Genomic DNA, 279,753 nt, shown 5'->3' with positions numbered 1-279,753 from the left:
GTTACATTGAGATAGTAACTAGTGGGACCTGATTGTTGTCCCCACAAGGGCTTATTTTCGATTTGCAGCCAAATAGATTTCCAAGCCATAGACCCTCGCTGCATTTACCTACACTTCCCTGTGGCTTCCTCTCTCCTCCCCCATCAAAGGCAAACTGGGGTGCCGAGTGTCTCACTGGCAATATGAACACTATTGCTTCATCTTCTTCATGGGCCCTCTGGACCTCCCTGGGGCTGACTGCAGACAAACCTGGGTGTCTGCCACTAGAACAGCAGCAACGAAAACCACTTTGCAATTGGCTTTCAGGTTTTTTCTCTGTTTCTTGAGAATTCCCCAAATTCCTCTCCTAGCCATGCCATTTGAGTGAATTCTGGCACCCTTCCGCCATTGCTGACAACAAAACTGACACAGCAAAAACTTGCTTGTGTATAGAAAAAGGCATTGAAACCGTATTGCAGAGAGCAGGACTCCTGTCCACCGATGTCAAGGGTACAGTCCCCTGAGTGCTGAGGTAAAGAAGGATCTCTGTGAGGTGTTAGTAGTTCAGATCTCTTAACCTGCTGGCTTCCTGACATTAGAGGTTCACAGCAAGCACTGGTATACACTCCAACAGGTCAGAAAATAATTCCATGCTGTGGAACAGGGGTTCCTCTGGGCACGCACACACATACAAGACATGCTGGGGAAGTGAGACATACACGAACAGACCTGAGACAGCAGGAAGCTGTGAGGTTTGTGTGCCTGTATGCACACACACACACACACACACACACACGACACAGAGTTGCATTACACTTAATGACTCTGTGCCACAACACATTTTTGCCAAGTAGGAACAGCGTGACCTTTCCTAATATTCTGCTGGTAGTTATTTAATTTATGTATTCACTTTTGTGACTTTTACATCATCTGCTTTCTTGACTGCAGCATTACTGTGTAAATACATGTGTATATATGTACAGAAACTAGCTCAAGCAATTATATTCAGGTTGGGAAAAGGGTGGGTTTTATATCTGTACAGTATTTCCTTATTAAATAATGGCATGGGGGGGTTGGGAAAGTTAACTTCTAAATTGTGGTTTTATTGGTCTGTGGTGTTTGAAGTTGTTTCAGTGGTTGCTTTTGCTGGTTTGGAAAGTTTATCTGGATGTTACATGTGTGTGCCAAGAAAGGGTCCCCAGAGAGGGGAGGTTTGGGATTGGTAAGGGGTGGTGGGTAGCAGAGGGTGTTAATAATTTCCTGTAATAAAAGCCGTGTTGATTGCTAGGGACTGTTTGTGTGAGGCACAAGGCTGTTTCCTTCTCTGTGTGCTTTGCTCTTTGATTACTTCCTCTTCTCTGGTCCCCATTGTCTTCTCCCTGGGATGTCAGCAGGGTGCATTTGTTACTGTGGATTACAGGGACTTCCCTATGGGCCTTCCTCTCCTGGCCAACCCTTCCTTCTCCTTCTTTTTGTCGTCTTTCCAGTACCAGTGAAAGGGGAGGACCATGGTCTCAGACCCTCTGTGCCATTCTTGACCACTTTATTTCCTCTGCTCTTTGTCCTTCCTTTTAGCAGAACCTCATTTTCAGGTGTTTTGATCTCTCCAGCAGCTTACTGCTTCATGTCTCTGGCTTCTTATCTACTTTCCCATCTTACACCAATTCTTCAATTTCATCTCAATGCCTTTTCCCTCAGAATTCCTTATGTTGGCTGTTTTCCCACTCTCCTTCTCTTATTACTCCCTTGTTGCTCTGTTGTCTTCATCAGCCTGTGCAATGCTGTGTAGCAGATGAGTGAAGGGCAGGCGTCTACTTCTTCTCTCCTGGAAAATTCTAGCCATGACCAGAGTTTTAAAAGATGATATTTTGTAGCTATTTTTGACTTCTCTGTCATGTTCACTGAGGTAGTGTTCTACTCTTGCACACTCAAGAAATCATCAGTATGGCAAATTTGCCCATGCAAGGGAGCAGTGAAATTGTATTTTCTGAGAAAGCCCGGAGAAAGAACCTAATTTCTGTCCTTGATGGCTGACTGATAAATTTATAGCAGGGAGAGAGTTTTTATCCACTCCAGGTTGACCCATATCAGGATCAGTACAGTTTCTTTGCTTTTACTCTATGTGAATAAAGCAAGGCTGCTGGAGAGACGTATGCTATCTTTTAAAAGCACAGGACACTTCCTTTATTGCCTAGAGGCTTCTGAAGACCTATGTGAAGTTCTGCTGTGTTGCAGACCTGGGAGTGAACCCCTGGTAGTCTTTGGTCCCTTTCTGTCTGACAAGTCACTATAAACAGGTACTTGGCATTATCTGCTAGGGTTGGTGGTCTGATGTCATAGCAGTAAGAAGAGTGGTAGGATGGTGAATAAGCATGGAGAGAGCCAATGTGAGACTGGTAGAGGCTTTAGGCAGATGCCAAGACATGTCCTTCCTTCCCTTTTTGACAATTTGCGTTGTTCCTTAATGAACGTCCATCAACCCACCATCCTCAATGTCCCTGGCACTGGCTGCTTATCCCTGAAGACACCAAGGTCTGCTGGCCACAGTCTGAGAAAGGGCCAGTCAGTCTCTGTGTGTGTAGTGCAGCTGTATGGGAGTACATGGGCAGTGCAGGGAGCAATGCAAAGCATCAGCATGGCCAGAGGTTATTCAGAGCAGCAGCCTTCTCCCAGCTGCAGCTAACTCTTGCTCAACCTGTCATTCCATTGCAGGCCTGTGTTTCTGATTTCTGGGTGAGAAAAACCACCACAGCCACCTGGGAATGGATCTCTGCTCCCAGGTGGGAGGAGGGCAGTCAGGCTTCTGATGTACCCTTGCTATGATGTTGGCAAAACTGTCCCAGCATGGTCCATGGAGGTCTGTGTGCTGGTGAATACGTGGCTACAAATACCCGTAAGGCTGGGAGGAGGTATATGTTTGCACATTTGAGTGACTCCTGGCAGAACTCTAAACATAAATGGAGTTGGAAATGCTGGCCCATTTAATGCTACTGCAATGACGCAGGTAGGTATCTCCTTGGGAGAACATCCCATAGATTAATTTATGGCAAAATAGTGAGTTACCTTTCTGAACATCGCAAGGGCCTTTGCTGTGTTTCCTTTGCTTATTCAGTGTGCCAGAAGTACAGCATAAAGGCAACATTTGCAGGGTGTCCAGAGAGAATGCATCTATTGCATGAGACTTCTCTCTAGGTCCTTGGGCACTTGGCTGGTAAGTCCCATGTCAACCAGAAAAAGGTGATACCTGTCCCTGAACAGACAAAAATCAGTCAAGGGGATAAGATTCAAGTTTTGTACTCTCTCCCTCTGCTTCCCTTCCAGGCCTTGGAGCCAGATCCATCTTCACAGGCAGCTAAACTCCTGTGAAATTCAAGGAGCTTTCGAAAGAGCTACTTAGGGGTTTAGATGCCTGGAATGGCTTTTTTGGATTCTCTTCCTTGCGTGGGCCACTTCCCACGGTGTATTTTGCCAGGATTCATCTCCCAGGAACCTACCATGCTTGAACATAGCTTAGAGGGGTTCCCTCTGCTTGGGATCCCCATGTGTATGTTGCATGCCTGTTGCTACTTGTCTGTATTTCTTGCACGTGTCTGTCGTGGGGGGCAGGGGTGGGTTCATGTTGGTATGTGTATTTATGCAGCCTGCACACATTTGTATGTGTGGTGCCACTGTGCTTAGGTGTTTGTACGCATGTGTTTGAGCTGAGACAAAAGTGATGGGAGCCGTGTGCTGCTAAAGCCAGGTGATGGTAGGTACCTGCAGGTAAATTGGCAACCCTCTTGCTCCTTCCTGGTACACCCTGGCGTGGCTGCTTTCTTTGGATTCCAGGGGACCAGATCTGAATCAGTGATGAGGCTGGGATGCAGACCCCTGTAGAGGGTTTGACTACAGCATCAGAAACCCATTCCATGTGTTCATTCACTTCTGTGCTTCATCCACTGTGCTGCATTTCCAAACCATTGTGCCACACTCATTACCTACTTTGGCCTTAACTGGTAGGTGGAACAGGAAGACAATCACACCCTGACCGGTAAGGTCTTTCGGGAGAGATCTGGTCAATCTGATCTGTGACTGTAACAAGAGACTCCCTTGCTATTCATTTTGCTGGCTCCTTGGGTGATGCAAGCACTGAAATTCCACTTGCGAGAAAACACTAGCCTTCCTTTTTTGCTCTTGTGTCAGATAGACACACAAAAAAGCTGAGCTGAGGTGAACTGGTCTCCCATCCCATTACCTGGAAGAACATCACTTTTGCTGCTTGGAGCTGAGGAGGGAGCTTGCAAATCCTACACTCTGGAGGGTTTCCATTTCTCCAGAGGAGATGGTGAAAAGGGAGAGTAGAAGGAAGTAAACTTTCTGCAGCCATTCTCCATCCCATTCATTTCCAGGAGAGATCACGAGACTGCTAGCACCAGAGAGGATGACCTTCTGGGAGGGCCCTACAGCAACTGGCGCAGCACTTTAACTGGCCAACTGCTGAACAGGACACTGCTGTCCTCTGTCAGCAGCCAGAAAAGACAATCAGGACCCAACGAAGAGATGCCATTATTAGTCAGAAAAGGAAGGAGCAACGTTTAGGGGCTAGGGCACTCATCATTTAGCCTATCTTAACTCTGCTTAGCCAGCCCTTTAGTGCTGGTGTCACTGGGCCTCTTTGATGGTTTATTTTTCTTCATATATATGAAATGTAAGAGAATAATCTGTGGTCTCCAATGACTCATTCTGTCAGACCACTTCCATCCACTTCCTCTGCTTTCTTCCATGTCTAGCTGCTCTTTCCTCTCCATCAAATTGTATCCTGTGCTCTGCCAGGTTTGTCTTTTATGGAAGAGAAGATATATGTGTGTGAATGCTTGTACATGTGCGTGTGTGTATTTTAGATATTATTGCTATTATCAACATGCTATACACCTAAAAACTCCTAGCAAGCTGGAGCCTTCAAGAGGTGCTGTAGGAAATGACCTTCCCACTGGACAGCAGTCAGTGTGGAGGTTAGCACAGAAAGCTGCTAGCTTTGGAGGCCTCTGCCTGTCTGGTTGCTTTTCCTATCTTTGGAGCAGGCTGTCTCTCACCTGAGGTCAGAAACACAGCAAACTGCTCTTTTTAGCTTTGCATTTTCAAAATTTCTAACATTGGGGGGGGGGGGGGAAGGTTTATTGTTTAGCTGTTGATTTATTTTGTATGTATGTTTGTTTGTTTACACAGTCCTTTTAGTGGGCGCAGGGAGGTGTTTTCAGCAATACAACTTTCCGAGACCTCAGTTCTGTGCGGTTATTGTTTGTATGGTTCAGCTGTATTTGGGGTCTTTCCTTTGTACATGTTTTTCCTGAATGGCAGGGCTATCTTGAAACGTCTCTTTGCCAGTGACCAAAGCACCATCTGTAATTGGAGGTGAGGCCTGGTATATAGTGGAGGCAGCAGCCTTTCGGGAAGTAGCTTTTCACTGACTTCCCTGTGGAGTCACAGAAGACAAAATATTTAATTGTTGCACAAGTGGGCTTTGGAGATTTTTGTTGTAGTTGTGGGGGTTTTTTTGGTGTTTTTTCTGGTACTCCCTCTCTTTCCTTCCTTTTAAAATTTCTCTTTTTTTCCCTTAAAATATGTTAAAATGTTTCTCCAGTGAGCTTTGGCCATTGCACCAAAGGCTGTTGCAAGGCAGGGAGCCTGTTTGACCCTTGGGTCCTGCCCTCCTGAAGCCATGCAAGATTGTCCAGGTGAGGATGGAATTGGCAGTTTCCATGGGCATTCTTTGGACAACACCCCTGCAGCAGAGGGGTCTGACCCAAAGGGAATGGTCACCCTCTGCTGATCATCCTCTAGTCTGCGTGGGCTGTGGATCAGGCTGGAGGGCAGGCGGGGGAAGATGGTTCACTGACCCTTGCACAGTCCTTCCCACACTGGAGCAGGAGCCAGGCACTTAGGTCTGCAACAGGGACAAATGAATGACCCTGAATGGGCCAGAGGTCTTCAGCCTTGTCTCTCCTGACCTGTTTGCAAGTGGGTAGGAATGACTCTGAACTTGGACAACATCATTCAAGGCTGAGCAGAGTCTCACAAACCATGAAGTATGAATTAGAGGTGGTGCATGGGCAGCTGACCAGCTCTCAATATCATGACACCTAAGGGAAAACCCAGCACCTTCATCCTTTGGCACTTGGAAGTGGCTGAGGACATGGGAGTGGAGGACTCTTGTGTCTACTAGGGTTGGGGCAGGTAGCGTGTCTAGACCTGTCACAGGTCAACTTCAGCTGTATTTGCTTTCTAACTAATGTACATTTACTTTGGAGATCACCTTTGGTAAGCTCAGTCTATCAACCAAAAGAAAAAGAAATACTCACCTCTAGTCTAAGTCTTCTACTGCCCAACACTGCTACCTCCTCTTCTCTTGAGCTGTTGGTACCTTGTGGTGAACCTGGCCACCCATCAGGCTGTTGAACAGAGCAGATATATCCTGTCCGCTTCTGAGACCATCTCTGCCTAAATTTTGCCTCCTCTTCGCACCCTTTATGCATGCATATGTGTGTGCACATGCACACACACACACACATGCCCACCTCCAGCCACTTCACTGGTGAAAATCAGAGCCACAGAGACATGAGTGCCAAACGACTTTTTATTTCTCAAGTAAATGATATAAAAAGTTTTGTTATTTTTCTTTTTTTTTTTTACATATGCAAATGTAAAAGGGAACCGACAGTGAATTGGTGGTGGCGAGAGGAAATGGGATGTTTTGTAACCCTAGCTGCAGTTAAAAAAAAAAAAGAAATAAAAATACATTAAAAATATTTAAAAAACACAAAAAGGAAAAAAAAAACTTGAACTATTTTGGAAATATTGTGAATAATTTTTTGATATAAAAACTAATTTTTATGTAGCATGAAAACCACCAAAATAAAATGATCAAGAATAAAAGCTGTGCAAAGGGTGTTTTTGTTTAGTTACTGAGGGAAAAGAAGGAAGAGAGAAGCAGTGGTGTATGAGAGAGAGATACTGCAGTCATGGCTTTTACAGTGAGATTCACAATACATAATGTTTTTCTTCAGTCTTGGTATTCAGTCTTGGTAGCTGGAATCTTGTGATTATGTAAAAAAAAGAAGGAAAAACCACAACTCATTCTATATGAAAAGATTTTTTTATCTGTGATTGCTGTGAAGAAAACCTTGAAAATAAGAACAGAATGAATCCCAAGGACTCAAAAAACCAAAAGGCAAATTGAAAATGGCCATGAATTGCTTTTGAGTGTGGCATTCATCATGACTTTTTTCTTCTTGATTTAAGATTGTTGAGCAGTTGAGGTATCGATAGTGGGAGGCAGGTACGAAGGAGGTAAGACATTAACGAAGGATTGAAAAAATTCTTTTTCTTTTTTGTAATGTGAATTATGGGAGTTAAAGCAGGGGCTCTTCACATTTCCTTCTGCGTAAAAGAATAAGGTAGTGTCCTTTTGCAGGATATATTGGCGTTATTCTTCACTCTTTAAAAAAATTTTACTCCTCCCCCCCCCCCGGGTTAATAAAGGAAGCAGACTGCCTCTGCAAATTCCAGACAAAACAGTGTGTCGCCTCAGCATTCCAGACCCTCTTAGAAATGATGGCTGTGCTTCTCTGCTCCCCTGAAGGCTCTGATTCCAGGTGCTGGAGCACTACATTGCCTTTGAGCAGGTGCTAGCACCCACCCCACCCTGCTGTGCTCCTTATCTCCTCTGAGGGCTCTGATTCCAGGTGCTGGAGCACTACATTGCCTTTGAGCAGGTGCTAGCACCCACCCCACCCTGCTGTGCTCCTTATCTCCTCTGAGGGCTCTGATTCCAGGTGCTGGAGCACTACATTGCCTTTGAGCAGGTGCTAGCACCCACCCCACCCTGCTGTGGATCAAGGTGGCTCCTCAGCACAGGCTGTGAGTCCTTCTTGCCCAGAAGGGAGGAGATGCTGGTTTCTGGAATGGTCAAGGAAAGTTGGTAGGTTGCTCTGTTCATTCTGCCCTGAAGGTATTCCACATGCCTGAGTGAATCAGATCTGCAAATGAATTTCAGCTTCACTCCCTCATGCGCCCATCTCCCACACAATCACTGAAACATTGCCCCGCCAACTAGCAGGGACCTTCTCTGATGCTCCTGTCCTTTTTGTCTGGGTGTCTTCTACACTGTAGACTGGAAGATAACAGGGAAATAGTGTACCATATAGCTTAAAATAAGCTATGAAATAAATTGTGTTCAGCACTGACTGAGAAGTCTGAAAAAAAGTGAAGTCTCAGTATCAACCTAGGCCACACCTCTAGCAGTGTGCTAGGAAAAAGAATCCTGGATAGAAATCTTGTCTTGTGCTCAAGTCAGTATAGACTTGGGTGAAGTAGATAAGGAGGACCTGAAGGCAATTATGGTGTAGACCAGCTAGACTGGTGGGTTCTTGAGTTCTGAGCCAGGTATGAAAGAGGATCCATGGGAACATTACCTCTTGGTGGAAAAAAGAGGGGGACAGTCCTATTATCATAAAAAAGACCAAATCCTGAAGCATCTTCTTGGCCTCTGTGGGTCCTAGTTAGCCTGTTTCTCCCTGTTGCCAATCCCTATGCCATGCACTATCTGTAATTGCTTTTTGACTCCTACAGGGAAGAAGAGACTTTGCTTTATGAAGCTTTTCTCATTATTAGTTACAAATCTAGGCTGTTCCTCCCATGAGTATCTGGCTATTTACCATTTTTCCCACTTCTTCTGTCTGCTAATCCCATCCTTTTTGCCCTTGTGACCTCCCGCACCTGCATGTTAAGAAAAAGGGCCCTTTATGGGAGTCTCCTTTGTGTCCTTCAGTGATTTATGAGGGCAGAGAAGTCATTACACACAAGTTAGGGGTATTGCTTATCTTACTTTGCTCAAGTACCTTGTAGATTCCATCTGCTTTCTTACAAAGAATACGGTATCTTCCCCCTGTGACCATTTTGCACTAGCTCTGCATTTGTTACTGGTGGACCCATCCAGTGGACCAGAGTTAAAGCAGACATTTGGAGAATGCTCTGAAGATTCAGATTTCCAAGCATAATGTCTCAGACTCTGGAACCAGGGCTGTGGCAACGTGGTTTGCTGGAAATTGAGCCAAGGGCCATTCTACTCCAGCCTGTGTGCTTGCTCAGCTTCCCTTCACTGGAATGAAGCAGGAGGCTCATCTTCCCTTAGACCCACAGGGCCTAATGACGAAGTGAAACAGCTTTCATTCTTCTCACCTTGTCTCTGCACCAAACTGCTCAGATATCAGGTCTTTCAGGTAGACATTCAAGCATGCCAGAGGGAGGACACAACTCTTTCCAGTACATGAGTACAGCAAAGGCAGGAGTCTCGAGGTCTGGAGCACACAAGCCTTGAATACTCTTGAAATGTCTCTGTTAACGAGTGCTGCTGGGTTTGTTTGCCCTCACAGATTATTTGTGTCACCACCGGAAGCCAGGATTGTGTCAGCAAAAACCAGATATTCAATGTGTCTTTTTGACATTTGAGCAAGGGATTAGGATTGTAGTTACACAAAAGGCATCTCCAAGGGGGTATTTCCCATACCTGGGGAAGATTATCAGATGTTCCTTACTCATTGAAGCAAACAATTAGGCTTCTCTTAGGCCTTTCACATGTAAGGACTTCCCCAGGTTCTGGTCCTTTTCTGCACAGAGATACTCCTTTCTCAGCTCTGGAGGCTGAACCTTGCTGTGCTAAAATACACTATTTGGAATGAAGAGGAGCTAGTTGTAATGAACCAGCCACTTCTTCTAGCTTTGCAGCTCCACATTACTTAGGAACTAACTGTTCAGGTGTTCTTCCTCCTCAAGCCACTTCAGGGCTCTCTCTCTGTGCTGCAGCGGCGACTGAATTTGCTGTCCCTGCTGACCTTCCCCATTTTATATGCAGGGTGTGAGGGCTTCGTGGCTGCTTTCTTATCTGAGGCATTCAATTAAAACTGGAGCAGCATGATGCTTTGAACCTGTCTCTGTGGCCCTTTGATTAGCTGTCCTTGCTGGGGAGGCAGGACACCAAGGAGCCCTGCCAGCTGCAAGGTGAAGTTTGGGCAGGCACTTGCCCTTCGGCAGCGGATGCGCACTGGAATGCTGAGTGACTTACACCGTGTGCTCGCCACTCCTTCAAGGCTGTGGTGTAGACTCACATCAAAGCAGAAAAGAAGGAATTGGCTTATTCCCTCTCTATTTCCCCAGCTCCCAAGGGAAAATTTCCTGGAAAGGAGAAAGGGAAGGTTTTTCCCTCACTTGGAAACTCTGGCTGTTGTCACTCCACGCACAGCAGTGGTAGAATAAGGCAGATCTTTGACTGGTGCTCAAACACAGCCTCTGGGCATGTTTCTACTTGTTTTTTTTTTTTTTTTTGAGGGAATAGACTAGTTCCTGCCATGGAGGGCAGGGTCAATTTCTCTACCCCCTTGGTCTCAAGGGATGAGCCCTGAGTCCAAAGTCTCAATCACTTAGCACTTGCTAGGCTCTGTTCAAGTTCCCCATGTACACATCCTGGACCTAGAGCACCCCAGGCAACCCCAGATGTGAGCCATCAGCACTCCATGTTGGGAAAAAATAAACAGTTTGCATGTTTGCATCGCATAGGGAAGGATTTTTAAAAACATACAAGAAATTTCTTATACCCCATCTTATTGAAAGCCAATAGTGCTTAGATGCTCAGATGCCTTTAGAAATTTCCATTACAGAAGCTAGAAATGTTTATTCTTTTTAAAATTCTCTTCATGAAGAGGCTGGAGTATTTAATACTGAGGTAAATTAATTGAGTTCTCTTGAGCCTAAAATATTGTGATATTAATCTCAACGACCAACTAATCCTGGAGGATGCCCTGGGTTGAGCTGAGGATATGAAGATCCCTGGAGAAGATGCAAAAGTTCCCTCCTCAGTAGCTCCTGCCACTGAGGGGGAAGTAGGTAGCATGTGGGGCAGGATTTCATCAGAAAGGTATGCTTGGGGATGCACATTGAATGCAAGCAGTGACTGGTGGCCTCAGGGGTAATTTTGTGTTGATCAAAATGACTCCACCTCTCCTAACAACACTATTGCTATGGAGTTGGACCGTGTCAGGAGCAGTCATTAATTTGGGAAGCAGCAAGTAAAGTGAAATGATGTGCCAGCAGGGTGAAGCCCTGACATAAAATTGATCAAAACATTTAGGCTCTTTTTCCAGACAAGATTTGTCCATTTGATGCTTCACTCTGCCACAGTCCTTACTTCAAAGAGTTTGCAATTTTGATGCTAAACTAAAATACGTTAATATTAGCATTTACATTAACAAGTAAATTGACAGATGCCATAGTTTACATATATTATGCAAATATCCGGAAATCTTGCATGCATTTGCATCTAATTTTCTTGAGGTTAAATGAGACATGCATTTTATAGGGGAAATAATTGAGGCATCCAGGCGTGATAAACCAGGTGACTTGGTATGACTTGTATGAACAGGGATAAAGACTAGGAGCAGAGGAAAAGGACATCTGACATTTTCATTTGGAAAAGTATTATGTTCATGATTGCTGTTTGGAGAAAGCATTGTAGCAACTTCCCGGGATGCAGTCAGAAATAGTGCAGGAAATTTGTGCTGGGAGCCTTCATTTGGGATGTGGACAGACCTCAACCTGAAAGGCAGAGCCAGTCAGGGTCTCAGCCTGTTGGGTTTTGTTTTCAAGATGTGAAAGAGTTACACTCATCTCTTTGCAGCATGGTGCACATACCACACAACTGAGATTCCCCCATGCTCTAAGGTGATCAGGTTTTCCTACACAGGCAGGGGAGCAGTGAGAGGTGAATCTGGGATCTACTCAGGAGCAAGCCACAAGACCCCAGGGTCTCCACTTCAGTACCTGGAAGGATGTTTTCTTCTTCTTACATTTCTGGAAATCATGAAGGGATGACAGCATGCCCAGGGTAATCAACATCTGCTTCAGGTGAGTTTGGTGAGAAATCTTGATATTCTGGCAGTGCTCTTGTTTTCCAGCTTCATTTCACTTCTTCAGTTGGGCAAAGCCTTGAGGATGCTGTAACTTATCCCAGCCCTGGACAAAGAGAACCTGAACCATAAATTGTGATTTCTCTGTGCATTTTCAATTAGCTCTACTTTTACAGGTAGCATGGGAAAGTGCATGTATGGACCTAATCCAGAGAGTTGCTGAGCTGTAAATGCTCTCTGAGGATGTGTGCAGTGCACGGGGCTCAGCCTCTGCTGCCAGCTTGACCTAATTTCTCTCAGCTGAAACTCTGCTAAGATTCAAAATACAACTAATTTCCCTTCTTTGGAAACTTGCACATCAAGTTCTTACTGTACTCCTCACAAGTAGTCTTGAGCATCCCTTTGCTGCTTTTGTCAGGCTGCTACAAACTTTCAGCATTTACAGGGAGACTGTCAAAATATTGTATAGAAAATATTTCCCTTTTTTTGGTTTCACCAGTGTGCAGTAACACCTCAGACTGTCACATTGGAGAAGCTTCATCAAGAACCTCTTTGTATCATGCAAAGTGCTCATTCATCTTGGCAACTCTTCATGAATTTCATCCAAGACATCCTGGTCTGTTTGAATAGTGACTGAACTTTCTGACCAACTGTTTCTTGGGCATTGCTTTCGAACCTTGAAGGATGGTTTGAAGTGCAAACAAACATGCAAATGGACAGAGGCTGACCCAGCTTCCTTTTGTTCTCAAAAGTCTAGGGTGATAAAAGCAGCTTTCCTAGGGTTACAGGTCAGCTTTGTTCAATTTGCAGCCTAATTAATTGCTCCAAAATTGTAGGTCTGTCTTGCCAGAACCCCTTTAAATTATGCATACTCCTACTTACACAGTCACTGCCACTTTTCAAATATTCAAGGGATCCTTACATTTTGGATGGTTTACTTTCTCCAGGGAGGAGGCAGTGTTTTAAAAAGAAATTGCTGACGGATGAAGTAGAGCTTACATGACTTGCAGCAAACAGCAATTTGAGTTCTCAAGAACATGTTTCTTGGACATGTAGATTTTACTCATTTGCATTTAAAGGACACGTGACACAGAACACTGCTTTCTCATCCAGTAACATTATCATCTAGTGACATTAACTTAACGGTTAATGTCAAGTTTTTATTAACATTTACAAGCACATTGGGAGATTAATTTGTTTACTTGCATTATGCAAAACTGATTTAAGATCGTGGTCTGCATTTACACACATTTACATAGTGTTTCCTGATTAATACATTATAATACACACAAATCATGTGGAAATTGCAGGCTCACATCTGCAACATAAACTTCATTTTCTGTCGTGTAAAGTTTGACTTAGCTGGCAGACCTTTTCCAGCAGGTTGCAGGTGAAGTCAGAATATTGTAAAGAGGGAAGGAAGAATTGGGATCCGAGGTGGATTTTCTGTGAAGTCTTTCCATGGCGCCTGTTACTTGCCAAAGCCCTGCAGTCATGAAACAGAAGGAGAGGGTGCCAAGGTTAGCTGGCAGCAGGATGAGTCTCATGAAATGGAACCTGTGGAGCTGGAGTTAGGCTCCTGTGAACACACAGTGACTTTAGGCTGGGAGTGAAATGGGTGAGCAGCAACAGGGGCCGGTGGGAGGGAAAGGGGCAGCAACCATTGCTGCCAGTCGTGGATCTGCGTGAAGGGGCTCAGCTGGGTGCAGCAGAGACCCCCGAGGCACTCCCTCTGCTCCTGGTGCACCTTTGGCTGGAGATGCCCAGGGCTGGCTGGCGTGGGAGGAACAAAGGAGGATGTGGGGAGAAGGGCAGAGACAAACACCGAGCTCCTGCTGTGGGGCTGAGACGGGATCCAGAAAGGCAGCACCCTGTGCTGAACGAGGGGGCAAGGGGACACTGGGGACACTTCCCCAGGGTGGCATCTTCCTAAGGGAACGCACGGTCGAACTCAGGCTTGCCTCACCTCTCCGAGGCCCGAATCCTACAGTCTCCTCTCCGCCTGTCACAACCTCATTCTCCTCTCTCCTACACCCTCGCCCTCCTCCGGTTCTTCTTTCTGTAAATAACTCTTTCTGATTTTGGACAAGCAGGGATCAACAGATTCTGGAGGGGGGTGGGGAAGACACTTGTTTTCGGTTTGTTTTTTTTTTCCCCCTTTCTCTCTTGAATTTTGGGTGTTTGAACTTGAAAAATTAATATCTATAAATATAAAAATATATGTATTTAAGCACATGGATTTCATGGACAGCTATGAAAGGAGTTAATTTTTTTCCCCTTTGATTTCTCTTGTTTCTCATTGGGGTTTGTTTTTTGGGGAAGAGGTTTTTTGTGAACTATTCAGATTTCCAGTTCAGCATTGTTTAAAGGATGTGGAGAAAAAAAAATGAAAAAAAAAAAGAAAAATCAACAAAAACATGAAAACCTTTGTGATGTACAAAACCTGTAAATAGTCAAAGATACTTTCTCTTTTCTAACAACAAATTATTTCTGTCACTTTATATTCAAAAATAAAGAAATGTACCACAGAATATCAGGGTTAACAAAATTGGAACCCATAATCAGAATATTTTCTTTGTTGTCTTTGTTCATTTTGTTCTTAACTTGGAGGATGCCTGGGAATTTTGCTGCATGAGTGAGTGATGTTTTAAAAGCCTGAAATGGTGATGAGTTGAAATTAGGATGACAATGTCACTTGAGAGAGGCTCTTGCCCTGGTGCCCACTATTAGCCGTGGGTTGAGGCTACACTCGTGGGGTTGGATGATGAGAGTGAGTGGATGAAGGAGCCTGATCATATTCATGAAGCACAAACAATACTGAGGCAGAGACAGGAATGGGAGATTGTCTCAGTGGGTTGAATCTCCCTTTATACTGCCTGAAAATGTTTCTGGGGGTTGCACGATGAAAGCCACCATGAAGTTGCTGATATCACTGCTAACCAACCTGCAAGGCTTTGGAGATATCTTGAACCCCTCCTTATCAGCCAGCAAATGACAAGGCTTTGGCACACGGTTTATATAAAACAAAGCCCAGACTGTGACTGCAGACGAGTGGCAAAGACAGGGGTGGCAAAGATGGTATGGAAGTCTTCAGTGGTGTCACCTTATCTGGGCATCAGTCATTAATCACAACCCCAAGACTACAGGAAAGTTGAGGGAAGGAGTTGATCTTTGCAGAGGTTACCCTGGTCCAAACAATGGAAAAGGCTCAAGAGGTTATTTATAAAGAAATGCTAAGAACTGACATGTTTTGGAAATACAGAGCTGTGCATCACCTTTTATGGTGAGAGGGCAGTCAGTTATTTTTAGGGGAGCTAAAAATAAAGAAAATGGACTGGCTGAGTTAGTCAGAGGATGCTAGATACCTGTGGGGTGCAATTAAAAGTGTGGAACACAGCAGAAACACTCAGATGCACCAAGTCAGATTCAGAACAGGAAATGCAGCATTCAGCCAAGAAGCTTATAGCAGCTGACACAAATTAAATGTTAGTAAATGAAGATAATTCATAAGGTGAGCAAAACTGTGAACCAGGGAAAGAAAATCTCCAGCTAGTAAACATCAAGGTAAATAGGATTATATATGCACAAGCCCATGCTTATTGAAAATCCAGAAAATAGATGCTAAGTACTAATGATGAGAGATAAGTCAATAATAGCACAGGAGAGACTGAAAGGCTCAACACTCAGTTTTGATATGAAGCTGGAGAGACAAATGGGTCATTACCCATGTCTGCAGTGCTGTTCATCACCAGAGGAAGTGGGACATTACCTGGGACCCAACGAGGGGTGCAGCTCCAGGCCCCCACTGTCACACCCTGAAATACCTGCCCGTTCCCTCCCCCAGTAAGTCACTGGGCTTGCTGCAGGGAAATGACTCAGCTGCTGCTTGTGTGGATAGCCTTGTGACAGTGGCTCTTCCCAGCCTCAAAATCCACCGGTGCACTTGTGACCTTAATGATACCAGAGGGCCAAAAAAAGGTGAATACTGGGGTTTTGGTTTTCAGTCTCAAACCATGTGTGAATATAAGGTATTCACCTTTATATTTCTGAGTTCCAACAACATCACTTTGATGAGTAATAATTACTTTTTTGGCCATGGCTTAGTGCAAAAATGAAATTTGATTTTTGGGCCAATTCTGCCAGCACCTGATATTTTTTGTTAAGAAAACAAAATTCTGTTTTCTGGGTCTGGAATGGAGCTGCATTAATTCCCACTCAAATGCAGGATACTTCATCAAAATTGGTTAACTTCCAACTCCTAGCTGAAATACCGTATAGTTTATTCAAACTTTAGCTCTTTGCCCGGGTTCATGTGCCAGAAGCAGGCAGGCATTTCACTAGATTGCACCTGCTAGCCAGAACAAAGTCTTGGCTGGAGGTGCAGAGGAAACTAATGGTTTGAAAGTTTCTGTGTTTTGAGCTTTGATCTTTTCAAAACAGAAAGATTTTGTACCTTTTCAATACCATTCTAAACATTTACTCCTTTTTTCATTATTGAAATTTTTAATTGACAGGTTCTGCTTTCAAGATAGAAATGTTTGCCAATTTAATTTCAGGTTTGAAAATATTCACCTTTTGGCCAAGCTGCACACTTGAAAACTCCTAATCGACTACAAATAATCAAAACAGAAAAATAAATGGAGTGTGTGAGAGAAAAGTAAAGATAATCATCAAAAGGGATTGAAGAAGGATTCAAACAGTAGAAAAGTATTTCTCAGGGTTTTTTTACTTCTGTAAATTTCACTGAAATAAAATCCAACCAGAACTTTTTAAATGGCTCAACTGACAGTGCTTTAGCTGAAGCAAATGATTTTTAAGAGGCCTGGAGATGCTATCAGTGACTGGGAGAGAAACTGAAAAATCAGATTCCCTCTCTGAATCTCCCAGATGGACAACAATCTGCTGAAAGTGGGAAGAGATTGATTAACTTTCCTCTATAGATTTTCTTCTTACTTTCACCTCAGCCACAATCTGGTGACCTGGGACTAGGTATGAAAAAGTGGGTAAAAATGTGTAGGGAAATAATCACATTATCATTGCTCTTATGGTACTCAAGTTTGACAGGTATAGGTTGATTCTGATGCCTCCAGCACTTACTGACACCTTTGGCTCTTTGAAGAGCCAAGGTTTACAGAAAAGCTTTTAAACAGAGCACAGGAACACAGTGATAGAAAAGAGCTATTCCCTGCTCCATCCAGGATCTGCTACCCTCACCCCTTAGGTGGGGATGCATCTCCCTATCAGTTACACCCTACCCAGTGTCTAGCAGGGGATATCTCCAAGCCTCTTTCCTCCAGGCAGAGGGCCTTTCTCAAACATAGGCTATGCTGGCCAGAGGCCTGTGCAGGAGGCACAACTGCCCTTGGATGAGCATTTCTTTTATAATTGTTCAGATGATTGGCATTGGAGTGTGTGTGTGTCTATGTGTGTGTGTGTGTTTAGGGGCTCACCTAAGCTTTAGGGGTTCAAACCTCAGCTATATGCTTAGGTTTTCGCTGGCACCTAGACTCTGTCTAGTCAATGGGCTATAGAAAATATTTACATCCTCTCCGAAGAGGTATCTCTTTTGGCTCAGAGAAATCTCCCACCAAACTCATGGTTTGGAAAACATCTGCTGGGAGTTTGGACCCATGGACACCTTCAGCAGAAGACAACTAAGGACAGATCAACCAAAGCCCACTGCTTGTGTTTAATTGGAGATGGCAGACATGGCTGGGGGGTAAATGCCTCCCTTACAGGTGAGTTGCACTGAGTGACAGGCCCTGAGGACAGAGGTGGGATTGGAATTCCCTCCTGGCCAAGTTCTTTGCTGCAGGGTAGCTGAAAATGTCAGGCACACAGGAGGGGAGGGCTGAGTGATGTAAAATGGGAGCACAATGAACTATAATGAACTCTATTGTCTGAGGCATCTCCTGGCAGCCTGCACTCCATGGCAGATCAATAAGCAGCAAAGAGTCAGAAAATAATGTATGTCTTTGGGGGGAAAATGTAGCTGAAATCAAAGGTACTTATGATTGCAATGGCTGACATTGTCTGCAGTACAGCGAGGGTCCCACATGTGTGTCCCAGAACTCAGCCACACTGCCATCCTTCAGCACATAATCCCTGACACCCTCCCCAGCACTGACAGTGCAGCTGTGGTTGAGAAGGACCTTTGCTCCTGCACTTGCCCTGGGCACCAGCTCTCCCCTGCTGGGTGCACCATGGCTTGTGGCTGTCCCTCAGAAATGCTGGCAAATGGACTCAAAGGATCGGGAGCGGGCAGGCTTCCAACACCTCCTGTGCTGTGTGCACTGCCTTCCACCTTCCTGTTTGTGCCTTTGCAACATTAATCCCAAGCTATGCAGAAATATGGTTGCCCCAGGAGGGGTCCTGTGCCAGCTGCCACATCCTCCAGCGCAGGGTGAGGGGGATGAAATCTCTCCATCACGTGCCAGCAATGAAATTACCAGAACAAAGAGGGCCCCTTTCTGTACCAGACAAACAAGAAAAGTTTAGCAAGCAATTAAAATATATTAGTGTCGTCCCCAACCTCTACTATCCTGGGCTGCCCTCTTCCTTGAGTGGCCTGAGGGATGTGAACCCTTCAGTCTTCATTATTCTCAAATTAGGAAGGCTTATTAGAGGACCCTAAAGCAAAAGTCATCACTGCGGTGCCTTGCACAGGATAAAGCCTCATTGGGAGAGGCAAACAGGATCCTGCAGGAAGATCTATTGGTGTAAGAAGCACTCACTGCTTTCAGTCAGGAGTGAAAAAGACGACTGAGGTTGTCAGTCAGCTGCAATGTTGTGTTTCCCGTCTTGTCCCTCCATTTTCTGCCACATGAGCTGTAAATAAAGTGCTGTGCAAGTAGAGAGCTTACAGGTCCCTGTGAATGGCTCCCTGGTGTCAGCTGCACAGGGGTGTTTTCGGTATCTAAGTCCTGGTGAGCCCTCTTCTCAGCTGGTGTAACATTAGCACAAATGGCTACAAGAGCATGAAGGACAGTGGTGCCTTGTACTTGAACGCTGTGTTCAGTCAGAGATTGGATCCTGGCTGATTTAGCAGGGCCCTGGAAAATTGCCTTCAAAAGCATGATGTCCCATGACAATAAGACCAGGATGACCTGGAGGGGGCTGTGCTGGCTTGTTCCTGCTCTCAGAGGAAAGTTGTGCTCAGCTTTGTGTCCTGTGACTCAATTTGCTACAAGCATGTTCAAACATGATAACGTTGTGTAGTATAGAAAAGGACAGTGTCCTGGCCCAGTTCCAGCTTGTATAATTAATTTCTTCTTATCTAAGAATTCTACCTGTAATTTTGAATGAGTGTGGATGGATTTTTTCATCTTTCCCCAACTACAGCTTCAAACCACCAACTTCTTTTTTTTTTTTCCTCCTATGACTTCTTAAATATTTTGTGTATCCTCCTGTATGCATGCATATTTATATCCCTCTTTGTATCTTTTGTGTTGTTTTGCCAACAAAAGCTGTAATTCACTTTGCTTAAATTATTGTGTGATCGTGCAACGTGCTATATGGGGCTACATGCAATAATATCCTGCCAAGAAAACAAAAAAGATTGAGCATCCATATATTGAAAACACCCTGAACTATCCAAATCCCCCGAAGACTGACTGCTTATTACTGCAGAGTGCTCCTTGCACCAGTTATCTGAATGCTGTTCTTTATTCAGCAATCAGGCACATACTCAGCACTGCACATGCATTTGGAAATGTCTGAGCTCAGGAGATGCAATCAGAAAAATATTCTTCTGTGAGATGATACCTATTCTTTGCAGAAGTATTTTTTAGTTAACAATGTGGAGAAAAATGACTGTCCCAAAATTGCCAAAAATCCTTGGTTTAGTGCCTGACTGAAGGGTTCTTGTATGTGTTTTCTTACTTGAGCCCTGCCAAGGGGAACTGCCTACTTTAACCCATTCATAAGGGTGGAGGAAGGCAGCAGCTTGGGCATGGCAGAGGTGCTCTGCCCCACTCTGCTGGGCAATGTGCTGTGTAGGTAACTTAGCCAACCCTGAAACTGCTCACATTAACATATTTGCAGTGTGAATGATAGTGTTAAACACTTCCTAGTGAGAAGGTGCTTTGTTTGACTGCAAATGAGACGTGCCCAGAAAGTGGCATTTGCTTGAACTGTCAGGGTGCTCTCCCAAAGCACTTGGGTGTGTCCTTCTGTACATCCTTTTTTATACCTCTGATGCCAAGTTGTGTTCACCTCAGTGCCTGGGTAGCAGTGACTGTGGGAGGTGGTTGTGTGTTAGCGGTGAGTGAGATGGTTTCTGCATGTGTGTTCTTGCACAGTTTGAGCCAGCAGAATTGCCACTGACCCTTTTGGAGGCGTGGTAGGTACTTGGACTCAATATTCAGCTTGTGGAGGGTGTCATCAATGGCACAGCAGATCCCACCACCAGGCAGATGTGTGAGGGAAGGTTATTCAGTAGGGCTGAAGAGTGCAGAAATAGTGTCCATGGCTGGCTTCCTTAGCCTGTGGACAGTGTTGAGAACTAGTTTGACAATGATGTCACTGCTGGTGCTGGGAGCAAACAGCTTCAAGCATCTCTCCCAAGCCCTGTGTCCTTCCCTGTGTGCATGACATAGGGAAGGAGGCTGTAGCTTTTCTCTTCACCTGCCCAGTGTTCCTGCTGCTCTGCTCACACCCACAGAGATGTGTGTGGTGATGTTTGTGGCCATGTCCCCTCCCTCAGCTCAGTGCAAAGGCAATGTGAGTGTGCTGTGCTGGGTGACTGACTGTCTGAGCCAATTCCTCAGTCAGCAGTGCCTGTGTAACTAACATGGCATTTTGACGGCTGTTCAGCCCTCACCAGCTAAGCTGTTTCAACACCCTGTCACCATGTGTTGCCAGGTGCTTGTAAAACAAGCAGAGGTGTGCCCAGACCAACAGAAGAATAAACACAGGAAGGAAGAAAGGAAGGGTGTAATTAATGAGGAGTGCAGAAATCATAGAGGTCCAGTGAAGGGCAATTCAAGTGATCCAAAGCAAGAGGGGCTGGGGAGCTGTCTGGGGGTGAGCAAGGAGCTGATGCATGGTGGGGCTCAGGATCTGCAGACCAAAGTGTAGGTAATAAACTGGTGCATGATGAATGATCAGGAACGGGCCAACAGACGCTCCAAACCAGCCTAGTACAAGGGAGGAAGTCATAAAAGCTACATGCTTTTCCTTTTTATAGATTAGAGGCACTCACCGTTCTCACCCTGCAATTAATCAGTCCCTGGGATTTGTTCTTTTTGCATACATCAAATATATATAATGTAACAGATTTTGTGGCAAGCCAGGCAGGTATTTATTAACAGCAAGGCTCCTGGGCAATGTCCTTAGAGAGACTTGCAGCTGTTTTCCACATCAGTCCAGCTGGCTGGAGTTCTCATGGCTCAAAACACCCCTCAGAGAGGAACAGATTCATCAATTCCCACCTGTCCAGACCAAAACCACTGTCACAGTACAGCACAAGGAATGGTAAATGTACAGATTGGACATTAATGTAGGAGTGTTGTGCCTCAACAAGAACTTGGTTGAAATTTACCAAGAGCAAATCAAAAGCATAGATTATTCTATAGTGGGATGAGGGATTTTCCAATTACAGGTAGTGTTGAGCTCAGGTAGGGAAGAAAAACTACTGCCTTCCCTGCTGGTGTGTCTTAGGCCACAAGAAAGACAAGCTGCAGAAGAAGAAGGGTCTCCTCTCTGAGGGATCCCTCAGGGGCATTCAGGGGAGGGGGATGAGTCTAAAGCAGCCCCCTAAAGCATGCTGGCTGCTGGTACCTGCACACAACACAAATGGCGCCTGTGTTATTGCTTCTTCACCGTGAATCCTGGAATGTCTGTGTGTCACAGTCAGTGTCTGTGATGTGATTCTGTCACTGCTGACAGTAACAAGAGGATGCTGTGGGTACCCTTTGCTGCTGGACCACCCACACCATGGTTGGGTAAGCCATGATGGAGGAAAGGCAGCTGGAGCAGAGGTGTGTATCTGCTCCTTACCCCTCCGTCTTACTCTAGGGTTTCTCTGGCCTCAGACTTCTCTTTCTGTGATAGTTGAACAAGTCCTTGAGAGGAGCTAGGCAGTGGGGCACAGATTATCCTACTGCGGAGAGGTCAGGAAAGCAGAGCAGCTGCCAGGGCGCAGGTGCAAGGCTTGAGAAGGGGATCTCCACTCTGGTTCTCTGTGTTGGCTCTCCTGCCTCTTCCCTGGCTGATGGGCTGTGCCTCCTCTGGCAGCCTTGCTGTGCCAGCAGCTTTTCACCATGTCTGGTGTGCAGGACTCATGCAGGAGGGATGAGCTCTCATCTGTGCTTGTGCAGCAGCTAGCAGCTGGGGACTTTGCTATGTGCTGAGGTTGTCTCCAAAGGTGTGCCACAGCACAAACGCAGCGTGAACTTCTTGAAATTAAACAATATGTTTTAGCCACCTACATCACATTTGTAAGTGCTTCTCTGGGGACTCAGTCCCTTGTGAGGCTTTTATCTTCCAGTGGAAGAAAAGCAGAACTCAAAAGGGTAGGCTAAATGTTTTTAGAAACAAACAGTCATACAAAACCACATGGGCACTCTTGGAAATTAATCCCAAAACAAAAGCAAACTCATGGAGTGGGTTAGCAGCTAGAGGCAGCTCTGCATGGGAATTCCTTGCCCTTGGGAGTAACATGGGATCTATCCTCCTGGCAGGGTATATATGTGATCAGCTGGTAAGTGTTAGAGATGCTTTTCCTATTTGGATGGATTTAGACATTTTGCTTGCACTCCTCTACTGCTCTTACTTCAGCTGCTTTGCTTTGTCAAATGCTGAAAGGTCGTGAATGGAAATACTGTAAGGGAAGAATATTACAAAGGGAACTGACACGTGGCAGGAAGGCCCCTGGCAAGTCTTCTTGTGACAGGCACAGAAGGAGCATGAGCCATTTCCACACTCTCCTGTGTCCTTGTGGCTGCAAGGGTGGGGAAGCAGGTTTGTGTGTCTGCTGCAAGGGTGGGGAAGCAGGTTTGTGTGTCTGCTCAAGGAGAGCTGCAGCAGGGACCGTGCAAACACACTGGTGACCAGTTGTATCTGCCATGTACACAGGTGATCCAGTCACTCAGCTATAAAAGTGAGGGGCTATGGACGTGCATGAGGCAGAAATGATAGTAGGAGAAGTCTTAGCTTTTCTTAATCCTGTGGAAGAGGTGCAAAGGGGCCTTGAGATGAGCCTTTCAAGCTTGCTGCTTTCAAGCACAAGGAAATACCCGTGTGCCTGAAAAATCTCTCTGTTTTCCCACTGTAATATGGGAGTATAAGTGACTCCTCAGTGATACACATTCTGGCTCCTCTTTGTTAATGTGACATTCCGTTATTTCATTAAAACCCCTAAGAGCATATCAAGCCTGTAATCAAAAACTACTACTAGAGATAATTTCAGTCCATCCAACAAAAGTCAGACAGTGGGGAAAGGGCATTATTCTGATCAGCAAACCATTCCTGGTTTACCAAACTTGTCCTTTCTGTGCACTTTGGCCACTGGCTTGTTTCCAGTAGGTGGAGAACCTCATTTCATGCCAGGAAGGAGTGAGTTCTTCCGACACAGAGCAACATTACTGATGTTGTATGAGTCCTGGAGAAGGAGGTGCTATCTTCTGTTTCTCTCAGGGGGTACCTCTAGGGACATCTCAGACATGCAACCTAGATGTGGGTGGCAGAGATGTTTTACCAGTCAGCTTTTTCCTTTCTTTGAAAATCTATTTGCCTTGCCCTCAGACCTTTGATCATGCTGGGATTTCATCAGTGGCAGGCTGTGTTTTAAACTAGACTCATGCACAGCCTTCTATTTCAAACTCTGTTGATGTAGTTTGTCTTTATACAAACATGTCATGGTCACTTTTGCCACATGCTCTCATTTAGTGGTTATGACACATCAAATTCTTTCTCATTTCTCTAGCAAGTAACAGTTTGACCCTCTTTTTAGAGAGGTCTTCTGTGTCTTCTGGCACACAGGTTTATTTTGTAGCAACTTCAGTATTAATTAATCTTGGATCCAAAAGCTTTTTAGACAATGGCAGAATTCCTGTTCAAGAATCTCTGAAATGGTGAATCTCGTAATGTGCTGCCAGATATTTTGTTCTGTGCTAAGACAGATCACTTGAATCCAATAGGGCTAGATGTATCCAGCACTCTTGCCATTTGTATGGATTTCTCGTTTCCCCTATTTGACTCTGCATTGATGGTGTGCTTGGAATGACACATCCAAGAGGAGCACACAAATGAATCAGTGCTTATTAGGAATGCACCCAAAACTTGGTACAAAACCCCTGCAATTTTTTATTTCTATTAACCCTCATTCCTTGTTGTGCAAAGCTTGCTTCATAGAAATGAGAACAGCTTTTTCCTGTTTCATTCAATCTGAACAATAGCTGCACATGGACAATTAGTAACTCCCAGGAACATCATGGATCCTTTGCCAATTTGTCTTTAGGATTCTTGTTGATGCCATAGATTGGCAACCTTTCCAACAGCTTCTTCTCTGTGATCTCACACCACCTAACACCTTGGACTGTCAATCTTCAAAGAGTTATCATTGGCATCTTCTTTTACTTCTCCAGGGCTTTTCCTTTTGCCAGTTGTGTTCACAGAAGCACAGAATGTCTGAGGTAGGAAGGGGCCTATTTTGTCTGGCCTCACTCACCAGGCAGTGCCAATGACCACGTCGAGCATTGCTCTGGACCACACCCAGATGGCTTTTGAGTGCCTTCATGGGTGAAGATGCTGCAGCCTCTCTGGGATACCCGTGCCAGTGCTCAGCTGCTGCCACAGTGAAGTGTCTCCTGGTGCTCAGAGGAAACTGCCTGTGTTTTAGCTTGTGCCCATTGCCTCTGGTCAGTGTTCATCACTGAGCAGAGCCAGGCTCCAGTGTCTTTGCGCTCCCCTTTCAGCCATTTGTGCACATTGACAGGCCCTGAGCCTTCTCTTCTCCAGAGTGAACAGCCACAGCATTCTCAGCCTTTCCTTAGATGAGTTCAGTTGCAGCAACTAAGCTGCAACAGAGCAGAAAGACCTTTCTGCTCTGTAAGTATTACTTTACCCATTACTTAAAGTCCTGAATTTTAGCAGATTTCTTTCTCATTACTAATGTCTTTCCAGGATTTTTAACTGCTTTTTTTCACAGCAGTTCTTTTTAAATAATCTTATTCATTTGTTTGTTTATGCTCCATTAAACAGTCTTATCTTGGCATGCAGCAGAGAAAAATGCATAAAGTTCTGTTGATGAAGAGAAAAAAAGGGAAAGAAGGAATTTTAAGAAAACGCAGCCACAATCCTTTTGGTGAGTGCCAAAGGGAATTCTATTTCTGTGTGTAACATCCCAGGTCAACAGTAACGTCGTCACTGGCAACTCATTCTGTAAACTACACCCAGGTGAGGCTGCCTACTACAAACTCTACTTCTGTAATTTGTCTTGGTAAAGGCAAAGATGTTAGGCTTAGTTTCGCTCCATGGACCCCCTGGGAGGCCATTTCATAAAATTATTTTTATCAAAAGAAGTGCTTGCTGTGATGCAGATATGCTTGGCTTGATCTGTCATGTTTCCTTTGCTTCTTTGTTCCTTTCTTTCTGTCAATCACAAACCAGTTTGTGGTAAAGGCTGGTTCAAAACAGCTATTTAAATCATCAGCAGGGTTTTGTCCTTCAGGGACATTTAGTTAACTCATTTTACATTTCTTTCTGCTGAGAACAGCATTTCTCTCCAATGGTTTTCTAGCATGCACGGTGCAGAGCCATTGTGCCTGGACGCTGCTCTGCTGTGCTGAGGTTGTCTCTGCTTCAGTGCAAGGCCGCCCAGCCACTGCTGTGTCCCTGCCCTATTTACCACGGCTTTTTTAATTAGGTGTGTATTTGTTCCTGCAGTGTTAGCTTGTGCTTCAGTGTGGGCAGTAAGTAACCTTAAGCAGTTGTCAGCTAGAGTGTTAAAACATTTCTTTTTCCCAAGTGCTGCGCTGTTGTGGCCACTGCTACAGACACATCTCATCTGAGAGTTGATGTTGAAAAGCAAGCCAGCTCAGGCCCAGCAGTCATCTGATTCTGCCCATCAGCAGCACAGTCCTCGTTGCCATTACAAGTACTCATGGTGATTCCAAGGTCAAGAGGTCCCCTTCTGCTATTTTTGGGCATTAATTATATTTCAGATGGCCCACTTTATAAAATTTTAAAATACTTCAGATTTTTATAATACTGTTCTATTTCCTTGCTGCATTCTCTAATGGGATCATCAATGTTGTAGTCTGCTAGCTAGTTTATGGCAGAAACCGGGTACTTTTCCTATGTGGCATTCTCATCCAGAGCAGAAAATCCTCCAAAAACTTCTGCCTTGCTGTTTGCACTCACTGCTGAATGGCAATCCTGCTGACATGCACACCCTGGCACTGATATCTAGCTTGCAGGGTTTTTCAGTGCCTGTGCATTTTTAGGCAAGATCTGTACTGCAGCCTCCAGTGCCTCTCAGCCTGCCAGCTCTCACCTCTGCCTGTGTAGCTGTACACCTCATCTCCGTGACACAAACTGAAACTCGAAATGGGACAACTTTGCTATCCTGACCAACCCTGCAAGGATCCAATGCAAGCCCTCCAGAACAGCTTTCATGAGCTGGAGCGTTGCAGCAGGCTGTAATATGTGGTGTCCTCTGCACAGTGGCACAAAGACACAGTGATCCTTAGCTTGCCAGAGTTTTACACTATCTGCTCCCCCTGTTCTCTTTTCCAGGAAGAGAAATGCAAGTGACCTGTTCTCCGTGTGGCACTGCAATAATGAGAGCTCCTCTGTGTCACAGTCTGCACATGTTGAAATGGTCCCTGTTGTGTGATGGGAATTGGGAATACAAATGTGTAAACTCCATTTGCAAGAGCAGAGATCAGTTTCATCTTTTGGCAGCTTCACATATCCCTTGCTGAACACCGATTTATTTTATTTTATGCTACAGTCCAAGGTCTCATATCACTGATATGCCTGCTGAGTATCTTGAGCAAGCTTCAGTCACCCGAAACAAAATTGCAAATTTTCAAGGCGCAGGATCATTATAAATCTTGGTGTCTAACTTTTCTCAAGGAAATTAATGTTTGTGACAGGAGTGGAAGACAGTGACCTACCTCCCTCCTTTCCAAAAGCTGCCTGGCCATGGGGAATCACTCACCACTCTCTTCCTAGGTCAGTAGAAAGCTCTGCTGTGTGGCTTGTGGAGCACAGTGAATGAGTGGCGGTGCTGAGAGCTGGACCTACCCCTGCACACACAGCCTCTACATCTCCTCTCTTCCCTGCTTATACCTCACAAGAATCTGCAATTCCCCACGTGCACACTTCAATTCTTTCTCTTTTTGCCTCACTGCCGTGTGCTCACAGGCTCTGACCTGGCTCTGCACCCAGCTGACACACTGCTATGGGTGCTGCCAGATCAGCAGCCTCACGGAGCTCAAACCATCCAAAAGCACAGCTCTTTCCTGGCCACAAGTGACCTTGCCAGCTTCAGAGCCCTCCAGTACCCAGGTGGACCCACATTCTCCTCAGAGATGCATTTCCCCTTTCTGTGGGTGCTCAGGGCAGTCTGTGGGCTGTGCCTTCAGCTGGCTGCAGGATCCAGAGACAGAGAGAGCAGGATCTAATTATCTGCTTGCCAAAAAGGCTGCTATAGCTGCAACATGACACAGATCTCCTCTGCTGCAAGATCTCACAGCCACAAAGCATCAAGCAAGGGCAGCTCTGCTGTGTGCAGCTCTGCAGGCTGCAGTGGCAGTGAACAGTGTGGGACATGGCTGCTGTGCTGTGTGACACTCCACCAGCAGCAGCGGAGCAAGGGCCAGAGCCTCAGGGCACCAGGGCAGCTGATCCCTAGCAAGGGGAACAGTGTGAGAACAAATGCAGCCCCAAAAGGACCAAGTCCCTAGGTGCCCTGCTTCCTTGTATTATTGTATATGCTAGCACAGGACAGCACAGGTTCAGTGCTGGTGGAGGTGATGTGGGGCTTCAGAGGCTCTTATTGAGGCTGGACTGATTGCAGGAACATGAAGTCCACTTAAACCTCAGGTTCTCTTCTTATCGTGGTTGCCCCATCTCTGCAAGGGAGGACTGGTCCTGCTGACTCAGCAGGTCACTGCCACTTGCAGGAAGGAGTTTTTGCTGTTGTGGAGAAGAAAGCAAAAAAGGGACAAACCCCCATCCCATACACAACAAAAAAAAAAAAAAAAAAAAAGAGAGCTCATGTTAAGAAGGAGAAAAAATGCATGGTCTCTTGGCAGGAAGGGGAATGCTGGCGAGGTGAACAATGAAAAACCAGGGCAGGATGAACCATCTGTGTAGGGGCTGAAGAGTAAAGTGTATATTGTGGTCAGATATTTCTGGAGCCTTTACCCAAACACCAAGGTGCTGGGGCCTCCCTAGCCACCCTACTGTGGTGCCACCAGCCCTCTGCTGCCACCACAGGGCCTGTGCTTGTCTGTCTTCATCAACAGAGCTCTTTGAACAAAAGGCTCTAGCTTTTACAAGTATGATCTAGTGGCCTTTGCAGCCCTCCCTCACCCACACAATCTGGAGAGCTGGACTTTACTTCACCCTTTTAGTCTGCTGCTGCTGTAGAATAACCCAGAGCAGTAAGAGTGAGGCAAATGTTGAAGGGACTAAGCTGTGGAAGGCCCATGTAAGGCAGATCTGTAACTTTGACCCCTTCCTCCTGCCCAGCACCCAAGGCTTTCTGTGCAGTCTCCTCCCTGAGCCCCAGTGCAATTTTTCCTGCTTTCCCTGGAGGTCTGATAAGGTGGCAGCCCAAGGGCAAAGAGCTTCAGCACACATTCTTCTGGCACAGCTGCTTCAAAGCTGCCTCAAAGGCTTCCTCATTAAAAACAAAATGTGTTACATAGGGCTTCCATGTTGTGGGGGTTTTATGTTTTCCTTTCTTCATTTTTCAAAGTCGCTTGCTCTGAAGGCTGATTTCTGATTGGGAAGAAGCAGATGTGGAGAAGCCAAACTTGATGGACATTATACTGGAAGAAACCTGTTTATAGAAGGAGATGCATCACTGTGTTTTCCAGCCTGGCCTTTCCTTGGCCTACAGATGTGAGGGAAACTGGGACAGCACAGGGCAGCAAGAGCCAAGATGTAAACCTCAGAGGATGAGAGGGGGTGTGTTGATTTCATTCAGTATGCTCTCCCAGTATGCCAATAAGAGCATGTCATGGCATATTCCTTGCATATGGAAACAACAGGAAGGCCCTGGCATGAAAATATGCAAAAGTATTTTTACAGTCTGCCCTGAATACTGTTAGGGATTGATTAAGTCTGTTGAAGCCACTAACACCCCCACTGCCAACGGCAGAACAGTTATCTTGAACAATTCTCACAGAAAGAAAAGCTTGAAAGTCAGGGAAGAGCGCTCATACCCAGGAAGAAAAGGTCTGCAGGAGAGATAAAAGCTTTACTGAAGAGTTCTGAACAGACAGGAGGAGGTAAACCAGTTGTGGCTGTGGAGAAAAAGGTCTGACACGAGCAGAGAGAGGGCCATGTGTGTGCCCGTGTGCCCTTTGAACGCCTCAGAGGTGAGCTTGTCCCATCAGCTCTGAGGAGCAGGAGCAGAGGTGACCGCCAGCGCCCAGGATCCCTCTGCCCTCCCACAGGCAGCAGCTGTGCCCTGCAGAGCTCAGCCCTCCCCACACAGTGCCTTGGAGGATGGCTGCAGTGGCTTGGAGGAGGTCTCTAGCCAGTGTGCCTTTAACTGCCTTTTCCGTGGGGGTCTTTCCTTGGGCTGGGCTGGCAGCTCACACCCATGGAGATTGCTCTGGAAGAGGCATTTCGGCTCCTACCCAGAGTGGTATGAGTGGTATTATGCTCCTACCCAGAGTGGTATTATTTCTAGACTTTTGAGTCTAGAAATGCATGACAAAGCCTGAATAAGTAGCATTCCCTTCCCCACAATGCTCAATGCTTATTTATGTCTAGGTGGCTTCAGGAGCAGACAGCTGAAGTCCTTGCAAGACACTGGCAGCAGAATGAATAGGCTGCCTGTGGGGAAGCAGATCACACTCTGTTTTACCTCCTCAGAATTCTCTCTTCCCTCTAATCCTTCTTTTATCGTCATGGGTTGCAAATGAGAGGTCTGAAAGCAAAGGCACACAGCTGTACCAGAAGATGGGAAACTTAATTCCTCATGAAGAAAGAGGAGGGTCCACGACATGGATTTAAAGCCATGAGATGATTTCCACCCTTGAGACTTTGCCTGCATCATAGACTCTCTGAGAATGTGCAGGGATTTGGGGCTTCGTGAAGAATTTCTTGACATTGTGCTTCTGCTAGAAAACTGATTCATGAGGCTCTTGTTTGGCAGGAGTGTACCCAACTGGATAAATCCATGGATGAGACTCGGGCATGTTAAATATTTGTTTAGAAAAGAAATTGGCTGCTGCATTGCCCCTCACCTTGGCTTCCAGCCTCCTGCCTTTGAGTCCAGCAGCTGTATCCAGGCTAGCAATCTTGTTTTGTTGTTTTTTTGGTTTTTTCTCTTTTGGTATCCAAAGGGTAGTTATCCCTCAGCCATTTTCACAGCATCACAGAATGCTTTGGTTTGGAAGGCATCTTAACATTCTGAATGTTTAATTTGGCAGAGCCAGAGGTTTTCCAAACAGTGAACCAGAGGATTTCAGAGCCTTCAGAAGAGGTTGGTGCCTCTTAGATGAATTCCCGTACCTTACTGTGTGCTGACACATCAAATATATTGTAAAGTGGGAAGGGCTCTCTCACACCACTCAGTGGTCCCTGTCTGCATGCTTTTTATTCATGGCTACACACAGAAAGGTAGTTTATAGTGATGGTATATATATACCTTGCAGCAGGGAGAAAAATCAAGGGAGAAAAAATGCCTTGACCTGGCTAAAGGCAGTAAGTACCTGGGCTCTGACCATGCTGACCTGGTTCAGCTTGGGTATGGAAACAAAGGGTCTCTGGGCTTGTCCAGCACTCCACAGATGGGAAAAGATTATTGAAGTTATGGGAGCTACAGGAAAAAAAACTGGAAACACTTGATGGAAGTTTGGCTACAAAGTCTGTGTTAGTCAGGCTCTGCCAAAGCCAGTGAGCTGCTGGGTGGGAGGTGGGGTGGAAGCCTGCAGCGGACAGAGGACAGAATTGCTGCAAACAGCTGCACAGAAAACCCTTATTCTGCAGAGTTCAGAGCCTTTGACTGGCTGTGGGTGACTCTGCCTCTGCAGAGTGTATAAAGGAAGGCCAATGATGGCAGCACTGACAAAGCAGGGCCCTGTCAGAGCTGTATGAAGTGATGGACACGAGCAGCTCCGTGGCAGCCCATGAACCAGCTCAGTCACTCCCAGCAGTTCTGGGGCGGTATCTATAATTGAAGAGCTCTGGGAGGCTTGCAGGCTTGTGGTTCTTCATCAATTAGGACTAAAAGGTTCCACTTATTAACAACTGGATTGTTTAAATAACAGCTCCCATCAAGTGCTTTGGCTGTTGAGCACTCAGAAACTTGAGTGCTCAGCGAGTTGTGCAGTGCCTTGCAGATGCCTCTCTCCACAGCCCCTGTGCCAACCCCCTGAGCCCTGCTCCCCCCCCAGTGCCCTGCTGGGGGGCACTGATCCCTGCCCACTGCCCACCACCTCTTGCCCCATTTCCACAGGAGCACCTTCCTGCCTGTACACACACAGACCCACAGCACTTCTCCCATGGTAATGTGCTCACACTCCTGTGCATCAATTAGGCTGCTTTTTGGAGGAAAAGTGGATTTAATGTTCAGTGTTGGCACTGGAGGGACAGTGTGTTGGATCTTGATGGAATAGATGATGTGCCACATTTTGCTTTCTCCCCCCCTCATGCTCCTGGGACACACTCATGCAGTGCTTGTACTGTTCTTGCTGAACATGTTTTTCCACTATTTCCTCTCATTTTGCAGTGTCACTGACCTCCCAAAAAACAGAAAAATAAAACAAAACCATACTTTCAGAGTAAAACTTTTACCAGACCAAGTCAAGGTCTGACCAGGGCCTACACAGATGGAGTCCTTGCCATATAGTTCATCTATACTTTGGTGAAAGTATAAAGAAAAATAGTTCATCACAACTTTGGTATGTCTACAGCTAAGAGAGAAACTGCATCCTCCTCCACTTTGCCTGGTCTGGGCTTTGTTGCAGGATGTTGTGCTAAGCTCATGCAGATTTCTTCACCAGCCAGCTGAGGAACAACTCCTCCAGCAGTCAGAATCACATCCTGGGCTTGTGAAGGCAATAACTTGAAAGAGGCAGGGGTCCATTGGCCACAGCACAGCCTAGGAGCCTTTCTCTTGGTTTGTGGATTCCCATGACAAGTCTCAGACCATGTAATCAGCTGTGTCAGGCACAGGAGATCCCAGGAGGGGCGTAGGTGTGAGATGAGGCTGGAACAGAGGAAAGAAGCTGTGTTATTGTCAGGTTTGTGCAAGAAGAAGGGAAGGTGTGGAAGATTCTGGGTTACCAGACCCTTAGGGCACATGCAATGCCCTCTGTGTCTGGCCATTGTCAGAGTCCTTCTGTCCCCTTGCTCTTCACTCCTGTAACAGGGCCTTCATTTCACTGTGTGCATCCAGGTTTTTGGCGTTTTGGAGTGTGTCTGTTCCTGTTAGTGTTGAGTGGACAACCTCTCGAAAAGGAACTTGCAATGGTTCTGAAATGGCCAGACCTAAGGAGGGTCTGGTTTCTCTGTTTTTCTGGGTGGATGAGCCCTCAGTGCTGTGCTTTTGCAGCATGGTGCTGGTATGTCTCCAATGCTGGAACACTTGGCTTCAGAGGAGCCATGAGCACCCCTGACACTCAGGTCTGTTGTTCAATGCTTTGTCCAATCTTTCCATGCACAGGCTCTTCAGGGAGCACAGCAGTTCCACTTTTCTCTCTTGGGTACCCCACAATCTGTTCCAGCAAAACATTGCTATTGTGAGCTCAAATAGGCTCAACCCTCTGTCAGCTCTGCTCCTCCACTGCTCCCTCTGCTTCATCCTGAACCTCTCCTGTGCAGGAGGGATGTTTTGTTATGTCCTGCACTCTCAGGCCCTGGGGAACAGAAGTGGACTGAAGTTTGTTGATAGAACTAGTGAAGGCCAGAATTGTTCAATGTGTGCCATTTGTGGAGAATCCCCATGGATGCCGTTATACAAAGAAACCTACCTTGTATTTCTCTTCCTGAGAGACAAGACTGAACACAACCCCTTGCCTAGCTGTAAAATGTTCCTTCAACCCCAGTGGACCTCTGGAGCTCTCCAGATTCTGACTGGATTCTCTTGCTTGTGGCCACTGTCCAGGCTCTTATGTCTGCAGAGAAGATGAAGAATAAAGTTATGCAAATAGGAGAATTATTGTTTTCCAGCTCTGTAAGCTCATTTTCACATGGTCAGCACACGTCTTTATGCACATACAAAACCAATGGCCTTCTGCAGCTGGAGCTAGCTGTGTCCTGTTGGCAATGTCTGAGGAGACGCCAGGGGTGGAGCAGCCTGGCCTCCCTCAGACAGCAATGCTGGAGCACCAGGGGGACAAGGCTGCCCTGTACCTCTCCCCAAGCAGGACTGCATTCTGAACATCAAGATATGAATATTCCTCCCTGGAAGCCAGCAAAATTCATTCACTATGTAAAGGAGGGCAGGGCTCCTGAGTTGCCACTTTTCATTTATTTGTATGTGGTGCCTGTTAAACAAAGACCTCTTTGGGTCCCTCCAGAACAGGATATTTTTTTTTCAGAGAGTTTTTTGGTTTCTCTGTGAAGTACTTCTTGGGCACGGTTTGTGGCATAACTCCCCACCCTGCACTCAAACAGAGAAAAGGCAAGTGTTCACTGTAATTGCCCCTCAGGCTGAGGCTCTTGGGCAGCTACAGAGGCAGCCATGACCTCCCTGGGCCACGGCTAGCAGACCTAGAAAAACAGGGAAATGAGAAATTGGGGCTGGGCAGAACAGAGCATTAGCTCCTACTTGGCATGGAGGCTGCCTTAAGTGATGGGATAGATAAACATTTGTCTTGTGTAGGAAATTATAACTGCTTGTTTCATGCCTCTTCCACTGAAGGTTGTGGTGGTTCTGAGACTCTGGGGCTTTGTCTACAGGGGGTGTGGGTGGTGATCCTCTGCTTTCCACAGCTCTCCTTTTGCTGGGGCCGTGCTGGGCCTCAGGAGGAGGGCATTGGGCTTTGGAGAAATGTCTTGATCTCTGGAGTGAAGGCCAAGGCAGCCCCATGGTCTCCCCCTGTGGTGGCAGTGGTCCTGCCCCTGCAGCAAGCACAGCATCTTCCCAGATTTATGGGCTTTGGCACAGGGTTTGTGTCACTCGTGTCCTTGCTGGTTTTATTGCCAGGTCAGTTGTGTATTTACGTGGATAACTGAAGCCTTTAAAAGCTCTCTAGCTGTGGGGAGCAGTTTCTCTCTTATGAAAACTGCCTATCACAGTGCCAGGCTCCCCTTATATCTGTGGGAGAGGAAGGGCATGATTTATCTCATCCTTATGTACCTATCTCAAAAAGATCAAAGAATCACAATGTAAAAGTGATGTAAAAGCTGTCTCTCCTTTGACTGCAAGCAATTCTAGCTCCATTTTCTATGTTATGCTTTTATCTGTGCTTAGACACCAAAAATTACATGGCATTAATCACACCTGGGCATCTAGCTCCTTCCCCACATCAGAAGTGCATCTTCTGCCCCTTCTGTCACTCTCATTTTCAAATGAGAGCCTTTGCCTCCTAAGGAAACCTTTGTGGCCAAAATATCCCCTGCCTGGCTGCAAGTGCTACAGAGCATGGAAATGCTGACCATAAACGAGCATTTGTCAGGGAAGAAATTCACTTTGTCCTGCCCCTGTTGAGAGCTTTTATGGAAGCCTGGGCCAGTCTTGGGGTTGTGGGCTCTAGGGGCTTTTTGCTTGTCCCTGGGACCTCCTGGCACTCTGAATTGCAATTGCCTGTAGGGTTTCATTGTAACATCTGAGGTCCTGTCTTAAGGTTCCTGCAGTGCGAGGGGTTACTCTGCTTCTGCACACCTCAGGGGCTTTTGGTGCCAAATACAGCTCCTCTTAATTATGTCCTTGCTTGTCAAACAGAGGCCCTGCTTCCTTTTGATCTCCTGAAGCCTTGTTCTCTGCGTGAAAATACAGGGCATGAATTCAGGGAGATATTCAGAATGTTTTCTGCTGTTTCTTTCTTTGTCCCTGGAGTTGGGCTGGGGCTTTTTTGGTGTGTCTGGTCCTTTTCACTCACCTGGGGCTGGGTCAACCTATTGTCTTCTTCCTCCTCTGCACACCCTACCCTCCAAATCTTCCTGCTTCTTTTCTCATCCTGTAGCTTTTTTTGTTTTTTGCCGAGGTCAATGTGTGTTCAAGCTGGAAGAAGTAGTCCAGTACTCCCTCTCTTAGGTCTGCAATGATGATTCCTCTTAGAAATTCTCTGGAAGTGTCCTGAACAGCTCTGCACCACTCTTCTGAAGCACTTGTCAGTGTCCTCCAGTACTTGATAATGCTGCCTAAATCTCTCATATAGCACATTATGCCTCCCAATAAACTGAGCATCAAAGGCTTTCCTCACCTTCTCATAACACCTTTTTCATTTCTTTCCTTCCTGGGAATGTCAGCAGCATTCCAGTCACCACCTTGGACCGAGAGCTTACTTGAAGCCATTTGTATCCCAGGTGAGACCTGGTGTTCCCTGAAGTGCCCATGTGCCTTTCCAGCCAGGTGATCCAGCTTTCTGGAATTCTGTCAATAAACATCCCAAGGGCCAAACTTGTCACAAGAAGGGCAGGTACTGTCCCTGTTGTTAAAAGAACAAGTTATTATGCAAAAGCAGGAGCTTTTCTAAGATTGTTCTCAAGAGCAGTGTGCTTCTGTTATCTGCTGCCTGTGGAAAGGGCTGGATGATCAGACATGGCCAGTGTGCCTAACCCTTCCCTTCTCTGCTTAAAATATGCTGCTGAGAGCCACCAAGCCCATTCCACTTTCCAGTGAGTGGTGATGGGGAAGGGATCACTGTGAAAAACACACAGTTTTTTACTCCCCTTTGCCAGTGCTGCTGGCTGAGTTGATAAAATAACTTCTGGGATGGTTCATATGAAATCCATGGGAACAGTTCCTATGTGGCTGTGCAAAATTCCCTGTTTGTGGGAATTAGTCCTGTCCAAACCTGTGCTTCAACAGGAGCTATGGATGTAAGTCTCCTGGTTAAAGGGTGAGCACTCTCTCCAAACGTCACTCACCACCAGGATCTGCTGTTCTCTTGTCTGTCATTTCTTGACCTTTTTCCTTCTCTGGCTATATTTAATTGATTCTAGTGCTGGGTATTTATTATGTCTTTCCTCAGCCTTTTTTCTTCTTGCTGCTTTAACACAGTTTCTGGGATATGTGTTGGATCATCTCTCCTCCCATTCCTTTGCTTTGTGTGCTGTGACCTCTGTGGGCTTTTTTGTCCTCATGTGGGATATTTCCTTTTTCCATTCAAAATGTAAAGGAACGCTTTTTCTCTTTATTCTTCCCTGCCCCCTTCACTGACTCAGGCCTTTGCAATCAGGTTGCTGCTGCCTGGTGGGCACTGAAGAGCACAAACTCCTAAGGCCAAACATCTGTTTCCAGGATGATCTGCCAGAAAGAGGCATAGCTGTGTCCTATTGCCTCTCTCAGACCTGCCTTCCCGCTATGCACCGTGTGGATTGCAGACATCAGTTCCTGTCCATGTGCCCTCTGGGAAGCAAATGCACATAAGGCAAATAGAAGTGTCTCTTTCTGATCAAGAATAATCATGTTTTCTATGCCCTTTTCCCCTGCTGCTGCAGGAACAGTCTAAATAACAGTTCTGCCTAAACAAAAAGCCTGAGAATAGAGAAACTATTTGTATCCTCTGAAGGCTTCCATGAGAAATGCTTTCTGGGTGATGGTGCCAAATGTGCAGGGCAGCACTGACCCTTGTCCCCCATGTTCAAACCCTGCTCTCCCCACTGCCAGACAGACTGGGACAGGAGCTCTGCTTATTAACCTTCCTTGAAAGAATTTCTGTCTCCAGACACCATCATCTGTATTTACCTGATGATAAAGTTCCCTGTACCGTTTCTTCATTACAGGCCTGTTCCAAGGGAATTAATTTGTTGGAAATGCATAGGGGGTAAGAGAAATCTTTGAAGAGCAGGTAGGAAATTTAGGCCATATCTTTTCCTATTTGGGGAGAGAGTATTAGTGCAGATTTGGAAAGCTAGACAGAGAGCTTCTGCTTGCTCTCCTATAGGACACACTGGAGAAAACTAAGAGTGAGATTGGCGACTGGGTTTGTATCTCCTACCAAAGACCTCATCACCACATCTGAAATTACTCTAGATTTCTGTGGCCCACAGCAGCTCATGCTATCCAGCTTTCCTGATGAGGCAGGGAGCCATCAAGGGTGCAGCTTGCCTGTGCGGCCCACAGCTTGTCCCTGTGGCCGGGAAGTGGACAGAGAGAAAGGCAAGAGGGCGACCAGGCCAGGCTTACAATTGCCCCAGAACCTTCTGCATCTGAGTTCCAGCATGCTGGGGCTGTTTCCTCAAATTACACAAGAGGTTTAGCAGACCCTGCATGCTGGACCTCCATGCTAGTGCTCCATCCCTGACCCACAGACCAACAGAGGTTAATGCTCATCCTGCACCCCCACCCCACTCCCACTGGTTTGGGAGCCCAAACAAACCATCTGTGTCCGTCTCTTCTCCTCAGTTTGTCCTGTCTGATGGATTTATCCTCTAGCAAATCCCAACTTTCCTAATGCACACTGAAATTTTTCATCAAGTTTCAGAGAGGCTTTATCGAGGATTTGTGCTATCTTCAAATATACTCTTCATTTGCTCTTCAATTTTCAGCTTCTTAATACGGCAGGGGAAAAGCCTCCTCTCTTTTCTGCTTTATCACTTTACTGGCCAAAGAGCAGCAGGACAAGAGTTGGTTATTTACTTCCCCTGATCCATTCTTTTCCTCCTACTTGTCTTACAGTGAATTTAAGCAGCCATCATGTGGAGAGAACTCAACACCCACTTAGTGGAGCCAGGGGAAAGTTGCTGTGAGTGCACTTAACCCAGACACCAGCTCTGTCCCAGGGCCTGCAAGGGCACTGGAGGGAGCTCCGCTGTGTCAGCCTCTGCAGCTTTGCCATCTCTGCTGGGCGCGGCTCAGAGGCAAAGCAAGGAGACAAACTGCCTGAGCTAATCCCTGGCTGATGCAGAAAAAGGGGCTGGCATCTGGGGGTGCCTCTTTTTCCCTGCAGTCCACAGTGATCCCTGTTGGCTCTGCCGTTGGTTTGATGGACAGAGACTCTGTACTCTATGTCCCTTCTCCTCTGTCACGTCCATTTCTGCTTTAATGTCCTGGGACCCCTCTTGCTGCTCAGGCAATGGGTCACTTTGTTTCCAGGAGCCTTATGTTGCTTACAACAGAAGGAAATTTTTCATATACAGTTCTTCCAACAGTTCTGGGGCTCACAACTGGTTAGAGCAGCTTAGGTGAATGATGGAAGAAAGTGGAAAGAGGAAAAGTAATGCAGCATAATCTAAATGCTCCTATTGAAATTAGATGACAAAGTCAGATTAGACATCATGTGATGCACACTTCACGCTCTGGATCATGAAAGACTCTTCTTCTTTTGGTCATGAAAGAAAAAAAAATAAAATCCACAGGGATAATATATTTACTGTCTGCACAGGATAAGAAGTTCCCTCCCTTCTGCCCTGCATCACTGCAACACCCTGTCTCCCCTTGCTGACCAGTCCTGCTACTGATGTGAGATCTGACAAGATTAAAGTCCAGGTGGTTTGGCTGCAGGCAGAATAATTCTTCCTTTTATGGAAATTCTTCTGTTTCTCCCCTGACAATGGCCTTCAGATCCCTGCTTAGTAACAGAGGAGATTTTTCTTCTTCTTTGGAGCCCTCACAACAACAATCTCACCCACACAGAAACCACCTTGCCTTCTGCAAAGAGCCACTGTTCCCAGCTGTCTCACTGTGAGAGGGTTCCAGTTGTTAGAGAGGGGGAAATGGGGTGCACAAAGAAGAAATATCCCTTTACTCAGTGGTGTAAGGACAGAGGTGCTAATCTGGGATCTGTTGAGTGAGGCAAGCAAAGGATTCTCCAAGCCCCCAGATCATTTGGGTACAATATTTTGCTGCTTCTTATAGATCATGGCATAATTTGGTGATAGCTGCAGCTAAGATTAAAGTTTACTTGCAGAATGTGCCAGTGGTACATACACCACCAACGATATCTATGCTCATAGGACCAGGGAGGATTCACTTTCCCATCTGGCAGCATCTTCACCCTATTTGTTCTTTCACATTATGGTGATGCTTTCCATCAATCTGCCAGCTTCTTCTTTTAGGCTGAGATGAGATTTTATGCTACAGATTCAGACTTTTTCACTTAAGCACCACCCCTCCACCTACACCCCAAAATAATACTCATTTTAAAAAAAGAAAAAACAGTGAGGGGATCTGCCCTGCCCACGTAGGACTGGAATAGCTGTCGTGATTTCAGTTAATTGAAATCAGAGATGAGCTGGGGGAAACCAGGACAAAGAAGCAGATGTGATTTGGCAGGACTTGAGCCCTGCTGGGACTTCCTGGCAGGTATCTGCCATTGGAATGGCAGCTATGGCTTGGCTGTGTGGCACAGGGAGGAGAGGCATTTCTGCCATGGGAAGGGCATGAGAGCAGAGGCTACAGACAGCAGCTCTGGAGACTGGACTGCTATGCCCTGCAAGGCTCAGAACAGGAGACTGCTCGGTTCTGATTTGCTGCACCAGTGAAAATACAGGTTGCTGTGGGACCCTGCCAAGGGTACAGGATGCCAGCTGGCTTGCTGGGAGCACTGGTCCAGGATCAGTTTTGAGCTTCAGGGGATAGGAATGAGGTGAGGTTTCACACGTCAGGGTTTGGGAAGGGAGCAGAGCTCTTTAATGTGATGCAGACAGATTTAGCTTCAGCACTGATTTGGAGAGAAGGCAGCAATGTACTAATTCATCAGCAACTGTGGGATATTCTTTCATGCTGCTTGTATTTGAGCTCTGGCAAGATCAGAGCTTGAGGGGTAAGGGTGCGCTGTGCTCAGGTAAAGATGTTCCCTGGGGCTCAGATGAGGAGTATCTATGCTGATGCATTCTGCTGGTTGACTTGTCCTCCGGGCCAAACTAGAAACTCTGGAGATCTGATTTTCTATTTATTTGGCAGCAGCATTTGCTTTGCAGGTTCTCTGCCCACATATCACTGCCATCATGGATGTCTTCTCCCAGCTGTGGAAAGACCCACTGCTGGAATGAAAAAGCAATTCAGTGACACGGTATCTCAGCTGAATGCTCTGTATCACATTACACTCCCAGGGCTAAAGGCAATACCTCTGAACATATTTATGGGACTCTGTATGATGTAACATTTTGCAAAGTGTCTGCTTAGATATCTCTGTACTAGACTGCATGAGAGCTACCCTTGGATTCATCTAGGATATTTTTCCTGTGCCTTTTTAAGTGGAACTAGGAAGTGCCTTTGCACACAGGTCACCAAACAGGCACTCATCATGAAAAGGATTGCTCTGTAGGATGGTGTTCTAGGATGGTTTGCACTGCCAAGCACTGTCAAGCCAAGCACTGTAATGTTGTTGCTCCCATTTGCAGGAGCTTTGAGGGAGCTCACTGATTTCATGGCACGGCACTGAACATGGCACCATCCCACACGTGGGTGCATCCCTCCTAGCTACAGCTTAGAGAAACACTTCGAGGCTTTTGCTCTGCAAGCCCACATCCAAATTCATGGTCTCACTTTTGCTCTACCCTGTGGATTACTGACTTAAATTTCTTGCTTGTGAGCAACATGTGGCTTGAAACAATGCCAAGCAGCACCCCACAGTTACTGAGCCACCCATTGCTCAACTGCTGATGATTCAGTAGGCTGTCAAACAGATCTTTATCCTTTTCCAGTTCTCCATGTTGATCTCACTGAAACACATGGGAGGCCTGGCTGCTCAATGTGGCTGACCATGTGCCCCTAGTTGCCAAGCTCCAGAGAAAAGAGGCGACTTGAGTTTGGATCTCAGTGTTTCGTGCCTCCAAACGTGCTCCTTGCATTCAAGGCTGTGTAGGGAGTAGTGTCTGGTTCTGGTCCATACCTGGACTGTGACATCTCTCAGTAGATGTCACAGATGCTTTGCAGTGGGCTCCTGCCCAAGGGTATGTTTTTAGCATCAGCAGGGTGCACATACACTTCTTTCTATGGTGGAGCTGTAAAATGAGTGGGTTTCACTTACAGGTTTTGCTTTTATCATACAGGATAGATACTGGGAAACCTCAGAGAGTAAAAAGCTTTTTTAATCCCATGGGCAAGTTGGGTCAAAAACTCTTATTCTTTTTCCAGTGTATGAAATCAAAAGAAATGAAGTTATAAAAACAGTAGGAAATCTAGGCAAGAAATGAGGAAGTGGAAAGAAAGAAACAATTAAGTGATGAAGCTTAGGGAGCCAAAGGAAAAGATCAATAAGCTTTAGAAAAGGAGGAAGTTGTGTTAGATCTGCTGTGGTGCTTTCTGAAGCCCAAGCAGTCATGAAAAAGTTTATCAGCAGTTGCATTAAAAATAAATTTTTCTTATTCTACGATGGTCTGGGATTACTCCTGTATGTTTTCATCCTGCTCACAGCAAGCTTTATGGAAACAATTTGTTGGATTTCTCATAAAGCCTAACTTCATCTCATCTAGTGTTAGACACTTCAGTATTATACTGAATTAAATATTGTAGGGCCATCTTATAACTAATGCAGAGATCAAGTAGGCAAATTAGCCTCTCTCCCTATTTCTATTGACTGCAAAGGAAGCCAGCGTGATCTGGTTTCTAACTCTGGCAGATGAATCTGCGCACATGTGATTGCAAAAGGAGGGAGAGGGTTTGGGGGGAACCAGAAGGGGCTGAAAAGAGAGGGAGGGGGATGGTAAAGTGTTTTTCTGAAGCGCTCAAATTGCTGTCAGGGGGCCAGGAAATCCTGGAAAGTGGCCCATGCATTTGTGTCTGCAACAGCAACAGACAGGAGGGTGTCAGATTCCACAGGCCATCAGCTACTGTGCAAAATTTTTCATGGTGCTTTTCATGGCACTTAAAAGAAGCACTAGAAAATGGTTGAACCCATTCAGAAATGATCCCACACTTCCTCTATGGCAGGAAGGAACAAGAAGAATTGGGCTTCCACAGCTGGCTCCACATGCTTCTCTTCCTCTTTTCAGTGTCATCCTTATTGCACATGACATGCTCTTTGCTGTCGATTCATGGGGTGCAGGGAGGGGTCAGAAGCTCAAAGCTTCCTCACCTTCTCTCTGTATGCCTCTCTCCCTCTCTCCTTTCTCTCCATCTGCTTTTTTCCCCCTTTCCTTCCCTTTTCCCTGTTGGCAGCAAAATAATGTCTTGTCTCTGAGTAATGTTCATGGTGTATAATTTACAGCCTATAAATAGATGACTGTTATTAACAAAAAAAAAAAAAAAAAAAAAAAGAAAAGAAAAAAAAGCGCCTTCCACCACATTTTTTATTCCCTAAGCATTAACCAAAACATTTCAGACACAGAAGAGCCAGTCACAGTGTAAAGTGTGTGGTGCCCAGCTGAATGGCCAGGTGTCTTTCTCCTCTGATTTCTCATTCAGCTTGTTCCACTCCTACTCTTCATCCTCTCCTTCCCTCCAGCTTTTCCTTTTCCCTGCCCTTGCCCCCACCACCAGGTCCCACCACCAAGCACCACGTGGAGCCACCACCTGTCTCCACCAGTGTGCTCTCTGCTCCTTGGCCCCGTGGGCTCAGCTGGAACTCCTGCCCTGGCCAAACCACAGTGAAGTGTGCTGCTACCTGAACAGAGAGGCAGAACAGTAAGAGAGAGGGAGGGAGAAAAGCTCAGGCACCAGAATGAGTGAGCAGAAGAGCTGGCAGCCAGGAGCCACACTGTGAAGCACCAAAGCCTTGAGGCTGAGCCCCAAATCCAGATCTCCTACGGTGTCACTCTTCATGTGCATACCTTGCTCTGCCCACAGCAGGGCTTTCCCCTGTGCATGACCTCCTGTGCAATGGAGCTGGCTGTGTAAGGTGCCTGGGCAACAACAGCAAACCATTGCCACCTCTCCAAGGTTTTCCCCAACTTACTGGCACCTCTGACCTTCCACAAATCTGTGGGAAGGGTTCCCTTCTTACCACATATCTCTTCCAGGAGCTTTGTTTTCTCTCTGTGTGTCTCTTTCAACCCTTGTCCTCTGCAGCCACCCACCTGTGTACTTTCCCCAAAACCAGCCACCCCTGCCAGGCCTTGGGGAAGCCCTGTAAAGGCCAGTTTGTGGTGCCAGGGAGGAGCAGACAGAGGCAGGAAAGCTGGAAAACGAGACATCTTCATGTCAGGGACAGTAATCACCCAAAGAGACCCCCAGGGATGTGCTGACACATGGTGGGGGCAGCTGGGAGAGGAATGGGGAATGTCATGGACTGCCTGGGGGTAGAGAGTAAAATGCATTTACAGGTTAACTCTGCAAGGTGACTGCCAGTGTAGAGGGGTCAGTAAAAGTGGCAGAGAGATGCTCCTTTTGCAAGCTCTGTAGAACGGATGGAGTGACCAGGCTGTGGAGAAATAGGACCAAGGGTGCCTTGCATTTCCACAGTGCTTTGCATGCCCAAGAATCCCATGGGAAGAGATTCATACATACACTGTGCCCTTGTTGGCTATCAGGGGCTCATCTCATGTGGAAACCCAGGGCACTGGGAATATTTCTCTGTCTGCTCTGGGGTGCCCTGACCCCCAGGGGAGCACTGACTTTGACCCTCATTCATGGAGAAAGTTTCCCAGACTTCAAGACAGACTAGAATCCACAAAAGTGTGAAATAGATTATAGAGAGCGGTGTAGGGGTATCACTTGGTGAGAAATTGAGGTTTTGGGATTTTTAGTATGTTGTGGACAGAAGCAAGATGGAGGGCACAGGGTGTTGTCCTGGGTTTCTCCTTCATGCTTCTTCTTCCTCCTTCTTCATGGGTTTGGGTGGCATTTTGTGATTGGGCAGAAAAGTCCCCATTGCAGCTCTTTGGGATCAGTTATTGGGTTAAAAGGGGAAATAATTTAGGTGTCAGCTCTTAATTGGATAGTTTATTCTTGCAAGATCTTGGAACAAGAGGTTGATGGCCATTTTGTGCCTTCTAATGAAAAGCAGCCAAACTCACAGTAGTGAGTCTGTTTTACTGATAAGAAATAATAAACACCTGAGTTAGAACATGAACTACTGTCTCAAGTGCCTTCAGTCCAGCCCCAGAGAAACCAACAGCTGGTACTGCCACGGTCTCACATTTGAACCAAGAGCAATGCAGGCCCCACTGTCTCCCACCACACCCCAGGCTTCAAATGGCCAGTGTGAGCTTTGCACCCTCCATAGTTTTCAGGGAGAGACTGGCTCACCTGGAAAGTGACTGAGAAAAAAACAAACAGAAAAGTAAAGGGCTGTGTCCCCCCAGCTGAGTCACCCTGGGGCAGGGCTGTGACCCAGAGAGGGGCTCACCATCCTCTGCACCCACTCTTCTCTGCAGGGCTGCAGCTGAGAGCCCCTGGGGTGCAGCCCAGCCCAGGGACAGGGACATGGGTGCCCATCCTCTGTGTCAGGACACACAGTGCAGCAGTGACAGTCACAGGCAGGCAGCTGGAAAGGCCAAACCTAGGAAAGATGCATCAGTGCAGCACAAGACTCCATAGTCCTTGGAGATCTGGGTTATTGTGTTTCTGGTCTTAAATAATATCCTGGACCCTTGAAAGGTCTTCACAAGAAGAACAGTGCAGCCTTTAAAGTTTTTTATCTATGCTTTGTTATACATTTGTGTATTTCTCTGAGTTACAGGATTGAGAATCCTGCAGTCTAGCCCTGAGCTGCCTTCCTGGGCTTTTGAATTTTGATGTGGAAAAAGAAATCTTGTGGAATAACTGCCAGAAATAACACACTGAGTCACTGTAAACATGGATGGCAGGGATTTCTCTCCTCTCCATGTCTAAATAGATTGGCAGGAGAAGGGAAGAAGCCACAGCCCTGAGGTCAGGCATCTTTGCAAGAGACGCTGCTGCGTACTGGGACTGGCATGAGACCTGGGTGCAGACTCCAACCTCCTCCCAAAGCCCAGGCAGCTCTGACAGACGTTGTTTTCACCCTGTGAGCTGAGGCTGGACTGCAGAATGTGTCAAGAAATCTGAGGAGTCTCAGTGCAACCTGTTCCAAGGGGTTCAAAGGGGTAATTAAAAAATTATGCTAAGAGCAAATTAAAAATTTAAAACAAAATGTTCCAAGTACCAAACAGGTATGGTAGCAGCTCAGCAGGGATTGGTCTGGATTTCCATCTGAACATTAGCCTAGAGATACCCTTTTCCAGCTATCCTAAGATGGTTCTGGTCTTTTGACTTGTATAGATTTATTGTCTTCTACATTCTAACAGCTGCCTCAGCTTTCAAATTTCAGCTCTGACTCCTGTATTGTGCTCAGTGAGGAAGAGTTTCAGTACATCTTGTGAGGAGGGAAGATATTCAGAAAGCAATAACGCCTGGATTCAGAGAAGTGTCCCATGTGACAAGTTTAGACGTGCCTTTAACAATTTAGTGTTCCTGTGCTGGGCTCTGTGTGTGTGCTCTGCCTGCATTTCTGCCTTTTGGGTGCCTGTGAAAACTCATCTGGCAGTGTGATATATCATACGTTATTTTCACACAGAGGGGTTGCTTTATTTGAGTAAGGGCAGATATTAACGTGCAGTACAGATACCCCAGCATCTTCTGTTACTGCTGATGGCTGGGCTGTAATAACTAATTGTGTGGATGCTAACAGCTCATGACAGATGGGAGATAAAACATCTCAGTTATCATCACCGTGAAAGTGCATCTGCACAGCTTTTCCACTGGCCAGAGAAGCTTGATACAGCCAGGCTAGCTGGGCTGTTGCTCCAGTGCCACCAGACGTGACTGATTTTCTACCAGGGTTAGCAGGGCAGGTAGCTTGCAAAGGAGCATTCATTCAAAAGCCTTGGATGGCTCTCCTGGCAGCTGGACTTCCACAGAGCAATCTGCTGCAGTCACCTGGACCCACTGTGCTGCATGCCTTAATTGCATTGAAAACTGCACTGATGGTTGCACTCACATGGCCTCCTCCACTGCCTGTCTAAAAGGCCTCACTGATATTTACCTGTCCACCTATCTTTCCACCTGTGTGTGAGCCCACCCAGCAACAGCCTCAGCATCCCATAGAGGTAGATAAAAACCCTTTGGAAAATACAATTAACTGGTTAAAACCAAAAGAATGTTACTGCCTGCAAGCAGCTGAAGTAAATCAATGGAAGTCCCAATGTTCCACATGAGCTATTTTACCTCTGAAGGCTGTGGGCCATGCAGGAAGATCATTAACATTCCTGGGTGACAAATGCAGAATTGACAAATTCCAGCCTCAAGCCTTGGTTCTGCATCCCAAAAGGTGACATCCAGGTGGGAGGAAGGAGGAGCAAGCTCATTTAATTCTGGAATATAAACCTCTCTGTGTTAACTCAGGGCTCCTGATGGCTTCCAGTTGCAAGATTGGGCAGCACCTGAGCATCTGTAGCTGCACATGGGTCATCCACACAGCCACAATTCTGAAGGGAAGGACCATCCTGTGTCAATGACCCTTAAGGATGCTTTCTGAAACAAATTATCCCCAGCTGTGGTGCAATTCTGCAGGGAGGACAGGTTCATCTCCTCCCTCTGCTCCAGGGCCAAGGGTCCCTGGGTGGTGCCGCCAGCTCCTGTGGGCTGTGTGGAAGAGGTGGTGTGGCACAGAAGTGTCTGGTGGCAAAGCACCTCTGACTGCTCACTGAGACACTGCTGACACCTTTTCAACAGCAGAGTTTAAAGGAGAGATGTTTTTGTGGGCCTGTGAATAGAGCAGGATCCCTATGGGAATTCCAAGGAGAAAACATGAGGAAGAACACTGGAAGAGGCAGAAAGCGATGAGAGGGTAAGTAAGAGAGGTAAGAGGGAAGAAAACATGATAGAAGCAGAAGGGAAAGGGAACAAATAGGGGTGAGATAATGAAACTAAGGCACACAAGTTTATTTAGACTTTGGGATCCTTCTCTTTTCCCCTATGATGTGCTTGATAAAACCTCTTTATAAAGTTACCTCTCCCAGAAGTGAGGTGACAGAGGGTGAGATTATGGGGAAGTGAAAAACGTCGGTGTGGGCTCTGGGCATCCTACCTATCCTGCTCTCCTTCTTCTCCTCTCTGAGGGAAAGCTCATGGCCAGAGCTGGAGGGACTGTGTGCACATCCAGCATAACACTCAGCTTGGCTGACTCTCATACAGGCCATGACTTCTCCACCCTTCTCCTCTTTGGCTCCATAGGCACACTTGCTGGGCATTTCTGAGTAGAGAGGATCTGAAACACGTGGCAGAAGGAGGCCAGTGTGAGAGATGCTGAATTTGGCCCTCTTTTTTTGACAAATCCTCCATCCCACCACTGAGCTGAGGGCTGCTGAAGTGGTGTTGAGGATGCAGGGCTCCTCTTCTCTCTGAACTGTGACAAGCTGGCATCCCATTTTGATTTGTCTTATCAACAGAGGATCTGGATGCCTCTCCAGAGCTCATCTGGACCCACTCAGTTCTCTTGCCTGATAAAATTTCTGTCTGAAATTAGACTGATGAGAGTGCTTGACTGACACCCCGGGAGACTCACGTTTCCCTTTCATCGCCCCTCCAGATAAAAGCTCCAGCTGCAGCACAGCAAAGATAATGTGCACACTCCTGGCTGACCATTTCTTGGAACAGGAAGGAAGCTCATTCTCTGTTCTAGTGAGTCCTTTGCCTTCTGGGCTAAAGTTGCCAGCCAAAAGGGGAGTTGGATTTGGTTTTTGGATGCCTATGATAAGTCACAGCACCAACAGGAACAGGAGATGACCATTTCTCTCTGGGCAGTACAGTGGCATTCTGTCACTAACTGTATGAACTGTAGGTGAAAGGCTGGCAAGCATCATCACCCCAGTCCGTGTCACCCTTTAACCCAGGGAAGAAATAGTTGAACTTCAGTTAGGCAGAGATCTATCTCTGTACTGTGCCCATTTCTTCCTGCAGCCAGCCTCACTGCTAGGTTTCCAGCAAAGATACAGAGCTCATAAATTACTGAGACATCAATAAATGACTCAATGATTTTAGAGTGACTAAAATGAAACGTATCTTATTTATGTTAATGAAGATGACTGACATCTTGAAGAATCACTCGCTGCTTTGCAGACTACATACATTCAGCAATCATTCAGCCACAACTAAATGCAGCTACCTCTGGGATGGATTGTGTCAGATACTTAATAACGTCTGGAAACCCAGTGAAGACGTATAGCAGTAAGCAAAAGCAACACTTTGTATAGAAGCCAGTAGGGCAAACCTGAGGTAGACAGTGTGATCCTAGCAACAAACTAGGATCTAATGGGATTCTAACCTTCTTTTTGAGCAGTGTCTGACACTGAAATCGCAGGACTTTGCTGTTAGGAGCTGGGGGAATGAACCCCCACCACTGGAGGTCTTGTGAGGCTATTGCATGCTTACTTTATGTGTGTAATGGTGGCAGCTTTGTATTCAAATGAGGCTGAAAAAATGTTTGCTCCTGTAAAATGCTTGGTTTGTACAGGCACTCAGCAATTGCAAGTGCCATTTCAGAACTGGGCAGGCAGGAATGCAGGTGCCTCTGTGCTCCGCTTCTGCAAACCCGACTGAGCTGTCATGTGCAGGCACTTGGCTCCCCATGTCACTCAAAGCCAGTATGTCACATATCTTCCCTGTCTGGTGCTATTCACAACTGTGAAACAGAGATAGAAAATAAAATGTTTTACCAAGAAATTAAGAGAGACATTCATGGGTTTGCTTTCAAGTCACTTCTGTGAGTGCCACCTTAGTAAAGCTGTGGATTACTGTGAGGTGAAATGAGGAATGTTCCTTGGTGCATGGGCATGAATCACATTGCAGGTGCTCTGGTGGGTGGGGGAGAGCTGGGGGGGAGATGAAGAGCCTCTTCAGTTTTGCATTCCTGCCATTTAAGAGCTCTTCATATGAGGTCAGTTACACCCCTAACTGTGAAGGAAAGAGCTTTAGAGGGTCGGGAGGGGCAGCACTGCCCAAGTAAAGGCAGACTGACCATTTTACACCTGCAGAGCATGGCTGAGGGATGCAGGTGTGGAAGGAACAGAACCAGAACACAAATCTAAGATCTTCATGTATAAAGGGGAATTCATGTAGGGAGGCAAAAGGGTGTCCTCTGTGCCTGCTGCTGGAGACTGCAACCCATAGGTCCCTCTGGAACAGAGGCAACATTAGAGCCCTCAACAGACCATTGGCAAAACTTGGTCTCCCCAAATAGACTCATCTTTTCTATCTTTGCCCAACAGCATTAGAAAAATTCCCTCTAGAGTAAGGCAAAAAACTACCCCACCTTGTCCTCTCCAGAAACAAATGGATTAGAAACAGCTGTGGATGCTTTTTGTCCTTTCGCATCTGAGAGCAAGGAAATGGCTGCTGCCCCAACACCATGCTGAATTAAGGGAGAGCCCAGCAGTGCTCACTGAGGTGCCTTTCCAAGGAGAAAGAACCATTTTGCCTGAAACAACTGTCTGACTGCAGCACACACTCTGGATGGATATACACAGCGACTTTAAAGCAAGCTCCCTCCTTTTTGTATGTTAATGCCTTTTGCTCAGCAGATGCTCTCTGGAGCATGCAGTGTATACTGAAGGGTGCAGACCATGATTCAAATCACAGGGGTGTAAGTGTGTGTGTAATACACCTGGCATGCTTGCATTTCCTGGCTCCACACGGTGTGTGAGGCCAGCCCCTGGCCCATTTCCCCCTCCCTGACACACACAGGGATCTCTGTGCAGTTGCACATTCCCAGGCACGTCTGTGCTCCATTCACGCCCTGCCTGCAGAGCAAGTTCAGAGGGGTCCATGATGCAGAGCTGGCAGAGCTGTAAGTCAGGGGAGCGAGAAGGAGAGAAAGGGAGGGGAGGAGAGCTGCAGTCTGCAGCCACGACTTGATTTGCAGCTCAGGCAATGCACAGCCTTCCACAGGTTTATCACCTCCAGTCTGCCCAAAAAGATTGTAGGGAGACAACTGGTCACTGCTAATAATTAAGACAGCCAAATGAAGGTAGAGACAAGAGGCAGGGGAGTTGGCAGAAAGAAATGTCCATCCAAAGAACAGGATACCAGCGTCTTAGGCACACTGTCCTGCCTGATCATCCCTTCTCTTTTGCACCCATAAGAGCCAGCCTGCTGTCTGTTCTCTGACTAAAAGCTGAACAGCTTTAGCTCTGCAGGTAATGCTGTGGGAAAATAAGTGCTTGCCTAATTTTTGACTATCTTGGAACCTTTCCCTCCTTATGCTGGATAAGACTACAGTCATCCTGCAGCCTGAGAACTGGGGGCAGCATCTTGGCTGCATCATGGTTCCCTATCTTCAAGTGAGATAGCACAAAAATTTTAATGCACCGGAGTCTTGACACCCAAAAAGCCCCCTGAAACTTGGACTGTGTTGGGTCACAGCCATCTGACACCAGCTTAAAAAAATCCAGCAAGTGAAGTAACTCAAATGAAGTGGACTGTAAAGACAACATAGCCTAATAATGGGTGAGCAGGAAGATAACAATTATGGGTCTAAAAACCTCAGTAAATAAACCCTTAGATGGATCTACTGCCAACAGTTGAAGAATTAGGTTAAGTTCTGCCTCACTCCTTCCCAGATGCCTTGATTTGTCCTCATGCCAGGTAGAGGACTGCCCCACAAACTGTTCTCCAAGGGCTGCAGTATCTAGACAAGACCTGGCTTGGGGATAGTCAATTAAAAATATCAAAAACCAGTCTTCCCCTTTTGGCCAAAGGATCAAGGTTTGCTTTCAGTAACAGAGTTTTCATACTCATTTACTCCTGATTTACTGTTTAGGAAAGCAAGACTGGGCCGTGTCACCTGCATTTGCAAGGGAGGAACTGGACATGGTCTTCCTGCTCAGGGACTTCTGTCCTCCTTTCCCCAAGTCAGCAGTGTGCTGTTGGTTGGCTTTTGAGTGAGCCACAGGCGTCATCCTCCTCAGCCAGAGACTGTGAGAGTGTTTAGTTGCTCTATCTAAACTGCAGCATCTCCTTCATGTCAGAGCCAGTGCTCCTACTGCCCTGTACCTTATAGTGGCCAGGCTAGCATTGTGAGTTTGCCCCTGCTGGGCTGTGAGGTCTGTGTTTTCTGCAACACCTGAGGGTGTCCAGCCAAGGGGGGTCATTCTTTTACATATCTTGTTCACACTTGGAATTTAGGTCTGCAGGCTTTTCCTGCTGTTCGGACATTAACTAACTGAAAAACCTGGAGAAGGCAGCGAGGTAGGTGGTGCAGGGAAGGAATTTGTGCTGGAGTCAGAGGATAATATATATTTTAAGACCGCAGGGAAGCTGTAGGACATATGACCTTTAGTAATCTCTTTGCTTTCAGGCTCCTTTCCTCCCCATTGAGAGCCTCTCTCAACTGTTCCCCAGGGGATTTCAAGCATTGCTATTATATATAATTGCACAAAAAAAGGAGAACGCTCTGGCCCATGAAAGGAATAAGAGGGATAAACTAATTAATTCCAGGCCACAGAAGTGGAAAAGAAAGCAAATACTTGGCAATTAATCAGGGGCAGCTGAGCCCTTCTCTCCTATCAGATATGGCGGAAAGTGCTAATTGCAGAAGATAAGCCACACAGTGGGATGCATGAAACTGCCTCTGAACTGGGGACAAAAATAACACATTCAGCTTCCAGTGCACAGAGGAGAAGGAGGGGGAGCAATGGGCACCCTTCATCACCATCACCACAAGTTGTAGCGTGGGAACAGCACATTGTAAAGGGTCTGGGCTGCTCTGAAGGGTTTGGGAAGAGCTGGGGAACCAAGGTAGTAGGGATGTAGTTGGGAGATTGGACTGTGAACAGTCCACCTCTCTGTGCATCCCTCCTTTCACCTGTGAAATGGGATTTATGGTTCTGTCCCTGGGCTGGCTGTGGCCAGAGCGTGTGTGATGCTGAGAAGAGCTCATGAGAACCCTCACAAATCTCCCAGTATGTCTGGCTTCAGCAGGCCAGCAGAGAAGCTGTGGCTCTCGGGGCAGGGAGTGTGGCAGTGAGTTTGGTAGGGTCGCCTGAGGTATGCAGCAAGCACCAGGCAAGCATCAGGTTGGCTGCTTTGCTCGTGTTTGGCTTCACTGGGTTTGGCTTCTGGCTGAGAAATTTTCAAAGGGGATTTTCCAAGGTCTTTAATCACTTCAAAGTGAAGGTAGTATAGATGACAGTGAGGTTTAGAGGTGCCAGTGCAGCACTAATTTCAAGCATTAGAGCTTGGGAAATTCTTATTATGCTTCTCTCTGTAGGAAGAGAAGCTTTCATATCTCCATGTTTCACATCCCTGGAAGTGTTAAGGGCCAAGCTGGATGGAACTTTGAGCAACCTGGTCTAGTGGAATGTGTCCCTGCCCATAGCAGGGGGCTGGAACTAGATGATCCTCAAGCCATTTATGACCAGGGGAAACCCAGGATGTTTCAGTGACATGGAAGACCAAGAGAAGACTCTTGGCACCTGATACCTTCTCACTCGTGCCTTTCCTCACTGTCATCTTGCCTGACCACTCTGTCCCTACTAGAGAATGTAGGCTGCCTTCTCAGATGCAGAAGTTGATATAGCCTTTAAAAAGGGATCAGTAGCTCTCTTGGGGAAGGGATGTGGTTTGTATGCAGTGATGTTCAGGGCCTTCTATCTCCATCTCTTCCTACCTGAATGCCAAACGCTCAGGAACAGCCACAGCACTTCACTCAGAGGTCTGTTAGCAATCCTCACCTCTTTGATGTTCCTCACTTAGCACTCAGAATCCAATTACATACACAGACTAACAGGCATCATCGCTTTGTTCCTCGGAGGATGCAAAGAAAAGCACAGCTCCCTAAATGTTATGGGTTGTTGTTGGTTTTCTTCTTCCAAGTGCTCAGATCCCCTGGGGGCAAATCTTTTACATCAGGCCCAGAGGGGACTGATTACCAAATTGTTATGCATGTTTTATTCCTGCCAGAGCCCATGAAAGCTGGACATGTGCAGCGATGCCTGGAATGGCAGAAGGCACTGTGGAAAACTACATGTATAAACCCCCCTGATGGGAGTGTAAATCTGGAATAACTCCCTTTTAGCTTCACTAGCCACAGATTTACATCTGTGCTAACAGCAGCTTGGTCCTCCCCTATAATTCAAGGCATAAATTCCGTGTAAATAAGCTCCCTACTCGGGGAGCATGTTTTTGCCTCTTGCTTGGGGAGCCAGGAGGGTCGGCACTGCTCGGGGCAGCTTTCCTGCCCTGCTACTGTCTGTGCCCGTGCGCAGAATCAAATATGATCTGGCAGCTGCTGCAGCAGCCCTTGTATTTTGCTGTCCTATCCCTCCTAGGATTTCAACACATTTGCATTCCTCCTGCTGAAGATGAACTGCAGGCTTCTTCGGCATCAAACCTTCATTTAGGGGAGCAGAATTCATCAATATTTCATGCTGAAGGGGGAGAGAAATATGTACATGTGCATATATACTCTTAGAGAAGGAAAAGGTTAGTGCAGTGAAAAGATGCAGATAAAGCTGAGGAAGGAAGGAGGGAGGTTTAAAGGATCCATTCCTTCATTTTTGACCTCTCATTGGTTATGCGTAATCCTAGGGAAGGAAAAATCCATGTGGCATAGAAGAATCCCTTCTTAATAATTCTTTTGTTTGTAGACATCAGTACGGGCAGTATTTCATCACAGCCAGGCAGAGGCTGCAGATCTAGACAGGTGAAGGGAGAAGGAGGGACAGAAAAAAAGACACGGAGAGAACAAGAAACAGTGTGAGTGAGTAAAACACGTGCACACACGGACTGGGGGGATTTTCAGCAGCAAGGCTCCTTCTGCTAAAGCCCTGCAGCCCTTACTCAGCATAATGTGGCTAGTCGAGTGAATACGATGCTTTTAAAAGTCTCTGGCAGCTTTTATTAAAAGCTTGACCGCGAGGCTGGGTTATAAATAATTTGATATTAAACACACATGTCAAAGAAAAGGGTGGTGAGGGAGGAAGATTGTTTTCAAGCCAAAGAATAATTATTCGGGTATATAATTTTAGCTCCAAGCTTCTTGGGGGATGAAGAGGCAGTACGGGGTGAGGGAATGGTGAAGAGTAATGGTTTCAATAACAGGCAAGACTGCGTTGGTGCTGGCTGCAGCACAAGGTGGGGCTGCCAGCTGGCTGAGGTGCTCCCATGTACTGCACAGGCAGAGGCTCTGCTGCCTGTATTTTACAAAATGGGCTCAGAAAGAAGTGTCAGGGCTTTCACTCACTGCCACAGAGCCTATGTGTGCTGCATATCTCTATCTACCCTGAATGCACATGTACACACACACACACACACACACACACACACACACGGTTCATATGTGGGTCTAACCTGCACACACACACCCCCCAATCTATATGCTGCAGATGCTGAAGGAGACTCTTCCTTGCAAAGGGCAGGCTACAAGGTTGAAAAGTATCTCTTGAGAGGCAAATATTCCGTGTGGGACTGCGGGGAAGGAGACAGACAGCAGGGACAATAACCAGCCTTCAAAACCTGTTTGGAGGAGGGAGGAAACATTGTGGGATATGCAGTGAGCCTCCACACTGGCATGCTCCAAGAGGGTTTCCTTGCACCTGCATGCAGAGAGCCCAGCTAACTCACTGACCCACCTCTCTGCCCTCACATGGTGGGATTACTTGAGCATGGCCCACACAGGGCCTTTCCATCAGCTGGTTCAGGGTGACATCGGGCTCTGCCAGTGCTGCCTGGGGCTTCTTGCCAGGGACAGCACTCACCTGCAGGCTGCCCAGTGCCTCCCAGCTGTGTGCAGCAGCTGGCTGTCTTCTGCACAGCCCAAAGCCCTGGGTGCACGGTTACCTAAGAAACTGCTTTTCCTCCTCTTCCTGCTGCTGTGCATGAGTTAAGTGATGGGTCCCGCAGGAAGAATTCGGGCTTCTGCCTCCAACAGGAGAAAAGACCCAATGCTCTTCAGACTGGTCTTATCCCTCTCTACAAAGGTGCGCCTGGCCCTGCTGCCAGAAAGAAAACTCCTCGTTTTCTGCCATAGGTTGGCCAAGGTAACTGTGGAGGAGGAAGAGGAGGATAGGCTTAGACGTTTTTTGCTGGATATCATTGTGGATGCTCTTGTCTGTAGGGCAATTGTTTTTAACCTTGGGCACATATTTTTAACTAAAATTGGATTAATTGAATAAATAAACACTAAGCTTTATCTTGAATAAAGCTTAGTGACCTTCATACTCTACAGCATAGTAACACTTCTCCCTTGTCTTAGGGTTTTTGGACTGCTAGAATGGGATGGGGACTCGGATTTGCTCTTAGATGGGCATTCATAAATGTGGAGCTGGTAAGGTAATCAGTGTTTATGACCTTGGAACTGACAGTATTTTTAACCCCGGGGCAGTGATGACAGTGACAACAGATGTCTCCCTCTGAAACAGGCTGGTGGATCTCAGCCTGGTTTCCAGGTAGGAAGAATGGGACCATATCAAACTACCACTTAATAGCTAAATGCAGACTCAGCAGGAGATCAGGGATTGAAACGCAATGAGCAGCTGATCAGTATTCCTTATTAGTCCTGAACAGAAGTCACCTTAGTCTTTTTAGAAAATGGATTAATAACCATCTTGTGTTCTACTGACATTACATAATTATCTGAGATTGATTTTTAAAACAAAATATTTATTTACTACCAGTTTTTAATTTTTTTTCTCTGGCTCATTCACCCATGGGATTGGGAATAGGTGTCCACGGATTCTGGGGAGCTGCAGGAAGGGGAGGATGATGTCATTTTGCAGAGCACTTGATGCATACGGATCACATGTGGTAGACAAATTGGAGGGTGGGGAGCCCAGTGCAGAGCTGTTTGTTTGTTGCAGGTTGGGATTTTATCTTTGTTTGCATTGTGGGTGTTCCCCCCGCCCCCACCCCAGTCCCCTTGAGCAGATTGCAGCTTCTCCATCTTAGCTACATGTGGCTTCAATTACCCTGAGCGTTTGTGTGGCTCAGTGTTCAGGGAAAGGCGCCGGATCATTACTGTGAAATGTGTTTGATCTCCTCTCGCCTTTCCATTTGAAATGGAAATAACTGCTCTCGTTAGCTCCTCAGGTCCCCGAGTAATCGTCCCACCGGTTCCTTCGTCTCCTTCGGCAGACTCCCTCCCCCTCCACCACTCGGGAGAGCTAATGATTAGCCTACTCCACCTCAGCAAGAGGTTTTTTCCCTTTCTCCCAGTGTCATTTTGATCCAGATTTGATAATTTCTTGTTCTTCCTGCTGCCAGCAAGTTCCTCTTTTCAGTAGCCCCTGCTTTTGCTCTCCTGACTCTCAGGGTTTGCTTACCTTGGCTTTACCCTCAGAGCACAAACAGAATTTCCTCCCTTTACCTTGTGACTCCTCAGGACTGTATGAAGAAACAGGAGATCACCTAGAAATTCACTCTCCTGTCTTTTTACTCGGCTTTTCCCTTCACTGGCACAAATGGTTGAAGGTGGTTCTTTTGGTTGGTTGATTGGTTGGTTGGTCATCCTCTTCACTGCTTTTTTGTCTTCCAGCCAGAATTTTTGTTTGGCAGACCCAGTTACTGTATTACTCCAGCTCAGCAGCATGGAGAGGATGTCTTTGTGTGTTAATCTCTCCCAAAAAGGCAACCTTTCAAAGGAGGTCTCCTGCTACAACTGCAAACCAGGAAAAGATAAGAGAATGAGTTTATGGTGCTGGAGAAGAAAAGCTTGGCTTTCCCTGTTATAAGTTATCAAATCGTGAGCCAAAATTATCAAAAGTTAAGCAAAGATTTATTAATTTGTCTTCAAGACCAAAGTTTGGTCTTTGAAACCACCGCAGCCAAAGAGTCAGCGTCGAGCCCGGGATCGGCGCCGTGTGAACACGGATCTGACCTCTGAGTGTCAGAGTCTCCCCAGTTCACCAATGCTGCCTCTCGCAGTGAGTTTTTATACAGTTTATTCTGCCCGAGGCAGAGATGACCGAATGTTCTTTGTGTCTCGTCACATGCATCGTCGTACGTTTACATGTGCAGAGGTGGACAAAGGTCCAGTCCAGGTGTGCCTTCGTTGTCAATCGGCTCCAGAGAAGCGATGTATTCACATGGATTGGGGTGACCCCTTTGGTTATCTCGATAGATGTAATTGGCAGGGCGGCTTTCAGGTGGCCCCCAACTCAGGAAACCCGCCACTATCACCCTGGAAGCTTCTATTCTTACGTTAAAGTGTTGGTGGTTATCTTAACTTGCGTCCCGGAATTAGTTGAATCGGAATAAGACAGCTGCTCCCAGCCAGAGTAGTCAAAAGACATGCTTTGGATTTCACAATATTTTATACCATACATTAATAGTGTGAATTATCCCTACCATATATTACATTCCCCATCATACTTTTTTTAAAATCTAACTGTCACAGCATTTGAAAATGCCTAATGCAAAAAGGACACCAGTTTCTCAGTTTCTGTAGGGCTTCCCGAAAGGAACGCTTTATCCCTCTAGTGTGACCTTCTTCCCACTTTCATTATCACCTCCTTGCTTTTTCCTTCACTAGTGTCTTCCCTTCCTTTCTCCTCACAGCCCTCCACCATTAGGCTGCTGGACCTGCTTTCTGCAGGATCCTTGGCTCCCACGGCATGAGAGAGAGAGATCATTGGCTGGAGCACAGGCACTCTGCAGCCTGCCTCCAGCTCCACAGCAGGTCCATGTGCAGGTTTTCTTGGGCTGCACATCAGCATGGAGGAGCAGCAAAGGAGCTGCCTCAGGCGGAAGAGTGCCTGCTGCAACCCAAAAGCCCCATATTCATCTCTGCAGAACATAATTAACTCTGCTCATGAACACTCTCTTATCTGAAACACAGAAGAAAAATGAGCTGTGGTGAAGCGAGACGGGAAAGGGAAAAAATGAAAAAAAAAAAAAAGAAAACAATCTCTCTCCTTGTTGACGTTTGGCAGTGTAGCAAGGCAGCAGATGGGCAGCCAGCATCCCGTGGTCCTGGCAGGCACAGACCAGCCGACCCGTGCTGCATCCCCAGCGCTTGTTCACAGCCAGGCAGGGTCAGACCCCCTGCTCCCCTTGGGGGATTGGAGAGTGCTGATGCTCAGCGAGGCAGCTTGTGACTGACGCCTCCTTCCTGCTGTGAGGTCCTGGCTGCATGTAGCATCCTTCTCCTAATGTGGGAGATCATTACTGCCTCCCTCCCTCTCCTCCCAACACAGCCCGTCTCTCCTAGCGGAGGGTTTCCCCCTTCCTCTGAAGATGGGGATGCTTACCTGTCTGAAGTATGTGTAAGGATCTGCACAGCGCAGAGCACATGGTGTTGTTTCAATCGCAATATTCTTTCCTAGCTCTGGTTGTTGAAAACAAGGCCCCACCAGCCATTTCCAGCAAACAGTAAGTCTATTTTTGAAAGAATATGGTCATTTGACTTCTTTTCCCATGGCTTTGAATACTTTCTGTTATATATGTTAGAAATAATTCATGCTATAAAAGAATGTATTTTATAAAGATTGCGAAATCCAAACGAGTCTCTGACCACAAGCAGCCTGAGATGCAGATGTCTGTTCAAACTCTGAAATTCCTGGAGTCGGCCAGATAACGATCGGCATTTAGCCCAAGAATAGACACATCCAGCACGATGATCACCGGTCATCGGAAGACACCTAAGAGCGATCATCGCCCTGTTGATAACATCGATCAAGATAGCCAAAGTCAGCCGCCAGAAAGATACATGTGAATACGCGACTTCCTCGGATTTGATCAACGCTGGCTATCAACCAGGAAACAGCGATTGTCCAGCTCTGCACAGTGAAAGAACCAACTATGAATATGCAGAGTTACAAAAGAAACTGGGACTCCTTCACCTCGGGCATAATAAACTGTACAAAACATCCCTGCTAGAAGCAGCTCTTGTGAACGTGGGGGAATTCAATGCGATAGAGGTTGGATCCAGGTTCACCCAGCGCCGATCCCAGGCTTGATGCTGTCTCTTTGGCTGTGGTGGTTTTGAGGACTGTATTTTGGTTGCAGAAAAAGATAAATAAATCTTTTCGCAATTTTGATAATTTGGCTTTGGATTGATCATTTATAACACTTTCTCTTGGTGGTTTCCCTTCAAGCAGGTGTTTCTTTCTCTGGTGGCAGCGGGGTGTGCTGGTCGTCCCCTGTCCAGCACGATGAGGATGACGTGCTGGATGGCTGAGACTCAGCACATGGGGATGAGGCTCTGGATGCTTCTCCGGGATGTCGGAGCCACCGAGCACATCAGCTTCCCGCATGCTTGCTGTGTCACACTTGCCAGCTGAATTCACGGGAGCTCACTGTGGGCTGCCCCTCCGGTCCCAGCCCAACCTGATAATTGATGCAGTAATCCTCTGGATTCCCTCATTAGCAGCCGCTAATGGCCGTCGCGTTAGCAATGAGCAGCGCGAGCAGCGCGATTCAATTAAGCCTCTAATAAACCCATTGTAAACGGCAATAGCCGCGGAGTTCAAAGGCAGGATTACAGAAACTCATCCCAATGGCTTGTGACAGCAGATGGGGGCTGCGACTGGCTCCCGTTAATTGACTGCAATGGACTGAATGGCTCGGAAACCACTGCACTGACTGGTGGGAAGAACAGGGGACGTGAGAAGGAGGCAGGTGAGGCTGTGATTCCTCCATCCTGACTGTCAGATCCTTTCCGTCCCTCTGCAGGCTGCGGTCCTGTGTGTTGGGGCAGTGTGAAAAATGCCAATTACTTGTTTTTAAAATTTTGAAAGTTTAATAGTAATAAAATGGTTATAAAAATAGTAAAACAATTAGAGTAATAATAATTTGGACAATTTGAATTAGGACAATATGAGACAAGAGAGACAAGGAGTTATGGATGTCCGGGTACCTTTTTCTGGGTAGCACAAGCCCAGAAAAGGACACCTGTTAACAAAGGATTAACCCTTAAAAGCAATAGCCTGTTGCACATTCATACACTTCATACATGATGCATAAATTCCATTCAAACACAGGATTCTGTCTGGTCATTGCCAACTTCTTCCTCTGTATCCTACAGTGCCTTCGAGGTGGGAAGAAGATAGTTTCTTCTGATAAGAGGGCAACAAATTCTTTTTCTCTGAAAGATCTGGTGTCCTGTGGCTGCTATCTCGCTGCAAGCCCTTTCTTTATAAAAAGTATCCTACCTAGCATAGTTTCTATTTCACCATTTTTTTTATAACCTAAAACTATATTTAGCACACTACTTAAGAGAATTAATACAGCATTACTTTCTAACCCAACACATATAATATTCATTTTAATATTTGCGAAAAGCCAATAATAAAATACGCATTTTTCACGGGCAGCGAGGCTCTGGGCGGGCTGGGCTGGCGGCTCCCGCGCTCAGCCGGGCAGGCACCGACCGCGCACGCTGTGCACAGCTGCCTCTGGGAACTGCTCAAGAGCACGTCCTCGTTTTCTCGCACACCTAATTTGAAGTGACTTGGCAGGTGATTTTCACAGATGATTTGTGGCCTGTCACTCATCCAGAAGATGCTGCAGTGAGCAGGGCTAGGTAGAAATGTCTCACTGAAAACTTCTTCATTCCAACACTTGTAGGGTTTGTTTCTTTGTTTTCTTGCTACTGCCTGGATAAAAGTTGAAAGAATCTTGTAAAATTCCTTTTTGGAGAATGTGAGATAAGAAAACTCAAATATGAAAAAAAATAATCATAAGTTGACGGAATTGCACTTGAAAAGATTTTTTTCTTTAGAGATTCTTCTTCACAAGTTTATTCACATTATTAATGATGTGAAGATTATGAATGCTGACATCAGAACTTATTTAAAAGCTATAAAAAAGACTAAAACGGGAAAACTTAAATAAAAAAGAAATAAGAGAACTAAGTACATGATTTTGAAATGTTTAAGTTATTGAAACATTACCATGTTCTATTTCTTGAGAAATATGGCATATTCATTTCAATTTCTAATTGTTTTAATTAATTTCATTCTGCATTTGCACTACTTAGACCAAGCAGGTAGGTCACATAATAGGTCTTTGTTCTCTTGTTGGATGTGTGTGATTCCCAGAATCAAGTTTCTCAGGTAAATCCTGGCTACAGAGGATCTGAAATCTCTCTTATCTCATCTACTTTAGGACTCATTTAAATGTTGCTGGTTCTGCAAATGCACTCATGACTGAAATCATGTCCTAGAAACTTTATGAAAGTGACCACAGGTGGGGTACTAACATGTGAAATTATTTCATAATTGAAATTAAAGTTTCCAGCTGATAATTGTTTGCATTTTTTCCCCCCATGCTTTCTTTGGTTCTGCAGCCTCCTGGTTCTACAGCCTTCAGACTCTGCACCACCTTGAAGACACACGTTGCATGAGCCCTAGCTCGGGCAAACACAGCAGGAGCCCAGGGCCACATGCACTGCCAAGCTCCCATCTTCAGCCCGGGCTCACTGGCTCCCAGCCCTGCTCTCTACACCAGGAGGTCTGATCTGCTGGCGCAGGGGTTCAACACCAGGGTTTGCCCAGCCACGGCCAAGGGTGAGCTGGGAGGGAGCTGTCAGCTATAAAGAGTGCATGGGCTTGATCTGCAGTCAGTCTCAAATGCTTCTGAATCAACTGGACATTCTCCCTTTGCAACCCAGGGATTCCAATATCTCTTATGGGCATGGCATATAAATACATCATCATGCAGTTCTCCTTCCAGGCTTGATAATACAATTACCTTCTCTGGACAATTCCCAGTACACAGAGAGAGTTTGGAAGAGCTGTTAGCACTTGGTGAACCTGCTCTGGCTGGGATTTCAAGGTAATGACTCCCTGACACCTCCTCTGTGTCCCCAGGAGAAAAATGTATTTACCACTGCATCTGACTCGGCCCAGAAATAACAGCAGCCTTTTATTCTCTGCCAGTAATGCCCTGGGCAAAGCTCTTAACCTTCTTGTTGATGCATACAAATCTAAAAAGGCTCCATAAGAAGCAAAGTAAGTTTTCCATAAAAATACAAAGCCTGCACATAGAAAAATAGAAAGAGAGAAGGAGAAGAAAAGGAGATTGACAAGAAGGCAAGCTGGTCCAAACCCAGCAGCAGGAACCTCAGCTCCACTTGCCACAGAACTTAAGGACAGGTATAGTTCTCCTCACTCCCCATGTGAGAAAGTGAAGCTATCTGTCTTTCATACATGCTCTCACACTTTCTGTCCCTATCACTCCTATATTTACTCAATCATTCTGGCTACAACAGTCTTAAAATTATGAATGGACAATCTTCTGGATTTTGGGGGACCCCTTTGTCAGAAGCATTTCTGGTCATGTAGTCCCTACTTATTGAAATTCAGAGTTGAGCAATTTGAGGATGTTAAGTAAATTAACAAGAGATTGAATAAAGATATGATTTTCTGGTAATGTAGAAATCCTGTTTTACATTTTTAAGGAACTCTTTAACCAAATACATTCACTTGCACGACCATGTTCCTTTGTTTTCTGTCAAATAAGATTCTGTCTTCATGTGTTGTGATCTGTGTGTGCCTCACTGGGATTTTGGACCTTGGCCTGTTTGCTTGCCAACCCTGACCTTGGAGATCCTCAATGTAAAGGCACCATTTGAACTTGCTTCTCCAAATCCCTTAAATTTTTTCATCACTGAGTGTACATATGTCTGTCAGTCACATGTAAAAAAAGCATGCAATACAGAGGAGGGAGGGCTGCAGCATTAAGAGAAGTTCTCCTTGGGCTGGAAAAGCTCAGCCTGCTGTGTCCACCCTAGAATGATGGTCTGGATGCTGCACAAGTGTATCAGAAATCAGGGCAGAACAGTTCAGGGGGCCAGGCAGGATGGGGACAAAGCGTAGGAAGGCGACTCTTTCTTAAATTATACCCTTGGAGTGCATGTCAGCAGGGACAACACTGAACAACTCTGAGTCGTAACCTTGCCTCTGGGTGCCTGTCACCACCTCCAGTTTCTGTCTTGTCTTTTTTCCCTTTCCCTTACCCTTACTTCCTGCACCCTTTTGTTCTCTTAATTCTTGCTTCTGAAGAACACCGCAGCATTCATATGTAAATTGCACCTAGAGCTGCAAGGGGGAGTGTGTCTCAAGGAGATATACATGCCATCCTCCTCCCGTTGCATTTTCCACTCCTCTCTCTCAGTCTAGGAAAAGAGGCAGGGATAGGACGTGTGCGGGATGGGGAGATCCCACGCATGGCCTCCTCCTGCATTTCCTTTGCACCTCTGCCTCCATGCTCCCTGTTTCTGCAGTTAGCAATTAAAGCTGTCATCTCTCATCGCGCCCACAGCGTGTGGGGCGGTCGGTGCTGCAGGTACCGCCCTGCACCAGGGTCATCCCAGGTACCAGTCTGTCACAGCCCAGAGCTGCAAGGCTGTCCCGTTCCTTTGACACAAATGCGATGACTGTCATAGTGTCGTTGTTTGTATAGGTCTAAGTCAAGCGGAAAAATCACATACAGACACACACATGGAGTGATTTTTAATTTTTTTTTTCCTCCCAGGAAAGGGATTTTCAGGAGAAGTCTCCCCCGGGGGACTGGAAACAGAATTTCTTCATGTGTAGGCAGCGTGCTGGCAGGTTTTTGTCACTTTCATTCACTCCCTAGATAGGTTACTGGGGGCTGAGAGCTACTGCTCTTCTCTTCCCTGTCATCTCTTAGCCAGATGATCAGCTTTGAAAATCAAAGATTTCTGTCCTGCAAGTCAATGGAGCAAAGCCATGTAGGGCACCCTGAAAAAGGAGAAGAGATCTACCTGGACAGCTTTCCTGTTCTGCTGGGTACTGACGCATTTATTCTCACCACACGCCACAGTCCAGATTTAGCTTATTCAGCCATGGCAACCCAGCTGCCTGGGACCTGTGCTGTATTTCTCCCAGGCTGTGCATGACGTGTTCCCTCTGCTCTGCCCCTCCTTGCCCCTCCTTGAGGAGCAGGCTCTGAATTCGGCACAGGTTCAGGAACGTTTCACGCCAGCCACTCACCCTTTCAGTCAGTGCTGCCAAGGTTTCTGGACTGAAATACCAGCACAGCTGGCTGGAGACAATCACCTTTCTGAGCCCAAGGGATGGTCGTGCAATATGAATGAGCTGCTGCTTCGTGAGGACGCTGGCTTTCCCAGCAAGCAATACTCCATGCTGGAGCACTACAGAGGCGAGAGGAGCAGCAGCACCTGCAAGCCCTGCATAGAGCCAGGGTGCCATGATGGGAAATGCTGAATGCTCCCTGGGATCACCCACTCATCCATTGGTAACATTAAGAAATCTGATGTTCATTATTGGCAACCATTTTGACTTTTGTTGTTGCAGCTGCTGGTCACTGATGCACCTGATGGTGGGCCCCAACCCAGAGTGCCTGCAGGTTAGGGGAGAGTTCCCTTTGTGTTTAGCAGATTCTGGCTCAGAGGTGTGCTGCTTGAAAGAGAACACTGCACTGTCTGTGCTTTGGCTGCCAAGGTGACTAACCCTGGTTTGCCTCTCTCCCTCCCTGCCCGTGCTGACAGGGCCTGAGCAGCCCTGGGGTGAACCTGCAGGATACAGGACTGATGCCAAGGGAGATGCTCCAGGGCACCAGTGGGAGGAGTGGAGGGATCTGAGCAAAGGATTTCATCCTGCAGTGGGGCTGAGATCAGTTTTGATGAGTGGATGGGTGGATGCAATACAGTAAAGTCCTTTTCTCTGTGATGCATCTGAGATAGATGAATGAGAAGGAGCAGCTTTTTTAAGGATATTTCTCTGCAGCAAGGCTGAGCACAGCTTTCATGGCTGGATGCAGAGATGGGGCAGCACTGGCTCTGGTTACACTGAGAGCAAGGGATGGAAGAGGCTTGCTAGATGTGATTCTCAGCAATGTCAGGTGAATGAAATGCCCATTTATTAGGAAAGAAGCAGCAGTTTTATGCTTTTGATGTCAGCTACTGATTTACAGTGATTTATATCAACAGCTACAACCTATATCTACATAAGATTTCTCACAGGACTGTCAGGGCTCTGTAGAGGAAAGGAAAAGATGGTCTTAGGCTACAATTGAAAAGCCAGAGAGCCAGGTTCTTTGCAGGACTCTGCCAAAGCTTCCTGTATCCATTTAGAAAGGTTGCTTTAAGCTTAGCCCTTCATGCCTGAGTTTCTCCAGCTCTGAAATGGGGACAATAACACTTTTCATCTTCACACAGAGGGGTGGGTGATGAAAACTTCATGAGATGTGATTTAAAAAAAAAAACAACTTAAAGATCTTGCAATAAGAAATGCACAGCTCCTAGCAATTACATCCCTTGGGTGAAAGAGCACACCAAAATCTTTAGTAATCCTGCCTTGCTCTGGGCCTGTCTCCAATGAAGAGACACTCTGTCTCAGTCTGGATTAGATAGATATGCCCAGGCCAGAATGCATTCCTTTAATCACTGCTATTTGCATGACCTGATACTTAAAGAAGTCAAAACAGACAGGGTGGATGCACAGCCCCAACCACAGGGATAGGGCTGCCAGGGCCCATGCATAGCTGTGATGTCTGCTAGAAACTAATGTGCACCCCTAGCAGCCCCCTTGTGCCTGCAGAGGGTGTATTTTATTGTTTCTATCAGAGCCCAGAGCCTAAGAGGCACCACTGCTCCCTGTGGGAGCCCTGAGTGACAAACCTGGCCCCTTTGCAAGGTGCCAAAGCTTTGAAAGGGGCTGTGTGTGTCACAGGGAGGGAAGGATGCTGTTTTCCCAGCCAGGTGGGATGTGGGAGGGGAAGGCTCTGTCCGTAGGTCACCCCTGTGTCCTCCCACTGGGATGTTTAATTTGTTTCTTAATGTAGTTGTATTTTTTAGGCCTCGCTGAATAAATTAACCAGTTTGGAACACTAAACATGATTTACTAAAATAGAACCAAGAGAAGACATTATTTTTTGCTTACCATGGCCACAGTTGGATTCTCCCAGTACAAGCAGGGAAAATGAGTGATTTTCCTTTACTGTGCCAGGTCCAGAGAGGAATCTCTCTTCTCATTTCAGGATGACAGTGAGAAAACGTGGTCAGTAAGAACAGATTTGTCGAGCTCAGCAGATCTTCCTTTATCGTAATGTCCAGATTCTGCCAGCCCAGAAATTACTTTTCTGAACCAGGCCTTTTAATTACTCCCTTTGTGCAGTTCTGGGAGAAGAATCCCAAGTTTAAGCTACTTGAGGGCATTCCAGCCTGCTGCAGCTCTTACCCACGGCTGATAGGGTCTCCAGCCAAGAGAGGAGAGGCTGCTGGCTGCAATGAGCAAGCAGATACATGTGTTTTGTCCCACAGTGGTCTGTGGTAAAGATACAAGAGTGTTATGGGATTCAAGAGTGTTATGTGATACAAGAGTGTTATGTGAGGCTGTATTATGTTGGTATTAGATAACTGTGTTCTGCATAGCAATTCTCTCCCAAGCAAAGAGCTGTGTGGTTCAGAGCACCGTGCTGGCTCTGCATCATCAGAGATGCTAAACAGATGAAAGGCCTTTAGTCCACATGTCTTGAAGTTGGCCACAAGTAGAAAAATATTGATTTGCGGTGAAAAATTTTATTTCTAAATTAATTGAAGAAAGAGATCATTCTGCCTCAAGCTGTTGCATTTGCATAAGAATGAGATCACCTTAGACAAGAACAAAGAGACCCTTATACATAGTGAATCGTGCAAAAAGCCCCCACAAATTAGCTGGAGGTGGGAGAGCCAAACAGCCACTGACAGGACAAAATTAGCTAGTCTGCATCGTAACTGTTATAGAAACAACAGGGAGGAAAGAAAACAGACCTTTGAAGAAAACATGGATTTTTTCTCTGCAAAATAGACTCATGAAGTACATCTTGGCACACTTCACTTGATTGATAAATGACCTAACAAAACATGCAGCACTGTCTGCCTCTCCCATTCTTGGTGTGGTGCTCGCAGCAATTTGCAGAACACTTTAACATCCCCCAGCAAAGGTGCTCCAATCTCCACTTTTACCCATAGGTCTATTTGTTGAAATGTTTATGTCCATGCAAGAGGCAGGTTTTAAAGTATCTCTGGCACATTGCCTGCATAACTTATCTGTTATAGGCATCTGATTTGGCAAATTTTCCTGTGGGCTGATGTACATTCAACCTTCTAGCTATAGCTTTGCTTTAGCAATTCCCAGAAACAGACACAGATAGAGGCAGTTCTGACCTCCAGGGAGCATCAACACAACCTGCAAACATTCCTGGGTGCACATGGACACTTGGCAGCTGGGCTGGGGTGGGCGAGGCTCCTCTGCCCCCAGTAAATCCACCACTGAGATAACTCAGGAGCAAGCTTTTCTCACTGAGCCCATATGCTGCAGCCTCTTTCCCCAACACTTGCTTTGAACAAGCGCTGGAACACATGCTCAGCATGACTGGTGGATATGCTTGTCTCTTGTAAGGTCTCTCAGGAGGTCTGTGGCAGACCTCAGAGCTGGACCCAGGTGCCTGGGAACAGACCCAAATTCAGGGCTCTGCATCACTGGAGCAGACCAAGGTGACAGCTTGTAGCAGAGCTTAGCCATGCTGTAGGCAGCTCTTCTTCATGTTTATTTTCTTCATACACACACACGCACAGAGCCTCTCATCTTGTGTCTAAACTCTGATAAAAAACTATTCTTGGCTGCCAAACAGGCAAATTTCATAGGGATGGGGGAAGGGAAAAAAACCCAATAAAACACCAAACCTTTATATTTTTTCATGGCAAATGTTTGCTCAGCTCTTCTTCTGACTATGACTAAGAATATTTCATACTCAAATAATCTGTCACACTTAATGCTGTTAACTTTTCAATACCAACTGTACAGCCCACAGAGTATACCAAGCCCCTTCTGGGATTCTTTATCATCACAGCAACAACTACAGAAGACATTTGTCCTGCTGGTGAAAGGCACTAAAATCACATGATCATCTAAAGTCCTTCCAGCCCTTTTCTGGCCATGAAAGATATAACTGATTCACAGGTGAGACAAAGCCTCATTGTTTCTCCCTTTATGTGGTTCTCCCTGGGAGTTTCTTTGTAGAAATAGTGTGGGTGGGGGCATTAACCACTTCAGAGAGGTGGCAGGTGTAGAGGGAAGCAGTAGGGGACCCTTCAACTAATACCCTTTCTGAAATTGTCTTTATTGGGTTTTTTTCATGGCTGCAGTCTCCTACATCCCCATGCCCTGAGGATAACTGCTGCCTCTGGAGCTGTTTGGCACCAGGAGACTGCTCTGGGCTGTGCAAACTGCTGCTTGGGGCTTGGCAAGCAGAGAAGAGAGGAAGGGTGCTACTGGGCATTTGGCGGCTGGAGAAGCTGTTATTGGTGCCTACTGGCTGCTCTTCCCAAGCCCTCTGATTTGCTGCTGTAACTGTGTGTGCTGGCTGCCTAGCCTGCTCCTGGGTGGGGGGAAACACATCTTGGGTTGTTTGGGAACATTTATCTAAGCTGGTTTATATGAGCAGAGCTGTGCTAGTGAGTGCCAATGATGCTGCTCTGCTGCCAGGTCTGAAGCATGGTGATTTCTTAGTCTTTCTGAGCTTTACCCATAAAAGTGTGCCCAAGTGAAGCCTTTGGGTGCCTGTGGGAGTAACTGTGGCTTAACTCCATCCAGGGGCACATAGATTTGTCTGGGTGAGGCTGCTTCTGCTATATGTGAATGCCCAGGCCTTGTCATGAGTGGCAAAACTTGCACAGGAGAAACTTGGGGAGTGTGTGGCTATTTAGCAGGTGGACATGCTATGACCCAGCTGCACTGGTAACAAAAGCTGAGCTGACTCAGTTTAAAGACCTAAAGGGAGAAAATGTTAAGTTCAAAGAGGTTTTAGGATTTTCTTAAGTGTGAATACTGCTGGGATATGCAGGTGATGTATGGGTCATCTCTGCTGACAACAGTGATTCATCCAATGATCCTATGCACAGGAAATCCATACACCTCTTAGATGCCAAAAACCTGCTGTGGCTTCACTACAAATCTGAGTGCAAACCCTGAATCCAAACCCTTACCTCAAAAAAGGGCATTTCACTAGCACAATCTCTTCCTAGTAATGACTTCTAGATTTACTTTAAATAGATTTAAATAAATGTTTGGCATGAAAATTATTTTGGGCAAGACAGACTGCTTGACAGAGCAAGCAGAAGCCTAGCTCTTGGTTTGCCTAAATCTCTAAGTCACAGGCCATTACTGCTGTTTTCTCCTTCCAAAGGGAGTCTGACAATGCAGTGCTGTTTCCCTCATGGCTGGGGCCAGAGCAAGCAGATCAGTGTGGGACCAAACCTCTCAAGGAGCTGGTCCTGCACCCAGGCACTGCCTCACTGCTATGAGGTCACTCTGACATCTACAGGAAGCTCTGGGCTGCTCTCCTGAGCAGAGAATATTGAGGTCAGACCTGCCAGACTTGCTCAGGAAGGAGTTGCACCAAGCTCACTCTTGAGTCCTTTGAGAACTTTATGCTCCCTAATTTAAGTGGGTCCTACAACTCTCACACATAAAATCTATCTGTGATGTCCCTAGGTGCAATTTATCCATAGGCTCCAGTCTGATTCATGCCATGAGAAGTGTCTTCAGGCCTGAGAGAGATTACCAACAGATGCTCAGCTGAAGGTGAAGTGGGTCACTCTGGCCATTGAGGCTATGTGGAGTTTAATGGGAACCCAACAGGAAAGCAGCTTGGGCTGGGTCTTGGGTAGTGACTCGGCACAAGGGAGGGGATGTAGGGAGCATCTGGATGTAGCAACTCCTTCAATCATATCTTGTATCTATACGTAAACCTTTAAACTTCTGGACAAGATGTTCACTTGACATAACCAAACCTGCAAGATCTTCTTGCTGAACGCCCAAAGTTAACCTGGGTTTTCAAATTTCATGTTGTGTTTACTGCAAGCAGTAAACCTGGGAGCGGCAGGACATGTAGCTATCCAAACTGTTAAATGCAAACCGTTAGGTAAATGGTACAAGGAACAAACCACGTAGGCCATCCAAATGAGTACCATTGAAAGTTTAAAATATTCTCTCTGCATGAAAAGGGAGATGTAATTCAGTACCTTTTTCTGCAGAAGGTGTGTTCAGGTCTGGCTCTTTATGTTGGTAAAGGCACAAGTACAGACATTGTCAGGATCCTGTGGTGTTAAACATTTTTCTCATCCTGCATAAAAGTGACCCTTTTCACTCTCATGCTATCTCAGAGCAAACACATAAAAGCTGCCAGCTCAGGTGCCCGCTGCAGGGGAGGGGAAAGGAGTCATGGAACAGGAAGCAGAACAGCTGATACAAATTACCTCTTAAATTGGAGCAAATGCTCCCAGAAATGTCACCTATTAAAAGATCAACTAATAAGTTCCTGCTGCAGCCCAAATAACTCAAGAGAAAAAAAGATATTAAAATTCTGATAGTCCACAGGCACAGGTTTTCTCTGAGCTTTGAATTCTGGGGTTTATCAGTTTTGTACTTACTGCAATTGATGAGGCTCTGGGCAATATTTTTTTTTTAAAACCTGCTGGATCCCCTTGAAAACCTGGACTTATCTGGAGAACAGACATGTGACTCCTTCCTCTTGCCAAATCAAGATGAGAACTATAGCAGATAGCCAGAGACTACTGGATGCCAGGGCTGAGGGTTGCTTTGCTGGTTCTTCACAGGCTGATTTAGTATAGTTAAGCTGAAAAATGCAGTAAATGTCCCATGCCCTGAAGCCTGAAAGAGCACTATGGTTTGGATGAGGTTACAAGATGAGCATCTCTTGGCTGCAAAAGCTTTAAAATAAGTATGCTTTGATTGTATCCTAATGGGTAGATTAAATTTTCTTTGAGTGACTCGTGATCACTTTTCAGTCATGTGTGTAACCACTGTGAAACCTACAACTTTCATAATTATAAATATTGGCTATTTTAAGGTTTATGGACTCTTCCTGTCACACATTTCTTGTTTTTCCTGAGGAAAGTTTACTTCTGTGGCTGTCAGCTGTGAACTTGGAAGGTCTTTACCATCCTGACACAGATAACGATCTCATTGGTAAAAAAGATTTTTTAACTATGGAGCAAGCCTATCAGAAAACAACTAACTGATAAAGCAAACCTCTATAGAAGCTTCTTAGAGCTAATGATAGTGACACCAAGCCCTAAACTGGATGTTGTAGAGTCCAAACACCACTTGAGTCCAGCTGGTTGACAGGATGATGTCTGCTTGTGCAGGTCTTGATTGTAGCCTTATTTGAGTATCTTCTGGTCTTCTGCTTCCTGACTCGGGGCAGATGCCACTATGGCCTAGAACCAGGTAAGGATGAATTTGTGCACTCTGCAGTAGCCTGGCATGAGAAAAGCAGGTTTTCCTGGCCAAGCCCTCCAAGACTCCTTGTAAATCAGCAGTGAGCACCAGGGTCTATCATCAAGATGCTAAACAAGGAGTGATGTGTTAATGCCAATCATGTCATAGCAGAAAGCAGCATATCCAGGTAGGCCTACAATGAAATACAACACATCCACACAAAGGGTTTGCAGTTGAGCTGGGGAGACCACCCTAGCTGAGGCACAATAGCAATCTGTATCACTCATCTGGTAAGTAAGAAAATTTTCTGTCTGCCCATATCATAGTTGGCACAGATGCTGCCACAGAGCCCAGCTGTGGTAGCCTGGTGGCCTTTGGCTGCTGATGCAGGAGGACTCACTGTTGGGGTCAGACTGGCACCCACATCACCTCGTTTCAAGTCAGTTCCTGCAAGGCTAGCAGTTGCACCTGTATGTTGCATTGCAGATGTGTCTGTATTCATGAAAAGGTTGGAAGGAGATGATTTTCTTCTCCTAGTGTAATGTAGAAGGTAACATAAATGGTTGTTTGAACAGAGTTACAGCTTTCTGTGTGGGTGAATTGCTGATGGTGTTTATTGTAAGACATTATACACCTGGGGAGAAGTATCACAGCAGAGACTCTTCTGTCTCCTTCCAAGCACCATGCAAGGGAAACACTGTCAGAATACTTCAGTACCTCTGGCCTGCTACCCTCTCTGGCATATTCTGATACAGACACTCACAGAGCTACCTGGGAGGCCTGCTGCCACTGCACCCTTTGAGCACTGAGCTCCAGCTGAACTGAAAGCCAGATTTCAGGTGAATTGCAAGTGGGGCTAATGCAAGTGGCTCTGGTCTTGTCTGACCCCAGACCCACCAGGTCACATAAACCACATAAAAAGATTAATCAAGACCTAAGTTTATGCATGAAAAAAAGAAGTGTTGTTTATTCAACACAGTATGCAGAACAAGATACTCTGCTTTTTGTGTTTTAATGGCTAGATAAAATTGCTTTTGCCCTGCAGAATGGTGGCCACTTGCTTTCCTGATGTTGTATGGGCAACAGGTGGTCACTGGAACTCCATTGCTCTCTAGAGCCTTTCTTCTAGCTTTTTCACAATCTGTTGCACAAATAGTTGACTATGTTTGGGTGCTTCCTGGGAAGCTACCTCTCCTGCAATCTCCTAGTTGGATTATTCTCAAGCTACCATCAAGGAAGTCTTAGTTGCCCTGTGGCCAATCTGCCAGTCCTGTAAGGGTGCCTTGGTGATCCTAGAGTGGCACATCCTGAAGGGAACAATGCAGTAGCAGGGGACATCCCACACCATCCTTGAGATGACAACGGGGTTTGTACTCCTGACTGGGAAAGACAATTTTGACTAGTCATCTGGGGAGATGCAATTGTTTGCCGCCACTTTTCCCTCCAGATCCTTGCCAGTACAGGAACAAAAAATTTGTTCTCTCTGTAGTGATGTCTCTGCCAGGGGCAGAATAAAAGGGAAATAACAGGGTATATGGAGCCAAGAGGCAGGAGAGTGTCTGCACTGTGCCAGACAAACCGACCCAGTGCAATATATTAGGGGAGGACTAGAGCCAAGAGCTGTAATCCACAGGAGCTGTGATGCACCATGTTTCCAAAGCCTTATACAAATGCACCTCTTCTTCAGATCAGCCCGCTTCCATGGAAAAAGAAAACTGTCAAGGCTCTCTGTAGTCCCTGTCTTTACAGTCCCAATAGGGACATTTCTGGAGGAACATAGTTCTTTCTGTGAACATTAAGCCTCAAAGTTGGCTGAATGAAGGGTAGAGAACAAGGTCATGGCCTTCTGCTCCCCTCTCCTGACACTATCACTTGACTGACACCATGAAACTAGATGCTAATAAATCAGTAATCAGCCATGCCCTTCTGAATAATCTCCTGTTCCCCTACATTATATCTTCTAACATTGTGATTTCATATAATTTATGCTAGACAAGGGAAGGTTTGGCATTCATGGCCTATAGGAATGCAGGCTCTTTCTATGCAAGTCTCTCCTGCATCTGAAAGAACTCTGCCTTAAGTAATTGTTGCCCTGATTTCAGGATTACTGCTGGAATAAGTTAAAGCAGACAAACAGAGCTGCCTGATGCATGGCAGAGGGGGCTGGAGCCATGAGGTCTTTGCTTTCGCCTGGCTGCGCTGATAATGTTTTACGCAGGCAAACTGTGCTAATCCCAGAGCGCCTGGAACTCTCGCTGGGAAGGACACTGCCTGCCACTTCTGTATCATGGAGATGGAGTATTTAGACACATGCAGGCTTACATAATTTTCCTGACTAAGTGGCTTCCTCTTTGATAATGTATAAATCAGATGTACCTTAAATTGCCGTCCTGTTTTCATGAAAGCCTGTGCCAAGCTGTACAAGCTGGGAATAATGATCCCCTGATAAATGAGGAAACTTAACTTCCCAGAAAGGGGGGGGATGGTATAGGCAACATTCTCATGAAAGGCAAAGGAAAAGCCTTCACAAAGGCTCACCCAATACCCCAGTACTGGTTTGGGTTATGATGCAGTCTTCCCATGGAGGAAAAGGATCTTTTGGTGGGGATGATTTCTGCCCCAGTGCCTTGGAGTGGAGGCAAATATGTGTGCCTAGCGAGTGGGAACAGCAGTACTTGCTGAGCCATGACATGGTGTTAATCTCTCTGTCCTCTTCAGTGAATATCTGCTGGTTTCCATCAAAATGCTCATTGCTGTAAAACGATGGATTTGAAATCTGATGGTGTATGGGCTTAGGGAAACATTGATTGGGGTGATGAACATCTGGTCAAATGACACACAGGCAGAGACGCTGCAGTTTTCTACACAGTATTCCTGTAGAAGAGGTCACACTTTATCCAGAGGGAGTTGTGTTTGAGCCAGCAATGCGTCCATAGGTCTCATGAGTTTAATTTGGAAAACGTGTTACCAGACATTACAAAAAGGCTGCAAATTGATGCCAAGCTACTGCATTTGTTGAGCTTCTCTGGGAAAAGGGCAGCTGTCACCAGCTTCCTGAACTCATCTCCAGTATGGCAATGGTGTATGTTGGCAAAAGTGGTGGCTTGTCACTTCTGTTTCCCCCGTTTTGCCTCTGCCTGTGGTGTTAACTGCCAGCGAGAAAGGTGAAGGAATCTTTTGATGTGGGTTTTCTCTGTCGTATTTTGGAAGGCTCACTGTGTCTGTTTCGGATCTTGCTCAGATGTAAACTATTTGTTTATCTCTTCACTGGTGTAAAGCACAGGGTTTTATGGATGTAGAATCAGTTCTTTACAACTCCTTAGGTAGAAGGCTTAATCCTCTCCTAAGGGTAGGAAAAGGCACACAGATAGAGCTTCAATGACTGACTAGAGGCCTAATTATGAGTAGAGAGTAAGATTGAGATTAAAAATAAGGTTTGAATTCAGCCCCTTAATGAACAGTCCTAGATCTTGCTGCCTAATTTTATGCAAATGTACAAGTAGCATATGTTTTACACAACAGATTCATCGTGTTGACTCATCGGAAGGAAGAGAAAAGGGACTGTTTCTGTATTACCCACTAGCTGCCTTTTGCGATGCACTTTCCCTGTCTCTGCATCTTGAGCACCCTCCTTGCTCTGGTCTCTAAGTACGTGTGTGTGTTCATGAAGACAGATGGAAGTCTATGCAATCACACTTCAAAGGAAGAGGTAAAGGTGGAGAGGGAAGGAGGGGATTTTGGCAGGATGGAGCCAGTTGAGGAATCTGCTCCCTTGCCCTGGGAATGGCACAGATGGGAACGCTGTCTGCCAGAGCCTGGACTGCATGTTCTGGGGGGAAGAAGAAAGCCAATAAATTAGAACTTCTTTCTGTCTCTATTTTAACATTTATTTATTTGTTCTTCTCTTTCTTTCCCCTCATCCCTCCCTGCCATCAATGGCAAAACTAATGGCATCATGTCAAAATCTGTTAATGCATCTGCTCCGCAGTTTCAGGTTATCAAAAGTATTAGCTAAGCCAGTCTGCAAACACTTGGCGAACATCTGTCTGCCATCACACAAAATACTCTGGGTGGCAGGGAAAATTAATAAACCTAATTGGTTATGAAGCAGTATTAGACGTTGACTAATATCATGTTGGAATTCTTCCAGTGTCCCCAAAGCTGTTGCACTCACTCTCTCTGTGCAGGGACCATGACTGTAAAGGAGTCTAGGAGTGGCTTGCTCTGGATTTTCCAAGTCTTAAATATTGCTGGTTGATGGCATCAATATGAAGTTCCTGCACTGATATTGCACCCTCTTCTCTCTGATGATTCCAAATATGATGGCAATAGGTGGCTTTCCCCAGTCCAAAGATCTTTAGAAATTGGTAGTGGGCATGTTTTGTTTCTCTCTCTCAGAGAGTATACACTGCCTTTGAGCATTTTTGCCATATGTGGCAGAATCTTTGTTTTTCTGGGTAGTAGATGCTGACTGTGACTCCACTGTAAATCCTTTCCTCCCATCTCCCCTAAGAAATAAACTATAATTATCCAGGCTGAAGATAGGAGAAGGATTCATAAGATAGAAACCAAAGATGAGGTATCTTTTTAGCAAATCGATAGATTTCTGAAGAGTTGAGTTGCACAGTGAGAACTGTTGAAGGATTGGCAGAGAGGATTAACAACATGAATCTATCCAGCACGAGGCACAGCCACTTGCATTGACTCAGTCTCCTGGCTGCTGCTAAAAAATCAGAACAAGATGAGATAAAAAGACATTCCAAAGCTGTCTCCCCTGTGGAGAGTCATACATGGTGGCTGAAAATCTGCACTCCACAGACTGCACTGTAGACCAGGTTTTTACTGTTTTCTGACCTCAGTGAACCATGGCTGCCTCAGGGAAAAGGGGATGTAAGCAGCATGAGGAGGAAGAACTCCCAGGGAAATTGTGAAACAGCAGTCATGAAGAAGAAGCAGCTGTCCTGTGCTGCTGAACAGGGGATCCTACTGCATTAACTCATTTTCTGCTTCTGGATCACCTGAATGAGTTCACTTTCCCAATCTGCAGCAATCTGTGACTTTCTTGCTAGATCCTCCTACCTCTTCTGTATGGTTATGTCACAGGTTAGTGACCGGTTCCTCTTGTCTTGTCCTCTTGGGATCTGAATCATCTTGTCTCAGTCTAATCGCCTAGTGGGAGATGCTAAAGAATCTTTACTTTCTCCATAAACTGGAGAGAGGTGGCAACATTTGATCCTCACCTTGGATCTCCACCAAACCTTCGTAGCAGAGGGACTGATCCCATCAGGCTCAGTCCCATACCTGGCAGCTCCAGCAGTGATGCTGAGGCCCCAAGGAGGCGTCTGCTGTGACACTCCAGCTTTTGCAAATAGGCAAAAAACACTACTCCTAGACTGAGCCTGGTTTTTAGATTTGCTCTCAGCATCCCTTTGGTGGCTGTAGCATCCCTGTTTAGCATCCCAGTGCCCACTGGAGGGGCACTAAGTCCTCAGGAGACAGCACTTTATGGTCAGCTCCACAGTCAACACTTGCTTACACTCTTGCCAGAGCTTATCAGTGCCCTGGAACCCTAACTGCTCCTACTCCTTCCCTTCAACACTGGCTTGCATGCTGGGAATGTCTGTGTTCCATCTGGCAGCCTCTCCCACGGTCCTGGTGCTCCCAGTCTCCTTGTCAGGCTGAGCACATAGGGTTCTGCTCCCCAGGTAGTTTTGTTCCTTGCCCACCTGAGTGCTGACGCTATGGTAAAAATAATTCTGCAAGGAAATGAGAGCACTGATTGGGATTTAAATAAAATTTACATAAAACTCTGCCTTGAGTACTAATTAATTAGGTGTTAAAAGCCCCTGAAAAGGCAGAAAGGGGGGCTGGTCTGACTTGCCACATGGGGAGAAGCTATTAGGAATCATAGAATGCAGAATCATTGACTCATTTAGATTGGAAAGGACCCTTTAGATAAAGTCCAGCTGTTAACTCAGTACTATCAAGTCCACCACTAAACCAAGTAAGTTCAAGTGCCTCATCTATATGTTTTATAAATGCCTCCAGGGATTGTGACTCCATCACTTTCCTAGGCAAGCTGTGACAATGCTTGACTACTCTGAAGTGAAGAAATTTTTCCTAACATAACAAGGAAAAAAAAATTCCAATCTAAACATCCTTTGTCCCAACTTGAGGGTGTTTCTTCTTGCCCTATGGCTTGTTACTTGAGAGAAAAGACTGACTCTTACCTAGCTAAAACCTCCTTTCAGATAGTTGTAGAGAGTGATAAGGTCCTCCCTGAGCTTACTTTTCTCCAGGCTAAACATCCCCAGTTTTTCTGACCTGAAACTCATTGGCAGCCACGGCTGAGGCTGTGGTCACCAACACTGTGGGCAGCCCAGATGAGGAAGATGGGGTGGGAGCAGTGTTAGTTGCAGTGCTGTGCTCCCCTTGGCATGTCTTTTGCTGCAGCAGCGTCTCTATTGCTGTGATGGGAAATTGCTTCCAGCCTCATTTTGTGGTGTCTCCAGGCCTCCTTCTTGTGCAGGCTGTGCTCACAAAAGAGGCCTTTGGCTCACCGTCTTGTCCACTACCCAGGCAGGTGCAACATCAGGAGGGAGAGGGGCTGTGCTAGTGCTTCTGTATGCTCTCTGGTAGCTCCTCGAGACAACTTTTCCCCATCTATTACAAATATTATAAGGGGCAAGATGTGCTGCTTGTGGTGTCTTACTGGTTAATTAAGCAACGACATGTACCAGCCTGGCTGACACCAACAATTAACTTGTTCTTCATACTGGCTATCTAATTTAATCTATCTAGGATTTTATAGAATGCTCATGGCCATGGGGAGGCTGAGGGTAGGGAGGCCTTTTAAATTTTACTGCAGTTTATAGTGCTGCCAGAACCCCTTGGCCACCATTAGAAAATGGGTCACATAAATGGACAACCAGGAATGCTCAGTAGCTTGAACTATTTGAAACGGGATTGAACCAGCTTGTTGTGTCAGAGAGAACATTTGATTTTTCCTAGACCATATTGGACTTCTCATGCCCCAGCCAGTGCTCAGAAAATTTCAACAGGCTGGGTTAGGAGGCTTCTTAAGGAAGCCTCATAACTCTCAGTAGGTTATAACCCTGCATCCTCAGTAGGTCCCTACTACTCAAAAAAGTCCTGCTGTGTCAGACTGTTTTCTCTGCTTTCACAATCTTTTGGTTTGGAAGATGATGGAGCAGTTTTGATCTTCATAGGTGTGCTCATGGAGGCTGCCTGCCAGGTCCGGTGCACAGTTTCTCTGGTTCCTGGACTCTCTGGGATATATCCCTTTCTCCTCTTGTGCCCACCTGAGCAGCAAATCACCTTTCCCTTGTACAGATATAGGCTTTCTTGGCCTATTGGCAGCTTACTGATTGGCTTATTCAAAGCTAAGAAGAACTGTCTTCCTGTGAAAATTTAGGGTTTGTCCTAAATTGGAAGTTCTGCCTCCAATAGAATTTTAAATATTTAAATCATCTCCAGAACAGAATTTTTTCTGCTTGCTCAGTGGTACTCTCAAAGAGCGCAACAGGCTGCTGTGCAAATCTGGAGTTAACACTTTATGTGAGTCAAAAACCTTTTCCTGCTTAGCTTTGATAGCCAATTTCTTTAAGCTTTTTTTTTTGTTAATTTTTCAGAGAGGTTCGGAGCTCACAAAATCCACAGGCAGAGGAGAATTCCCTTGTCTTGCCATTAATTTTTCTCCACAGCTGATCATTAAGTACATGGGAGCTGCAATAAGCCTCACTCTATTCCAGCCTTGGCATACACCACATACCTTGAAATGACAACAAATCCCCACATGGGAGTCCTTTTTCATCCCTTCCATCACCCAAAACCAGTCATATAGAATCTGCAAATATTTTGCCTAAATTCTCTTTCCCAGCATTTCTCCCTGTACACATCTGTGCCCCTAATATTTTGAAAGTTCCAGTGTCCCTGGCACAGAGATGTGCCTTTTTGACTTCTTTTTGTGTATGTAACAGAGGGAGATCTGTCCTGATCAATGCGTGGATGTGGACCTTTCAAGAAAAACTAAGTGGGTAGCCACCCTATGGTGGGCACATAGTGATCACCTGAGCCTGGGCCACTGCAGTTCTGGAAAAGATGTGATCAGACACCCTCATGTTTTTTTCAGTGCTGTAGAGGTTAATTCCTCAGACAAATTCCAGGTGACATTACATGCTGCTTATCTAACCTCTTCTTTGCAGTTGCACTTGGCTACTGCTATGTTGTTTGGGATTTTTACCAGAATGGTAATGGTCCAAGGCCTGGGGAACAAAGTCCAACAATCCAGATTAGAGTCCTTCAGTGCTGGATGCTGTCCAAAGACAAGAAAAACCAGCTGGAGACTGGTTTCCGGGTTTCTTTCTTTCTTTCTTTCTTTCTTTCTTTCTTTCTTTCTTTCTTTCTTTCTTTCTTTCTTTCTTTCTTTCTTTCTTTCTTTCTTTCTTTCTTTCTTTCTTTCCCTGTCCCAGTTCTTAGCCCATTTCAACTTATTTAAATTGCAAGTTCAGTCTGAGCAAGTGCATAGTTAGCATAGCAGGCTACATATAGTTTTGGAAAATATCATTCTTCCTGGAATCTCAGATGCCTTCATCTTCCATTTTCGGGTTATGTATTCTACCTTCCAAGTGAAGTGTAAAAGCAGAGCTGCTCTGTTTTGAGTGGATATTGAAGAGCCCACTGTATCTATTGTTCCAGGAAGAATTTGTCCCTTTCTCATATCCAGAATCTCTTTGTCCTAAAATGCACAACACCCTGACAGCCTGTGTAGTTCTGCTGCCATTCTGCTGGTCATTGTTTCAGGGTTGGAGACACCATTTGCAACATGTATTTGGGATTAATTTGTGTGGCTATGAAGCTATGCCAGAAAAGTCACATCTCACCACAACTGGGTGACATGTCTTGTAACCAAGGTGGGATCTGTAACCAAGGTGGGGTGACTAAAAGCTGCATGCAATATTCTGATTCTACACTGTTGAAATCATGTCTAGCCTTCTGGGTCTTTGGCAAGGCATCCAGCCAAGATCCAGGGCTCATTTTACCTCTAGTGTTACCTTCACCACTGAAATGTTTGAACCGTGCTCAGTACTATACTATGTTAGAAACTTGATAAGCGTATCTGTAACTAAAGAAGTGCATTTCTGAAGAGAGGAAATAGCTTTGAAATATGAGTACCCAACTATATATTCCATTGTTTTATCAAATGGGAGGGAACTCAGTCTCTGTTTCTCTTATATTTATCTTGTGTCAGGCTTATATTCAGTGTTTCTGCAGTTGTCAGGACTTAGAAAGGCTTTACTCCTCCTGCCTTCTGAATTTTCTTCTTTTTCTATCTTTCTCTACATCTCTGGAGACAGTGATAGCTCAAGACAGGATGCAGATCACAAAGTTGCAGAGCTTCAGGTATCTTTGATGTGTTCTGCTTACATGCTCAAGATATTTGCTGAGCTTATTCATTTTCCTGCTAAGACGTCTGAACCCTTTTCAGGCCTTCTCTGAGGAAGCAAGCATGCTGCCTCCTAGGATCACCTGGGAATTGTGTTTAACAAATTACAATTTAATGCAGAAATCCACAACAATAACACCACTTATGCTCTCTCTAACATCTTCTAATGCCACTTTACAGTGGTGGCATAATATGGGTCATAAGTTTGTAATAGTTTCGTGAAGCATCCTGCAGACCCTAAACTGAGCAACACTTTTGTGACTGACTGTGATGACCAGGCAGCAACCTCTGCTGCAATGCCATAGAGGTTTTTATTCCTATACAGAGCAGGACACCTGCCCAAAGCTCCTCATTGACTGAGGTTAGGATAGTCAGAATAATATCAGTTCTGCATTGCCACACTTCCCAGGAGACCTTAGCTGTAAATGTAATGATTTCAGACTTTTTATTCATATCCCCTGTTTTCTAATGTTACCCCTTCTTCTTATCTAGAGAAAATCCATATATTTCCTCTCAGTGATGGTGAACAGAGAGAGTAGGTGGAGTGATAAAGGCTCACTGCCTACAAAAGAACTGCATTGTATTTGATCCATTTCAGCCATCTCCTATCATTCTAGTGATTACAAGGGAGCTAACTTGTTCTCAACTCTATAAAAGGTCTGAAAACAGCTTTAAGTTCCTGGGTGCTGCTGATTTTTATTTATTTTTGTTTGTGAATCTAAGCTCCTTTTCCATGTGTGTTCCCCTACATGTCTTTCAGGTTTAATGTTATTTTGAGTGTGATACTTTTTTTTTTTTTTTAAGGATTGCTACTGCACAGAAAGAAATAATTTACTCTCTCATACATGTGATAAATTCAGTATTCAGAGAGTAATAATTCTGAAACTGAAAACAGCCACTAGGTTTTGGGGGGAAACCTGTAGACTCAGGTTGGAAGAAACTCAAGGGGCCATTTAGATCTTGCTCAGGCAGAGTCAGTGACCTAACTTATTTCATCTTACTGTCTTATAGACACTGTAGCCTTAACTATAATGCCATCTGAAAAAAAGCAGTAATAATAATAATAATAAACTAAACACAAATCCATCAACATTATATGCAATTCTGAAGCATTGCCACAAACACTGACTTTTTTCTCTGCTAAAATACAAGCAATATCATCTGCAAGTGGTAAACCATCACTTTCTCATTTGATAGCACACTTTTCTAAAAATCTCTTGCATACAACTACCACTAGTTTCAGTCCAGATCTGGTTCTGTATTTTGAGTTGCTGGGAAGTGCTGAGGGTTGAGCACAGGGAGCTCTGTGTTCGTGGAGAGGAGCTGTGTGCAGCACATGGCAGCTCTGGGGAGGTGGTGCAGACATCAATACTTAAGGACCCAAATCCAATACAAGTAAATGTGTCCCAGATATCCTGGTCTGTTTGGCACCTGTCCTAAGGAGTGGAAGAATAAAGCCATCTTTCCTAAAGTCAGTGGTCTCACCTCTGCACTGCCATGGCTGCCAGCGTAGCTCCAGCTATTGGAGAGGGTCCAGGGGTGGAAAGAAGCTGTGGTGATCTCATTCCTGCTCTCAGCTTCTACTGTGTGCAGGGTAAGTATTTGGGAGAACATTTACAACAGTATGTAGGTGCCTGCCAGGGTCCTACTGATCTCTTCAGAAACTCCCAGGCACCCAAGGACGTCAGTAAATATGCATCTCGTTTAGTCCCTCACAGCACGATCCTGAATTTATCTGTAATGAGAAGCTACTGGATGCCTGCTGGGACACCACTCTGGGGAATGGAGCTCTGATTAAGCCCAGGGGACCTGAGTGGCAAATGACAAAAATTATGCAGTTCCGGGAAACTGAACTCACCAGAAACCTTTCCCAGCCTCACTAGCAAGATGTCTTACTCTGCCAGGGCTCAGCCCAACTGTCCAAACAGAAAAAAAAGTCAACCTGTCAGATTATTTTTTTACTTGCCCAAATATGGATTTACCTTTTCTCCCCTTCCCCCTCCCACTCTTCCTAATTACTGTGGCCTGTAGTCCAGATTTGACACTGGTCAGCCAAGGGACAGGTTTTCTACACATCCACATGTGTCTTGGTAACTGAAGTCATGTTGATGAACTCTGTAGCAGGTTACTGTGCAGTCAGAATACACTTCTTACAGACACAAGAACCACCAATGAGTGAAGCAGCAGTGCTTCAGCTAAATATGCCATGCATTTAAAATGTCTGTCTTCTATGATAGGATCTTCCAGGCACAGTGATGGAAGGTGTGTGGGCTGTGACTATGCCTCAGCCAGAGATACGGTAGAGATCCAACAGAAACATTGAGAGTTGAATGGATTGGCATGAACAGCACCAGGGGACATAGCAGAAGAACAGGAATGACAGCTGTTGATCACACCTAAGCTAGAAGACCATCAAGATCACACCACATCTTGCAGCTTCTCAAAACACCCAGACTGGGAATGACGCAGAAGACAGACTGAAGCCATTAAGAGGTAAGACAAAGGACAAGCCTCGAACCAATGAAGATATACAGGTAAGGCAACTAAAGAGAATCTTTCCTAATAATTCCGAAAGGTGGAACCAGGTGAGGAGACAAGAGATCACAATCACTGTGAATTCTTAAAGTGAACAAAAGACAGATCCAAACCCAGCCTGGCCACCTGCCTGAGATGAACTCTAGAGATCTGGTGACACACTACATCATGTCCCCTGCCCCCTGTCTTTGGAAAGAGTTCTAGCTGGAGCACCCTGGCACACAGCTGTTGGTGCCTGAGAAAATGCAGATATGAAAGAATGAGTGTGAATGAAAGACGGGGTTTAGAATAAAATCATCTCCCCTGATAAGGTCTCTCATTCAACTCTGCTGCATTTGTTGAGATTTGTGCAAGAGCAGAGCACTCCAGTTCCTAGCAAAGGAGTCAGTGTGAACTAAACCCTAAAAGACTCTCTGCAAAAGAAATATGGAATATTCACACACAGCTTTGTGAAGGTAGGTGTGTGTGCTCCAAAGGCTGTGGTTAAATTAATTCTTAAAGCTCCTCAATTTGACACTGCTTTCCTCTCCATAAAGAATGTAACTGAAGGAGGGATAATTTTCTCTCCTCCTCTGCTTCTTTCTTTCTCTACCACCTGTTCCTACATATGATGTCTTCTGCCATCAAAGACTATACATACGATATTGAATGAACAAGCCCTGATGCAGGGCTGTAGTCCTGAGGCAAAGGTGTGCAGGGAATATTAAGAAGGCAGGCTATGAATGGAGAGAAACTCTACAGATTATATAAATCCTTCTTTGTCTTCATTTCTCTGTAAATTCTGGCTCTAACTCATGTGTGAGCGGCAAGACATCTGTCAGATTGAGCACTGCTTATTGAATATATTTAGTGAGGAAAGATGGGCTGGGCTAGTGCAGTAACAACAAGCAAAGCCTTCATCTCAGTCGATAGGTACCTTGCGGCTACTGGTGGGAACCAAAAGCTCTTCTTCCCAGGCACACTGGAAGTGACTGCAATTTCATCCTTCCTTCTGTCCTTAAGCACCCCAGGGTGCCTGGGTAACAGCAGTATCTGAAGCCCCTGCGCAACTTTCCCCCACCCCATTTTCACAGAGAGAATGGGGACACCACCTGAATGAGAAATGGCTTCTTTCTTCCTCCTCCTCCTCATCCACAGCTCTGTTGGCTTCAAGCACAAGTCCTGCTGTGTGAGGCTACAACTGTAGCTAACCCTGGAGCAGGGTGGTGGCTGTAAGAAGGAGTCAGCGCCTGAAGGGTGCCTGGATCCTGCCTGTTCTGCTGCCTGCCCACCGCGCACACTGAGGTGTGACTGGGTAGGAGGTGGCTGCTGGTTTACTGGGACTGGACACCTGCCTTCACTGTGTACCCCCCAGCACCATGGCAGGTGGTAAGCAGCAGCTCTGTTGTCACCTTACCTACCAGACTTGGGGAGTCTGTAGAGATTCCTATTTATATATTTTCCTCTCAAAGAAACGACACAGCCATTTTGCCCTCTCCTTCCACAGTGGTTGCCCCAACCCTTGGCCATTTTAGCTGCTCTTCTCCACCCCCTCTCTGACTCCATGCTGCCCTCCTGGGAAGCAGGGACCAAAACTGCCTACCATATCCCAGAGCTGCATGCATCTGGATTTTATATGGTAGCAAAATGGTACAAAGGAAGAAGACTGCACAGTGGCATCTTGTTCCACTCAGGAATAAACACCTTCAGCCAGTGCCACCCTTGACCCCTTTTCCCACCCATTCCTTTAATTGGACAAAGGTACTTTCACCAATCACTTTAACTGTGATATTTTCCCAACCTTTCTGTCCTTATTAATGCAACACTAATCAGGGAAACTTTCCCAGGGTGTGTGTAAGAGAGAGACCCTACCCTCTTGTGCTGCAAATATGGGGACAGCTCAGCTCAAAGCTCAGGCTCTCCTCCAAGCAATGCAGTGAAAGGAGCATGAGTGGATGCATCCTCAAGAAACATGCAGCCACCTCTGGGCAGGAAGCCACAGCAGCAGGGTGTGGTGAACCAGGGAAGTGTGAAGGTGAGGGCTACTGCCAATAGAAGTGGCTTGGGGGAATTTTGAGACAAACTAATTGCACAAGTTAGCAGTTATCTCACGGGGAACCACTCTTAAAACAATCTTCCAGGATGCCTATCAGACAGTAGTTCTCATGACCTTGCTGAAAGGTCTGCTTGCAGAGGAGCAAGAATGGAGGAAGAAGGAAGGACTTCTCTGACTCTCTTCCCAAGTGTGAAATGCTAATTCTAGATAACTTTGGATTTTAGTGGAGAAGAACAAAATATCTAACAATAAAATATCCTTTCACAAGAGCCATACTCTGTTTAGAAAGAACTGTAGCATTTAGAAACTGCATTTATTCTCCAGCATTTGCTAGCTGGACCATGGCAGGACATCAGAGCATCATTTTCCACTCATAATACAGCTTCTAGCACTGTCAGTGCAGTCTTTTGCCATCTCATTCAACAACTTTCAGGTGGGAAAATGGGAGAAAGGGGAAGTCTCTGCTGTACTGCACTGCATGACTATGGCTTTGGGAAACCTCCTTGGCCCTGGCGGCGTTGTATTTGCCAGCTGGGTGCTCTCAGGGAGACGGCAGCATGCGAAGGCCCCACCAGACAGGGAGGGGTTCTCAGCTGGTTCAGCATAGCACACATGCTTGTGGCGGGACTTGTGGCACGGCAGGACTGAGGCATCCTGTGCTCAGATGTCTGGGTCAAATGCACGCTGTTTGGGAGGCCAGAATACCCCTCAGAATGGTGAAAGAGCCTGGAAAACATATTTGCCCATTTTTATTCTGGCTTTAGCTGAACTCACCTCCATAGCAGAGGCAAGTAACTTGAGCCTTCTGAGTCTTAGTGTCACCAGCTATAAAAACGGGGTTAATATCAAGCTTACCTACTTTCCAGTGAGTTGCAGCTAATTAGAGATAGCGTTAGTTAATGTTTGCACAGCCTTGGGATGTGAAAATGGTAATATCATGCTAAGTATTACTCCTGGTGCTTAGACACCATGATTCCTCATAACCAGAGCAGTCAATTAAATTAGCTGGAAGTGGAGAGATACAGCAGTGAGGAAGGCAGAGGAGATGCAAACTTCATACTGTATGCATGATGGCCTGCAGCTGCAGAGGGCAGGGAAAGTTCTGTTCCTGCTACTAAGGGAGCCAGAGAGACAGCTCTGTTTGTGTAGGAGTGCAGATGTTCCCCAACAGCTCTGGGCTGCACTGCAGCAGCCCACTGGCTGAGGAAGGGAAGGGTCAGTTCCTGACAGATTTATGGGATAGAGGGCACTGTTTAATCCTCACATGGCTCTTGCTCATAATGTGTTGAGGATGCTGATTTCCTGTGAGATTTTCTGGACAAAGCAGAGCAGCACTTCCCAGAGAGTGAAGGCCAACCCTGCCTCATGTCTGTCAGCTAGCAGCACCCCTGGTGGGGCATAAGGAAGACTCATCACAGTGGGCAGTACAGGACAGTGTTTCACCAGCCACAGTGCAGAACAGCACTGGGCATAACACAGCCTGATAGGAGCACTGTCTTGAACAGGGGATCCATTTCACCCATGCCAGCTGTGGGCACAGAGCAGACACTTGGGGACCATGGGAGAAATAGAGTGGAACAGAGCCATTTTTGTTCCCAGCAAGGCACTGCTCTGAAGGGAAAAGTCATTTTCATTGGACTTGCTTGAAGCCCAAAAGGGGGAATGTAGAAGTGCGTGATGCCATTTCCCAAACCTGGATTTTGTACAAGACACTTGGATTAGTACCATATTTTTTGTGATTAATCAGGACTGACTACCCATATTAGGACCACAGCTTGCAACCTTCCAAGAGCCATCCCCAGTCACGCAGAAGTCTGACCACTTGCAGAAGTGTGACCCACCAGGAAGGCAGAGGGAGGATTGTCACTCTGGATCACCAGGGCTGTTTCTTAGAGCTCCCCAGTGCTAACCTACGTATTAGCTGAGGATTTGGCTAGAGCTCCTGGCCAGCTTCCATACTCTGCAATTGCATTCTGCTGCCTTGAAATCCCCCTCCTCATACACATGCACAAGCACACCCCATGGTTTAAGAGGGACACAGAAGCTGTCACTGCTTTCTGTCCAAAATCCCTGCACAGTGGCGGAGGTGGCTCATCCTTCTCAGGGGCATACTCTATTTCAGTGCCACAAGACATGAATTATGTGCCTGGAAAGGTTATAAAAACACTTTGGGACCCTTTGGAAGGAACATGCAATCTTGAGATGAAAAGTGATTAAAATGTCACCTGGTTTGACTTCTGGCATGATCAAGGCCTCAGGCTTGGACTAGGGAGAGGTGTCCTCGTGATGCTGGGAAAGATCTAAGCACTAAGCATATTCCATTTATGAAGTCATAAAGATGTCTCTACCGGGTAACTGATTTAGGATTTTGTTTTTCCTTTCTACTCCTTTCCCTGTCCTGTAGTTTTTCTTCAGCCTCTTCCTCCTCCTCACACTCTGTTCTCTCCCAAAGAAGCCAAGTATCTCCTGCTGTCAGAATGATTATTCTCCCTTGTATTAGAATGAATGATTAGTCTTTGTCTAGTTGCCTCCATAATTAAGTGCTGCATGAAAGAATATTTTTATAAGTAACCAAGGCAGCTGCTCCCTCTGGAGCTGTTGGGAGCATGGTACAGTTCTCCATCGGCTTACAGGCAGAGAAGTGGGTGTCCTGCATGGAAAGGCATTCACACCCAACCCCTGTCACAGGTGCTGCATGCTCAAGCTGTGCTTGTAGCTGGGGTATATGCCTCCCCAGGAATGCTGCATGCACATGATGATCCATTGGGATTCATTTGTGGGCTGCTACAGATACTCCACCTGATGGGTGTTTGCACAGGGGCACAGACTCAACCCCAGGTACCCTATCCTGTGTAGGTTTGTACACTCCTGACCCAGGACTGAGCCTCTGCATACCTCCAGCTTGTCTTTCTCATTTCCCTGACTCAAAACCATCAGACTGGTCCTCTCCTGTCTCTGTGTACCCCCTGGATAAGCTCCATATTAAGACAAGGCTTTTGAGGGAGGGCTGGGGTAAGGGAAGAGGTGATGAGTGGAGAAGGAATATTAGACAGCCATAAAGCCTAAAGAACACCCCACCCTTCCTATAAATATCCCAAGAGCTCCTCTGCTTCCTAGCAGAACTAATGAGGCTCAACAGGAGTGATGGAGGGCAACAAAGGAATCACTGATGAACAATCAGAAATGGTGCTTGGCTGCTAATCGGACTAATGAGCTGCTTTGCATAAAAAGAGAGGGAGGGAGGAAGATGAGCAGATGGGCTCTTGGAGGGAAGGCCAGTGGCAGCAGGAGTGCCATGAGGAGTGCCCTGCAGCATGGCAGCGCTGGCTGCTGTCTCTGTATTCCCTCCTGGCAGGAGACACTGACCATGAGAGGGCCAGCACTGGGCAGCTCTGCCAGAGTGGCTCAGACACAACTGAAAGCCTGGTGTGAACCACGACTTATAACAACATGCCTCAACCCACATGGCAGTTCTTGTATCATCCTTGTGCATCAGAGAGGTTAATCCAATAATTTGCTGAGGAAAGGGGGACACATCATCTGTAACTCCAGGGGCCAAGACACAGACATGGGGAACTCCAAAGTACAACTCATACTACTCTTAGAGATATCCAAATCAGAGCAGAGGTGTCAGACTCTGAAAGTGTATTTACCACTTGTCTGTCTTCTGAGAGACACCAGCTGACCAGCTCATCAGGCACATACCCTAGGGGTTATTATCCCTATGAAGGGGATTAGCATCTTGTTCCCTACATTTTTCCAGCAGGAACAGGGGTCCAGTTGTAGGTGGGAAACTGAGGTTTCACACTGAATTAGCAGCTATGTTACTGGGAAGGAGGGTAAGGAGAAAGAGCAAGAGACAGACTTATACTGCAAAGGAGCTATGCTAGTCTCAGCCATGTATAGGCAAACCACAGCCTAATCCCAGCCTACATCAAAATATTGACAAAGATTTTGGGACTTAAGGGACTTAAATGCCTGGTGCATTCCAGCTACGCATGTCAGGTACACAAAGAGGATTTCCCAGCTTGAGGATATGACACAGGCAAAACTCATTTGAGTCACATTTCTTTGGCACGTTAGTACCATTTCCACTATGCTTGCTAAGGGGAGAGACTATGGTTTCCTGTTTTGCTTCCTACACCTGATTGCTGATCCTTCAGCAGTGCTAGGTGAGAGCAGGTCTACCATTTCTGTCATCTTATTTCAGACCATGACTATTTTTCTGAGGCTGTGGGCAACCACACAAGTCATGATCTCTATTGCAATCCAGACAAGCATTTGCTAATAGCTGTCTGAGGTCTATTAATGTGTTTCTCTTTCACAGAAGCTCCCAGAACAGCCAGAAAATGGTGACGACTGTGCAGCAAGAGCAGCAGGTTAGAAAGGCTGCAGCACTGCTCTCGTTTGAATTCAGAAGCAGATGCTATAATTTATCTTGCAAATGGAACTGCAGGAATGATTTTCTGCCTCGCCTCCATAATTTGTTGGCACTTTACCTAGGTGCACAGCTGTGGATGGGGTGTCCTCACAATAGGGAGAAGGCACTGAGCTCTCTGCCTCCTGACCAGCTTGTACTGGGAGAGATGATCACAGGCTGGGTGCAGCTTCTCTAGCAAAGAGGAGTTGATGAAAACCCTATTTCCCCTATGGCAGGCTGTGTGCAAGGCTGCCCACTGACTGCCACTCCTGATGCTTCTCCAGTGCATCTCTAGCATGAAATGGACCTAGAGAACCAGTTCTATATTCTGAGAAGCCTATGAGCTCCATAAAGCCACCAGATATTCAGATGGTCCTTATGCTTCTCAAGGCTTTGCAGGGAAAGGGAGCAATAGAAAGGGATAATTTAGCACTGGATAGATGAGAATTACAGTGCCATGTTGTCTTGAAGCCAGCCAGCTGGGATGCTCTCAGTGCTGGACTGGGAGAGATTCCATGCTGTGCAGGTGTCCACAGGAGAGCCATGCTCCATCTCTCCTCAGACCTTTTCCAGCTGCTGCTTTGCCTCTCCGGAGTCCTACATGTTGAACTCCAACCTGTGAAGTCCCTAATTTGAGCCCAGGAAGACATGGTACCTATACCTAGGATGGTATACCTATCTCCTAGCATGGAGCTGTGAGGCTGATCACTTACAGGCTCTTTGTGCTGCTTGTGGGGTATTCAATCCTGTCACACTTGACAAGTCTGCATGCCTAGAGAGCTGCACTCTGACTTGCTGTGAGCATCCCTCTGTCACTGTAGCCCTCCTGAAGCCTTCCAAGGGCTGCTGAAAATGCTTCTGCAGGACCACCTTCTGGCAGCTCTGCAGAGCTGCATTGAAGTCCTGTAGAAAAACCCTGAAGATTTTCTCTGTATGAAGAGTACTGCAAGGAAGAGAAGTAAAAAACCACATGCTTGGCTCAAAATCCAATTTGCTTCTGAAATAGCCACCCTGCTTTTCTGAAGCCTGATCAAAGAAAGAAATCTACCTCTTTGTTAATGTGATGTTGTCTTTAAGGACTGTAGTGACATGAGGCTAGAGAAGGCCAGATCCTCATGGGTGCACAGATGTAGATATATAAATCCTGTGTGTCCCAAGAGTGTACAAGAGAAATCCATGATAGATAACTGGAGCAGAACATGAAAACACAACAGACAAAATGCAACATGAGTTCAGCAGTTATGGTGTCACTGCCAGTGGCAATGGATCAGGTGGGATGAAAGAAGGGCTGGAGGCCAGTCTGTAGCACTGAGGAGGGAAATCATTGCAAGGCAAAACTGCAGAGAGTGATGGGAGGATGTTGTCCATGGCCATCGGTCTCTGTCTGGTCTGCTTTCTGTAAGTGCTTTGCCAGCTTCAGGCTGTGACTGGCATTTACTGCTGGCTCCTTCTCTGGAGTACAGAGAGGGTACTGCTGTCCAGGCCAAGCAATTATGTACATTCTTCCCTTCAGGATCCAGAGGTGCTAAGACTGCTCACTTGAAGCACAGTTTTGTGGCCTGTTCCCCTGCTGATAATCCTGGCATCAGAATCTGGGAGCACAAGTACTTGTTTTCTCTAGCTCTTGGCACACTTCAGTCTCCACTCCATATTTATTTTCCCAAAAGTTAGTAAGAGTCAAAATGAGGAGGAAGGACACCAGACAGATCCACCCAATAGAAATTTTCCCTAGCATGTCCTTTCATAGTCTGGTCCTTAAAATACAGGACAGGGTGGTTGTTGCTGCCCTGAGTTCAATGAAGCTAATCACTGTAGTGATATCTTCCTTCCAGCTGATAAATGCTCTCCTGCTTCCTCTGTGTGATATGCTATTATGGCTGGAGGATGCTGGGTTGGCTTTTCTGTTTGTTTTTGTTTTTTGTTTGTTTGGTCATTGTTTTTGGTTGAGGTTTTTTTGGTAGGTTTTTTAAAATTTTTTTTTTAGTTAGTGCTGTTTATAGCTGGGGAAGAAAATGTCTTTGCTGAAACCATGGTGGACAGAGAAATGTCTGTCAGGTTCCCATGACCACTGAGCTGTTGTGCTGACTTTATTTATTCCATCTGTACAATTATGCTGGCCCTCAGCAGCTGAGCTGCATCTGTAGAATTCTTCAATGAACACCTGGAGATATTACTCTGAAGATAGTTATATCATTAGACATCTGGATGGAGGTCAGGAGCTGTAGGTTCAACCACTTCTATCACAAACTTTCATTGCAACTTTAGACAAGGTATTTTAACCTTTTGCAATTCATTTTTGCCTCCCCTCTGCAAACTACAGATACCAAAATCTTTCTCTTACCCACTTGGATTGCAAAATGCATAACTGCCTCTCTTTGTGCTCCTGAGCATTGCCATACCACAGACAGATAGTTTTAGTATTACAGCTCATCATTTTTAGTAACTATTGATCCAGTGACGCTGATTGCAATGGGGTGAAAGCTATGTTTGGAGTCCTGTTCCTGTTCTTCTCATATCAGTATTTTCTGTATCTCCTCAGTTCCCTCTCCTGTTTCATATTCCTTTTTTTTTTCCCCTTGAATTCTTTCATGCCATGCTGCTGTAGTAAAACAGCTGGCATGGAGCACTTCAGCTTTGACATACATGTATGTGAGAAATAGGAGGTGACAGCTGGAAACCAAGTCCTCTTGTCTTGGATGAAAAACTGCAACTTCTTATTCCAAAATCTGCAGTTAAGAACGATTTTAACCCTTGAGTTCTGTTGTAGGCCATATTCATACAGCAAAGCAACATTGTGGAAGAGCAAAAAACCACAATGCACCCAAACCTTCACACACATTTGGTCTGCAACAGGTACCTACACTTTCTTTGGAGCTCATTCTGTCATCTATGGAGACATCCATTTCCAGGAGCTCTGTAACATCTGAGCACTCACACGCATCAAGTAGAAAATTTACAAATGCATCCAATTGAGGAAAGGGGTCTTTGTAATTATCTTTCACTTCACTGGCATACCTAACAGTGAAAGTCCTCTGTCTCTGGTAGATTGCTCCAGCAGAAGCACCATAGGATATGTTGCCATGGAAACAAAACCTCTTCCTTCTCGTATTTCAATAATGTGTTGAAGGTTTTCAGGATCTTTTCCCTTTCTTTGCTCTGCTTGGCCCTTCAGCATTTACTGTGCATCATATGCTGGAAGTGTTATCCTCTTATTCTTCAAAACCCAAACAAAAAACAACTCACAAAATTGCTGTTTCATCTAAACTGACTCTTTGCCATCCTTCCATCTTACTCATTGTCCCTGTTATTTAATGGCTTTCTGTGACAATCTAACTCCGCATCAGAAATTTACTTTGTGTGATACAAAGTTCCTTTGCCTGTGCCCAAAAGCTCTCCCAAGGGCAAGGGAGAAGTCCTGCTGCCATGGACCTGCCTTGCAGATGAAGTTTTTTCCTGTTACACAATGCAGTTGAATGTCTTTTGGGGTATCGGGGGTGAGAAGGAAGGAGGTGTAAGCTTTTCCACTCATGGGAAGAAAGTGATGAAATGTGCTTTCACAGCAATGATTTTTGTCTCTGCAGATTCAATGCCTTGCAGTCTCTGCTGTGAAACCTACAACCACAGCCTGCTTGCTTCATTGCATAGCGCTGGGTTGCACTTGCGTATTGGAGTCTTGGTTATTGAATTCCATAACAGATGAAGGAAGAGATCTAGGAGCTGTCAAGCTCTGAGGAGATGATCCTCACTATGCTTTGCAGCTGCCTGTTTCCTTTCACGTCTACAGTCCACTCTAAACTTTGTATGTCCCACTGCAGCTCCTCCCTTGCAGTCCACAAGTGACTTGCAGCTCGTGAAAACCTTTTGAAAAGCCTAGCAAAAGGTCTTATGTTGGTGGCCATCATGTTACATCCCCTCAGAATTTGTGGGCTGCATTTCAGATAAAATTATTATGAGCACACTCACCAGTCACAGCTTCCCTCCATTCTTTCCCTCCAGAAGGACAGCTTTGGGTACCTCTGCCCTTACGTGCTAAAGCTGACTACAAAGGATGTAGCCTGTTTGTGTTTTGTTGCTTCTGTGTGGGAATAGCTGTCAGTCCTAGAAAGCAAACAGGGTTTTCTAGATGGCTAAAAATCAAAAGAAAAAGGCAATTTATTTGAAGGCAGCAGGGCTTTGGATGATTCTGAAGGCATCCTCTGACCCTGCAAACGGATAAGCTAGGACACACAAAAGCATGAGAAAATGCCCATGTTTACTGCATTTGACTGCCAGGAGTAAAAAGAAGAGCTGCATTTCACAGCTGAGATAGTGAGGTGGGATGACAAGAGTCCAGATAATCAACAACCAGTCTTAATGAGTGTTGGGCATGCTACAGAAAGAGAAAAGTAAAAGGAGGGGTTTCCTATGAATCAAATTGCTCCTCTTTGGTAGTTTGGGAACACATACTCTAAAATCAGTCATCAGCCACCATCACTGACTTCCAAAATCTACTGCAATTGCCCCACTCCAGGAGAAGAGTCAGAGGGGAAGATTACGAGACCCCAGTGTGTGCACTGGAAGGCTTAAGATTGCAAAACAAGAGTGGCTTCCTCCCAGGGAGATTAGTCTCTTCTGTTTCCTTATCTGTGCTCTCAAATAGGAGTCAGGTTGAGCTGCCTCTTTATTTGTTTAGGAGACCCATAACTTTTGGTACAAAAAGGTTCTAATGGATTCAGAGTTGGTGGAATTCCCTGGGAATCCATGGAAAATGTTGTTCACAAGGCAAGAGCGTGCTTTGGGAGGTGCCTTCTTTCTGGGGAGCAGAACCACAACACTGAGCACTTGAAGTAGTGGAAGACTTTGCTCTCCAGGTCCAAATGATACAGTGTGCTAAAATGCACTCAGAGTTCACAGCTTAACAACAGAATTGTCTACCACCAAGGGAAGTGCTTGAGATTAAACTGTTATGCAATTGCACTCTAAACTCATAATTACTTCTAGCATTTCTTTCCAAAGATGCAGGGCTGAACAGTGCCTCTTATTTTGTAGCAATTACTGGTAACAAATGGTTTAGTTCAAGCTTAGTAAAGATACTTTTAGTTGAAGCCTCTATTTTTCCACTGTGGACTGGGACTTAATATTTTTGGCCACAGCCCAAAGAGGTGACATTTCGAAGTATGAATAAAACTAGCATAAGAACTTGCAATTGTGCAAAGACAACGAAGATCTACAATTCCTCTAATTCCTTCTGTTGTCTGCTGTTTTTTCTCATGATCTGTACTACCTCCGTTTGCTTTAACAGCCAAATAAAGAGGCAAGAGCCATCTTTCTGTTACAGTTTTATCTAGTGCCTTGCACAGGAGCTGTTGGGGACTGTTGATGTGGAGTGGGGCTCCACAAGCAGAGATGAGACTACTGCTGTGATGAGATGAGCAGAGATGGACTGCACAGAACTGGGAGGGTGGTCCCATGGGAAATATAATCATCACACTGGTGCCAGTCACAGCTAGTAGCACTGGGGCTTAAATCCCCATCATCATGGTTATCAGAGCTGGCAGGAAAAGGGAACAATTTAAGCAGATGGAATATCTCTAATCTTCCTAGTAGTTGTATTTGTGCATTGCTGCCATGAGGGCAAATAATCTGGGCATCTAAATCCCTTGTCTACACTTGGAGTGTATCCAAATGGATGTCAAGGTAAACAATCACAAATCCCGGCTTGGACTGTCTACTCTTGAGGCCTCCAGCAATGTCACCAGGCTGGGTGGTTGTGGATTATGATCCCTGCCAAATGTACACAGGGCTTACTCTGAATGTGTCCTTTGGAGCAGAGTTCCCTTCCTAACACAGCCTTTAGGAGCCAACCCCTGTGCTGGCACACCAGCCAGTCGGCAGCTTTGTCTTGCAGTGCAAAGGGGCTATGGGACTGATAAAGAGCAAGAATTTGGGACAGATGGGAGAGCGTGGGTGACAGCCTCTCCCATGAGATTTTGTATGCACACCATTTTCCTCAGGGGAAGATCTGGGCTCTTCAGACAGCAGCAGTGTGAGGCAGTGAGGGCTTGGCTGGGCTCCTCTGAGGTCCTGACATGCTGTGCAGTTGTTCTCCAGGCTGCCTGGCTTCGAGGGTACAAATCAGCAGCACTGTGTGGCACGGGGTGGGAAGGCAGGCTGCTTTCTGGCCATGAGGGCATCTGTCTCTGGATGCAGTTTGACTGTAGTAGTAGCAGACAGTGGATGCCCACCGAGCTAGAGTTCCACTTAGGGGTGCATCCTCCAGCCACTGAGCCCAGCTCAGCATTCTGGCCCCTTTCCTCCCAGAGCCTGTAGCTCTCACACTGCTGTCTCACAGATTAACTGGTTCCTGCTTCCCTACTGGCCCAGAGGTTGCCTCCTATCTCTTCCACAGACTACCCCAGCCCACCTTGCTTTTGTATACCCCTCCTAAGTCCTTCAGAGCTGCCCAACAGATACATGATGCTTGCCATCTCCCACCCCCCCCGCTGCCTTTTTTTTCAAATGTGTCCCTTGTTTCTTCATTTACATCAGTGAAAATTCCTGCTGCTCAGCGTGGCTGCTCCAGCCACCCCTCACCTGCCTCCCCAAGGCAGCAATTGCTCCAGTGCATCATGCAGATGTGCTAACAGCTGGATGCTGAAAGCACTTGACCAAAATTTCTCTTCTGAATGAATCAAAGACCACAAAAAGATATGTGTCTAGGAAAAAGTTGATTTATGATAGTCTTATTGTTGTTGATTTCTACTGAAGGCACAGTAATTTGGTCTTCCTATTTTTTTACAACTCTGTCATGCATTTGTTTAAAAATTGAAGGGTCCTTGGTGGAGGAGACCAAACTAATTTGGCAATTAGGCCAAGTTTGAGAGAAGATATTGGTATTTTGAAAGTTAATTTTGGACACAGATAGATTTTGATTTGGGTGATTTGGAAAAGGACTTTAAAATACCAAAAAATTACTAACATTGCTAAAAAAAGTGACCTTGCTGAGAACAAGAAAAATGGGAACATCTTTTCAGAGTGCTTAAATAATTCCAAACTGTAAGATAGGTCAGTTTAGAAAGAATGAAAAGGGTCAGGCTAGATCCAGAATAAACTACTTTGCTTAAAATCTGCTTAAAAATATTGCTCTGGGTTGAATCTTATTGAAGGTTATATAAAAATAAATAAATGTCTCCCCAGCTCTACTTTATACAAAACTGAGAAATGCTAGAGGTGGACTTGCAGACTTCTGAATGGAGACAACCCTATTTTTGTACAGTACAGAAAGAAAGAGACAGTCATGGCACAGCAGAATGTACAACCTCTAAGGAAAAGAACAGAGGAAAAAAGAAATAGAATGAGAAAGGATATGTCTCGTCAGCAAAAAGGAAGCCTTTGTAATATATATTTGTTTTATGATGATATGTTTTATTAACAGCATTTTGACCACTGTTAGGGCTTGTTTAAACACCAGTTTTATACAGATTTAACTAAATCAGTTTACAAAACAATTGAATTAAGTCAGGCAATATCTGAGAGCACAGGCACCTGTATCATAAGTGTTTATATTGGCTTAGCTTGAGTCAGTAAATCATCCTTCCTTTGCTGCCTGGCTTCTTCCCACAGCAGTCGCTTGATTGCATTGCAGGTGGCTTTGCCTCCCTCTTGCCCTCTGGAATCCGACTCCATCCCCCTGCAGCAGAACAGCCTTCAGCTGGAAACACAGGTGCAATGAAGGCCTGTTGCCCTGGTGGGCTTTTTGGAAGGTGCTTCCTGAGGAGGGGAAACAGGCAGAGAGGATGGCAAGCAGCTTTGCAGATGCAATGCCTGTATCACCTCAGACATGCAGCTTGCAGCTGACTGCAGTGGAGCCCTGGCTCATCCAACAGCTATTTTAGCTGCAGGAGCTCAGACCCAAGCAAAAAAATTGTGGTTTTTGTTTTGTTTTTCAGAAAGCGAGCAGTGCATGTGAGGATGCCATTTTTTCATGTTTCATGCCTGTGCTGGCTCATTCCCTCCTGACCCAACATGTTCTGTGAAAATGTCTCTGCCTAGGTCACAGTGACACTGTTAGACAGTTTCCTTCACCTCTTCACTGACTACTGAAGCTCAGGCCACTGAGACCTGCGGAGCAGTGAGTGTCCCGTGAAAACCCACCTGCATTGGTCAGCATACCTGACATTTTTGTACCTTCCTGTGCTTTACTTGTTGCTGGACCCGCGTGTCAGCAGGTGACATGTCAGCCTTGACTTATGGCTCATGCAAAGAGGGGAAGAGATCTGTAATGGAGACATGCAATTCCCAGTACCTGTCATGGAGGATCAGCTGCCTGGCACTCAGTGTATCTTCTAGTGCATCAGTGAGGGTGCTGCCCGTGTCCAGGTGTTCACAGGTGATGCTGCTGTGTGGAAAAACAGGGAGCAGAGCTTTCCTGCAGGATGACAAGCACACACCTGTTAGAAAACACTTGTGCAGACCTTCAGCAGGGATGGAGAAACATGTGAGCCCCACATGTTGTGACTCTCACCAGTGTCTGGGGAACATTATTTTTGTAGTGTCAGTTCTGTAGTGATCAGCTGCAAATACCTCTGCAGTGGGGTGCACCAGGACTGGTGCCCCAGGGATGGGGCAACCCTGTTGGCATGGTACATACAGACTGGGAAATGAGGCACTGGAAAGCAGTGCCATGGAAAGGGACCTGAGGGTCCTGGTTGATGGCAAGCTGAACATGAGCCAGCAGTGCCCTGGCAGCCAGGAGGGCCAACTCTGTCCTGGGGGGCATCAGGGACAGCATCACCAGCTGGGCAAGGGAGGGGATTGTCCCCTCTGCTCTGTACTGGGGCAGACTCACCTCTAGTGCTGTGTGCAGTCTAGGTACTACAAAAAAAAAAAGATGCTAAGAGAACATCCAAATGAAGGCAACGAAGATGGTGATGGCCCTTGAGAGGAAGGTGTATGAGAAATGGCTGAAGTCACTTGCTCTGTTCAGCCTGGAGGAGACTGAGGGAGAAACCTCATTGCAGTCACAACTTCCCGTGAGGGAAGAGGAGGGGCAGGCACTGATCTCTTTTCTGTGGTCACCAGCGACAGGACACAAGGGAATGGCCTGAAGTTGTGTCCAGGGAGGTTTAGGTTGGGTATCAGAAATAGATTCTTCACCCAGAGGGTGTTTGGGCACTGCAACAGCTCCCCAGGGCAGTGGTCACAGCACCAGCCTGGCAGAGCTCAGGGAGTGTCTGGACAGTGCCCTCAGGCACAGGGAGTGACTCCTGGCCATCGTGCTGTGCAGGGCCGCGAGTTACACTCGATGACCCTTGTGGTTCCCTTCCAACCCAGCGTATTCTGTGACTGTGATCCAACCGGCAGCCGGATCCGCCGGCCCCCGGGGCTCTGCGGGGCCCTGTGGCGGCTCAGGGCACCGGGACCCTTCGGGGCCGCTCCCGTGGGCTCTCGGCAGGCCCGGCCCGGGCCGCCCCTCAGCGCGGGCTCTCGGAGGGCGGGGCTGAGGCGGGGCTGCGGGGCCGGCGGGCGCCCCCTGCCGGCGGCGCTGCGCGGTGCCGCTCCGTCCCTTCGGCCGCTGCCGCTCGGCGCTTCCCCGGCCCGCGCCCCGCCGCCGCGGCCGGCCGAGATGCTCGCTCTCACTAGGCCATCCTTCTCAATCTGGTGCCGATCAAGCTAAATGAGGCATAATTAGGAATAATTATGACATGACATGGTCTGGAATGAGAAGCAGATGGGGCTTCCCCCAGGATGCACCAGGTTGGATTTCAGGGACGAGAGGATGGGGACAGAGTGAGGACACAGAGCAGTCTGTCATGGTTTCCTACCAGTTGTAACCTCCGCTGGCAAGGGCTGGAGACACTGTCCCAGCCAGCAGGGTGCTGCAGCAAGAGCTGGGATATCGGCACTGTGATGTGGACACCTGTCTCGGCCATGCTGGCTGCTCTGCAGTGGCTTTATTCATTCTCTGTTAGAAGAGAAGCAGCACCTGAGTTTGCCCATGTGTGCTGTCCCTCTGATTCTTCTTCTCTTCTTTCTATGCAATATCAGTAGCATATGGAGTTTTTCTCAAGGAAGTAGGTGGAAAAGAGAAAGGTGAGGTGTATTGTCTCTTTGGTACAGGCAGAAACCTCTGGTACTGAATGGTTGAAGCCAGGAAGGTGTTTTCACACATCCTTTGTGTCCCCTCTGAAGGACACTCAGCTGCTCTGTGCTGTAGGGTGGACTGGGAAACAACACAGGAGAGGTGCTGGGAGCTGCTAGGGAGAGGTATATTTAAGGGAAAGAGCCTTTGGCTCTTCATATCAGATGCTCCTTTGAAAAGTCATGAGGAGGAGGCCCCATGTTTCTGGTGCATTTATTTGCCTTGATGCCTGTGCAGGAGCAGAAGAAAATGTAGGTTTAGACTGGAGATATGTGGCACAGCAAATCCACATGGATGGGTTGAGGAAGAAAAACAGTCATGCAAGCATCCATTTCTCATTAAAAACCAACGTCATCCGCAAGAAAATCCAGGACTAACTAAAGGAAGCTATAACCACTCTCTTTTCCCATTACAATAATATGACATGTTGGAAGGCTTTTTCCCTGGCATTTTCTTATGCTCCTAACAAAAATGTGGGTACATCCCCCTGAGGAGAGAGCCCAATCTCAGCACTCAGGAGGTGGTGCATCAGGGCAGCCTGGGCCAGCTCTCAGATCGGCTGTTGGGAGTCAGGACACGTGGCAGCAGAGGAGCACTGTGCTGCTGTCCCCTTCACCTGTCCTCTGCTCTCCAGCTCCCAGCCATGCCCCCGAGGCAGTACCTGGCAAACAGAACGCTGGTTTTCTTTAACCCCTTTCTGTGTGACCATAGCTGCAGGGAAGCATCCAGAGGGACAAGTTTCTTGCCTTCCTGTGAGGGTAAATCTTGCTTGTTGCTGAGAGGCATTTTTCACTTAGTCTTTCAAGCAGCCATTCTTTAAGCTGTTCATGCTTCCAGTTACCATAAGTATAGATTTGCTGTTTCCAGCAAGATGCCTTTTTTTCCTCTGAAAAATGAAGGTAAAGAAAGAATTTCCAGAGAGTTTTATGGGAGATGGATAGGTGCACCCAGGAGTACTCAGGAGCTGCAGACTTGATCTTCTTGGATATAAAGTCATACTATATCTGCTCCTGTTCCACTAAGTGTTGCTTGTGGCATCTCCAGCACCTGGAGATTTCCTGGAGACCTCCATGGTTGAATTCAGCCTGCTGACCACTACTCTCACCCCCTTAGGATAAATTAGTTATCACTGTCCCTTCCTGCTTGTTGCAAGGTGTCTGCCATGTCTCATATGTAAACAAACAGCCCAGTTCAACTGTGAATTTGCAAAATAATTCCTCCTAAGGAGCTGCCTTTGTGCTGTGATAGTGACGGCTGTAGGTTTTTAGTTTTCTGGGGTTTGGAAGCTCTGGCTTTACCAAAGCTTATGGGCTTCTTGACATCTTTCCTGGCAAGAGGGAATGAAAAGCAGTATTTCTGGTTTTTCCTCTACAGGGAATTTTCAAAATGAAACTGGAAAATTGCTTCTGGAAAATCAGTCTTGTCATCTCAGAGTTCTTTAGAAGTGCCATACTGTTAACACCTTTTCATGCCAGAACAGTTGAAATATCTATTATTCTCGTTTCATTTTCAAAACCACTAAAGGGAGGATTTTTCTTAGAATCTCTTGAAACCTCTTTTCCAGAATAGCTGCTTCTGTTTCTTTTATAGCGGAATATTTTAACACACTGATAGAAAGGGAAGGTGGATTCATCTTGTTCAACTTTACTCATGGAAAAGTTAAGCACAGTTTGTCATTTGGGCTCCTTTTGCAGTCAGGGAGAGAAGCATAAATCAACAGCACGATCTAGTGAGGTCATGCTGTAGGGAGAAATACCTCCATCTCACAGAGCACTGAGTGAGTAGTACTGCCCTCTTCTTGTTTGTTTTGTGATCAGGCCCACTGAATTGCCCTCTGGATGTTTCTGTTTCTTCCTTTTTTTGCTATAGAGGGAACACAAATGCATAATTTTCCCCAGATGCCTAATTATTAGAGACCTAATATTAGTGTGATGAATGTTACCTCACAGGTCTTGTTCAAATTTGAAGAAGGGAATGAAATACTTATGTCATTTGGGCATTTTCAAAAATGTCCTCACTGGTAAATGCAGTCATCAGCATGCTCCATACCCCTTGAGTCTCCCTGCCCCTTGAGTGTGCATAACTGCAGCTTGGCTACTTGAGGAGATACTGCTCAGCTTCTCAGTGAGACATTGCTCATGAGCATAATGCTGTTGTTTGCTTATACACTGTGACACGTGCTGTGTTCACACACACTGACTGTGCTCCCCTTGGGCATCCTGGATAGCACTTTTTCTGCAATGGCATCTTTCATCATGTCCAGTTTTAAGAACTATCTTTATCAGCAAGACAAACTGGGAAACATTTTATGCTAGAATCATTCTAAGAATAGAAATCTGCTGGCTGTCTATGCAAGATGCCTCCTGGGTTTATTGCCTTGTGGAGGCTTCAATCCTCTCTTGGAAGTGTAGGTAGGAACCTGCTTTGAAGCAGATCAAACTGTGCTGCTGATTCACATAGCCCCACAGGTTATAGACTTGTGGCAGTGTGTGTACCTTAACCATCCCCAGTGCTGGCTTCTGGAAATATTTCTAGGTGTGTGTACTACAGTTTGCAGTAAATGAGGCAGAGTGGAGTCAACTCACATGAATGATGGTTATGAAATGGAAATGGAAACCAATCCCACCTTCTCTGGACTGCTGGACATCTGAGGATCAGCAAGATAGATACAGATCAGATTCAGAAAAGATATGTGTGCCTAAGGTAATATGATAATGCGCACCACTCCCCTTACTCTACATCTTCTCCACATTTTGGCACTTACCAGATGACACAGGGTCATGGCTCTGGTTGTAAAATTTGGGAGGAAGTGCAGCATTAAGCATTCACTAAGCACATAATGTAGAGGCTTCTGGTTACTGGCCATTCCCATGCTGATTTTGTTCTCTTTTGGTTTCTCCTTTCACCATCCTCAGTCATAGCAGCTGGTAGGATGCACACCAGTAGGGATATTTGCTGTTCAGCATGTGGCTGAATTTCACCCTGAGACCTCAGTTGTCAGCAGTTTAAAGATTAGATGCCACTTCTCTAAGTGAGTGTCAGAATCACCACAAAAATCACTGAGAGGTAAAAGACATAATCCCTTAGGAGCATCTCATTGATCCTCTCATGGTTCCCAAGCAGCATGTAGTACTGCACGACTCTCTACTTCTTCAGATTAGCTGATTTAGTTACACATCCCTTGGGCTTTTCAGGGGGTAAATTTGTATCATTGGAAGATGCAAGAGTCAAGTAAAAGCTACTCCAAACCAGACCAAACAACATTACTCACTTCAGCAAAGTGCAGGTGTCCCCTGGGTCTGGAAAATAGCTACTTCTGTTGGTCCTGCTGAAACCAGAACAATTCCACTGTTTCCAGTGGAGCTCTATGCTATGCATGGAGATTATTGCTGCTGGCATCCAGCATGGGGTCTAAATGCTGCTGTGCTGGGGAAAGATCTTGAGTTTTTTCCCAACCTAAATGATTCCAGGATTCTATGACTTATGTCTTCTCCCAGATCCAGAGCGTCTATGATCTCAATCTGCCCCCAGCCAGCTGTTGAATGGGTGTGTCTGCATACAGCACCCTTGAGAACTGCTGACAAATGCTGTGCATATTGCCTGACTATTGCATGACTGATGCTTTCTCAAGGAAGCACTCTCTTTTCTCTATATTTGCTTCATTTCCCCCCTCCTCTACCCCTTCATGTTTTCTAAAATGTGTCTTTTTTTCTGATATTCAGTTTTTGAAGATGAGGTGGCTTGTCGCAACTGTGAAAGCATGGAGACAGCAGCCATACTACCAGGATGTGTTCATGGGCATTTTCTCCAAGGAAAACCATTGAGAACATTTTTTTTTTCATCTGTTTGTTTGGTTTTTATTTGTTTGTTTGTTTAGTTGCATGGGAGGAAATGCAATGAATGGGGAGACTTGCCTGGTATTCAGTATACACAGTCATTTTGGTATGAATTAAGGAGTCAATTTCAGCTAGTAATTTCTCATATATATGCAAAGCCCTCTGGTGGTCACTGAACATTTTGTTTTCATCTTTTGAGTTTTAACCAAACATATATGGTCATTTGTAAGACTCCTTGTGTGTGCATGTGTTTTTAAGGGGGAATTTTGCTAATGTTGGTGTAACATTTTAAAAATAGTTTTCCCACATATTTTCATCAGTTCTTTCTATTAAGAGTGGTATTGTTCAGTTGCTCAGTAATGTTTACTTGGAAAATTGGCTTGGCCTGAGAAGTGCCATATTTACTCTGCAGGTAATGGAAACTAATGGAAGCTGTTGCTGTGCAGTTAAAGAAAATCCAGAGAGTGTTTTTGAGTTAGAATTAATTGCAAATTAACAAGTACTGAAACTTCACCTTTGCCAAAATCCTTCCTTTCAAACCTCCATCTTGGAACCAAATTTTTAACAGCTCTCAAAGGTTGGCCGAGTCTCTGGAGCAGAACAGGAGAAGTGGTGGAAGAACGGGAGAGGAAGGATACACAAAGTACCATGCAGTTCTGCTGCATTTTCTAGATGTCACCTGTCCTTCAGCCTTCTCTTCTTAAGCACTTTAGCTGTAGCAGCACCACTATCACTCCGGCTTCCCCAGACTCTTAAAAACAAAGGATTGTCTGTGCTTGGTTAGACCAGAGGGACACATCTCTTCTGGTGCCATGCCTCCAAAAAATGTCATGATCAGAAGTCAGTTCCCCTAGGTTAGACTCACATCTTGCTCTCCTGGTGTGCTCATCCCTGTAATATCAAGCTATGGAGCACCTCTCTTTTTGCCTCTGAAAACCAAACTGTCTTCATGTTATTGTTAGACAACCACTGTCTAAAAGACACAATGGATATAATCTCTGCTGATCCATCTGGAGAACAGGAGCTGCTCTACTTTAAGAAACCATAGAATACAGACAATTATGATGTAAACACTCTCCTCAAGATGTCTGTCATCTCTCATCTCTGTGTTCCTGGTACATCCCAGAAACCTCTGGAAGAAGCTATCTTCTGAATGAGTGGGGCTGTGATTTGTGTGCTGGACTGGATGGTGAAAGACACCAAGCAGTGGAAATCTAGAAGGAAACAATGAGTTCCTTTTTTCCTGGCTGAGGAAGGAGGCAGCTGTCTCTTGTGAGGAAGAGGCAAGAGTCAGCATCAAGGGAAAGAAAGTCTGACTTACAAGAGGAAAAGAGCAAATACTCCCCGAGAGGGCATATGTGATCTTTTTGGTATTGGACATGCAGTAAGCTTTAGTGTGTGTGTGTTCATGTGCATACATACCTGGGGATCTTAAAAACCTGTTCCCAGGAGGTTCAGATAAACTTATGCCTTCTTATTTTTGGGAGCAAGGTGGCCATGCAGTCTCTTTGGGGTGCTGGCAGTGAGCTCCTTGCCGGGTGGTTGCAGGATGGAATGTGAATGATGCTGTGTGTGCAAGGCCAGCCAAGGAGCAACTAGAGAGGAGAACTTGCTGCAGACTTGGGGTCCATCTGATCCTCTTGTCATCATGTTGAGAACTGCAGCAGATTTGGATTGCTTGTTTTCTGGACAGGCACCACCCCAATCTGATTATTGGAATGCTGTCAATTTGCACATAAATGGGTAAAAGAATTATTGTGGTCTCTTACGAAATTTCACTCTGGCGGATAGTTTGTATAAATTTCCTTATGGCATGGGCTGAGTCTTCATCTTGCTGCTAAGTGAAAGCTGTAGGGGTTAGGAGGACACCTGGGAGCCTGGCTGTTCTCAGATCACTCTCTTGATTGTAAGCTAAGTGATTTCTCAGCCACAATTTCTCTCCTGCATTGAATAGCAATAATAGTCATTACCTGCCCTGCCAGGCTGCTGAGACAATTGAATAGTTAATCAATTTGATGATGGCATGAAATTGCAAGGCAAGCAGATCTGAGCCTGATCTAGCTTTGGTGGAGAGGTATGGGTGATACAGTAGATGACATTAGGATGCTGTCTGTGACATAGTGCAAAGTTGATGAACTTGGTGGCCCTTCTGTGATCAAATAATTTGTATAAAGCAGGAGAGTTCCCTTCTTATCACAGGCTTGTTAGCATTTTCACAATGATATGGCTTGGTTTGCATTTTTTAGTCTCCTAAGCCAGCCCCTGATACATGCTAAAAAAAGGTTTTTTCTTTTCCAATCTCAGGGAGAATAAAAATCAAATCCCTACAGAACAAAGGACTTAGAAGCATTACAGAGCCATAGGTAGCCAAACCAAGCCATTGGACAGCAGGAGAACTCTGAAAGCTTAGATTAAATTGCCTGCTTGCTGAACAACCCTCCTGAAGAGATGTCACCTTTCACTCAGAGGTGGAAACTTGTTCTCCTCAGTGTGAGCATGCACATTGAGAGAGGCAGGCAAGGAGGGTGTGGAACAAGTCTACTGAAACACTGCAGATTCCTATCAGGAGCTGACTATAGAGAAGCAGGGCAACCCCAAAGAAGGGAGAAATTATGTATCTGACTCTATGATATTAGAAGGTTAGTTAATTATTTTATTATATTATTTTATACTATATTACACTATATCGCACTACATCTAAACTGAAACTGCACAAGCACTCAACTCTACCAAACAGAATTTTGTGATTGTCTGCTGACAAACAGTCTGCACACGTTTTTGGCCCTGATAGGCCAAGGAAACAAAACACCATCACTTTGGATAAAGAATCTCCATATTGCGTTCTACTGTGGCACAAACACAGGCACAGCAAGTGAGATAAGAATTGTGTTTTCTTTCTCTGAGGTTCCTTGCTGCGATTCCCAGAAAATGTCCTTGGGAAGTTGTGCCTTGCTTTTCTCTGCCAAGAGAAATGTGGCCACAGCTGAGTGCACAGAGTTAAGCAATTTGCAGCCACTGAGATGATCTGTGCTGACTTTTGAGATGCAGAACAGGCTTGTGCAAGTCCTCTAGCACAGTTATCTGGAATTAGGGGCTAGTGTGCCACTGAGTTTTTCTACTGGAGTCTGCAGAAGTACTGTTAAGCTGCATCCTAAAGGCAAGTTGCCTTATATTTGGAGGTAGTAGCCGCATCTCGAGAATGTATGTTCCTTTCCCATGAACTCAAACTTCAGGATCCAACTAATGAAAAAAACTCCATTACTTCCCTCTCTTCCCCCATAGCCAGGCACGATCTCATTTCCTCATCCTGATGAGAAAAGCCTGGTACCTATCTTCAAAGTGATCTCTGTCACCCTTAGCTCTGCTCTCCCAGCTGCTGCAGGGCAGCCAAGGGCTGCAGGAACAACTGTGGTGCTGCCAGCCCAGCTCCCACCAGGCAGGCAGAGCCGCTCTGTGTTCAATAAACTGTGCAATAGCCTTAAGCCATTCTGCTGTGACTGCTGCTCTTATTGTGTGACATTGAGGTCAACACTTAACTGCATTCACATATGTGTCTCTGTAGGTCAATGCAAATCAGCCCAGGAGGAACTTTTCCACTAACAATAACTGGAACTGGGGAAAGTGCTGCTTTCACCTGGGGTACTGCGAGGAATTGCTCTTTGTAATCTGCTTCTCTCCTTCTGCGGCACAGAACTGGGGCAGGGATGAGGGAGGGCCCTCTTCCCGCTGAACAACAACACAGAATTGGGCTGTGTATGTTTTAGGGCAGACACACTTCTGATGGTTTTCTGGCAAAGCTTTTAATTCCTTTTATTGGTGTAATAATTGATCTCCTAACAGTGCAGCCCGAGATGCTGCCAGGCATTTCCAATGGGCTTGGATTAAATAGCATGCAATTCCTCCATTCAGCTGTGATAACACTTCTCTGGAATTATCCTGTAGATGAGATCAGGGTGAGGTAGGCTACCTCTGGCTTGTGTGTAGCAATTCAGGGGAAATGGGAACATCCCAAAAGACATTGTTCAAGGATAACCTTCCCGGAGGGATATTTCTGCTTAATCCCTGCCACATAGAATCTGGTTTTTATCCCCTGCAATACAAAAAGCTCCTAAAAATTCCCATCCATTACAAGATGCATGAATCCTGCTCTATATTTTGCTAAATTCTTAACCTGAATGACATCTTCCAACAAGAAATTCAACAAATTATTTAGATGCCACGTGGAAAATATTTCACTGTACCTGCCTCTATCGTAACTGAATCCCTTTCCATTTCCTGTACAAGGCAATAGTTTTGCCTTCAACTTTCTTTGATATCTATTTTTTGCTGGCCTCACTTATTTATTGCCTCATGAAACTAAGCAAAGATAATTGTTATCATTTTTCTTTATGCCATAGTCTCTTTACTCATCTAGGTTTTTGCTCCTCGGTTTCTAGTTCAGTTTCTGTTATGTCTTTCTTGACATCCTGGTCTAACTAAAATTTGAGGAAAAATTAGGGGATGGCTTTATTAGTACCTTGGTTTTTCACATTAAAATCTTGAACGTAGAGTGCTGTTTCAAGTGGAGGTGCATCACAGTTTTGTCTTCTGAGGGCACTTGCCCTCTTTGCAAGTTACTGATGCTACCACATATTTGGGTTATTTCATTCTCTTAGAGGAAGAAATTGCCTAAGAGCTGTGATAACTTTAATTGCTTGTCAAGACATTTGCAAAAATGTAATAGTAGCTGGTGTTTGGCATCCAGAAAGTACACTCAGGTTCTCTAGGATGAATTATGTTGGAAGAAGTGAATTTGTCATCCTTACCAAAATTATCAGCTTGCGTTACTTTCCATAAAGATAATGATTTCACCTCATTTAAGTGATTTCTATTTGTTAGACATGAAGTCCCTCATTCTATCCAGTTAAATCCATCACATGCTTGGCGTTGGCCTCAGAGATGTTACAAGGCTGAAAACTTGCATTTACTGTGGTTAGTTCTTTTGTAAAGGATAGCAGACAGTGCTGTGGGTGCCTAGGTTTCTATTTAATTGAGGGAAACAATGCTTGAAAAGGTACGGTTGGCTTCATCTCTGTGATGTCTGAGACACAGAAGAATGAATCACCAGGATGGAAGAATTGCTTGCTTTTTTTTTCCCCCTGATAAGTCTCAGCATGGTGTCAGGCTGGAAACTGAAAATTTATAGCTTCAAACTGTCTGTGGATGTGTTAGATGCCACGTGGATTCCCCATTCACTTGCAGGTCAGACTGCACTGCTGGCATGCCATGTGTGGGCTGCTGTGGATACAGGAGCACAGCTATTTAGGAATTCCAAGCTGGTTTTCTGACCTCTCCCTTGGTGCATCTACAAAACTTCCTTCCTCTTTCCTGGCAGTCATGAGATTTTGGGCAATTGGTACTTTACAGATTTCGAGTAAATACATAGTAAAAATGCTGATGAGGAAAAAGACAAGGAATTAAATTCTCTTGGAAATAGCAAAAGAGTCTGAAAGACAAAGTTTGATCTGCCTGTGAATGGATATAGGTGGGTAGGAGGCTGCTGAGTTCACGATTTGTCAGACTGACCAGAATTGCTTCCTTGTCTCTTCTTATTCCCCTCCTGGTTGGTGTCCATCTGTTGTGTCTTGTCTTAGGATATTAATTTTGGCATGGAATTGCATCCCATAATCAAAAGGAAAGAAAAAGACTTTTAAAAGAAATTAATTTTGGAATTTAACCCTGCCCATAAAGCACTCCATTCCTCTTGTCATTCCTCAGCTCTGGTCCCCAGTCTTATTCCTGGCCTTGCTGCTCTGAGGTACCTCTCAGTATTTCTCACTTTCCTCGTCCAAGACCCTAACATTCTTCTTCCTGTCTTCTTGGCCAACATGTCTCATGTCACTGGCTGTGCACTGCCTCTGGTACTCCTGAGCAGAGCTGGCACCTCAGGGGTGTGTGATATGTTTTTTGCTCATGGAAGTCTCCTCAAGCTGTCATTGTGCTCCTGTTGAAAGGAAGCTGGCAGACAAGTTTTCTTTTCAGAGTGAGTGGCTGAATATCTACTGTTTTCCTGCCCTTTTCTCTCTTGGTAGGCTTCTCCCCACTCAGCCCTCAGCTCTGAGACCCTTGGGAACCCTTACTTTTCATTACTTCCAGCTGGGAATCCTCAGAGTAGGCTCTTCAATCCAGTGAAGGTTTGTGGTGGTGAGGTTTGGCCTCAAAAATGCTTCTGGTTGTGTTGTGGCAGGATAACCCCATTCTCAGACACCGGCTCTCTGAAAAGCTTATGTTCATACTTAGCTCTGCATTGCACTGCAGGATACTCTAGACTGTGATTTATGAAAACCCTTAAAGCTGTGTTTGAGCACTGGTTGGGGGCTGAGATGTCAATTATACAATTAGAATTATTGTGAGGGGAAAATAATAATACAAGGTATATTTAAACATGAGAAATGAAGTGGGAGTGGAGTTGGGCAGGAAAATTAATGCAAGGTGCAGAGAGTATTTCCAAGGTGCTCAGATACTTGCAAGTGCTCATGTAAAAAAAAAATCTGTTGTGGATTTCTTTGTATCTTCCATTGCTGTTTGTCACAGGGGATTATCTCTGCATTGCAAGAAGTCACCAAAATTTAAGGGCTTGAAGGAGTACTTAAAGCACTGACAAAAACAGATATAAGGGTGTGCCACCTTAGAGTAAGTATTAGTTAGAAAAAGGCAAAATTAGTGCATCTTGAGGAAAGAAATGTAGAGCTGAAAAGTCAAGATAACCCTAACATAACAGGTAAGTACCTTATCAGAGTCTGTGGTCCTTTATGGTCACCATCAACCTCATTGGTACATCATCATTTTGAATTAGCCTATTATTTGCAGAAAGAGTTTAACTTAAGAAACTGAGATGGTGTGGGGAAGATAAAGAATTAAATAAGGCTTATGGATGCACAAATTGTTTTAAATTGCTGGGTATGAATTTCCTATAGCATACAAAGTATTTTATCTCATTTGCCTCTTTCTCCTTCTACCCATCTGACAGCTACTGATCTGACAACTACGTTGTTTTTTGAAAAAAAGATACAGGAGAAGCAAGTGCTGTAGACAAGACACAGAGCCGTGTGGTTTGCTGACAAATCTGAGGCACGTGTGTGGTCTGACATGCACGCCGGTGGGCTGGCTGCAGGCAGGGGCAGAGCAGGACATTTCCTTGGGAGTCAGGCTGCCCAGGGCAGCAGAACAGTGGGATCTGTCACTGCCACAGGAGAGTGGCACCATCCACTTAAAGCAGTAGGCACTGTGAGCCTCTTGCAGGGCAGACAAAGCTGGTCAGCCTGGCTGGTGTGCCTCCCAGGAGCAGGTTTGATTGTCTTTGGTCCTTCTGTTTCCCTGGGTGAGTTTGTCCCAGTACCAGCTGTGGCCACCCTGCCACAACAGAGTGGCAGATCCTGCATGGTCAGCACTTCGTGTTGGGTGCTCTCACTGCTGCCGCGTGGCTCTGATCTCTGATTTCCTGCCTGGGAAGAAACCTTTTGTTCTGGTCGTCAACACCAAATTTTGCCTCTGCTGCTAGGCATTTTTGAACTATCTCTGAACCTGCCTTCACAGGCACACACATGCATGCTTGTACTTATGCAACGCCCATTACCAGGAAAGAACACTCGGTATAAACACAAACACACACAGAGCCATATGGACACATGCTTATTAATTGAAACCAGGCCCATGTTCTGAATCTCTTTGTTAGCATCCAAATCCCAGCCAATCTGCCAGTACTTAGGAGATGCAAGACTGGATCACTTCCATTGTCTGTCACTTAAAAGCTTATTTCACTGGCCCCTGGCCTTTCCTCCCATATTCTTTGAGAAATAGCATTGACACTTTGAATGCACATGTGGATAAATTTATATTTTGTGGAGCATTCTACATATAAGCTGTACCTGATGCTTACTCCCATGCAGATGGTTAGCTCAAGGCATACAAATAATTTAACTTGTCAGATCTAGTTTAAGTAGCCAGAAACACAGTGAACTCCAGAGCAGGGAATTTCTTCTTAAAAGTCTACACACTGGAAAACAGTGTTTTGATGGTAAAAAGATTTGATCACCCAGGAAATGTCACAATAAAGTTTGGTGCGAAACTGAATTCTTGTTTGACATCCCAAACAATTCACTGGTCTTTAAATGCAAGAGCACATGGTGCTTCTACACAGAACCTCACTTATCAGCAGAGTGGAAGCAACTTTAGGAGAGGTCAGGCTCAGGGGCAGTAAGTACTGCAAAGTGCAAAGCCTTATATTAGTCCCTGCAGATATTGAAAAGTTTCAAGAGAATGAGGTGGACATCCCCAGGCTGGACACAGAGGTACCTCCACATTAAGGCTGTTTAATGCTCTCAGGACAATTCAGAGGAATGCCTGCGTCTGCCACAACTTTCTGTGTGATGTTTTGAGGGGCAGTCAGATTGCTGTGGCCATTTGCTGAGACTAAGTTTGTGTTTACCCTCTCATCAAACAAGAAAAGCTTTTTATGCAGCCACATATCTTGAGATCTCTCTCTGGTGTTTAAGGTCTGGTCCTGTAAACAGATCCCTGTGTCCTGTGCCATGCTCTGCAGGCAGAAGATGCACCTGGGTCTCATGTCATGAGCACATACATCTCCTGATCATGACTTGGGTATGTAAAATTCCTCCCTGAAAGCCAGGTCTCCTGCAGTCTCTGTGGTGAGCAGGGCCCAGCCTCCAAAAGACCAAACTCTAGCTTCTCTTCTTGAGATAGTTCAAAAGTTTTGGTCGGAGTGTTGTTGCTAAAAGATCATTTCTTTGAAGCAGGCAGGGGATTGTGGTGACCAAGAGTGGCAAGCAAGCCAGGTCTGGCAAAATCTTTGCCTGGCAAAGGAGAAAGTGCAGGGCATAGGGGCTTGGGAAGGGTGGACTGGCAGGGGAAGCTTAGTTGCAGGCCTTTTAAGCTGTCCAGTTGAATCCATGCTCTGTACCAATGTTGCAGACCATAATTTTCCTGAGGACTTGGTATTTTGAAACTCACTATATGTGTTTGATCTGTCTTCCCTCTAAAAGACCATCAGGAAGATTTGCCAGTGATTTATTGTGCCCATATTGGAGGGAGGGAAAGCAGATCATTAAGCCTGGAACACGCCCTGCCATCTGGATGGGCTCAATGTGCAGGAAGGCGTAAAGTTGGGATGCAAATGTGTGGCACTTGGTCCTCAGCCAAGACAGAGCTTGTGCTCAATTGTTTAAAAGCAGATCTATGGAGGCATGACTTATTGCAGGGAAGGAAAGGGGCTGAAGCCAGCCCTTGGGGCCTGCTTTGCAGAACTCACTGCAGCTGAATCCTATGGCAGCTGTGCTTTGAGTGCATAGGGATTTTTATACATGGGCTATTGGTGTCTTGACAGAGGTGCCTAAGATTAATTGATCCTTTTGACATTTGTCTTTGTGTTGTTGTGTTACCCATCCAGAAGGTTTACACTGTTGAGAGGTTTCCTGGAGTTCCCCAGATCAGGAATCCTAACCTGAGGTGACTGGTGGCTTAAGGAGAGGCAGGCAAGAAGATGAATACAACTTGCTGTACTGAGAACATTATAGTGGGTTGTAGAAGTACACTCTTCCCCCTCTGCCTTTGCCATGGACTCTGAATGTGATGCTGAGCACATCATCCCCCCTCAGCTTTTCAGCAGCAGCCACAAGCTGTTTTATATGTAAGAGGCCACTGTGGTGGCCAGAATTAATGGCCAGCATTTCAGATTTTTAGCTGTGATCTGCCTATGAATCAATTCCCCTGCTTCTAAAATATCTGTGATAATGGTTTGGTTTTGTAGGGGTGACTGAAAGACAAAAGTCCTTTTGGGTTTGAGAATGGCTTGATGGTGATGATAATGAGGCACACTGAAAAGCCCAGAGAGGAGGCAGAGCTCTGTGTGCTGTGCAGTGCGCTGCTGGCGTGCAGATAAATACGGCCACAAGAGTGAATAACAAGGACAGCCTCATCCACAGAGCACTTCTGTGTGCTGAGTGAGGCAGGGGGTCCAGTAGAAAAGGGAATAATATAGGATGAGTTAATTAAAACTGTACCTCTATTATTATTTCTGTTTCTAGAGTTTGGTCCCTTTCCATAATCCATTTGGTATCAAATCAAGGATGGGTAGGAACAAAATGTTTATTTTTAGAGACTCTTGTGGGGTTGAAACTTACATTTGATATCAAAAGCCATTTCCTGTCCATATTTGAAGTTGGTATCGAGCTATTCTGCAGCAGTTGCTAGTGGAAACTGTTGATGTGTTGGTACACTTCCATTATCCATTGCTCTGCTCTGCAGTTCGGGAACTGGAAGGCATGCAGGTGGCTTCATTTTAATGTCTATTTAAAGTGTAAATGGCTGTCTGCAGTGCTCTTTCAAAAGGCAAGGGCTGTTGGAAGCTTTCAACACTGGTGGGAGCTAAGAGTGCACATGTGACAGAGAAAAGTGGCAAACGTGATGCAAAATAATTGCTGATGGCTTTGAGGATTAAAGCCAGACTTCTGCCCTTTGAATACCAGTGGGAGCTCTGGAAGGTGGCAGCACTGGGAAGCAAGAGGAATGCGGTCCCCAGGGAAGCAGTGTGGTGGGGGTGTGACAAGGCATGTGTGAGTCAGCCCACCCCTGGAAGGGCTGGGGATCAGACTGTGAGAAGGGTGCTTTTGGTTAAATAATGTCAAGTGGTGCCTGTTTCGTGCCTGTTGATCTGGCTGTGTTGAAAGTAGGAGTCTATATAGTAGCCTTGTTTTGCTTGTCAGAAACCATGGGGTTTTCATAGACCCAGAAAGCAGAGGTTATATGATTTCTCTCTCATACTAGAAATCTGTCTTTTCAGACCTGATGGAGGTGACTTTGCAGCCATGTTTTCAATTTTTGTGAAGTAGGTGATGCGGAACTATGAAAATTGAGGTAAATCCATGCAAATGAATAATGCTGTTATAAACAGAATTTCCAGACAGTGAAAGAGAGGAGAAACAAGGGCTCAGGGTCTGTGGTTTCCCATCCATTGCACCTTCTCACAGGGAGAGCTCCCTGATGAAAGAAGAGCTCAATTTTACTTGAGTCCCACTCAAATCAGTGATTCTGGGGAAAAGAGTAAGTTTACGACATAGGGATGCGGAATTTGTTCTCTTAGCTCCATCTGGCATGACACAAGCAAGGCTGTGTAGTGTTTTCCACTTGAATTCCAAATATATCTGACTCTACAGTGGCACAGAAGCTTTGCTGATATTTGGATACATGTGCAACACAGTTGAAATTGGGAAAACGTTAAGAATGGGTTAATTTTCCTGATTGCGGATTCTCTAAGCAAGTAGTTGTTTTATCTATAGCATATGTGTTGGCCTAAGTGACATTGTGATATATATTACAGCCATGCTTCTCTACAGGCCAGCAATTATACAACAGGGACCACTAGATTTACTGCACTGCAAATACAAACTTTGCCCTTATTGCATCAAGGTCATTGCAAATCTTTTGGTAGACACATGGCAAAAAAACCAAAAAAAAAAAAAAAAAACCCACCCCAAAAAAAGAGACACTTCTCTTTGTCTCCCTATTGCAGGGTTTCAAGGTCTCTACTGAGTGCCTGTGTCCAATTTTTCTGTCTTGGCAATTTGAAATGAGATACTTCAACTGATGGGCCTTGCCGAGCCTCTGCATCTTCCACAGATTTCACTGGCAAATGATCAGGATTAAAACCACACCCCTGAAAGCTGGTTGCCTTCACACAGGTTTAGCTACTGATGTGCTGCAATCAGTCTTTAGGGACCTAAGGCTTGCTGTTTGCAAAACTGAGAAATACCCTGTTTTCTCAAGATCCACTGGAAGTGAAGGAGAGCTAGCTAGAAATGGTGTCCCCTTCAAGCAGGAACTGTTGAGATCCTAAAGCCCTGAAGCATTTTCACCTTCAGGCCATCCCATCACCTCCTCCATTCTCTGCTTCCAGTCTGCTTCTCCCTGGTCAATCTTATTTCTTTGCCTCAGTTTCTCTGTCTGTACACAGCAGAGGGGTTGGTATTAACTGCAGGAGAAGTGGGCAAACCCATTGACCTCCCTGAGCCCAAACCAGCTCTCAGAAGCCAAAGGGAATTGAGCCTTGGTCATCTGCTCCAGACTGATGATTCCGAAGTTCTGCCGATTCCCCTGCAGAGTTTCTTCCCCCGTTTCCATTCATCCTCTAGGTTTCTTACTGGTGAGAAACACTCCCATGATGTCACCTCTTACGTGGGTCAAGATGCTGCTTTTTTCTTTTTCATGACATGCCACAGGCCAGCAGGGAGCCCATCCGAGGGCTGCCAAGTGGGCCTGGGGCATGCTCCCATGTCTGAACTGTACTGTGATAAATCACCGCTGCCTCGGCTGGGGGTGGCCGCACCGCACAGAAACATAAATTCAGCACAGGCGTTTGCTGGGCTTGCACTGACCTCTAGTGACAGCACAGGGGACCGGGGCCTTCAGCCGCCAGTGGGCTCAGAGGGCGCGTCTGGGCCCATCCACCCGTGCTGGATATGGTTTACAGCAGCCCACCACAGTTTTTGGCAGAGCTGTGAATGTCATATATATATATATACATACCGGGAAGCAAGCTCACTGACTGAGGAGGGTCTGACTGCTTGGTAGATGACTGCAGTGAGTCCCAGGTGTCCCAAATTCCATACATCTCCCTGCTAAATTGCTTGTCCTCCCCAACCCACCAGTGCAGTGATGGTCTTCATCCTCTGCAGTGTCTGTTCTTCCTGTCCATCTCATTCTCCCTTTTGCCCCTAAATTTAATAACTCATTTCTTTCTACTGCCCCATTCCTTCATGGCTTCTGATCACTGCCAGTCTACCCAGGGGTGATCCTGAGCACTTTATCTCTGCCTTTGACCTCTGCATCCCCTCTTCCCCCTGGCTCTTTTGCAGGGCCTGCAGGTCCTTTCCAGAGCTGGGATACAAAGGGCCAGGCTTCTGGTTTTCTTTGCCATGAAGCTTCTTGCTGTACCACTTAGTGGATCATCCTCTGTGTCATGCACATGAAGCATCTCCTGCTTCTAATGTGGTTTAGAAACAGAACTCTCTAATAAATATGCACAAGCTGTGTTGAGGTTGTCTTTTACTTCTCCAAGTCTGTAAATGAAAATGGTGAAAACTTGGGATGCAGTCCTGGGGCAGCTGCTAAACGTACCTCCAAAATGCTTAGGAGACTCAGCTTTTAGGGACACCACTAGGACTGATGGGCTGTCAGCAGTTCCCAGGGAGCCCTGCATTCCCCAGGAGCATGAGGGAAACCTGTTGTGGCTGCAGTGTGAGAAGCACACAGAAGCCTCTCTCACAGCCCCCTCACGGGCCATGCCCACAGCAGCACCCTTTGCTCTCTTGGCTAAGCAGCCCTGCCATTTATGGTTGCTGGGCTCTGATAACAAGACAGTGCCTCATTTGGCTGATACTCCTGTCTCACACAACCATACATTTCCCCATCCTCCCAAAGACCTAGGAAGTGCTCTTACTCACTGAATTACAGCTCACCTACTCCAGCTCCATGTTATCATCAGAGCAAGGTCCAAAAAGTTCTGCAGTGAGCACATCAATTAAAGAAACATTTTATTCTGGTAATTGCTTCCAGAGAAAGAAATAATCTATGACGCTCCATAAAACCCTGCATAAAAAGTCCCATCCATCTTTGAACTCCAAAAGCTAGTCTTCTGTCCACCTATACATTTATCTGGAAAGTTGACAGAGGCAGAAGCATCCCCAAAGCCCCTTCTTTAGCACCTCTGACTGTGTTATATTCTCCAAGTTATGAGAGTTACCATATTCACAGGACAGAGCTCCACAGCCCTGCTTCTTCCCTTAGATAGATGCAGTTCTGTCATCCAAACGCTGATACTGAAATTAGCCTGAGAGATCAGTTGAAGCATCTTGGCTTCTCATAAATCTCTGCTGAGGAGCATGCTTTCTGTATTTGCCTTGAGGCATCTGCTATGGATTGACCCCTCTGGTCTCTGGCTAACCTGGTTCACATGAGAAGCCTGAGAAGGGGTGGAATGTAGGAAGGCTGCCAGCTACAGCCTTCCATGCTAGGCTGAGCAGAAAGGCAATCAGGTTTCCTAAGCACTGTAACAGATGACAAGGTGTATATTTATACCACATACCCACGTACTTTGAGTGAATTGTGCAACATGAGATTTGTCATCATGCATCAGATCATAGTGTATCTAATTCAATACTGTGGTGCTGACAATGCTGGGAGAGCTGAGCTGCCTGCAGTGATGCACCTCACCAACTGTGCAATGTGGGAACAGAGGGTCTGCCATTAATATTCCTCCCCAGTTCCTCCAACAATCAACTGGTACCCTGACTGTTCTTATTATCTGAGCAGGCAGAGCTGCAAATATAAATAATCACAAGTTTAGGTAGCCTTCTAATTACAGCTAGTACAACCACAGAATTCATTTCTAGTCTGCCCCCTGGACTGGATATATTTTGAGTGGGATAATATGTCACACTGATTTCACCTTGCTTTCCTCTGTTAAAAGATTCCTGGGTTAGTTGCACCCAGGATGCCAGCAGTGAAGCCTTATTCTAGTGCTGGAAGCAACCTGTAACTTTTCACATCACTCCTGGTCCCATCTTTGATACCTCTCATGAGCTCCTCATTCCTTGCACACTTGGTTCTTGTTTGGTTTCGTTTGTTTTGCGGTTTTTTGTATTTTGTTATTGGTGGTGTTGGTTTGGTTTTTCTCTGTTGTCTTTGCTGTAAGGGAATCAAGCCATTCTTCTGCTTTGGGTGTGCTGGCAGTCAGCCACGTTCTGTAAATGCAGCAGGTGCTGCTGCCTTTGTGTTCACAGTGCTGTCATCACCCTTTGATCAGGCCAGGAGTCACTTACTTTGCTTGGCTGGTTTGGGCTTCTGCCATTTGCAGAGCAGGGCTCTCCCCTAAGGTGTCTGCAGCGGCATTTGCAACGTACTCATGAATATGTAGAGATAATTTCAAACCTCTTAATGCGACCAATTATTGGACTACTTCTTCCCAGCCTACATAGTGTGACTTTCTGATCAGAGCAAGAATGTCTCTTGTCTAAAAAGCTCTTGCCCCTTTGGCTGTCCCTCATTCTTAGTGCTTTCTGCAGCTGATTTGCTGTAGTCAAATGCCCTGAATTAGTCAGCTGTTCATCTGTGTCAAACACCTTTCTCTTGCAGTGCCCTGCAGAAAAGAACCAGGGAAGGGGGAATCCTTTTGCTTTGCAGTTGAACCTCAGGCATGGGAATTTCTCTTCCCTCTTTCTCCTCTTTCAAAGGCTTCTCTTCCTAGTCCAAGGACTCTGCTGTGGACCTGGGCCTTGTGAAGCTTGGTCCCTGAAATCCCTGTAATGGTTCTTGCAGGAGTGACATGGCTTTGTGTCTAACAGTCCATGTGGCACTGGGTCAGTGTCACTTCAGGCTGTGTTGAAGATGATTTTTGAGCAAACATCTGTCATATGACACAACCAATAGTGCTATTTGCTCCTATCCTTTTCTGCTTCCTTATGTTTTATAATTGATCCATATTTGTTGGCATCTGCTTTTCTGTTTGATGTGTTCTGTCTTGGTGGTGCCAAATGTAAATTCATGTCTGTGTGCCCATAATGTAACAGGATTCAGAAGATGGCGGCAGGAGCTACTTGGTGTGGAGCAAAGACTGTCTCATTTGGAATGAATTATGCTTCAGGGACCAGATAACTAGGTTTGTCAAATGCTAGGGGACTCAGTGACTTTTTCCACCTGTACATTAGGGTACTGATCCTTTAGTAGCCCAAGTGATTTTTTTCAGCCAAACCAAGCTACCCAGAGTGTCCAGCAACCCTCATATCCTTTGTAAGCTATCAGTGACAACAGTTTGTGGTGACTGAAATGCTGTTGAAGACCATCGTTCAAAAACTGAGACTGTTGCCTATGACCTGGTCATGTCAACAAGGCTGGCATTGCCTTGTCATCCTGTGAATATCATATTGTCACATCTGCACCGTGCTAGGACAGGACACAGACACCAGCCTAGCAGTGGGTGTGCTGCTGCAAGGCTCACTGGCTAACTTCCCTCAGTGCTTCCCTCTCAGTGGGTGGCTGATGTTTCACCTGTTAGTGTTAGCCTTGGTCTTTGGTTACCCTGCACTTCTAGGAGTGCCAGGAGCATGAGGAACAGCAGGGCTCAGTGCCCACAGGACTAAGCAGTGCCCACAGCACCAAGCCTGCAGAGTTCAAGAAGCATTGGGACAATGCTCTCAGGCACATGGTGTGATTCTTGGAATGGCCTGTGCAGGGCCAGGAGTTGGACTTGAAGATCCTGATTGCTTCCTTCCAACTCAGCATATTCTATAATCTGTGACTCCTGGAACCTCCTGAGACCAAGACAAGTGTCCACCCATGACACACTGTGAGCCCTTCCCACACCCTGCTGTAAGAGATCCCCTCTGGCTAAACCTCAGCTCCTGAAGATTCATGTCACTGTTCTACCCTCAATTAGCATGTCTTGGCTCTCCCTGCAGTAGATTAATGGCTAAAGAAAAATTTCCTACACAGCTGATTCTAGCTACATCTTACCTCACAGCTCAGAGGATCATGCCCCAAGTTTTCTGAGATCTGCTAGTGTCCTGGGCTTTGGACTCTTTGCTCAAGCTCTAGAACTGCAGAGGTGTTTGGCCAGACAACGCTGGAGAGGCAACAGCTACATCAACCCAGGCAAACACCTTGGTGATTTTGCTTTGGGACAGATGAGACTCTGCCAGGGTGAGAAAGTATGTTTCCAGCTTTCCTGGGTGTGAGGCAACGCCTGGCACTGAGACTGAGTGATACCACTGCTCACACTGTCTGCCTGAGCTCGCAGGCAGCCTGGAACAGGAGTTCTGGGAGCTCTTCTGCTTCCCCCTTCCCTCCAGAACAGGAAATCTCATCTACTGGTATGCAAGAGAACATGGTAGTTCTGCATTGTCTGAAAGGGCTGGGCTGAGATTCAGTAAGAACAGCAAGTACTTCTGCTAACAAATATCTGAAACACTAATGGGGAAAAAGAAAAACAAAACAGAGCAAAACTCTTTATTAGAAAGGGAATCAGATTTTATTTTTATACCCACAAAGTTAAAAATATGCATTTCAAAATATTTACAATGACTATATATGAAATAACCTTTGTTAATGAAACACCAACATACAGTACTAGCATATATCCACCAAATTGATAAAGTCTACATAAGAAGAAAATGTAACAGAAAGAGAGAGAGAGGTAAATAGCATCCATGCACAATCTGTACTAACATGGTTTTTATACTCTCTACCTTTTAGATGTGAATGGAGTCACAGGAAATTTTGACCGAGTCTCTTGCAAATGCCTCTTGTGACTGAGAATCTTCAAACTAACAGAAATTTGTGGGTTGCAGCAGTACCAGTGCCTAACTTTCCTATGCCAGCCTTTCACATGGGGAACCTTGTGTTACAGAGTGGACTCAGAATCTCTCAGCAACCCTGGGAGGTAGCTAGTTTTTATTGAAGGATTTGGCAGATGAAAAGCACCGGGTTAAGTGGCTGGCCTAATGTTGTGCAGCAAGGAGCAAAACTCACAAGCCCTTCTTCCTCTCTCCTAGTCTCCCATTAGGGAATAACTTTCCTCTGCTAACCATTATCTGCTTTTCAGATGAGCTTTGTCACAAGGTGGGGCACTCAATTAATATCATATACCAGGTGATGATATAGGAAAAAAGCCCTGCCTACACATAAGAACTTGTCTCAGTAAGGATCTGCGATGTAGCAGTGCTGTTACCATGTTCTGGAGGTGAACAGAAGATTATTGACACACATCCAGGTGGTTCCCTCCCTGCATATGTACCACTGAGCAACTGCACCCTCTGTAATTAAGAACCTCTGTATATCTTTACCTCTATTCTCTCTCTCTCTCTCTCTCTCCATCATCCATGCCGGTATATTTGCCATTCCTACTTGTATCTTATTCAGTCATGGGAATATCAAATAGAAAACAGAACAGCAAAAAAAATTGCTGCCTTATTTTTGTAGATATTTTAATACAAAATTAATTCAATTTCTATTGTTTTTTTCTCAATTTAATGTCCTTAGCGTTCTCTTATGTGCATATATATATATATTAAAAAATGTAACAAAAGGCCCATCCCATTTGTATCAATGGGCAAATAAAGGGGTCATAATCCTCACTTGCCCTACCCACAAGGCACCCTCAAATGTAAATGAGAAGGGCTCTAGGAAGAGAAAAAGATATAGCCCTTGTTTATATGGTGCCCTTTAATCATCACTGCTGACCTTGAAGCTTTGTGAAGGTATGGCACAACGTTGCAGAAAAGGAGAAGAGCTGTCTGGGTCACTTGCAGATTTCTAGCCCCAGAAGTGCTAGATCAGTAGGAGTTGTTTCTCCCTCTCTTTGATGAAGGAGGTTCTGAGGATTCTAGCTTTGTTAGTGATTTTTCTGCGGTGGCAATGGTGATGATGGTGGCTGTTTTTGTCTATTGGCCCAACAGTTCTCTCAGCAGAGTAATTCTTCCCCACTCCCAGTAGCCAACCCTCTCCCCTGGACTCCCATCAGCCTTATTTTTTCCTAAGAACAAGGTAGAGGACGCCGATGATGAAACTGAAGCAGAAGCAGATCCAGGCCAATATGAAGCAGTAGCCATGGTGAGGATTTGTGGCGAACGCCACTGTGCTTGTGAACCGAGCTGTGTAAATGGAGACTGCAATCAGAATGCACATCCCTGTGGGAAGGAAGAGGGAAAAGAGAGTTGGAAAACGCACAGAAACCAGCATTGCCGCAGGACTTCTGAAGTGCTGCTGTCCCCTGAGATTGTAATGCACGTCTTGTGCCATATGAGAGAGGAGCTGCTGCCCATTAGGCTTATTTGTGGAGGATTTCTTGTGCAGCTGTGATGACATAAGACACTTGGGGCTTGTTTAGTGGGTGCCATGAGGAATAAACCTTTGTTAGGAAAAAATCAGTAATAAGATCTGACGACAGTTTGGTGCTACGTATTGAATCCCAAGTGCAGTAACTAACTGTTTATTCCCCTGCTCCCCAAAACACTTGAATCCTTTTTGTTGTCTTTCAATGGTCTTTTGCAAAACCCACTGGGATTTCCTAATGAAAATCTGAAAATACTTTCATTATATACAGCCAAAAAAATCCCAACCCAACACTTTCCCATTCCCCGGTGCTTTGTTTTGTAACAAAAATTGGGCCACTGGAAACATTTACTGGCTGACAACCCTCCCCTGGTGACCATACGTGGCTACTTGTGTTCACAGAGGCAGTGGGACACCCAGGGAGCCAAGGCACCGTGTGCAGGTGCATACTCACAGCAAACCAGCATGACGGCTCCGGTCATGTAGAAACGTTTGCCTTTTTCCAGGGTGAACAGCTGGACAATGAACAGGACGAGTGCCACAACGGAGAAAATGATCGAGAGGATCATAAAGGCTTGCACGGCTTTGAGGGAAGCTGTCAAAACACAGAGAATGGATTGGAGGAGGTCAGGACTCGGTCTCGGCATTGCTCATCAATGTCCTGTGATTCACCACGACAAAAATGAGGCTGTAACTTACCCTCATCCTGACTGCTGACTGGCAGCTGAGTGCAGGTCCTGTTGCACAGCAGCCACAGTCCTGTTGAGATCGTTGCATAGTTGGAAGAACCCACCATCCAAACCTGAAACAGGAGAGAACAGAGGTTGTGTCTTGGGGCAGGAAAGCTTCTTCGCTCTTCTATCAGACTAAACCGTGAAGCGAGCACGAGCAGCCCAACTGCCCAGAAACGTTGGCACCGGACAGGGGGGACACTGGCTTCCAGTGCCAGGAGTCATTTGGTCTGGGCAAAACACGGTGAGGTCCGTTCCAATCATGGTGGAGAAATCCCCCAGGTCATCCTGACCCTCCTCCTGTGTGAGGCGGGTGCGAGGGGACCCCAAAATGCGCTCCGACGGCGGGCGGGGAGCGCGGGCAGCGCCACCAGGGGTCCCCCTGGGCACAGAGCTCCCGTGGGCCCACCGTGCCCCTCGGCGTGGGATGCGCCAGGTGGGAACAGCCCCGGCCGGGGAACAGTGCCGGCACTGCTGGATGCGCCAGGTGGGAACAGCCTGGGCCCGGCCGGGGAACAGTGCCGGCACTGCTGGATGTGTCCCGGTGGGAACAGCCTGGGCCCGGCCGGGGAACAGTGCCGGCACTGCTGGATGTGTCCCGGTGGGAACAGCCTGGCCCCAGCTGGGGGGACAGTGCCGCGCCAGGGCTGAGCCCCATGAAGGGTTGGTTGATGTGCTGCGGGCGCGGGGGTCCCGGGAGGTGACAGACAGAGGCTGCCTCCTGCACCATCCCGGCTGCCTTCCTGCTCCCTGAGCCACCCATCGCTGCTTCCTCTCTCCCCATGGCCGTGAGTGGATGTTCCCCACCCTCACCTGAGCAGCCACCCCCGATCTGCCTGCCAGCCGTGTCTAAGGCCGGCTGTCTGCGGGAGGTGACAGCCATGCCTCGTCCAGGGCAGCCCACTTACGTTGGCAATGGTGGAGACAAAGAGCATGATGACAGTGGCGATGTGGACCACAAAGATACCAGCCAGCAGCACCAACATCTTGGGTCTCTTCTAGGTGGTGTCACGGACACAGAGAGCTCTGAGGGAGAACAAAAGCAGAGGGAGGATGTGAAGGGAAGAACAGCATTGCCATAAGATTTGTTTACGTGCAAAAACCCAGGCTGATCTTAGGTTCACTCTGGAAATGTGGAATCACCAAAAAAAAAAAAAAAAAAGCCACTAGAAACTTTGTCAAAATCTGCTCAAGAAGTTAAATAGAGTCCACAGATTAAGGAGCCAATATGGGAGGAGATGTAGAGCATGGGTAGATAACCTGGGGGCATTTAAAAAATAGCCTGAATATATACACAGGTTGCTTACATTGATGTGTGTTAATGTAAAGTAAAAATGCCATACTCCAGGCATATATTCTAGGAAAAGGAGGTTTTGCCCTGGGATTGACAGAGGTCAGGAAAGATTCTTCTCTTCCTGTTCTCCTCTGGTGTCTCAGCCTCTTCCAACTGGTCTGGGTCACAGACAAGTGGTATGGAATGGGGGACTGTGGGCTCCTTGGTGCCTCAGCTGTGGAGTAGTTGTGGAGAGTGAGCCAGAGGGGTGGTCACTACTCCACAAACCACTCCTTTAAGTGAAGGGGATAGTACAGAAATGCCATGAGGTTTTCTGGAGCTGGGGAAGATGCCTAGGTTTGCAACGAAAACTGCCTGTTTCCCTTTTAAAACTTGAGGCATGCAGGTCACTTTATTAACACAGTAAGGTTCTCCTGTAATGCAAATTCCTCTTTGGTTTGTTTTGGTTATTTTTGCCTCTGTACCCTGCAAACTTTTACTTTTTTTTAAGACTTCCTGTCATTGATGAACATGTGATTGGAAAGAGAGAGAGGAATGTGCTTTAGAAAGCTTGCATGACATGGTTTGTCAAGACTGATGGCTTCTCACCTGAAAACGTGAAATACAAGGAACAAATCTAAGCTGTGAGAATGAGTGCAGACAATTCACAGAAATCAAGTGAGTGTATTTCAGTCAGAAGCATTTTGAATCCACTCTTGGCCAGTAAACTTCCTAGAAAGTTTGACAGGCTGTGCTGCTCTTTCCCTCAGAAGTGCTGGTACTGAAGAGCAGTATCAAGCATGTGATTAATGTTAGCTGTCAAGTTATTTTGGTCCAGGTGACTCAGGTAGGGTCTGATGCTGTCACCATTTGTACAGGGTGTGGCAACACTGTCATGAAACAACACACTTATACTTTATGATGTCTTTCACACAAACTGTGACAAAAGGCTTTGCACAGTCCCATTCATGTGTCTTTTTCACTTGATGACTCCACCTACTCCACTACTGTCTTTCCTCTCACTGTGGCCACGAGTGGGAGGGTATTCCTGTAAAAGGCTGCAGCTGTTCCTGGCACTGCTTCGTTACCATTTCCCAAACCATAGTGGGTAGGCAGGGCTTCTCCATCAGTGGCACTTTGACCAGTTCAGCATTAGCTGGGGACCAGAAAGGATTCCTTGAGTTTAGGATCTCAAGGAACCAGTTCTGTTAGGTCACTGCTCCCACCCAAACAAGGCTACTCTTTAGTGAGACAGATTAGGTTTGGTGACTAGTCCCATCTCTTCAGCAAATCGTGTCTACTCTAAGGTTTCCTTCACCTGGAGAACTCTCTGGAGATGTTAATCCCTGACTTGCTGAATGTGGGCCAGGTTTGCTTGTCTGCTTTGGGGTGTCTTGGCAAACTCGTGCTCTAGAGCTTGGTTTGGCTGGATGGCCTGGTCACTGCGACCTCTCTTGTCACAGTGCCTCCCTTAGTGATGATCCTGGAGAAAGCACAGCCTTCTTAGGACTTGTACTCTGACCGTAGTGACAGACACTTATGATTTCAGCACTGCTAAAATTCAGGTTCTCAACGGTATATGCAGGCTACCACATGAACACACTTAACCTAAGAGTTAAACCCCTTCTTTCCATTGTAAAAGGAATGAGAATTTCAAAATGCTGGATGGCAACTGATACAGATATCACCACTGCAACTCAAACTATTGCTGTTGCCATGACTAAGTGACAAATCTGCAGCAAATTCTTGAGTCAAATCTTTCTGTCCCTTTGACTACTTCCCTTTATTTTTCTTTATTTTTTTTTTGTTACCTTGGTTCTTACACAAACTTTAACAAGTGCTCTTGACACTATAGGGTGCTGACTAGCATAAACCAAACTGACAAATTTGCCTGCTCTGAAATTTGCCTTTACTAAACAGTGGCTAAACTTTCTTCTTTCTTAGATGGATGTATTTTTCCATGGCCTCTTTAAAATCTCATTCAGCGGGTTTTTTTGTTCTTATTATTTTTTAGGAAGCTTCAAACAAAGCTTTCTACTTGAAAGATTAAAAACCTACTTTCATGACATCCTAAGGACTAGAACAGTCCTTTTGAATGCATCTTTTGTTTGCATTCAGAAATGAAAATGAGGGATAAAATGTTACTTTACAATGTAAAAAATAAAAAACCAAAATCATGACCTCACACCCAGGACTTTGACCAATATGCTAAGAAAAAAAACTGAAATCCTTTATTCCCTTTGCTTTTTCTGCCTATTTTAGCACTGCAGGAGAGCAGTGTTAGTTCAGGTGCTTTCAGTGCACCTACTTCCTGAGAACGTCAGCACCTCTCCCTGAACACACACACTATCAAACGCAAACTCCCCCAGGGGGATATGTGCTCACCGCTCAGTTTTGATTCTTTGTGAGTTAAAGCACAAGCCTCCCTCTGTATTCATTTGCTTTCCCTCTTCTTCATCTCTCTCTGCCTGTTAAATAAAACACGAGAGAACAATCCCAGAGGAGCCGTGGGTGAAGGAATGGCACTGAAATAGATTCACTTCTGCCTCTGATGCTGTGGCGTGGACATTTCCTCCCATTAGACAGAGAAACTGGCAGAGCATCAGGGACTGACAGGATACCGTTTCCATTTGTTAAGTGTGAGACATCTTTCTCCACTACAGGGTGGGGTCACATTGCTGGAGCAATAGGACAAAATTGCATGCAAATGCCTTTTCTTCCATTCCCCTACCTAAACTGCAGCTGCATTTGGAGTTCCTCAGGCTCTTCCTGGGCTATGAGTCAGTCTTAGCCTTCCTAGAGCTGCCAGCTTTTTCCACTGACTCACCCCAAAGCTCTCAAACCCCACAATAATTTAACCCTGAAAGATTAAGTGCTCAGGACAGCATCAGTTTTAGGACTGCTTCTCAAGAACCAGTCAAGCAAACAATTTGTGAGTCTTCCCCAAGCATCCTTCAGAGGAGAGACCCAATTAAGCCAAGAAAAAAAGTAATGAGACATAACAGTAGAAGGACTACTGAGGCAGGGCAGGCTGGTGGGGAAGGGAAGGTCATGCATGCGCTGAACAACCTGCATGAGTCAAGGGAAGATCTTGTGCTGATAACAGTGGACTTTCCTTTTCATGGGGTGATGGATGAAGGGAAATAACAAGCCACACCAACAGTAAGCATGAATAAGAATCACCATAGAAGCCTTCAGCACAAAAAACCTGCAGATAAGCATGACAGACTCTTAGCTGTGTACAGACTATTTCTGACCATGCAGGAGTACACATGTTGGGGAACAACACATAGCTCTGCTGCACCCCAGTTCCAGCTCAAGCAGGCTGGTACTATCTAGTGCCTAAAACTAAGACAAAGCCTTCTCATGCAGGCAGATTGTTGCCACCAGAATCACCCCTCTGTCTACTTAAGTGTTTTGGACCTTCTGTCTGAGGGCAATACAGAGAAGTGAGTCCTTGCTCCTGGTTTGCATCCAGCAAAGGATCAGGATGGAATGTGTAGTGCCACTTGGAGACATGATAAAGGCCAGTGGTATAGCTCCTCAAATATAGGGAGGGAGTTACTCAAGAGGGTAAGCCAGATTAGGGAGAGGTCCTTTGCTTGTGACAGAAAGTGCATTGCAGGGAAAGGACTGCAATGGTAAGTGGGGTAAACGTACAGGATGTTTCTGCTGGAACAGTGGGGTTGTTTCGGGTGAAAAATCAGAGCACTCTCAAGTAAATTTGAAATATTTCAGATCTCAAGTATTCCTTAATGGATGTAGCTCATCTGACTTCCATTTCCATCCTCCTCTCTGAACTCAGGTCCCTGCTTGGGACTGCCTCTCCCAGGCTGAGTTGGTAAGGTGTACTGTGAGAGAAGCTGGCTGAGGTGAGAACCCAGTCAATATCCTGCAGCTCCCTAGAATGTCCAGGGAGAAGAAGACATCTAAAATGCACTGCCTGTGCACACTGGTGACCTCTGGCTCCTTTCAAAGTGAATTTTTCAGCTGAGGACCCTTTAGTTCGATACATTAGATTTCTCAACAATGGAAAGATGGCTTTTTGGGGGAAAAACAAATGCCTTTAGTTAGAATGTCAACAAAAATCTCCATAGATTGAAAACAACTAACTCAAAAGAAATTCTGCCTTTCCCAGCTGCCCCTACAGAATATAAGGAAGGCAGTAGTAAGTCAGACTCAAGGTCTGACTCTCCCAGTCTCTGATGGAGACAATAGGAGGTCCAATATTTAGAGAAAGCATATGAACTTGGCCACTGTCTGAGGGGCACAGAGTCACAGCAGGAGTACTGGTGGTTCAAATCAGGGCCAAGGCCACTTGGAAACGAAGGATAAAACTGGACAGTAATGGACAGAAAGTAGAAACTGTCTGGTATTGTTTGAGACAGCCACAAGCTTCCACCTCTGTTACCAGTGCATTCCTCAGTGCAAAGCCAACCCACAAATAGCAATGCTGCCATTTTGCTACCAGTAAGGGAAACCTCAATGTGGTCTAAAACCTTCTGCAGAATTTGTACACATGCCTTTTTACTGATCTGAGACCATGACTGCATCTTAGCCCTGCTACAACTGCACACCTTGTCCTTGTGTGGGCTATGAGCACCAGTCCTGATTGTGCCCAGAGCCATTTCACAGGATGCAAAGATGTGAATACCTCTCTGATATTTCAGTGGCATGATGACTTTGGACATGTCATGACGTTACTAGAAAGCTCATGACAACTTTAAACAACAGGGAACTTTGTTTCCACCTTTTGCTCTGTCTCTTGCTTCAGATCCTTATGAATCCAGAGTCCTTGCTGACTCCAGACTTTTACAAACGACTGTATGTCAGCGCTGCTGTTGACAGCCTGGTTTTGACAGACCAGCCTGACTCAATTTACAAGTCAGATGCTTTTTATAGACATGTTGATGAGTAGGTTGGTGCCTCCGGAAAGAGATTTCACTCTGTGTGTGGGAGAAGGGCTGGGCAGGAGGCGTGTGTGGGCACACGGAGACCTTGGAGCCTCTGGCTCATGGCACTGAGATCTCACCTACAAATGGGAACTGGCTGTGGTGACCACATGGGCACAGCAAGGCTGTAAAACCACCAGGTTAATGTCAGCCAAAAGGAAAGTGCAGACCAGCCTGAGGGGCTACAGCTGAAAATAAGTTAAAGTAAATGGAAGATTTTGTCTGGTTCGTGTGAAGCATTTCCTGGTGGAATGGATCAATTCCACTCTCTCTCCAAGAGATCAGTGGAATTGCCTTCCCAAGGGAGGGGTGAAACACCAGCATGTGAAAAATTTCTTATAGGATCTGACAAATTCCATCCTTGATGATGAACCTCCACTCACTGAGAGGTGCAGAGGGGAGTCACAAAAGATGACACATAAGGGTTTTCCAGCTCTCATGCTCATGATTCATATAAGAGTGGGGAAATATCAGAATTCCTAGGGCAGACAGTGAGAAATTGGCATTTTCTCCAGAAGAAACCACCCTCGAGTGCTCAGCCATGTGACAACATCAACTGAAACTCCAGCGCTGGCTTGGTAGTGGGAAAGGGAAGAGACAGCTGCCTGGGGCCTGGCGGGCAGCCAGCAGCGCTGCTGGAGGAAAACACTGTCACTGCTCACCCCAGGCACGCCAGGGAAGGGCTGGGGCTGATGGGCAGCGAGCAGAGTGAGGGTGGGAAGGGAACCCCGGAGCTAAGGGAGGCACAGAAGGGCTCCTCTGCTCCCCCAGAGGTGCCATGCAGAGCACTCCCACCCCTCAGAGCGCTGGGTGCTCCCTGGGTGGATTAATTAGACCCCTGAATGCTGGCAGGAGTTCCAGCAAGATTCTGAAATACACGAGAAGCATTTGTGGGAGGACCGGCAGTCTGGGTGTTGAGGTGTTGTGTGTAGGGTGTGCATCTACAGCTCTGTGTGGCTCCCCCCATGACTGGGAATGTGCATCTGTGGGATCCCTGTGAACTCTGTCTGTGTGTCTGTCTGTGTGCACAGCTTCCTTATGGGTGCATGGGTCATCTACCTGTGTCACACTGGCAGTGCCCACATGGGAGAAACTCTCTGACAGCTCTGACAGGAAAGCTCAGGTTACAGAGAGGTATGAGCAAAGTACACAGATCACTTGTGGTGGGACTTCCTGCTTTTCCTCTTTGAAAGACTGTGAAGCCCACATCAGCTGTGCTTTTGGCTGCATTCTTGGATTAAAACTGCAGTCCTGTGATTTGCACAGACAGTCTTGTGTAGATATTCCTTTTTTTCTTTTCCAAAGGAGGGTAACTCTAAAAAAAAAAGTTGCATCTTACAGTGTGTCTGTCTCTCAAAACTGCAAAACCTCTGAACATGCAAGCACAGCCCATGAGACGCTGAGGAAAGCGTGACTGGGGCATCTAAAGAGTCTGAGCTTTTGGGTCAGTTTGCTTTCAGGCTGCCTTTGCTCCTGCAAGCCATCTTGGAAAAGACTGTTTCAGGATTCAAATACAAAATTGTGTGAAAGCTCCTTCTTTCAACCGAAGTGCACAAGAGATGAACTGGGGGGAGCATGTGTATAGCAGACACAGGAGGAGGCTGTGCAGCCTGGAGCTGGTCAGTGCTCTGCACAGGGTGGGGTAAGGGTGGCCATGGTGTAAAATACCCCATCTGGCTCTCAGAGGGCTCCTCACACCTGTGATCAGTAAGATATAAGCTGGTTCATGTTCCACGTGGCTCGGGAGGCATCAGGAGCTCCCCTGCTGAGGGCACAGCCGCTGGCCCAGCTGCAGGCCCTGGAGGCCGGCCCACAGCCCACAGCTCACAGGCAGGCTGGCTCCGCTGCCCAGGCTGCCACAGCCAGGGGATGTGCCCGGCTCTCCTTCAGCTTTCACATTCCTGGAGCTGCTCTTCAGCAACTCTCTGACCAGCCTGCTCCAGACTCTGAGCATTGTGTAGCTCCCCTCTTGCTCCCAAGGCTCTCACTATCCTTCCCAGAGGCTTGCTGGAGCCAATACAAGGCTCTCTGGAATGAGAAGAATGTGGACAATGGACCCAATCGTGGAGGCTGCTTTCACAACTCCCCTCCTTCAGCAGACTCTGCCCTGCGAGGGCAGAAGGACAACAAAGGTCCTCACCCTGGATTTCCTCAAATACAAAAACATATTGCCAGGTGGCCTCACATCACAAGGGCTAAGCCTTCAGCATGAGTCACTGTTCACCTGTGTCAGCCACCCCAGTGCTCAGGGTTCAGTGCATTTCCTGCAGGACTGGGGATGACCCAGCCCAGATCTGTCCCTGGGCTCTCCTCATGGGTGTCTCCCCATGCCTCTGCTACAGACTTGTTTTCACAGGGTAAAGGGGATAGATCTCAATTATGATCTTGGCAAACTTGTCACTCCCTTGGGCAATGTGGGTTCTGGAGCTGAGCTGTCCTAACCTGTCCCTCCCTTCTATGACAAGGCATGAGCTATATTTGGTCTAACCAAGAGAGCACCTTCCATATACTCTCTGCCCTCCTGAATACAGTTCAAGAGGAGCAGGATGCATGAAGCTGCAAATTTGGCCAGAGTTTCCTTTGTTCATTGTCAAGCTGTTCTAGCTAAAGAGGTACTTTCCAAAACTCTCCCAGCAGGGTTTGAAGAAATCACACTCCAGATGGCAGCCCCGAGATGTGCTGCTTTGCTGCTCTCCCTGCAGTGTAATGGCAGAAAGCAGCTTAAGAGGCACTCCAGATTTCCCTCTGGGCAGTTCATGCAGGCAACTGCTGCTTCACCCTGTGTCATGCTGTGGGATGACTGGGTACGGACTGGCCCTGACAGGGGATCAATACAGGAATAACTGAGATGTGCTTCAGCACATTTGTTCACAGCCACTGTTGAAATGACTGTGAGTTAGTTATCAATCCCGGCAGGGCCATGAAGAAGAGCCTCCTTTTCTGTGAATGCTGCTTTGCCTCAGCAGAAAAGACCAATGAAGTATTAAACATCCATCTTCAGATGTGAAGATTGGAAATCCCCTTCCTCACCCTCCCTTTTAGAGGAGTGGAAGAGCAGCTCCCTGCCTTGAAGGAAGGGTAAATAAATCTCATTTCTTAGTTTTAGTTCATTAATTTTTTGTTGGAAAACAGAAGGAAGGAAAAAAAAAATTGGAGTGCCATGCCTTGCAGCCTGCCTTATGTTGCGCTGGGTGACAGTACTGTCACTTCCCTGTTGAAAGGTACAGGCACAGGAACCTGTTGAGATCAAAGGGGTCTAGTAGTGCTATTTCTGCCTTACAGGGCACTTGAGCATCTGAGGGCAAATTCCAGCCCAGCATCAGGTGTCTCCTCCTTTGCCATCCATGCAGCACTCAGTGAAAGGAGCACTGAGTGACCCAGGCCTGAGCAAGGGGAAACATGCCACGGGAGGGTGTCCCAGCAGCCAGCTGGGGATTATGGGCCCCATGAAGGCCCATGGGAGCAGGCAGGGCTGTGGAAGCAGGCTCCCTCCTGCTTTTGCTTGCTCTGAGGAAACAGAAGAGGGCACAGGCTAAGTGCCGTGTGCGAGCCTTGCGGCTGGGAGGGTGACGAATGGAGAGAAGGATTAATGCTTGCAGCAAATCTCCCCAGTCTCATTATAAGCAAGGCCCTGAGGTGGCTCTTTTACCAAAAACATGCTGGCTATTATCAGCATATCTCCCAGAACTGTTTCAAAATACAACCTCTGCTCCACCCCAGACCGCCAAACAGTAATTCCTGCATGCACTGCACCGCTCCCACACTACAAAACTCAAAGACCACCAGCTAGGCCAGAAAGGCCGGTTTTCCAAGCCCAGGGCTCTGTGTCCTCAGCAGCAGGGTCTCACTGGGGGAGCGCTAGCAGCCCTGCAGCTGAGGCACCCACTCCCAAACTTGGTGCTTCTCCACAGGATCCCAGGTCAGGCACTCCTGCATTAAGGCGTCCTTGGGTGTGGCTGGACTCCCTGGCTGTCAGGGGTATCCCTGGGGATGGCATGTGCCCAGTGGAGATCCCGGCTCACACAGGGGTGGCCGGGATGAATGGCTCATGTGTGTCACATGTCTGGGTGGTTAGTCATAGCTGGGGAGCTTCCACAGGAGCCTACTGACAGGAATTCCTCAGTGTGGGTGGGTTGCAGGGCCACATCAACATGCTGCATTTCAAGGGGTGCTTCCAGGCACTGCAGTGTTAGTAAGGTTCCTCAGTCTTGATCCTTTTCCGATGCTAATCCCCACAGGAGCAAACAGAAATAAGCTGCCTTCAAGCCCTCACTCCCTCAGTGCCCACAGTCCCCAGGTGGACTGGGTGGAGGCATTTGGCTGGGTTAAACCCCTGTTATCATAGGAAGAGTAGCTAATAGGCTCCAGGTTTTCACACTCTTCATGCCCACCTCCCTCGAGTGTTTGCTCAGAAAAGAATCCCACTACATCCAGAAATGTCAAGTGGGCAGTTTCTGGGCAAATCTGCTCTCAAAGGTGCCTTGAGGAATTCAAAGCTTCTGAGTGAAAGTTGTTCTGTGGCCACAGCATTTTTTTAATATCAGTATGATTTAGTTGTTAATCTTGTTAAGTGACAACTTCCAAAAATGCTTTCTTCCCATTCCAGTTTCTGATGCCCTGGAAACACTTGCTGCCTCAGTCAGTTTCCCCACCACTCCAAACACATTTATTTCTTAGTCAAGAGGCATCACTGCATGACTGAGCTACAAGCAGCAGGGCCAGAGGGGACTTAAAAATTCACAAAATCCATCCTTTTTCCAAAAAGTTACTGTCAGCTCAGCTTCTAGCTCATTCATATAGTAATTATGCACAGTCCCAGCCTGAGCCCCACCCATTCCTGGCTGTATTGGGCTAAATACTGTTCAGTCTCTTTCAAACCCCTGAAACTGTGCAGGGGCGGGCTGAGTTCCTGCAACAGGAACCAGTGTGGTGCCAACAAACTGGCTTTGCTGCACTCCCTTTTGCAGACCTCAAAAATAGCTCGGATTTGACCGCAGGATGCAAACCGCAGCAGGCAGACGAAACAAGAGAAATGGTGAAGAAGAGGAGGGAAAAAAAGAGGGGGTGGTTGTGTAGAAAAAAGGCAGGTGAAGAGGGAGAATTGCCAGTCTCTGCAATCCTACACTTCCCATCAGTGTCTCTAGCTCCTCGACACACCCTTCCAGCAGACCTTGGTGCTCTAGCAATTCCACTCGCTCCCCCACTTTGCCTCGCAGTGCTCCGCACTCCAGTGGCTGTGCTGCCACAGAAGGTGTAACACAAATTTCTGCCCTTCACGCGGCCCTTCTGCTCAGAACTGGGGCTTGGCTTCAGCCTCAGGAGCCAGAACCCCTGGAAAAAAGGGATTGTCTCCATTGTACTCCAGAGTCTGCGGCTTTGGGGCCTCTCAGTCTTCACTTGGAATGATTGCTATTGTTTTAAATTAGAGCTTGGCAAACTAATTATGGAGGGGAGAGAGACAAGCAGAAGTATTTGAGCGCCAGAAAAACTGAGCCTGCAGCCCTAATTCCAAGCAGGCATTTTTCCACATTTGTCAACAATGCTACTCCAAAAGCACAGAGCAGCTCCTGAGCGTGAGCTGGCCCAGGTTGGGCACCTGTGCCTGCACCCTGGCTGCACGTGTCCTGGAGGTGAAAATAACATTGCTGCTGCCAGCACTCCGAGGCTGCAACCAGGGTGCTTTGCAGAGCCCCTTTGCCCCGTAAGGCAGCTGGATTTCAAAGCAAAAGATGAAAATTAAGGTGCGTGCCATAACCAGCTCGAGTGCCAAGACGAAGAGAAGTGAGGGGGCAGAGGAGAAAGGCAGACTGGTGCTGTTAGGAGAGGAGAGCAGCCACTGAGGGAGCACAGTTGGTGAGGATTTTCAAGAACAGCTCTTACCGTGTGGGCTGGGGCGGGTGCTGGCACCTGTGGAAGAAGGAGCGTGCTGGGCTGCAGTGCCGGTGTCCCGGAGCGCAGAGCAGGAGTGAAGGGGAGTGACCTGCTGGGGGTTTAAGTTTCCTCCGGTGGTGTGGGAGGGTGGTGTCTTTCCACTCTGTTTTAAAGGAGTTACTATGAATCAGACTGCCTTTAAAGAGAAGGAAAAAAAAAATAAAATTAATGAGCTACGCCCTGTTTTGTTGGCAGGGTGTCAAGAGTCTCTGGGAGGAAACCAGCGATTCAAAGAAATCTGTGCAGGGCTGCCTGTGACTCAGTGTGCAGCGCAGAGACCGCAGCCTGGAAAAACGGCTGACGCTGATCCAGCTGAGTAAGAGAGGCCCACAACAGCATCTGTTTATAAAACTGAACTTCTGGTTGTCATAAAAAAAAAAAAAATGTATAGTTACAAATGTGGCAACAGGGCTTCAACAATAAAATCACTCAAACAAACAGTGGGTTGGCAGGGGGGATCCCGGGGCTGGGTGAGTCACCGCATCCCCTCCCGTGTTGCATGCAGAGAAGGCACTGAGGCTGACAGCACGGGGGAATTCAAATCGGACCTGTGAGGCTGACATGGACAACACTTTTGGGAATATATCAAGGAGTAGAGATGCTCAAAATGCAGCCCTGCTCTGGTGGTGACTCTGGAGTGATTTGGTCAGATAGTGGTGGTTTGCTTCCGCAGAGAGAGCACGCAGGGAAGAAGAAATAAGGAGCTTGTTATTCACAGTTTTCTGAGGTCAGCATTTCTTGCCATCTTAAAGACTTCTAAAAATAGATCCTTTACATTTGCTGAGAATTGGCTGGTGGAGTTGTCTCATAGATGCTACAGGCAAGACTGAATAGGGATGTGCTTGAGATGTGGGTGAAAGGGGAAGAAGTTTGTCAGGAAGCATCTGTGTTAAAATACGATCCATACTGCGATAGAGCTGGCGGTCTGCTACTACCCTGCCTTTGCAAGGCCCAGCAAAAGATAAGCAGATACTGACAAAATACCTGGCAAAAGTCTGAGGATGACATTTGATTGCCTTTACTTGAAAAACAAAGCTGGTTCTCTTTGAAATCTATACAGATTAAAAATCTTACTGGTTTTCAGATTATTCCTGCTGTCTGGTGTTATTGATATGTGTCTGGTCTAATTGTAGACTATAACAACCTGCTTAGAAAAGAGCTATGGATAAAACAGCAGCAAAGATGACACATGTGGTGGGCAAAGACAGTCCCGTGGGAATTTTTCCACTGATGGAAAATAAAGACAGTCTTTTTTCCTCAAGGATAAAATAAGCCTAACTGTGTTTAATACCTGTGAATTAGAATGTGCTTCTTGTTGATATATATGAATACAATATTCAGGAAACGAGTTTATTTGGAAAGGAAAGTTTATTTGCTTTCCCTGCTGTAGAAGCTGGCATTGAGCTGCACCATCCATTTCCCCTGCTCTGTTCTCCTGGCAGAGTTTATTGGAGTGAGGGATGCTCAGCTCCATACAAAATACTAGAGTGCAGGATCTCAAAGCAAACTCTGTTGACCAGAGTTCAGCTGTGGTGAGGTATCCTCTGCCCCAGACCTGTTCACAAGTGACTGTCCACCTGCCAGGGACCAGCTGCCTGCAATCACAGAACTGCTTAGTGGCACCCAGGAGACAGAACACCTGCAGCAAAAAGACACATGGGGCAACAACATTGGAGCCCCTTAAGGGGCTGGCTATGAAGTGAGCCGTGACTGACAGCATTATTTGTCCTGAGAGAGCAAACTAGTTTTGTACAAACTGCTCTCTAACCTGGGAGGCCGTGACAGGCAAGGGCCAATATCAGAGGCTTCACAGGGAGGTGGAGGTGTTCTGCAGCATCAGCATCAGCTTCCCCACAGGGGCTTTGCTTCCTAGCTCTCCATCTGGAAGTGCTGGTGCCCAGCCAGCAGAGCAAAGAAGAGTAACCAGACAGGCCACACAGGCTGTGACCGTGGCCCTGGAGGAGCACTGCTACCCTGCCAGCCACTGGCTTCATCCCTGCTGCTAGACCAGCCAGGGGTATGAGGGGGGTAACAGCACGTGTCAAGTGAACAGGAGTGTGGATAGATGCTCCTGTTTGGGAGCAATGCTGCACATCAGCAAGGTGATGGCTTAAAGAGAGTACCCTCTCACACCAAGGTACAGTGAGGCCAGTGGGGAGTTCAGCTTCCATTGGGCAGATTGGTAACTCATTGAGATATTTCCACCTTTCATATGTATACAGAAAAAGTGTAGAAGTGAGAGAACTCCTACCAGTAGCTTAAGGAAGGAAAAAGTTTCAAGTTGATAGGATTGTTCACGTTTTCTGTAGCTGTTTCTGTGGATGAAAGGTTAGCCCAACAGGTCTTTGTGTGGTGATGGAGAAGCAGCTCTATCCGCTCATCCGGAGAAGAGGCTGGTCTTGCTGCGTGTCTGCAGCAATTTCTTCCTTTGTGGTGTGTGGTTTTCACAAGGCAGGTTGCAATAGAGAACCCATGACATGAGAAGTCTCAACATGAGATCAAAAGTCTTAAGCATTCTGCACGTTTGACACAGTAAGGTTGAATTGCCTAAGATCCCCATGCCATACTTCATGGTGTCCCTTGACTTAGGCATCACTCATTTCACAGGCTTTTCTGAATGCCTGCAGGTTGTTAATTGGAGGTGGTCAGGTCAAAGCCATGAGAATTTAAGAAGTGAGAATCTGAATTAGCATTTCCATGGGCAATGAGAGGGTGAAGCTTTCCCACACAGTGCCATGCCTTTGCTGAAGCTCTTCCCAAGCAAGCAGCTTGCAGCTGCTGTAACTCTGCTTGTTTTGCCATGCCCCAGACATTACTACTTATTGCCATTTTCAGGCATTACTACTGTCTGTGAGCAGTAGCCCTTGGCATTAAAGGTGAGTGTCCCCAGTGACACTAGATAAGCACTAAGCCTCTGCAAGCCCAGATCAAAGGAGGATTGGAGGATATGACTGGGAAATGGGGTGTGAAGTTAGGAGTGGGGGAGGCATGGTCAGACTTGGCTGGGAACATCTAGAGCAGATTGCTTTTAGGGACTGGGGGTGCCAGGAGAAACAGACCATACGTGATGTCTCTGCACTTTGTGCATATGCAAGAATCTATACTTGAAAAAGTTCTGTAACTGAGTTCCCATGCTCTCTGCAATGCTCTGAACAGGAATTTAACTGTGTGCTATTTGGATCTGCTTTTCTGGCTAACTATCTGCAAACACATATTGCATATTGAGCCCTCCTCAGTCTAAAGAGCATGTCTGTCTAACTAAAGAGTTCCTCTCTCTTATATGTGCTATTTACTCTGTACATCATCTTGCTGGCTGGTTGCAGGGCAAATGGAAGTGGTACCATGTTCACTGCTTCTACACTTGTCATGACATGGAGAAGGCTGGCTTGTGCCTCAGCTGCTGTGTGGGTTTAAAGAAATAGAAACCATCAAGTTTCACACTGCTCTGTAGTGGTGGAATTGATGTGTTTGTGTGTGTTGTGGGATTATCCACGTGATGCAATAATTTGCAGAGACACAGGATAAATCTCAGACCGTGTGATAAACTGCATTTGTCACACCTGACTGTGAAGAGCTTCAAATGTAAGCAGGCATCCACTGGAGAGGAAAGGGCGGTGGTTCCCTTATTTATAGCTTCACAGTTTTGAGGAAACAGATATTGGGAGTCCCACCTCTGTGGTTTTAGTCATTTCTCTAATGTGTCTTGTCATGTTCCTGTCCCTCCAAGGACTGCTAGATGTCCAGTACTTTGGGTGGCTGACTTTGCAAGCTCAATGGTACAAGAAAAGGGTGGATTACAATCAGCACTGAACAGATGCAGCTCTTCCTGTTCGCAGTTTAGTTTTTGGGTTGGGTTGTTGTTTTGAGTTTTATGGGGTTTTCTTTTTGTTTTGGTTTGGTTTGGTTGGTGGGTTTGCTTTGTTTTGTTTTGGTTTTTTTTTTCATGTCAGGGATAATTTCTGTCCTAAGTACTCTGCTAACTGTATGATGAACAAAACCCACAGAAACATCTACATGTGATTTTTCCAAAATCAGTGAGGGTTGCCAGACTGACTGATCTTTTGAAAGTGCAAGATAGCTATTGAATAGAAAATGCGCTGGGTTTGTAGCATTTGTGTAGGCATGGTTTGTCAGAAAGCTTTAACAGGTAAAAATTGGAATAGCTCCCTTCAGGACTTGAGCAGTATGAGTGGGATCTGTGACAGAATACGTTCCCCTCACCTCACTTATCGCATCTGGGAAGACCCAAAAGTTCCCTTGTTTCTTATCAGGAATAAAGAAGTTGATATAAACATGAGATAAGGGGATCATTCCTACCATATTTTCATAGTGATTGGAATGTAGTTTTGTCCTCCCATTTGGAAAGCACCATAACTTTGTTCTTATGTCAGAAGGAGAGGTATCATTCTGCTGTGCAGTGGATGGACTTGCTTCTGAGACTGTCTGACAATCACATTGAGGTTGCTGCAGAAGATTCTGTGGCCCTGGGTTCATGGCAACCCATTTGTAACTGGTGAAGGGGTTTGAATTTGTTCTCAGGGGAAGGGTAGCCCAAAGGTGCCTTGGCTTCCTAGGTTGGATAGGATGAACATGATCCTCAGGCTGAGGCTCTGAACACATGGAGGAAGCAGCATGAGCTGGCTGGAGCTAGGAACAGAGACCCAAACCTGGAAAAATTAACTTTTTTCTGTGCTCTGGTGTAAAAGAAGGCATGGTGAGAGCCATCTAAAATGTGGTGGTTTTCCCCCTGCTTTTACAAGAGCCGGAGAACTGCAGTCCCCATTTCATTTTCCCTTACTTTAATCTCCATCTTAGTCTCTTCTTTTTTTCCATTGGTTACAGCTCAGCTGAAGGTATTTGCTTATAATGTGCAAATTGCCTCTGCTCTGGCAGACCCATCTGAGCTGTCACTTTCCACAAGAACCTCTCCCACTCCACATCAAAGGGTTGGTGGTTGGTGGTGTTCTCCACCTGCACATGAAGGCCTTTCTTATGCATTCTGGCAGGCAAAGAGGTTTTCTTTATTGCTCTCTCCTGCTCCTGGTTCATTTCTAGCTCTGTCTTCTGTGACTGTTGTAGTGTGCACTGCACAGTACTGATTGCTACACCAACAGGTTTTACCATATTAGTAGAGGAAAAAAAATCCTACAGGCACCAAGAAATGGCATAAATTGACAGTGCCTTACTGTTCTTCTTTAATTCAGTGACAACAAAGTGAATTAGCTGCCTGACTGTCCTGCATCCTAGACTGCAACTGTGTTGATTTTCCATAGAAATGGACCTTGGTTAAGAGGCCAAGGCAAGGGCAGGGTGCCCTTTGTGCTGTGGTTGAGGTTTGATAATAGGACATGTTTTTATTTATCTGCTGCTCCCATGTGCTGTATGCACGTTAGCTCCACTCAAGGATTGCTGGGTTTCTTCTTAGAGCAGATATTGTAGAATCTCCTTTTGCAGCCAGAGGTAAGGTTTGGAAGGCACATAAAGGCTTATGTACTTGCTTCTCACTCTCCACAGTATCTTGCTTTTTTGAATCTCAGCATGCCTTTATTTAAATAATGTTATAGCATCCCAGGCTCTACAGATATGCAGGAAGAGTGTTAGCCTGGAAATATAGATGGCAGAGACTGAAAGGGACCTGGCATATTAACAAACCAAGCAGGCAGATCACTTTCACAACTAAATGGAAAGAAAAGCTCAGGGAAGAATTCCTGGTGGTTACCTATACTGGTCTCCTGTTGAGGAGAAGGGTTGATGGAAGGGGGGAAAGCACTAAGCTCAATGCATAGTAAGAAGAAGAAGAAGAAGAAAAAATAGCAAAGTGTCTCTAGGATGGAAAGACAGCTAAACATTGACAAGGTCAGGGCAGGACAGAGAGGGCTGAACACCATGGGTGATGCAGCCAGAAAGGACAACGCCTCTGAGCTCCAAGTTCCTGAAGAAAGTGCAGACAGCTGGCAGGAGGCTGGGAAGTTCTCTCCTTTCTGTTGCCACTGCATGGAAGAGGGAGGGGAAAATCTCTAGGTTTGCTTCTTCATTCCCTGAGGGAGAGAGAGACGGAAATGATTCCTGTGTCTGCAGAGCAATGGTTCCCTTCTGAAAGAGGAAACATCTACTTGTGTCACACTGCGGGCCCGCTTCTGAGGGCATTTGCAGCAGGACAGAGCCAGAACAGAACAACTTGAACTGACTTCATGGCAGTTTTTGTGATTAGTGAATCAGGGATTGAAGCAGTGCCACCGTGTCAAGAAACTGGTGGTAAGGAGAGAATTTGTGAGGGGGAAAACCTCTCACCACAGCATAAAGACCGAACATTTAACTAAGCTCTCTTTCCCTGCTCCCTGCCCCCTTTGCTTCTTGCCAGCTCTTGACTGACTTTTGAGAAGAAAAATAAATTATACTTTGCTTCCCGTCATGTGTACCCGCTCCTTGTCTGTGCCTTATGCATTCTCAAACACAAAAATTTTCGTGACTCCATTCCTTCTGCTTTTGTAATGTACAGTCACCGCTTGTGTGGCTCCCTCGTGCTTGAGGCAGGATATGGGCAGGAAATAATAGCACAAGATTCAAACTGGAAAAATGCAGACCTATTATCTGGGGGAAAATAAATTCAAAGTTAGCTATTCAGAGGGTGTGAGCCTTTGGAGCTTGCAAGAGAAATAAAGCTGGAAGCAACTTAACAGGAACTTAACAGAAGAGAGAGAGCTGGAGAAGAGCTTGCAATGTGATAGCACAGAACACAGATCATGTCATTTAGAGCTCTTCAGATGTTGATGTCCCTCCAACATTCACAGATCTCACAGCCATATTTCACCCCCAGATATGCCCTACCAGTGGTAATGACAGTGAAAGCTAAATGTTTTAATTTCTGAGAGATTTTGCTTAAATCCTACGACAAAGAATCTCTCTCTAGTGTAGTCACAAACGGTGCGGTGGGACTAAAGAATTGCCTGGATGGTCTGTGAAAGCTTCATACCAGTCACAGTCAGAGTTGTCATGTCCCTGTGCAGCTGTGTACTGGGAATATGGGGGAGGAAATGAGCTAGCAAGAGAAAGGGAGCACTCACCACATTGCCAGGCTCTGAGCGTGATTAGAAAACACACAGTAGTAAAAGCCTGGGCTTTTGGATTTCAAGTGTGCTTATTAAGGATGATGTTTTGTGAGTGCGAACAAAATTCAGCAAAACATCTCAAGGTCACAAAATGATTGCTTGTATTTGATAGTTGTCACAAAGTGATTGCTTGGATTTGATGGGTGTGTTAGAACACCTCCATCCCTGTGAGATATGTGGCAAAAAGTGAGAATTAGTGAATTGAGGCAAAGGACATGATACAGGTAAAGAGTACTCACAGGTGAAGAATAAAGACTTTTGGAGATGAACTGAAAAAATGCAGATTTTGAACCTTGGACTGAAGCTGAAGTGTTGCCCTAGAGCTGTAGGTACTGCCTTAATGAGAAAAAATGTTACATCTCCTGTGATATGCAAGAGAATGGGTCTACTTTACAGTACTCATCAAAATTGGACTAGGGAATCAAGCTGAGCTAAATGAGGCACAGGATGAAAAACCTGCAACAACAGTTTTGTGGTGGACAGGTTTGGTATGAATGCTGAGGTTTTTGGGTCAAGTGAGGCACAGAGAAAAAAGAGACACCATCATCTTCATCAGTTCCAGAAGAACAGGGCAAAAGTCTCCTGAGGGCAGGGTCTGATCCTGCCACAGTGCTGCTGTGAGTGTGCTGGGGCAGGCAGTGTGCAGGCAGCTGACAGGGTGCTCCAGTGTCCTATTTCTGTCGTTGTAGCTAAAGAGGCAGCGAGACACGTGTTAGGAACTACTGTGTGGTACTTGTGTTACAGCTCTGATAGCTGGTTATAGTCCTTAAAATGACAGTGTTTTCTATGATGGTGGGGAAAGAGGCCCTTCTGAGTCATGGACCACTTGCAGGACAGCTATGCCTGCCAGATCACCACCAACTCCATCTGCTGTCTGCGGAACCCTTTTGTCTGTAGGAGAAGTGCTCAGGGTGGAGGAGAAGGGAGGTATGGATGTCCTTTGAAGTCTCCAAATGTTACAGCAAGGATGGCCTCATCATGTGTCAGGAGCAGTAGTGTGGCAGGGCAGACCAGCTCTGATCAGGCAATGAACGTCGTTGGGCTGCACAGCTCTGGGGGTTCCTTGTGCTGCCTCCTGCCCTCTTGTTCCAGGCCAGTGCTGTCACCTTCATGGCTCCATCCATGCCATGGGACAAAGAGTGGGCATGGTGAAGTGTGGTATGGTAAGTTAAGAGAGATCTCTGCATGCCACAGCCACCCAAATAAGTGATTGCAGAGTGAAAGCAGGATGGAAACAGCAATGACAAATGGAAGCTGCAAAGTCTTTGGCAGCTGATGTGCATCTCCATCTCTCAGAGGGGTTTTATTGTTGTTTCTGCTGTCCCCTTTTGGGGGAGCAGGATATGTGGCTGTGTTGGAGACATGAATTCCAGCCTTTCTCTTTGCTGGAAAGCAATCCTGCCCTGTAGTCACACAAGTGGCCACTGAGGTTCTCCCCTGCACTCTGTGCCAGCAGCAGCTGATGCTGCTCGCCAGTGTGGATCACTGGGTATGCCCTGTGTCCCTCCCAAAATGCCTGGAGAGGGTTGCCAAGCTGAGAGGCTCTGAATCAGAGATCTGTGGAGGTTTTCTTCCCAGGAGAGCAGTCTCTGAAGGCAGGCTGTTGCTCAGCCCGTGGCTTGCTGCGTACCATGCATGCTGAGTTCTTAATACAAGAAAGGCCGGCTTGTCACTGTAATTTAAAAATCCTTTTGCCATCTAGGGAAATGTCAGCAGGCAGAAACAAGTAATGGGAGGGCTTGACCCTGACACAAAGAAGCTTCTGTTTTTTGCCTGTTCTGGCTGTCAGTGGTGTTAGGTTGCTCAATGCTGCAAGGAAAAGCAGCTCTGGAAATTCTCTGCCTTCCATGAAGCCTGAAGCCTCGTAAAGTGAAATGCCTCTGCCTGAATAAACACCTGTCATGGGAAGAGCTGGGATGCTGAAGTACAGCAGGGTGAGAACTGGCAGTAGGACCAAACTGGGAGCTGAAGGAGAATCCTCTGGCAAGGCTGGCACCTTGTTTTTGATTGCTTGCTTTCCACCTTCAGGTGTAATCGATACCCAGGTGCTGGAGTGACTAAACTTGCCCGCTGCTGCTGCTGCTGGTTCAGCAACTGCACAAGGCAGAGGAATAGAGGGAGGGGATGGGTGTGAGAGAAATTCCTGTCTTGAGAACCACAGAGGCATTCTCATGCCTGGGATACTTTCCTATTTGCTTTTCCCCAAGGTGGCCCCTCTCACCTTGGAGACAGTGTGGCACCTGAAACCGTGGGGCACACGACCGTGAGGTTTTTGGCAGCTGCAGAGTCAGCAGCAGAAGGCACATTCTGCAGTTTGGAATCCTGACTGGGGGATTCTGAGGGGCTGAATGTTGAGGAGCTGAGGTATTTCAGAGGAGGCAATCAGGGCCACATCCTGGCTGAGCCTGTGGTTTGGCAGAGGAGAGGGGGGGTGTGCTGTGCTCACACTTGGCCCACTGATCTGTGTCTCAGTCATCCTGCTCTTGCTAGATGGAGGTGAGCAGTTGCAGGGGAATGGTGCAGATCCTCCACCAGTGTGAACAGTCTCAACCTTCCATGTGCAGTAATCCTAGTTTTCCTATGCAGCCCTCAGATACCCTGAAACTCAGTGACACAGACGTCAGCAGCATCTGGGTTCAGTTTCTTGCATCCCCGGATTTTTTTTTATTTAAGGACCATGCCATTAAAGCAACTAGGTGTAGTTATCACAGAGTGGCCTCACATACCTGCTGTCTGAGCACCCTGCATCTGTAAGGGCTGGTGCCAGGCTCTCGTTTGCACTGGACCAGTCTCAGAGGCAGGCCCTGGCCGTGGAGAGCTCTGTAAATGGGATCGTAAGTAAGAAAACAAGCACCAACCTGAGCACTTCAAATAGTCAGTCTCGACAAAGAGCTCATCAGAAGGACCTCACAGGGCTCTGTGGTAGCACTAGTGTTATTCAACACACTTGTAATAGTCTGGACAGGAACACGAGCAGCGAGTTTACTTGAATCCCACAGTTATCCCAGAGAGGCGACATACAGCCAGCTGCAAAGGGTTGCAGAAAATCTCCTGGCAGTGAGTGCCTAGGCTCTCCCTGGTAGACAAAGTTCAGTGGTGGCTAATGCAAGGGAATTCCACTAGGAAGAAAACAGTCTGGCTGTACAGATATATTGAATGTCTCTAAGACAGCTCCTACCAGCAGAGAAAGAAATTCTTGGATCCATTGCAGAGAGGCTGCTGAAAACAGTCTCTCAGGGCTCTGTTGAGGTCAAAAAACCAAAAAGAAATGTAAGGAATGAGTACAGAAGAAACAAAGAACATGATTGTACTTCTGTGTACTTCTTGGTCTGCTGAAAGTCTGAAAATTGTGAGTGCTTCTGGTTGCTACACTGAAGAGCATAAAGAAACACTAGTAAGAGAAGAGAAGACATCAACAATGATCAGAAGTAGGAGAAGTTTCTGGGTAAACACAGATTGCTAATCTCGAAGAAGAGATGCCTGAAAGGGAATCACAAATGGTATGGAGAATGTCAACAAAGAACTAACATTCATGCAGTTCCATATCACAAAAACTAATGGCACCTGATAAACTGGTTAGGCAACAGGTTTAAAATAAACAAGCTATGGACTTTTCCACGTAGGCATCAAGGAATAATGGAACTCTGCCACAGACTGTTGGTGGAAGACAATCCATGAAGGCGTTGGGCACATCTGTGCAGCGTATTTCCTTTGGAGAGTGTCAATGCAGCAGCACAGATGTTACCTCTGCATCAGAAGTGTCCTAAACCACAGGCTGATGGGAGCTGAGAAGGCAGGCTGGGATGCACAGTTTGTATTTCCTCTGTTTCTTACACTTCTTTCCTAAGTGAGGTGACTGCAAGAGAAGAGATACTGCTTCTTCAGTCTGGGCTGGCACAGGTCATCTTATATTTCTAGTAAAGCTATTTTTGGGGTTTTCGTTCTACAGTAATTCCCATATTGTAATCTGACCACTGGTGACATATTGCAGAAGTGGAAATTGAACTGATGAGCTGGAAAAGAGAGCAAACTTCCAGATGAGGAGCTGACATCTCTTAAGGACATTCCTAATGATCTTTGCACTAGTGGGCTAAGGACATGCTATAATCCAGAAATAGGGACTTTTGAGTGCAAGTAAGCAAAGATTGTGGTAACCTTTTTAAAAAGAGGAGAGCATTGTTTTCCCTGTTAGCTTTACTTCCCTTAGATTTCCTTCATAGATTTCCTTAGACATTTAGAAGATAGAAGAGACTTAGTCTTCCCTTGGAGTAAATGTGCTCTGGCTGTCTGATCTAAACAGTTACACCTGTCCAAGCAGGAAATACCACATTTTGCATCAGCAATTAAATTTGGATTCTGTGTATTTGCAGTTGGGAGTAGTACATTTGCAGAAATAACTGAGAGTAAAACTTGTCCCCAGGGATATTGGCCTTTCCAGCTTGCACAGATTCATTGCTTGGAGACAAATTTCAATTAAGGAGAATGATTTTGCATGAATAAGCTGAGAGGAGGCATAAGCTGTCCATAGACAATCTTTGCAGAAGAAAAGATAGCTAGATACAAGTCCAGGACTGTGGGGTGCTGGTAAGAGAAGCATGTTGTTTGTGGCTTAGCACGGTTTCACCCAGAAGCTGTCTCAGTCAGACACAGCCTCCATGGAGGTGTTTCACAGTTTATGATCCTGTCACAGCTCTGGGGAAGGAACGAATATTCTCTCTGCAAACAAAGCTATGTTTTGGTTTATTTGGCCTTTTCCATTCCAAATGCCTCAATTGCTGATGCCTGCCATATTGTTTAAAGACCAATCCCTCCTCAGAGAATACAGCTTTTAGGATGATACACATCCTGAACTATTTCAACTGTGGTCCTGCTTTTTTTTCCTATTCCGTTCTGCCCAGTTTCTGACTCCACCTTCTCTGCTGCCCAGCCTCCTCAGTAGACAATGTTTTTCCATTTAATTTTATGAGACTAATGAAAGGCATTTTCATCCTCTCCCTCTGGACTGGAGAAGAAAAGCCCACATCTGGAGGCTATTCACAGCTGGAAGATCTCATCTGACCTTCCTTGCTTTGAAATCCAATCCATGCAGCCTTCTGTCTAAATACTCTGCTGCAGACATGGCAGAAAGAGGCTTTGTGAGGGGAGTCTGTGAAGAAACCAGTGACTCTGATATCCTTTTACAAATGACAGACTTCAAGACTTTCTTCAGTACAAGGGAATTTTTATTTGGGTTTAGGGGTTTCCTTGTTTCAAAGTCTCCAAATACAGATTTTGGAAACAATTAGGAAAGGGAGCTTTATTCTTCTAAGGTGTTAAATGTACCCAGCAACAGTTAAAATGAGTTGTCTGAAACATTGCATAAGTTCCAACATCCACAACTGACTTTGTCCAAGTGGTCCAGCCAGTGGCCTGTGGGCTGCATTTTGTCTGTAGGACAGTTCAGTTCACCCAGGCTTTGGTGACTTCCACCACTGAAGAATAAACCTCATGTTTCTTGAATCCTCCTTGCCTCCTTAGAGTCAGTTGCTGTAATCTGACCCCTGCTAGCCGGGAAGTTGGATAATTTGTAATTCAATTTGAAATACCTCAGAACAGACACACACTTGTTATCGCTGGGTTTGCTTAGCCTGTCCAGGCTTTCTTCTGTGACTACATGGTGGAGTGCTTTACAATGCTGACAGCCACACTCATCATTGTCGTAAATGCCCCTGCCATGACTAATAGGACAAAGATCATTGAACTGGTGGTCTGGAATTTAAGGCCTGGCACAGAGGACGAAGGTGTGTCCTTTCACTGAAGTAATTTAAAAAAAAAAAAAAAAAAAGTGAGGGGGGTGTCCTGTTTGTTCCCCAATGGGAGTCTGTCTGTTTTTACATCTTGAGAATGGCCAGCAGCTCCCTGTGTCTTTCCTGTGGGAGTTCACTGGTTTTCACCAATAGCCTCAGGTGTTTCACCCTGCATTGGATCTCTGGGACCTGAATGGGTCCAACTACCTGAACTTCTGGCACCACACCAAAGTACTGCTTGCTTCCTTGCCTGGAAACACCTGCCTTGATGCTCCTTCTTGTATTGTAAATCTGAACAGACTAGAGAGGCTGTATTCTTCTATGTTAGTATATTTTGGGAACCATTTGTGGCTGGTTGTTGAATTCTTACTCTTAAAGTAAGTGAGCCCTATTCTGAAAAGAATAGATGTATTGTGTATGTACATGCACTCAAGAGCTGGAAGAATATATTATAATAGATCTGTCTCAGTTTTCTAGTCCTCAGTCCCAGAGAGGCTAAAGGCATCCATTCACCTTTTGATAAGTTAACTATTTCAGGATGTGATTTATGCTGCTCTGTTTCACGTCATACCACTACAGGCACTGTTCAGCTCGTGTGTCATGGCTCAGAGGATAGCAATAAACCACTGAACAAGAGTGGCTTAAACCATGACAGATTTTATAGGTACTTGTCTGACTCAATTTATCTTTCCAGGCTGCCCCACAAATATAATGTAATTTAATGGTCTGCACATATCTGGGCCATATTCAGCCTATGAGCTGCCTCAGTTTGACTCACATATTGTGACTGTTTCCCTGGTAAGCCTGCTGAAGGAACAAGGGGTTAATAGCTCTGGGGTATAAGTGAATGTTTTTTTTCTTTTCTCAATCTTGAATTGTTCTTTTAGTGAGACAGAGCATGTGGAATAGACATTTTGGGGAATATGGCTGCTTGTGCCTAGAGCTAGCGTCTCTATATCCTCATAGAGCCAGGTGAATACCTTTGTAGGACTGGAATTAAATTTGCACTGGCATGAAAGGCAAGCACAATGCTCATTACTCTTACTGACAACTTATTCTAACGGTCTGAGGAAGCAAACCAAACCATATTATTACTAATGATGATTACTGTTATCTGCTCTATGGCAATGCTGAGAAGCCAGGCCCCAGCGTGCCAGATGCTGCTCAGAAATGTAATCATCACCACTGCCCTTGGAAATCCAGGTGATGTTGAAAGGCAGTAGTCATCACTAGCATGGCTATCACAGAGATCTGTGTCCCTATTTCAGACTGCAATCATTGGCCTGAAAGAAAACCATTTTATTTTCATTATTCTCTTCAGTTTTGGTGCTTTGGGGAGTATTTCTGTACATGTGACAACGACCTTTGTACCGTGGTTATTCTGTTTCTGGTGATCAATGCTGTCACAGAAGCAGCAAGACCTGCTTCTGGAGGTGACCAGTCCTGTCCCACTGGGACTGTATCCTCTTTGCCTGCTGGGGCAATTGGACATGGTCATTGCAGCTCCCACAGACTGCTCTGGGATTGAGATGCCTTAATAATTCTGAAAATCTGAGTCTTGCTCCCAGCATTGCAAGCGCTGTGCTTCCTTTTGACAGGGTGGTGAACCAAGGCAGGGCAGGGCTGGTCAGGCAGTTCTGCTGAAGACCTGGGTTTGCATACACGGTGATGAAACTTTGTCTTGGAAGGACAGAGGCAAGTGGAATATGCTGCTTAAGGGAGAAGATCTAGAAGAAAGTAACTGGTGCAATGGAAAGAAAGGAAATTTTTAGTTGATTATCAGGACTGACTTTTGTTGGTGCATGGAGTAGCATCCCAAGGGAAACCCAGTAATGGAAGCCTATTGGTTCTGATCTCCAGTGCTAGAGTGGACACAGCAGGACATACTGCAGGCCAGGAAATTAACTTGCTTTGTCTGGGATTAAGACTATGGGTGTAATCCTGCACCACAAAAAACCAAGGTGAGTGTCGCCAGTGACCTCAGGGAAGTGTTTCCAGTGACCTTCCTTCTACCCAGTAACCCAGTGCTGATTTTCCATCTCTCCTCTGCACTCTAAGGTGTTTCTTATCAGTGCAGCTGTGTCATGGGTATATTCAAACCCCTTCCATTCAATTCTACTGCTTGCTCCCTTCAGGCAGCTGTTAAGGAATGGTACTGAGAGTTTCAGATGCACAGAGCATTAGAAGAAGAAAGCTGTATATACTTCTCACCTGCAGGGATGGGAGGGAGCACATCCCTGTTGTGCATGAGGCTTGCTAGACTGTGTTTATGTCACAGAATCACAGAATGGTTAAAGTTGGAGAAGACCTCTAAGATCACCAGGTCCAACTGTCCAGCTAGCACCACCACCATGTTCACCACTAAACCGTGTCCTCAAGTGCTGTTGAATAACTGAAACTCACCCTGGCCTCTGATGTGGCAGAGACAGGGAAAGGCAAAAGCAAAGGAATTGATGCCTTGCTACCAGGCTTGGTCTTACTTCCCTTCATTTGTAGGTGACTGTTTTTGCTCTTTTGTGCAAATGACTGGTCCCAGTGGACATCTGTCTCTAGCCAGGTGCACCCCAGCACAGCTGTCCTCCTAATTCTTCCCAGGGCTCCCAAATGCTAAGGTGTGTTAGGAGTGGGGTACACAGGGCAGTGGTGAGAAGGGTGGAGGCAAATAACTGTGGTTTTAAAAGTAAATAATTTATGCAACAATAACCTCTCCACCCAGGTAATCACCTCGAACAAACATTATGCATGTCAAAGGTGTTTCTGGAGATAAGGGTTAGCACAATGAGACTCCTGCTTTCCTGGCTTTATCTAGTGCTCAGAACTTAATGCCACCTTGCTCTCTGCTGAAGGCAAAGTTGTCCCTTCAAGTGCCCCAGCAGAGGTTACCAGTCAGGGGCAGAACTTCAGGGGGAAGTCTTTGTACTGACAATAAGGACAGTAAGCTTCCAGTATGCTAAGTGTGTATTTTCCAAGAGGGCTGAACATAGCCCCTAAAACTTTGCCCATAATTTGGTTAGTGAAGTATTTGCCTTGGGGAGAAAATGGGCATATAGAGAAAAATACATTCTGATGGCTGGGAAATTAGGCTCACAGCTGCAAATTGTACTTGTGCTTGCAAAGCAGGCTGCTTTGCAAGCAGCTTTCTTTTCTTTTTTATTACTAATACAAATATTGGTTGATGGAGATAATTTCTGTCTCCTGGGCTACCTGACCACGGAGAGCTCAACAAAAAAGCCATGGAGTTTGCTGCTGCAGGTTCAGGACTCAGCCTTGTGACCTTCCCGTGGTACATTGGCAGGCCATTGCCGTGTTGTGATGGTTGCCTAGCAAGGCAGTGACACTTGTGCTGAGGCACGGTGACAGCTGTGTCACACCTGCGGGCTGCTGAGCCTGAAACTCCGTAGTATTTGTTTTGCAACAGCACAAAGCTTGCATCAGTGTGTCCCTGAGTCAATGGGAGCTGTGTAGTGACAGGGTGACACTGTCTACGTGCTCCCCTCACCTGTAGCACCCTGCAGTGGCTCCCTGCCTTGGCGTGACCGGCGGCCCTGTGAACAGAGGTGACGGAGCCCTGCTGCGGTCACAGAGGGAAAGAGACTGAGCAGGAGCTATTTTTGTGTTGGGATGGAATGAACAGGACCATGGCGTGTAGGAGTCAGTGGGTGTGATGCAGAAGTGTTCTTGTGGAGGCAGGGCTAGAGGCAAATAACCAACAGCACTCCTGCTGCACGGCTGGAAAGCGTGTTGGTGATTAGACCTCAGAAAGTACCTGCCAGGGGAGATCCTCTTACTGCAAATTCTTCTAGATGAGTTCCCATGGATGTCATCTTTTATCATCTCCTGGACTCATTTATCAGGAAAATTTAATTTCTGCCATGTTTGTGTATCACATAAATGACAGGGAGTAGGATGACAACAGTAAGGTCAGCTCAAACTGCACTGTTGGATCTCTTCAGTGCATTTAAACAACAAAATGCTATGGATACCTTCTTATAGCAAAGTGTGTGTTGGGATGTGACAGGGAGATTGGAGACAGTATCCTGTCTCACAGGGCCACTATAGAGGATATGGGAATCAAAATAAGTAGTCTCCAGGCTAAAAACCTCAACAGATTAGGAAAGACATCACTCTGAAGTGTATGAGGGGAGTAGTGAGTGGGACAACATTTTCATTTTTTCAGTCCCACTAACTTCTATGTCCAAGCTGAGCAGTGGAAGTATAACTTGGCACCCTCTAAAGTCTGATCCCCTGAGAGCTCATATCAGGGACAAGATTAGTGTATTCTCCAGTTGGCACAAATCTGTAGGATCCCTGACCCTGGAGATGAGGTACACGGGTGAGGACAGGAGGAGACTTGTGCTCCTAAGGAGAAAGCAAGCTGGGAAGAGCCTGCAGATCAGGCCTGGCTGGTGAGATCATGCTGGAGTACTGGCTTCTGTTTCCCTGTTTGAATTTCTCAAAGGATGCTAAAAACTGGAAAGGACTCAAAATGTAGTTTATGTAAAAGAAAGTTCGGAATTGACTTAATCGAAGTCCACAAATATTTCACTTGAGAGATAGATTTCTAATAGTAAACAGTGCTGCAAGAAAAGGTTGAAATCTAGGTTACACCTACACTGGTAAATAAAGTGATCCAGGGTTGGTGCTCTGAACCTGAGGGCAAGTGGCACAGCATTCATTTGAATAAAACTTCTTCTCCCCCAAAGAAGTTAGCCTTGCCCCTTAAATAATCTGTTAGGAACGGTGCCCTGAGCCAAGCTGCCAGAGTCAGCCCTGCTGTTGGGAGAGAACCCTCCTGCTGTTCGGAGAGCACTGGCTGCCACACGCCAGAACTTGCCACAAAGCATGTGAACAACATGGGAAATTGCCTGTCAGGGCTTGTGCATGCCTTGGACTGCTTGGGTTGCCAATAGAGAAGTCACCTCGCTGGCTGGCAGCAAAGAGCATCTAGAAATAGGGTGTGCACTCCAAACTGAGAGGTTGGTTAGCTACTGGGACAGTTTAGGGATAGTAAATTCCTTATCAATTTAAGTTTTTCAGCCCAGCTTGGATGTTACCCTAAAAAGACAGAGATTTAAGAGAAACCATGGCTGCAATGTGGGCAGGAAAAAACCCAAGGGTGAATGCTGTGCACAGGGTCAGAGCAGGTATCTGCTGTGTCCAGCTGATGCCCCTGTGTCCCTGAAAGGTGTGACCACTACAGGGAAAGCCTCTGTGAGAACCTCCAAAGGACTGTGAAGAGACTCAGTCTCCTTCATCACTGCTAGGAGCCCTAAGCTCTGTGGGAAGCACTCGATTAAATCTGCCTCTGGGATAGGAGATTGAAGTGGCACTCCCTGCATTCCCTGCTGCTCTCTTCTGTGGGAAGTCTGAGCACCCACACATAACCCAGGAGCTTAGAGAGGCCCTGGGCTCAGAAAAAGAGAGAGAAGCTTTTTGGGGGTGGACACAGACATCCCAAGCCATGGCTATTTTCCAAGCAGTGGTGGAATAATCTGGCTAAGATCCTGCAGACATCAGGTCACTTTCCCTGCCTGTACGTTTTGGTTATGGGCTAGTGAGCTGGGTGTCTGAGTCAGGGCACCAGGGAATGCCTGGGAAGGTAGAGAAGGAATAGCACAGGCATCTTCCCATTAGGAAATACAGTAAACAAAGCCAGATTGGATGTATGTCTCCTCTGACACCCCTGCCTACGCCTTCCTGAACACATCCCCAAGGCAGCAATTGGTGCTGTCTGGGACAACCTGTACCTTACCAGATTTGATCTGCGACCCACAGGTTTTTTCTTTAGCAACAATGAAAAGACATCAGTAGCTCTTCTGCGCTAGAGGATCTCAAAGCTTCTTGAGGACCTCAAAAGAGCTTTTGAAACAACAGTCTCTAGATCTTCAGTGCAGAGTTTAAGCCAGCTGTAAAAATGGCTAAGAAGGTCTGTGGGGAAGTTCACTATAGATTTTAATTTTCATTTAATAATTAAAAAATGCTTTTTAATCTATGAAGAGAGGGGAACAGCAGATCTGCTCCAACAAAGCCATGAAGCACACATTTAAGGTCTGTAACAGACTGTGGGTGGAGAGAAACACCAGTAAGCTCAGGAATGGTTTCATTTGGAATCGTAGCAATATTGTACTTCCCACGTCACCTTTGTACCAAACCTGGAGCATGATGATTGCAGAGGGAGCTGCTTTCCTGGTCTGCTGTGTTAGCCCTGGAGGCGTTCCAAGGCTGAAATAATAAATGTGGTACAGTAGGATTGACTGAACTCTCCTAGGGCTGATTGGGAAATGCTCAATAAGGCTGGACTTCAGGTGTCCCTTAGCAGAGCCCAAGGGCACCCTCAGGATTGCAACACAGATTTAGCAGCCCTGGTGAAGGGCCCTAGCACAGGCCAGTCACCTGCTTTGGAAGGGGTGTGCCTGACCTGTGACTGCATCCAGTCATGGACTGAAATGCTAGGGATGTTGAAAGTCAGGATTGCAGGGTCAAGCTGTGTGTGAGGCTTCATGACTGATGGGAGTAATTGAGGATATTTATTTTCCAGCACTGGATTGGAGTGAAAGACCAGCTCGTCTATCCCTTGTTTTAATCCAGCCCTCTAAAATCTGAGTTCAAACTAAAGCAAAACAGAAAATTTGTGTTTTAAAGACAAGGAGAGTGGGAGAGAAGGCCCTAATCAAAATGTTCTGATAATTGGAAACTCTGCTGGTGGAAACTAATATTGGAGAGTCATGCAGAGAGCAGGAGCTGAGCCTTCCCACTTCTTACCCAGAGATGAGGACTGACCGTGAGTGATGGCAGCATGCTGAGACAGTGCCACTGCTCCCTCAGAGCCACCCTCTTTACCACTGACCCGTGGTGTCCTCAGTGTATCTGACTCATGTTTCAGCCTGGTGGGAGCAGTCCCTCCGGGCTGTGTTCCCTCCTTTGCTCTCCAGCCAGTTTCCTAGTTTCATAGCCTATTCCAGGCTAAAGACTTCTTTTTTTTCCTCCTTTGTGTCATCCAGGAAACACACCCACCTCTCTTGCTCCAGCCTCATATTCTGCCTCACTCAGAGATTCTGTAACTCATGAGAAGGAATTTCAAGCAATGCTAACTGTGGCAATTTTTTTAACCGTGGAAATTAGAGATTGGAAAATCTTGCTAGCTCATCCAGTCCATTATTTTACATTCTAGCCTAGCCCAATTCCTGCAAGATTCTTGCCTGCAGTACATTTTCCAGTGCATTATCCAGCCTGCATCCTTTGCTTCCCATGAGAAGCTGTACCACAGAGGACTACTTTTCACTGTTTGGAAGAGGTTTCTGAAGTCTTCTTTCCCTTCTGCCTGACCTAATTTCTTCAAGTTCTGCCTGTGGTAACATGCTAGCTGGGTTCTCCTGCCTTAATGCTTACCTCGTTCAGATGATGGCAAATAATTCTTGTTCAGTCAAGCTGTTTAGCCACAATGCTTAATGCTTAGTTGTAAAGCTCAGCAATAATGGTCCTTGGCTCCCTGGAAGAGACTAACATTGGGATTAGCATGTTAATGGGTGCACAGAGCACAGCAGACATTGCTGGTCGTGTTGCCTCTTTCTTGTAAGAGTCACTTGACACACTCCATCACAAGGTCTGGCCTTGGCTGCTTTTGCCTTTGCCAGACTTGAAACCAACATCATCTAGCTCATGTCTGCTTCAGTAGTTTTATAGGGCTCTTTTTTTGTTTTGTTTTTAATTTCAGTCATGACCACTTTGCTATTTCTTGAGAACAAGGCTGGCAGGGGAATACTCTGTTTTATCCACATTTAAAAAATCCTAATTACTTTTTCTTTAAAAAAGACCCCAACAAACCACATTTTGAGCAATGTCTTGCATTAAAATAAATCACACTTTTTCTGTCAGAAACAGATCTTTTGTCATCCGTGGCAAAGGCCCCTGAAAAGTTGGCTAAGTAATGGGTTTTTGAGATATTGCAGCTTGGGCCTGCTCGGAAAAAAATAATGGGAGTTAGGAAGGACTGTTGTTTATCTTTTTTTTTTTTTTTAAACTGTGAGCCTGATGGAAAAATAGCATATGGTTTAAGACCCAGGTTGTAATGCACATGCACAAAGGCCCCTGGCAGTGTCTGCAGGGTCACCTTGTTCTGGCCTCCCTTGGGCCAGGGTGCTGTCACTGTGCCTGGCCCCTCCTTTCCATGGCTGGGTCACCCTTGGGAACTGATGTCCTTGGCCCTTGCATGGAGCTGGGGTCACCTGGGCATGCAGAATCCTGGCTATGAGGAAACAGGGAGGTGTGGAGAGGGGAGGAGAGACAAAACAAAACAAAACAAAAGCCTAACCCAAAGAAAGGCAATCAAAACAAAACAAAACAAAAAAAAACACAGAAGAAAAGACGCCCAATTTCTCTGCTGGCTGTCTCCAAAATATTTGGTGTTTTTGTTTTTAACCACTGGGGCACTCCTTTCCCTCAGGACTTGTAGGGAAGCCTGGGTGCCCCGAAACTCCCCTGGTACAGCATACACGTGCTGCATCCACGCCATGCCCATGGCAGGGACACCATCTGATCCTGGCACTCCCTGCTCCCACTGGGCCTCCAAGGCACGGGGCCAGGGCCCCACACTGGTGTCACTGCTGCCCTGTGCTGACCTGCCTGCTCCCTGGTGCACAGGTGGCTTCAGCGTGCTGCCCACCACAGCGTGCGCAGCCGTGGAGAGTGGGTTTGACTGCAGGACTGTCTGTGAAGCCACAGCTCCAAAATGCCATGAAGGAATGGAAAGGAATCCCAAACCCTCACCAAATCTGAGGAAAAAAGGAGATGCCCTCAATCCTGGATAATTATCAGGATATCCAGAAAGATAAAAGGTGCAATTGTAATATCTAGCATGATTGTTTTGAAAGTACCCACTGTAACAAAACCCCTCTGCTCAGCCCTGTAAGGAAAGCTGGTCTCATTTTTCTCTTCAGACAGCATATTAGACCGTGACCCCTCTGATCTGTGCTTGCTAGCACCCTTGCTCTGTCAGTGAACCCAGCCTGAGAAACTCACTCGTGCCTTCTGGCCACCATGCTTACTGCATTGCTTGCCATGCTGCCTCTTTATTCATTAATCCTTCCCCTCCCAGTTTTCTCTTCCTCCCCCCTTTTTTTTTTCTTGTCAAAGCAAGGAGTTTTTAATAGCTAAAGAACGAAAACACCTCCCACGCCTTGCCTTAAAAAAGCTAACTCTCTGTCTTACTCACTCTTTTAGATTTCCAAACCTTTCCTGCTAGCTTAGATGCTTTGTTTGAGGCACTGGTTCCTCAAATACCAGCATGTGAGTAGAACCTTAATGAACTATGTAGCTCCAATGGCCTTGAGAGGACAATCCCTGTGAATAAATAAATCAGATGTGGAATGGACACCATGGGATTTTGCAGAAATGGAAAAGGTTTCTGGTTTACATTGTGATTTGATTGGAAAAATAAGATATTACAAAGGACTGTATTCCAGGATGGAGTGGTATCTCCCTCGCAAAAGAATTTTAGCAGTAGGCTTGAAGTTTTTCAGGGTGCTAAGGTCATTGTGATGCAGATGGATTGATTAAATAATCTTTGGAGGCTTCCTCTAACTCTGCTTATTCTGATTCCCCATGGTGAAATGGGGAAGAAGATAAATTGAAGCAAAGAACAATTGCTTTAGCCTTCTCATTTCCATGAGTGAAACCAAAGTGCAAAGTGGTTTAAAGTGGTTTAACAGTATTGTTTCAAATGATTTTTTTTTTTTTTGCTTTAAAACATATTAAAAATATCCTTGACTCCAAGATCACCTGCATCTGTGTGAAGTACTCTCTGCACAGATTAATTTTAGATCCTCAAATTTTTTCATTACCAAAACAGAATGTCTCCCACTGTCCTTGTGCTGATTGCAGTATCAACAAGGATCCCCTGTGCTGTAGATTCGCATCTGTAGGAATGACTCCAAGGACCCAACTTTACAGTGTGTGGAAACGAGGGCTGTTTTGAACTATCAATCCAGCCATGGCTATGTGGAGCTTAGCACAGCTTGCTCTGTTCCTGGACTTAGGTTTGTACCCTGCATTGTGCTCCCTGCTGCTGGAGTGAGATTCCTAGCAACACCCAATTAAAACAAGCACTGAATGTTTACTCCCCATCACTGCCACTGCTTTGACTGCAGTGTAAACGCACCACTAATGACTTGGCCGATGGGAGGGGAAAATGATGTGTCAGAGCCAAGTACAGAACTAGGAATTTGGGCCACCAGCCAGCTGGTTAGATCACATTGTGTGCCTCTAATGAAACACATTGATTTGTGACTCTTACAATAACATTTTTAGGAAATCACTTCACTGGGTATTTATTTTTGTGTTGGAGCAGCCTGGTCAGGTTGGAAAACTAAAGCAGACTCTGTTTACAGAGCAAGAGTAAAATTTTAAGAATGAGATTAATTAATCATTGGAATAACTTTTCTAAGGATGTGATGGGCTCTCCATCATATTCTGCTGAACAGTCAATACCGGATAGTTGTATAAAATATGTGCTATGGCTCTGGTGGGAGTTCTGTGTATCACTAGAGGTGATTATCTGAAGTTATTTGGGTTCTGTTACATCTGAGAGGAGACTATCTGGTTGCAATGGTTCCCCTTGATGATAAAAAGCCCCAGGAGTCTGTGGTAGTCATTGAGTATGAGTGTTTGTGATTCTGAGTAGTAACAGACTGAGATCTTGTCAGTGTAGATTTAAAAGTAGCAGCAATTTTCATAGAGGGGACTACCAAATTACAAAGGCTCATTCTGCAGAAGTGGACGCCCTGCCAATCTAGTGGCTGATATAATGTGCTGTGATGATTTAGCGAGCTCAGAAAGAATTAAACCATCAATAAAATGACAGACTTGGTGCATTTCAAAGCGTCTGCTCAGATCTCATGGAATTTCTTGGCTGCTACATGTTCAGTCAGACAGAAAGACATGGGGGTGAATCCACGATCACCTTGTAGTATTTCACTGGATGCCTCAGAAGAGCAGATGGGAATAGTGAGCAGTGGCTAAGGTAAGCATTTGTCTGCTTGAAGTTTTGTACAGACCCTTTTCTGAACTGGCACCTCTTTAATATCCTTATAGATCTATGTGTAAATTTGAGGTTCTCTTGTCTGTTTACAGTTTATGGTTAGCTAAATTACGTAAATACTATTTTTTTTTTCTGTGTGCTCTGGTGAACACATCCTGGAGTTTAAGTACTCTGTGAAAAGCAACCACCTAGCCTTATATATAATATATAGTCTTATATTTCCTATCCAGAAATTGAGACACCTAGAATCCCTAGTGAGTCCCCAAAGTCTTTGTTGCTGCATCTGATTTTTTTTCCTTTTCATGTCTGCTTTCTGTGTGGTTTTTGAGTGTCTGACAACCATAAACGTTAGGAAAAAAAATCCAGCCAACTAAGACTTGTTTTGAGAAAAAAAAGAAGGGGGAAAAAAAAAGTAGTTAGGTCCAAACTGACTGACTGGTTTGTCCATCTTTAAGATGCATTTACTTAGTCCAGTTCAATCTTTGTTTATGCCACGGTCTCAGTGTCTAGCAATGTAAGCTGATCATCTTAGAAACAGAATTCACCTTTAAATGTGCTTAGACTAGAAAAAAATATGCCTGGTGAGGTCATTTTCAGAGCAAGAGTTAATGCATCATGCAAACAGCTAAATAAAGGTTACAATCTGAGTGGAATTATTCAGAGCTCAGGGAGAAATCTGGCATTTGCAGTCTGTCACTGGGTTTGAGAAGTCTGGCTCTCTCCATGTCCCTGTCACTCGGGAGACATCCTGCTTTCTGCGCGGCGGTAAGGGAGGGGACTGCGGCTCCGAGTGATCTTCCTGTAAAAACGGCAAAAGCAGGAGCGGTGGGAAGTGTCATGTGCGAGGAATGTGTGGAATGAGGGGTGAGTATGAGCCTGCCTTTGTCCAGTTTTCACAGAGCGACTCCATGGGTGTAAATAGCCACCCTTCCTCCTCTCCCTTCCTCTCCAGGTCAGCTGAAGAGCCAATGCCAGGATGGCAAATGGTCCCTGATATCCCTGGAGCATCACAGCATGGGGGGCTGTGGGGAGGCCTGTGCCTCTTGGGACCCACCAGTTAAATACTGCAAATTTTGGGCCCTATCTGGCAAGGTCTCCTTGACCTTCTTTTCCACCAACATCCCTGGGAGTTGAATTTGTCGCTTTGGGGCAAGATACACCCAAGCCAGGGATAGAGCCAGGATAAAAATGCATCACTTGTCAACGCCCAGGCTTCTTTAGAGTTGGCAATCTCCACAGTGGTGCTGTGCGACGATTTTGGGGGTTTTTGCATTTTGTTTCCTTGTTTTGTTTCTATAAGTCAAGCATTTGGCTGATTGCACAGGAAATCAACTGCTATGGGCATTCACTTCAATGGGCGAATTTTAAACGAGTCACCAGGGACTGGCTGCTGCTGAGTTCAAAGAGAAAGAGGCATGCAAAAACTCCAGCCAAGCCAAATGATGGTGGGAAATATCAGATACAAAGAGGAGAAAACTGAAGGCACAGCAGGGTGAAAGACAGATACAGTTGATTTTCCTGTCTATAATAGGTCTGATTGAGGTGAGGTTAATATAGAAAATTTAAAAGCAAAACAACCAACCAACCAACCCAAATCCAAACCAAAACCAGATAAAATCCCCATAAGTTTGCAAAGGGGAGTTTGTTGAACATCAGGAAACATGCTCTGGTGTTGGTGTTCTATGAGTTGGGTGCAATAATCTGGGAAAATTTAATGTGATACTTGACAAAATATTGTGAAAAGTGTTGGAAAGAATAGTTTCATGCAGGGCAGAAGGTGGGCAAAAGCCAAGCTCCTGCAATCATTCCTCTTTTTTTTCTTTTCCCAGTGATTTCAAGTGTTCCCATACTCAGATAATTCCAAGGGACAGATCCACGCCCCATTTCAGAGTCAAGGTAAAGAGTTTGTGTTCATAAAAATGTTGAAAAAAAAATAAGGGGATGGGGGGAGGAATTTCAAGGGAAGGAATAGCAGTCTATACTTCGGTGTTGCTTTCCCCCAGCATACATGTGAACAGCAGAGTCCCAAAAAGAAGACTAGAGAAAGATTGCCATCTTCTGGAAGGATAAATATCTGCCATTATTCAGAATACTAAATCTGCTATGGGCATATTTTTTAAACCATAGCATATTTCTGATCAATTTATTTCCCAACATGAATTCTTATTCATATTAAACCAATTCAGTTTAATTTCATCAATATATATGCCATGAACTCAGCTTTAGAAACTGACAAAGAATCTTGGATTTTAATGATACTCTAACCAAGCTTAAAATTAGGGAGGTGTTTAAGAGTTATCAGTAGAGATGGACTTTATTTATTCTTGAGCTCATAAACCAGGGTTTTTTTCTTTTTTTTTTTTTTAACGGAACATTTAGAAGTTAAATTTAAGGTGTCCAGATGTGGACAGACTGCAAAAAAGAAAGCAAAAAACCACTCTCCTTTTAAATGGCATCAGCTGTTGTTCTTCCTAGTCCAGGAAATTAAGTACATCTGTTTCAAACAGAACCTTTTTATTAATCAAAAACCTGCAGGCGGTCCATGGAGCACAGGGACATTCAGCATTGCTTTCAGTTAGTCCGTCTTAGAAACGCTTATCTACATTAGAGGAGTTTATGCAGCGACTGGATTAAAATAACCGCAGAGCTCCTGCCCGTTCTGCTCAGGGCAGGGAGGGTCAGGAGGCCGGCATGGCTCAGCCCATGTGCTGCCCGTGACCTCCTCCGCCTGCTGCCCGTGCTGTGCGGGGCTGTCACAGGCTGTGCCGTCACCCGGAGCTATCCCTGCGCTGCTCCAGCCTCCGCGCTCCCTGTTGGACACGGGGCATGACAATGGATGCGCCACTGCTGTCCTCGGCCTTGGCAGAGCAGCATGCAGGGAATCTGCCTCCTTCCCTCCCAGTGGCGGTACGAGCTTCACCCACTTGGCATTGGGCAAAGCGCTTGTGAGGAAGACAGGACGTGTCTTCCTTTGGGATGCTCCCCTCCCTGATGTTCTCCTCCCTTGCAGTTTGATTCGGTGCAACTCTGCTCCATGGCTTCTAGTCCTTTCTCATGAGACACGATGACATTCTTACTTTTCATGGGTTTGATACCACACAGTTATTTTGAGAGCCTTTAAACTTTCAGGACAAGAGCTCAGAGGGGACTTTGTGTCAATGTGAATCTCTGTATCTCCTTACTAAGTTCCCAAATTCATCCAATGTGAACCAGCTGGGATTCCCAGTGACCTTCACATTTTGGTAAAGGCTGCCACTACAAGTGACACTGACAATCTACCTCATTCTCCTAAGCTTTGGCTATTGGCTTGACTAGCTGCTGTTTCAAACACCTCCTTTGTGGTAGTGTTTGGATGCCATGGTGTCAGTCTGCCACTCAGCAGCTTTTCTGCTAAGGGGCTCCTTTTGGCATCAAAATTTCCAGTGCCCATGGGGAGCACTGTATTGGTATCTCTTCAGGCACTGAAATCCTCAGTCCTCAGAGCAGATGCATAAACTTTCCCCATTTATTTTATTCTGCCCTTTCTGCAACTCTTGGCTGTGGCCAGGAAGATATCCTGGGATGCTTTTGGTCTTTGCCATTCCGCTGAGACAGGGCACAGTGCAAGGGGTGACCTGATGCCAAGGGTGCTGGCAGTTTCCCAGCTAAGGTCACTTCTCCCCTGTAGCATTGGCCCAAGCTGCCATCTTCCACCATACAAGCCCCCAGATAGCTACCACATGGGGATGGCTGGAATCTTTCAGTGTTTTAGAGAAACTTTCTACTCAGTTAATACAGGTCACTCTTCTGCACTTAATCCCAACCCGCCGCACCAATCGCTTCCCATATAATCTCCCAGAACAGCTGTGCTGTGATTGCATTGTGGATTACAAAATGACCATTTTCCACAAAACAGCTGCTGATCAGAAGGATAGCATTTAATAATCACTGGCGAGGAGAAGGAGGAGGGGACCAGACAAAGGAGGAAGGATTTTGCAGCATTTGGGTTTCTTGGGGGATATAGAGATGAGCAAAACAGCAGACAAAGCGTGAGTCCCACTTCTGTGCTGCTCATCCAAATTAACAGGACTTCAAGGACTTGCTGCTAAGGTAAATTGAAATATCATTCCTTTTTGGGGCTATCTAGACATTATGGTTGGTTACTATCAGTGAGTGTTTGGTTTTTGTGAAGGGAAGCTTTTCTAACAATGTTTTCAGGAAGCAGTTCAGATTTGCTTCTCATTCCATATGTCTTCTGCATCCTTGATCCACTTCCTACTTCTGACTCATTTGTTTCTTGTACTTTTTAAGTCTTTTTCTTAACACTTTTCCTGAAATTATACGGCCTTTCAACTACTGTCATAAATCAACTGGAGAGAATATTTTTCCCACTACTGAAGATTTAAATTAGAAAGATGATTTTTGTAAATATTGTGAGTGCAATTTTTTTGTTAAATAAAAGCATTAGCAACCCAAAACCTGATGACAGAAAATCTTATAATTAAGCATTGATGAAAAACTGAAAAACTTTGTGTGCTGAAGGTTTCAATTTTCAGGTGAAAAACTGTGGTTTTGAGAAGAGCAATTTTGTCTGCAATTTCCTTTTCAGTCATAAGCCAAATTTTCCACCAAAAAAACTTTTAGTGAGACGTTTGCCACTAATCTTAGCCAGGAACTCTTCCTAAGAGGTGTCTTCTCTGTGAAAATGGTAATATTCAACATGCCTTCAAATCATGAAAGCCATTAGTTATGGCTTTCATGTTAGTTATAACTAAGAGGTTACCATCTCCAGGGTGCAGAAAGAAATGTCCTGCTGAAGAGACAAAGAAGCCAGAGTATGAAACAACACAGGAAAATTTCAGGAGCTGAGTATTTTCTTGCTTTCAATGAGGGTTTTCAGGGTCAGGCACTGCTTTCTCAGTGTGATGAGATGCTAATAAGGTCCTGCTTTTCAAGAGGAGCTTCTGCGCTGTCTTTGTTAACCATGTTTCCAAGCTTGCTGGGTAGCAGAAAAAATTGGTTCTAATTGGTTTATGTGTGGTGCAGTCACAGACAATGAAAAGCTGGGTCTGTATTGTTTATTTATAGTGATGTCCACAGAATGGTCTCTCTCACATGTTCAGTGTTGGGTGAGTCAGCCAAAGTTAAGTGAAGAGGACCCGCAGCAGGCAGGGTCTGTACAAACTGAATCTATTCTTGGGTAAATAGATTTTCAGAGTCATAAATAGGAAAGGGTAGGAGTAGCTGGATGAAGTTGTGCCAAACATAGGGAGTGCCACGTGGGAAGAGACATGCATTGATTACATGAAAGTTGATGTGTGGGTAGATGACATCTAATCAATCTATGGCGTGATATTTTGGGGCTCTCAGGAGTCAGTGCAGGGTTTTGCAGGAACCCTAAAGTCTTCATCTTCCCTCTGAGCGAGAAAGTCCCTGGTTCACAAATTGGTTTCTGAATTTCTTTAAATGATGAGATGAAATCACTAAGAATGTTTGCGGCAACATTCACCCTTACAGGGAAAAAACCTTTGGCACTTTATGTGAAAGCAAAGACGCTGCCATCCCACCATCCTACCAAATTTCTGATGTGCAGATGAGAGCTCAGGTGGAAGGTGCTGCTCCGTGGCTTGTACTTAAGATACCAGGTCTGGATAGCTGGGTGTTCCCTCTGAGCCAGTCATGGCTTTGATGTGTGACCTTCAGCGATTTGGGAACATCTTCCTGCCTTTTCCCACTGAGAAATCACTATACTCTCTGCCTCCCTAGGTACAGTAATGAGCTGCTTGAAAAACTGTTTTGGGACACTTGGCAGCAAGATTTCTCATTTGATTGGAGAGAGCATTTGTATTTCATGTAAAGGCAACACATGGTATTGAGGGAAGTTGGTTAACAGTTTCTCCCTGTCATCTCTGAGATGGATGAATGTGATGTTCCTTTCGTTTTGCTCATGTGCTCAGACACCTCAATGCACTCAGCCCTGCTGTCACCCTCTCTTCCCCAGTACAGATATTCAGAATGCTTTGCTGAATATGGTTGAAGCTGACCAGGTCCACTGCCCTGGCTTTCAGGGAATGGTTGTTCCATGCTGGGTGAGCTGTTGGGGTGTAGTGGGGAGGTCAGAGTGCTCACAACCCCTGCCCACAGCTGCATGCTGGGAGAGGGTGGGATTCCTGAGGCTGTGTGGGACAAGTGGCCGGTGTGATGGTGTCTCCCATTTGTGTGTTGCAGATGGAGCTGCTGAAGGGACTGCCGTTGCGCCGCACTTTCCTGGCTGTCATCCTCAACCTGCTGGCTCTCACCCTCTCCACCACAGCCTTGCTGGGCAGCTACTGGTGCACCGGGACCCAGAAAGTACCCAAGCCTTTGTGTGGGAAGAGCAAAGCCTCCCAGTGTGTGGGTGTGCCCATGCCATCCGATGCAGACACGAGCAATGTTTCCTCTGAGGACACGGTGCACTACAGCTGGGAGACTGGGGATGACCGCTTTGCCTTCAGATACTTCCACACAGGGATGTGGCTTTCCTGTGAAGAGAGCATGGAAGGGCCAGGTAGTGTTTTGCTCAGGCAGCCACAACTTATTGCCTTGTATTTACTCCACAGAAGTTTGAAGCTGAAAGGTGGAAGGCTGAGAACACGTGGGAGAAAAGTATTCTTCCTTTTCCTAGATGGTATCAGCTCTGTGCACTGGTGTGGTCAATGTATTTCTGTCCTTCACTGGAATTTCTGTCCTTCACAGAGCAGGGAAGTGGAGAGTGGCTGTCTCTGGTGTGCCCTTTGGTCAGGAATAGGGCCTGTGAAGTGCAAGTGATGGTGGTGGTGGCAGTGACTTTATGATAGCACTGTCCATCCTGATGGGAATTTCCATGAGCCTCCTTTCCCTTTCCCTGTATCTCCATTCCTATTCACAGCTTACTTCATGCTCTTCAGGGCAAATTTGTGATGTCCCCTCAGAAATCTAAGTACAGTGATTTTATGCAGATGATAATTTTTAGCTATCACTGTGAGGACTACAATAGTTGGTATTCTTAAATCATCCAACTGAGTAGTTTTGCATTATTAAAAAGAGACTGGGCTTTTCTTAAAAAAACCCACAAATAAATAAAACAGAGAAAGGGAATTTCTACCTTATAGATACAGAGAAAACCTGAAGGATCTGAACCCAAAGGAACTAAAGCTAGGAGGTAAATTAACCTAAGGATTAGAGCTGCAATATTGTAATTGTTTTTAGTTTTTGTGATATTGTGACAGGTTTCATTAGTGATTTTTGAACATGTGGGACTGGCACTGTAAATCCTGAAGTGCCAGGGACTGACTGTGGAACGTGCACTAGAACCCTTTAGTGCTTCCCTTCACCCTTGACGTGTTCCTGCCCAGACCTGCTCAAGTCCTTCTGCTGAAACCTGTGCCACGCCAGCACAGGTGGGTGCTCTGCAGTGCTCAGATGCCCACTACTGCCTGGCACACACCTCAAGGATCAGAACTAACCCAGAAGGTGGCCAACACAGAGATTTGTATCTAAAAATAGAGTGATGGAAGTCACTTTCATCAGGGCCATTCCCCTGAGCCCACCACCCTCCCTTCAGCTCTGCCCAAGCGCAAACATCTCACCTTCTTTAACCAAACCATCCTTCCAGTATAGTATTTTTCATCTCTGTTTCTGTCAGTTTGAAAATAAATAGCTGGTGAAGAAAAGCAGACAGAAGGAGGGGTTGGAGCAGAAGGGAATGTGCTTGAAACTCTCATGTCCTCACAAGTGGGCTGCTTTTTGTTATGAGCATTTCCAGAAGGGCTGTGGAAGGAGATGTGTTTATTTATGACTGGTTTGGGTTGGGTTGTGTTTCCATGATGCTTGTGGGAGTGAAACTACATCCCTCAACTGATTTCTCTGAACAACTTTTCTGTTCACTGGGCAGTCCTGGAATAACCCCAGTGCCTGAAGGAACAGAGAAAGTATGTAACATCTGGATCACAGCAGAACTCGGGAGAGAGCACGGGATAGAAGCACAGTCAGTCTCAGTCTCCTGCTCCCTGTAAATCTTCCTCCCACTACTGTGCATCTTTGAAGCAACTTCATAGACAATAAAAACAACAAAGAAGGGACTACTCTGAACAAAAGGAGTTTGAGTTGAGCCGGAGAAAGGATTTCATTTTCAGGCTAATCGCAGGATCAGTTTAGATGAGCCATTACTGAATATCCTCATTAAAGTTCTAGGTGAAGTAGCAAATTGCAAGTTAATGAGAATCGCAGATGGCACTAAACTGGGTAGCATCCTGAGGGCTGTGGATGACAGAAGTAGCACAGGAGATTTGGAAAGATTAGAACTGGGGATAGAAATTAAGAAAATTAGATTCTTACATGAAGCGGAAAAGTCAGGGAGAAAATACTGTGCCAAGTGGAGGAGAGGACCCTCAAATGCAGCAATGCAGTATGCAGGGACAGAGGCTTACAGATAGTAATGATGGACCCTCAGCTGAGACACTAGTTTGCCAAAGCAAATATTAACACAATTTGTTGAAATAGCATGTCTAAAATTTGAGGACCAAGGACCATATTTCTGTATGAGTCTCTGCCACAGAAGGAGGACTTGCATCTCTGTCACCAAGTATTTCACTTGGGAAGTTCTGTTTTTGCTTTCTTCTTTGAGAAGCAGTGCTAGAAATGCTCTTCTGAGATTAGGGTGTATGGGAATTCAGCAGAAGTGATGGATCTGCAGTCTCTTACAAGCTACACCCTTAATAAACCTGATCATCAGTAATGTTGTGAATGAGTAGCAACAGATTTTTATATTCAACAGAGACTAGAAAGATTTACAAATTGCTGAAGCTTTTTTTTTCTGAAAAGGTAATTTCTAGTTTTGCAGGAAAATGCTGCCTTCCCATCCTTTGCCTCAGTGAAGGTCGGGAAAGATAGAAAAAGACCAGAGGTGAGAAGGTCTGATGGGTAGATTCAGGGATGAATGGATGTATGCACTGAAAAGAGAGTGAGATGAAGAGATTTTCTTTTCCCCTGTGTTCCCTGCATTGTTTTATAAACTCAAAGCTTTGGTTTTGTATTTCAGAAGAGAAATGCCGCAGCTTTATTGAGCTTTCACCACCAGCAGAAAGAGGTAAGAGCACATCCCTCTATTTTACTGTAGCTGTACAGTGTGCCTCCTAGGGACAGGGAACCTGCAGTATTTTGCCTGTATGAGGACAGCAGGGTGGGTCCCCAAAGAGCCAGGTAAGAAATCCTGTCCTTGTGGTTGCTAAAAGAGCAAAGATTTCCTCCCAGATGTTTGCATAAACCACTGCCATTTGTGAAGTCAGTGCTGGAAACCTCAGATTCCCTCCAGTATGAGGTGGGATTTCTCTCATGTAGTGAGTTGCCAGGTCTGGAGTTGTCATCTTGCTGTAGTAAAGGGGAAGAGGATGGATGCAGCCTCAGGGCAGCCCCTCCTACACAGGCTACATGTTAACTCAGTGCTTCAGTTTTGGGGCCTAGTACCATTAATCTGGAAGCTGAATCACCTCTTACTTTGCGGTAAATGAACAGGACATCTGAAAATGATGCTTTCAAGGTGAAGTCCCTGCCTCATTAAATACAAAACTACATTTGGGTAGAAGAGATCACCCCTGCTGTCATTCTCACATGTTTCAAGTCACGCTGTGGACAGCTTCAGTACAGTTTGATGTAAGTGTACATATGCTACGGAGGTTCTACTTAATGAAGGCTTTTCAATTGGTGTGGGCTTGCTAACTATTCCCTGAGATGGAGGCTGGAGACAAGTCATTTCAGAAGATGTTCACATATGAAGGGAAAGGCCTGGGGTGCAAAGCCTGTCACAGCACTCAAACCCTGAAAACAAGGGCGTAATAAATGCTGGGGATTTGCAAGCACCACTTTCACCCTTTCCTGCACAAAGTATAATAATCTCAACATGACCAGTGCAGGTGCCATTGTATGGCCAGGCTAGCACTGCACAAGGGGGTGTGACTGCTGACTGTGGGATGGGCTGGCTGAGCTGGGTGTGTGCAGAGCAGCTCCACAGTACACAGGCAACATTACAAGACCAAATTACACATCATCACTGGGAAGCTTGGACTCACAAGCAAAATGATGCAGAGGTCTCTGTGTATGTGTGGTTCCTGCAACCTCCAGAATACTTTTGACAGTCTGACCTTTAATGAAATATTCTCCTTGATGGTGCTGCAGCAAGCAAGCCAGCTCCTTTAAACAGGGAATGCAGCTCATCTATTTCTGCTAAAGAGCTGGTTGACTCTATGGCACTAATGATGTTGAGTATTCAAGTCAGTGCCACATTAATGAGGGTTTTCTTCACACTCCTTTTCCCCAGCTGAATATCTCCTCTACAGCCATTAATAGTTGCTAACAGTAGTGTCCACAGTGCTGCTTCATTTGTCAGATTAATGTTTCTTCCTCAGTGGATCCTGTGCTTTTCCACAGCCCAGCATTACAGAGTGCCTTTCTTCATCCTCCTTCAGTTCTTGCTGCACAGCTGTAGAACTGAGCTCAGCTGTGGACTCTGGTATCACTTAGATCCCACTCAAAATCCCAGCCTGGAAGTACCTGCACTTTGTTCAAGGAGCAGGGTGGGTGGTCAGTGTTACTGCCCTGGCTGGATATCAACCCCAAGGAACATACTTTCATTTTAATTGAGGTTTCAGTGAGAAATACAGGGGTGCAAGAGGCTTCCTGAGTTCCAGAGGCCATGTCCCAGACAGTCATGGATGCACCATATAGTTCTTAAATAGTTGAGTCCCAGGTTAAAAGTTGTTTGGTTTTGTTGTGATTAGAGTTTGGATGTGTTCATGGCCAATCTATGACCATTATATTTTATGCTAACAGTCAACAGTTTCCCTGTCTTTTTCCCCTTGCTTTCCTCCTTGCTGTTTATGAATAGTGCTGGCTTGTTTACAGAGGCCATTTTAGATCTCCTCAGCTCTGCCATGCTAGAGGAGCCAGGCCATCCTCTGTGACATGCACTCTGTCCCCTACAGCACCCATTGATCCCTTGCTCACAGGCTGGGGAGATTGCTTTCGGGTTTTTGCTGTTTTCCTTTGTTCCCTTCTATCCAAAGGACATCCTTTCAGGATTGGGTTGAGAGGGGAGTACTCTTCCTTGAACATGGTTGCATCCTGTATTCCTGGCAGGAATCCTGTGGCTGTCACTGGGATCAGAGATGCTGTACATCAGCTTGCTGCTCATCAGCTTCATCCTCCTGATGGTGGAAATTCTGCACACTGGCAATCCTGTGTGTGGGATGAAGCTCAATGCCTTTGCTGCTGTCTCCTCAGTGCTGTCAGGTAAGTGTATTACTGTAGTCTTGGAATCTCAGCACTGGAGAGCCTGCTTTTCCACTCGAGGCTGAAGTATGCTGCTCTGGCTCCTGCTGTAACTTCTTTGCTTTGTCCTTTGTGTCCAGGTCTCCTTGGGATGGTGGCACACATGATGTACACTCAAGTCTTCCAGGCAACAGTTAATCTGGGACCGGAGGACTGGAGGCCGCACACATGGGACTATGGCTGGGCATTCTAGTACGTGAGCTCTGAGGCCATCTTCACCCCCAGCCTTTAGAGCTTCAGCCATGCCACCCGCTTCCTCCTCCTTTCCTGACCTTCTGTGTGTCCAATTACAGGTGTACCAAGGTTCTCTTACCATTAATCTGCGGTCTTTGCCTCACCCTGTTTTAATAAATGGTGGCTGAGCTACTTAAATGAATGGTTACCAAAGGAGTGGGAAAACAATGGGGTCACACCTGAACTGAATTGCCTTCAGCCTTGCTGACTCATTAGGCTTGCCCCTCTGCTGGTTTGCCCTGTTTGGTCTCAACTCTTCCCTGTGTGCAGAGGCCAGTGTCACACTTGTAATGATGCTCTCAAACACACCTTGTTTTTCTGCAGCTTTAACAAGTTGCATGCTGGCTCAGCATCTTCACTAACCAGTGTTGGGCCAAAGGGCCTGTTCCTGCAACACCAACACCAAGCCTAGAGATGTGGGCAGAGCTCAGCCCCCAACCAGCAGCCACACCATCTTCTGCAGTGCTGGCCCAGCCATATAATGGCAGCTGCACTGGAGGCCAAGGCCATCTTAAGAAGGTACTACGTACAGGAAGGAGGGAAAGCAGGCAGTACACCACAGGGTCACTTGTGAGCCAGGAAGAGGAGCTGTGAAAAGCAGGTGGCTCAGTGTGCCTTTCTCTAAAGGATAAAGCAGCCAAGCACAGTGGACATGACATACCTGACCTGAGAAACAGTTGGGTGAGCCTTGCAGGTGCCCATGGAAAGTGCAGGTTCAATTTCAATGCTGTATTGATGATTGACCACATTGATTCTCAAACACTCCAGTGCCCCTGTGCCACCCATGGAGATGAAATGCCAGGCTGACAATTTGGTTATGCTCAGGTAGACAAGCCTCATGCACAGTAAGACACTGAGAGTCCAGCAATACAGAACTTGCTTCCAAGCTGTGCTCCCTTGCTCTGACGAGTTACAGATGTTCCTGCTGCCCTTTTCCCTGTGTCACTCCTGTCCCTGTCATGGGGATGACCAATATTTATCCCACTGATTTAAGAAGAATCTTGTGGTGGGATAACTGAAGAACTGTAATGCTATGAGCCTTAGTCACTCTAGTACACGTCTGTGCCCAGTAGATTCTGCCTGGCAAATCACGAAGAATTGATGTGTGTCATGGTGTTCCTTACCCTACATGGCTTTTCACAGCATGTGCTTCTTCTGTGTGTCTCTGGCAGCATGGCCTGGGCCTCCTTCACCTGCTGCATGGCCTCTGCTGTCACCACTCTCAATACCTACACCAAGACGATACTGGAGTTCAAAAGGAACCACATCAAGGGATACGATGGGACCCTCAAGGATCACCCTCAGCACCACCAGTGCTTCATACAGCAAATAAGCAGCTACTATGAGCCCAAAGGCAAGGTCTTCCATTCAGTCTCTGAGGGAGTCGACTTCTACACTGATCTGCAGCAGAAAATACTGCAGAGGGAACCAGAGCTGGACCTGGATGAAGTCTTGGGCCAGACAATCGGGGAGGATCGCTGTTAGGGATGAGTGTACAGGGACAGAGCAGTGAGGTTTGGGAGGAACAAGAGCTCTGAACCAAGCATTGGCACCACTGTTAGCAGGTTTTGGGGAGCTCTTCCAGGCTCTACAGGGAGTGAGGAGGCAGGCACTGGGTCAGGGCAACTAGAGCAGAAGTTTGGGGGTCCTCCCTGGTCATATACAATGTGATGGGTGCCCTCTTCTGACAAGGGTGAAACTGGAGGGACATGCTGGTGCCAGCTGTCTCCAAGCACTTTCAGAGTTGAGTCAGATGTCCTGATCCAGTATTGCACTGGGGAACAGACAGTCAGCACCATCCAGATGGCAAACTGCACTGCTGGGTGGTGTCACACTGACCTTCCATCAGCACCTCCATTTCAGTGCTATGGTGAAGGCCATCAGTGTTCATATTGATCAGCTGTCACCCTCTCTGAACACCCTGCTTATTCTTAATTTCCAGGCCCAAACTCTTCTCCCTGCCCCCAGATTAAATGTCCTGCTGCAGTAGGAATAGGGGATAGCTTTCAGACATCTCCTCCTCCTTCCTATCTGTAATGACTCCCACATGTTCCCTTCTTGCTTTTTGCCCAGAAATCTCCCATTCTGAGGTACTTTGCTGTCTGCCTCTTTTTACTGTTTCTTCGTAACCATTAAGAATTTGGCAGGACTTTTGCTTTTTATGTTACTTCTATTCATCTGTTCCTTTTTGTCCATTGTAAAAATATTGCAAACAACCGCTGAATCAAAACCCCAAGCAAGCTCATCTCTCAAAGGTGAAACACTGGTTCACATGACACATGATGCTGTACACAGTATTTATTTTGTTTCACTGCAGTTCAAATACATTTTTCCAACAATATACAGACAGACTCTTTATTCACAGTGGGGGTGGGGGCAGGGTGAATTCACATTAAGGAGGAGCTAACATCACTGCTCTTGAATGTCAGTTCTCTCAGGAAGAATCTCAGAAGTAACTACTTAGGTAACAGCCGATTCACCTTTCCCAGCAAGGTGGTGGCTGCACAGGAGGGAAGAAGCACTCCTGTTTAATCCCTCATATGTTACTGGTCCTCACACTTTCAGTCCTATTCTGCAGCTCTGTTAACTGACACTAGCTCTATTATAAACACTAAACCCTGTGTGCAGGAAAATGCCAGGCCTAGAGCCATTGCTACAGTTGTGCTAATATATACAAAGCTATTTACACAAAAATACCATTAAACATATACAAACTGTTCACAGCTCTAACATTAGGAGATCAGGGCCCAAAGACCAGCCTTGGGGCTGCAGCTAAACCTGAAGGGCTATCCTGGAAGCTTTATATAGAAATGTGGGATGATGGAAAGGGTGATACAGCAAAGAGAGGTTCAAGGGCCCAGCAGAGCAAACCCATGGCTAATGTGCCCATCTGAAAGGAGGGTCAAAGTCTGCTATCACCTCATAACTCATGGGGAAATGTGGGGAGGCTGGAAGGGCACGTGCTAGACAGAAAAGTCCTTTGCAATCCTCATCTCAGCCTGGCTCTGTTTAATGTCAAAGCCAGGCTTAGAATGGCATACTAGGAAAGGAGTTCCTATATTGTTGCCCTAAAATACTGGTGGGGAACTACCGGGGCACCAACTTGTTTCACTTTTATATGGTCTTTTCTACTACAAGAAAATTCATACAGATGCTGCTCAAATGCAACAGAGAATAATGGCACACTCTGGGACAGAGTGGGACACACCCAACACACTGTGAACAAATGTGTCCCAGGGGTAGCTTGCTCCTCCTGGAGCTGCACACAGGGCTGGTCTGGCAAGGGAATTGCAATATTGAGCTCAGGATAGGGTTAAAATGCACAGAAAAGCTTTCTAGTTCTGTCTCTGAACCTCTAAACCCTGGAGCAGCAGCGTAAGAATCAGCTTTTCTGTGACAAGACTGAGTGACCTTTACAGTGACATTTGGGATCTGCTGGACCTCCTATCCCAAGGGGGCTGTCATACATTGGCAAAGAGAGATTCTGCCCATTGGACTGCAGTGTGATGTTACAGTGACAATGTGGGTTCATACAAACCTTAAGGATGGAGAGAAATTAGCTGTGAACCTTTCGCTTCTACATCACCCACATATGCCTGAACTTGGTGTCCTGAACTTGGAACTGGGAAAGAAACACACAAGTGCAAGGGGCTGGCAGATGCTGTGGAGACCATCCTTCTCTGGATCAGGTAATTCAGCCAGAGAACTAGCTTGTTTGTGAGTCTGGCAACAGTATGGACAAGAGAGCTGAGAGCACAGGAGAAGTCGTAGATAAGACTAAACCTGCAGGAGCTAGAGGCTTCTCTCCAAAAATAAAAAGATTAAGGGTGTCCTTTAGCCACACCACTTGCCTTGACTCATCATGGCTCACTCCAGGCACAGAGCTTGTTAGACTGCTTGGGAACACTATCTGGACATAAAAAGGTGTGTCCTAAATCTCATTCATAAATTAAACATACAAAAAATATACATACGTTGTATAAATTAACACATATATATATAAAGCCTGATTTTATATATATATGTATATAACCTCTAAATTCACATTTCTGTGTTACCTGGAAGGAAGCATGCAAGAACAGCATACAGAGAGGGAGTTGCTGAGTAAGGTTTCTCTGGTACAGAACAGGTCTGCCTAGGACAAACCTGCCTTCAGCAGCATTCCCCAGACAGCTGAAGAAAGGGGAAGTGCTTTTAGACCCCATTCCCTCTATACAGCCATTTTCCTGAAGATACACAGAGCAGCTTCCTATATTCCCAGTACAGGCCACAGGTCCAACCAACATCTGAGGAACCACCAGGCTAGAGCTGAAGAAGGAAAGGCAAACAAACATTAAAGCCAAAATCGATTATCATCCAGTCTGGAGAAGTAAAGTCAGCAACAGAACCTGGGCACCACTATATGGAGGACCCTTGCTTGCCCATGTCAAAACAAGTGATCTCAGTCCCACCTCTCTGATCCTTCTGCAAGTCTCTCAGTCTCTAATGATCATCATCCCTGCTTCTTTCTAAGATCCTGTGCTGTGCTCAACTGCCTAAGTACATCTTTGCATCACAATCTGTATCCATCTTATGCCCAAAGGGGCAGCCAGTCATCTTGCAAACAGTCATTTTGCATCCCACCAGTCCCCTTCCAACCCAAAGAGCACCTTAACTGTGTCTGTAGGGAAGAAACCAGCTGTTTTCAAAGGCCTGGATTTCATGAGGGATTCCTGCACAATCTCACCTTCTGAGGAAAGTCAGCAAATTTCATCCGGGCCAGAAATCGCCTCACTTCTCCACGGCTGATTTTTGGAGTCCTGCTGTCCTTTAACCACACCATTCGGCCCTGGCTCATCATGGCCCACTTCAGGCCCAGCTTGCTGACCGACAGAAATCCTGGCTGCTTCTCAGAGGTTGCAGTTGTTGTCACAGTGATGTGAAATGCATCCTTTTGGAGGTCATTAATTCCAACTGGTCCATCAGAAAAGGGCAAGAAAACAGTGGTGAGGAGGAAATTATTTTGGTTCTTCCAAAAGAAATGTTATAGCCCTTACTCAATCAAAATATCCACGAGACTGATAGCATATTCAGTCTGACTTCACAATTCCATGTACCTTAGTTGATAAGGGAATATTATTTTAATATTTTTCCATGGATAGAAACTGAAATATAGATCAGAAATGGAATGGTTTGGTTCCAGGTTATGTTTTTGGGCTTGACACAGGATATGAGCATGTTTCAAGAACACAGTTCACTCTCAGATCTCCTTCCCACACCTGTTAGTAGCTATTTTTTACCTCTATAAAACTGGAAATTTGTAAAGCACTGGCAAGTCAGGTGACTCCAGTCACTGCAGAATGATCTGTACAGACCTCAGAAATCCTAGTTTCTAAAAAAAATCCTGTAACAACAGTATTCTATTTGTTCTTGCCTGAACTGTATTTTTGATTCAAGTCCAATTAGATGTTATTACTATGCAGCAGTTTTTCTATGCTTCCTGGCCTACTTCTCTTAGTGCTGGATGAACTTTTATCCCACACTCCCATGCACAAGAGGCTGGTTATTTGCTGAATGACTTTAGAAAGAGCAAGAGACTGTACAGTCTTGTATAGATGTTAAATCCAGATCTGCTTTTCCCTGAAAACACACATATATTTTGATTCCCCCTTACAAAAAGGAAGAAGAAGTAGAACAGCTCCTATCCCAAAAAGCGGGAGATGACCAACAAAAGCAGAAGTGGATCTGAGGTAACAGAGAAAAGTCACAGAGGGATTTTTTATGCACAGCATTAAATTCAAAATAGCTCCATGAAAATCACAACAACTCTGGTGTAGAACATACATTAAACCTGCCATTGCTTAAACATATAAGAAACTTTGTGGGTCTTTTATTTGCAAAGTAGGGGGTGGACAGGATGCTCCTTCAGAAGGAAGATGAATCTTATTTCCCGTTGCCATGCTATGTGTGGTGGACCTTAGGTGCTCCCTTTAAAGGCACAACTGCAGCCCACTGTTTCTCACAGCTACTTCTCTCCCCATATTTCTAGTCTAGGTAGTTTCTCCTCCATTTGTACTCACCTGCTGAAGCAATGACTTTGTCTGTTGCATTAGTGAGGTCCAGAAGGACTGTAGGAAAAACAGGATGGAGGAGATAGAGGTGGTGCAGCCCTGGGCGCTCAGGTCTGGGACCAGGCTGCTGTTGCAAAGAAAGACACAAAAACATAACAACTATTAACAAAGGGGAGTCCAGCTTTGTCAAAAAAATAAAGTTTTCTGACACTGGGTTGTTTTGACATGGACCAAAGAAAGAAAACCTGTGGTTTTACAAAGATTAAATCCTGAAACCATTTTTTCCCTAAAACAGAATTTGCTCCACAATTTCTCTTTGATAAGGTTGCAATCTAGATCTGTCATATGCAGCTACTTTGACTGTAGCTGGGCAAAGCTACAGTCTGGAAGTTTGACTCTCAATGCCAAAATGTGTGCCTGCATTGACAGAAGGAGCACTCTAGGCTGGGAACAAATCTGAAGTTACAACTCCTCAGTGCTGCATGAAAAAATGAAATTCACAAATTTTGGGGTTTGTAGATGCAAAATTTCTGTCAACAAAGCTTGACAATGAAGAATTTGCACATGAAAATTCCTGTGTTGAGGGTCAGAGAAGTCAGAATGTCAAAGAGATGTCCCTGACAGCCTTCTCATATATTAGGTTCAAGTTCAATGATAAAAGGAATAAGAGACAGAGACCGCACATGCTCCACAGAGAAACCTAAAACTGAAGAAAAGATGCATGCTCACCATACTTCGTAACACAGGCTTGGTTTCATCAGCCCAGAAGAGAAAAACAGACTTCTTGTCCAAAGTCATGACTGAGAGTGCATCAAGTTGTTGCCTCTGCCATGGAAGTTCCTGGTTCCAAACAGGGAGGCCAGATTTGCCATCTATCACCACCACCTCAAGGCAGGGAGAGACTGAGCATTAATGGATGCCAAGGCATGGGTCTGCAGAGCTCCCTTGCAGAGGCATGGCCTGTGCTATTCCCTTTCATGCCTGTGGCCACACCCTGAGGAGTGCCGGCCAAAGAGAGGGGAAAAGCAAGGACCAGAGAATGTTTGTTGCTTTTTACCCAGCCTACCCCACTCCTGTGCTGCCACTGCCCTCCCTGCCTTCACCTGTTTTACCTTTTTGCTCCCATCTCCAGTCTGTGCTTGCAGCATGAAGTCCAGAGTTTGGTCAGCACCAAAGTAACCTGGTACAGGCTGGCTGTAAATTTGGAAAAAGAAACACTCAGCCCCATGGTAAAAAAAAAGCAATTTCAGATGGAGGCAGAATAGCTGCCTTCATCCACCATTCTGCCTCTTAAAATGACAGGATTTGTCATGCTAAATAAGGTCTTCCATTCACTCAGAACTATTGTGACTGTCAGGAATCATTTTTTGGTGGATCAGAAAAGGGCAAAATGGTAAAGTGGCCCACGGTGCTTTTCAGCCATTCTTCAGAGTTGTCTGTGTGGGGGGCATTGCTTGATGGGCTGTGTAGACATCTGTTTATCCCCCTGTACACTACTCTATCATCCTGTCCTTTGCATGAGAACCTGTACTGTTGTTGCCATAATTATATAAAATTACCCAGCCCTTCCAAAATGCATTGGCACATTTGGCCTCCTGCAGAAAGTGGATTTCCCAGGCTGCCTTAGCTGTGTGAAATGGATCTTAACAAACTCAACATTAATGTCAGCCCATGATTCCTTGTATTGCAGTCTTACTGCTGGCAGGTTTACAAGCCTTTTGGTGACTTTAAGCAGGTTAAATGAAGTCCCTTCTCATCCTCTCACTTCTGGGTGACATAACACATTAATATCTCTCATTATAACTGTTCTTTAACCATATTTCTTGCTTTTGGCTTTCTAAGCCTTGCCTCTGTCTTCCTTCAATTCACCACAGCTAGGTGCACAATTCTAAATAAGCACAATTGAGTCCACAAAGTTCACAGAACCAGAGATTTTATGGCAAGGCAGGATCAGAGTATATCCTCCCTCCTCTTATTTATGACAGATTTCTGTATTTCACCCAATTAACCAGGTACCAGTAGGCTGGCTTTGCCTCATCTTTGATGAGATGAATTCATCACTTCTCATGACAGTTAGTTCTAATGATTAATTTCACCCAAAGAAACATTCCTGCATCTTCATTCTCCTGAACATGAATGGCTTTTGCTACAAGGCACTTGTTCTTGCTATGCCTGTTAATTTCTATTTCTTACACACGCTTATGAACTCACCTCTCAGGCTTCTCTTTGATCATATAAACTCAATAATTAAAATTTTCCGTGCCAAAGCATTTTTTCCAGACCTTTTCCCAATTTTTTCCATCTTCCCCTTTAAAACATGCATGACAGAATGGCTCCTGAACAGTAATACCACAGCACCACAGTGGCTTGACTTTATACTTACAACATCAAACAAAGCCATTTGCTTTACAGATACCACTGGCAACCAGGTGTTGCCCTCAAGGCAGCCTCACAAGACACTCCTATAGCTCAAAAGCTCTCCAGTAGCAAAAGGAAGGAACAGACAATTCTATCCTATGACCACAAACTCAAAACATCTCCTAAGGTGCCTCTGCCCTTATGGGTCACAGCTGGTGGCAGATCCCACAAACGAAATGCACACAAATGTAAGTACATCGGATGCTACCAATCAAGCGAAAAATCCCCTGGGCACTTGCTCAAATGAACCAGAAGGTTAGTAATTATTCTGCCCAACAGTAATCCCCCCAGCAACCTGCTATTAATCCTCTCTCATCTGAAACATCCATTTACAACACAATTTGCAACTGCTTACTCAATTTCATGGTCTCTGAACTTCGCCCTTGTTTTATGACTACTGATTCTCCTTGATGGTTTTCCAGGGATCTTGTCAAAAGTTATCTGGAAATGCAGCACATCTGCAGTAGCCATGTTGGTTTTCTCAGAAATTATTCCCACAGGCGTGCACTCAGTCTGCCTGGATGAAGTGGTGTGCTTGGGGCAGGTTTACCCAGGAAAAGGAGTGCTCACAGCTGGCTTTGTAAGCTTTGTTTAACAAGGAATTCAGTCTGTTTGACTCTGTGGTAACATCCCTGACCTGAATTTGATGTTTAAGTAGAACTTAAGTTCTAAAAAAATCCAAACAAACCTCTTAATTAAATGCTTGCCCACAATACACTCAGTGTAGTAAATTTTGTCTTTCTTAACTCCAAGAAAACAGGTAGTCCAGGACTTTAGTACAGTAGCCTAGAACAAGAATTGCTTCCATTATTTTTCAATAATCATCTGCCAGCTCCTCTACATGTATTGTACTCTGTCCCTTGGGAGGTCAGGGAATGGTAAAAAGCAGCAGCCTTGAATACTAGCTGCCCAGAGATGTTGTGAAGTCTCTGTCCTCAGAGATATTTAAAACCTGACAGCACACAGCCCTGAGTAATTTGCTCTACCTTGTCTGGAGTCTGCTTGAGCAGGTAGGTGGGATTAGGAAACCTCCAGAGGTGCACTCCAACCTCAACCATACTAGTAAAGAATGGTTTTTAACCCTTCTTGATTTGTGCATTCCAGTTTATTGCTGCATCCATTTAGAAATTTCTTGTGTATAACTGATTCTACAGCACCTATGAAGTGGCTCTGCTTAGTCACTTTACACACATTTGCCCTTTAAACTTGATGCCAGACACATTCAGAAGTCTGCAGATTCTGGGCCCAAAACACTTCTAGTCCATTTCCTTTCCCCATGGCATGATCAACTAGCCATAACTCATTCCTAAAGTTGTGGCTTATGTCACCCATCAGCCCTCAAGAATGTGGACATTACCTGAATATCAAAGATAGCTGAACACCCTTTTTTCTTTTCCTTAATGAAGTTCCAGTGCCTTCTTCTCATTTATGCTCTTGACAGTAGGGTAAGACAGAGCTGAGAGATGCTCTCTTTATTCTCAATACTAGAGCAAGCAATTGTTTCCCATGTAATTTCCGTCAATTGTGCCCAACTGCCCTTTGCAAATATTTCATACCGGGAGCACTGAAATTGCTGGTTATTACCAACCTACAAGATCTGGAAAATTACTTAATTTCCATGTGTGAAATTAGAGGATGAGCAGTATTATTTTAAGGTTTACATTTAGTATAGATGCTGACTGCCATCAAAATGCTCATTTTCAACTTTCAAGGAACATTAAGATCTCTGGGCCATACTCATTCACCTGTTTTAAATTTTTAACATTACTAATGGAACTGATCCCCTCCACTGAAGCCCTGGACAGCAAGTGGGCTGAATCACACATCAGTAATCCACTAAATTCCAATGCCACATTATTCCCATTACTTCAGTGTTGGGTACCTGAATCAAGCCCCTTATTTGTGATCATTCACAAGCAAACAGCTCAAGTTCCCAGTCTTCTGTTCCTTGCTCCTCCTGACCTCCTCACTTGGCTCAACAACACACACCTCCAGTAATTAGATTCCTCTTCAGACTTGGAGAATTACTGTCAATTGCTTTCTAAGGAACACACGTGCTTAGAACTGAAAGTTGGGAAATGGTACAGGAAGAAATAGGACAGAAAAATGTTCCCAGCAAGTAACCTGCTGATATTCTGCAGCTCCAGGGTCCAGCGGCGCTCCAGGTCCTGTCCCCTCAGCAGGATCAAGCTCTCTTTGGTTGTGATGAGCAGGCTGCTGCAGTTTGTGTCAGGTGTCTTCACCGTCTGCAGAAAGTCAACACCCCCACTGGCACAAATGGAAAACAGAGGAGATCAAGGCTTGTATCTGCACATCTCAGCATAGCTGCCTGTCCTGTGGCAATTCCTATGAAAGATGAGAACTATACTTGGAGAAGTCTATTTTTCCCCAGTCATGTGGGCTCCTCAGTTAAGTGAACTAAATTCAAACGTGGGGTCTTCTGAATATCATGAGTTACTATAAAAAGCATGAAGTTTGTTGAGTTCACATTTGCTCCCTCCCTTTATTCCTATCAAGGCCTGCCTCACAGTTTGGCAGTAAAGAAGAATGAGCTGAGAAATCCAGGCCCACACACACTGAGCTTCCCAAAGAGACTCCACTAGCTGAGAATGCCTCTTTTTTTCCCTTCAGCAATGCATATGGAGCTGAAGAAAGGAACAAGGAGCAGGAGAAGCTAAGGACTCCCTTTTACAATACTCTGCACTTCTTTGGCTAGGACAACCAGAGGACAGGGAGGAAATGACAGGTTCCCCACAGTATTCTCAGTTATCAACTGGACAATGAAGAGAAGGGCAGTATTGAAGTAGAAGCAACCCCCTCAAGGAGCACTAATAAGTGCCTACCCTTCCCTTTCTCTCCCAGAAGGAGCAAGATGACAAGTCCATCTTGTACCTGTAAATGTCAATGAGCTCTGACAGGTTGACAGATCTGCGCTTTTCCCACTCTGGCTCCTCCTGCTGCAGCATTGCAGGAAAGTTGTCCCGGTTTCTGGCTTGGGTAAATATATCCCTCAGGGCAACAGCCTGAACATTACCTGCCAGGAAGAGTAAAGATGAGGATCCTGACTGCAAAAGAGAACCCAGTAGAACAGAGGGTAATTGGGACCACTGCAGTTGTGGTAGAAGGCAATGAAATGCCCAGAGCTGGAACTTCCCTGGCATGATGTGACTTTGGGAAACTCCAGAGTAATTTGAGACTAGCAGGTATGGGTGCTCCTGTACTTTTCCACACCATGGCAGTGAGACTCGTGCTTTTGCCCTCTTAGATTTTACAGCAGAAGGCATGGCACAAGTATCCCAGGGACATTCTGGACCATTTTAGGTAAAACAGATGTTTTCTCAGGAAGGTGAAGTGCTGCAGAGGCAAGGTGCACCTTACCAAAACCAAACAGAATGTAGATGGCTCCCCGGCTGGTGATGTGGACTTGAGGGCCAATCACTTTCCCTTCTCCATTGGTGCTGTATCTCACAGGCCCACCCAAAGCAGTTCCAGTCTTTCCTGATACCAAGATGAAAACCACATCAGGCTGCAAGGAGAGAGAGGCAGAGATTTTTATCAGTGCTTTCAAGCACCTCTGCACTCAGAATCTTCTCCCAGCCCCATAGCATGAAGCTGCACTGATAATTTCCCCCTCAGCAAGGTCTAGATAGTGTTTGCTTTCTCTTTGCTCAGTCTGGCTTCCTAGGCATCTTAAATTCATGTTTTTCTCTTCACACAAATGGATCAAATATAAAAGGGAATTCAAAAATCTGAGCTCCTCTAACAAAATCTATGTTAGAATTGTGGGGAGGAATAAGCATAAAGGAAATCTGCATCTGAATTAATCACACAATTAATATGAATTAATTAATAAAAGAAAGTATTTCTTTCATCTGGATAAGCTAACTGCTCCTTTCTCCAGAGATCCATCCCCACACTGCTGCTAAACACTCACTTCAAACCACACATTCACTGAACAGAAACAGATAATTCTCAAGTCTCAGTGAGGTGCACATAATGACCCTTCTGTTCATTCCCAGCTGTCAAGAATGCAGGTAGTGTCATTATTGTTTGATCTCACTGCTCTGAGCTACTGGAAGAAAAAGGGTGCTTTTCAGCAAAATCCAAGGGAATGAAAATTAGGGGCTCTTGCAGCTCTGGTTACAGTCCTTCCACATCAGTCTGTTTTTCCTCTACACAAATAGTAAAGGTCCTTCCAAACCTTGAGCAGGGATGTGCTGTACCTGTGTCTCTGTGAGAACCAGAACAACAATATCCCTAATGCCATCTCCATCTACATCTGGAAGAGTTGCAGCTGGTGCAGCCAGGATCCCACTTGAAAGATGAATGGAGTTCAGTGTCCAAATGGTCTTGCCTGTGGAAAGAACAGCATAAAAGAGACCTGTACTTGGGGAACCAGAGGGCATCCCTAGAGGGTTCCACAAAACCTTCTTGAAAAGGAAGCAAGAGAAATTATTTCTCCCATTCTGTGTGAAGGGGAAAGACACATCTACAAACTGAGACAAACTGCAGTCGAAAGCAAAATTCTTCTCCCAGCATTTCTTCAGATTGCCTTTGAGTCAGGCCTCAAGTCCTGCTGTGCTTCCTTCTCAGCATCTCTATAAAAGACCTGAGCCCTAAATAATTTTGGAAATAGGAGAGAATATTTAAGGTTCAATTTACAAAGGAGAACCCAAATGAGAGTGCTGCTCTGTAGGACAGCAGTTGTTGCCTCAGCCAGCAGTAAAGGCTAGGTAAATGTGAGGAAAGGAAACAGATGGACAGTTCTGATATTCAGAGTGCAAATCTGTGTCTCAGTTAAATTCCCAGCAGCAAATTACCACTCCAGCATGACATGCTCACTCCACCTCAGGGGGAAAGCATGTTAACAGACATGATGTCAAATGGTTCAACAGTCCAGCACAGACCCAGCTGGAAACCCAGTAAAACCAGACTTGCAAACTTGCAAATAAACATTAAAAAAAAGGCAACAATTAAATTTGATGCTTTTAGTTTTTCATCATTCTTTTGCCAACACTTCTGCTTTTAAAATCTTTAAAAATGTTTTTCTGCTTTTAAAATCTTTAAAAATGTTTTTCTGTAGGATGCCCCTGAATGACAAAGTAAACCAAGGGCCAACTTGTACATTACTACTGCTGGTAAAGGAGGCAGCTCACAGTCCTGACCATGCAAACACTGTGCAAGTAACCCAAGTCCCTAAAAGCATTTTAAAAGTGTGGGAAAACAGCTGGGGGTAAAATTAGAGGAAACTTGAGAAGTTATATTCACATCCTAACAGAAGTTTTAACAGTATGGAAATAATAGGGTAAAATACAGTTGCTGCTCCCTGGATGGAATGTGACTGGCATGCCTGAAACCCATTCCACCATGATTCCACACACCCACAATCTGCAACCATAGCACCTACTAAAGGGGATGGAACAAAAGGTGGGGTGGGAATACCATGGCCAGACTGTAGAAATCCTTGCAGGGAGGGGAACCTGATGGTACTGTGCAGCTGATAAAGGCACAGCACCCCTCAGCCAGGGGAGACAGGAGAAGGTGTCTTGTTGCTGAGCCAGCAACTGTGGTGAAATCATTGTCCTTGGATGAACTGGGTTCATTAAAGCCTAACTGTAATATTAACAAACACCTCCATCCCAAAGTTACCCACCTTCAAGGTACCTTTTGGTTGATTCCAAAAGCAACCCTATACCTACCTATGGCTATTTCTGCCATTGAATTATTGTGGGAGAACAAACAGCAATCAGAGAATAAAGGTGCACATGATCAAGTGATTAAAAATGCAATATTCATTCATATCTAATCAATTCAACTATGGGCCTAACTTCTCTGCAAGGTTTCCTGGATGTTGTGTATATCCTTATGTAACTTCTCCAAGAATGCTGTTCAGCTTTGCAGTGCTGTTAGGTAGGTCCTGAGCTGTACCAGCAGCTCAATGCTAATGAGAACAGACTTTACATATTCTTTATGACATGGGGATGCTACAGGCTAAGATTAACACTTTTAAACATTCTGAGATGTAGGACGAAGATGTTGCTACAGAGATGAAATGTTTTGGATTCTATTATCCTGTGTAACTAGAAACACGTTAGTTTTGACTCCATTCCGTGTGTCATGCAGTAATAGCCACCATGATGTGTCAGAACCAAATCATTCATGCTTATTAGTCCTTTAAAGTAAACAAAAAAGCAACAGCACATTTCTAATATGTTGGTAGCTGACTTTACCTGTGGAGGCACTGAGAAGACTGAGGAATTTTGATGTTCCTGTAACAAGGCAGACAGGCCCTGCAGCTGCCCCCAGTGACAGCCCATTGCACTGCACACTTTGCGTCTCCTCTGGAAGCTGGATGGACCACAACGTGCTGCCATTCATACCAGAAAGTGCCACCACAGTTACAGAGGGTCTAGAGACACCTAGAAGAAGCAGGAAAGAGAGAATATGATCCCTTGGTGTCAGAGGGATTACTATGACCATGTTGTCTTGGGTCCTTGTGCTGGAGATCCAGCTCTAACTCCTGGAGCTGAGCAGTTCAGACAGACAAATCCACACTGCCTGAAAGCAAAGGTCAAATGTCAAATGTCACCTTATGGCTCAATTTCTCTGCTGCAGAGCCCAGCAGTGACCTCCAAACAAGTTGGGCTGAAAATCAACAGCCCAGAAAATCATGAAAACCTGAGCTCATTGCAAGAAATGTGGTCAGCTGGGCAGAGAGAACCAAGTTCCTGGGAACAATGTGCTCAGTTGTGGTGTCTTCCTCCTGTGAAATTTACTGCTGTCAAATTAGACTGATTATTCTGATCCCCTCCCCCTCAACAAAACACCTAGCACCAAGGGGAAACCTTAACTGACTCCCAAGGCAAACGTCACCTCAGAGGAAAGTGCTGGTTTGTCTGTAATTCTGGAGGCAACAGAGAGTGACTGGTGGTCTGAGAGTGCTTTCCTTTGTTTTCCAAAGGAGTTTCATTATTGTGAAAAACAGATCGAATGCAACCAATTGGTGGAACTTGGCATTCTTTTTCCAATTCACCAGTTAGCATAAAATAATTGTAAAATAGTGTATGCTGTTTCAATTGACTGTTGGTTCTGATTCCAAATGTGATCAACTTTTAGCTCAGTCTGCCCTCAGACTTCAGTGTGGTTATTGTAATTAATCTCCACCTAGTATGGTCATATCACAACTTAAGATGAACTCCCACACATTTCAAAATAACAGGCCAAGCCAACTTCTATCTCACTAGCATGTGACCTGATGACACAAAGGGCATATAAGGGCCACTGGCTCACTCTCTTCTCAAACTGAAAATCATGTGGCTTGTGCTAAGGGAGTGCCCCAGATCAAGTTATCTTTGTTACACTGATAGGGACCAAGAACAGCTAATTCCTGAATGCAGCTCACAGCTGTTGTGCCTACAAGTTGGAGAAACAGTTAACAGTGTTGCAGATTACTCCACTGGGTGCCTATTCCAAGCTTATCTCTACTTGGCACTGTGTGAATGCTCCAAGCACAGGCTACAGGTGGCTGATAGCCAACTATGTGAGTTTTGGATTGTGATCTGCTTACACCTGTTTTAGTGTCTGGTTTTTGTCTTCCAGCACAGCTACAACCCAGCATGCAACTAGGTATGACCAGTTTCATTCAGCGCATGCTGCCCATATGTATATCTGGGATAAAAAATAAAAGCAATGTAATGGCAAAAATATAGCGTGCTAGTACAACTGATATAAATGGAATACAGCCTCTCTGTCAACCATGTCTTCCTTTCTCACTTATTTTTAAGTTACTTTACAGTTTTCTCTATGTTCATAGGTTTCTTTTTATAGGACTTGCTGTGATATACCACAGGCCTTGCTTGGGCCATGGAGAAAGGCATCTTCCCTATCCTCTAACAATATTTTTATTACCTCTTTGAAGAGCCAAGGCATTTTGCTCCAAGAATTTTCTTCAGGTTGTGCAATGTATGCTTGCTCCCTGAATACCTCTCTGAGGCAGAAGAGATTCACCTGGCACCAGGCCATGCCAGGATAGGCAGTTGCAGTACAGCAGGCAGCTGAGAAACTCCAGGGCTTCAGATGCCCAGAGCCACAGGATCTGGCACCAGATCTGGCAGCCCCTGTGTAATGCTGGCCAGCATCAGCAGGTTCTGCTATGTCACCTGAAGGGTGTGAGGACTAACCAAAAAAGCAAAGCAGCCAGGAGGAGGAAGCAGGGCAACACCTGCTAAACAGCCAGGCACAGTAGCTGCCCCATTATCAGACTATTATTTGTGAATTAACAGCCTGGCAAGTATATGGAGTGACCTGGAGAAAAAGGCAGCAAAGTGAGGGTGTTTCTAAAAACCAAGTGAAGCGTGCACAAATGCAGGACAAAGAGACAGAGTCGCCCCAAGACGAAGTAAGAGCAAACAGATGATGCTGACCAACAGGTATAGGAGCACAGGCTTGTAATGACAATTGTAAGCATGACCAACCACAGGCACAGTACGCCAGCAGTTTTAAGGAACTCTGAAAAGAGCAATGCAGTGGATTTGCAGTGGCAGGGACTCTTCCTTTGTATGTGTGTAAGACAAACATACAAAGGTCCCTACTGACACATTAAGAGGAATGGAAAGGAGCTGCAGTGCTTACCCATGACACTGGCATTCATCAAGGCAGTGAAGACAATGAGGATGTCAGGGAGGCCATCACCATTCACATCACACAGCTCCAGTGGGGATAACACACCACCTGCAAAAATTACAGTTACTGCATGTCAAAAAGGCCACCCAGCTCATTTTTCACACTGGGAGAGGAGGGCTGGTCCAGAAATGAGACTTGTGCATAGACAAGCCTCACAAAGTCTGCCAAGGAACCACCAAGGGTAGGCAGCTCACAACATGTAAGATCTTTAATTTCATGAAAAGACAGAAAAGTAGCATCTGGGTCAGAGAAAGGGAAAGGAGAAATGGAGTAGCTAATAGAGAAAGATTCATGTTTCCCACTTCCATTTCTGAGGCAATGTGGAGCCATGTATCTTATGAAAAGCTTGGATTTGGAAGCCAAGGGCAAAAAGCAAGAAGGCAGGGACATATGGAAATCCTGGCAGAAATTATTTCACAAAACAGTGTTACTTTATTGTAGAAACCAGAATGGGAGATACCAGTGACCCATACAGGATGACAAAAGATCTTAAATGTTGATTTATGGATTCAAGCAGAACTAAAAGACAATGGAATAGGGTTAGTTAAGCTAGTTAGAAGACACAAAGATTTCTATCCTTCTCCTGTCTAACACAACCACATACTTCAGCATGGAGGTACTGGTAAAGTCCAGGCTGTAGAAAGGGAGGCACTGTATTTTAAACTGGGCTGGGCCATCTCCATCTGGAACAGAGCACAACATCCAGACAAAAAGGCAGGGTGGAAGAAGAGTCAAAATAATTTTTGATGTTGGCAGAAACAAAATTTTGTGGCACTGTTATGTGCAGATGCCAGATTTCCCATGCCTCAGCTTCAAGAGTGAGCAGGACACAGCCACCTGTCCATTATTTTGGAGCATCTGTAGTGGTGAGGAAGGGACTCTGCTCTGACCTGGCTCTCCCAGATAGGTCTCTCCCACTGATGCCCAGCCTGGGAGCTGCCACCTCCCCCATGCCAGATGCTGTTCCTGGGGCTTTCTCACCTGCTCCCTGACCTAGGTTGCGGTTCCAGGTGTTATGCAAGTCTCTAGGGGGACAGGGAATTAGAAATGCGCACACCAGCACAAGAATCATCGAGATCACCACAGTGAGCAAAAAGATGGCAGTGCGCAGGTAGGGCATGAGAGAGGGAGCAGCCTTCTGCTCCAAACTCCCAGCTGTCTCGGCAGGATAACCCTCAGGAGCGCTCTCTGACGTGTGCTGCTTTGTCATCCCGACCTCCACATCAGAATCGGGGTCCTGCATCTCTTCAGGGGGGCTCTTCCCATTCTTGAGCCCCCCATTCTTCTGGATGTTGAGTACAAGGTCATCTTCACTTTCATCACTGTCAGCCTGAGTGAGGGGATCATATTCCCCAAGGTCTGGGCTCTTCTTTCCTGAGAAGAAAGATGGAGAGGGACAATAAACATGAGTTTTTGCAGGATCTCAGTGGAGAAAAGGCTGCAGTACAGAGTGATACAGAAGGCATGACAGAGTAGTCTGCATTTTGCATGGCTCCAATTGAGAAGTGTGAGAGAAATGACAGGGTCTCCCTCTCCATGGTTCACAGTAGCATGTGTGGGAGAAAAGATGCTGACAGTTTATTTTCCTCAGATGTGTGTGTGTATACATATATGTATGTGTATGCATGCATCTATATGGAATTCATGGCTGATTCAATTCTAATACTTTCTTGATTAGCAGTGAAACATGAAGTGCCAGAACCCAGGACATCTCTCTAGCTGTCCTGGATAGCTCAAGCTGCTGCCAAAAAGCTCAGAGACCTTGGCACAGAGCCCAAGACACCTGTGACTTTGATTTTGACCCACAGAGCAAATTACTACCTTTATATGAAGAATTACAAGTCAAGAAAGTTTAAGCAGAATAATATTTAGTCTGTCACAGAATGAAAAGTAAATTTTTAGAGTTTTGGAATAGAAGCTCAGAGTCCCAAGATAAAAGAATTTAAGTGTGCCCTGTCCTTCTTCTTTCTTTTTCCTAGCCTCCATCTTCCCAGTGATGTTAGCACTATTAAATTAGTTTAAAGTAGAAACTCACTGTCTAACATACATGATAAGTATTAAGAAGTTATTGTAAATAATGTTCACATAGTTTTTAGTATGAAAGACAACACCACCTCTAAGGGTGGTCAGTGTGCCTCTGTCTAACCTGCTAAACAGACCTCAGCAAACCAAAGAAAGAATGCTATAGATAAGAAATAAACAACCTTAAAAACTACAACTGAAGAATCCTGACTCCTTCTTCCATTGCCAAGCTAAGAAAAGAGACTTGTACGTATCTCAAAGTCACTCTGACCAGCAGAAATCCCAAGAATGAAGTCTCCCTGAAGATGAGGGGAAAGTAGTTTTGCCCCTTTGGGGCCAGTAACATGCTGATGTCTGGAGGAATCAGGCTGATCTGAATCAGGAATCAGGAACCTCTTTCTCTGCATGGCTCAGTTCTGCAAAAGGGAATGCTCCAACCCCTGTCTGAGGCAAGCACAGTGTACCTGCCCTGTTCCTGCTCCCAGCAGAGCCCACAGTCTGTGCTTAGCCTGGCCAAGGCAGATAACTTGGTACTGATCCCTTCAGGTGGTGGTGCAGGAAACTAGCTCAGCTTTAGGTGTCTCCTGCACAGGTGCCCAGCACACACAACCTCCCCCAAGCCCTGGACAGACACAGGGAGTGTGGTGAGGGCAGGTGTAGAGCTGGTCACACACCCTGGCCTAAGGCCAGCACCATCTGGCTATGGGGACAGGAAGATCACGGCAGAGTCACTGCCCCGGGCTACGAGTCCAGGGTCACGTCTCAGGGAGCTGCCCTGTGCCACAAGGCTGGGCATGGAGCCATGGCCAACGCTCTGAGGATTCCAGAGTCTCACTCTGGTTCTGTCTCTCTCTCTGATTACTAGGTGGGACCTTGCTATCCCAGGTATCTGTCTCATTTCCTTTTGTTTAAAGCTGATCTGAAACAGGAACTGGCTGGTGCCTGAAGATTCCTGAAGTGATACATGCAAGGCATAGCTAATAAGCAAAAATATGCAGGCTGTAACCCCTCTCAGACACTAAGATGATGGGAAGGCTTTACAAAGAGGAAATTTTAGGGCTTTCATGATTATTCTTCCTGACTAAGATAGTACACCTTACTTCTGGTTTTCCTGCTAAAGACACTCAAGTTACAGATGTACAGCAGTACCTAGTTAGTGCAACACAGCTATTTTGCATAATCTAGAGTGTATTTTGCAGCACATGTATCTTAGCTCTTCCTCATTTCTCACCCCACAAAAGGACCTTCACTCTCCCTTCATCTACCACTTACAAGTGGTATTCAGCTTCATTTTTAGGATTTAAGAAAAACTTACAATCCCACCAAAAATTAAATGCCCCACATTAGGTGGAACAGCCAGGACAACTCACCTACACTGAACAGAAGGAAATAAAAATATCCAACATGTTCACATATCTAAGACAGACTCTTCCTTTTTGAATTAGGGGTTTCTACAAAAGACTCAATAACCTGGTGCAAATATACATTTCAAAAAACAGTTGCTTGTGGAGGCAGGAACCAAGAAGATACTGCATTTCTATGGGTCAGTCTGGTGTATCCCTGTGACACACTGCTTTGTTTCACAAGCAGTGAAACATGTGCTCAAAGTGTGGGTTTTTCAGGAAGTCCTGATAACCTTGGCTCCACCCCATAAGTGCACAGAAGGCCACCGACCCTGGTGGCACACAACTCTGCTCAGAGGTTGCAGTGTCATTTCACAGGTGTGTAATACTGTAGGTTGTGATAAAAAGTGACTGAAAGACTACTCAGTTGAAACAAAAAATTCCAGAGAGGTCTCACTGCCAGGGTACTTGCAGCTTCCCACAACAGATCCAGATGTGCCAGTTCAAGCCAGGTCAGAATGGCATGAAAAACAAACGTGGCTGGCCCAAGAGTAAATGGTATTAAACCTGGGAAGTCAAAGTCAGACAGCTGTGTTAACTAGACTGCTCCCAGTTTTTGAAACTGGTGACTTTTGAGTAAAACAACTCAAAGAATAATTATGGTTTATATATACTATGTTTTATTTAATTATTTAATTCCAAACAGTCAACCAAAAGACTGGAACCTGCTGATCATCCTTGATGCAACTGAAAGCATTGGTATGAATTAAATTTATCTGCAACAGTTTTCTTCTGGATCCCTTTCTGGAGACAGAAATGACCTTGAAAACATGGCTCACCCAGTCCTTGAACTGAGAGACTGAGATGCTGAGATTGACAGTGATATCAACCACAACCTGCAACAGGAACTACTGAGAACCACTGAGCAGTGGCTACAAAACAGCTACTACACAGTAATGACAGCTTCTCATGATCTACATACCTAAGAATCTGGAGAAGTACAGGAGAGCTATAAGGCAGAGAGCTGCTCAGTCTCCATTCATGTCTAAGCTAGAGGAGGAATCAGTAACTGGCACACCTTCACCTTATCTTTCCCCAAAAGGTTATCCAGCACACCCACAAGGCACAGCCATTCACTAAACTCAGGCATAAAGTGCCCTGAGTTTTGGGGTTTTTTAAGTCAAAAGAAGGGAAGATATTGCCCTTTAAGAAAGGCTGTTGGAGCACTCATCTAGCACCTGCAAAACCCAATTGTATCGCTCATCTCAGAGGATTCAAAGACTTATCTCCTACTGTTCAGAGAGAACCTTAACCAATCTGTAGGTGTTTTGGGAATGCATTTGGAATGCTGGCAAGCATGTGCTCTGCTCAGCCTCCCAAGGCTGTTCTGTAGTGCAGAGAACATGTAAATCATGATTCACCTGGCTGGAGGGAGAGCAGAAGGAACAGGACTCCTCATCTGAGTTTTAGGTCACTAGCTGTGGGAAAGAGGGATAACACATCTGACTTTAACTATTCACCCCCAGATGATTTTTCAGCAGAAAAGCACAAACAAACATAAAAACCAGTAAAGAATGTGTGAAAACACAAGCAGTCTCACACCTTTTAGAGAATGATGATTTATTTTTAAGTGCTTCAGAAGTCAAATTCTTTCCTTTCTGGTTAACAACAAGGCTCAGGCTGGAGGAAAACAGTTTGTCCACCAACAGAAAGCTAAAACTGCCTCTGTTGCAAGCAAACAGCTGTCAGGGAATACACACAGTTTTCAGTTTTCCATCATGGAAGTAGAAATGGTAAGATCTGAGCTGGCCTCTTGGTGAAACTCTCACCATATGTCCTGAAATGATAACCATTGTGTAGCCTTCATGAGAAATCATTCTCTGAGCTAAAGCAAGCTGCAGTTCTGTGGCCTTACATAGGTAGCAGGTCTGTGTAACTCACACTTTGTTACCTGTCCTCCAAAGAGACCCCGAGTGTATACAAACCTGCATCTACCTCACAGGTATGGAGTTAGTATCAGCAAAGTCAGTTTCCCCATAGCTCTGTGCTCCCTCCCTACAGGTAGAGTCAACAAAGCATCCTCTGCTCTGACCTGCTCTAAATCATATTCCATTTTTTCCATGGCATCAGTGATGAAACAGAGGTTCCCATTCAGTGGCCTGTGGTTACAATCAGAGCAAGTTACTGGTCACATCACCCTGGATTTCCTTTTTCTTTTTCCAGAAAAAGCAAATACCAATGATTTTGATGGAGGCTTTCAAAGACAGAACTGAGGGGAAATGCCCCTACTTACTGGCTTTCAAGGGCAGCAGGTCTCTAAATCACACTTTATGACTTTGAAAATCCCCCATGTATTTGCCAAATGCTATTTTCACACAGGTAACTATTGCAGTAGAAGAATGTGACCTCTCAGTGAAGAACAGAGGATCACTGTGCGACCATGGTCTGGAAAGAAGGCACCCATTAGGTGATCTGTGTTCAAATGAGGTCCCACTGACAATAAATTATTCATTTCTTGTGCTGATGGCTTCAAAGGTATTAATTGTAATTTTATTTTTCCTGGTTTCGACAGATGGGGAAGGCTTTTCTTTGCACTCACTTTGGAGTGAAAAGAGCAGATCTTGGACTTTAGACGAGTGCAATGTTCAGTGCATTATTCCAGTGATGGCACAGTGGTTCCAGTACCTGTTGTACTAATTTCATGTCCTGTTTATTTTTCTGGCAGATGGCAAGCACCAGTCACTGGGTACTGCAGACACATTTCTAAGCCCATATAGATTTATAATTAATTTAATAAGATGCAGAAAAAAACAAACAGATATACCAATAGGCTTTCTGCTTTCTCATTGCTGTTGGAAGCTGCATTTCTCAATAATTAAACACACAAGAAAGGCATGATCTCTGCAGTTTAATCTGAGGACTGATGCAAGAACTGTTCTCTTAAATGTAGCTGCAAGGCCTGTTACAATCCTTTTCCAAATCAGTGTTTCCCAACAGCAGATATCAAATAGATCATGCTGGTTCCAAAGGTCCCAGAAGAGATCTGCACTTCTTATTGCAGTTCCCCATTGGTCACACCCTAATGCACACACCTACACCTACCAGTTTGCACTCGTCCTACACAGATTTCTTCATGGGAATGTATTCCCTCCCATTTAGACAAAGGTGTATATATATATATATATGTATGTATAAAACAAGGAAGAAACCAACTTGTAAACAAAATTTCTTTGAATGAGACTCAACAGACACCACATAAACTAAAAGCAATGACTCCTGGTAAGGGTTACAATGGCAGGAAGGACCTTCAGGGACTGCTGGAGGAAGAAAGGATGGTGAGTGCAGCCTCTCGGGCTGGGGCCATGCAGACCATGTGGTGTGCAGTGCCAAGGAGAAGCCATCCCCAGACGCACTCAGCTGGGCCCTGTCTCTGTCCCAGGGCTGTCCCCAAGGCAAGACACGGTCAGGAAGTGCAATGAGCTCTTCCCATTGAAGGTAATGCAGCCACGTGCATTGGCATCGCCTACAGTACATCCAACAGCAACTAGCACGCTCCCAAGATCTGGTTTGGCAAGGTATTTTAATTCCCTTTTAATCTCCTTACTGAAGAGAATGGCTGTTTGACTGCTGCTCACCGCACACAATAGCCCCTTATGCTTGAATATCCTTTCATCTCGCTGAAGATCTCTGGCTGGAAGGTGCAGAGGCGGCAGGCAGGCTTTAAACATTTACCTGGGTAATTGCACTGGCACTTACCGAGCTCCTGGCCTGGCTTCTGTGGGCAAAACCCGGCAGGAGCGGATCGGAGAGGTCAGCGCTTCGTTTCCTCCGGCGCAGACCCCTCACAGGGCCGCGGCCCAGGCCCCCCTCCGCCACACACGACGCCCTCCGAGCCCTGAAACGCTGCCCCGGCCCCTGCGTCCCCTCCACGGCCGCGGGCCCGGCACGGAGCCCGCCGGCCGCCCCTCACCGCCCGCACCGCCGGGCCTCACCCCACATCGCCACATCGCTATGGCAACGCGCCCGCAGCCCTCGGGCAGCGGCACCCGCGCTCCCGCCACCCGGGCCGCCCCAGCCGCGGCTGCCCCTGCCCGGCCCGCCCGGCCCGGCCCGGCCCGGCCCAGCCCGGCGCAGCCCGGCCCGGCGCGGCCGGCGGTCGGTCCGTGCCCGGGCGCGCAGCCCTTACCCGGCAGCTTCAGCGCCCGGGACAGCACCGTAGCCATGCTGGACACGGCAGTGCGCTCGCGCGCCGCCCCGCGCCCCGCGCCGCCCCGCGGCCTGCTGGGAATTGTGGTTCCCGGCGGGAGGGAAGCCCGGGCCCTCCGTGTGCCCGGCGGGCTGAGGGGCAGAGACCCGCGGGGAGCGACGGGCCGGTGGCAGCCAGCCGTGACCCGGGACAGCCCAGATCTCCGCAGTCTGCCTGCGCGACTGTGTGGGCACAGACCGATGGGAAATAGGCTTGCCATCCTGAGTGGTTTGCACAGAAAGTGCCAGTCCCCTTAAATTGTTGTTGCTATAAATATATGCCTTCATTCTTGGGAAGTTTTTCGTTGGAAGGAATCTAGTTGTTTTCTTTTTATTTTGTAATTTTATTTTATTTTATTTTATTTTATTTTATTTTATTTTATTTTATTTTATTTTTGTTGGTTAATTACAAAAGATGGCCAGTTTTTTTTCCAAAGCTGTCCTCAGTCGTCACCGCAGCCTTCCGAGGTGAGTGAATAAGTGAACTCTCCCTTTCCCACAAGGGGGAAGTTGAGCAAGGAGGGTTTTGTGGCTTCCCCAAAGCCACAAGTCTTCCTGATTCCCAAACCCTGCCACTTCTCCAAGTCATGATTTGTGTGAGAGCTCACAAGGCAATGTCCTCTGTCACTGAATGAGAGGAAGGAATATTGGCCAGATTCATCAAAAGAGACTCTGCCTGGCTAATGAACACATCACGTTTCCTCAGCATCGGCTGCTGCTCTTGCTTTCCCCTGTTTCAGGTGCTGTTTCTGCAAATGATGTACTCACTCTTTCGTGTCTGGCTCAGTCCTGGAACTCCTTGATTAGTAACAATAAGGAGCAGAAGAGAGACACCAAGTGGTCTAGTTGGTGAAGAGAGTTTTTTTTGGTTTTTGTTTCTTTTTTTCCAGACATGAACAGGAGAGAGAATAGTTCTGATCCAAAGTCTTTTGGTACCAGAGGGGTTTTTTCCCCTGATGTCACCAGGCTGCAGAGAGAGACCTTCCTGAGGACACACCACTTGCGGGGGCAGTCCCAGGTGGCAAACTCTGGAGAAGCCATCACAGCTGTTGTTACTCTTTCCCTTCCAGCTTTTTCTGAATACAGTCTTTCTGTTCCATATGCCATTTCCTGCCCTCCAGGCTTTGATTTAAGAGCAGTGGCAGTCCTGTATCTATGTAAATATTTACAGGATAGATCCTGGATCCTTTTCAAGTCTCAGTTAGCAAAGCCTGTGATAGACAGGGCAAGAGCTGTCCAGCAGAGTGACTCCTTCTAAGAAAATGCTTCTGGTACCAATTAGGGCTTGGGAGAAAAGGAACAGCAGAAAACAGCCAGAAGCAGGAGCTGCGATGTCTGGTGTCCTCATTTGTGATCTTCTAACATCTGGCACACACACATACACTGCAATAGCCCATAGTTTGCTATGCTTTTACATTTGTGGTGCAGCATAGCCCACTCTTAATTTCATGTGTCCCCCCAAAAATGGCTTGCTCCCCAAGCCCAGAGTTCTCTGTGAGGCTAATGGATTGCAAGGACAAGTGATTTGTGGTTAAACTGATGCTTTTGAGGAACATATGACTAAGCAATATGTTCAGAGGATTTAATGATTTGCAAAGCATGAGAAATAAAGTTTTCCTTCTTTATGCTGTGAATGTAAGCTGATTTGCATATAAATTGGACCTGTCAAGTGTTTGAATATCAATCAAAAAGCTGCAAATAGTTCATTAATTGATGTGAATGTCACTGTTCATTTTATTTTTTTTTCCCAAAGCAGTTTGAAAAAGCCAGATGCTGAAAAGTTAGATACTTGGGGTTAGGCTTGAGAGCTTTGTGCAGACAACATGGTCATTTAGAAAAATGTTACAAGCAAAAAGCATGAAAATACACAGCCACCAGCCCCTCATCAGTGTTAAGCCTGGCCATCACCTGTCTGCCAGAGACTACAGCCTTTTCCAGCCTGCTGGAGCTAAAACCTCTGCTTGCTCCTTGACCCTGAAAGGAGCCACATGAATCAACACTGCTATTTAAGGTTCTCAGGCTGGAGAGGGTCGCTCGTGCAGAGCTGCACGATGGAATGGCTGCTGAAAGATCAGAGGGCAGTCACCACCTGACGAGCTGCTGGGGCAGCAGCTGTTCCCAGCTTTTTCCAGGTGTCCAGAGGGAAGAAATAACCCATGTCTTTGCATTCCTCCTAGTGATAAGCCAATGTTTTTACCCATTCTGTTCATCCCATCCTTCTATTCTGCATGGCTACATGGCAAGGCCAGGAACACCATCCTCTTTCCTCCTGTGCCTGGCTGAGTCCTTCCATGACAGAGTTATCACACAGGAGTAGATATTGCAATAAATAGGAAATGCTTGTTCAAACAACAAAATAAATACCATCAAGCAGTGAAGGATAACAGTAAGAAAAAAATAAAGGCAAGTAAACCCAGGCAAAGTGATAATAACATTTCTAGCAGGTGCAAAACAGCACACTTCAGGAGGTTTCAAGTAGTGCAGATGACCCTGGAGTTTCTAATGAACCAATGCAGTAAAACCAACATCAGTTCGCCCTATCATGAGAAAAGGCCAAAAGATGGTCAGGACTGTGCAAAAGTTTAATCTGTGCAGCACCTGAGGCTGTGGGATGTGCCCACATGCTTCCTTCACAGGGTGTGTTTGTTGAGGGAGTTACTGCAGAGGGTTCCCCAGCCAAAGTCCTGATGGCTTTATCTCTGGTCTCAGCCTTGTTCTGCCCATGCTGGGCACCCTGTGGCTGTGAGCCCAGAGGGAAGTGCCCAGCCCTTTATGAACTGGAGACAAAATAAAGAGGAGAGGGTAGATAATAAAGTGATTTGTTACACAAAAGGGAAGGCAGCACCTGCTGCAAAATCCCACAAACTGCCCAGCAGCAAGCATACATCCTAATGTGCCACTGGGAAGTCCCTCTGAGCAGCTGGGTCTGCCAGCACTGGGTTGATACACTCTGTGAAGTGCCTTCAGCTTTGCTCACCCAGTGGCTCTGTGCTGTGCCCCATGGAGGGGTTCCTGCTCAGAGCATTCAAGCTGGTGTCCCCATCTCACACTGACCAGCAGCACTTTGCTGCCTCTTAGCAGGGAGATGCAAAGGCATAACTGGATTGCATTTGCCACATGCTGAATGGGAAACAGCTGGAGGCAGATGATTGTTTGGGTTATTTGCCTGTTGCCTGGACATTTTGTTTGCTTGTTTGAGCCCTGAAAAAATATGTTTCCAGTTCCTCAGGAGGCTGGTCTGTGTTAAGCCTGTATATTGTGGGTTGATTTTAAAAACTGGTGTTTTATAACTTTGCAAATGAGTGTCCTGCTGTTTCAGTGGCAAGGCTCCATGAATAAGGCAGTCTTCTCAGAAATTTCCCTGCCACAGAGCCAGTGGGACTGGGGGAGCACGGGCAGCCAAAACAACATGCTTCTGGTGTCAGGGAAGCAGATATCCCTGAGTCTGGTTCCAATAGAACCTCTTTCTTCTTGACTGGATTTAAGTGGCTGACTAAAGGATAATGCTGGCTGATGTTTATGGACTGTGCTTAAAAGCCACTCAGCTTCCCTCACAGTCAGCTCCTCAGGTGGTGTACACCAGCATCTGTTGTGATCACAATACTGCATTTTTAACTGCTCTGTCTGTAGCACTTGCACATATCCCCTAGTTCCTTACTGATGGGTGTTTGCTTTTATTCTGAGTGCTGGGCAGTCCTTTGCTCTGTGAGAAAAGTGTCTTTTTTCTCACTGTATAGTGCAGCGTCTTGGCTGTGAAAAGCTGAATTAAGTAAGAATAGGCTGGTCAGGAAGCAGAGAGGGTGTTCTTGCCAGTTGATACTGGAGAAGTAATACTAAAAAGAATGCAGATTTGGCCAAGGCACTTGCAAGCAGTGCCATGGGTCTAGTCATGAGAGATGCGTGCAGCAATTCTTCAGCTTTGGGCTGTGGTGGCTGCACATCCTCTCAAATCACAGCACAACACCAGTTTGACACAGACATGGGACCAGAGTCAGGGGTTCCCCCCCTGCTTCACAAAACCCATCTCTTTAACACTTTGCATTTGTTTAGAAATCTCCTTATTAAGTACTGACCAGACCAAAGCCTGTTTGATTTGGCAAGTGCAGACCTGGGGGAGGGGATCAAAGGGAAAAAAAAAACAACAACACTGCAGCCGATTCATCCCTCCTTGTTTATTCCACTAGAAATAGATTTGGCAGAATGCATCAGGAATGAACTAATCAGCAGGGAATTAATTGGCGTGTTAGTTAAAAGGCAGGAAGAAGGCGGTGAACAAATTCATGACTGGATGGCTGGAGGGTTCAAGCAGCCAGAGAGAAGCAGTGCATAGTGGAAACTGTGACTAGCAGGAGAAGTCATGCAGCTGTGCCAGAGAGCCAGCGGCTGAGAGCTGCCCGAAAGAACCGGGGGCAAAGATAACGCGAGTGTCCTTGGAGACAGAGCTGTTTTTGAGAGGGCTCCATCACCCAGGCTTCCCTTCCCATAAGGCTCCCATGTGTGGGGAGGGAGAGGTGGCCAGTCTGCAGGAGTGGGAGGGAGGGGTAAGAGAGGTACAGCTGGAGGAGGCTCCACGGGAAGACTGTGGAAATGTGGAAAGCAGGGAAATGAAGAGGGACACGTCACTCGTTGCAAGCTGAAATGCAGAGGGGGTGGTAAGGGGAAGAAGGGAGCAGGGAGGCAGAGATTTGGAAGCTTCATCACAGAAGAACTGGCCTCAAGAGCAAAGGTAATGCTTGTATACGATTCTCTGCCTTCTTTCCCAGGAATGTTTTGTTTCTTCCTCTGGAGGAAACAGATCCATACACCTCAGAAAGAGGTTGTTGCATGGAGGGACTCTAAAGGCACCTGTGGGAAGAGCCAGGAGAGGAAGGAATATGTGCAGACTGGCATGGACGTGGCGGTTGGAGGGTTGCTACCTACAGTTCCTACAGAGAACAGGGGTGTGCAGAGTGACAGAAATAGGGAAAAAGAGAAAGCAAATCCTTAGTCAGGCAGACTGTCAGACAGACAGACATGCAGAGTGCAAGGTCCGTGAGTGTCTATCTAAGGAGAGAGAGCAAACTTCCTAAGAGGAAGGACGGAGTACTAAATGAGAGAGAGTTGAAGATAAGACATGTCCTGAAAAAGCAGGCACTCCTGGAGAAGAGGCAGAAGGTGAATATTACCTTCTCAAAACCAACTGTACCTTACAGATGTATTGCAGCAGATGTTTGCTTTGCACCTGGATGGCTTTTTGTTTTCTTTTCTTCTTTATCCCCACTATGTCTGCCTGCTGGCAACAGCATCACCTTAGCTGTCTGTCATCAGGGCTCTCAGTCAGATCTCCTTGTTTGACAGGGTGGTCGGGCTATTTCAGGGATTCAGATGCCCTTCTTTTTCACACAACATCCAGGCAGAAAATGAGCACTGTAACTCACTTATATGGGAAAGCACTATTTAACTCAAATTTGTAGCCAAACTTGAAAAACCCAGGAGGATATTGTTATTCCTACATGTTGTTATTCCAACCTCAAACCGTGTGTGTGTGTGCACCAGCATATAGGATTGTACCCACACATGTAAATTGAAGAATATTCTATTCCATTCCAATGGATTTATAACAAAGACTTCTGAAACAGGTGATACTCTAGCTGTACCACTGTGGCTGGCTTAATATTGTAGGATCCAATTTTTAAAATTATTTTTGGCCTTTTTCATGATCTTTCCACCATTACATAATTCTACAAGCATATGCTAATGTTGCTTTTTTTTGTTGTTGTTTCTTGGAGAGCTAACAAATGCCATCTGCTTTGCAAGTAGGGCTCTTGCAAATACTTTGATTGTTCTGGACTCACAGGCTTGACAGCTTTCTCCTCTAAAAGCTTAGAGACCTTTCAAGATCCCAGGCTGGGAGTCTCACAGAACTGGCATTAGAAATTGTATGCAGCCACAATATGCTTTTTTTTAAAAATAAGAAACTGTTTGGTTTATGTAACTGAAACCTTCTTGAACCTAATACATAAAACAGAATCTTTCAGTTGGGTGTGTGTAAGTAATAGAACCTTAAAATATTGCAATGGAAATAAAGGAGATAGAAGGAAAAAAAGACAGAGAGGAATTCCAACAGTATGCAAAACTAGCTTTATTATCTATTGAGATACTCTACAAAATAGAGAATCTTAAACATACTTTGATGTTTAAATACCATTATCATTGGAGTGAGAGCTACATTTTACGTATGTATGACTCACCTGAGATCAAACTCCCTGATACACTTAGAACTATATTTTATTTCCCTGCAAACGGCTCAAAATCCAGAATCACTCTTCAGCTTCAGTCTGACAGTAGCTCAAAAGGAACTTGAAAAAGTTATGAGAGGACAACAGACCTCAAATGAAAAGCATTAATGTAATTCATTTGCATTTCAATGTTCAAACGCAGAAAAAAAAAATCCTTAATTTTAGGTATCACTGCAGGGATTGATAACTGTAATCAACAACATCCTCTTCCCAAAACAAGCATGGGTTTGAGCTAACACACTGGGATGCTGATGCACTCAGAGAGGGCATGTGTTTGGAGCAGTCAGAGGTGCAGGGGAAGGTTTTGAGCCCCCTTGGTGTACAAGGGGCAGGCAAACTCTGCATTGCAAAGCAAAGACTCGCATGTCTGCAATAGGATGTGTGTGTTCTCCTCAGGCTTCAGGGGAGACAGGGGTCTCCCCTGAAATGAAGCTGTGTTTGGTACTAGAAGCAGATGACCTGGGCAAATCCCGCATATCCTGGCAGGCAGCACAACCCACAAGCAGTGGTGCACTTCAGTCATCATGCTCAACCCCACTGTCAAAGTCTGAGGCAGATACCAAGGAAATCTCAGGGCTCTGTTGGGATTACCCACTGCATTGTGAGGAGGGATGAGCACTGGAAATGGAGCAGCAAAAAACCAAAGGGGTTAATGGAAGAGGGAGTATGGGAGTTCAAATACTGGCAGTACTCCTTTGCTTTGGGGCAGGGATTCTGGCTTGGAAGGCACAACTGCTGATCCCAGCAGGACTGTGCTCAGGGTATTAAGCTAGCTGAGCTCTTTAATCATGCTGAAGTAAGGAATCAAAAGGTTAAATGATGAAAAAAATATTGTGTAATAATGAGACAAATATGTTGGTCTTCACTGCCTGCAGATGAAGGGACTGTCCAGTGAATCACTGAGCCTACTCTGCTCCAAGGGCTGAATGTGATGTAATTTTCTGACAGCACTTCACGTTATTGTAATTAATAGTAACAATGACAAAGCTAATATGTTGATATTGTTATTCTCTGCATTTAGGAAAGAGTTTCCATCCCCATCCAAGGATGTGAGAGAGTTGTCCCTGCTTGTCCATCTGTGCTCTACCCTGATAGTACTTTCCAGTGCAACTCTGCAAAAGAGCAGAAGACATTTGAATCGGCTGGGGATCTGGTTCCTATTACAGATGACCCCGCAGACTTTTTCAGCTAGGAGCTTTGTTAGTGAATATCCATTTGCTGTCTACAATTCCACCTAAGAGAGTGAAGATTGCTCATTTTCTGTGTGCCTGAGGTATGAGAATCTACTTCAAAGATGATTATAACCTGATGTTTACTGTGACAATAAATTACAGTAGACCCTCAGGAATGCAGGGAGCAAAGCTACAAAGAAACTGGTCTGTGAGGGGCCCTGCAAATAGAACATGTGGTTATTTGGATTCATTTGGACACCTGATGTTTTAAAAAGTTGGAGCTCAAGTAGCATGGATTTTCAGTCTAAGATGTAGGTGGAATTTATTACCACCCTACTTTTAACAAATAGAGAAAGATCAAAGTATCCCAGCTGTGGGGTATCGAAACAAGTGGGAGTTGGAAAGGATAAGAAATGGACAATCTCTACAGGAAGTTTTCCAATTAGCTTGGAAGCCACACTGTCTCCTTAATGTTGGCAGCATTTTCAAATCATTTGCAATTAGACACATAGGTGTCTGGTAAGTCCTTTCCCATCAGGGAAGATTAAAAAGGCATTTGCAGGGCATAGTCATTCAAAGAAAGAGAGGAAAAAAAAAGCTGTAAAGGCTGGCACATTTATCTGGAAAAGCTGAGAGGTGGAGGAGGTATGGTATCAATGCAAATAGTTTCAAGAAGGTCCATGAAGACCTTTTCATTATGAGCCTTGGTGATATTGTCAGACCTTCTTAAAGATCTTTATTTTGGCAGCTCTGAGTTAGCAGGAAGAAAAGGTGTATGCATGTGTGAGATAGGAAGAAGGTAATTTATTTTTCCTTTAAATGAATACTGCAATTAGATGAAGAATACTAAATACAAATTACATCCTGACAGATGGAAAGTAATGTTTTTAAAGTATCATGACATTTTCCATTAGTATGGTTGTATTCATAATGATACTTTAAATAGTGGAAAAATAAATGCAGTTGCAATTAAAATGCACTAGTGATCAAATGTAAGAGAGGCATAAAGTGAAAGAAATTATTTATTTACTGCTTTATCTGCTACAGCTTCTGGTAGGTTTTGAGGTGACTGAATTCTTCCCAGATGGTTATATTATATTAAAAAAGAAATTTAATGTCCTCATATTTTGCAGTGAGATCTTAAGCTCTTGATGCATGTACCTGAACAGGAGAATAATTCAGATTTTCTGGATGTGCCTGCTTCTCACATGAGCCCTTCCATCACTGTGACTACAGATGACCAAAATCATCACTAAACCCCATGAACTTGGCAATGCATTTTTTCTGTCTGCTATGTGCAATATGTGTATAATGGATATTTTCAGCCAATTTCTAGCAGAACAGCTGTTCATGACTTTTTTTTTTAATTAAAGTACCAGATTCAACACTGAGGGACTAATTTATTAGGAAAGAATAACAAATCAGCATGAGTAAGCTGTAGAGAGACTGATCTATCCTCTTAGGTTTAGAGATGGTACTTGCCCAGGAGGGCTTGTAGGTTAGGGCTGGCTTGGGAATGATGGTAGACTTGAAAGAAAACAAGGAGTCGGGTAAGTGTTCACATCGGTTCATATACATGTCCTGCCGACTCTGCAGCTTTGCTCAGGAGGAACTGACCCCGTGACACCAGGGCAAGGTGGAGATTGTACATGGGGTTTGGAGTTACCTTTGAGGCTCCATCAATGGGCAGCATCTAAGATATTGCCACTGGTTAGTGATCAAAAAGAACATTATTTTTTTTTAATTTTGGCTACCATGAGACACTTGATAATTTGTTCAATGGTTGTTTACCTTGTTTCTCCCAAATACAGAGTAGGGATGCAGTGATTTTCCCAGTCTGTAGTACCTCCTCCTGACACTGCTAGAACAATTGTAGCCATAAGGTGCTATCCCAACACAGCTACATAGGAAGCAAAGCTACTTCCCCAGCTGCTGCTGGTTGATGAAGCATCTCAGTACCACTCTGTTGCTTGAAAAGGAAGTAAAGTTCATACCTGAGAAAAAGAAAAGTCACTGTGCTTCTGTAAAACCTATTCTGAGCAACTTGAACAACATTTTAAATAAAAACATCACCAAAGAGAAATTTGGTGTTGTGATGACAGATGGGAAGTGGAGAAAGAGAAGAAAAAATAAATAAAGCACTTAGCAAGACATTTTATCTCCACAGAGACAGGGGAAAGTCAAGATCCTACAATGGCCATCATGGTGACTCCTCCTCTTTTCCTCCTCTTCATCCTTTTGCCCTGCAGTAAATCTCAGGAGGACTTTCTGGACCAGCATCAGAAATGGAACTACAGAGAAGGCGGTAGGAGGTCACAGTGGTGGTTCAGCATGGGAGGTGTTCAGTAACTCAGAGATGCAGGTTCACTTATTTTGTCCTTGGAGTGGGATAGACAGCGCTCATCCATGACTGCTCTTTCTTCATTCCTGGGTAGCTGATGGAGACTTCTGGAGAGAAAATGCTTTTAGAAATAATCATCTGGAGTATTCAGTGAGAGCAGAAACTCTAGGCACCTGGAGGCAGAGAATTACACTGTGAGGAAGAGTTACCTGCTTTTTAATTTAGATCCTCCACGTGTTTAAAATTTGATATTTCATCACAACTGAGTTGTGATGGGGAATGAAATCAAACTCGGAGCACTGGCTTGTAGGCTTGTATTTCCTTGTGCTGACACATTTGTTTTCCTCTCTTCCATGGACATCCTGCTAACCTAGCTGACAAGGTCAACATAGAAGGTGTTTACAGCATTACTCAAACCCTCGAGAAATGGGGAAATGACATCTTCTGGCAAATGAAGCATACCCTGCTGAACAACCCAAATGCTCTCCTGCCTGAGTTCTCCAGGTAATTCCTCTCATCTGGAGGTAGGATTCAGTCCTCTCCTGGGTGTCCTTCCCTGAGCAGGATTCATCTCCTAAAAGATGAATTTTCATATTTCTCAGTTGGGGGGAAATAAAACATTATCTCAGTACCTGTTCTGCTACCAACTCTGATCAGTAAACTGAATACTCTGCTAACTATTCATTGTGAAACTCTCAACTGCCGTGACTGTATTACAAGAATCTTCCTAAAGAAAATGCCCTTGGCAGCTCACACTTGTGAGAACAGGCTGAAAAAACAAACTGTTCTACAAATCCACACATGGGCTTGGCCACAGATCAGGGATAAGAAGCTGATTTGGTCTGTGATGTTTTTTATATTTCAGTCTCTAACACCTAGATCTGAGAAAGCTATTCACTAGTTCATGTCATCATATTCTCCCTTTGCGTTTCTGGCGATATTAACTGTTGAACAAACTCATAAAATTTAATTCAATCTTGTATTTCCAGAAAGAGAGTAGGAAAGGCTGGGAAAGAAAGAGAGGAAAAAGGAATATTGGGAATGACTAGAAAACTAATATTACTTAAATCAGAATTGTTCCTAAAGCAATGGCTGTCTTCCATAACTAATTGTTCTCTTTAGGAACAAGAAAAAAAAATGTTTGCAAATGTTACACATTGAACCAGTTGAAGAGGAAAGGTGAGAAGAATAAAAAAGGCATTGGGCAGGTGGTCAGATGGTATCTGTACAAATCAGTGTTTCAGGAGGATACGTCATAGATTGTACATTGGCCTTGGGCATCAAGTGGATTTCTCCCTGGCTGCATGGTGGTTGTTACTAGCACAGAATTCATCACAACTTTCCCACTGACAGTGCTGAAATTCATTGGTGCCTCAGATTATCAGGGATGATATTAAGTCTTGTATTTGGAAAGTTCTAACTTTAGTCCAGGAAGATGTGATGAGAGTATCCAGCCATATATCCTGTACTGGGCATTGAATTACGAGTTTGCTGGCAAGGACACAGACTGGTCCATTAGAAATGTTGAGGACTGACAGTACTCCATGGGAACCACTGGCCTAGCCTCCAGGTGTACTCCTAGTTGATTATTACTAATTAAAATAAGGTGGTGGAAGGACCATGTTGCTCATGCTGGTCCTGAAGCTTGTGCTTTCCAGGGTTCAGATGGGGGCCCTCAGCTGAACTCCCATCACCAAAGAGCAGGGTAGCTTAGAAACATCTTTTAATGGCCCCTTGCAACTCTTCCATTGTCAAGGGCCCTTACCCAACAAGAAACAAAGGTCATGGTAAATTACTTTGCATGCTCAGAAACACTCCCTAAACCAAGTTGTTCTTCTGTATTACTCCCGTTGCAGTCTCCGCCCTGTCTCTGCAGCTGTGGACAACCTTGTGAGGGAAGTCCAGTCGATAAGGAAAAGGCTGGAAGAACTGAACGAACGTCTCAATGTCATCAGCAAAACTGTCCTTCCCCTTCGACTGAATGCTCTGCAGAGCCAGAGGCGTGGAAATACTCAGCTGAGGAGACTCCCAACACACAGGAGAAGGTTATATGCTCGCAGGAGACCTCAGAGCAGACCTCAGAGCACTTAATTCTCTACCAGAAAAAAGGGGAAATCCTCTTTTTCTTTTTCATCTGCTTAAGCCTTTCTCAATGAGACATTGCTGGAGAGAAAGAAAGTAAAGCACACAACAAGTCAGCTTTGCTAAGGAGACCAGAACTTCTGCATTTTGTTGCTGCCTTAGGTCAGTAGGCAAAACCTGACCCTGTTCTTTAACGATGGCTGTTTTGTGTCCCAAGCAAAAAAAAGTTGACAAGCTCAGTCTTCTTGAGCATGAATACCTTCATTCTATACAGGCATTCTTTCTGCTTGCCAGAGGAAGCTCTTTCTATAAAGATCAGGTGAATTTCTCTCTCTGTCCTATTTTTAAAGCACTCCATCTGAAACAGCTGGGGAATTTGAACTTTGAAAGTGCTGAACAACTGATGAATGCAGAAAGATGGATTAGTGCTTGGCACTTCCAGCTGGGCAGGGAGAGGGAGAGGAAGTTATGTTTCAAAATATTGCCTTAACCTATTGTCCATGTTCATATGTTCAGAGGGTGAGTAGGGCTGGATAACTTTGGTCTGTACACCATGATTCAACACTGAAGATATATCAATTGCTAGGGACCAAATATGAACATCCACCTTCTGCAAAGAGTCTTTTTCTAGCTGTGTGGAACTGTGCACTCACAATGGTGTTACTCAGTAGATATGTTCAGAATTTCCAGTGCTCTGAAACACACGGAGCTGATTTTTGCCAAGACCCATGGAAACCAGGGGATTTTAAAATTGTTTTTCAAAACTATTTAGATACCTAATGGCAAAGATAGGTGTCTGGAAGGATTTTCCAAAATAGCTTAAGAGACTCTTCAGTCCCCAAAATCACAGATAATAATTCAATTGGTGTCTAGTTCACAGAGTATTTTCTCTGCATGCCAGCATTGACCTCCAGACACTTCCCACCATCCTTTAGCACAATTAATATCTGTAGAAAATTAACAACCACACTCTACAAAGACTTTGGTCCCTCAGGGATTACCCAGAATACCCTGCCTTCAGCTTTTCTTTGCCGGTGACAATAAAGCTGGTGATAAAAAAAGAGTGCATGAATCAAATTATGCACTGAATGGAGGATAGACTGGCCTTGCCCTTCAGGTCTCTAAATATAAATCCAATACAGAGATTTCCATTCAGCACTGCAGTCAACTGTGTACATGAAATGTGCTGAAACAGAAGAAAGAGACCCAGAGAGGAAAAGAAACAGGTTGTCTTTAAGGTCTGGATGAAGAAATTTATGAGAACACAAATAAAGAATGGATTATGTCTAAATGATTGTGGGAGTGTCTGGCATGTCAGTTGTTTTGAAAACACTCTCCAGTCACGGTGAGGATGCTGACTAGCTATTTAAGGATTCCCAAAGCCTGAGTTTATGGAAAGAAATTCAGTGACAGTACAATAACCTCCAAAAGGAAAAGGGTAAAATCTAGTTTCATATGAAATCTTTCAGAATGGACTAGAAGAATTAACACAGTAAGAATTTTAGCTGCAGCCTGGGAGTTAATTGAGTGGGGGAGGTATGAGACAATCTGGTAAATAATTCCCGGATGTAAGTTCTCTGAGCTCAGGTTTTCAGAAAATAACAAAACTCAAACTTGGCCTTCTTTGGTTTTTGCTTGGGAACTTGAAACGCTGCTTAGCTAGAGAAGGGAAAAATCAAGACTCTGAAAAGGCTGATAAAAAGATACAGTTGTGCCTTTGTTGAAGTTGTCATCATAATTTCTCAGGAAATGTAGAGCATTTTGATCGCAGAATATATTTACATAAATTACAAGGAATAACAGGAGAGAAAGGCCCCGAACTTCTTCAGGGCCTTTCTGCATTCTGCATTCAGAGTTTCTAGGCTATGCTGTAGCAACAGCTGCATCCTTGCACAGACTGCTGATCCCTCCAAGGGATGCTTTGCTTGGGGCTGTAGGGACTGCTTTTTATTTTGGCCTGTCTGGAGGAAGAGTACAACATAAATGTTAGCTTTCATGGTCGTATTTTAGACACAAGCATTTTATCAGGCAAGCTCAAGCTGTATAAATTGAAGACTACTTGAAACACAACCTAAGTCCCTCAAGTTACTGATGGCTGGTGGTGGGAGGCCAGACCAGATCATTGCATACTTTTACTTTACACCTAAATGTCCACCACCAGCTTCTGCCAGAGACAGAGAACAGAGCAAGGTGGACCCCCAGTCTAACCCAGTCCACGTATTCCTATGCTGATATGTGAAAGTTTGTAGTCTTAGCAAAACCTCCTCAGCACAATGGAGAAAGCCACCATCTATTTTAAAAGAGAACAAATAAGCTGCAGCATGCAATGTGTATTACAATTCTCCAATTTCTTGCATAATGGTGAATAAACCAACTAATATAAATGGTTAATAAATTACTAATCTGTGACCTTGTCACCTGTGTCAGCAGCCCTGTCATTCACTCTGTGAATGCCCATGCCAAGCTCCAGCCCAGCTCCCTGACCTGAACACAGCCTGTTTGATCAGATGATAACAGCCAGCTTCTCTAACCTCTATGTACGACCCTCTCTCTAGATGGAAAAGTTTTAGTGTCCTATTTATTTTACCATTTTATTTTTTGCTCCTAAAGTATGTAGGAAGGTTGTATGTGCCAGCCTACTTCTGCACTGTTCACCTTCTATTGAGGAGGCAGCAGTCCAGCTGAGCAACTTGAGATACCTCTGTCCCATCTGCCTGGGGAAGCTGGCCTGACCCATGGGACTGATTCCCAGGGACTGGTGTTTGATTTCTGCTCCTGCTAACCTCTTCTTAAGAGATCCTGGGTAAGGCGCTTGTCCTCAGACGGGGCTTTTACAACACAAAACCACTTGTCACAAGGTGTCTGTCTTCTATGCATATAAATGTATCCAGCTACAGAAGCCATCTAAGCTGCGTTAATTTACAGTATTTCTGGGAAAGGATCTGGACAGAACGTTTAAACAGAGATGACCAGTTGGGTGGTCAGTGGAGGGAGATCAACTATCATTAGGAACTTCTAAAATCTACCCTTCACCTAAGGCTTATAATTGACCAGACTGCCTCCTTAAAAAATGACTGTGTTCCCCTTATTTCTGTTTATTTTTTAAAAACCACAAAAGACCGAAAAAACAAGAGGTTATGATTTTGCAACTCCAGGACCATGGTGCCCTTCCACGCTAGGCATGACACACTTCGCCAGTACTTCCCTTTTCCTGTATTTCATTCCTTTCATATCCCCTCTCACATTTCCTGTCTCCCAGAGATGAATACCATCTGTTCCCACACTTCATGACTCCTCACACTTCTCGGTGCCCTCCACGCTTCACCCTCCGGGGCTGCCGCTGCTCTCGCACGGCTCCGGCCCCGCGGCTTCGGCGACCTCGGGCGCGCCCCGGGGGCCATGGCCGCGCTGCGGGCGGGGCGGCTCCGGCCCTCCCACCTCCTGCGAGCGGGGCCGAGCCGAGCCGAGCCGGCAGGGGCAGGGCCGAGCCCAGCGGGGCCGAGCCGAGCCGGCAGGGGCAGGGCCGAGCCCAGCGGGGCCGAGCCGAGCCCGGTGGGGCAGAGCCGAGCCGGCAGGGGCAGGGCCGAGCCAGCGGGGCAGAGCCAAACTCAGCGGGACAGAGCCGAGCCCAGCGGGACAGAGCCGAGCCCAGCGGGAAGAGCCGAGCCCAGCGGGGCAGAGCCGAACCCAGCGGGGCAGAGCCGAGCCAGCCGAGCCGCGGCATCATGCTGGGCATGGTGAAGAACTCGCTGCTGAGCACGGTGGAGGCATGGCCCTACCGCCTGCTGAGCAAGGGCGAGAAGGTCTGTGCCGGGCGGGTCTGCGCTGAGGGGATCGGCCCCGGGCAGCGCCATCCTCCTGGCAGCGCCTCCATCCCCATCTCCTTCCCCAGGATCAGGTCAGCTACGAGGAGAGGACGTACGAGGGCGGGAAGTTCGCGGCGGTGGAGCTGGTGGGGAAGCCGTTCGACGAAGCCTCGAAGGAAGGGGCAGTGAAGCTCCTCAAGTACGTGGGAGGAAGCAACGACAAGGGTGAGGATGCTGCCGGCCCCGCGGGCTCGGCGGGTGTTGGTGGTTGAGGCTTGGTGAGAGCGGGACGGATGGGAGCAATCAATGGCACTGCAGGCCCGCCTGGCTTGTGGCTCCTGGCACGGGGAGTCTTTGATGGGGATGGCCCCTCACTGATAAAAGTAAATTTATAACAGGCTAAGTGGTGCCCAGCCAACTCATGCTGTGAGTCCGCTTATAACCCGTCTCTGTCTCAGGATGAAATCTCAAAAATTATTTGTTTAAACAGGAATGAGTTACCTTGCAGCTGGGATAACATGAGGACAGGCAGACAGGTATCTATCACAGCTCTCTGGGTGAGCAGCAGCTGATGAAATCCAGGATATCTGGGACACTTCAGTTCTATGATGTGCCCTTGTGGGCAGTGAAATAACAGTTACGACCTTGATATTTTATCTGGCTATTTTTATTCATGAAAGGGTAATGAACAATGAGCTTCCTTTATAATGGTATATTTTAATGTTTTATGGCAGTGCTTCCAGGTGATTGCTTCTAATTCTCATCTTACTAAAATGTGCACATTTTAACCATTCATAGCAGGAGAAGACTACAGAGTAGCTCTGAGGCATATACATGTTCTCAAACACCTTTCTCCAGCTTCTAGGAGAGGGATTAGTGTAATCTCTATAGGAGAAGGAGGTGGATGTAGAGGGAAATGGCATTTGCAGCAAAATTCCTCAAAAGGTGATGACTGCTGTTGCTGTAGTAGAAAGGGTGCCTTTTGTAACATGTGACACAAACACAGGTATGACATCAAAGGAAAATAGATGAGAAAGATGGCTTGATCTCAGCTGCTTTTTTGGCTGCCTGGTCATCAGGTTTAGAGGTTCCCTACTGCTGCAAGAAGAGTGAAGAAAACTGGTCTTCAGTGCCATGTGGTACTTCTTGGTGGTAATGAGTAGGAAAAAACCTTGCTGTTCCTGGAGTGTGGAAAGCATGGACAGTCCTGCTGAAAGCCATAACAGCACTGAGGTTTGGGGCACTGGGACTTGTAGGATGTCTGGAAGCATTTGGGAGGTTTTAAGAGAAAGCTCCTGTCCCCCAGTATTGGCTGTGGGCTCACAACTAAGTGTGGATAGTATTAATTTAAATACTGATGTAGATTTATATGTGCCACTGGCCTGCCCTGGAGCTACAGATCCTGCTGTCTTACAACTGATTTGTCAGAAGAACAGAGTGTCTAATAGAGCCACAAAAGCAGCACCATTAATAAAAAGTATTCCAGAGGTCAGTTGGAACCCTTTTTTCCCAAGCTTCTGGTGGGGAGAGGGAGCTTGGCCCAAGCAGAAGCCTGATGATGGCTGTTCTGCTTCCCCAGAGGAGCCCTCTCCTGACAAGGAGTTTGTCCATATGAGGAGTTTTCCAAAACTAAAATTAACTTTTGTGAAATCCCTGTTAATTTTGTGAGTTCCTGAGGGCCTAGACTTCTTTAGCAATGTCTGTTTGTCTGTTTCAGGGGTTGGAATGGGCATGACTGCTCCTGTCTCCATCACTGCTTTTCCTGCTGAAGATGGCTCCTTTCAGCAGAAGGTGAAAGTCTCTCTGCGGATCCCGAGCCAGTTTCAAGACAGCCCTCCATGTCCTACTGATGAAAGCATTAAGATTGAAGAAAGACAGGGGATGACCATTTATTCCACGTAAGGGATGCATCCTGGGACCTCCAGCCTCAAGTGATGAGGTCTTTAGGGTGCTCTGATAAGCAGTGTTTGTTTTACCAGGGGACTTGCTGTACAAGGGGTGCATGTGGCAGAAGGAGAAGGAGGAGTATGTCTAGACTGAAGACAGGTGTCTTCAAAAAAGACACCTGACAAAAAAATGTCACTTCTTACCGCTGGTCATGCTGCATTGATGTGGAATATGGATTTTTTTTCCACTGGGTTAACAAGCATGAAGGCTAGCCCTGAAAGATACTGTGCCATTTCTATTGCATGAATCTATTGTTTTTCCCCACTTTCTGGGTTCCAGATTGTTCATAGTCATTAAGAATGCTCTTTGGTGCGGTTCACAAACTGTCCACTGAAGCTTCATTCAGATGGACTCATACCAGACTCCACCATGGAAACAAGCAGCTGCTGCATTGCTTCAAGTCACCTTTGAATGTCTTCAGAGGTTGACTGACAGCCTAGACTCAAACTAGCATCACAACAGCAATAAGCTTTTCACCTTGTCTTTACCCTTTGGAGGTTCCCCTGCCTACTTTCTTGAACTATTTTGGCTGACTGACTCCTTTCTTGCCTCCAACTGCTGCTTGGCCTTTGCTCTGGGTGTGGGCCACTTCTGCAATATCAGCCTGTTTTGTCTCAAATTTCTGTCCTGAGGGAGGGTGGTGAGGTGCAGGCTGGCATGGAAACAGTTCTTGTTGGTGGGAGGTCAGCATAAACCAGACCCATTTCAGTCCACCCCTTTTAAATGGCATTGTGTTCTGTAATTGCCAATTGTGTGTTCCTACCTCCCCTTTATCTTGGGCTAGCTCGAGTTTGGCTTTCCTTCATGATCTTTCCAGCAGACGGTTGTTCTCACCACAGTGAGCATGGTTGTTGACAGCTTTGGTGGGGACTGTGGGCTGAGCTGACTTGGAGATAACCTTGTATTTTAGAAAGTTGTTTCTCTGATATGGTGCTGATTCACAGGGCAGGGCCATTTTGCCGGCTGACATACATGGGACTGTTTAGGGGGGATCCCTTTGGGGCCTCCCAATGGATGACTGCCCAGGGACTTGCGTTATTGTGTTTGGTGGACCCAGGTAGATTTTATCTCATGCACTTGTCAAGTTGCTTGTCACCCTTGGCTGTGTCACCCATGAGACTTCATTTGTCCCAGATGAAGTGTGCTGCTTCACAATGAACAGTGCACACATGAGTGAGTTCATGTTGGCAGAGCCTGGATCAAAATGCATGTCTAAATATACTGTGGCTATTTATTGTTCTCTCTCTCTTCCTTCTTTGCTTTTCCAGGACTCCATACCTCTCTGGTTTCTTTGCAGGCAGTTTGGTGGCTATGCCAAAGAGGCAGATTACGTGAGCTATGCTTCCAAGCTGAAGGCTGCTCTGGGGAGTGATGCTGCCTACCACAAGGATTCCTACCTGTGCAATGGTTATGACCCGCCCATGAAGCCTTACGGACGCCGCAATGAGGTCTGGTTTGTGAAGGAGTGAACATCTGGCTCCCTGTGGTGCTGCCTTGCTCTGATAACCTCCCTACACTATGTCCCTGTCCTCTTTGTAAAATAAACTAAGAATTCAACAAAGGCAAAAAACTATCACTGCCTTTTTCCATGCCTTAGTCTTTTATGGACCATTCAAGTCATTTTAGAAGAACACTTGCTGACCCTCGTGACAGTGCTGCTCCTTCATTCCAGACCAGGTCCTCAGCCACACAGACTCTCTTGATCTCTCTGTGGCTTGTTTTTATCTCCTTTGTGCTTCCAGAGTTCAGTGCTGAGAAAACCAAAAGCACTTAATTGGCTGGTGCCTGCCAGGAGTCACGTCCAAGTGTAGGCAGACTATTAGTCTCACCTGAGACCGGCAAGGGAACATGACAAAAGTGCATACAGAGACTTTTTTATCTCTTTCAGTTTTGCTGCAGCTGTAAAATGCTGCTTTTATCTTTGCCATTCCACAAACAATCTAAAGGGACACGGGCATTGCTGCCAACACAGCATAGAGAAAATAAACATCCTTTACATTAATTCAGAGTGTGCAGAAGATCAGCACTTCTGTCATCTGTCTGAGAAATGCCATTCAGAGAAACATCCAGATTCTATTTGCAGCTTTCTTTTGTTTGAGGAGAGATGTGTGCTGTGTTTCATCTCAGCTAGCAGCTGGACAGTGTGACCTGGAGACCTCAAGATTGTTTCCTCACCTTCCTATTACTTTTGTGTAGCATTTCTTTAAAACTAGCCTTATGCAAGGGCCAAAGCAGAAATGTGTGTGGTTATCTAATTGAATTAGAGAAATGCAAGGCTGGGGAGAAAGAAGATGCTTATTACTTGTGATCTGAGAGTGCGTTTGAAGAATGGTGGAAATATGGTGAAACTACCATAGGTGCCAATCTAAAAAACTTTTCTTAAAAGGTGTCAATTTTTGAAGGGCTACTCAGACCAGCTGTTTTCTTTAGAGAAGGAAAAGGAAAACATGGAAAACAGGACTTGGGTCAAATAATCAGTAGCCTTTTGGAAACTTCGAATACAATTGCAAGTGTGGGTCATGTTTCAGGAAGAGTGGCAATGTTGAAATGTCAGGCATCAAACCAGCATTTTAGCTGTTGGCTCTGCCAGGGACACACCAGAGTGCCCACAGTGGGAGCACTCACCCTGCTGCTGGGTGTGTGCAATGCATTACCTGCACTAAAAGAGGTGTGCTCCTCTGGTGGTGAAGTGCCCCACAGTTCAGGTGCTTTCCAAAAGCCATTTTCCCCTGGAGCCGAGAGAGACATTTGTCAGCTGGCATTGTGGCTTCTGGCTGCTCAAGCTGTTGCACGTGCGCCTGCTTTCTGAGAACAAATCTCAGCAGGAAAAGGAGAAAACCTGAGGTTTTGATGTGCTTTCCTTTTCTCTCTTGCTGAGCCATATAACAGCTTTGCTGTGAGCTTCACGAGAGTTTCAGTCACCTGTGTGCAAGAGCAGCTAGTTCAGGATGGGTAAAAGGAGCAGGTAGCATTTAATTAAGCAAAAACCAAACAACAATGACAGGGAAAAGCTATTGGCTGTGGTTAGTAATTGCAGTGCAGGAGAGGAAGAATAAAAGATAAATCAAGACAAAAAATTTGGCTTTTGAAGGAATTTTTGAAATAGCAAATATCCTTTTAAGCTTGTACCTGAATCCAAAAGGACTGTTTATGTCCCAGATTATTACAACCTGTGTGGGTGAGGAATGGAGGAGCACAGTATTGTCAGTTTGTGCCTTTCCAGGTTCGTTTGGAGCTTTTGTGGATACAGTCTGGCAACCTGTGGTGAATGTCCTTCAATAATCAAAACCTTGAAATTTCTCAAAATTTATCTTGTGAAATCTCAGATGCCAGTAATAAACCTGGTATAACCAGAGCTGCAGAGCTCAGCAGTATTGGGGGTTCTTTTATAAAGTGCATACCCTCTGAACAGAGAGTGAGAGTTTCAGATCCAAGAGTGAGAGTAAACATCTGTAGGCTCTGCCTGTGCAGCCCTGCTACTGGCCTTTTGCACCAGGCAGGCAGGATAGAATTTCATAAACATTGTTAAATAATGTCAAAGCCTTATGCAAACTGAATTGCCTTTTCTGTACACACAAAGATGCCTGTGTTTTGTCTGCATTTTCTAGTTTTGAGATAAATAAATAAATAATAATATTGTGATTTACAGCTTCTGTTCTGATCACTGACTTTGTGAGCTCAGTAGGAGTAGCTGATTTGCTAGACCATAGGTTGCCAGTTTATCTTTCTGTTTGGGGTACTAATCATGTCACAGCATTTATAAATAGTCATAATGCTTTTTCCAATAAATCACTATTTTGGGTATCCTGGCGTGGCCCTGCATTATCTGACTGTGAGAGACAGGAGCTAATGAAATAATCTCCTTTATTTGTTCCAGCCATTGAGAGGCTTTGAGCAATGTATTTGTGTTAATGTAGAAACAAGGGGCCTGCTTACCTGAGGAAAATTATGTGTTCCTGTGGCTGGGGTTTACAGGCAGTGAACAAAAACATATAATGCTCAGGCAAATACTGGTGATTGATTTTCAACATGATCTATGACCCAGAAGTGCTAGACATTTTGTCCCATTGAGGTCCATCTAGCTTGGTGCCATGTCCAGTAGTGGACACCTGAGACGAGATTACAGGAACAGTGCAACTGTGAGCTCAGAGCTCCTCTAAATATTTCCCTGCCTCTAGTATGATGTAGCTCAGGGATTTTTGTTATTGTGCTTGGTGGACCCAGGTAGATTTTATCTCATGCATTTGTCAGGTTGCTTTCTAGAAATCAGGTAAAGTTACTATCCATGGCATCCTTTTGTCCTTGGTTATGGAAAGGTAGAAACGCTCTTTGTCTGAGGATTTCCAGCAGGCTGTCACTCTGCTCCTTAGGCAGCTTTTTTATATGCCTCTGTCACTGCAAGTGAATGTTTGTTTGGACAGCCAGAGTCGCTGTTGACATTGGAGGATTTCCAGCCACCTCTTTGTGCTGGGGCCAGAAGTCAGAGGTGTGTTCTGGATTTTGACCCAAGGCCAGCATGGCCACAGACGCTGTTACATGCAGCGGACTCCTGAACTGGTGTTAAAATAAAAACATTTTTCGCCATCCCCTGCAGTATCTCTGAGAAGTTGGAGTGCAGCAGATTATCTAGAGACCTCCTAGCTTCTCTTCTGCACCTGTGCAATGTCCTTTTCTGTCTCCAGTGAATGCTGAAATGGAGAGATTTTGGTGTTTTTTAGCTGTTCAACAGGGCACCATGGCATTGCCTGTTGCGTGTTGGTTTAAGAAGACAGTGCCAGGGAACTCAGAGGTGGATGTTTCTCTGTGCTGAGGCCCCTCAGTGCTGCCAGAGGTCGCCTTGCTGGGTTGTTGGGATGTGGTGGCTTTGTGCATCACACCCTGCATTGCTGCCCATGGCCCTTTTCCCATCGCCTCGCTTGTCAGGGCACTGGAACAGCTCCACAGCCGCCTGTGCTGCCTGCTGGGCTGGACGGGCTCAGCAGGGGAGTGGCCTTGGGAATTATCTCGGCCTGCCAGAGACAGGACTGCCCTTGCTGCTTATTAGCAGCTGGGCAGGTCCCTCCCAGTGCTGTGCAAAGCAGTGGTATGATGGCACAGGACTGGCCACAGGAAGGGCTGCGTTTTAACAGAGCCAAATTTAAAAGCATAATTTTGATGGGAATTATACATGTGCCATGTAGATTTAGCTGTGCTGGATATACAACCTTCCTAAGCTACTCCACTTGTTAGTGAGGAATTTTCCTGCTGGTATTAACCATGCCAAACCCTATATATTTTTATATATATATACATGCATATGGGTATAAATGTATGTATATGTGTATGCAGACCAGCTACTTTGATCTATTGTTTGGCTTCTGTAGTCACTGAATAACTCACTAGAGCGAATGCAGCGCCAGGGCGAACTTTTGCAGGCTGAAGTTTTAAGACTGCTAGAATGAGAGCTTTGTTAGCTTCAGAAAAGAATACTTTACTTTGTAGACACATGCTTTAATATATCTAACACTGCATTAAGAGGATGACAGCCCTTATAAAAGAGCTAATTGGTTAAGTTGTCCATATACATCTTGCCAGACTTATAATACTCCAGTCACTTTGAGGGGATGGGTGATCTATGGTGAGTGAGGAAGTAACATCATTATTTCCCCATTTTCATCAATCCCCGTGGCAAAGAGCGTGTGAGCAGCTATTGTGCTTATGGTCACAAATTTTCAGTTTTGCAATGCTGCCCCAAGGCGATGGGTCAGAGCAGGAAGATTGTGGCTCCTAGCTCACGTCGTCCCTCCCTATTTAATTACAATAATACTTCTTTTAGAATAGCACTCTGAGCAGCAGCTCTCTTTCTTCTGTGACAGCATTTCAGCCACTCTGAGCTAAAAAAGAAATGCATCTCTTTTAACAGGACCATAAGTAGCTTTGGATGTATAACGCCTCCATAAAACTGCTTGGCAACATGATTTATTAGAACAGGATCAGTGGTAAAAGTGACTTCTCTGACAGTAATGGATGAAACACTTCCAGCATAGCTACTCTGTCTCTGCTTGGTGCCTATGCCAACAGCAGGCTGGTTTTGTCAGCTCATTCATAATCTCTGCTTTGCTCTCAGCAGAATCCGTTGCACAAGACAGGTTTCAGCCGTGGCAGATGCTTTTTTCCTAGTCCTCTGTGGGAGCTGCTGCAGAAGATGGGTCAGTGCAAATGCTGCTGGATTCCTGAGACTGTCTGCTTAATTCTGCATCCAGACCCTACACCTAGGTGGGAGGTGGGTGCATGCCACCCCCATACTCCTCACTGCTGCCCACCCCCATGAAGAGACATTTGAGTGGCTGGGGTGAAAGGAGCTGCACTGCTCTTTGAGTGTGAAGTCTGACTGATCAGCAGCCCAGGTCCCAAGGGAGTCTCAAATGTATCTTCTGTGCAGTCCCTGTGAGAACACAGAGTTGAGAAGCCTGAATCTAAGGGGCAGATTTTTAAAAGTACCAGTGGAAGTGAAAGATCCCAGAAACCACATCCTGCAGTACACCATGTGCTGCAGCAGCCTGATCTGCATTGTGACCTGAATGACCTTGGGTGTGCAAAGTGTCCCCGGCAGTGTGACCCAACTCTGGGGCTCCTTCTGGTGGGGCAGCAGAGCCCAGCCTGTGCCCCTGCACCACCCACCCAGCCATGCCTGGACTCGGAAGCTAGGTGGGTTCTAAGAGAGGTTGGGGTTTGGGATGTGTCTTCTTCAGCACATGAAAGCAGAGAAGGATTGCCATGGCAACTATGCTCAAGTATTTTTCCAGTGTTTTCCAATCTTATTCATTTTTTCTTATATCCCTGGTGTTTAATTTAAGGCCTTTCCTAATTGGAGTCCAACAAACCAATTGAAGTGAATTCTCTGATTAGACGAAAAGTTCAGACACCTTCCCACACAACTTGTGAAGTACAAGATCAACAGAATTGAATGTTGCTGTGAGTAAGAGGAGATCTGAAATTTGAAATGCATTGTACCCAGACAAATGGAATAAATGAAGCCTTTTACTTAAAGCAAAGCATTGAAATAAAAGATAGTGTACAGCATGACAATTTTGGACACTCCCTTGGTGGTAGATCTTTCTAGGCTGTTTAAACCCTGATTATAGACCTTCTCAATCTTCTTTATGACTCAGCTTTGTGAAGGAACATCTTTCAAAATCAACATGTGCTGGCTCATTGAAGTACCTTTAACGAACTGTAGTGTTATTTAGTCTGGGTACTTTGAGGAGAATGGTTACTGCGATGATGTTGCTTTGGGTAATTACCATGCCTCTCATTTTCCACCACCTTGCTTCCACTTTGTGTGTATTTTGGCTGGGATGGAGTTAATTTTCTTCACAGTAGCTGGTGTGGGGCTGTGCTTTGGATTTGTGCTGAAAACAGTGTTGATAATACAGGATCTTTTTGCTATTGCTGAGCAATGCTTACACAGAGCCAAGGCCTCTTCTGCCTCTTGCTGCAAGTACGCCAGGGGTGCACAAGAGGCTGGGAGGGCAGAGAGCTGGGACAGCTAACCCCAGCTGATATTCCATTCAGCTAGGTGGGTTCTGATATTCCCCAGCTGATATTCCATTCCATATGGGGCCACACAGCATATAAAGTGGGGGAAGAAGGTGGGGGGATGTTCAGAGTGGTGTCATTTTTCTTGCTGAGGAACTGTTCCATGTGATGGGGCCCTGATGTCCTGGTGTTCTGAAACTCCAACCTGCCCATGGCAAGTGGCGAACTCCTTCCTTGGTTTGCTTTATTTGCAAACGAGGCTTTTGCTTTACCTATTAAACTGTCTGTATCTCAGCCCAGGAGTTTTCTCTCTTTAATTCTTCTGCTTCTGCTGCCCATCCCACCAGGGCAGGCGAATCAGCGAGCAGCTGTGAGATGTTTCAGTGCTGGCTGGGGTTGAACCATGACACACCTGCACACCCATTCCTGTGTGTGGGAATACCAGGGAAGAAGGAATCCTGCTGAGGCGTGGGAAGGAGAAGGCTGATGCCATGGCTGTGCTGTGTGTGGGGAGGGCGGTGTGAGGGTGGTTGAGTGCAGTGTCTCTGGTGCCCCGTGCCTCCCTCACCAGCCCCTTGCCTGGCTGGATGCTGGTGGCAGACTGATGAGCCCCTTTCAATAGAGCTTGTGCTGTGGGGGCTCAGCACAGTAGAGATTCCTCCCAGGTTCTCCAGCCCTGCCTTGAGACAGACTACATCTCCTCCCCCCAGCAGGGCCCAGGGAGCAAAGATCTCCCTGGAAATTCCCTGCCTGACTCTCCTCCCGCTGCGTTGCCATCTGCTTTGCACAAGACTCGGCTATATGCCTTTGTGGAAAGCAATGCTCTTCGTCTGAGGACATCTTTGGCACTGCTTCCCTGGAGGGGTGAAATCCTGAGGCACAAAGTGCAGCTGGGACTGCTCTGAGCACTCCTCCCTGTCCCAGGGCAGGGAGGGAAACAGCAATGACAATTTTATGAGATGCTGTGTCTTGGGAACCTGGTCTACAACGCCCTCCAGTTGGAAACCTGCCCAGCTGATTGCAAAATGATGAAAGCAGTCCTGCTGTGGGATCTCAGTCTCTCAGAACTGGGGTGCAGGGTGAACAAGACCCCCCCCTGGGGGGCTCGGGAGTCCTGGAATGCTGCCAGAAATGTCTGGTGGCTGGACTTTGATCCCACATGGGAGATGACATCAGTATGAGGACGGGAGGATTTCACTGGGGTGAATGGTGAAGGGACAAGTTAATTGGAGTGTGAGATACAGGGTTTAAGATCCCTGTACAGGGGGGTCTAGAGAGGCAAGATGGAGGGATTGGGGCGTGCCCTTCTCCTTCTTCTTCTTCCTCTAGGCCTCCATCTTCTGTGGTGATGTTGGCACTCCGGGATTGGACCTTACTAGGGGAACACTGGTTAATAAGGGTAGAGGGTATTGGAGAAAAATGATAAATATTGTATACGTAACTCCGGGTATAAAGATTGGTGACCGCCCCAGGGGCTTTCAGTGTGTGCCCATGGCTGACTGCTGAGCAGAACTCTGTCAGGCCAAGAGAAAATCTTTTAGATAAGCAATTAATAAACACCGAGACCGAGAACAAATCTGAAGCTTCCTCTCGTCCTTTCGAACCCGGGGGCCCAAGGCCATCTTTGGGCTTTTCCCCAGACCATCTGAACAGCCCAGAAATCCCACATCCTGCAGGTTCTGATCCAAATGGGGTAACAGGGCCTGGAGCAAGCAGAGGTGGGGAAAATGGGTGCAGTTTCAAGCACAGGGGGTGCCCAGGTGTGGTTTTGTTCCTCCCAGGTGTATTTGTTACTCTGCCCGTGTGCTGACCCCTTGTGCAGCTCCGTGCCACGGCTCTCCCATCTCACTGGGCATGGCAGGGGCACTGTGGCACTGCTCACACGTGGGGCGGGCAGTGCCCTCTCCCCACTTTGCCTCTCAGCTGCACGAGTGGTTTGTACCAGCTTCTGAGGGGCTCACAGGGCATCTCTCTGAATCCAGGAGTGAAGGCCAGGTCTTGAGCCAGGGGAGTCGCTTGGCTGGAGACAGCTCTCCACAGAGCTGGTTTGTTCACAGGCAACAGGAGTTCATCTATTTTTCATCATGATGATGCTATTTCTGAATAAGAGAGAAAAATGCAGGCTTATTTCTGAAGCATATGATTTCGGTTTTGGCCTTTAAAGATTTGTTTATTTTGAATGGAAGCCCAGAATGCACATAATGTAGCAAAAAAACTGCAGATACAGACAGGGACTTTTGTTTCACCTTTCAAGTTACTCCCACTCCTGATGGTAGGGCAGTAACATTTGAAAAGGCTTTGGATGTTTTTCCTTTCCTTGGAAAGAAACAAATGAAAATAATGATCCTGAAGCAATGCTGAAGGCACCTGCTCCCAGATAACTCTGCTGAAAGCAGCAAGGCACAACCAGGCACCCTAGGGAGATGAGGAAAATATCCTGGGAACTGCCTCCCTGACAGAGTTTCCCTGTGACTGCAGAGCCTGCTCCTGGGACATGGGGCAAGGGGATGAATAGGAGCTCCCCAGACAGTTCTGATGGGAAGGTAAGCACAATTGTTTTCTGAAATGTTTGATCCCATAATCCACAAATCCCTTTATCATAAATAGCCTTTCAAATTGTTGTGGCAAACTCTTCTGGACTGATTCCAGCTCCTGAATTATGAGGAGCTAAAAATGGTGTCTATTCCCATGGCTATAGACAGAGAGATGCTACTCAGCAACAAATGCACCACCAAGTGCCTTAAAAATAGCCCCTGTGGAATTATTCAGTGTTTGGGACTTGTCATTTCATAAGGGTAAAAATGGATTCATTTTGGCACAAAATATGCATAATATGTATCCACAGCTTTATAAATAGCATTTATAAAATTATGTGTATAATTTTACATTAAATTGATGCTGAGCAAAGAGACAAAACAATCAACAGGAACTTAACACAAGTTTTGTTCTTAGATAATTGCAAGACTTTTTCTTAGAAATGCAGGTGTCAAAAGAGACTTTCCTCCTTTAACCCCTCTTTTCTTTCTTTCTTTCTTTCAGACAGCCTTGAGAAAAAACTTGAAATTGCAGCTATTATGGCAAATGTGATAGCTATAAGCCAAAGAAGAAGCCTGGCCTAAAGTTGTCACTCCACACCAATTAATTCCATGACTTTAGCAATTCTGACTTTCAAAATGTAGGCCTTTATATCTCTTGGAGTTCCAGGTTTTGCAAGTGGAGTCACAAATATGGTGGAAGTTCATTTGCTGAGGTGGCGCTCTGAGAAATAACTGGGTCAATAGCTGGAACATAACTTGAATTGCCTCTTAGAGGAGCATTTGGGGACCATGCTCTTTGTCTTCCTCTCTTGCTATTCTGCTTGCTTTCATCTCATTTGCTTGCCCTTGCAGTGCTCAGGCAGGGCTGATGCTTTGGTGCTGATGGCTGGGGAGGATGAGCTCTCCTTGGAGGCATCTTTCCTTTTCCACTTAAGAGCTCTGCTGAAAGGGAGCAGGTACAAACATGAAGGCTTTGCTGCTGCCCTGCTCCAGGCTTTCTTGTCCACCCTCTGCCCTGTAGAGCCTGGCTGCAGGCTGAATGTCCTCCTTGCCTCTAAAGGTGCTCAGTAACAACCTGTAGCAGCCTAAGCCCCAGGAAAGGGTGAAAGGTAGGGCAGGTAAACAAATATCCTGGGAAAACATTTTGCAAAATTGGAGCAATGATACAGCAGAACAAATTGTGAGGCCTTACAGGCATGGAGAACAGTTTTGTTGGTGAACAGAAGTGGTTTGGCTCACTCACACCTGCACACCTGTACTCAGGATGGCAGCAGCCAGGTGGTGGCTCAGGGTCACTCTGGGTCACATTGCCACAGCAGCACTGAGGGCCCTGAGAGGGGACAGGCCACCAGGGGGTGGCCCATGGCCTGCAGGAAGGGCAGGAGGGAGAGCTGGGCCTGTCGGCCGGAGGATGTCGCCCCTACAACATTGAGCCTCGGAGCTGTGTTTGGGAAGCCTCAGGACATGATGTAGGAGCAGACTTGGCTGTCCTGTCCCGATCGGGGGGGTGAGATAGTTGCCAAATCCCATTTTTAAACTGAGAGAAGAGAATAAAACAGACTTCCCATAACAGTGCAATGGCACAAGACAGCAACCTCACCTGAAAGAGATCCTTCAAATTGTAATGCTCTTCCTTAGAAATCAGCATTTAAAAAACCTTTTAAATGAGATGCATAATTTTTTATTTAAAAAAAAAGTCTTAGAATAGTACACTTTTAATAAAGGGTTTTTTTAAATATGATTTCACAAAAGTCAGTAATATTTTCTGCTTAAAATTATATCCCTCTTACCATTTTACTGAAATCATTAAATGGTTTCTAGGGCAACTTACCAATAGCATTAAGGTTCACTTTTCTGTTTCTTGAGGGGTCATGGAGGTCTGCATCAGAGAAATCAAGGGATAGACAAAAATGTCAGAACTGTGCTTTGATGTTTTCCCACCTCTTGCTGAAGCAAAAAAAATTGCCTGTTAATGTGATAAAAAGGAGTGAGGCTAGCTGGAGATTTATGCCCTCCTGGAGACATAGTGTGTCAGCTCTCCTCCAAGTTCTCTCATGCTATTTCCATGGCAACTCCATATAATGATAACTCCCACAGATTTTCTCCTTTTATCTGCTATTTTGGTCCCAGATAGTGGTGGAGTTGAGGCATACATTTCTTTCACACCATTTGATGCCCATCGACAAGCAAAGTAAATAATGTCCTCATTCTTCAGGTCTTTAGGAAGGCACAGTTAGTTCACAGCCCTTTCAGGAATTCACCTGCAGAGCTGGACAGAGCTGAGACAGGAAAAGCAGCGCTACAGATGCTCAGAGGAAGCTGCAAAGGATGAATGCTCCCTGTCAGCACAACGTGACAGGATTACATTCCACTCCTGCTCTTCTCCTCCCCTTGGCCAGGGCAGCAGATGGGCCCTAGGGAGGAGGCTGTGGTGTAAAGGGAGGATGGATGGTTTGGGTGCAGGGAGCTGCATCCCAGCCCAGGGAGACAGGAGGTCATTCTGCCTGACTGGGAGATGCTCCCATTGCCCCTGGTGTCTGCTCATGATTGCAGATCTGGTCCAGCTCATGAGACAAGGACTGCAAGTTTCAGCCAGGCGTAGCTGCAGCCAGAAAAGCCCTTGACCAAGTGCCACTAACCCATGACTTCCTCCCTCTTATGAAATCTCTGCAGCAAGATGCTGCTGGCTGGCTTTGCACAGCAGAAGTGGCAGGCATGCAGCCTGTTCTGGGAAACTGCACTTGCTTCCCCTAACTGGTAGGGCAGGACAGGCCAAGTATCAGTGCTGGAGCGGAGGCTCCACAGAGGTCCTGGGGTCCAGCTGCCAGTGCGGGCTGAACTGAGCTTCTGTGCTTGGTTTGCAACTGAGTGCCAGGGACAACAGGACTGTCTGAATGTGAGGACCTATACCAAACATCCCCTTACTCTGTGCCCTAAGAGCATTCAGACATTTTGATCCTCCTCATTTCTTCTACAGAGGTTTCCACTTAAGCAGATGAGCAATGCTAGGTGAAAGGACATCCTCCTCCAGGAAGGGATCTGAAACTTTACGCTTGATAATAGTGTCCCTTCTGAGTAAGGCGCTGCTCAGAAGAGCTGTCCTACCTGTTTGGGCCCCTCTGTCCTGCAAACCAGATGCTGGTGGGAGCATTTCTCCATTGTAGGGAGGGGAAGGAGGGCACAGTATCACAGGGTCATGTTGCTTGGAAAAGATCCCCGAGATCATCAAGGGCAGTCTTCGATTGAATGCTACCATTCCCACTAAGCCATACCATTAAATTCCATCTCTACTTGGTTTTTTTTTAACACTTCCAGGCATGGTGATTCCACCAGTTCCTGCAGTTCGAGTCCTTGGCCGGAAGCAGCCCAGGTGTGACTGTCTTTTCTGAGGGACACAGAGCAGCTCACCTGGGTGTGTGGGTGAGCAATCACCATGGCATGGTGAAAATTTGACCTTCCCCTTCTGCCCTCAATGTGGGAAGTATCATTTCCCCATCATGACAGAAGGATAAACATGTGGGTGTGGAAGACCTTCTGAAGGACTCTTAGCAACTCAAAAGACATATCAAAACAAGACAGCAGAATTTCTGAATGGCAGATCTAAGGTCACCAATGCAAACTGGTGACCAGCACCTTGTCCACACGTATTGTGATGATCCCATCAAACACAAACAGTTCTCCATTCCCCAGGGTAGGACTGGGGTTGAGACAGTGGGGTTAACACAGTAACAAATCTCTGTTAAGAAGGAGGCCACAAAGACGTGTTTTTAAAATCCTTACGTTTCCAAGCTCATGGGTTTTTTTTATTTACTAGGATTATGCTAAGACATATATAGCCATAAAAACGATTTCTTAGGTACTTAGACCTATAGATGTCTTTAAGGTGAGAACTAAAGTCAAAGAAACTTTTGCCATTGATTGTACCTGTAAGAATTTAACTTTTTTCCCCCAATGTCCTCACTTCAAATGTATCATCATGCTTCTATTAATTTCAGTGTGAGAATTGTATGCACAGTTGGAGGCAGAGCATGCTCCAAAAGCTGACTACATTTGAAGAGTGCACTGTGAAAGAGAAATCAGGCGAGACACTAGCAAGGGTTTCATCTCTGGGATCCTGTAAAGGAGCATGCAGCTTCTTTCAGCATTTCCTCATTCATTCCATAAAGTTGATTCCACTTTTAGAGAGTATGACCAGACGATAAAAACAAATGATATTCAAAAAAGTAAAAACTCCTAATAAAACTTGCAGAGAGAGGACTTTCCCCTCAGTCCACCCCTCTTGTCCGAGGATTTGGTCGCCAGAACCAGGGCTAGACACCTCAGTAAATCTGGCTTTAGAACCACTGCTGTTGGATGAAAAATGTGATCACCACCAGGGAACGAACGACTGATCTGGTGTGAGCTCAGAACGCTTTGAATGGGTCAGAAATGGTTCGTGGTGTGTGTTCGTGCGCCCTGGGTGGCTCGGAGGAGCGGAGCCGGTGCCCACGGTGGGTGCCGGTACCGCAGTGCCCCCGCCCGCCTGCTGAGCAGCCTGTGTCCCGGTGAAACACGGATCCAGGCTCTGTGCCCGCACACCGGACACGCTTCTGTTCGGCTTTCGGGGAATTCACCAGAGCACAGCGGGCAGTAGGGCCCATGTCCGCCTGGGGCAGGAGCAGGGTCACAGAGAGGGGGACAATGGCACTGCAATGCTGCACAAACGGAGTCCACTGCTACGATTGTCCCACAGTCCTTCCATCAGCCTCTGCTCTGAGGAATTGAGCATGCCTTGGCTCAGCACACACATCCTTGCATCAGTGAATCCACCTGCTTGTGAGCTGACTTGTGCTTAAGGACTGGGCATTTAATCTTGGCCCTGTCGATGTCTCATCTCACACAAATAATTTGCAGATTTTGACCCAAAAGTCTGGATGTGACAAAGGAGAACCACAGCACAGTCTCTGTACATAGTACTGATGGTGGTGATGGGTGAGGAGGAGAAAGGACAAAGACCTGATTCTTCTTTGTGTAATAGATTTGTCCACGTTGTTGCCAGATACTCCAGGCTTTGACACTGGGGATCTCCTGGCTTTCTGACTGGCACAGTCCCACCTAGGCCAGGCCAGAAGTCGGTGGCCTCCATTTGGGAGGCTGCACAGAATGGGGAGCAGAGCTGGTGATCCCTACTCTGTCTGGACGGTCAGTCTGACACAAGCATGCCCACTTGTTGCCCACCAAGCAATTGCCCATGTCCTGCAGCCTTGTGAAGCACCAGGAATCTGCAGTGCAGGGTCTGGGTGCTGACTGATCTTCCTTGACCAGACACCTCAGCAAAGATGGGCAGCAGCCTCTCCAGGCAACCATTTCCCTCCAGCAGCTGAAGTGCAGACAGTCAGGAGGAGGCTGGTTGAAATCCAACTACACTGTGCCTGAAATAAAGCGAGTTCAGATACAAGCTCTTTGTGCTGCTGTAAAAAACAAGCAGAACATCACAGTGGACAAGCTTCCTTCTTTCAGCTGGAAAGTTATAGTTGCTTGTGTTTTTTTGGGATTGTTTTAAATTGGAACATGGTGAGTCAAAGAAATCATTTGATGGTGGCAAAATTGCAAATTTTACAGAAGTTCAGTGTAAGGCCATGAAATAATATTATTAAAATATTACTACTACTACTACTACTAATAATAATAATAATTATAATAGTAGTAGTAGTGATGATGATGATGATGATGATGATGATGATGATGATGATGATGATGATATTAAGAGTTTTAATACCAAAGCAGAGCTGAGGCGCGGGTTGTCCTGCCTGGGCTCGGTTTTTGCCGAAGCCGGGCGCGTTTCCCTGCTCAGGCCCAGCCCCTCCCTCCCGGCCGCTCCGCGGGGCAAGGGCGCCGCCCGGCGGCCGCTGGCGGAATGGCAGCAGCAGGAGCCGCCCGCGGGGTTCCGATCCCACCGCCTTCCTTCCCTCCTTCCTTCCCTCCTTCCTTCCCTCCTTCCTTCCTTCCTTCCTTCCTTCCTTCCTTCCTTCCTTCCTTCCTTCCTTCCTTCCTTCCTTCCTTCCTCCCTTCCTTCCTTCCTCCTTCCCTTTCAATCCTGCCACAGTTAGGGCAGCGGGACAGGCCCACCCACCGTGTGTCGCAGGCGGGCGCTGGGATCACTCTCGGACCCGGCGTGCCCCGTTCATGTCGCCCTTGGCGCCAGGCTCAGGTGGCTGCGGTGGGGACTGAGGACGTGACGAACAGCCTGTGAGAGGGGGAGTTTCAGCACTGCTAGAGCAGAGTGCCTGCAGGAACAGCCTGCTTTTTGGATTATAGGGGCGCCCTGGGATGATCAAGTGACGCTGAGCAGCCCCTCGGTACCCAGCCTCTGAGATTCACGTGTGCCTGATCACTCTGGCAAAACCAGGAAAGACATGATTTTCAGGAAAACATCGTTTCTTACAGCACTGAGCAAGGAGCAGTACCAGTGGATATTGAGGTCCTTTTCTGTCCATGATTAGAGATCTCATAAAAAATTTCCAGCATTTCTCTATACTCAAGCATATGATCCTCACTACAGACTGTTCTGAAACAGCAGACAGCAACATATGCTGGAGCCACAGCATTCTATTTCAGCTCTTGACTAATTAGTTGGAGAGCAAGATGCCCATTTTGTAAGCCACAGCCTTTGCTTTCTCCTCAAATGCACCTGCAACCAGTTTGATGGGAGAAACCACTCAGCCAGGCACAGCCCTGGCTGTCTCTGGAGACAGATGCAGGTAAAATCAGCCTGGTCAGACACGAGGGCAGCTCCTGCTCCATGCCTTCAGAATGTCTTGTAGAAAATGGCATTCACATCTAGCAGAGTGCTTCACTCGTCACCATAGCAAAAGCAAAGCAAATACCAGTTTCCCTAGAAACTCCTTGTGGCAGTGCATGTTGACTTTAAGGGAGGGAAAGAATCCTAAATAGGAAAGTACTGGGTGAGTGTGCCGCAGGTAGGGAGAGGGGACAAGACATGTCCCAGGCCTGAAGGAACCAAGGGCTGGAGTGGGGCAGGGATCTCAGCAGAGACTCTGGTGGCCACTGTCCCTCACTGCCAGAGCAGAATCACAGGCTGCTCGGGGCAGAGGCAGCTGAGTCCCCGTGGCTGGGTGCCCAGAGTGCACAGCTCCACTGGGTGCAGCTGCTCACCAGCCCCAGCCTGGGTGCAGGGACACAGACCTGGTGGCACTCAAGGGCTGGGCTGGCTGCCTCTGAGGCACACCTCCACTTTGCATTCAGGGCCCCAGAAAGCAGGCAAATTTGAGCAGGTGCTCTTGGGTTTCCTTCTCCAGGGCTAACTCCTAGGAGAGGCAGCTGCCACTGCAGCCCTCAGCTCAGTGGCCTTGGGTGCTATTTCTGGCTCCCGCCAAAAACCACCTGCCTTACAGAGGGAAGCTCAGGACTGTTCAGTCCCTTCTATTTATAACCCACACAAGCTCCTCCGGGGCAAAGGGAGTATCTGGTGCTGGGGAAAATGACTCTGAAGAAGGCATTGTCCAGCAATGAACACTTATAGCAATGTACACCAACAACATTCCGGGCTGTCTGAGTAAGGGTTGAGTCAGCAAGGTGAGGGAATTGGTTATTCCCTTTTATTTAGTGCTCAGGAGGTTCTATCTGGAGTACTGTGTCCAGTTTGGGTCTCTCACTGCCACAGAGCTTGATCAAGGGGAACAAGTCTGGCAGGGGAGCTGCTGAGACCTTTGGGAGCTGCTTGGACCATGTCCGCAGGGGGAAAGATGAGGGAGCTGCTTAGTCATCAGAGGAGAGGCGAAGGGCGATCCACGAGCTCTTGTCCATTAACTACATGGTTGCTGTGGAGAAGATGGGACCAGACTCCCCTCAGATATGCATGGTAAAAGGTCAAAGGATGACAGAGGAGTTGCAAGAAGGGAAATTCTGATTAGACACAGGTTTTTTAAAAAGTCCCAATGAGAGCAGTCAGACACCAACATAGGGACCCCAAACCCCAAAAAGCTGTGTGATCTCTGCCTTTGGAGACATTCAAAGCTTACCTCAAACTGGTCTTGGAGATGAGCTTTGTTCAGGGCAGAAGCTGGACTGGAGCTCTCCAGAAGTCCCATCTGACCAAAACCTTTGAGTGACTCTGTAGTACCACTAAACCTACTAAAATGTAGGAAAGAGCTGGAAACAAGGAAGAACTCTGTGGATTCTCAGAACCACCAGCTCCCTGCATGCTCTGTCAGCTTACACTTTAAAGGGAGCAGAATATTCTGCTTGGGGCAGAAGAGAGCAAGACGCATCCCATGTATTACTCACACACGACTTTCACAATGGCAGCTTTTTGAGCTCTGGTTTGTCTTTAAGGAGCTGCAAAATCGGTCCCTCCCTGGGGAGTGTGTGTGTGTAAGAGCAGAGTGTAAGTGGAAGTGTAGGGCGGGCTGAAAGCTGTCTCTTGCTCCCGAGAGTTGTTGCCCTCTAGGTGCTGCTCACAGGCTGTAGTGCAGGGATGGCTGAAGGAGGCTGCTCCCAGCTGTTCACTTTGCCTCTGACAGGGACAGGAAAATGGGAGGCACTGCTCCTCTTCAGCTACCTCTGGTTCGGGCCCAGTGTGATGAGAACACTGCAACCTCCAATGTAAGGTTTATATGGGAGAAGGTGACTGCTGTAACTGGGCACTGGACACACCACCTGTGCTGTCAGCCCTGCTTGTGAGACAGTCAGTCACCTTTGGCAAAGGAACAACACGCACAATTGGACCAAAAGCTGTCACAAGTTGTGGCCCTGTGATTCTGTTCCATGGGGAGCAGATCTGATTAAAGTGATCACCTGGCCCTGTGAGCCTGGAGAGAGCAGCCCCAGCTGAGGAAGAGGGACTCATGACCCCCGTGCCACAGCCAGGGCTACAGGACTCATAGGAAGAGGGTGAATCCCTCCCAAAGAAATATCTTGTTTAGGGAGGGTGGCACTGGCACCAGCTGCCAGAAGGGACAGGGAGCACTTGGGGGGTGACCCCAGCAAGGTTCCTCCCCATTCCAAGTTGTGTCCCCACTGGCATGGGTCTGTGCTCCCAGGGTTTGTTGCACCCTCCGTGTTCACTCCTGGCCAGGCACGTGGAGCCCTGCAGCCCTGGCAAGGCCATGGGATGGTGACCCTGAAGGTCCTGGGACCAAACCGTGTTTTTGTCCCTCTTTTCTCTTTTCCCATGACACCCCTGACCTGAAGTTCAGCAGTTTAACCTGCCTCCTGATAATCCTGGCTGCTTTCATAACCCAGGTGTGCTCTGTGCCAACCCTTCCCTGGTGTGTACATTTCTGGCTCTCTGGTCTCCTTCAGCAGGGAGAGGAGGGACAGGAAAGCAGAGGGCCCTGAAGGCAGAGCACCTGCAAGCACCACCACCAAGGGAGAGGGGTAGGGATGAGCCTGACTGGGCTTACAGGCCCCCAGTGAGCAGGTTTGCAGAAGAAACTGCACAAGGATCCTGCCTCCTCAACTCACTTGTTCCTTTTGGGTCTAGTCTGTCTGGCCCAACCAGTTTAGGATTTCCCTGGGATGTGTGTTTGTGACTAAGTGGCAGCTGGTTTGGTTTAAGCTCAATTACAAGGAGAGAGGAAACTGCTGCTTTTCCAGCAGTCTCTCCTGAGGTGTGAGAAGCCTGCAGCACAGCAGCACCCCTTACCCAGCAGTGCAAAGTTCCACAGAAACTCATGTTTATTTTGGCATCTCAATGAGCTCTCACACAAAGCTGCCTTAGTATCAAACAAGTGCAAAATAACTCTGGGCAGATTAGTATTTGTGTCATTACAGAGGTTTCAAAAATTACTCTAAAAGGGACTCTTAAATCCAGGGAAGGGGATTTTCCTTCTCTGCCAAGCAGCATGCACAGTAACAACCAAATAATCAAGAAAATCACCATGCCTTGAATCAATGGAAGTGCATAGGATGTCTCTCACCCCTCCCAGTTCTGCTGCCTCTGGGGCCAAGGCACATTGGGAGGCACTTTCTGGTCTGTGGCAGTTAGTGAAGGAGTTGGCAAGTGTCTGGGATATGGAAAACACATGGTAAGAGCACACTTCACTCCTGTTTCTCCTGATAGCCTGCTCCTTTGCTCCACCAGACTGCACTGAAGCAGAGGAGCTGCCTCTCTTTCAACACATTTTTGAATCATCCCAGGACATACTACAGTTTACAATGACACCACATCTGCTTGAAAAGCTAATTTCTTGAAAGTTAGGTATTGTTTCAAGCACATCCCTCCTACCTTCAGTCTACAAATCAACTAGTTTCATCAGGACTTCACAAACTCTTTTCCCAGCCTGCTCTCCAATATTATATTAGCATCCTTGAGTTTTCTCCCTCATCCTGTGTTACACCTGTGGACTGTGTAGGTAGAAGAAAGGAGGGATGGTTAGCATAATTTCCACCTCAAATTTACTAGAAAAAGGCAAGTTATTCTGTGATACATTTCAAAATCAATCCTTAGGAGGGATCTGTCTCATGCCAGGGGATCCAGAAGCCTCAGATGTCCTTGTGCTGCCCTTCAGTGCTAGTGGGCAGAGTGGGGAAGACCCAGGCTGCCTGATTCACTGTGCCTGAGGAAGGGGTTTGCTTGCCAAGCACAAGGGTATGTGGTAGCATAACACACCATGTAGAATCTCATCAGAGAGTATTCTCTAAAAAGGGAAATTACAGCCTCACAGTATCAGGAGGTTTAAAAATTATCATCTGCACTGATATGATTTTGCTTTGATATTGTTTCTACCTTCAAATAAAAATATTACATGTATTCAGAAAGACATCTTTTTACAAACTGAATTACACACCTACAAGCTCCTTTCCTATTCTTGATCATGCAAGTAGCCAACAAGAGACAAGTGAATAAATACAGGAGTATTGACACAGCGGACACAGACATGCACAGTGATGAAAAGTTCACATCTTTCCTCTGGCATTTGCTTGCTGTGGCTTGGATTTGTATTTCCTCATTTCTTAAGCACTCCTAACATTAAATCAACTTTATTCAAGAAAAGTAGCATGGAGAAGCTACTAACCCTTCTTCTGCACCCTCAAGCAGCTGATCTTTGGGCCACAATGACAGCTTCAAAGCAGCACCTCTCTGCCATTTTCCCCCAAGTGCAACCTCCCAGAGCTGGCCCACTCCAAGCCACGGAGAGCTACTGCTGTCACCCCACCAGCCATGACAGGAATCACACTCCCAAGGAAGAGCAGCAGTTTCTCATAGACAGGCTGTTTGGGTTTTTATTAATTAAACAGTCCACATACAAAGTACTAAATAAATATACAGCTGTGTCAGACGCCAGTGTACCACACACACCCACTTGGAGAGCTCTCTGTAGTTACAGATGAAATACCATGGAAAGCTATTTATCAAATGCAAAGCAGGTTACAGAATGATTCAACTCTGCAGACTCATTGCTCATCACCAGGGTGCAGTCCACACACCACACACACACACACACACACTTTTGCTCACTCATGCTGGGAAGAAGGGTGTCTGCCCTCTGTAACCTGGCTGCTTGGGAAATGTTTGTGTAAATGCCACAGACTCGCTCAGGAAGAGGCCGAGATCCAGGGCTCACAGGATTATATCCCACCAGGGTATTGCAAGGAGCCACATGGGAGAGGCTTTGTCTTTGGGGATCCACAGCCTGGAATGGCTGGGGTGGGGAGGGAGAGTTTGCAGGGGGCAGGCACCTTGGGGAGCTCAACTGAGGCCCATGGGCAAGAGCCAGAGCTGGAAAGGAAGCTGCTAGAACATGAACTGGAACATGTGTCAGGGTAAATTGGTGTAGATGGTTTTATGCCTTTAAGATCTCTTCCCCAGCTCCAGCATGGCCCCTATATGATGAGGAAGGTGCTGGAAGCAAATATGAAGATGAAATATGGAGTATTCTATTTTTCTCTCTGTCTGTTCTTCACTGATCTCTGAAGGACAGCCAGGCAGGGCTGGGAGTGGGCACAAAAATAACAGGGGATAGATAAAGTAGTGCCTCAGTAGTACCTGAGATGTCTGTGTGGGTATACAGGAGGAAGGAATGTGTAGGGCTGATGCTCCTGCTCCTTCCTCTTCTCCCATCAGATGAGGGGTGCAGGCACCCCCTGAGCTGATTAAAGCAGGCCCTGTCTGGGGCAGAGCCAGTCACAGACCCAGCTGATGATCTTCCTGCTTCTCTAGCATTCCTGCTGGAAACAGGCCAGAATGCTCTTCCATCAGAAGAGAGAAGCTCCATTCCATGGAGACAGGGTGAGCAGGGACAGGATGGCCAGGGTTGTGTCTGAAAGCTGTATCTCAAGAATAACAGGGAGCTACAAAGGTGCCTGTGTGGGGGAAAGAGGACCCCTCCCCTTTTTTGCTGGTGTGCGTTGACTCTTCTGCAGGATCATCTCCTTTGTCACCATGTGGCCCATTCCCTGTGCCTCTGCTGAGGGGCACTCAGTCTCTGCTCACTGTGGAGCTGCTACATGGGGCTCTTCCCACCAGTGTAGTCATGGTATGGGCTTGTCCGGGCCTTGGGGCGAGGGATGGAGAAATCACTCTGGGGTTCAATGGCCTGAAAAGGAAGCACAGAAGTCTTTACCTTTGAAAACTGGACAGAAGCAATAAAACAAGGCTTATTAAAAAAAACAAAGGAAGGAAGGGAAAAACAGAGCTGAAGGTTTCCTGAGAATGTGACCAATAAGGCTGTGGAAGAGGATCCTGGCAGAACAAATTAGTGATGGAGACAGGTCACCAGAGGACATGTGGGAACATGATGTGAGCTCCTAGACCTGGCTAGGCTGTGGTCTGGAGGAGGACTGCCTGCTCTGGATCTGCACTGCAACTTGCACTGTCTGCTGGTGGGAATACATTTAGGGCATGGGCTGAGGAACTAAGCACACTCTCCTAGGAAAGGGCACAGTCTACTGTAGGAACTGTGCTTGAAGAGAGGACTTCTTATGTAGTACCAAATCCCAAAGTACTGAAAACCATAACCACTTTACATTGGGCCCCTCTTGCCTTCCCATGTCCCTGGACATGTCGTAGTTCTTTCTTTCTGTCCAGCCACAGGCACCTCCATGAACATGGCACAGAATTGGCTCCATGCAAAGCACAGGCCTGCCTTCACAGAGCCTGCTCTAGGCCCATCTGTCTTTGCCCCTTCTCCTTCCCTTCCTTCCAGCACCTGAAGAGTAGTCTGTAGCCTGCCTGTGGTGAAAGGGGTGACAGTGGCATGAACTTACCTTCATCTGAAAGTGAGAAGCGTACGGGGAGTAGTTGATGTTTCCTGTGTCACAAGAAAAAGGCAGGGGAGAGTTAGTGCATTAGCAATTAGCATTACACAGGAGCTCAGAAATACCACATCAAGAGAGACTCAGATGATCTGTGGCTACATGAGCAGCTGCTTTTAGAGTGGTCTAACTGTGCAGTGTGCAGGCAGGAATGGGCTAAAATCCCTAGGTGGGGGACATGAAATATTTCCTTCTGAAAGCAGGAATGGATGATATTGCAAATAACAGGACACAGGTGGCCTTGGAGTTTAGACACCTCCTGTTGCCTCACAATTACTGTCACCACCACCAGCCAAATCCCTCCCACTTGCATGCACAAGACCCCCTTCAGGGTATTCCCTGAGAGAGTAGAGCCTTTCTTGAATATTCTCTCACAAACCTGGGGGTCTGGCTCCAGGTGGAGGAACCGTGACACCAGGAGCAAATCCACACCCAGAGGAATCACATCTACTACCCACAGGTTTGGGAAACCTCAACTGATAGAAACATTTTGCTTTGCCCAAGTAGGCAAAAGATTCATACAGAAAAGAAAGACCTCCTTGCCTCCTTTTTGGATGACGGATTCATTCTTACATGGATGTAGGAACCTGATCAGAACTGGAATAAATAACCTCCAAGGTATAACCTAGATAGGCCTGAAGAGCTGATACACCACTAAGGGACAAAAAAACCCTCCTGATTTTTAACATGGACTTCCCAGACACAGCAGGGTCATAAAGAGTTATATTTCAGCCCTGACATGCAGCCGGTCTCCTACTCAGTCACTGCTCCTACACATTGCTTCGCATTGGTCCTCACTCATTTCCCTCATGTCTGGAGACTAATTTGCATGGACATTTCCAAAGTTTCATCAGTCTGAAACTTTCTCCTCATTAAGAATATCATATCATCTTCAAATCTTTTCTTGTAGCTCTCCCACCTCTCTTAGGTCATGAGTGGTGCTTGTGTGCTTAGGGCTGGGGGGGCAGTGGAGTCATCCACTTCACCATACCTTGCACAATTTCATCTTGGGTGTAGGCACGGTTGTCCACTCCAGTTGTCTGCTTTATGAACTTGGGTTGGCAGAAGTCATTTTCTGGAGGGTAGTCCTCTAGCTTCAGAGGAGCAGTGAGGAAACAAATTTCAGGGACAATATACATTATCAGGAAAATCCAGCCATTGGACACCAGAGCAATGGCCACAACAGGATCATCCCACATGTATTTTTCTAAAACCGTATTGCCTTTTATGAGCATAGTGATCCACACCACCCAAATGGCAATGGAGAACAGGACAGTGACAAAGATGTGTGCCCCATGCCTCTTCCAGCTTTTATATGGCCCACAGAATGTGAACATGGAAACCAAGAAGGTCAGAGCCATCAGGAAGAGCACGTAGATCAGAAGCATGACAAAGTCCTTGTTGGTATTCTCTCGATCCATTTTCAGGAAGTCTTCTCTCTGGTTTACAAACCTGGTGACCAAGTACTCGATGCTGATCACAACTTGTACCAGGGCAAAGGAAACAAGGAAGAGCAGCATCACCCGCCAGGAGAAGGGCTTTCTTCCCCTCACTAGTTTGTTGAGGTTGCAGGCATGGGTGAGGAGGCACGAGAAGCAGAGGGCAAAGATGACCCCAAACAGGAAGAAGCGAGTGGGACGAGTCCTGTCATTCAGTTTAATGATGAAGGCAAAAGTGAGGCCAAAAACGCCGAGCGTGCCTAAAAGAAAGAAAAAATAGACGGAGATCATGTGCCGCTTGCTGTTGTCTTGCACTTTGCAGATGAGGAAGAAGAGCGAGCAGATGAGGAAAATGGTGACGAGGATGCCTGCTGCAGCCAGCGACTCCAGGACAATCCCCCAGGCCTTCTCTATGTCACAGAGCAGGTGGTAGTCGGCACCGATGTTGCCGCAGCCCGGCGGAGGCGACGTTGTCATCTTCCTGCCTTCCTGAACAACCTCTCCAAAACTGTAGGAAAAGAGAAAGCACAGGCTATCAAGTCAACCATCTGGGAACTGTCAGCAGTGGGGAAGGAGAGGCAGGACAGACCACCATCCCCCTGGGCAAGGACACCACAGTGCTAAGGACATGGGGCAATGGCAGCAGAGTCACCTCAAAGTTTGGCACTGGCTCTCCATCAAGGCAAACCAAGCCCCTCAGGAGGAGGCAATTCACCTTGCACGGCCTCTGCACTGTGCCTGATGTTGTGCAACGTTTTAGGAGTGTGAGGAGTGGGGAGAAGGCGAGGTACTGGAGAGGGCACTTGCTTGGTGCCCTGCAGTGCAGAGACTGAGCTGCTTTGTCATTTCTGTGATACAAGAGTAGCTGTAGTCATAATGCAATTTACACTCTTCTGACAAGTTCAAACAACATCAGTACCTTGTACCAGGGAGATTCAGACATGAACAATGCAGAACAGGAAACTCATTGTTCTCTTTTACATTCATTTTCCCCCTTTTACATTCTCTGAGGCACTTTTGGCTTTGGTTTACCATTATGAATGAAGGGGGAACTTTAACACCTTTTGCCTTGCAGATAACTGATCCCGGGTGCCTTCAGCACAGCCCTTCTCACTCCAAATTCAACAGCAAATACAGGCCACCAACCACCAGCCCTGAACTCATATCTCTCCTTCCTCACAGCAGTGTAGCAATAAGGAGTGTCTCACAGACACTCTCCTCCCCAGGACACTGCCTTGCACTCAGGAGAGGCCTGACATGCCAGAGCCAGTGCTGCTCATGGTGTGAGAAGTTACCAAGTCACTGCGTGAGGAGTCCACAAGCCAACGAGGCCCCTAACACACTCCTGCTGTCCCATCTTAAGGACTTCAGTGCTGTCTGAGCAAGCCCATCTCCCAGGGGACAGGAGAGCTTAAGTGGCCTGTTTAGGGGAATTAAGTCCCCTACTTTCTTGGGAGCTTGAAGCATATGCAGAAACCACAGCACGGGGGCCTCTGGCACATCACAGCACCAAGGGAGTTTAGACCCCAGGGGCCACGTACTGATTTCTAAATACTAAATTCCTCATTTAGGCCTGAATCTCTGAAATCCATCAAAAGAGGAGTTTAGATACAATATCACAATGAAACTTGAGCAACCAGTCCTTAATGGTGACCCACACTGGAAAAGCAGGGGTATTTAATAGAGAGAAAAAAAAAATCAACCTCGCAAAATGTAGACTTTAGTGCTCACTGTGCCATTTGCCTTAATTTTCCTGCTCCAGTACAACATACTGCACCCATGAAGTTGGTTCTCAAACCCTTCCAGCAGATTTCGGAAAATGCAGATTGTGTTTTTAATAAATGGTTAGTTGATCTAACCAAGGGATGAACAAAGGGTGAAAATACCACTGCCTCACACCCAGCCCCACATATGCTTCAATGGACCTGCTTCTAACTGAATTGGAGAAATATTCTTCCAGCTTCTAACCTCACTGTGTAAAAGATGCGCAGCTCTTCAAAAGGCTGGCTACAATAAAATGCAAATTATTCAAATATGCAGGAATTTTGGACTCTCATGGAGATCATGGAATAAGTGGATAATACATGAAGGAATTTTCACAATCAAAGTGCACAAAATTTTGGAGATTTCTGATCTCTTGCACAGATAGCTGGGTTATCTGGACAATTATGAGTAATAAATGTCTGAAAATCTAGAGAGAAAATTCTAAAATTTTATCCACAGACATTTACTGTTGATTAGATTAGGTTATCTGCTCACAGCTGTGGCAGATACAGACGGGTGCTGGCTGTTGAGGCACGTGGAGAGCCCAGAGAACCAGCGTGAGTGACCTGATGACAGCACGGAGCACACCCATAGCTTTGGGTCCTGCAGTGCTGACTGCAAGCGGCGCTTGCCACAGCCAGAGGAACAAATGGGATGGAAATAACCTTCCTGACTTGGAGAACTGGGCCACTTGCAACTATTTCTTACTGCCTTCTCTTCTTTTCCAGGGTAGATGTCCTGCAAGGTGTGATGAGGCATGAAGAGCCTCTACCCCATTTCCTGGGTGATGTTGCTCCCCAGAGGCTAAGTCTGCTCATCCAGCAGTGTCTAGGAATTCCAAGGGGCTCTGCAGTCCGTGCAAAGACACCGGTGCTGTGGTAGCTTATACAGCACACCCCAAATCACAGCTCTTGCTTGAGAGAGCAGGAGTCTTCTCCCTCCAACTTGACCCTCCTTTCTCATTGGTACTTGTACATAAAATACACCCATTCACCCACAAATTCCCAGTCGTGTCCCGGGAGCTCTGCCCAGCCGGGAGGCACTCTGAGGCACATGCCCCGCACAGCCATCCCAACCCAGCTGCAGAATGCAGGCCCAACCTGGATCCTGTAACACAGTGCCTGAATTACCTGTCTGGGTCCTGCCTGGAGAAGGCAGCGGGGAGGCTCCGTCCAGGAGAGGCACTTTCCCAGCGCACCAGGAGCCGGACACCTCCGCTGCGCAGTCCCGGCCGAGCAGCAGCTCCGCGCCCGCCGCCGCGGGAGCTTTAACAGCTGGAGGGCCGGGGAGGTGGGGCCGAGCACGCCTATTCCAGTTCCACCGCCTCGCCTCTCCTCTCCCACAGGACACGGCGGGGAAAATTCGGTGCCAGGAAATGAAGTAAGGCCTCCTGACGTCAGCGGGGCACTCACCCCTGGCCGGGTGGGGATGGAGCGCCGGGACAGCGCGGAGTGCCGCTCGGCCAGGCCCCTGATAAGGTGCTCCCCTGTCTGGCTCCTGGCACCCGTGGGTGGGGACCGCCACTAGGAATAGCAGTGCGTCCCCTCCCTGCTCCCAGCCTTTTGTGTCTTTGCCTGCTTTCCCGACCGATAAACTGCTTGCAAAGCAGGCCGTGAGGAGGCTTGGTGTGTGAGCAGTGCCCAGAGCCGGGTGGCAAGCCTGGATCGGAGATGGTTTGTTACTCCGGGCCCTTCTCAACAGGTGCTGCAATGCGTGTGGGGACACGTCTGCTCTGCTTGTCCCTTCCACCCGTGCCAGAGGGAGCCACTGGCTCCTTCCCTGGAAGGGACAGCTTGGCTTTCCTCGGCTCCTTCCCTGGAAGGGGCAGCTTGGCTCTCCTCATGTCTCACTCAGACCAGCCTTGCTCTCTGAAGGTTCAGTTCAGCTCACCAGCACTGAGTCACTTTGTCCAAATTGCTGGCCCAGGCAATGACAAATTCCCCCTTGCTCTACATTTTATGCCTCTGGCTTGACACACCTATCAGCACAACCCCCTCTAAATCCTCGAGTATATCCAATGTGCTGGTGACTTCATTTGTTATTTTAAATGTTACTCACTGGGAGTATTTCATTATCCTGATTAAGGAATTGACATCAAGGCCTATCCACATGAAGTGCTCAGTCCTTACACACAGCCCCAAACCTAAAAATCGCCCTCACCTCGCGAAGTTTGCGCTCCTTCCCAAAACAAGGGGTGGAGGTAGAGCAGCTGCACGTGCCTGTGCTGAGGTCTAAATTCTCACAGGTGTCTCATCTGCTTGTTAATTTAGTTTGTTTTAGGGCTTCTTGCTTATTTCTGGGTGCTGATCCTTTTTGAATCTCACATGTGGAGACTGCCAAAAAACTCATACGAGAGAGTCCTCTCTTCCACACCCCACAGAAGTGCATGAGGACCTGCAGGGATGAGTGGCTCATCCAGTGAAAGGCAACACTCAGTGCAGTCACTGTGGGGTGAGCTATGCTGAACCCTAAGACAGTTCTTCATGTCCTTCCAATTTTTATTTCAGTGCAAAATCCCGAGGGTTCTTAGGAAAAGACATACCAGGTTTCTCTCCATGAAATTAATCTAAACTTTAAAGCAGGTCCTGGGCTTAGTGAGCCAGCCAAGACGGAGGCAGTTATGAAAAATGAGAAGGGAAAATAAGTAGAGATGGAGAGGAGCTTAGCAGCATCTCAGTGGGACCCAACTTGTCTTAGGAAAGCCTCCCAAGAAGCTTTCAAAGGTTACTGGTCACTGCCAGCCTATTTGCATCTTGTCAGAGTACATTATGGACTGCCAGCTACTTCCCTACATTTGCACAGACACAAAAATCCTCATGGAATAGACTATGTCAAATTACATCAGGGGGAAAAAAGGAGAAAAGATAAAAGTAACACAGACATTTTCCAGAATGCCTGAGAAATCCATGAGAGTCAGTCATCAAGCATAACCTGTACTTTCAGAAGGCTAATGGGGCTACATTTAAAAACAATCCCAAGGGATTTAGGAGCCCGAGGGCTGCTGACTCACTGCAGTGTGACACATGGTGTCCGTGGCTCTCATGCTGTGCCAAGGAGGGTGGAGAGGCACCACTGGTCTGCAGGTGTGAGTACACATGGCACAGTGATCACACCAGAAAGGTGAGATGGCTGTCACCTCGCTTTAGGGACAGGATGTAACCTGCAGATAGAGGCACCTAAATTTAGATGTCTGATGGTTGTTACCTAAATGTGAACTGAGTGTCTCAGCTCCCAAACAGCCATAAGGTCAGGAGGACTGTCCCAGCTGATTGGATGCAGGTGCCTATTTCTGTGTACACTGAAGTGCTCCCAGGTGTGGTTGCCTGGATTGCCTGGAGCCTCATTTTAGTTGCTTGCACACCAGCAAAGCATCGTTTGAGATGCCCCAGTGTCTCCTGCTCAGCTTCCAGGGACCACTGCAGGAGCACATGGATTTCCCATACCTCCTCTATCAGATCTGGCAGTCCTGTGCAGATGTTTTGGATACCCTTAGGCATCTCAAATCACCTTTGTAAGAGCAAATGGACTGAGTGCTCAATCTCCCTGGCTATTTCAGAGTTGAGATGGCCAGCTGATATGTAGGTACCTAGCCCACTGTAAGGACTTAATTCTGGTACACCGGCAGATATAAATAGTTAACTGAAGGTGCTGTAGCTCTGTTACCTGTTACTCAGTGAACACCATAGGCGTGGCATATAAGATACAAGAGCTATGGGAATCAATCCTTCTGGAGCACTAGTTCACTCTAATAACACAGAAGATCCCAAATGACCCTAGGCAGCAGCACAGGGACAATCAAATCGACTCCTAGGTGTCTACAGAGCAGACTTCTTCATTGGAGGCAGTCATGTGGATTCCCACTATATTTGGTGGAGAGAAAGGGGCACTTCCCGGATAGCTGCAGTTGATCTGCTTCAAGACAAACCAAACCACACCTGAGAACTACCCATTTCTTTCCAACAGAGATGGAGACAAGAGAATGATACAGATCCTTACACTTGACAGCTGAATTGCATAGCAAATCTCCAAAATAATTTAAACACAACCCAGTAGCAAAATGCTGGTAATGTTGGAAGTTCCTTCAGGTGGGAGGCTGTTGGTAGGAAAACTGCTTGCTTTGGCCATATTGCAGCCCTGGACAAGCAGGGTGGCTGCTGGTAGTGAGAAGGACAGGTGACAAGGAGAGTCAGGGACAGCAGCAGGGTCTGACCCCTTTGGGCAACAGGCACCCACAACTCCCAGCTCTCAGGCAGCAGGATGAGAGCTGGGCTCTCCCCCTGAGTCAGCTCTGCTCCCTGCCCCTTCTTGCTGCTGGCATCGCTTGGCTCTGCTCCCTCTGTGGGGTGGGAGTGCCCAGTGCTGCCCAGTGCTGCCCAGTGCCAGCCCTCCTCCACTGGCTTCAGTGTCACAGCAAAAGGCAGAGTGCTGCAGCCCCCCCAGCGCAGCCAGGCGTGGGGAAGGAAGCGTGTCTGGAGGTGCAGGGACTGAGATAGCGTCTTTTATTAAGACAAGTAATAAGGCAAGCAGATGCCTGGGGAGAGATGGTGCATGGCGCTCTAGAATGTGTCTAAATAACATGTTTATGTTTGACCAGTGATTCTGGCTGCACTGTGGATAGGTTTGTGCCATTCCTTCTGCTTAGCTACCTGTGCACAACAGATAGCTTAATAACAGAAGAACAGCCTTGGTCCCTGGAAAACATCCCCCTGCCAGTACTTATCACAGTCATCCTGAGCTAACATTGCAGCCAGCTCCATCCGTTTCCTTCATCTTCAAATCAGTTCAGGTACAAACATTATGACACCCTTGGAAGGAGCCTGGCACAGGGATGAAGGGTCTTCAGCCAGCCAGCTCAGGGCACCACTGCCTTAGGCAGGAGAGAAGACAAGAGATTTGTCATTTCTGGAAAGGGACATGTGGGATCTTTGCATAATACTGGACTTTCTCCTGGGTGTCCTGTCCTTGAATCTCTCATGTTCTGACTTTGAAAGCATGTATCCAAGGATTACCAAAAACTCTAATACTCTAAATACTCTAAGAGTTTTCCTTTGGAAATGAAGAGTGTTGCACCAAAAAGTAAATATTTTCTAAAGTAATTGCAGAAGAAACACATTCTGGTGTCCTTCAGAGCCTTTACTTGTCTTTGCAGCTATTAGTTCTTCCCAACTGCATGCTGTGCTCCCTATCATTTTCAGTCTCAGGAAAAATATAAACATTTCTGGTATGTAACAATGCTTTGCTTTCTGTGCTGATTGCTGCCTCCTCTCAAAGAGGCTCTCTTCTTTAAATGAGCAGATTTTGGCCAGCTCGTTTCTCTTCCTGGCTCCCAAATGCCCTAATTCCTGGTACAGGACCTTCATTTACTGGGAAAGGGATAGATTTGGTCAAGAAAAGGACAAGGAGACTTATTAAAATATTGAAATAAATGTTAGTGACTATATCCTATAAACAGAAACTTTCAAACCTGTGAATGAACTGTTACAGCATTGCTAATTGGTGAGCAGACTTTGCTCACAGAAATGGACTGCCTGGTTCTTCACTAGGAACATGATGCTCTTGCAGTGCTGCAAACAGGGTGACTTCTGCACACAATGCCAGGTGTGAACAGCCTGGTACCTGGAAACCCAGGAGCAGGGGTAGCTCCTGGAGTACCTGCTGAACCTGGGCTGAGCTCATGCCTTGGACATGCTCCTGTCCCATGGGGACAGGTATCACAGCCTTTCATACTCCACAAGTGTGGAAGCTGGAGCAAAAATGGGCAGAAAGTGGAGAAGTGGAGAACAGCTGAAACTCTGACTGTGATCACTTTGGCCAGGAAGAAGCTTGTCATATAACAAAACCAGTGCTTTTTAACACCATGAACAAGTTAAAAAAATTAATTAGATTTATCACCTCCTGTAGGACTTTCACCAGTATGCTGATAAATATTTCACTCATGACAATTGAGCCATTCCTCTAGATGTAGTTTCCTGGAGGTTTCCTGTGCCCACCCACATACCAGTTCAGCAGAGAATGCTTCAGCCCTCCTTTATGACATTAACCTCATCTGCTTTCATGCTGATGCATTCCCAAAGCAGCAAGTTGCCCTGGTGTGCATGACTGGGTATTGTATATAAAGACACATTTTAGGAAAATAACTCTCAGTAAACAAGGGTTCTGAAAACATACCCCTAGAAAGGAAGACAGGCCAGGGAAGATCCAGGAGGACCTGCATTTGCTCTCTCCCAGAAAGACTGACTCTAAGGCAGGGGTAATGATTTAGGAGAGAGGGGATGTCTGGCTGCATCTTCAGCTAGCGGGACGTGATGGAGAGACTCTCAGCAAAGCGCCCCAGGAGGTGCCAGCCTCTGCGGTCCTTGTGTCGCAGTCCTGGTTTTGGTACCCTTGTCTGGCCACTAATGATGTCCCTTTTGGCATTCCTTGCCCACTGTGTCTGGAGCAGTTTCCCCTTTTCCTTCCTTGTCCTCTCCACATTGTGGAATGTGGGGTTGCAAAGACTGGCTGAAATTCCTGCTGGGAGAGGATTAGGCTCCCTTCTTTCATGGGTGGCTGTTGGCAACAGATATTCTGAGATAGCCATCCTGCCCTGCCATCTGATTTCTCCAGCCAGCAGTGTCTTGGGTAAGAGGTTCTGCAGGAGACTGCTTCCAGGCAAGGAGCATTCCGGGGAATCAGGCTGCACACAAAAAACAACCCTGCTCAATGATACGGAAAATTCTTCTTTACTGCTGCTGGATCAAACACCACCACCATAGCACACAGAAAAGCTGAGATCCAACATAAATCACTCCTCCCTTTTAGACTTCATCAGAAAAGAAAAAACAAAAACACTGATAGGTTTTGGATTATTTTTTATCAACAAGCTTCCTCATGCAAGTACAGATCTGTGTCTCCATGCAGCCAGCATAAAATCTGGCATAAACTCAGTATTGTCTCTCCTGGATAAATTATCAAAAATACAGTTGTGTTTACATGTTTAATCAAAGACATCTGGTTGGACTTGATGATCTTGAAGATTTTTTTCCAACTTTATTGATTCTATAAAATGATATATTAGTCTATGAAATGGCTACATACAAGTCTGCTACTGACTGCAGAACCATGGCCTGGGAAGAAGCCAGCAGTTTTAGTCTGTGTTTTAGGCAGACTAACCTTTAATCAGTGCTATGATTTTTCTTGACAGAAATGAGCATCAGGGGAGAAAAATATAAGGAACAATTGTAAGATAAGGTCAAGTAATTGAATTCACAGCCTATTGATCACAAATAGTTTCTTACAGTTTAGAGCAGGTCCCCAGGGCAGGCAGTTCTTGTTCTCTGAGTGTCACAAATCCCAGAGTCACCTCCTGGAGCCGGAGAGTTGCTGAGGAGCCATGCAGAGAACCACAGTGGGAATCTCAGTCAGGCTCCAGGAAAATGAAAGCAAAGAACATGATAACACACAGTGCTCTGGTGCCAGCCCTACTGAAGGATGTCTTGCTGCAGTCCTGGGAGAAGAGCTTCTCTTCTGTTCAGTTTCTTCTGGGGTGCTGGGGGCTTGGCAGCAAAGCTCAGGCAGATGGAGGGGGGACTGCCCCTGCCTGCTCTGCTCTGCTGCACAGAGACAGCCATCTCCCAGGGGCCATGGGCACTACAATCTGTGGGTGCTTGTGATTTGGGGGGAGATGGTTTGTGTTCCTGTGGGTTAGAGCTGGAGACTGTTAGAAGAGCCAGGCCAGTGCTTACCTGGCAAAAATGCCAGTGAGTAATAGTTACCAGATTATATATACATGACTTATAAAGCCAACGCCTCACTTCTGCTTGATGGTTCACTCAAGATAAAGTTTGTTGCTTGGCCCTGATTATAGATGATCATAAAACTTGTTAGATATCTTGAAGGGCTGCTCAAGGACTAACTCAGATATCAGCATCCATCAGGGGTGTACTAGCTTGGTCCATGCTCAAGTCCTTCCCAGGCTCAGTGTGCATGTGCCAAAAAGACCACTGTAGCCTTGCAAATGCTCAGAGATGAGACAGGAGAAAAGCAGGACATGTGCTTTATCAGGCTAGGGCTAGGGCCATGCTTTCAGCATGCACAAAATGCATTTTCACTGAAATCCTGAGGATTCTTCTCCCTGTGGCAATCCAGAAGCCTGGGGAAACACTTGGTTCCTGGCACAGGTGCTGGAAGCCTGGACATCTCCTGCACAGATGGCAGTAGGTCCCACCACTGCTGGGGGAGCCCAGAAGATTGCTTAGGACACTCATCCTGGGTGGAGGATGGAGCTGGCTGGGCAGCAGAGCTCAGTATCCTCCATTTAAAAAGCCAGCATATTGCTGGGCACCCTCTTTTCACTTGGCACAAGATTATGCATGCAGGTCTCCTTCCACTGCTTCCTCCATCATGGTGTGCATTGAGGTCAGTGGATTGCTCTTCCAGCTTCCAGGACAACACAGGCAGTATCCCTGGATACTGCCTCACTGGAAGCCCATGACTGCATTTCAGTTCTTTACTCCTCCCACCAAAACCCTTTTCTTAAATGATTCTCTTAAAGCAGCATTTGCCAGAAATGACCAGTAGTTGCATCAGTATTAAGGTGTCTCAAGTTTCTTTCCAGCCTACTTGCTAACCACAACTGCTGCTTTCTGAAATCTCCAATCCCAAGTATCACTGAGCTCCCAAAGGGCCATACCAACCACATGGGTGTGTTTCAGAGGCCTGCTAGCATTCCTGCTGCCTTCTGTAAAATGAGGCCTCTTTCTGCAGTTTCTGCCTAATTTTGGCAGGCACACACCCACACAAAGACACTCATACCTGTGTGCAGGCACACACACCCTGCTGCCAGCCACACCCAGCCTCACGCTGCCGGCCACGCTCTCCCTCTGTGGCTGCAGTGTCTGCTACAACTGGATAAAAATGCAGGTCCTGCAAGGTGGCAGGGTGCTGTTGGTGGAAATGGTAGCTAGGGGAGGGAGGAACAAGAGAAGGCAGGAGTGGAAGTGGCAGTCAGGCAGGTTGAGAAAGAGAATGGGCAATTGCAAGCCCGAAGCATCACTGAACATGGTTTTCCATAGAAAATTTACTGCAGGATATGAAACATATCTACCTATTGTTCCTCTGCAATGGGTCTCCTTTGCTTTGGGATGCAGATCCAAACGATGTGCACTCTTTAAATGCTATCTCGTAGCTCCACTTTTTAAAGATGGAGCACTTGAGGCCATAGATTTGAATCCTAGCCAGAGAGATTAAGTACTTGAGAACTGAAGCGGAGGCCTAATGTAATCCATTTAATTATTCTCCCTCTAAATCTTTCACGATAAAGAGTAAAGAGTGGAAATCTCAAAGGGAAAGTTAACTGAAAAATGCAGCCTGTGCATGAAATTCCTCCTATGATTAAGTTTTCTGATTCATGCAAAGGAATAAGAATCCCTCAAATATATAGTCTTAAACACTCACACATACACAGATACTCCTCCTCACTCATTTGACCAAAAGTCCATTATTCCATTGAAAGTTCAGGTGGAAAATTCCACTGACAATTCAGACCAGCTGTCAGAACTCAAAAGTGTCTCTTGATCTGCTGCTGGGATAGTTTCCTTGTCTCACCTCACAGCTTCATTTAACTCCTCTCCTGATTTCAGATAAGCCTGTGGAAATATTTGCTATCTCACATTTGCTATGGTCATTGAAGATATTGTAAACCTGACATGTTTACAATGACAAGCAGCAATATTGGATTAGAAAAGAGCATTAAACTGTTAAATGTGAACTTCCAGACAGGATGTTGTGCCCAGGGCTAGGAGGAGGCGAGGTCTGAACTAGAGAAAAAATACAACTGATTGCCATGTCCCTGGCATTGATTATTTTTCTTCCAAACTTCTTGACAACCCAGGAGCTCCCCAAAGCTAAGGGGGAAGAACATCAGTGTGCAGTCATTATTAACAGCCAAATGGAGAGGACTTGGCTGAAATAGAGGAGGTTTACAAAGCTTCTGGCTTGCAGTATGAAGAGAAAGAGGTCCTGTGCAACCATTTGGACCAGTAATTCCAACCTAAGGAGCCCCTTTTTGGCTGTGCTATGCTTCTCTCCTGGGCCACTTAGCTGGCTTCTGGGTGTGATGGACAAGCCTCCCATGGGAGCCCCTGGACTCCCCATGACTCTCCAGACCCAGCAGCCCTGGCTATTTTGCTTGGCAAACAAAAGCGACACTGTAAGTGACAGCCATACCCCAGAGAAGGGTTGAGTGCAGGTTTAAATGCCAATTAACCTCTTCAGAAATGCAAACACAGCTTCAGCTAATGGTATGAGCAATCCAGAAGAGCATCAGAGATGAGGGATGCCTCTTGGTGTGTGCATGATAAGCCAAGGAGAAGCTTTGCCTCTCTGCAGCAGGTTCTTCTCTTCTTCCAAAGGTGTTGCATTGCCCTATAATCCCTTCCTTGTTCATTATGAACAAGCTGCTATAACAGACACTTGTTTGCAGTCATGAAACACCAACTGGAACACAAGTAGCTCCCTTTAAAGGCTATATATTGCTTTTTCCAGGAATCCCTGGCTGCAGTTGGGACCTCACCCAGGATAAGACCCATCAGCTTTTGGGTGCCAGGTAGTGCTGCTGCATTTCAACAAGCAAGCATTATTCCCTCTCTGGGACCCCTGGGTCACACAGAAAATTCAGTGCCTTTGTGCTTACATTTTAAAAAGCACAAAGAATCACTACAAATTTTAGCACAGACTTTCTGCTTGGTACACAACACACCCCATTATGTGGCATGAACTAATTTGAAAAAAAAGGCCTGTGCTGTATGTGAATGAAGGGATCCCACCCACATATGCTATGGATTTGAGCAATATTATTGCTCCAAGGGCTTTATCAAATTACAGAGCTCTGATACACATGGGGTTCAAGTTATCATGAGATTTTACAGCACATGGGGTTAGCTTTCCCTCAGTCAGAACCAAACACACACAGTAGATCTGAAGCTGCATTGAACTAGAACTGAACCAAACCAACTTCAGTTCTTACTGAACAACCCAAATAAGAACGAAATCCAGCCTCTAATGATTCACCTGTCTGATCAGCAGTGTGCTGTCCCTAGAGGTAAAGGCAAAGAAAAGTAGCAATCCACATGCATGATTCTTCCAAACAAAGCACACTTCTGGATGTATTACATGACAATCTGGTTTCTTTAGCAAATGCAGCATCTGTTAACAGCCCTGTTCCAATTTTTACAAAAGTCTGCTATTGCATAACAGTTTGTAATCCCCAATCTCCGGAGTGGTTAATCCAGATGTGTGCATGGTTAAAACCTCTGCTGGCCAATTGAAATCTGACTTTCTTACCTACTCATTTATAATCATTGAGCTGAACAATGACACTGTTGAAACTATTACTGGTTAGGATGTATCCTAACCTTGCAGGACAACACAAAATTTTGATTGTTTTGCCCTAAATTTGACCATCCTTCTCATAACTTATCAAAAAGAGTTGTGTACTACAAGTAATGAGTTAAAACGAGTTGTTGAATATAAATAAACCATCTTTTCCTAACAAGAAGAGTTAATTAATTAACAAGATTATTATTAATTAACAAGAGACTTGCCCAGAGAGCCCAACAGGGTCTGTTACTTTCTATCATACACTTACTTGTTTGGTATCTTCCAGAGCACCTGGAAACACAGATTCCAGCCAATCCCTTAACAACTGAGGTGGGATATGCCTGCAGGTGTGCAGTGGAGGAACCTCTACCTGCACAGGTGTTGTAGTAGCTTCCTCTGGTAAGATGCTTCAAGGCACACAAGTGCTTCCTAAATTACCATGAAGATGTGGAGAGCCACGTGGGAACTGCTGAGGCAGCTCACATCTTCCCTAAACGCTGGAAAACAAAAGCAGAACAGAACGGGATGCAAACAGTTTGGGCAGACACCTGTTAGACAGACAGGAGAAGAGCCTGCAGGACCACATTGCAATGCAGTATGAGCAGCAAAGCACAGAACCAGCCCTGAAGAGAGGGCCTGGCTGCAGGCTATTTGGGGGGGCAAGACTGGGGAAAAGTAAGCAGGAGAGAGAGTGCAGAAGGTGTTTAGAAAAGGGGATGCATGCATGAGACTTTCAAGGAAGGGATTCAAACATATAGGAGAGGCTAGAGGTGGCGTGAGAAGATTGGAGGTCCCAAAAAAACACCAAATAATGGAAGCTTACTAATGCAACACATTTTGGGACATGTTGAGCAAGAGGAGATCTTGCCTGGGAGGGATCTCAGCAGAACTCAGCAGGTCTGTGCCAGCTGAAGAAACAAAGCACATCATTGTCAGTTTACATGAAGGGAACCCTTGGCCAATGCTTCCAAAGAAACAAATCAGTCCATGTGGAAAAGCCTGAAGGCAGGGAGGGTAGTGCACTCGTGGGCAGAGAGGCTTCCCTACCCCAGCCTGTAGAGGGAGATTCCCTGTCCCTCAGTCACAGGAGAGGTGGTTCCCCAACTTCATGCACCTGCACTGTCCCAAGACACCAGTCACTGAATGCTTCCACAGCTTAGTGCAATCCCTTGGTAAGCCTTATCTGATCAAATGAAGGGACTGGGTAATGATGCAATCCAGCAAGACAATTCAGGAGAGCAGAAAGATGCCAAGCGTGCCTCTGGGATTCTGCCGACCTGCAGAGCAGGCAGGCTCACCTGCCCTGGTGTAGCAGCACCTGGTAGGGTAGGTCAGGCAGTTCTGGTTCCTGCCGCGAGGCTCAGCCCATCACCCACGGCAGTCATGGAGAAAAGCCTTCCAGCCAAAGCAGAACCCAGGGCAGCACAGAAGCTCACAAGCTGTTTCCCTCTATACAGAATTCATTTTAAGGCTCACAGCTTCTGGTTTTAAGGCTCATGGGCTCTACTCTGGCAAAGCAAGCAGAAATTTCCTCATTTGTCCTGCCATCATGAAGGCAGAGGAAATGAGTATCCAGATCACAGAAGTCACTTCAAAGCGAGGTCACCCAACCATGGCTGGCTTCAGTTCTCTATTTGTCAAAAGTCTTTTCCCACCAAGAGAGATAACAGCTTCATGCAAACTCATTATCCTACTGGAAAAGAGGGCCTCTCCACCCATCAGTCCTCCTCTTTATCCCTGTATTTTCACAAGTCAATAACTTACAGCACTGTCTTTTCCACAGACTTTGGCATATTTCTGGACATTAACCCACAAGCCATTTGAGGCACAAAAGCATCCCCACCTGCCCATTTTCTGTGTTGTTCCTATAAATTGGTAATACACAGCCCTATAGATCTCAGGTGACCAGAGAAACAAAGGGCTAAAAAAGCTGGACACTTCCAGCTGAGACTGCTCCAGCCCAAGTAGTGGAAGCTAAAGAACAGGACAAAGGAGGAGAGCTCTCAAAGGTTTTAATCTGTTTATTCTGACTGGCAGAGGACAGCCAGTTCAGGGGCTCCACCTTCCTTTTCAAGAAAGAACAGAGTAATTAGCTTTCCACAGGGCTGCTTGTGTTAAAAGGAAAAAAGAAAAAAAGGAAGTCTTATTGGCTGTATGAGTAAGATACAGAGATAAAGACAATCACCAAAGATTTAATTGCTACCATGCCCTCCAGCAAGCTCCCTTGCCATTGCACAACAGAAAGCTAACAGGGCCCTTGCACTAGTCAAGTCTTCCTCTACATTTGCTGCTTCTACTAAATCTGAGAGGGCCACAATTTTCTGCTATAGTATTTTCAGAGGACACAGCAGTCACATATTCACAAAGAGTCCACGCAAGTACAAGAGCAAGACTAGTGACAGTGATTCCCCCTCATCAGCTTAATGCAACCCTGATGGAGAGGGAATTTCCACACTAATGATAAACTGTTCATCAGACAGACCAGGTGGCAGCATTTGAAAGAGGAGGGAAGAGCCTGAGAATACAGAGAATAGATCTTCAAAAAGTCATCCTCTGAACTAGACAGAAGCAGTACAATTGGAGTATAGAAGTCATATCTGGGTGGCAGCTTTGGAAGAACCAAAGGGTCACAAAACACTAGCAGGTTTTTTGCAAGGAAGAGCTCTCTAACAAACTCACCCAAGATGAGAATGCCTGGCAACACCCCAGCCAGATAACCTCACACCTGCCTGTGCTTATGGCGAAGTTCCATCTTAGAGAGAACATAGTAAAAACATCTGTTTCTGACCTTTCTTCCACATATCATTTATAATCATTCCTCGCTATGTTATCCATTTTGGAGAGAACAGCCTTTTTTATTTTTAAAAGTTTGCATTTTTTATCTAAATTCTTTTTGAAATTGGGAAGGCAACTCCAAGATTCCTAGATAATACTGAACAAATTCTCACCAATGGGTGGAGGAACACTCGACTAAGATACATATACATCCCTTGAGTGTATCCAATGGAAAATAGCTCAAAGCTCTCAGGATCTCCAAGAAGCACCTTAAAACCTGCAACTACAGGCATGGAAAGCTGCTTTGGAGTCAGGAGGCTGTTAGGCTGTCTGCTTCATGTTGTTGATTTTGTTTGGAGAAGACTAATCCTTAATGACCAAAGACAGCCTCTGGCAGGCACTAAGGGTAAAGGCTTAACAAGCCTGTGAGCATGCACATGAGCAGCAGTAATAGGAAATCACCCACTTGTGGCAAATCTATCATTCTGAATACATATTGAAGGATAAGAAGTATTACTTCCCTGCTGATGATACACCAAGCACAGAAGCTGTCAAGGATGGATCAGGCTGGGTATTTCCTGTTATAAATTCCCTTAACTGAGCTACAGCTAAGACAGAAGACCAAGTATATGCAATTACACGCATGACTCTGGGTACCTTAATTTCTGTTGCTTTAAATAAAACGGAATGATCCTCCACTTTCTCTCCCAGGCTTGCTCCATGGATCCTTACATTGCTGCTGCAGGAAAGGAGGTACTTTTGTGACTCCAACTCTTATTGTGCAAAAGACTTTCTCCTACATCAAAGCCAATAAAGTTCATGCTTTAGCCTTATTCGTGGGATGGAGCAAATGTTGAAAAGCACACAAAGGAGTCCTTTTTTTTCTGGAAGCCTGCATAACCAAAGCAGTTCACCCTTATCAAGCAGTCCTCCATCTTTATCACACAGATAACCTGCAGAGCAAGTTTTGCTATTTGCTTTCCTTTACACAGAGGCATGTTTGTGAGTGAAAAATTTGAGCAGGATTAACGGGGCGGGGGGGGGGGACTTAAGTCCAAATGGGAATAAATGCCAAAAAACCTACCTTCCTTGAAAAATATCAAAAAGGGAGGAGGAGGAAGTGATAGACAGAAGCAAAGGTGTCTGTGAGATGCAAGAAAAAACTTTTCCCACTTTTTGTATAGGAAGGCCACATTACATTTCCCTTTCCTCAGGAGCCTTTACGAGCACCAAGCCCAAAGGAAGGCAGAAGCCTCTTACAAGAGCTCTATCCCAACTTTTCCTAGAGAGAGGCAACAGACCAGCATGTACATTTCTGCAGTGATGAGCATCCTCCTGAAGAGCAGGCAAAGGTAAAGATTTCTCTTCCCTTTGGCCATGCTAAATTACCCTGTGTTAACCTCTAGGAAACACAGCTTCAGGCTTGTAGGTGCTTCCCTGAAAAAGTCTTGAACAAGCTCCAAAAGCATCCACCCTTCCCTGAGGACCTACAATATCAACATATAAAAACTGCACAGTGCCACTGTCTTCTATTGCACAACCAGGCACGACCTTGGCACAGTCCAACACATCCTACCAGGAGGCATGGCATGACAGATACTCGATTACCATGCCCAGGAAGGCAAACACTGGTGCCCCAGGGGGGCTTTGGAAGCAGAGAGAAAGTGTTATTGTCATCACCCTAAGTTTCTGTATTTGAAAGGTCCTCAGGAAGAGACACAGCACTGTAGGCATGGCTGTATTCATCCTTGGGCCAGAGATCAAGTAACCATTTCCATTTCTCAGGTGCCAGAGGAACAAAACTTCCTTAGTTCTCCCTTTGAAATGTTGTTATTCAAAAGAAGCTTTCCTAGTCAGACCATGAGAAAAAGCCATCTGAAAACTAAGAAAGTATCTTTCACACCTTTTTTTTTTTTTTAAAGTTCAGGAGTTAACTCCAAATCTTGGGATTCTGTCAGAAACTCACATTCCGATTCTCTGTGTTTACAATCGTTCGGGGCCCCTCTCCCCACCCCCCCCCCAAAAAAAAAAATCTACTAAAGTACATAAGGACAACGAGTAAGAATTCAGAATGACTACACGAATTACATCTGGCACCAAAGCTGGATTTTTACACTCTTTACTCTGCAACATTTACAATAATTAATTGCTCACTTGAATGTTTACAGAAGCTCCTTACATGTCATTGCGTGCAAACCACAACTTCACATTTATACATCACCAGAGTGGTTGGTACATGCCTGTGTCTTTCACAGGTCACACAATGAATTCCATTCTTTCTTAGGTATGTTCAAGAGCTTTTAAGTATCCTTGTTATTTTCCTTCTTCTGTGCTTGATTGAACTGTGAATTTTTACTAACTTCAGTCCTGATTTGTAAAGTAAGGCCTTCCAGATTGCCAATTACATCTGAGAATTCCTCCTAAACTGACACTCTTCTCAGCACAAGTTAGTGGTGTTGCTACAAAGTCATGGCATTCAGCTCTCCCACTTTAGTTATCTCTACCTTTCTGGGGGCAGGGGGACAGGTGGGCTGTCAGGTCCTTGAATGAGTTCATGTGTGCCTCATTACTTTTAGAAGATTAGGCTCAGGCTGCTGCCACAGAAATTGGATTGCCCACTTTAGTTGCCAGCTGTGCTTTCTGGCCCTTGCCTTCCCTTGCAGCCCCTGGGCAGGAGGTGCATGGCACTGGGGAACTGACATGGCCAAATCCTTTTCAGATGGGTCAGTTCGATGCAGCTCCTGTACTGGACCCCTGGGTGGTTGCAGGGACTGCTACTATTTTGCAGCTATTGTCACTTATCTTGAAGTTAGTTATCTGTGCTGATAGCCATGTTTAATTTTACTTCTCCCCTCAGAAGGGTTGACCCACTTCTGTTAGCTCTAGAACATTTAAATGAAAGACACTCTATCCCTATTTGTTATTGCCCCAAGTATTCACCTACACAGTATTAAAAATCAAAACCATAAAACATAATTTGATGTATGTATTACAAATATATAAATAATCACCTTCTCATTATGGACTTTGGAAGTGCAGAACTGTTTCAAACTGCAAACATCCCCACTGAACATTTTTTGAGAACACAGCTTTCATTGAAACTTCACCTGAGTTTCAACCATAAAAATATGACAAATTGTGTTAGCCCAATCCTACCTTACGTCATGCTGAGGTTAATCCTCCACTCAGCTCCCTGCTGTGTGAAACTCCAGAGGGTGCAGGGGTGTGCTCCAGAACTGCCCCTCAAAAGCCCTCCTGACTGAACAAACACACTGGCAGCAGTTGTTGTATGAAAGTATGCAGCCAAGCACATACCAGTGCTGGTCTTTTCTGAACATTTATTCAGAGAGAGACAGGTCTCACTTCATTCTTTTCCCCTCATGTTTCATTAGATCAGAGATTTTGTTTTAAGCTGGCTGTAAATTCTGTTTTGCCCAAATACATCTCCAGACACTCCCTATTCCACTTCAGTTATAAAAACACCCTCTGACCCAGCCCCTCTGGAGTAGCCACAATAAAGAAACATTTCCTGCCCCTCCAACCTGTTGAGATATTTTTAGCTGAAACTGAATGCACATACCTGTGGCAGGTGAGGCACCAGTAAGTATGTGGGTGTGGTGAGACCTTTGCTTTTCTAATGTCAAGTGCTTCTACAGTTTGTCATTCCAAATCAAGGGAGGTGGCCAGCTGTCTAGTCACTCCTCTCAATGAGGCTCTGTACTCTTTCACAAGGAGCAGCTCTATTTCTCTCCACCAATATTCCTGCTACTGCAAGAGAGGGATAACCTTTGACTCCACCAAGGGACAAGACATCCCCTCTGCTGCTGCAGGCTTCCAAATAGGAAGAACATAGGGAGATGCTACAGACTCCATCAACCTGAAAGGAATTCTGAAAGGAATGACTCTGCCCTACCTCCTCCAGCTGTCAGAGTGCCCTGCCCTACCTCCTCCAGCAGTCAAAGTGCCCTTCACATCACTTTACAAGATTGCTTCACACTGACTGCATCTCATCCATTACATAGCTGGCAATAACACTCCAGAGGTTTTCCAGGGATCCAGGACCCTCCGAGAGATTTAAGCTTCCTTTGCTGATACTGGAACCAACCCTATCCTGCCTGCAAAAAATTTAGTTCAAGCACCCAGCAGGACAGTTGGGAGTGTTTCCTTGCTCCACGGGGAACAAGCACTTGCATCTCCACCCATATTATCACTCATTTTGTTCTCTCTCTCTGGTGCATTCTACGGCTCTTATCTGTGTGGTTTGCTACCAAAGTGCCCTGTAAAATGTTCTCATTTATGTCCTTTCACCCCTGCCCCTCTGTGCTAGTGTTACAAGGCTTGCAAGGGTCTTCAGGGGTGCAGAGAGAGACGAGAATCTTGATCTCATGATCAGAAGGCTGATTTATTAATTTATGATATATTAAGACTATACTAGATTAAGACTATACTAATAGGAATAGAGAGAGAAGTTCAGAAGCTGCTAAGCTAAGAATAGGAATGAATAAACAAGGGAGCTCTCTCTGATTCTGTCCCAGAGAGAGCTCACTCTCTGATTGGCCCTTAACTGTAAACATGAAACATGGGCCAATCACAGGTGCACCTGTTGCATTCCACAGCAGCAGATAACCATTGCTTACATTCTCTTTCTGGGGCCTCAGCTTCCCAGAAGAGGGAAAATCCTAAAGAAAGGATTTTTCACAAAAGATGTCTGTGACATTTCACCTTTCCAAATTCTATAAATTAAACGGAAAATGCTGATGTGGAATGAACAGGAAATTTCTTCACCTGTAGAACATACAATTCTATCAAATCACTAAAACACTCTTACAATATAAGAAAATGCAAAAAACAACGCAAAGAAAATTCAAGTCAAAGCAGCTGAGTTTCAGGAACAGTCCATGGGCTGAGGATCTTCCTCCTGAACATATCTGAAAGTCCTTTTTGGTCCTGAATCAGGCTTGCTGCAGAAAAAGTCCATCAATAGTTATCAAAAACCATTCCATTTTGAACAACTTCTGGAATGTTCTTTTCTGGCCCTTCAATGCTTCAGAGCTGCTGCCAGCTATTTCAATCTTCTTTATTTAATTAATTTTTTGTTTGTTTGTTTGTGATTGAAAAGAGCAGCAGCAGCAGAGCAGTGCCAGAGAAAGAAAGACCGTGGGGGCCCTGGCCCATGAACGGATCAGAAACCCCAAAGCTGGCCCACAAAAGGCGGGCCAGGACCGGTAGGGGAAACCACAACCCCCAGAGCCATCAGAAAGCCAGGCAGTGGCCCTGGCCCAGGGATTTCCTGAGCCCAACAGCCCAGGCCAAACCCACGAGGCAGGCTCTGCATTCCCACAGGCCTGCACCCTGCTGTCAGTACAATGGCAGCACGGGTGGTGAGACGCTTCCTTTCCCCGAAACCACTGAGGCATGCCAGCAGCAGGGAAATAGAAGCAGCCCCAAAAATCCTCATCTTGGATCTAGGAATGTTTGTTCCCCGCAGCAAGCAAGCCACGATCGCTTCCCGCTGTGCCCCCTGCCTCTGCAATGCAAATGCATCAGGTGTGTCTCCCACCTGCCTCACGGCACCACCCCCACCGGGCTGGGGACCAAAGGCAGAACTTTCGGCAGAACCCACCTGCCCCTCGCCGCTAGAGCACAACAGGGGCGGCAGAGATGGCAACGTCCATGGGACAGCAACTGACCAAAGACTCCCCAACCCGCCAAGAATGCTGATCTTGAACGCAGGCAGGCGGGCTGCCCCCAGCTGTCGGGCCGTGCCGGCTCCACGGAAGGAGCAGCTGACGCCCTCTTCCCCTGTCCCAGCTCCCCCCGCAGGGGCAGCCCCGGGACAACCCGAAACACTCGGGGGGGGGAAATCACGCTGGGTGTAGGAGCGGCCGCGGGCTGCTCCGAGGGTCCCCGGGTTCAGCGCCGTTTTCAGCACCATCCTGAACAGGGACTGGCTCGGTTTGAGGCGGCGAGGATGCGCAGGCACACGCCACTGCTGCGTCCCTTGGCTCTGAAAGCGGCGGCAGGCACGGCACGGGGTCGGCGCCGTCTTCTGCCGCTGACTCTGGGGTCCGCTGCGGAGGCGCAATCGCAGTCTCTATCGGAGTGCACACGGGCAACGGTGGAGCCGACACAGGCAGCGCCGGAGCCGGGAGAAGCGGCGGCGGAGCATCGCTGTTGCTTAGCAACATTGGCCCAGGCGGGGAAGCCGGCGGAGGCGGGATTGCCCGGGGAGGCGGCGCCGAGTCGCTGCTGTCGCCAAGGGTGTCTCCTAGCAACACATGCGCAGGCGCAGGAAGCGCTGTTTCTGATCTCAGGCGCAGCCTCAGGGACCGGTGCCACCCCCATGTGTGAGCGGGGCAGGGCCCAAGAGGCCGGCTGTGGCGGGGCTGCCCACTCCCATCCCCTCGGAGAGAGAGAAGTGGGGGAGAAGGACAGCTCCATCTGAGCATGTGCCGGAGACGGAGTAAAAAAAACTTCTTCAGCTTGCGGTGGAGTTTCACCCCCCCCACCCCCCCCGCCGGGGAGCAGGGGGGCTGGGAAGCAGCAACTCATCCCCCTCCAAAGGGTCTTCTCCTGCTGAATTTGGCGGAAAAGGAGCCTGTCCCTTGCAGTCAGCAATCCTGGGAAAAACAGCTGCTCGCCGTTTCAAAATAGAAAAGAGTACACAGAAAGAGACTGGGTAGACAGGAGGGAATCCCACACCACAGTCCCAAATGAATTGGAAAATGAATTCCATGCACTCCCATACAAAAACATCCAGGGCATATAGCACATCAGTAAAGAACCCAAAAAGCTTTGCCCATCGAAAAAACTCATAGAGATCTGTTTCTGACAGGGAAAGTCCATCCTCCTCACCCCATTTTTGCCAGAGGGCAATAAGTTTCTCCTCTGAAGGAGAAAATTGAACCTCATCCTCTAAAGGGGGCGTTCCCCATATGAACAGCCACAAACTAGGCAGGGCTGCATCATCAGGAATGGAAAAGCCAACAGTACCTTTTGAAAGAGCCCAGCATGCTCTGGCCAGCTCCACGGTTCTGCTGCTCTTTCTGAACATCTTCCCGGAGGTTTTTCAGGTTCACTTTGTGGTCAGCCTTGGCTGTGAACTGTGTCCAAATCAGGATCTTCAGTTCTTCAGCTCCTGCTAAAATCCACTTCTGTGGTCACTTGTAAAGCAACCATCAATGCTGCACATTCGGGGTTTACCCTGGGCGCAGCTCTTGCTCCTCTGGGGTCTTATCAAATTAATTTTTGTCCTTACAACGAGGGGACACCAGTTGTTACAAGGCTTGCAAGGGTCTTCAGGGGTGAAGAGAGAGACGAGAATCTTGATCTCATGATCAGAAGGCTGATTTATTAATTTATGATATATACTACATTAAGACTATACTAACAGGAATAGAGAGAGAAGTTCAGAAGCTGCTAAGCTAAGAATAGCATGGGAATGAATAAACAAGGGAGCTCTCTCTGATTCTGTCCCAGAGAGAGCTCACTCTCTGATTGGCCCTTAATTGTAAACATGGAACATGGGCCAATTACAGGTGCACCTGTTGCATTCCACAGCAGCAGACAACCATTGTTTACACTCTCTTTCTGGGGCCTCAGCTTCCCAGAAGAGGGAAAATCCTAAAGAAAGGATTTTTCACAAAAGATGTCTGCGACATGCTAGGACCCAGGGAAGATAAACACTCATTCTCCTTTACAGAAAAGGCTCTTAGCAGTGAACACACCCAAGATTTGTACACTTAAAATCTGCCACTTACTCAAGACCATTTTAGAGCTATCAGACTTGAAGATGTTTGGGACATTTAAGTAAACTGCTACATCACAAATAAAGAGTGAGAACACTGTCACTGTTTTTACTCCAAAGAGTATCTCAGTACCTCATGAAAAAACAGACCTAGGTCTTCTGGCATTTCTTTGCAGAACGTGCTGCCCCTAACAAAAGTGTAAAAGCATTCTGACTAGCATACATATAGATACTAGATTTATGCCAACAGTGTGAAATAACCACTGTGCTCATTTTGGCTACTGCAATAGTTTCTGCTTTCCATTTAGATCTAAAAAGGACTATTTTGAACGTTGTTTTTCATGTAGCACAAAATCCAGTTTATGAAAACTGGACATTATGTTTTCAGTAAATTTACATATGCAGGAGCTCCTCACTCTGCCTACCAACAGGAACATCCTGTATGAAAATTTTTATTGTCAATGAGAACTAGCAGTAACCTTCTGGTTTTGTATCAAGTACACTTATCTCATTCTTGCAAAAGTCTACTTGTCTGGCATAGAACTCTGCCTAAGAGTAACAAAATTCCCTGCCCAGGGAAACAAAGAGCTTTCCAGGATACCTGTTTTTCTGCACCTCCCAGCTTTGAGTTGCTTTCCCGCGTAAATACCTCCCTCTTGTGTTCACTTGTAAGTACTACGAGAATCGGCCACAAAAACCCCACCCAAAACCCAGACCTATCCTTGATGGCGTCAATCATTAGCAGGTATTGGATGGAATTCCAGGCAGTGAATGTTTCATCTTGCTGAAGCTTGTTCTCTGTGCTGGACTGCTCCTCAGCTGACAAATCTAAGGTATTGATGGCACATCTGAATTGCTAGGATTGACCCAAGAAGAAAACATTCTGGCAGAGCTGATACACAAAGTGAATAGAACAGGTCAGTGACAAGACAAGGAAAACCAGGTAGCTTTAAAATTAGGCAAAATACATTTTGAGTCCTCAATGTAACACATCCGTTCTCCAAAGCAAGGGCATCACAGCTATGCTGTGAAAACTCAGTCACTTCTTTTTAACTTTTTCCTCTTTCTTCTGGCAGATCAGACTCCAGATGCACTCAGAGAGATTGGATAGTGGGACAGGCTGCAGCAGTGCAAAAGGTGTACTCACACTGCACTTCAGAGTGAATGAGCAGGAACTGCCAAATTTCATTTGTAGTTCTGAAAAAAAATCCACTGGAGATGGCTTGGTAGACTGTTTTTGATAGCTCAGATAGCCATAAAGAGAAAAATAAAAAAGTTTGTTCAAATACCAAACTAGGCTTTCCTTTTCTTCTTTTTCCCTCCTGCCACCTTATTCCTGACACCAATAGCCTCTTCTGTGTCATCATCATCATTCCGAGATCGCTTCTTCTCTCCCTGCTCCCGCAGCTCCTGCAATGCAATTGACACATTGACCCAGAGTTTGGTCTGAAGAAATTCAGAATACAACAGAGGGGACAGGGTCAAAATGCCAGCACCCACCATTCGAGCAAATCTCTGGGCCTCAGCCACACGCTCTGTCAGCATCATAACTTCTTCCTCTTGCATGGGGAATGCTGGCAGCTTCTTGCCAATCAGGTGTTCAATGCGCTGGAACAGCTCTACATCATACCTGAGGGAAGACAGGGCACCAGCCTGAATCAGCCCTGCTGAGAGGGCCTCAGCTGTCACCACTCACAGCCTTCAGCCCTTGTCTCCAGCCCACAGATACTGGTAGTTTGTGCTGATGGTCTCTCAAGCAGCTCAGCTGCACCCAAATGATGCCTTTTGGCATGGCTTCTCTGATTTATCCAGCTCATCTCATCTTTGTTCAGAAGTTTTTGGTAAAGATTTTCTTTTTAGACAAATAGTTCAGTGTTTATAAAACACCCTCAAAGTTACTTAACCTACATTATATATTTAAAGAATATATATATTGTATAGTCCAGTTATAAACTGTTCTGCTCAATGAATGCCTGCTTCCAGAATTTTTCTACTTTCCTCCCTCCCCACCCTAGGCTTTGAATTGTCTCCCCTTTAAATAAAACCAATTGGCACTTCAAAATGAAAAGTAGTATTGTATTCTCACTCAGGATAAGGTCAGCTATTTTCTGCTCTGAAACACAGCTGGAAAGAATAAGCCTGTTAAATTTTATCACTTACTGTGTGACAAAGGTGATAGATTTGCCAGATCTCCCAGCTCGAGCTGTTCTCCCAACACGGTGAATGTAATCCTGGAAAGAATTTTCTTGATAAGCAATAATATATGTTCACCAAACACAGAACAGATCTTATGGCAGATCAGCCCATATATTTTCTCTTTAGGAAAGAACATGAGAATGTCAAGAACACACTGATAGCATTAACTGCTCAGGAGGGTGTGCAGCATCAGATTTTGAGAAGAGGCCTAAGTGGAGGCACAAATTCAGTTTTAACACTTGAATTCTTCTCTTTTTAAATGAGAAGACCAAATCCAATTATTCCAGACTGCAGGATAAAAGTTGCAATACATGACCTTTGCCAAGACTTCACTCACTTCCTTGGAAAGCTAATATTCACAGTGACCCCAGGCCTGCATTTTCAGTCTTGGAATCTAGTGCTCTCCATAGTGCATCTTCCAGGGAAACCCTCTGACAAGTAGACTTGAACTTGGTAAGCATGATGAAAGAGAGGATGATTGAGAATAATTTAGAAGAGTCTATTGAGCATCTTTGGTCAATATGGTTCAGGGCTGTTTTCCAGGTTTTATACTACATTATAGAAATTAAATTACTCCCTTCTCCATAGAGGATTTGCAGAGAGAGGACTGTAAGAAAGGATTTGTTCTATGAGTTAGATGAGAGAGAAGAGCACAAAGACCATAATAACACCATTCAAGCTGCCACCCCCACAGTTTTTTTCTTACTTTTGTGCTTTTACAAAAGGAATGTCTTCAAAAGACCTACTATGCTTTCTTCTGTTTGCAAGGCACAGTATCTTTAATCATTGTAAGCAACAATAGCAATTCCTGAAGTGCAGGTTAATGGTGTGCTTTCTGGAACTAAGCTGGGAAACAGTCACATCCCTGAGATAACCCCATACTTTCCATACAGAGAGCTGGTAACTTACTTTCTTTTCCTTTTGCTGTACTTTTGTTATATGAAGGTGAGACATATTAAGGACACCTTTCTTAACCAATCATCATCAGAGAACTTAATTTTTTTTCTTTTTTTTAAACACAGTTTTAAATATGAAGGCAGACCTCGATCACAGACACAGAGATGACTACATGAAACTAGTAATATGTTAAAATTGTTTTCAAAGCCCTTGAATGTAAAAAGGCAAAACATACAGTCTGAGCAGAAATGCAAAGGCACAGAGCATTCCTTACTTCCCCTCTTCACTTACAGGATCACTTCTACAACCCAGGCCATGAGACCATGCAAACAGAGATACCATCTCAATAGCAAAGGCTGAACTACCCCTTTCAATGTACAGAATCATGAATTAGGCTTCCAGCCAGCAGAAGAGAGAAAAGATGTCTCTGTTCCTTTGTCCACCTTCTTTTTCTATCTGCTCCCAGTGACCAGAAGCTCTCAGCTGGCACACAAACAGGTTTACCTTAGAGTGTGTAGGAATATCAAAGTTTATCACCACATCCACATGTGGGATGTCCAGACCTCTGCTTGCAACATCAGTAGCCAGGAGAATAGAACGTGCCTTTGCCTTGAACTTGTTCAGAGAGCCCAAACGTTTATTCTGGAAAAAAGAAAAAAAGAGAATGAGAGAATAACACTCATTCTAGTTTCTAGTTAACATGCTCTTGATAAGATACTGGCACAAAAGAACTAGGGGGGAAACTACTCAAAAATTTCACTTCTCTAATTTCTTTCTTAAATACTACAGAACCAGTGTCAGCATTCACATTAGTTAAATTTCTATGGATTTCTATAAATTTCTAGTCCAGTCCTGTAGCTGTGAAATACTCCTCCTGCAAGGCAGGTATGACTCAGTATGGTGCAGCCATTTTCCAAGCCCCAGGCCCCCTGCCCACTCTGTTGTGAGGGTTCCTGCCCATACCTGACTCATCTGCCCGTGGAGGGGAATGGCAGTGAAGCCCAGGTTGCGGAGCAGCAGAGCAGTCCTCTGAGTATTGTTACATGTACTGCAGAAGATCATGAAAGAGTTACCAGCCAGTTCATTCAAGATATAAACCAGGTAGCTGTCCTGTAAAGAAACAAAGGGAGAATTCAAAAAACCCCAGAGATAATCACATGTGCAACATTAAGTCTAGGACTCAGAAAATGAAAAGATATTGGACGGCTGTGAGAGCAAGAAAAGACAGTAAGAGAGAAGAAACAGAAATGCCATTACCTTGAATTTGGAGGGGATGAAAATATAGTATTGTTGTAGTTTTTCAACTGTCTGATACTTGGAAGAAACAGCACATTTAACAGGATTCTTCAGAGCAGCACGCTGGAGTTTTTGAACCTGGTAAGATAATGAAATTTAGTTGGACAGAGATCTTGTCAGAAAATTGTATTAATACAGGCTAGTCAAAAGGATAGCCTGATGGAAGGAGAACTAAAACAGATTAGTGTGCTCCCACCTTCTTGGTCATGGTGGCAGAAAATAGGAATGTCTTCCTATCTCGAGGAATCACTTTTAATATCTTATCCACCTGTAAAAAAATAAGGAAATGGAAATACCAAATACTACAAGCAAGCAAGACACAAACCTTCCACAAATATAAAGATCATCCACATGAAAAGTAATGCATGTGTAAACATACAGTAGAAACAAATTTTTTTTCTTCTAGAGGGAAGGTGTAGGCTGATATCTTGTTGACAGTTAGGCAGTGTGAACTCCAAAAGTCCAACAACAGTGCAAATATCAGGCAATGTTTCTGCAGGAATGTGTCTGTGATGGTTTTCTACCCTAACTACATTCTAAGTCAGGCACTCCAGAGACACTAGTGGATTTCAGAGTGCCTCCTACTGTCTTGGCAGTGCTCTGCAGAACTCTGCTATGTTCTAATCCCACCACAGATTTGTGTGTAATTATTAGATTTTAGTTACAATTCACTACTAATTTCTACAGGACAGCTCAGTGTTTCCCATGTATGATGCAATTTCAAAGGGACTCATCCAACATTCCAAACTCATCTTTCAGCACATCCCCACCTCGGTCTCAAAATCCATGTTAAGGATCCGGTCAGCCTCATCCATCACCAGGAACTTCAGAGCTCGTAAGTTGAAGCCCTTGGTGTTCTCCAGATGATCAACCAGACGGCCAGGGGTTGCTACCAACAGCACAACAAGAGCAAATTCAGAATGAAAGCAGAGGAAAAGATCCAAACAGGCAAGACAGCTGTCCATTACAGAAATAGGAATCTTTGCCCAGGAAAAGTAAAGATTGCTTTGTGGGAATAACTCTTTCATGGGATATCTTCAGAGAGTGTTTTGAAATAAGACTAATGGAGTCAGACTCTCTGAAGAATGTCCTAAAAAGTGACACAAAAAAACCCCAGTAGACAAGTTGTACAGCAAAAGATGACAGCAGCGTTTCAAATACTTGGGGAGAATGAAAAAACAAGCCAAAAGCACTCCAGGTCTAGCAGGAATGCTTTGGAACTGAGCTTGTAGCAACAAAGTTACTGGTGGATACTTTAGAAACATTAACAAGCCAGTACTTAAAGCTGGGACAAAACACAAATGAAGGATGTACTCTCCTTCCTTCGGTTAGCTGCAGTTTGATAATATTCACACTCCACATCCCCAGCACATCAACTTACCAATTATAACATGTGGTTTCTTGGCTAAGGCCAGGGACTGAGACATCGTGTCAATTCCACCCACAATAACCGCTGCAGGACAAAGAGAGGGGAGTGAATCCCTCAGAGTAGCACCAGCCCTCCCCTGGCACTGCAGTGTTCACTCTGACTGCCCACCACCCACAGCAATTCTGTACAAATGAAAAGTTACTTCTTTTTATGAGAATTTACTTTATTTTAGCATATCTAACCTTCCTAGGTTTCTTAAGCCATGCAATTAATTCCTTCCTTGGCCACAAGTATTTTATTTTCACAGCTGCAGAGCTACAGGCAGAATCTATTCCTTTCAGTTTAACTCAACTGCAAAAATCTAGGAATTCTAAAAATATCCACAAAGCTTTCTTTGAGAGATATCTAAAGAATCAATACAGACAGTCTGAAAGGAAGATTAAACTACATCACACCATAGGAGGGAGCTCTATGCAATTTTACTGGACACAAACCCACTCTTGAGAACACTCTCCTCTACTTCCACCTTTAAATATTTAGAGACAGAATGCAGAAAAGCTGTAGATCACTCCATGAGGAAAGACCACACAGTCTTTTCTTCTCAAATCTGATACCAGATCTCTGTCTTCCAGCAGCATAAGTTTTTCTCACATTTTGTTCAACCCCTCATACAAATCAACTATTTATATCTTTGCAATCTCGAGCTGACAAACTGGCCTTCAGAAAAATGGGTGCAATATATAAAAGCCACTTACTGCTTTGAACACCAATGGAGGACCCAAGAGCTTCAAACTGCTCTGAGATTTGGAAGGCCAGCTCCCTCGTTGGTGTGAGCACAAGAGCAAATAATCGCTGAGGTGTTTCCAGCAGTGCTTGGAGAATTGGCAAAGCAAAGGCTCCTGTTTTCCCAGAGCCAGTTTCTGCCAGTCCAATGACATCTCTGCCTGCAAGAAGGAGCAAAAGGAGCAAGGGGGGGAAAAAAACTGTTATACATCCACAACAGAGAAAGAAGACTTTAAAGCACTGTGCTACAAAACACAAGAACTCCCTAAGGACAGAAAAAAAGGCAGACACATAGAAGGGAAAAAAAAACCAACCACAAAGGGCCAAACCAAAGAATCTCAGAATCTCTCTGAAGCATTTTTTGACTGAGATTTTACTTGTACAACGATTACAGTCTCAATAGTCAATTTTCTAGTTAATTTCTGTTAATATAAAGGGTTTCATACAAACCTTAGGTTCAAAATAAGTTACACTTTATAATGTCTCAAATCTGACATCAGTTTACAATTTAATGACTCCACCTCACTATTCTAGTCCAAATGTTGTCTGTTTAGTGGCTTACAAGGAAACAGACTGTGGTGTTTGAGACTTCAGTCACACAAACTACAGGACAACAGCACTACCAGGCTCACATTTCACAAGGCACAATTGTGCCATTGATTAACAGGGTAATCTAAACCAGTTCCTTCAGTAGGAAGGGTAGGACAGAAAGTGTTACCCCAAATCAATGCAACAGGGTGGAATTCATTAACAGAATCCATTATGACCTCCTAAACTCATGCAGCTGAGAAGAACATGCTGTCAACACACCTTACACTGGAAACTATTTCTCAGTCTTTCCTTTGTGTTTGTGTTTTTTGTTTTTTTTTTCCCAAGAGAATCTTATATGTGCAAAAGAGTCTGACAAAAGTTAAATGCTAGGAGAGAGAAGACACTGAAAGTTTGTTCCCATTCTGTCACTATGTTGTTCCTTTCCTCCTTGAGAGCATTTTGGGGGGTTTTGTTAAAAAAAAAAAATCTAGAGGCAGAAATGTCTGCTGAATTCAGTATTTTTTTTGTAATTCCAGAATGCTTACAGAAAGTCACTGGTTATTACTCACTTCAGAAATCTAATTTCAAAGAGTTGCCTACTCACAGCAAAGCAAATGATACATATTAAGGAATCAGTCAAGGCATCTTCACTTTCAATCACACACACACTCTATAGGTCTCTTTCAGAAGCAGCACAGTCCAAAACTTATTGGAAGCTTCCTGTGTATCCCTGAGTATTTCAGGACCACAATGATCAATGTGGACTAGCAGTTCAAATGATTAATAAAAATTCAATTTAACATGGAGTGTCAGAACTACACAACAGGAATGAACACTCAAGGAACAATGTTTGTACTCATTTGAAAGTTTGTGGCTGCAGGCAGGGTCATAGGATAAACTAGCATTCCAAGCTCCACCTGGGAAGGACACAGAATGAATATGAAAACTGCTTCTAGACACAGATCCTCAGCAATGAAGAAGCTGGGACACACTCATTCCTGATCCTTCTCACTCAGCAAAATTCATTCACACAGAGCTCCTGGAGCAGTCCCCAGCTCAGGATCAAAGAAATACACTGCTCACCTTGGAGAGCCACTGGAATTGCCTCAATTTGGATCTTCGTCGGCACCTTCCATCCCAACTGGTCACAAGCTTCACACAGGACATCTGTGACTCCCTGGACATTAGTGACAAGAGAAAAGGGGAACAAACATCACCAAAAAGACCTAGATTAAATCACAGAGTTAAACACATGCTGCAACACAGCCAATTTGTCTCTAGCACAGACAAACCCCACGAGGTCTCCAAGTGCAACTCTCTGAAAGGGCAGGCTGCTCACAGTGATGCCCACTTCCATCAGTAATTTCATCGGATTTGTTCCAAATCTGTTAGAGATTACTGGCACAGGAAGAATACGGTCGGTTTTACCCTAGTTTACACAATGAACTTCCCTCCCCACATACACACCTACCTCTTCACCATGACCACAGAAAATCAAAAAAACCATATCAAGTTAAGACAACTCGAAGACAGCGGGATGGGAGCAGCAGTGCCAGCCCAGCGGGGCACGGCCGAGTGCCCGCAGCTCACGGGGCCCGGCCCCGCTGCCCGCCACACGTGTCTGCGCCGCGGGCGGGCCCGCGGCTCCCCGGCCTCCTCCGCGGACGCTGCTCCCCGGGACAGCGCAGCCACCACCGGCGGCAGGAGCGGCTCCGGCCCAGCCTCACCAAGTCCTTGAAGCTCCGTGGCTCCTCCGCCACCGGCCCCGGCTCCTCCTCCTGCTCCGGCTCCGCCGCCGAGCCTTCCTCCTCTCTTGCCGCCATCTTGGCCTGTCCCCTCCAGACGCAGCGCAGAGCACTCTGGGAGCTGTAGGCCTCCCCGGGGCACGCCGGGATATGTAGTTCCGCAGGAAGAGCCGAGCCGAGCGGAGCGAGAGGGCTCCCTCAGCTCCGAGCGTTGCCCGGGAAAGCGGAGCTGCGGATCTCCAGCCGCCTCTCCCGGGACAGGGACACCCTGAAAGGGCTGCGGGAAAGGCCTGCCGGCCTGCCCGCCTGGCGTATATCGCAATACTCATCCTAATCCTCTCCACCCCCGTCCTATTTCCACTTCTATCTAATAACCTCAACAACACCCCCAACACAATCACAAACACAGTCAAAGCCTCCTTCTTAATCAGCTTAATCCCCATAACAATCTACATCTACTCCGGGACAGAAAGCCTCACCTCCTTCTGAGAATGAAAATTCATTATAAACTTCAAAATCCCCATCAGCCTAAAAATAGACTTTACTCCCTTACCTTCTTTCCCATTGCAGTGTTTGTATCATGATCTATCCCACAATTTGCAACATGATATATAGCTTCAGACCCCTATATCACGAAATTTTTCCCCTACCTACTATTCTTCCTAATCGCAATACTCATCCTAATCATCGCAAACAACTTATTTGTCCTATTCATTGGCTGAGAAGGAGTTGGAATCATGTCCTTCCTACTAAAAAGCTGATGACATGGAAGCAGAAGCCAACACCACTGCCCTTCAAGCCATGTTTTATAACCAAATCAGAGACATCGGACTTACCCTCTGCATAGCATGACTGGCTTCTGCCATAAACACCTAAGAAATCCAACAACTTCCCACCCCATCCCAAACTCCCACACTGCCCCGAATGTAGCCTCAGGTCTGTGCTCAGCACAGCACAGCTTAGGCAGTGCTTGATGCTGTTCCCAGCTCTTGCCTTCTACAGCAGGCAAAATGAGCTGGCCAGGCACAAAAAGGCAAGAATATGTATAAACTTACATCCATAATGCACCTAGAGAATGTGAAAAATGCCTATTTTATGATTGGCTTTCCACAAATATTAAAATGAATATTATATGTGTTGTGTTAGAAAGTTATGCTGTGTTAATTTTCTTAAGTAGTGTGTTAAATATAGTTTTAGGTTATAGCATAATGTTAAGATAGAAACTATGCTATGTAGGATACTTTTCTTAAGAGAGGACTCGCACCAAGATAGCAGCCACAGGACACCTTAATCTTTCAGAGAAAAAGAATTTATTGCTCTCTTATCGAGTTCTTCCCACTTCACTTAGCCCTGAGGATGCTGTCAGGATTAAGAGGAAGAAGCTGACACTGGCCAGGCAGAATCCTTTGTTTGAATGGAATTTATGCATCATGTTTAAGATATATGAATATGCAACGGGCTATTGCTTTTAAGGGTTAATCCTCTGTTAACGTGGGTCCTTTTTCGGGGTTATTTTGCCCAGAAAGTGGCACCCGGACTGTCCACAACTCTTTGGTTTTTTGTCTCGTATTATCCTAATCCCAATTGTTCAGATTTTTATTACTTTAATTATATTACTATTTTTATAACCATTTTATTACTATTAAACTTTTAAAATTTTAAAAACAAGTGATTGGCATTTTTCACAGAGAACAAATTAAGTGCTTCGGATGTGTTGGTATGAAACATTTTGAAGCACTAGTGATGGGAAGAGAGAAAGGACCTGTCATTGTCCCACATTGTTTTCTGCTTGTCCTAATTGCTAGTGTGAATTTTTGAAGTATGGATTATGAAATTTTTTTCCCTCTGTCTATGGGAAGTCTGTCTGGGCGTGCTCCCAGTGGAAATGCTGATACACTCCAGCATCTGTCCCTGGATTCCAAGCGTGGCATTTCCTCTGCACCCAGAACAATGAGGAAAGTGAGAGGAAATACGAACGAACTCTCTGCGTGACAGGGAAAGAAGAGGAAACCTGAAACAATTCATGGGCAGGAGTCAAAATGAAACTGCTGCATCCCACTGTGCTCAAGAGCAGTGATAAATTAAAAAAAAAAAAAAAAGCAATAAAACAAACCCACCCTGTGTAGATGCTCCTTGTTACCATATGTTTCAAACATTACAGCAGCCTGACCATCAGCTTGCTGCTTATCGTTGGTGCTAAAGGTTAAGCCTGGCCAGCACGTAGACATGAACCCCTGTGAGGGTCACTGGGATGCCTCAGGAAATGGAGTCAGGGATGTGACAGGAAGTCACTGCTTGTGATTTTTTACTGAACTCCTTGCCCACATAATAGGGTGCTGTTTTAGTGGGGAGCAGGGTGGAGCAATTCTGTTCTGGTGAAATTCCAGTTTGTGTAATTCCCTATTGTCAACAGATGTATTTGAATGAAGGTTTTCTCTTGTCCTAAACTGCTGTTGGGAGCATTCATGCATGATAAAATAAATATACAGCTTCTAAGTAGTAATTCTTTTTTTGTGCTTTTCAGCACAGGACACTGCAGATTATACTGGATTTAGAAATTGTCACTCCAGGGCTTTTAAACAAATGTGCTCCTAGCTCTACTGCATGTTATAGTCCTTAGCAGGGGCAGGGTGAGAGCATCCCCAGCAGATGGATTTTAGTGCAGATATAATGTCAGCTATTTCAGAAGGGGTGCATAATGAGATGAGATGGACAATGTGTACAGCACATCACCTCCAGGAGAGCAGAGAGACACTAACACAAAAGTGCTTCATGTTCATTTATTCGAATCAGCAGTGTACTTGTTCATTTCTGGCAAACAGGCATGGGTATCAAAAGCATCTGAGTCCCACTCTGGGGAACCAGAACTTTTATTCTTCCTACAACATATTAAAGCAAATGTTGATATCATGAAAAGAGACAAGAAGGACAGGGATTCAAGCTTTGTGACCCGGAGTGCTGCCCTCCCTAATAATTTGGTCAGTGTTACAGAGTTACAGAGTAGGTTTTTCTGATCATTTGGATTTGTGTCTGCTCGGGGAAGTTTCCCTTATCCACTGGGGCATGCTTGTGGAGGGAATTACCTCTGCATTAACTCTTTGAGTCGCCTCAAGCTAGTTTCAGGGTCTCTTCTTGTACCTCTCTCAGGTACAGACATGATCCCCATCATCACCATACTCGGGCACTTCTCAGAGGTGTGATCCCAGACACATCCTGGTGAGGTAGGGAAGTGCTACTATCCCTCTTTTGAGACAGAGAACTGAGGTACTGATGGCTGAAAATCACAAAGGGCATATTTAGCAGAACAGTCACTTGAAACAGGGCCCCAGCCCTTGCTCCTGCTTTGCAGGGGCTCTGCCACTGAATCATCCTACTCCTCTCTACCCCTCCTGTATATTAGTACCTGCATGTGTTTCACTGATATGAAGCCTTCCGTGGGAAGCATTGCTAGGAGCACGTGTAGCTCTCCAGGAGTGCTGCCTCCCCCCTCACAGATGATCCCCTGTGGGTCTCACAGGCTGCTCGACTGCATGGAGAGTGGCACTTCCACCTCTCAGGTGTGCTCCCACCACGTAGCACCAACCTACCCTTCCCTTCCTGCTGCAGGAGATATAACTGTGTCCTTCCACCAATGCCCTGAGGCAGACTCTGGTCCCAGGGCCACTCTTCTTCTCTCTGTTTTGGCTCCTAAAATCTATTGTCAATGTTTGAACTGTGTTTCACCTATTTTATTACTATCAGCATTCAGGTCATGCTTTCCTTTTCCTACAGGGACTTGCCCTCCCTCACAGCAAAATAACAGGTAACTTGCTCTCACATGCTACAGACTTGCTTTTACTCTAAAAAACAACATCTTTCCTTTGGAACAGAGGCCTCCTTAAAAAAAAAAAAAATTTAATATATATATATATATATCTATATATATATATATATACACACACTCTTAAATACAATATCATAAGCTTAAAATCATTCTATGTAAATAAATAGGATACAAACATCACAGTTCTCAGTCTGGAGAGGTTTCTCCAAAACAGATAAATTCTGGCCCTGCTATTTCATCCATACAGTCTGTCATATCTGGAGCTGCTTCTTTCTACAGCCTTTCCAGATGTACCTTGGTAATGGGATTGTACTCTACTGGAAATTGCAGCTGCTGGCTTTTTTAGGGTACTCCAGCCCTTGTACCACACACAGATTCATAAGCTGTTTACAAACCAGGTTCAGTCAGCATCAAGTATTTAATCTGCCTCCTGACCTATTTCTTTTTGCTGCCTTGGGGAAGCAGAGCAGTGGAGACGGCTGGTGGAAAAGGGGTCTGCAGAAGGTCCACCTCACAGCACCAGCACTGTGAACTGTAAAACAACAGGTAGCAGTGATAATGGTCACAGTAAATAATGCAATGTCTCCAAACCCAGTTTTTATATGGGCCAAACACTGTTTCAGCTGGAGGGTCTCGGGATCTCGGCAGTGGTTTTAGCACCCAAGCTGACTCTCCTCGTGCGTGGGGAAAGCTCTGTTCTGGACTCCAGAAGATCACAGACTTCATCCATTGCCCTGGTGCAGGTCTCGAGGTTGTCAGCCAGCTTCTCGATTTTGGCCTTGAGCACAGCCTGGCTTACTTTGGTGGCCTCCTTTGTGCATTCTGGCACGAGGAAGCTGTGGGAGCCGCAGAGGACCATGAAGCAGACGGAGTTGTAGAGCGAGATGGACGCCCTCTTCTCCGACTGCCGCAGCGCCGGGTCACCCGGGCCCTGCCCCCGGCGAAGGAACTCCAGGCAGCCCAGTATTTCCCTCATCTGTTTCCGACAAGTCACCGCAATTTCCTGCACCTTCCTCACCTCCCGGGAATTGCAGAGCACCAAGGAGAGGTCGGAAGTGATGCTGACCGCGCCGCCGGCCGTGGCTAGGCCCAGGCCCACGGCCGAGGCCAGCAGAGAGGCTCCGAGCGTGGCGGGGCTCAGGGACAGCCCCAGGATGGCCGTGAGTGCCCCGGCGGCCGTCAGGGCGCTCCCGCTGACGTTGGCGATGAGGGAGCTGCGGCGGAGCTGGCTGAGTTTCCGAGCTGCCCGGTGGAGATGCGCGATTTGGCCGCGCAGCCTCCGCCGCTGCTCCAGCAGGGCCGCGTGGAAGTGCTGCGTGGGGTCTGCTGTGGGCACGAAGGCAGCACCGTCCCTCTCCATGGCTTCTGTCCAGAGAAAGAAAAGTCTGGGGTGGGATCTATGTCAAAAAAGCCCCGTGAGACATGCTCATCCTGGATCACCATTTCAGGGATGGCATCCAGCCAAATTTTTGTTGCTTCAGCCCAGCTACAAGAAAGCTTTTCCATCTACACACACGTGCACACTCACATACACACACATACCCATATGAATGTGCACATTTAATTACGTTTTCCATTATAACTTTCAGACAGCAAAGCTTTAAAATGTTTTTCTTAATCCCTGCAAAGACTGAAGTATCCTAAGGACTGGGGTGGGAGGTGCTGTTACCATTATCTCTGTGAAGACACAAAAGGTCTTTTGAAACCTGGGGACAGAAATTCCCCTGAGGTTAGGTGACTCAGTGCCCAGAGCAGTAATGCTGCCAGAACAAATCTGTTGCCCCCCTGATGGGATTCAGAGGATCTGCAATGTAGGACATCTTTCACAAGAAAGGTCAGACTGCAAGGAGGTGAAATCTACCCTCCCAAGTTTTTGTTTAGGAGTGATTTCCTATTAAAGGAGGACAGAGAGAAGGTGCTGAATAGAATCTATGTCTGAATTTTGCATATAGGAGGTAAGGAACTTATTAATGCCTTGGATGGGTGAACATCCTTCCTTTCTTTAAGCTTCAGCAACTCAAGGCCCCCTGCAGCATGGGGGTTTTTTTTCCTATTGTAACCTGGTGTCAGTGTATGAACAAAGATGGGAACTATTGTTCTGTGGTCATAAATACCCAGTTAGAGTGTCAGGGAGGCCTCTGAACCTTGTTAATAAGAGTCATGAAGAGCACATCAGAAAAGCAGGCCCAGTTTTAGTGTGCACTCCCTGGCAGTTGGGGAAACAAGGGAAATACAGAGGGCTGTGAATAGAAAAGGCTTGAAAACTGCTGGGTCTGGAAAACCTCCCCTGGCAAGACAGCAGGAGAGGCTTCACTTCTAGGAGATGAATCTACAGTGTTTCTGTACTAGACAGTCTCTGTTGGCTGTCTCTGTTCATTGCCACAAGTGCAGAAAGAAATGTACCAATAAATATTTTCAGGTTGCTCTAGGGCTGCAAAATGCTCTACAAAGGAAGCCAGCAACTTCAATCCTGCTTACAGGGAACCTGAGGCAACAGAGCCAACAGGAGTAGTGGTGTAGCTGATTGTCTGGTAGAAGCAGAGTTTCTGTGCTTCACCACGCTGCACTGTGCACAGAGCTGTGCTGCCTCTGCACCTAGCAAGGTCCAACCATAGAGCTGAGGAGCTGTTTGGAGCCCATAATGCCCTCACAGCCAAATGGAGTCTCTGCAGCAGAAAGACCCTGTCACTAACCCAACTGAACAAAACCATTCATTGCTGCAGGCACCTTTTTACTTCTAAATCTTCTGTACTGTGGGAACTGAAGGTGCTTGGTCCCTCATAAAGTCACACTATGTAGCTAGGATCCTTGGGGCTTCATTCTGCAGAATCCTCATGTTTCAGAAGGAGAAAACTTTGTACCATAGTCTTTCCATTTGGAAGAGTACTCATAAGTAATTCTCACTGCAATCTTTCCCCCTTCTGCTAGCTTGTCCTAATCCATCTCACATAGATCTTTTAAGACACCCCCCATGCCCTTCAGGAAATGCCCCCAGTCTCTCTTGGTGTCATTGGATCATTTGAATCACTTAATACATTGTACTTCTCTCAACTGGAGGCTGTGTCCTATTATTTTTACACTATAATTAGAAATAAAGCTGGAAACACAAGGACTAACACTAATCTAAATGGTTACCAACATTGAAATGAACAATGAGCATATCACCAATAACAACAGATCAATATGATGATCATTAAATATGTCAGTTCCTGTAGCCTCTCAACAATTTGTTCTGAAGATTTAGTTGCTGAGAACTGTCTCAGGTAATAACAGCTACTATCACTGAATTATTAGAACAATCATTCCAAATATATGTATATATATTATTAGAACAATCTTATATTTATATTATATATATTATTAAACAATCATTCCAAATATAGCATAGGCCATGTAGTAGGCAAATCTTTTGATTAATGCCAGCAGAAAGGAAAAAAAAAAGTCTTGCTCTTAGAGAAAAATCTCCCCAGCACTAAAGGTATACATTAGTCCAAAGCCTGCAAACACTTTCCTAATAGAGTACTCAAAGACACTCAAAAAATTACTGGTTGAAACTTACCTTCAGTTTCCAGCCACCCTCCCAGAAGACAAATTTTGATCTGTTTCTGGAGGAGACCAATTTATAGCTCCTGTGGACCAATTGCTGCGATGGGAATGCTTTGCCTCATACTGGGAGTTTGCCATTTCCTGCTCTCCCTTGTGCAGAAGGATGTGACACACTGGAAAGTGACCTGTGGGACAGTGAGCACACACCATGCTCAGGAAACGATCCCTGCGAATGAACATTGTGTGTTCACTTTTCCTGAAGTGTAGGGTGGAAAAAAAGTTTAAAAATCGCAGCCTATTCCTGGCTCTGAGCTAGTGCAGACATTCCCTGCAGGGAACAGTTGCCTTTCCTTTCCCTGAAATAGCAACTGACTTTACTCTGTGCTGGAGCTGCCAATTGTTTGATGACTGAAGTTTCCCCCACTACACATCTAGAGCCAGGGGAGCTATCAGCCAGCCAACTGCTCCATTCAAGGCCAGTGTACTTTTAAAATCCCAGCTCTTTGGGAAAATCCATAAAAGGGAAGCAGCCCCACAGCGAGATCATTGCTCTGAATTCCCATCCCTTCTCCTTCCCAGTACATAAAAACATGCTGCAAAAGGAGTGATCACCCTGTGTTTTCACTCTGTTTCTTACCCATAGACACCACAATGGTTGAGAAACAGTCCTCTCATTTTCCTGAAGGGCCTGCCCAGCAATCAGTAATCAGAAGGAAAGGATCATTTGCCTCCCCTGTTCTGCTGCTGCTGTTGCCTGGCAGTTGTGCCAGACAGATGTGGCCAGAGGGAAGAAGTGATGAAGATGCTGGGGAGGAACAGCCTAAGTGCCACTCCTGATGCTGCCTTCCATGCTGAAACAAGGCCAGTTTTAATCAAAGATTCTTTTGATGGGGTCAGGAAAAATAACTGGTTTGATGGCACTCGTTGGTCTTTATTGACACAGGGCCTGTGGTGCTGGGGACACTTCTTTTGAGCAGCTGTGCTTGAAGATGGCGCATCTGCTTTCTTGTTTGGTGGATTCTTGCTCTTTAGGACTATTTGTTGACAGGAATGCTCTGATTTTGCCCTGACCTATTTAATTTGAAAGCTATTTACCTGTAACTGAATGGTGAGGCTTTCCTGTTGAATTTGTGGGCTGTGTAGCCACACAATCACTGGAGCTGACCTTAAAAAAAGCCTGAGACTGAGAAGCAGCAGGCAGGGAGAGGAGAAGGCTAGGATTATTCATTTCAACAGCAACTGAGTTTTCAATTATGTTAAAATAGGTGTGAAATAGTATATCAAATGTTTTTTCAGGGGTGGAGCTACAGGAGATGAAACGTTAATGAAAAAATAAATAGCATGGAAAAGTTATTTCAACCTGTCACAGACATGAAAAGAGAAAACACCATTTTAAAGATGCCTGAATGTGCAGTTCTGGTCTGTTACAATTTGTACATACTGCACGTTAACAGGAAGGTGAGCTTTGACACTGAAGGAAACTGCTTCAACCATTCCCTTTGTTTTAGCAAGCGTGTGCTTGAATTGGAGCCCATCTGCCTTGGCAAGGGCTTGCAGTTGATGGAGAGTTCTTTTCTCACATTCCCAAATAGAATAGGGCACTTTTTTTTTTTTCATGTGACTGCATCTGTGTTAGAATTTGTGCCTGCAGATATGTCCTTGTTAGGACAGTGAGTTTTGGTAAAAGTGAAATAACAAAGAAAAGGAAAAAAAGGGGTCCAGTATGAGCCTAAGGTGATGACATGGTTTTGGATGATCCCCTTCCTTTCCCACTTTTCCTCCTTCAATATACTCAGCTGAAATATACTTCAATATACTCATTGTCAGAAATTCCTGCAATGCTCAGTCTGTGGGC

At 45.9% G+C, this 279,753-nt stretch overlaps 7 protein-coding genes and 2 long non-coding RNA genes across 12 annotated transcripts; 3 read left to right on the top strand and 6 right to left on the bottom strand.

Annotated features, from left to right (window-relative positions):
* The first annotated feature begins 83,166 nt into the window (after positions 1-83,166).
* GSG1 (germ cell associated 1) lies at positions 83,167-173,128 on the top strand. Of its 3 annotated transcripts, XM_054273327.1 has the most exons (9): positions 159,202-159,357; positions 160,065-160,239; positions 161,205-161,271; positions 163,271-163,464; positions 165,583-165,901; positions 168,413-168,460; positions 170,506-170,658; positions 170,778-170,889; positions 172,104-173,128. In XM_054273327.1, the coding sequence occupies exons 5-9, from the start codon at positions 165,583-165,585 to the stop codon at positions 172,414-172,416; spliced, it is 945 nt and encodes a 314-aa protein (XP_054129302.1). In that variant the 5' UTR covers positions 159,202-159,357; positions 160,065-160,239; positions 161,205-161,271; positions 163,271-163,464; the 3' UTR covers positions 172,417-173,128. The 3 variants fall into 3 exon arrangements, with proteins under 3 accessions (XP_054129319.1, XP_054129302.1, XP_054129311.1); XM_054273336.1 differs by lacking the exon at positions 163,271-163,464; XM_054273344.1 differs by lacking the exons at positions 159,202-159,357; positions 160,065-160,239; positions 161,205-161,271; positions 163,271-163,464 and adding an exon at positions 83,167-83,226.
* Positions 122,238-135,465, bottom strand: EMP1 (epithelial membrane protein 1). Its single transcript, XM_054273358.1, has 5 exons — positions 135,395-135,465; positions 124,198-124,315; positions 123,258-123,360; positions 123,013-123,153; positions 122,238-122,413 (listed from the first exon to the last, which is right to left on the bottom strand). The coding sequence occupies exons 2-5, from the start codon at positions 124,273-124,275 to the stop codon at positions 122,250-122,252; spliced, it is 486 nt and encodes a 161-aa protein (XP_054129333.1). The 5' UTR covers positions 124,276-124,315; positions 135,395-135,465; the 3' UTR covers positions 122,238-122,249.
* An 83-nt stretch (positions 173,129-173,211) lies between the features above and the next one.
* Positions 173,212-195,695, bottom strand: FAM234B (family with sequence similarity 234 member B). Of its 2 annotated transcripts, none has more exons than XM_054273303.1 (13): positions 195,633-195,695; positions 189,063-189,455; positions 188,031-188,129; positions 185,630-185,818; positions 183,623-183,753; positions 182,778-182,925; positions 182,292-182,433; positions 181,524-181,667; positions 178,094-178,175; positions 177,711-177,866; positions 176,991-177,108; positions 175,658-175,884; positions 173,212-175,239 (listed from the first exon to the last, which is right to left on the bottom strand). In XM_054273303.1, the coding sequence occupies exons 1-13, from the start codon at positions 195,667-195,669 to the stop codon at positions 175,234-175,236; spliced, it is 1,872 nt and encodes a 623-aa protein (XP_054129278.1). In that variant the 5' UTR covers positions 195,670-195,695; the 3' UTR covers positions 173,212-175,233. The 2 variants fall into 2 exon arrangements, with proteins under 2 accessions (XP_054129278.1, XP_054129288.1); XM_054273313.1 differs by having other exon boundaries at positions 176,991-177,105.
* Positions 195,696-203,012: 7,317 nt separating this feature from the next.
* On the top strand, positions 203,013-207,892 carry LOC128937665 (uncharacterized). Its single transcript, XR_008483059.1, has 4 exons — positions 203,013-203,242; positions 205,309-205,446; positions 205,857-205,986; positions 207,339-207,892. It is a non-coding gene; the product is annotated as an uncharacterized LOC128937665 (long non-coding RNA).
* A 3,226-nt stretch (positions 207,893-211,118) lies between these two features.
* Positions 211,119-215,762, top strand: HEBP1 (heme binding protein 1). Its single transcript, XM_054277019.1, has 4 exons — positions 211,119-211,367; positions 211,457-211,595; positions 213,088-213,268; positions 214,615-215,762. The coding sequence occupies exons 1-4, from the start codon at positions 211,290-211,292 to the stop codon at positions 214,784-214,786; spliced, it is 570 nt and encodes a 189-aa protein (XP_054132994.1). The 5' UTR covers positions 211,119-211,289; the 3' UTR covers positions 214,787-215,762.
* A 20,056-nt stretch (positions 215,763-235,818) lies between these two features.
* Positions 235,819-238,545, bottom strand: LOC128938722 (retinoic acid-induced protein 3-like). The gene is made up of 3 exons (XM_054279068.1): positions 237,621-238,545; positions 236,582-236,625; positions 235,819-235,911 (listed from the first exon to the last, which is right to left on the bottom strand). Exons 1-3 carry the CDS (start codon positions 238,543-238,545, stop codon positions 235,819-235,821), a joined length of 1,062 nt encoding a protein of 353 aa, XP_054135043.1.
* A 17,523-nt stretch (positions 238,546-256,068) lies between these two features.
* LOC128937552 (uncharacterized) lies at positions 256,069-258,372 on the bottom strand. Its single transcript, XR_008483051.1, has 2 exons — positions 257,910-258,372; positions 256,069-257,878 (listed from the first exon to the last, which is right to left on the bottom strand). It is a non-coding gene; the product is annotated as an uncharacterized LOC128937552 (long non-coding RNA).
* Positions 258,373-261,296: 2,924 nt separating this feature from the next.
* DDX47 (DEAD-box helicase 47) lies at positions 261,297-270,607 on the bottom strand. Its single transcript, XM_054272969.1, has 12 exons — positions 270,512-270,607; positions 269,868-269,961; positions 268,226-268,414; positions 267,483-267,554; positions 266,872-266,990; positions 266,298-266,369; positions 266,063-266,179; positions 265,769-265,915; positions 265,310-265,447; positions 263,873-263,943; positions 263,213-263,342; positions 261,297-263,122 (listed from the first exon to the last, which is right to left on the bottom strand). Exons 1-12 carry the CDS (start codon positions 270,605-270,607, stop codon positions 263,006-263,008), a joined length of 1,362 nt encoding a protein of 453 aa, XP_054128944.1. The 3' UTR covers positions 261,297-263,005.
* Positions 270,608-274,490: 3,883 nt separating this feature from the next.
* Positions 274,491-277,956, bottom strand: APOLD1 (apolipoprotein L domain containing 1). The gene is made up of 2 exons (XM_054278114.1): positions 277,912-277,956; positions 274,491-275,717 (listed from the first exon to the last, which is right to left on the bottom strand). The coding sequence occupies exon 2, from the start codon at positions 275,710-275,712 to the stop codon at positions 274,972-274,974; it is 741 nt and encodes a 246-aa protein (XP_054134089.1). The 5' UTR covers positions 275,713-275,717; positions 277,912-277,956; the 3' UTR covers positions 274,491-274,971.
* Positions 277,957-279,753: the final 1,797 nt, after the last annotated feature.

This window comes from Melozone crissalis, unplaced genomic scaffold, assembly GCF_028551555.1.
Source record: "Melozone crissalis strain CALT ecotype California unplaced genomic scaffold, PUWL_Pcris_2 ptg000004l_1, whole genome shotgun sequence".
In the NCBI taxonomy this organism is placed as follows: Eukaryota; Metazoa; Chordata; class Aves; order Passeriformes; family Passerellidae; genus Melozone; species Melozone crissalis.
The sequence above is the reverse complement of the archived record's forward strand: the minus strand, read 5'-3'. Positions and strand labels throughout refer to the sequence as shown.

Excerpts from the sequence above, each read along its gene's own strand:
- APOLD1 (XM_054278114.1), bottom strand. The coding sequence starts at position 275,712 with ATGGAGAGGGACGGTGCTGCCTTCGTGCCCACAGCAGACCCCACGCAG.
- FAM234B (XM_054273303.1), bottom strand. The coding sequence starts at position 195,669 with ATGGCTACGGTGCTGTCCCGGGCGCTGAAGCTGCCGG. Across the intron at positions 181,668-182,291 it reads GAGCTCATTGACATTTACAG|TGGGGGTGTTGACTTTCTGC; the intron begins GTACAAGATGGA and ends CATTTGTGCCAG. Across the intron at positions 177,867-178,093 it reads CTGGAGATGGGAGCAAAAAG|GTGGTGGTGATAGATGGCAA; the intron begins GTAAAACAGGTG and ends CCCTGCCTTGAG.
- EMP1 (XM_054273358.1), bottom strand. The coding sequence starts at position 124,275 with ATGTTGGTGCTGCTGGCTGGTATCTTTGTGGTCCACATCGCCACTGTC. Across the intron at positions 123,361-124,197 it reads TTGTCTCCACCATTGCCAAC|GTTTGGATGGTGGGTTCTTC; the intron begins GTAAGTGGGCTG and ends CTCCTGTTTCAG. Across the intron at positions 122,414-123,012 it reads AGCCGTCATGCTGGTTTGCT|GGATGTGCATTCTGATTGCA; the intron begins GTGAGTATGCAC and ends TCCTTCCCACAG.
- GSG1 (XM_054273344.1), top strand. The coding sequence starts at position 165,583 with ATGGAGCTGCTGAAGGGACTGCCGTTGCGCCGCACTTTCCTGGCTGTC. Across the intron at positions 165,902-168,412 it reads AGAGAGCATGGAAGGGCCAG|AAGAGAAATGCCGCAGCTTT; the intron begins GTAGTGTTTTGC and ends TTTGTATTTCAG. Across the intron at positions 170,659-170,777 it reads TGTCTCCTCAGTGCTGTCAG|GTCTCCTTGGGATGGTGGCA; the intron begins GTAAGTGTATTA and ends CTTTGTGTCCAG.
- LOC128938722 (XM_054279068.1), bottom strand. The coding sequence starts at position 238,545 with ATGACAACGTCGCCTCCGCCGGGCTGCGGCAACATCGGTGCCGACTAC. Across the intron at positions 236,626-237,620 it reads CCAAGATGAAATTGTGCAAG|GAAACATCAACTACTCCCCG; the intron begins GTATGGTGAAGT and ends CTTGTGACACAG. Across the intron at positions 235,912-236,581 it reads CTTCTCACTTTCAGATGAAG|GCCATTGAACCCCAGAGTGA; the intron begins GTAAGTTCATGC and ends CTTCCTTTTCAG.
- HEBP1 (XM_054277019.1), top strand. The coding sequence starts at position 211,290 with ATGCTGGGCATGGTGAAGAACTCGCTGCTGAGCACGGTGGAGGCATGG. Across the intron at positions 211,368-211,456 it reads TGCTGAGCAAGGGCGAGAAG|GATCAGGTCAGCTACGAGGA; the intron begins GTCTGTGCCGGG and ends CTCCTTCCCCAG. Across the intron at positions 211,596-213,087 it reads GGGAGGAAGCAACGACAAGG|GGGTTGGAATGGGCATGACT; the intron begins GTGAGGATGCTG and ends TGTCTGTTTCAG.
- DDX47 (XM_054272969.1), bottom strand. The coding sequence starts at position 270,607 with ATGGCGGCAAGAGAGGAGGAAGGCTCGGCGGCGGAGCCGGAGCAGGAG. Across the intron at positions 265,448-265,768 it reads TCCACGGGCAGATGAGTCAG|AATAAACGTTTGGGCTCTCT; the intron begins GTATGGGCAGGA and ends TCTTTTTTCCAG. Across the intron at positions 263,123-263,212 it reads CCCAGAGATTTGCTCGAATG|GAGCTGCGGGAGCAGGGAGA; the intron begins GTGGGTGCTGGC and ends ATTGCATTGCAG.